This window comes from Lynx rufus, unplaced genomic scaffold (assembly GCF_022079265.1).
Source record: "Lynx rufus isolate CCGP_SWC_20201006 ecotype Redwood Valley unplaced genomic scaffold, mLynRuf1.p SCAF_6, whole genome shotgun sequence".
NCBI lineage: Eukaryota > Metazoa > Chordata > Mammalia > Carnivora > Felidae > Lynx > Lynx rufus.
The window spans coordinates 70,325,966-70,533,729 of record NW_025814878.1 but is presented as its reverse complement, the minus strand read 5'-3'; the positions used below and the strand labels follow the sequence as shown (position 1 = coordinate 70,533,729).

The 207,764-nt window shown below is 37.7% G+C and overlaps 1 protein-coding gene and 1 pseudogene across 1 annotated transcript; one reads left to right on the top strand and one right to left on the bottom strand.

The window, feature by feature from the left end:
- Window positions 1–17,417: 17,417 nt before the first annotated feature.
- CEP162 (centrosomal protein 162) lies at window positions 17,418–141,684 on the bottom strand. The gene is made up of 27 exons (XM_047102435.1): window positions 141,522–141,684; window positions 140,364–140,479; window positions 128,590–128,704; window positions 124,947–125,093; window positions 124,433–124,616; window positions 121,987–122,051; window positions 109,221–109,336; window positions 106,977–107,007; window positions 96,120–96,233; window positions 91,344–91,535; window positions 90,669–90,750; window positions 85,731–86,013; window positions 84,588–84,849; window positions 76,906–77,039; window positions 76,421–76,648; window positions 75,729–75,869; window positions 74,141–74,253; window positions 72,159–72,264; window positions 65,290–65,416; window positions 63,921–64,084; window positions 62,835–62,939; window positions 55,168–55,380; window positions 50,727–51,379; window positions 47,116–47,257; window positions 44,554–44,652; window positions 35,884–36,018; window positions 17,418–19,021 (listed from the first exon to the last, which is right to left on the bottom strand). Exons 2-27 carry the CDS (start codon window positions 140,418–140,420, stop codon window positions 18,812–18,814), a joined length of 4,218 nt encoding a protein of 1,405 aa, XP_046958391.1. The 5' UTR covers window positions 140,421–140,479; window positions 141,522–141,684; the 3' UTR covers window positions 17,418–18,811.
- Window positions 141,685–167,152: 25,468 nt separating this feature from the next.
- On the top strand, window positions 167,153–207,290 carry LOC124529129 (putative teratocarcinoma-derived growth factor 3; annotated as a pseudogene).
- Window positions 207,291–207,764: the final 474 nt, after the last annotated feature.

The window sequence follows — 207,764 nt, the reverse complement described above, 5'->3', positions numbered from 1 at the left end:
TCCTATAAGGACCCATTAGGACCCTTATAATCCAATTGCATTAGATTACCCATGATAATCTCCCAATTTGAGATTCTTAATTGCATATGCAAAATTCCTTTTGTCATGTAAGGTAACATACTCACAAATTCAAGGATTATGACTTGGACATGTTTTGGGAGGGTGTTAGCCTACAGTCTTCCCTTTGGCCCCAAAGATTCATGAGCACCTCACATGTAAAATATATTCACCTCATCCCAACATCCTCCAAAGTCTCAATTATAAAGCATCAACTCAAAATCCAATTTATAGTCTAAATCTCATTAGCTCAAAAGTCCAATTTCATCATCATAATTATCTAACTCAGGTATGGGTGAGACCCTGGGTACGATCCATCTTGGGAAAAATTCTCCATCTGTGGCTTGTGAAACTAGAGAACAAGTAATTTGTTCCCAAAATACAATGGTGGGACAAGCACATCAGACCAGTTATAGACATCTGTTCCAAAAGGGAGAAACTGGAAGGAAAAAAGGACTCACCAGTCCTAAGCAATTTTGAAATTCATTTGGGCTAACTCCATTCAGTTGTCCTGGAAATAATCCTCTGTGGCTCATGGCTTTGCCCTCTGGGCCTGCAGCTCTGCCCTTTCAATCATCCTTTCTTTTTCTTAAATGTATTTGTAATGGAGTAGTTTATCAACCTGTTTCCTGCATGTAGAACTTTGGGGGGGGGGGTCTCACAGCCTACTTTCATCTTGTCCTCTCTCTGTCCCTTAAAGCCCAATTTGGCAGTGTTTCTCCAGGTGTCACATTCTCAAGAACATTGTGAGACTTCTCACTGTGTCACATGTATTCATTCCATTAGACAAGAGGCACAAATTGCACCACAGAATCATTCCCTCTTGAGGCTGGGGCATGACCTTTTGTAACTCCAAGCTGGTCAGGGGAAGGTGGCTTTTGCTTTGATCAATGACAATTCTCCAGAGAATGGAGAACTAGTGGACCAACACTGCCCCCAAAGCTGGGAATGACAAACGGGCTAGTAAAGGAATCTGGGTGGGACATCGCCAGCACCCTTATAAACAGTAACAGATGACATTTATTGGGTACCAAGCAGCCTCTGTGCTAACTTAATTTTTGTAACCCCACTATGAGAACTCTCAATACAGAGGCTTAAATGATCCTTTTAAATATAAGTTAAGTCCAATTACCTCTCTGCTCAAAACGCTGCAATGGGGGCACGTGGGTGGCTCAGTCGGTTAAGTGTCTGACTCTTGATTTCGGCTCAGGTCATGATCCCGGGGTCATGGGACTGAGCCCTGTGTTGGGCTCCATGCTGAGCATGGAGCCTGCTTGGGATTCTCTCTCTCTCTTCCTCTCTCTCTGCGCCTTCCCTGCTTGTGCTTGCTCTCTCTCTCTCTCTCTCAAAATAAACATTCAAAACTCTGCAATGGCTTCCAGTGTCACTCAGCAAAGAAGCTAGAGTCCTTATACTGACCTCAAGGCTTTCCTCCCTCCATCCCCCAGCTGATCTCATCTGTTCTCCCCCCTGCTCACCCTGCTCACCCTGCTCCAGCCCACTGACCTTCCTGCTATTCCTTGAAAACATCAGACATTTGTCTAAGGGCTGTTGCCCTGGCCAGTCTCTCTGTCTGGTACGTTTTTCCTCTAGATGTCCACTTGGCCCACTCTCTCACCTCTTTTAGCTTTTTCCTCAAATGCCCCCTGTTATGGGTCAAATCGTGCCCTCTCCCAACCTGCCAAAATCACACGTTAAAGTCCTATCCCCTAAAGCCCGAGAATGTGACCTTATCTGGAAACAGGGTTGGAGCAGAGGTCACGAGGGTGGGCCCTCATCCAATATGACTTGTGTCCTTATAAAAAGGGAATATTTGGACACAGAGACACGCATAGGATGAAGTCCACGTGAAGAAAAGTCGGGAGAAGATAAGCCAAGGAGAGATGCCTGGAGCAGACTTCCCCTCAACAGCCTTAAGAAGGAAGCAGTCCTGCTGACTGATACATTGATCTCAGACTTTCAGCCTCAGAATTGAGAGACAGCAAATCTCTGGCGTTGACATCACCTCATTGTAGTGCTTTGTTGGATCCCGAGTAGCAACAGCCCCCTCCTCAATGTTCTTAGTGAGGTTTACGCTGGCCATTCTTTCAAACTGGGCACTGCCTTCCCCTTATTCCTGGCCAGAACCCTATCTCCCTGATCATACTCTGTTTTTCTTTCTCTACTGCACTTATCACCTACCATACTGTACAATTTGCATGATTATGATGTCTGCGGTTTCCTTCGTGTCCCTCTTACTAGAATGTAAGCTCTGCCAGGGCCAGACAGGTGCCTGAAACACAGGAGGCAGCCGATAAAAACTGGCTGGAGGGAGGGATGGACTGTTTCTTATATGTATTTATATTTATTTTACAGGCGGGAGAACTAAGGCTCTGGGAGACTCGGTCTGTTGCTCAGGTGTAGAGTTGCCTGGCGGCACATCAAACTGGGTTCCAAGAAATGGAGAACCTGGTGAAGGCTTCAATGGGTCCCTCGCTGTTGGTTAGTATTTACTTGATTTTTTTTTTCTGTCTCCAATGTTTGACCTCTTTATGTATTCTTTGTAACTTTCAATCTGTTTTAAATTTTAATTGTGCTTTGTTTCAGGGAAACAACCTGTAAATCTTTTAACTTGCAGGTTTGTTCCCTGATTACTGATGATGTTTGCTTTCTAGCCTATTTTGTGATTTCTATTTACTTTGCTCTGCTTTTCTCCTTTTTTCTTTACACCATGCAGCCGTGCTCAAGAGTATGTGGTCTGGAAATAGTCTGTTTGAGATGGGTTTCATTACTGGCTAACTGTGCCATCTTCGCCAGGGTGCCTAGATACTGTTTCCTCATAAACAAGAAGGGATGACATCCACCTAAAAGTTAGTGAGCAGTAAGTGATAAAACATATAAAGCACTTAAAATAGTGATTGACCTATTCTACATGCTCCATTTTGGCTCATTTGTTTTTATTCTCTCTCTCTTTTTAAAATTTAATTCTAGTGTAGTTTTTATTTTCTTTTTAAACTATTTATCTATTTATTTTTTAAACAACTGTTTGAGAGATTATTCTTGAATTTTAATAAACATACTGGATACTGAAAGTTCAAGTCTGTTGTTTAACTTGTTGAATTTGATGTACCAATTGTTGTATATATTTTGTTTCCATAAGTTCTGTTGGGCTCTTTTAAAACAATCCACCTGTTCTTTTCTCATGAGGTCCTAATATTTTCCATTAAATTTTCTATGATTTATATTTTTAAAGGAGGATTTAGCCATAGTCATTTTATGCTCTCTTTTATTGTTTCATAGTTTAAGAAACTTGTTAATGTTTATTTGAGAGAGAGAGAGAGAGAGAGAGACAGAGCACGAACGGGGAGGGGGGTGGTAGAAAGAGAGCAAGAGACACAGAATCTGAAGCAGGCTCCAGGCTCCAGGCTCTGAGCAGCACAGAGCCTGCAAACCCACCAACTTTGAGATCATGACCTGAGTCGAAGCGGGTCGCTTAACTGACTGAGCCACCCAGGCACCCCGATTGTTTCATAATTTTAGGCTCTGGAATACTAATCATCTTGGGGGGTTTTGGGTTTGCTACTTTTTATAGTCAATTGTTTCCAACTGGTGTGTGTGTGTGTGTGTGTGTGTGTGTGTAGTTGCATGAGCTTCTTTACAGTGAGCAGTATTTTTTTCTATGATTGTCTCACGCATCCTGGTTTTATAAAAATTTCTCTAAGTGGGGTGCCTGCGTGGCTTAGTTGGTTAAGTTTCTGACTTCAGCTCAGGTCATGATCTCTCTCTGTTCATGGGTTCAAGCCCCGTGTTGGGCTCTGTGCTGACAGCTCAGAGACTGAAGCTTGCTTTGGATTCTATATGCGTCTCTCTCTCTCTCTCTCTCTCTAACCCTCCCTGCTCTCTCTCAAAAATAAATAAACATTAAACTTTTTTTCATTATTTAAAAAAAATAAAAAATAAAAATTTCCCTGAGTGATAAATCTGGAATTATGTTATTTTTAAACTTTTGCTTGGGGCTTCCTGCCTCATATATAGTATAAATTTGGATCCCACCTCCACATGAAGTGTGAGCTTGGAGTTTAGATGTTTTTTAAGGGAGGTCTTGTTTTTCTTAGGAACCCTGGTATAACCAATGTCCTCATCCCTTATCTATGTCAGTGTATGGAGTTCCTTGCCTCCCTTTCACTGAAGAGTCTCAGGAAAGCAAGACAGTTTCTATGCCTGGTATGAACCCCTTTTTTCTGAGTGGGTATTTTAACCCACTTGAGGATGCAGATTAAAACCCTGTCCCCAGGGTGCTGTGGCATCAGCTCACAAGCTTACCATTCTGGCTTTAAAAGTTTCCTGTTTATTTTTGTCATCTGAGAATTCTTTTCTTCATGGTTAGCTCTATACTATTTTTGTTGTTTTGTTTTACCCAGTATTACTGAACGTTTTCCTTTGTAAAGGGATCCAAATTAATCTCAGTTTCCGGTATTTCGAGAACTAAAAGCTTCCGTTCTGGAATATCAGTTTGATTTTTTTTTTTTAATGTTAATTTTTGAGAGAGAGACAGCAAGCAGGGGAGGGGCAGAGAGAGAGAGAGAGAGAGGGAGACACAGAATCCAAAGCAGGCTCCAGGCTTGGAGAATCGTGAGATCATGACCTAAGCCGAAGTTGGTCGCTTAACTGAGCCACCCAGGCGCCCCTCAGTTTGATTCTTTTAAAAAATACATTTCAGTATATTTCGTAGGTGCAAATCTTTATCCTTTTATCTGTTTTGTCCACCATTTCCTCTAGTTTATTGAACACATTGAAAGTGATTATTTTAAAAGTCTTCATTTGCTAACCCTGATACCTGGACCACTTGTGTTTGCACTTGCTAATGTTTCCTATTCTCGTATTATTAAATCATATAGCCTGGACACTTTGCATGTCTGGAAATTGTTTACTTATTTGGCAGACATTGTGAATGAAATCGATTGATGCTACAAATGGTGTTGTCTTCCATGAGAGAAGCTTCCCTACTTCCTGTTAGGCAGGTAGAGTTTGGGGTGATCATCTTGCTCCAGTCAGCCATTGAGGTAGGTCAGTACTCAATTGCTTTTTCAAAAACAACTTTGAGGTATACTTGACAGAATGATTTTTATGTATTTAAAGTGTACTTTTTAATACACTTTGACACCCAAGAAACCATCACCAGAACCAAGATAATAAATATGTTTATCACCCACAGAAGTTTTCTCATACCCACTTGTAATCCCTCCCTCCCCACCTCTTCCCCGGGAAACAATTGATCTGCTGTCTGTCACTATACATTGGTTTGTATTTTCAAGATATTTATATGAATGCAATCATGTGGTATCTACTCTTGTTTTGTCTGGCTTCTTACGTAATTATTTTGAGATCACCCATGTTGTATTTTTTTTTATCCATTTACTTGTTGATAGATGTTTGGGTTATTTACAATTTTGGCTATTATAGATAAAACTTCTATGAATATTTGCTTACAAATCTTTATATTGGCATGTGCTTTTATTTTCTTAAGCACCTAGAAGAGGAACATCTGGGTCATATGGCAGATAGATGTTTCTTTTTAAGAAACCGCTGGACATTTTCTAAAATGGTTATATAGTTTTAAATTCCTCACAGTGTATAAATTCTGGTTTGTTTTGCTTTCTTACCAACACTTTGTAAGATCAATCTCTTAAAAATTTAGCCATTCTAATATATGTGTTTAGTCCTATCTCATTATGGTTTTCAATTGCATTTCACTAATAATCAATGCTATTTGGCATCTCTTCATAAGTTTATTTTGCATCTGGATATCTTTGGTAAAGTGTCTTTTCATGTCTTTGGCTCATTGTCTTATTTGGGGTGTTTGTTTTATTACTGACTTTTGAGAGTTCTTTATTTTGGGTATAAATCTTTGATCAGATATATGATCTGCAAATAGTTTCTGTCAGCCTATAGCTTGTCTTTTTGTCTGCTTAATAGAGTCTTCGAAGAGCAGAAGTTGCTTATTATGGTGAAGTTGAATTTATCAATTCTTTTTAAAATAGGTCATATTTTTGGTGTCATGTCAAAGAAATCTTCACCAAACTCAAGGTCATAAATGTTTAATCTTTTTTTCTTTAAGTTTTATAGTTTTAGGTTTTATATTAAAGTCTATGATCCATTTTGAGTTCATCTTTACATATATTGTGATGTATGATCAAAGTTTATTTTTTGCATTAGGAATCTGATTGTTTCAGCACTACTTGTTGAAAAGAACCTTTTGTACTGAGTTGCCTTTGCACCTTTACTGAAAATCAGTTTTCCAGCATGCGTGTACATGTGTTGGCTTATTTCTGGATATTCTATTCTGTTGCATTGTCCTATTTGCCTATATTATGCCAAATCATACTTCTTGACTGCTGTAGCTTCATAGTTAGTGTTATAATCAGATAGTGTAAGTCCCCGACTTTGTTCTTCTTGTTTGAAATTGTTTTGACTATCTGGGGTCCTTTGTGTTTCTGTCTGAATTTTGGAATCAGTTTTTGGAATTTCCTTACATCCTGTTCTGCCAAAATTCCACCCATTTCTTAAGATCCATCCCCAAAGCCACATTTTCCAAAAGAGGCTTTCCAGGTCCCAGGTGAAAGGGATTTCTTCTTTTTCTCCTGTGCTCCATTCACACTCCATATGACACTTAACTGCATTTATTCATACTTGGCTCTGTGTACTTTTCTGATCTTCTTGCCATCTAGTAAACTTCACCGGATGAGGAATCTTGATTTGCTCCCTCTGCTGAAAAAAGAGCTTTAACCTTTGCAGGTGTGAGCCCTGCATTAAGAGAGATCTGCAAAGATATCTAGCTCATCTCCTGCATATTGTCAAGGAGTCCAACAGATTAAGAATGGTTTATTGTTTGTTATCTCCATGTTCTGTCAGGCCTGATTACTTGTTGCTATTACTGCACTTTCAAAGAATAATAGGATAATCATTGTCCAAATATCAAAACATATTCTAATTGACTTGTGTTGATAATTATGCAGCTGTGTCAATCTATTGTTCACAGAGTCCCTCTTCATTAAACTTTTGGGAGAATGTCATATCTTTAAAGATGGCAATGATATCTTTGTCTACTAGGGCAGGGATATCTTGACTCAGACCTACTAAATTTCCACTGGTCCCCTTCAGCTCTATTCTAGTCCTCAACTGGGGGGAACTTGTAGTAATTCCCCTACCTTCCAAAAGCCTATTATTCTCAGGAAAATTTTTTCTAGGAGTATAGTCATGTCCTTCTTATGGGAGAGATTTAGCTCAGTGATCTGGCAGTATGGGGATATATTTAGTCTGATTTTATAGAGTCTAAACTGTTCCATACTTATTAGGAACAAATACAACAAGGAAATTGTTTTAGTTTCTAACACATTAGCAGCATAATTATATGAGTAGGGAAATCAGCTATCTTATCATATTCAGGCATCATGTCAATGTGATACTCACCTTGAATAATGGTTTCTCCTGTGAGGAATTTGAGGTTCAAATTCACACTTATGAATGGCTTTTTGGTTTTGTCCCTTAGTCTTTCCATATTCATTACATCTGGTGAGATTATATAAATCCTGTTCATTTGCAAGAGAGCACTAATGTTGCTTAAAGCATCATGTTTCAAAGGCAATTTGTTAGAAGATAGAAATCTCCTTGTTTTTTTCTAAAAATCTGTTAGTGGTTACAGAAAATTTGCCTTAAAACCTTATATATATAGTGACATAAAATTTTTAAAAAATGATTGACTATTAGGTTCCATAAACACTATAGCAGTTATTTACTTCTAAGCCTAGTTCTGTGGCAGCTCTGCAGTGATTCCTTTTTTATTAGAGTCCTTAAGAGGCCTGTGCCATTGTTGCCATTATCATCGTGGAACCGATTCCTCTAGAAGATCCTAGGAAAATAAAGAGATGAACAGGGATGAGTGTATGTGTATGTATACAAGGAGAGCTATAACCAGGCAGTAGATGTAGAATATATGTTCCATTTAGAGAAGAATATGATCGTGAAAATCTGGTGTGGTGAACAAAGGACGTGGTAGGGGGGAGATAGTCAAATGGAAAGGAGGAGGACATAAACAAAGGTGTTAGTATAGACGGCGTGGTTAGAAGATTAGAAGATTGGTTTGAATGAGAGGAGTGTGGTAGGCAGAATAATGCTCTCTGCTGACCTTCCCCAAGGTAGCCACCTGTGAAAAGGTACTCACATGGCAAAAGGGACTTTGCAGGTGTTGTTAAGGATCCTGAAGTGGGGAGATGGGAAGAGCATCTGGATTGTCCAGGTAGAACCAATCTAATCATTTGGGTCCTTAAAAGAGGAGAACCTCTCCCAGCTGGGCCTTCAGTCAGAGGTATGGAAGAATGCTCAGATGCAAGGTTGCTATGAGGATGGAGGGAGGGGCAATGCCAACATATGTAGGTGGAAAAGAAGGAAAGGCAGGACGAAACAGAGAGACATTTTCTCCCAGGGTCTCCGGAAAGAATGCAGCTCTGCTGATACTTTGATTTTATCCCAATGAGAACTGTGTTGGAACTCTGATCTGCAGAATGGTAAGATGACAAATCTGTACTGTTTTAAGCCGTCAGGTTTGTGGTAATTTGTTAAAGCAGTAATAGAAAACTGGTATAGGGAGTATTTGTGTAATAGATTAGAGGTCTGGAATGGAGTGTGGAGAGGAAGGCTGGGTCACACCGAGTAGTGCCTTGAAGGATTAGGGTAAGGATTCTAACATTTACACCTAAAAAGCAACTGGGTCAAGTGGGAAGCCTGTATGTATGCATCAAGCAGAGCTTTAGAAAGAACTGCCTGGCAATGTTGTTTTGCAGGCTATTTGGGGTGTGGAAAGCATAGGGGCAATTTCATCTCTACACTAAAAGGAGTAAAATGGTGACAGGGTTTCAGTGCTGGTGGATGTGGGGGTGGAAAGGGACAGGGAGATACAGGCATTATTTTGAAGAAATTGGCTACAGGTTTGATGACCACATGTCGAGGAGAGTTAGTTGATGTGGACTAAATATGTCCCCTCAAAATTTATACGTTGAAACCCAATCCCCAGTGTGATGGTGGGCCCTTTGTGAGGTGATTAGGATTAGATGAAGTTGTAAGGGCAGAGCCATCATGAATGAGAGTAGTGCTCTTATAAAAAGACCTGGAGAACTTGCTTCTCTATTTTCCACCCTGTGAGGATACAACAAGCAGACAGACCTCTTCAATCCAGGAAGCAAACTGTCATTGCACACCTTGATCTTGGATTTCCCAGCCTCCAGAACTATGAGAAATGAATGTTTGTTGTTGAAGCCACCTAATCTATGGTAATTTGTTCTAGCATCCCGAATTGGCTGACAGTTGAGAATGCCTCAAGGTTTAGAGCTGTCTGGAGAACGTTGAAACCCAGGGGAGTGGGCAGCTGGTTTCAGGAAGAAATATGAGGAGCTGGTTTCAAACAAGTTGACTTTTTGAGAACAGTGGGTAATTCTGGCAGGAACTGGGAATAGGGGCCAGCACTCAGAGAGGAAAGGTAGAGCTGCAGACCCAACGTTATCCTGTTGTAGAGTGCAGATATAGTCCCTGGGGACTGGAGGGAGGCGAGGGTTGTACTTGTAGATGAAGGCCAGGGGACAAAAAGCATTCATGTACTAAGCCCCTACAATGTATGAGGGACTGAGTTGCTGTGAAGGCTCTGATCCCAAGCCAGGGGATGAGCACCTGCTGGTTCTTATTAGGGATCCTTACATGTGGCCATGATAATGAGCTTAACAGGTAAGACATGGGCATGCAAATCTGTGATTATTTACATTACTGCCCAGAGCTATTGAGGAAACCCTGTCCCTGGGCTTCATTCCACTCAGTCTTTTCTAATAAGCAGGCTCAGTTTAACCCTTTTATGAATATTCTTTCCCTTATGACTTTACTTTTGCCTACCTTACAAATTCTTCTCCAAAATCCCTTCCAGACCTTTCTCCAAGAAAGGTCTTAAACACAGATCATGTGCAGTCTACTACCATCTGTCCCCTGCATCAGGATTTTCTCATTGTAATATCAGTACCCTGAGGTGGGGACTATTGGCAGGGGACCATTGGCAAGTGACCATTAAGAGTTCAAGTGCAAGGAAGGCTTAATGAGAATAGCTTGCTGGATCAGAGTCCTGCTGTTCTTGCCTCTTCACTTTTGTGCTCTAGAGATGCTTAACTGGTACAATTACTTTTGTTTTGTTTTGTCTGCTTCTCCACAAAGTTGTCCATTTCGCTTGTTCCTGAATTTACTAATTCATTTTGTTCTGATGAAACTCCATGTTTCCTTTCCTCCTATATATTTCCCCTATCTATAGAGTAGATACTGCCCTTCAAACTTATTTCTTAACAACAATCCTACAAAGTGAGTGTGGGTGGGAAGGAATGTTCCCTCCTATCTGTATGTTTATTATTATTTTTAATATGAAATTTATTGTCAAATTGGTTTCCATACAACACCCAGTGCTCATCCAAAAGGTGCCCTCCTCAATACCCATCACCCACCCTCCCATCAACCCTCAGTTTGTTCTCAGTTTTTAAGAGTCTCTTATGCTTTGGCTCTCTCCCTCTCTAACCTCTTTTTTTTCTTCCCCTCCCCCATAGACTTCTGTTAAGTTTCTCAGGATCCACATAAGAGTGAAAACATATGGTATCTATCTTTCTCTGTATGACTTATTTCACTTAACATAAGACTGTCCAGTTCCATCCACGTTGCTACAAAGGGCCATATTTCATTCTTTCTCATTGCCACGTAGTATTCCATTGTGTATATAAACCATAATTTCTTTATTCATTCGTCAGTTGATGGACATTTAGGCTCTTTCCATAATTTAGCTATTGTTGAGAGTGCTGCTATAAACATTGGGGTACAAGTGCCCCTATGTATCAGCACTCCTGTATCCCTTGGGTAAATTCCTAGCAGTGCTATTGCTGGGTCATAGGGTAGGTCTATTTTTAACTTTTTGAGGAAACTCCACACTGTTTTCCAGAGCGGGAGCACCAGTTTGCATTCCCACCAACAGTGCACGAGGGTTCCCGTTTCTCCACATCCTTTCCAGCATCTAAATCTCCTGATTTGTTCATTTTAGCCACTCTGACTGGCGTGGGGGGATATCTGAGTGTGGTTTTGATTTGTATTTCCCTGATGAGGAGTGACATTGAGCATCTTTACATGTGCCTGTTGGCCATCTGGATGTCTTCTTTACAAAAGTGTCTATTCATGTTTTCTGCCCATTTCTTCACTGGATTATTTGTTTTTCGGGTGTGGAGTTTGGTGAACTCTTTATAGATTTTGGATACTTGCCCTTTGTCCGATGTGTCATTTGCAAATATCTTTTCCCATTCCATCGGCTGACTTTTAGTTTTGTGGATTGTTTCCTTTGCTGTGCAGAAGCTTTTTATCTTCATGAGGTCCCAATAGTTCATTTTTGCTTTTAATTCCCTTGCCCTTGGGGATGTGTCAGGTAAGAAATTGCTGTGGCTGAGGTCAGAGAGGTTTTTTCCTGCTTTCTCCTCTAGGGTTTTGATGGTTTCCTGTCTCACATTCAGGTCCTTTATCCATTTTGAGTTTATTTTTGTGAATGGTGTAAGAAAGTGGTCTAGTTTCATTCTTCTGCATGTTGCTGTCCAGTTATCCCAGCACCATTTGTTAAAGAGACTGTCTTTTTTCCATTGGATATTCTTTCCTGCTTTGTCAAAAATTAGTTGGCCATACATTTGTGGGTCTAGTTCTGGGGTTTCTATTCTATTCCATTGGTCTATGTGTCTGTTTTTGTGCCAATACCATGCTGTCTTGATGATGACAGCTTTGTAGTAGAGGCTAAAGTCTGGTATTGTGATGCCTCCCGCTTTGGTCTTCTTCTTCAATATTACTTTGGCTATTTGGGGAGTTTTATGGCTCCATACAAATTTTAGGATTGCTTGTTCTAGCTTTGAGAAGAATGTTGGTGCAATTTTGATTGGGATTGCATTGAATGTGTATATAGCTTTGGGTAGTAGTGACATTTTAACAATATTTATTCTTCCAATCCATGAGCATGGAATGTTTTTCCATTTCTTTATATCTTCTTCAATTTCCTTCATAAGCTTTCTATAGTTTTCAGCATACAGATCTTTTACATCTTTGGTTAGGTTTATTCCTAGGTATTTTATGATTCTTGGTGCAATTGTGAATGGGATCAGTTTCTTTATTTGTCTTTCTGTTGCTTCATTATTAGTGTATAAGAATGCAACTGACTTCTGTACATTGATTTTGTATCCTGCGACTTTGCTGCATTCATGTATCAGTTCTAGCAGACTTTTGGTGGAGTCTATTGGATTTTCCATGTATAATATCATGTCATCTGCAAAAAGTGAAAGCTTGACTTCATCTTTGACAATTTTGATGCCTTTGATTTCCTTTTGTTGTCTGATTACTGATGCTGGAACTTCCACCACTATGTTAAACAACAGCGGTGAGAGTGGACATCCCTGTCGTGTTCCTGATCTCAGGGGGAAAGCTGTCAGTTTTTCCCCATTGAGGATGATATTTGCAGTGGGCTTTTCATAAATGGCTTTTATGATGTTTAAGTATGTTCCTTCTATCCTGACTTTCTCGAGGGTTTTTATTAAGAAAGAATGCTGAATTTTGTCAAATGCTTTTTCTGCATCGATTGACAGGATCATATGGTTCTTTTCTTTTATTAATGTGATGTATCACATTGATTGATTTGTGAATGTTGAACCATCCCTGCAGCCCAGGAATGAATCCCACTTGATCATGGCTAATAATTCTTTTTATACGCTGTTGAATTCAATTTGCTAGTATCTTATTGAGAATTTTTGCATCCATATTCATCAGGGATATTGGTTCTCTTTTTTTACTGGGTCTCTGTCTGGTTTAGAATCAAAGTAATGTAGGCTTCATAGAATGAGTCTGGAAGTTTTCCTTCCCTTTCTATTTTTTGGAATAGCTTGAGAAGGATAGGTATTATATCTACTTTAAATGTCTGGTAGAATTCCCCTGGGAAGCCATCTGGTCCTGAACTCTTATTTGTTGGGAGATTTTTGATATCTGATTCAATTTCTTCTCTGGTTATAGGTCTATTCAAGCTTTCTATTTCTTCCTGTTTGAGCTTTGGGAGTGTGCGGGTGTTTAGGAATTTGTCCATTTCTTCCAGGTTGTCCAGTTTGTTGGCATATAATTTTTCATAGTATTCCCTGATAATTGCTTGTATTTCTGAGGGATTGGTTGTAATAATTCCATTTTCATTCATGATTTTATCTATTTGGGTCATCTCCCTTTTCTTTTTGAGAAGCCTGGCTAGAGATTTATCAGTTTTGTTTATTTTTTCAAAAAACCAACTCTTGGTTTCATTGATCTGCTCTACAGTTTTTCTAGATACTATATTGTTTATTTCTGCTCTGATCTTTATTATTTCTATTCTTTTGCTGGGTTTGGGGTGTCTCTGCTTCTGCTTCTATTTCCTTTAGGTGTGCTGTTAGATTTTGTATTTGGGATTTTTCTTGTTTCTTGAGATAGGCCTGGATTGCAATGTATTTTCCTCTCAGGACTGCCTTCACTGCATCCCAAAGCATTTGGATTGTTGCATTTTCATTTTCGTTTGTTTCCATTTTTTCTTAATTTCTTCTCTAATTGCCTGGTTGACCCATTCATTCTTTAGTAGGGTGTTCTTTAACCTCCATGCTTTTGGAGGTTTTCCAGACTTTTTCCTATCGTTGATTTCAAGCTTCATAGCATTGTGGTCTGAAAGTATGCATGGTGTGATCTCAATTCTTGTATACTTATGAAGGGCTGTTTTGTGACCCAGTATGTGATCTTTCTTGGAGAATGTTCCATGTGTACTCGAGAAGAAAGTATATTCTGTTGCTTTGGGATGCAGAGTTCTAAATATATCTGTCAAGTCCATCTGATCCAATGTATCATTCAGGGCCCTTGTTTCTTTATTGACCATGTTTCTAGATGATCTATCCATTTCTGTAAGTGAGGTGTTAAAATCCCCTGCAATTACCACATTCTTATCAATAAGGTTGCTTATGTTTGTGATTGTTTTATATATTTGGGGGCTCCGGTATTCGGCGCATAGACATTTATAATTGTTAGCTCTTTCTGATGGATAGACCCTCTAATTATTATATAATGCCTTTCTTCATCTCTTGTTACAGCCTTTAATTTAAAGTCTAGTTTGTCTGATATAAGTATGGCTACTCCAGCTTTCTTTTGATTTCCAGTAGCATGATAGATGGTTCTCCATCCCCTCACTTTCAATCTGAAGGTGTCCTCAGGTCTAAAATGAGTCTCTTATAGACAGCAAATAGATGTGTCTTGTTTTTTTATCCATTCTGATACCCTATGTCTTTTGGTTGGAGCATTTAGTCCATTTACATTCAGTGTTATTATAGAAAGATATGGGTTTAGAGTCATTGTGATGTCTGTAGGTTTCATGCTTGTAGTGATGTCTCTGGTACCTTGTCTCACAGGATCCCCCTTAGGATCTCTTGTAGGGCTGGTTTAGTGGTGACAGATTCCTTCAGTTTTTTTGTTTGGGAAGACATTTATCTCCTATTCTAAATGACAGACTTGCTTGATAAAGGATTCTTGGCTGCATACTTCTTCTGTTCATCACATTGAAGATTTCCCGCCATTCCTTTCTGGCTTGCCAAGTTTCAGTAGATAAATCCGTCACTAGTCTTATCTGTCTCCCTTTATATGTTAGAGCATGTTTATCCCTAGCTGCTTTCAGAATTTTCTCTTTATCATTGTATTTTGCCAGTTTGACTATGATATGTCGTGCAGATCTATTCAAGTTATGTCTGAAGGGAGTTCTCTGTGCCTCTTGGATTTCAATGTGTTTTTCCTTCCCCAGATCAGGGAAGTTCTCAGCTATGATTTCTTCAAGTACACCTTCAGCACCTTTCCCTCTCCCTCCTCTGGAATCCCAATTATGTGTATGTTATTACATTTAATTGTGTCAGTTCTCTAATTCTCCCCTCATACTCCTGGATTTTTTTATCTCTCTTTTTCTCAGCTTCCACTTTTTCCATAATTTTATCTTCTAATTCACCTATTTTCTCCTCTGCCTCTTCAATCCAAGCTGTGGTCGCCTCCATTTTATTTTGCACCTCATTTATAGCATTTTTAGCTCCTCCTGTTTCTTAGTCCCTTGATCTCTGTAGTAATAGATTCTCTGCTGTCCTCTGTACTTTTTTCAAGCCCAGTGATTAATTTTATGACTATTATTTTAAATTCATTTTCTGTTACATTGCTTAAGTCGTTTTTGATCAGTTCATTAGCTGTCGCTACTTCCTGGAGTTTCTTTTGAGGGGAATTCTTCCGTTTCCTCATTTTGGATAGTCCCTGGGGTGGCGCGGAACTGCAGGGCTCTTCCTCTGCGCTGTCTGGAGTAACTTGCGTTGGTGGGCGGGGCTGCAGTCAGACCTGATGTCTGCCCCCAGCCCAGCACTGGGGCCACAGACTGGTGTGTACCTTATCGTCACCTCTCCCAGGGGCAGGCCTCACTGTGGAGTGGTGTGGCCCCTGTCTGGGCTACTTGCACACTGCCAGTCTTGGGGTACTGCTTCCATGGGATCTGGCATATTAGCCGGGGTGGATCCGCAAGGTGCACAGGGGCGGGAGGGGCAGGCTCAGCTCGCTTTACCTTCAGTGGTCTGCTTCAGGAGGGGCCCTGCGGCACTGGAAGGGAGGCCGACCCATCGGAGGGATGGATCCACACAAGCACAACGTTGGGTGTTTGCGTGGTGCAAGCAAATTCCCTGAGGGGAACTGATTCCCTTTGAAATTTTGGTTGGGGGATGGGTGAGGGAGATGGCACTTCCCAGCACCTTTGTTCCCTACCAAGCTGAGCTCTGTCCTCCAAGGCTCAACAACTCTCCCACTCTCTGAGCAGAGCTGTTGAGTTATAACATTCCAGATGTTAAGTCCCGCTGGCTGTCAGAACACACTCCGTCCGGCCCCTCTGCTTTTGCAAGCCAGACTTGGGGGCTCTGCCTTGCCGGGTGGGCTGGCTGCCCCTCCACCACCCCAGCTCCCTCCCGCCAGTCCGGGTAGCACGCACTGCCTCTCTGCCCTTCCTACCCTCTTCCATGGGCCTCCCATCTACACTTGGCTCCAGAGAGTCCATTCTAGTTTTCTGGCGGTTTTCTGGGTTATTTAGGCAGATGTGGGTGGAATCTAAGTGGTCAGCAGGACGCAGTGAGCCCAGTGTCCTATGCCGCCATCTTCCTCTCCCACAACTCCTATTTGTATGTTTAGGTGGTTGTGACTGAAGCTTTCAGCAAACCTGGAGACAAACGGATCTGCTATGGTTTAGACTAGAGGGGAGTAGTAAATAGGCTAATTAGGGCTGGACAGGTGCTAAAAGAGAATATATGTGCTTTCCATTTTTGACTTTTCTACAGAAACTGCAAGAGAAGGCTCTAATTCATGGGTTCAAATACCAAAATAGAATTACAGTAACTTGGGAGGTTTGGAAAACTTTCAAATCCACTCCTCTCACTACCTATTGCTAAAGAGCTCTTCAAAGCAGGATAGCGTGAAGAGCTATGTAAGTATAAAGCGTCTTACTCTGAATAGGATTACCTCCATACATAATGTGCCTGTGGATCTGACTTGGACCTTTTAGCAGTATGGGTGGGAAAGAGAAATACTTGTTTTCACCTTCTTGGCATTTAGTCACAAATTTAGGATTTTTGTAACAGGGAATGGGACCCTAATACTGAAGCCTAGATTTCCCAAGGGTGATGCGTTGATACTAGTTCTAGAATGCTATGGGCTCAAAGTAATCGAATCAGAAATCCCTCTGCACAAAAGCAGTGGTGTCAGCAGCAAGCCATATATCCTGGTGAGGCTCCTGCCCTGTGGATGCAGGTAACTTGTGACCTTGCGAGAGGGATGTAATTGGTAAAAGGGGATTGATAATTTCTGGAGATTAATTCTTCATAAAAGTCTTCCTATTCAGGATAGCCTAAGTGTTCTCTATCTTCTGTGTTCTCATCCTAGACCCTTAGGGCAATGACTAAGGAATGGAGTATGGTTCCTGAGGATTTTAGGTATAACTAATAGTTCTGATAGTACTTAGGGATCTATCTATAAACAGAATTGAACACCTGCCATATGCACAGCTTATTCCAAAAGAATAAAGAATCCTCATCAACACAGGATGTACTTTTCTCTGTAAGTAATAATCTATTTGATGTTGGCCCTTCCTTGTGTTTCAGAATTAACCATGTTTGTGCTTGGAATGAATGGCTGATGGAGAGTCAAAAGGACAGAGGGAGGGATGAGTGTAGCTATAAATTAATAGGTTTACAGATAAAAAAACACAAAAATACACTCAATTAATAACCAAAATAGTTTATAACTTAATATTCTTTCACATAAAAAATAGCTACCTTTAAAAAATGCTTTTTCTACCAACTTAAGGACATAAGAAATGTTGAACATTAAGACTTTACTTGCATTCCTTATATTTAATTTCCACATTTCATATTTGCTACTCATAATTTCACCAAGATCTGTTTTACCCGTCTTTTACATAGTATTTCACCCTTTAATTATTATTTCAGAATTGCACTTACTGGCATATGGTAATTGAGCACTTGGGATGTGGCTAGTCCAAACTGAGTTGTGCTGAAATGTAAAATATACCAGATTTTGGAGACGAAGTATGGGGAAAAATGTAAAAACGCAATTTTTATACTGATATTTAGATTGATTATATAAATTACCCAAATTAATTTCATTTCTTTTTATCTTTTTAAATGTTGCTAGAAGAACACTGAAAATTACATGTGGCTCATATTATACTTCTATAGGACAGCACAGGGCCCAAACACTTGAAAATTAGGTGGCTACAGCTTTAACACACCAGTATTCCATATATTATCTGCTTTTGGAAAAGGGCATTGTAAAAAATAACAATCCAACTACTTATGTGCATGTTTTTACTTTTTTCTAATGAACATATATTACTTTTTAAATAGAGAAAGTAAAGATGTTGTATTCTGTTTATAATCTTAGACTTACAAAAAAGGACTAGCATTTAAGACATGGAGCGTAAAAGATTAAAACAATAAATCAAATTCCCCTCTTAAAATGTGAAATACGTTTTGTACCTTTTATATCAGGTGCGAAAATGAGGCACCCGGAGGTAGAAGTGGAAATCTGGGAGAACACAAGTGAGTTTGTCTGCCTGTACAAAGTTATAATTCTTGTCAAATACTGTGGAAGCTCTGCCACTCAGGTGGCTGTGGATGTGACTGTTCAAACCACTGTGCTCACATTCTTCTCCATGTTTCCATGAGAAAGAGGAGCTGTTTTTCTGGTACCAAGGATTAATACACACTTAGTCAAAAATGGCGGAGTATGAGCAGTTTTTTTCTTTTCATATCTAGAATTTAAGTTAGACCTTTTACAACTCATCTCCCTAGTTCTAATCCTCTGACATAAAGGATACTTGTCCAGAAGTTACTTAAAATGTGACTGGTTGATGATTTTCAGTAAAATACAGCATAATGGGTTTTTTTTTTCTCTCTTTCTTTCTTTCTCTCCTTTTTTTTTTTTTTTTTTTACTGGTTTAGGGCAGTTTATTTTGAAATGTTGCTCTTGTACTATTTGCTTTCTGGCAACATACTGGAACATTAGTTTTCAAAAGCCTTTTTCTGACAGTGGCACAATCCCATTCATCATCCATCATCAGGCCTTTCCATGAGGTCACAGAAAATCCCAGTTGCTAGTAATACTCCGATGCATTCACTTCCTCTGCAAAAGCAACCGGCACAACCACCCCCTGCCGGTGCAGTTCTCGAAGAACATCTAATATTGAGTCTAATTCTGTGCGGAACTTGTCCAACTCACGATTCTTCAACTGTGCAAGTCTTTTCCATTTCTCAATTTCTTTGCTTTGCTCAGTTTCTACTACTTGGTGTGTTTGCTGTATTATCTGCAAACAAAATAAACAAAAATAAAAATCTATTATTACTGTTACAGTTCATCGTGGGGGTGAAGATTTAACATTCCAAGAAAGCTCAAGTGCGACAATGCTGACTGTAGTAGAGGGGAGGGAGAAGGAGAGGGAGCCTGTGTCCATCAATAAGCTTGTGGAAGAAGAGGGTAAGAACCAGGAATTCTCATTCTGATAGGGAGGAGTTAGGGAGCTTGAGTTTTGTTTTTTTGTTTAACTCAAAGCTTTAAAAAAAAAATGTGGCATTCAAAGCATCAGAAATTTCTAATACCTTGGTATGAATCCAAACACACCCCCACCAATGTAGTTCCTCAAGATTAGCACTTGAGACATAATCAAAACAGTTCTAATGTACAACACACGTCATTAATATACATTACAGCAGTAAAAATGATAAAAGTACATGCATGTAGCATCTATCATGTGCCAGGCTTGGTTTTACATATAACATTTTACATATGTTAACTCATTTAACCCTGCAAAACATAGTAGCAGGTGAATTCTATATATTTACCCCATTTACCAGGTAGGGAAATAGAGGCACAGATAAGCAAAAAATAATTTGCTCAAGATTCACACACAACCGATTGGAGGCAGAGTCAGGGTTTATACCCAAGCAGTTTGGCCTCAGTGTCCCTGCTCTTGCCATTTACAACAATGTGGATGGAACTAGAGTGTATTATGCTAAGCAAAATAAGTCAGTCATGGAAACACAAATATCATATGATTTCACTCATATGGAATTTAAGAAACAACAAGGGGCGCCTGGGTGGCTCAGTCAGTTAAGTGTCTGACTTCGGCTCAGGTCATGGTCTCGCAGTTTGAGTTCGAGCCCCACGTTGGGCTCTGTGCTGTCCAGCTAGGAGCCTGGAACCTGTTTCACATTCTGTGTCTCCCTTTCTCTCTCCCATTCCTCTGCTCATGCTCTCTCTCTCTCTCTGTCTCTCAATAGTAAATAAATGTTAAAAAAAAATTAAAGAAAAAGAAGCAACAGATGAACATGGGGGAAAGGAAGGAAAAATAAGATAAAAATAGAGATACACAGAATAAACTGAGGGTTGCTGGAGGGGAGGAAGGTGGGGGAATGGGCTAAATGGGTGATGGGCATTAATGAGGGGACTTGTTGAGATGAGTGCTGGGTGTTATATGGAAGTGATGAATCACTGGGTTCTACTCCTGAAACCAATACTACACTGTGTTAACTGACTTGAATTTAAATTAAAAAAAAAAAAAAGTGTGGTAGAATACAATTGTGAAGTCACCTGGCCCTCGGTTTCTCTTTGTTGGGAGATTTTTGATTGCCGATTCTGGATTCTGTCGTCTTATTAGTAACTCGTCTGTTCAGATTTTCTGTTTCTTAATGATTCAGACTTGGTAGGTTGTATGTTTCTAGCAATTTACTGATTTCTTCTAAGTTGTACTGTTTGTTGGCATATAGTTGTATATGGTAATCTCCTATGATCCTCTGCATTTCTATGGTATCAGTTGTAATGTTTCCTCTTCTATTTATAATTTTAAGTCCTCTCTTATTTCTTGGTTGGCCTAGCTGAAGGTTTGTCAATTTTATCTCTTCAAAGAACCAACTCCTAGAGTTCTGTTAATATTTTCTATTGTCTTCCTATACTCCATTTCATTTATTTTTGCTCTAATCTTTATTTCTAACCTTCTGCTAACTTTGGGATTATTTTGTTCTTTTTCTAGTTCTTTGAGCTGGTAAGTTAAGTTGTTTGAGACCTTTTTCTTGATGTATGCATTTATCACTATTACCTTCTCTCTTAGAACTGCTTTTGCTGCTACCCATATGTTTCGGTATGTTGTGTTTCCATTTTCATTTGCCTCAAGATACTTTTTATTTTACTTTTCATTTCTTCTTTGATCCATTGTTAATTAGGAGGTGATGTTGAATTTTTATGTGTTTGTGAATTTTCCAGTTTTCTTCCTCCTGTTGACTTCTAGTTTCCTATCATTGTGTTCAGAAAGCATACTTGCTATGATTTCAATCTTAAAATTGCTAAGGCTTTTGTGGCCTACCATATTATCTATACTAGAAAATTTTCCTTGTGTGCTTGAGAAGAATGTTTATTTTGCTGCCGTTGGAAGGAATGTACTGTGTATGTCTGTTAGGTCCATTTTGTCTATAGCACTGTTTACATCCCACTGTTTAAATCCCACTGTTTCCTTACTGATTTTTTGGATAGATCTATCCATTGATAAGATCCATTCTATCATTGTATGCCTGTTTATTTCTCTATACATAGGTGCTGTGATGTTGGATGCATAAATATTTACAACTGATATATTTAATTGATGGATTGACCCTTTTATCATTATGAAATTACCTTTGTCTCTTTTGTAGATTTTTAGCATAAAATCTATTTTGTCTGACATAATTATAGCTACTCCTGATTTCTACTGGTTACCATTTGATTGAAACACATTTTTCTATCCCTTCCCTCAGCCTATGATGTTTGTCTTCAAGCTAAAGTCTCATGTAGGGGCATATTGTTGGATCTGTATTTCATCCACTTGGCAATTATGTGGTTTGAATAGAGATTTTAATCAATTTACATTTAAAGGAATTACTGATAAAGATTTACAATTGCCATTTTATTTTTTGACTGTTTTGTAGATCCTATGTTCCTTGCTTATCTCTTGCAGTTGTCTTTTGTGATGTGATAACTTTTTGTAGTAGTATTCTTTGACTCCTTTATCATAATCTTTTCTGTAATTGGTACAGGTTTTTCTTTTGTGGCTACCATGAAGCTTACATAAAATATGATATAACAACCTAATTTAAGTAGATAACTTTACACTTTTACTCCACCCCTCCCCTCAACTTCAGGTTATTGATGTTAAAATGAACATTTTTTATATTTTGTATACAATAACAAATTAGTATAGTTATGGTTATTTTTAATGTTTTTTAGCTTTTTTAAAAAACACTTATTTATTATCGAGAGACAGAGAGAGAAAGAGAATGAGCATGGGAGGGGCAGAGACAGGGGGAGACACAGTATCTGAAGCAGGCTCCAGGCTCTGAGCTGTCAGCACAGAGCCCAATGCAGGGCTCGAACTCATGAGCAGTGAGATCATGACCTGAGCCAAAGTCGGATGCTTAACCGACTGAGCCACCCAGGCGCACCTGTTTTTTAACTTTTAAACTAGCGTTGTAAATGAATTATGAATTGCCACAACAATCTTAGTGAATCTGACTTTGGACTATTTACCATTTCCAGTGAGTTTTATACCTAATAATCATACATTTTAAATATGTTAATTAGCTTCATTTTATTTCCACCTGACAAATTCCATTTAGCATTTATTTTAAGGTGGGTCTAGAGGTGATGAACTTAGCTTTTTATGTTTATTGTATTGGTATAATAAACATGTAACATTAGGTTCACATGTGTGACATATGATTGATATTTGCGAATACTGCAGAAAGATAACCACATAATACTAGTTAATATCCACTGTCATACATAGTTACAAAATTTGTTTTTCTAGTAAGGAGAACTTTTGAGATTTGCTCTTTAATAGCTTTAAAATATACAGTTTATTATATTAACTATAGTCACCACACTGTATATTACATCCGTATAACTTATTTTAGCTGGAAGTTTTTACCTTTTTCTCCTGGCACCCATTTTTCCTACCTCCCATGCCCTACCCCTGGAAACCACCTATCTACTCTCTATATCTATAAGCATGGCATTTAAATTTTTTAAAATTAACTTAAAAAATTTTTTTGATGGTTTGTTATTAGTGTATAGGAATGCAACAGATTTCTGTATATTATTTTGTATTCTGCAACTTTACTGAATTTTTTAGTTCTAATAGTTTTTGGTAAAGTCTTTAGGGTTTCTTATATATTATGTCATGTCATCTGCAAAGAGTGGTAGTTGTACTTCTTCCTTTCTAATTTGGTGGCATTTTATTTCTTTTTTTTTAATTTCTTTTTAATATTTATTTTTGACAGAGAGAGCATGAGCGGGAGGGGGGGGCAGAGAGAGAGGGAGACACAGAATCTGAAGCAGGCTCTAGGTTCTGAGCTGTCAGCACAGAGTCCGACGTGGGCTCGAACTCAGACCGCGAGATCATGACCTGAGCCGAAGTCAGACGGACATTCACCCAACTGAGCCACCCAGGTGCCCCAGAGGCATTTTATTTCTTGACTAATTGCTCTTGTTAAGATTTCCAATACTATTTTGAATAAATGTGGTGTGAGTGGGCATCCTTATCTGGTTCATGATCTTAAAGGAAAAGCTTTCAGCTTTTCACCATGGATTATGAGGATAGCTATGGGTTTTTAATATATGGATTTCATTATGTCAAAGTACCTTCCCTCTATACCATTTGTTGAGTTTCCATCAGGAAAAGATATTGAACTTTGTCAAATGCTTTTTCTACATCTACTGAGATCATCTTAAGCTTTTTACTCTTCATTTTGTTAATGAGGTGTATCACACTGATTTGTGGATGAGGAACCATTTCTGCATTTCTGGAATAAATCCAACTTAATGGTGTATGACCCTCTTAGGATGTATTGCTGATATTGACTTGTAATATTTTGTTGATGATTTTCACATCTATGTTCATGAGGGATATTGGCCAGTGTTGCCTTGTGGCATCCTTGCAAGGTTTTGGCACTGGAGTGATGCTGGCCCTGCAAAATAAGTTTGGAAGAGTTCCCTCCTTTTTGTTTGCAAATGTTTCAAAAGAATTGGTACCAATTATTTAAATGTTTTTAGAATTCACCAGGGAAGCCCTCTGGTCCTGGATGTTGTTTGTTGAGAGGTTTTTGATTATCAATTCAATCTCCTTAATAATAATCAGTCTTTTCAAGTTTTCTATTTCTTCATGATGCCTTCTTGTTAAGTTTTGTTCCTAGGAATTTATCCATTTCTTTTGGTTGTCCAATTTGTTGCTGTACAATTATTCATGCCAGTCTCTTATGATCCTTTGTATTTCTGTGGTATCAGTTGTAATGTCTCCTCTTTCATTTTGAGATCATTTATTTTAGTTTTCTCTCTCTTTTCTTGTTTAGTCTACCTAAAGGTCTGTTAATTTTATCTTTAAAAGAACCAACTCTTAGTTTATTTTTAGTCTTTATTTCATTTATTTCTGTTCTGATCTTTGTTACTTCCTTCTGTCAACTTTGGGCTTCATTTATTCTTCTCTCTCTAGTTCTGTGAGGTTTAAAGTTGTCTATATGAAATCTTTTTTGGTTCTCCATATATGCATTTATTGCTATGAACTTGTATCAGTTATTTTTCCTGCCTCCCCTAAGTTTTGGTATATTGTGTTTCCATTCTGAAAATATTTCCCTGATGATTAGTGATACTGAACATCTTTTCATGTGTTTGTTGGTCATCTGTATGTCTTTATAAGAATATTCAGGTCCACTGCCCATTTTTATTTATTTTATTTTTTAAATTAATTATTTTTTTAATTTACATCCAAGTTAGTTAGCATATATATAGTGCAACAATGATTTCAGGAGTAGATTCCTTAATCCCCTTACCAATTTAGATCATCCCCCCTTCGACAACCCACCAGCAACGCTGTTTGTTCTCTATATTTAAGAGTCTCTTATGTTTTGTCCCTCTTCCTGATTTTTATTATTTTTGCTTCCTTTTGTACTTATACTCATCTGTTTTGTATCTTAAAGTCCTCATATGAGTGAAGTCATATGATATTTGTCTTTATTGACTAATTTCGCTTAGCTTAATACCCTCCAGTTCCATCCATGTAGTTGCAAATGTCAAGAATTCATTCTTTTTGATTGCTGAGTAATACTCCATTGTGTATATACATATACCACATCTTCTTTATCCATTCATCTGTTGGTGGACATTTGGGCTCTTTCCATACTTTGGCTATTGTCAACAGTGCTGCTATAAATAAACATTGGGGTGCCTGTGCCCCTCTGAAACAGCACACGTGTATCCCTTGGACAAATACCTAGTAGTGCAATTGCTGGGTCTAGGGTAGTTCTATTTTTAATTTTTTGAGGAACCTCCATACTGTTTTCCAGAATGGCTGCATCAGTTTGCATTCCTACCAGCAGTGCAAAAGAGATCCTCTTTCTCCGCATCCTCGCCAACATCTGTTGTTGCCTGAGTTGTTAATGTTAGCCATTCTGACAGGTGTGAGGTGATATCTCATTGTGATTTTGATTTGTATTTCCCTGATGATGAGTGAGTTGAGCATTTTTTCATGTGTCGGTTGGCCATCTGGAAGTCTCTGGAGAAGTGTCAATTCATGTCTTTTGCCCATTTCTTTACTGGATTATTTGTTTTTTGGGTGTTGAGTTTGATAAGTTCTCTATAGATTTTGGACACTACCTCTTTATCTGATAGGTCATTTGCAAATATCTTCTACTATTCTGTCAGTTGCCTTTTACTTTTGCTGATTGTTTCCTTTACTGTGCAGAAGCTTTTTATCTTGATGAGGTCCCAATGGTTCATATTTGCTTTTGTTTCCCTTGCCTCTGGAGACATGTCAAATAAGAAGTTGATGCGGCTGAGGTCAAAGAGGTTGCTCCCTGTTTTCTCCTCCAGGATTTGGATGGCTTACTGTCTTACATTGAAGTCTTTCATCCATTTTGAGTTTATTTTTGTGTATGGTATAAGAAAGTGGTCCAGGTTCATTTTTCTGCATGTCACTGTCCAGTTTTCCCAGCACCATTTACTGAAAAGACTGTCTTTATTCCATTGGATATTCTTTCCTGCTTTGCCAAAGATTAGTTGGCCATATATTTGTGGATCCATTTCTGGGTTCTCTGTTCCATTGATCTGAGTGTCTGTTTTTGTGCCAGTAGCATACTGTCTTGATAATTACAGCTTTGTAATACATACTGAAGTCCAGGAATGTGATGCCTCCAGCTTTGGTTTTCTTTTTCAAGATTGCTTTGGTTCCATACAAACTTTAGGATTGTTCTAGCTCTGTGAAGAATGCTGTTATTATTCAGATTGGGATTGCACTGAATATGTAGATTGCTTTGGGTGGTATTGACATTTTAACAATATTTGTTCTTCCAATCAATGAGCATGGAATATTTTTCCCATTTTTTTGTGTGTCTTCTTCAATTTCTTTCATAAGCTTTCTGTAGTTTTCAGTGTGTAGATTTTTCATCTCTTTAGTTAGATTTATTCCTAGGCATTTTATGGTTTTTGGTACAACTGCAAATGGGATTCCTTGATTTCTCTTTCTGTTGTTTCATTATTGGTGTATGGGAATGTGACTGATTTCTGTGCATTGATTTTATATCCTGCAACTTTGCTGAATTCATGGATCAGTTCTAGCAGTTTGTTGGTGAAAGCTTTTGGGTTTTCCATATAGAGTATCATGTCATCTACAAAGAGTGAAAGTTTGACTTCCTCCTGGCCAATTTTGATGCCTTTTATTTCTTTGTGTTGTCTGACTGCTGGGGCTAAGACTTCCAATACTATGTTGAATAACAGTGGTGAGAGTGGACATCCCTGTCGTGTTCCTGACCTTAGGGAGAAAGCTCTCAGTTTTTCCCCATTCAGGATGATATTAGTGGTGAGTCTTTCATATATGGCTTTTATGATGCTAAGGTATGATCCTTTTTATTTTTTTTTATCTTTATTTATTTTTGAGAGAAAGAGAGAGTGTGAGCAGGTGAGGGGCAGAGAGAGAGGGAGACACAGAATCTGAACCAGGCTCCAGGCTCTAACCTGACAGCACAGAGCCCAACATGGAGTTTGAACCCACAGACAGTGAGATCATGACCTGAGCCAAAGTTGGAGGGCCAAATGACTAAGCCATCCAGGTGCCCCAAGATATGATCCTTCTATCCCTTCTTTCTTGAGGGTTTTCATCAAGAAAGGATGTTGTATTTTGTCAAATGCTTTCTCTGCATCTATTGAGAGGATCATGTGGTTCTTGTCCTTTGTTTTATTGATGTGATGTGTCACATTGATTGTTTTACGGATATTGAACCAGCCCTGCATCCCAGGTATAAATGTCACTTGATCATATTGAATAATTCTTTTAATGTATTGTTGGATCCAGTTGGCTAGTATCTTGTTGAGGATTTTTGCATCTATGTTCATCAGGGAAACTGGTCTGTAATTCTCCTTTTTAGTGAGGTCTTTGTCAGGTTTTGGAATCAAGGTAACGCTGGCTTCACAGAATGAGTTTGGATGTTTTCCTTCCATTTCTATTTTTTGGAACAGCTTCAAAAGAATAGGTGTCAACTCTTCTTTAAATGTTTGGTAGAATTCCTTTGGAAAGCCATCCGGCCCTGGACTCTTTGGGAGATTTTTGATAACTAATTCTATTTCTTTGCTTGTTCTGGGTCTGTTCAAACTTTCTACTTCTTCCTGTTTCAGTTTTGGTAGTTTCTATGTTTCTAGGAATTTGTCCATTTCTTCCAGATTGCCCATTTTATTGGCATATAATTGCTCAGATTATTCTATTGTTTATATTTCTGCTGTGTTGGTTGTGATCTATTCTCTTTCATTCTTGATTTTATGTATTTGGATCCTTTCCTTTTTCTTTTTGATCAAACTGGCTAGGAATTTATCAATTTTGATAATTCTTTCAAAGAACCTGCTTCTGGTTTCATTAATCTGTTCTGTGTTTTTGGTTTCGATAGCATTGATTTCTGCTCTAATCTTTATTATTTCCTGTCTTCTGCTGGTTTTGGGTTTTATTTGCTGTTCTTTTTCCAGCTTTTTACGATGTAAGGTTAGGTTGTGTATCTGAGACCTTTCTTCCTTAGGAAGGCCTGGATTGCTATATACTTCCCTTTTATGATGGCCTTTGCTGCATCCCAGAGGTTTTGGGCTGTGGTGTTATCATTTTTATCGGCTTCCAGGTACTTTTTAATTTCCTCTTTAATTTTTGGTTAGCCCATTCATTCATTCTTTAGTAGGATGGTCTTTAGTCTCCAGGTATTTGTTATCTTTCCAAATTTTTTCTTGTGGCTGATTTCAAGTTTCATAGCGTTGTGGTCAGAAAATATGCATTAGGTATGATCTCGATCTTTTTATACTTGTTGAGGGCTGATTTGTGTCCCAGTATGTGATCTATTGTGGAGAGTGTCCCATGTGCACTCAGGAAGAATGTGTACTCTGCTTTAGGATGAAATGTTCTGAATATATCTATTAAGTCCATCTGGTCCAGTGTGTCATTCAAAGCCATTGTTTCCTTGTTGATTTCTTGATTAGATGATCTGTCCATTGCAGTAAGTGGGGTGTTGAAGTGCCCTACTATTATGGTACTATTATCTATGAGTTTCTTTATGTTTGTGAATAACTGATTTCTATATTTGGGTACTTCCACGCTGGGGGCTTAAATGTTTACAACTGTTAGATGTTTTTGGTGGATAGACTCAATTATGATATAATGCCCTTCTTCGCCTCTTGTTATAGTCTTATTTTAAAATATAGATTGTCTGATGTAAGTATGGCTATCCTGGCTTTCTTTTGGCGACCATTAGCATGATAGATGGTTCTCCATCCCCTTACTTTCAATCTGAAGGTATCTTTAGGTCTAAAATGGGTCTCTTGTAAACAGCATATAGATGGATATTTTTTTTTATACATTCTATTACCCCATGTCTTTTGATTAGGAGCATTTAGACCATTAACGTTTAGAGTGAGTACAGAAAGATATGAATTTATTGCCATTATGTTGCCTGTAGAGTTGGAGTTTCTGGTGGTGATGTCTGGTCCTTTCCAACCTTTGTTGCTTTTGGTCTTTTTGTTTTGTTTTTTTATCTTTTCTCCCCTCAGAGTCCTCCTTAAAATTTCTTGCAGGGCTGGTTTAGTGGTCACAAATTCCTTTAATTTTTGTTTGTCTGGGAAAGTTTTTAATCTCTCCTATTTTGAATGACAGCCTTGCTGGATAAAGAATTCTTGGCTGCATATTTTTCTGATTCAGCACATTGAATATCTCTTGCCATCCTTTCTGGCCAGCCAAGTTTCTATGGATAGGTATGCTGCAAATCTGATCTGTCTTCCTTTGTAGGTTAAAGACTTACTTTCCCTTGCTGCTTTCATGATTCTTTCCTTGCCTGAGTATTTTGTGAATTTGACCATGATATGCCTTGTTGATGGTCATTTTTTGTTGTGCTTCCTGGATTTTGATGTCTGTGTCTTTCCCCAGGTTAGGAAAGTTTTCTACTATGATTTGCTCACATAAACTTTCTACCCCTTTTCTTCTCTCTTCATCTTCTGGGACCCCTATGATTTATGTTATCCCATTTTAATGAGTCATTGAGTTCTCTAATGCTTATATTGTGCTATTTTGCCTTAGGCTCTTTTTTTCTGCTTCATTATTCTCCATAAGTTTTGTCCTCTATATTGCTGCTCTACCTCATCCATCCTTGCTGCCATGCCATCCATTCGAGATTGCAGCTCAGTTATAGCAGTTCTGATTTCATCCTCACCAGCTTTTACTTCTTTTGTCTCCACAGAAAAGGATTCTATTTTCAACCCCAGCTAGTATTCTTATTATCATGATTCTAAGTTCTGGTTCAGATTCTTACTTGTATCTGTGTTAAGTCCCTGGCTGTCATTTCTTCCTGTTCTTTCTTTTGGGGTTAATTCCTTCATTTTGTCATTTTGAAGGAACAAAAGGAATTAATGAAATAAAAAAAATAAAAATTAAAAACAACACAAAAGAAATCAAATAAAGGATGCTAGATACTAGGTGTGTTTTGGTCTGGTTGTTGAAAAAAGCTTGATAGATTAGAGAAAAAAGGGAAAGATAAGAAAAAAATAAAAGAAAAAAAGGAAAACATTTGAAAATTTGAAAAAGAATACAAAATAGAATGAAATGATGAAAGTAAAATAGAATTTAAAAAATTTTCAAAAAAATAAAATAAAAAATTTACAAAAAAGTAAAAAAATAGAAAAAAATTGAAGAAAAATCTTTTTAAGAAAAGTGGAAAATAAAAATTTTTTTCTCATTCTTGAATACAGAAAAAGAAAAAAAAATTGAATAGATGGACCAGTGAACAAAATGAAATAGGATTGAAATTACATCTGGTTTTCCCCAGAAGTCAAACTACGAAGCCCTTTATAGTCTATAAGCTGGCAGAGAGACTTGTGGTGTTCCTCAAGAGCATGGTTGGCCTGGTTGGGCAGGGCTTAATGTAACAGCTCCATTCTCCACTAGATGGCACTGCTTGGCTTACTGGGGTTGATTGTTGTGATGCATGTAGGTGTGTATGCCCTTGTGTGGGAGGGGTGAAAATGGCATCCCCCAGCTACCTACTCTCTAGTATCAGAACTCTGTGTTCTCCCCATGCAGCAATCAAGCACCCCTCCTTTGTCTCTGGCTTCTGTCCATTTCCCTCTTCTACACTGTCTTTGGCCAAGCCGTGAGGCTGCCAGGTAGCACCTCCCTCCTGAGTTTTATCTCAGATGTGGCTTTTTCCCAACCCCTCACTTCTGAGGGACTGTGGCTGGACCCATTCAGCCTCTCTGTGGGAGGGTCTCCCTGAGCAATGACTGGGTGCTGGTCTGCCCCTAGAAAACATTCATGAGATCGTGCTGCTGCCTAGAGACTGTGGCTGGGTGCCAGCCTACTGCCAAGAAAGTTTACACGATCATGTAGCAGCAGTGTTTCAGGGATTATGGAAAATCACAACACACATCTGGTACCAGGCTTCACCTTTAATGTCCTTGTTCCAACACCAGCAAATGTGGTTGTTTTCCAGGGTCCCCTGGGACCTTTGTCTGTGTGGAGGCTGCACAGTCTCTACCAAATATCCTCCCAGTAGGGGAACCGCCACTTCCTGTGTGGACCTTGAACCCCTTGGACGTTGCTCACTGTTCCTCAGGATTCGCTCTTCCCACCAGGGCACTGCGTGGTATCGAGCTGTGGAGTTTCAGACTCTCTTGTGCTCCCCCTGTTTATAGAGTCTTTATGGAATTTAAACTGTCTCCTTTCTCCTTTTTCCCTTTTTTGTTCAGTCCCTTGTGGCTATTTCCACTCTTCTACTTTCTCTCCAGCTGCTTTCAGCGGAGGGGAGGCAGGGGAGCGTGGGGTTGCTTTTCCCATTCCCCTACCCCCTTCCTCTCTCCACAAGCAAAAACAGCCCCCTGCCCTGCGCAGCTTCTCTCCCCCAGTTCACCTCTCCATGCCTTGTACCTGCCAAGTTCTGTGGTTCAGGTTATGCAGATTGTTGTGTTAATCCTCAAATCAGTTTTCTAGGTGTATAAGATGGTTTAGTGTTGATCTGGCTCCATTTCAGGAATGAGGGACACACAAAAAAAGCTTCCATGCTGTTCCGCCATCTTGGCCCTTCCCCTCCACTGCCCATTTTTAAATTAGATTTTTTTTTTTTTGGTGTTGAGTTAGGAGTTCTTCATTTGTTGTGGATATTAACCCCTTACTGGATATATCATTTGCAAATACCTCCTAACAGTTTGACTTCTTCACACACCTCCTTCAGTATGTTTTCATTTTGTTGGTTTCCTTGCTGTGAAAAAGCTTTTAATTTTTTAAAAATTATTTTTAAATGTCTATTTCTGACTAGTGGGGGAGGGGCAAAGAGAGAGGGAGACAGAGGATCCAAAGTGGGCTCTGTGCTGACAGCAGAGAGACTGATGCAGGGCTCGAACTCAGGAGCCATGAGATCGTGACCTGAATGGAAGTTGGATGCTTAGCCAACTGAGCCACTCAAGCACCCCATGCCTACTACAATTTGATGTAGTCCAATTGTTTATTTTTGCTTTTGTTCTCTAAGGAGGCCTATTCAAAAACAAAAAACAAACAAACAAAAAAAAACCCAAAACATTGCCAAGACTAATGTCCAAGAGTTTACTGTTTTTTAAAGTAGATCTATGGTTTCAGGTCTTACATTTAGGTCTTTAATCCATTTTGAGGTGTTGTTTGTTTGTTTCCTTTTGTTTTGTATATAGTGTAAGACAGTGGTCATCTTACTTTTTTTTGCATGCAGCTGTCCAGTTTTACCAGCACCATTATTATCATTATTAAAGAGATGATCTTATCTTCATTGTATATTCTTGCCTCCTTTGTCATAGATTAATTGACCATATAAGCATGGATTTATTTCTGAGTTTTCTATTCCGTTCTATTGATCTGTGTGTCTGTTTTCATGTCAGGACTATACTGTTTTCATTACTATAGTTTTGTAATACATTTGAAAAACTGGGAGTGTGATACCTCCAGCTTTGTTCTTTCTCAAGACTGCTTTGCGTATTTGGGGTCTTTTGTGATTCCATATCAACTTTAGGAATATATGTTCTAGTTCCATGAAAAATACTACTACTGGTGTTTGATAAGGACTGCACCAAATCTGCAGATTGCTTTAGGTATTATGAACATTTCAATAATACGCCTCCAATCCATGTGTATCTTTCCATTTATTGTGTTATCTTCAAGTTCTTTCATCTATGTATTACAGTTTTAAGAGTACAGGTCTTGCAACTCTTAGGTTAAATTCATTTTTATGTATTTTCTTCTTTTTGATGTAGTTATAAAGTGATGGTCTTGTTAATTTCTTCTTGCTAGTTGTTAATGTACAGACGTCTGTTTCATTTCTGTACACTAATTTTGCATCCTGCAACTTTACTGAATTCATTTATTCTAATAGATTTTTGGTGGAATCTTTAGGGTTTTCTATATACATTATCAATGTTATCTGTAAATAGTGACAGTTGTACTTCATCCTTTTCAATTTGCATGCTTTTTATTTCTTATCTGGTTGTTGTGGCTATGACGTCTGGTACTAGCTTGGAGTATAACAAAGAGTGGACATCCTTGTTCCTGATGTTAGTGAAAAAGCTAACTTTTCAGTTTTTCACTGTGGAGTATCATGTCACCTGTGGGTTTGTCATATATGGCCTTTCTGAGGTTTCATCTATACTCAGCATATTGAGAATTTTTTATCATGAATGTATGCTGAACTTCGGCAAATGCTTTTTTGCATCTATTGAAATCATATGATTTTTAACTTTCATTTTGCTAATATGGTATGTCATGTTGATTTGAAGAACTCAATCGTCCTTGTATCCTATAAATCCCACCATACTGTGGTGAATTATCCTTTTAATGTATTTTTGAATTTAGATTGCTAATACTTTGTTAAGGATTTTTTGCATCTATGTTCATCAGGGAATTTTCTTCTTTCTGTAATTTTCTTCTTTTTTTGTAGTGTCTTTGTTGTTGGTAGGGTAATATTGGGCTTGTAGAATGAATCTGAAAACATTCCTTCCTCTTCATTTTTTTTTGGGGGGGGGCAGGGATAGTTTGAGAAGGATTGGTATTAATTCTTCTTTACAGGTGAATTCTTCCAAACATTTAAAGCCATCTGGTCCCAGACTTTTCTTTGTTGGGAATTTGTGGATTATCAATTCTTTTTTAAATTTCATTTTTAGAGAGAACACAATTTGGGGAGAGAGAGCGACACAATCTTAAGCAGGCTCCATGCTCAGCAGGGAGCCCCCACATGGGGATTGCTCCCACGATCCTGGGATCATGACCTGAGCAGAAACCAAGAGTCAGACCTAAAACCAATTGAGCCATCCAGGTGTCCCACAATTCAATTTTGTTACTAGTAATTAGTTTATTCAGATTTTCTATTTCTTCCTGATTCAGTCTTGGGAGATTTTATATTTATAAAAATCAATTTCTTCTAGGTTGTCCAATTTGTTGGCATATAACCTTTCATAGTAGTCTTTTACAATCCTTTGTATTTCTGTGGTGCTGATTTTAACTCTCCCTTTTTCATTTCTTTATTGTTATTTATTGAAGTCTTTTCATTTCCTTGAGGAGTCTGGCTAAAGGCTTATCAGGTTTATCTTTTAAAGAACCAGCTCTTAGTTCACTAATCTTCTTTATTTTTTTTTGTCTCTATTTCATTTACTTTTGTCATGAACTTTATTATTTCCTTCTTTCCTTCTACCTTTGAGCTTTGTTATTTTTAGTTCCTTTATGTGTAATGTTAGATTATTTGAGATTTTTCTTGTTTCTTGAGGTAGGCCTGTGTAGCTATAAAAAAAAAAAAATTCCCTCATAGAACTGGTTTTGCTATGTCCAAAAGATTTTGGAATATTGTTTCCATTTTCATTTGTCTCAAGGTATTTTTAAATTTCTGCTATGATTTCTTTATTGACCTATTGGTTATTTAGTGGCATCTTGATTAGCCTCCATGTATTTGTGTTCTGTTTCTTTTATTTTTGTAATTGATTTGTAGTTTCATACCATTGTGGTTGGAGAAGATGCTTGCTTGATTTCAATCTTCTTAATAGTCTAAAACTTATTCTTTGGTCTAATGTGATCTATCCTAAAGATCAGTCCATGCACACTTGAAAAGAATGTATATGCTGCTGCTATTCACAGCCCATTACATCCAATATCTGTTAAGTATGTCTGGTCTAATGTGTTATTCAAAGCTACTGTTTTTTTTTTTTTTAATTGATTTTCTGTCCAGATGATCTATCCATTAATGTAAGTGGGGGTGTTTAAGTCCCCTACTAATATGGTATTACTATTTCCCCTTTTATGGATGTTAATATTTGATTTATACGTTTAGGTGCTGCTATGTTAGTTACATAAATATTTACAACTGTTATATCCTCTTGTTGGATTGATCCCTTAATCATTACATAATGTCCTTCTTTGTCTCACGACTGGTATGTGTTGCTACCTTTTCAAAAAATTTCCATTTGCATGGAATATCTTTTTCTATCTCTACATTCAATCTATAATGTATCTTTAGGTCTGAAGTGAGGCAGCATTCTTGTAGGCAACATTCAGAGGTCTTTTTTTTTTTTAATCCATTCAGTCACCTTACGTAAAAATGAGAAATGAATTACACTAATCTTTTTGTCCTCTATTTTACATTTTGTAGTTCCTATAATGATGAAGACCTAAAACTTTGATATGATTAAATAGAGCTAGGGTTTCTCTGGAACTTAGGTCAACCATAAACCATTGCATATCTTTTTGTTTTTTTTCCAAAGAATATATATATTTATACTGTTTTAGACTGAATTTTTTCTGTGTCCCCCTACTCCCTTTTTAGATGTTGAAGCCCTAACCCACAGTATGGCTATTTTTGGAGTAAGGAACTAATTAAGGTTAAATGAAATCATAAGGGTGGGGTCCTGTTCAGAGTAGATTAATGTCCTTATCAGAAAAGATACCAGATAGCTCTCTTTTTCTCTCTAGTCTCCTTCCCTCACCCCAAAGCACACACTGAGGAAAGGCCCTCTGCAAGCCAGGAAGAGCATATTCAACCAGAATGAATCAGCTGGAAATTTAATCTTAGACATCTGGCCTCCAGAACTGTGAGAAAATTAATTTGTTTTTTAAGTAACCCAGTTTATGGTATTTTGTTGTAACAGCTCAAGCCGACCAATAGACTCTTCAAGCAAAGGTAAATACTAGCAGAAAGGCTAATGCCTAAAAACATCATGCCCTTACTTCTGCCATTTTTAATTTCTATTTATCTGTCATTAAGTGTACTAATTGTGATATCACTAGTGCTAGACATATAATATTTTAAACAATTACATTTTAATATAGCTATTTCTTACAAACATTTCTTACAAACATGAAATGGCTGGAATATGGGATATGGCTTCCAAAGACCAATTCCCAGGGTAAAATGCCTAACATTTTAAGAACACGATATAAGTTGGCAAACCAATCTTCAGGTATTTGAAATTTAAAGTCTTATGTGCTCTTAAACACTGTATTTATTCTTAATAAGATCAATGTACAATAAAACACTTCAGGAAGTGCTGCTAGGGATGGCAAAACTATAGCAAACTGGAGGTACTTAAAAATGAAGAGCTATACAAATATGTAAATATGATTTACTACTTTACCTGTTGAAGTTCCTGCTCTCTTTGCTCATGTCTCATTTCCATCTGCTTAATTTTCTTTTCTAAGCCCATGAAATGTTTCATTTCTGGTGTATGGTTTTCTCTGGCTTCTCTTAATTCTTCTAGGAGTTTTGTAATCTAAAATTGAGGTATGAAGTAAATGAAAAACTGGTAACAAGAAAAATCATTTATTTTTACCAGGTAGTCTTAAGAATGTTCACCATATTTTCTTTGTATAAAATTTCTCTAGGGAAGAGGCTTCTTGCTAATAAGAAAGATATCTTGAGTTGTTAGGGAATGCAAGCTATTAATTATTCTATCTACAGGAAGAAAAGGCTCCTCTTAGCTCTGAAGTGACCTCACAATCCAGATGATTCCAGATGACTGGATCACTTCCTCCCATGTATGCCAGGCTGATTATAGCATTAAAAATGAAGGTGGGTACTGTCTGTGGTATATTCAGCTTTGCTACAAAGTATTTAACAAGGCTGATTACTTCTAGGATTAATCAAACATTTAAAGCACCCTACCCAGTATAGCTTCCAACACACACAGAGTTCAGTAAATATGAATCCTCCTTTTGTCAACTTTCTATAATTCTATCTGTAATCCTCTTCTGGCTCTTATCACTTTATAATAATTCATTCCACAAATACATTTATGTTTATAAAAGAGAGAATATACTGAACTCTTTCTGTTCTAGCTGTTGTCTTAGGTCTTGAGGGTATAGAGATGACCTAGTCATGGAGGTTACAGTCTTGTGTGGTACCTCCTTTTTCATACCATGGTCTGCAGAGAAAATGGTGATATTTTCATGGTGCCAGTCAGTAAAATAGAGGGGATCTGAGATATCTTTATATTGGGCTTGGTGAAATAACTGCATTTTCTTTATACCATATACTCATAATTATTTCCTGTTAGTATCAAAAGGCAAAATAATTAACAAGTAAAAATGGCTAAAATTAACAAATTCAACCAAATTTTCCATGGAAACACCCAGTACCTAATAACACTACAAAAAAACCCAACCCCTCCCCAAACTGCCACTCTTTCTAGTTTCAAATGTGAAACTATAAGCCTACATAAGTCTAAATATTTATATGTGGGATATCCATGGGATATCATCAGTGACCACAGAAATTTGCAGACTTTAATTGGGATGATTTGCAGAAAGGTTAGGGAGAGAGACCCTAGAGAACATGCTGCAGTGATGAGTGCTGGGCATAAAATCTTCTATGTCGAAACAATTATTACTAAAAATTATAACACAAAACCAGTGATTGCTGAACTAAGAAATTTGTAAGAGGCATTGTCATACACGTAATGGTCAAATATCACTTCAGCTTCTGTAAACTTAATGACTGAAAAGTGACTTTGGGTTTATAATGAGACAACATTTCCAGTAATTGCTATCTTATGATCCATAGGGAATCCATTCCTGGTACACCAGCTGGGATGTTCTGTTCTAGTCAAAGCAGCAGTCAAGTGAATGAGAATTCTAATATAGTATGTTGTTATGGAGAGATGACCAAGTAGCAATGAGGTGATGAGTGGGGAATACCTAACTGGAAGCAGAGCTAGGTTGCAGGACTCTTAACCTGAGGCAGCTGTCTTTGAATAAAGTCTTAAAGGGTAAGTAGTAGAGTCATGACATTATCATGTGCGAGGTGCTATGCTAAGTACTTTACAGATATTGTCTCAATTTTATCAAGTTTTACATTTATTTTCTGATTCCCCAAATAAAATGTAAGCTCTGTAAGACCAAAGATTCGTCTATCTTGTTCTCAGTATTCCTAGCACATAAAGCATGCCAGAGCACAGGTGTTTAATAATTATTCATGAATTAATGAATTCACCAATGATTAAACATTAGTCTATAAATTACATAAATTTAGCAATTTATATTTAGACAAAAAGTAGGAAAAATTTCCCTTCATCAGTGCCTACTTAAAAGCATCTTTAAAAGTATAATTAAAGTGAATGTATGTATTTTAAAATCCTTGTATTTTAGTGAATTTACCCTATGGGAGTAACTGGATACATGAGATGAATGATCAAAAATTATTCCTGCTTCTTGAATACTATGGAAAAAAAATTGGCAAATACCAATTTTTTTCTGATGTCCAGAAATACAGCATTAGTAATATAGTAATTAAGAGCCTGGGACCTGGAGTAAGAGGTCTTGGGTTCTGATGTTGATACTTTTTACACGTTGCTTGGTAACCTGAAGCAAATTATGTCATTTTTCTTAGCATCAATCTTCATCTATAAAATGGGAATAATAGTACCTACCCTTTTGGGTTATGTGAAAACTACACAGAGCACTTACCACAGTGCTTAGTACATACTAAATAATAAATGATAACTATCATTATGATTTTGACTATTATAAAGTAATATAAAAAAAGTGTTAATAAAGGAAGAGTAACGTCATCAAGGTGGTGACATAGGTAGTTCCTGATGCTGTTTCCCCTCATAAGAACTAACAATTATTCATGGACTAGATGCAACTGAGAGAATGATATAATATGGGGGTGAGGCTGAAGCATCCCCCTGCATCACAGAGACCAAGACAGACTACATCATAAGGGTTAGCAGAGTGTCTACATGCTGGCTGCATTGCCCCTCCCTCAGGCCCAGGCAGCACAATATGGAGAGGTCTCCCCTGAGACTACCATTTCTCCATGGGAAAAGACAGCCTGGGTAGGACATCCAAGTCCCCCAGTGTTGTGGGTCACTTCTTGAGAGCCCCTGCATGTCTTTATCCCATGGGGACTAATCAGTAGGAATCTGATTGTGATGGAGATGTGGGGAAGGGCTTGTAACAACTGGCAGTTAGATCTTGGCAGACTGAATTCATACTTGCAGTGCCCAAGTAGTAATCCCAACCAGCAGCTTTGCTCACCTATAGATCCAGGTCGGTGGTTATAGTCTGACTATGGAATTTGGTGGGGTGCAGGTCTGCCTGACTCAGGTCCTCAAACAGAAAGATTTGCCAGCCCTCAAGCTGGGACTGCATCCACTCAGGCAGGGAAGCTAAGCCACACTTTGGCACACTGCTGAGTGAAGATCACAGTGCTGCTTGACCAGAAAGCCTGAGTAGAACACCTGAAAAGCTGGGTAGCCCAGCAATACTAGAATAGAGTCCAGCAGTCAGAGTTGATAGTCTGCAAAGCCAATGGCCTATCTGGCCAGGGAACCTGGGGCACTGGTTGGCTTGAGTCAAGACTACAGTCAAAAAGCTTTACTGGCATTAGAGCAGTTTCTTACATTGCTCCTGGGCCAGGAAACTCATTTGAAGCTTTGCCCATTGCTGAATACAGCTGTCTGGCTGCTCAACCAAAGAACCTAACCAGAGCATATGGGAAGCTGCAGAGAATCCCCTGAGAGCCCTGCATACAGTGCCACTTGGGGAGAGCCACAGGCTATGCTTTCTGTCCATCAACAGAGCATGTGGCCCTGTCAGCCAGAGAATTCAGTACACAATCTTGCCTGATTTGTGTGCCCAGACAATGAACTACACAGGCACTGGGGCCTATCCTGTCACTCCACCAGGGCAGAGAAGCTAATTCATAGCCCCATCTATTGCTGAGTATATATCCAGTCCCCAAGAGTCTAATAAAAACCTTACGAGAGAATCGGGGCAACCATGAAGTCCTTCCTAAAGACTTATTAGGCAGGGAACCAAGCCAAAATTTCTATCCAACTATATTCAACTAGTGACACCTCCCCACTCTTGACCTCAGAGAGTGAGGTCTTGGGCAGTAGCTACCTGGGCAGTAGCCTTGGCCAAAAAACAAACCCTGACAGCAAGCCACCCCTACCCAAGGACATCACCACCAGACACATCCAGAAACCCAAAGTGCACTGACTGTTGAACACTGTTTATGCCAAAGTGAATCTGTAAAGTCTGGAAGAGGAGACTACTTACTCAAATACAGAGACCAACCAAAGGAAACAAGGATCTGAAAATCTGACACCACCAAAGAAAAGAAAGCTCCAATAAACTAACCCTAAAGAAATAGAGATCTGTGAACTCTATGATCAAAGAATTTAGAATAATCCTCTTTAAAAAGTTTACACAACTACAAGAACATACAGACAATTAAACAAAATTAGGAAAACAATGCATGAACAAAACAAGAAGTTCAACAAAGAAATAAAAACCATGAAAAAAATACCCCAAAACAGAAATACCAGAGCTGAAGAATACAATGACTGTATAGAAGAATTCAATAGGGACTTGACCATACAGAAGAAAGCCAGTGATCTAAAAGACAAGTCATTTAAAATTATACAGTCAAAAGAGCAAAAAGAATGAAAAAGCCTATGAGACGTATGGGACACAATCAAAACAAGTAGTATCTGCATTATGGTAATTCCACAACAAGAGAAAGAGAAAAGGACAGAGTATATTTAAAGCAATAATGGCTAAAACTGACTTTTTTGAACAAATAAAAGCTGAGCGAGTTCTTCACCACTAGACCTGCCTTACAAAAAGTGCTAACAGGAGCTCTTTAAGTATAAATAAAAGAAAATTAACATTGTAAAAACATAAGAAGTTAGTGTAAAACTCACCGGTAATGGTAAATATATAAGCAAAGTTAGATTGTATAACATGATAACAGTGGTGCGTAATCCACATACAACTGTAGTTTAAAAGTTAAAAGACAAAAGGGATAAAAATAACCATAACTATAATAATCTGCTATAAATTACAGGATATAAAATACAGGTAAACTGTAACATAAATAACCTAAAATGTGAGGGAAAGGAGAAAAGTGTAAAGTTTAGGAATTTTATTGAAGTTATCAATTTAAAATAAGGTATTATAATTTGAAGATATTTTATATAAGCCTCATGGTAACCATCAGGGAAAAACCTATAGTATTTACACAAAATAAGAGAAGTTAAAGCATACTGATACCAAAAGACATCAGAACACAAAAAAGGTACCAGGATATGAAACAAAAATGGACCTACAAAACAGCCAGAAAATAATCAACAAAATGGTGATAAGTCATTACCTACCAATAACTGCTTTAAATGTAAATGGACTAAATTATCCAATCAACAGACAGAATGGCTGAATGGATGAGTAAGATCTAATGATATATTACCTGAAAGAGACTCACCTTAGTCTTAAAGGCACACATAGACTGACAGTAAAAAGATGGAAAAAAGATTCCAAGCAAATTGTATTCAAAAGAAAGCAGGGGTAGCTATACTTATATCAAACAAAATAGATTTTAAAAGGGTAAAGAGACAAAAAAAGGTCATTACATAATGATAAAGAGGTCAATATCAATCCAAGAAGATGACATAGTAATTGTGTTTGCACTCAACTTCAGAGAGCCAAGTAACAGAGCCAGAAAAAGAAATAAACAGCAATACAATAACAGTTGGGGACTTCATACCCAACTCTCAACAACACATTAATCATCCGGGCAGTGAATAATAGCATATTTGAACAACACTATAGACCAAATGGATATAATAGACACATACACAACACTGAATCTGGCAACAGCAGAATAAACATTCTTCTCAAGTGCACATGGAATATTTTCAAGGATAGACTGTATGATAGGCCACAAAATAAATCTTACAAATGCAAGAAGACTGAAATCATACCAACTATATTCTCTGACCACAATGGCGTGAAAATCAGTAGTGATAAGGAAAACTGGAAAACTCACGAATACATGGAAATTAAACATGATTCTCCTTAACAACCAATGGGTCAAAGAAGAAATTAAAGGGGAAATAATGTGTCTTGAGACAAGCAAAAATGGAAACACACAAAAAACCAAAATTAATGGGATGTAGCAAAAGCAACTCAAAGATGGAAATTCACAGCAATTCACACATTAAAAAACAAGAAGGCCTCAAATAAACAATTTAAGTTTACACTTAAGGAACCAGAAAAAGAATGATAAGCTGAGCCCACAGGTAGAAGAGAGAAGGATCAGAGAAGAAATGAACAAAACCAAGAACAGGAAAATAATAGAAAAGATGAACAAAACTAAGAATTCGTTCTTTGAAAGGGCAGACATTGACATTGACATTTGTCCATTGACAAATCTTTGGCTAGATTAACCAAGGAAAAATGAGGTCTCAAATCAATGAAATTATAAATGATAAAGGAGACATTACAACAGATACCACAGAAATACAAAAGATCACAAAAGGCTACTATGAACTATATGCCAACAAACTGGACAATCTAGAAGAAATGGAAAAATTCTTAGACACATACAACATAACAAGACTGAATCAGGAAAAAAAACCCCAAATCTGAACAATTACTACTAAGGGGACTGAATCCATAATAAAAAATCTCCCAAAAAAGAACAGTCCAGGACCAGATGGCTTCATAAGTGCATTTTACCAAACATTTAAAGAATTAATGCTAATCCTCTTCAAACTTTTCCAAAACACAGAAGAGAGGGAACACTTCCAAATTCATTTTACAAACCAGCCAAAGACACTATCAGACAACTACAGACCACTATTTCTGATGAACATAAATGAAAAACTTCTAAATACAATACTAGCAATTTGAATTCAACAGTGCATTAAAAATATTCACCATGATCAAGTGAAATTTATCTCTGGGACGCAAGATGGTTCAACATACAAAAATCAAGGTAATACATTACAAGGTAATAATAGGATGAAGAAACAAATAATATTACCATCTCAATAGATGCAGAAAAAAAATTTGATAAAATTTAACATCTGTTCATGATAAAAGCTATTAAATTAGGTATAGAAGGAATGTACCTCAATACAATAATACAGTATATGATAAATCCACAGGTAATATCATATTCAATGGCTAAAGCTTGAAAGCTTTTTTTCTAAGTTCACAAACAATACAAGGGTGCTCACTGTCACTACTCCTATTCATTATAGTACAAAAGGCCCTAGCCAGAGCAATCAGGCAAGAAAAATAAAGGGCATCAGGATAGGAAAGAATTAAAATAGTCTCTATTTGCAGGTGACATGATTTTATATATAGAAAATTCTAAAGACTCCACCAAAAAACTGTTAGATCTAATCAGTGAATTCAGTAAAGTTGCAGGATACAAAATTAACAAAGATCAGTACTGTTTCTGTACATCAATAATGGACTACCTAAAAAAGAAAATGCTACCATTCAAAAAGCATCAAAAATCAGGATAATACTTAAAAGTGAATTTAAACAAGAAGGTGAAAGATTTCTACACTTAAATCTACAAGACATTGATAATGGAAGTAGATACAAATAAATGGAAAGGTAGATAGAGTAGAGGTAGAAAGGCAGAGATGCATTACAAACAAGTAGTAACCAAATAAAACAGAATTTGCTAGTGTTAAAAGATGTATATTGTAGTTTCTCTGTGGTCAAAAAGAGACAGGGGTTTACCCTCCTTTCTTAAACAACCAGAACAACCGAGGACATATGAAACTGTTTTCAAACATCAGCTTAACAGCACTGCAGGATGGTGATTCATGAGAGAAGGGAAACACAATAGATGAACTCAATGACTGCCTACTTTGCTGCCCAGAGGGTTTCGAAGCCAGTGGAAATGGCAGCCTGAACAATCTGGGAGCTAATGTAGGGCTGGGAAAATGAGCTGTTCCCATCAGCCTAAGAGAAAATCCCTTTGAGGACCCTCAGGAGGTTATCAGTAGTGGGAATAAATAAGCCCTGTTAACATAACTATTATAGATATACTGCTTATTGAAAGGCAGATTGTCATTTCATTCAAAAGATGGAGTGTTTTAGTTTTCTAGTAAATAGGCTTGAAAATCATGTGTTGCAGCTTTTTTATTTCCAAACTATTTTAGCTATTCTTAAACTAAGAACACACTGTAACTTAACTAAAAGTGACCTTAATCTTTATCTTGCAAACATTAGAACATACTTCCTTTTATTGCTTTTCCCCAAAATTTTACCTTAGGTCTGTGAAGTTCTGTTAACTTATTGCTTATACAACAAAGTTTATGTACATCTTAAACACTGAAAAGAATGCACATGTTGAACCACAGCCTTTCAATTACTGAAACAAGATTTTTTAAATTGATAGTTATGTAACTGTGGAGTATTTTTATATTAATGTTTTCATAATGCAATTATGTTTTTCCTGTATGTTTTAATAAATTCTTGAATAATAAAATGTGGTGGATACACTTCAAAGAATGGAATGCACAGTTGTCTCGTGTTTTACACTTTCTAGAATCAAAGGGATCTTAGAGTAATAAAAACGGTGAGTTTCCAGAAAGATCTATCTCCTATAATATTGTTACTGGGGATCCAGCATCACTGTAATGACTACTTTAGTTATTTCTTAACAGTATCAAGTATTTAATACAAAAATGACCTTAACCATCCAATTTTTCCTCCTAAAACAATCAAAAGAACCAAATGCCCCTCTCCCTATTTCCCCACTGCCCAGAAAAATCTCAAAATCAAATACAAATATATAAGAAACTTATTTACCCATTGAAGAGTTTCATCTGGGCAAAGCAGACTTACCATAAAACAAGTTATTATTTTTTTGATGTGATACTTTCAGGTTATTTCCATTTATACATTTAAGTTAACAAAAATTAATACAAAAATAAGAATATGATTGAAATGGCTAAGAAACAGCTTTTTAGTACAATATTTTTGTTACTTCTTACCTCTTTCTGTAAGATTTCTTCTCGAACTTGAGAAACTACCAGAGACTCCTGTTTACCCTGCAGTTCGTTAACTTGATTTTGGAAATGTTTTAGAAGTACCTATGAAATTATGTTAGAAGTACTGAGTTAATAGAGGTCTTCTCAAACATTATTTGAAAAATATCAGAAAACCAACTAATGACGTGTTTTTGTAGCAAAAAAAAAATCCTAATATTTTTAAATTACCAAATTCTAACAAAAATAAAATGTCACAGGAATCAAGTTCATTGAATAAATTAAGCTGATTGAATACATTCATTATTTTCTTTCAATATTTAATGGAAAGTATCACATGTATGACAAATAATGGCTGTGTAACTACTTGGCTTCTTTATCTCTAATACTTTCCTTCTGAAGGCCTGAAAAATACCTTTTAAAATAAACCTCTGTAAAGTCTAAGCATTTTGAAGATAGCCAATACTGTCTTTATTACTTTGTGATTAAGTAAAATAATAGCACAAGCCTGTTAATAAGCATGAAATAAATGTCATGCTTGTATTTTTTTGGCAACCTGAAATAGATACTTTCATCAAGGATCTTAAAACTTAGGAAAATATGCATCTAGTACCTCTAACACTTTTACTGTTTTTACCATCAGACTATGCTGACTTCCATTTAACTTATAATTTACAATATTACATTTAGAACTCTGGGAAAGTAACACTTAGGGCAGGCACTATGGCATAATGACACTACTTTTCCCACCTCTCCCAACTACATAATATATAATAACTTGATATAATGTTTATACTGCCCACTGACACCCTACTCCTATGGGGAAAAAAGCTGTACAAAGACTGGGTGGCTCAGTCGGTTAAGCGTCCGACTTGGGCTCAGGTCATGATGTCGCTGTTCATGGGTTCTGTGCTGACAGCTCAGAGCCTGGAGCCTGCTTCAGATTCTGTGTCTCTCCCTCCTTCTGCCCCTCCCCCACTCATGCGCGCGCTCTCTCTCTCTCCCCCTCAAAAATAAATAAATGTTAAAAAAATAAATAAAAAGCACTTTCTCGTTGAAATATTAAAATAGTCAAAGTTCTTTGTTTGAATTTAAATTACAGACCTCATTTCACACTAAAATATCCCAAATACTTCAACATGCATCTTCTTACAAGGACATCTCACAAAACCACAACAGCATTTTCTTTAATGTTTATTTATTTTGAAAGAGAAAGTGTGTGTGTGTGTGTGTGTGTGTGTGTGTGCGCGCGCACGCACATCCCTGAGTAGGAGAGGCAGAGAGAAAGGGAGAGAATGAATCCCACACTCAGTGCAGAACTCAATTTGGGGCTCGACCCCATGAGATCATGACCTGAGCCCAAATCAAGAGTTGGATGCTTAACTGGCTAAGCCACCCAACAACATTTTTATGCCTAAAAAATTTACAATAATCTCATAATATCTAATACCCAGTCCATACTTCTTAGTTGAGCAATTTGTTTTTAATCAAGATACCATTAAATGATTATTAAAGGGAGAAATAATGGTAAGATAATTGTTTCTTGAAGTCTTTCTCCCTCAGCTTGTTTTTAAAAATTAAAACCTAGAGAAAAGAACACAGTGGACCTATATTCTTTGATTTACCAACTGCTAACATTTTTGCCATATTTGCCTTATTTTTCTTTCTTTTCCTGGGATACACCATTTGAAAGTAAGTTGCAGATACAAATTCTATTTTAACGCTGTTTTTTTCAACTTGCTACCATCACAGTAGATAATCATAGATATTCCTTGAAGATATACACACTAACCAAAAAGGAAGATACACTTTTTTTTTTTTTCCCAACATTTATTTATTTTTGGGACAGAGAGAGACAGAGCATGAATGGGGGAGGAGCAGAGAGAGAGGGAGACACAGAATCGGAAACAGGCTCCAGGCTCTGAGCCACCAGCCCAGAGCCTGACGCGGGGCTCGAACTCACGAACCGCGAGATCGTGACCTGGCTGAAGTCGGACGCTTAACCGACTGCGCCACCCAGGCGCCCCGGAAGATACACTTTTTTAAAGAAATGTGGATAAGCTTTCAGCATATTCTGTCGTAATTCTAAGAAGACTGTTTCATAATGGCTACAAGCTGTGTGCATATCTCTGTTCATTATTTTATCCCTAGTGCTTCATTGTCTATAGACCCCGAATCATTATCTGTTTATGAATGAAAGATAAATGGGCAAGAGAATGACTAGGATAATTACTTGTCAGCTGGGACTTGGGTAGAGGGAAATGATTCAACATTCAAGTTCAAGTACTCAGTTCTCAACCACAAAATGTGATTGACCATACTTCTACAGTTTGTTACAAATGACTTAGGAGAAGAACTAGTTGAGAAATACAGGGACAAAACTGTGAAACCACTTATTTAGAGAATAGTTTTAAAGTAGAATAGTTAAATGGTAACGGCATCCTCTCCTACTAAAAAAAATCAAGTCAATATTTTCTCATTTCTACTAAAAAGTGAAGTGAAATGTTCTGTTAACAGTCCTGAAAAAAATAATTTTAAAGCCAAGGAAAGTTTGTTAAAGTTGTCTACCTCTTGAGTTGCTATTTTACGATTTAGTTCAGCTACTTTGGAAGAAGAATTTTCTACTGCATTTTGGCAAAGGAGTTTCTCTACTTCCCTCTGATGAGATGCTTTGAGAGATGCAATGTGTGCTGCAGTATCTTCCTTAACCCTGTAGAGCAAATCAAACAAAATCACACATAAAAACAGCTCTTCAATTCAGAGTTAGCATAAAAATAGTGTAGGAAGCTTGGAAATTAAAGAGGCATAGGGAAAGAACACCATTACTTACTGCACTTTGTCAGGTGCTTTATACATTATTGCTTGTGAGTTCTTACAACCACACCATGAGCTCACTATTATTTACTGAATTTTATAAGGGCAGAGTTGAGTTTTGGAAAGAGTGATGTCTCCGGAGTTCAGATTAGGAAGTTGCAGAGCTGGGGTTCAAGCCCAGCACAGTGTTAGACCTCAAAATCTGGGCCTTCCAATGGCTCCCTAGCTTGGGGCTGTACTTTCTGAGAGAATGGAAGGTTCTAAATGTTCTGTCTGGATTTAAAGCAAGGGCCTAATATTTTATCTTCTTTTGTTTATTTACTTTTTTATCTAAAAAAATTTTTTTTTTTTACGTTTATTTTTGAGAGACAGAGAGAGAGCACAAGTGGGGGAGGGGCAGAGAGAGGAGAAGACAGAATCTGAAGCAGGCTCCAGGCTCTGAGCTGTCAGCATAGAGCCTGATGCGGGACTTGAATTCACTGACTGCGAGATCATGACCTGAGCCAAAGTCAGAAGCTCAACCGACTGAGCCACCCAGGCGCCCCTATTATTATTTTTAAATGTTTGTTTGTTTATTTATTTTTGAGACAATGTGAGAGACAGAGTGCAAGCAGCGGAGGGGCAGACAGAGGGAGGCACAGAATCTGAAACAGGCTCCAGGCTCTGAGCTGTCAGCCCAGAGCCGGACGCGGGGCTCGAACTCACGAACCATGAGATCACTACCTGAGCTGAAATTGGACACTTCACTGACTGAGCTACCCAGGCGCCCCAATGTTTATTTATTTTTGAGAGAGAGAGGGAGAGAGGGAGAGAGGGAGAGAGGGAGAGAGGGAGAGAGGGAGAGAGAGAGAGAGAGAGAGAGAGAGAGAATCTGAAGCAGTCTCCAGGCTCTGAGCAAGTGTTCAGCACAGAGCCCAATGTGGGGCTCAAACCCACAAACTGTGAGATCATGACCTGAGCTGAAGTCAAATGCTCAACTGACTGAGCTACCCACGCACCCCAAAAAATGATAGGATTTTATTCAAAGCAGATATTTAGTGGCTCACTGTTGCTATAAACAAATTTATCAGTTGCTTATTTGACTATATGAGCATTTATTCATGTAAACGTATGGAAAAGCATAAAAATCTAAAGCACTATGACACAACTGAACTAAAGTAAAAAACAAAAAAACCAAATAAACAAACTACCCCACTGGCCTAAATCTGGGATTAGGAAAGGTTATTCTTTACTTATCAGGCCCAGAGCTGCCTGAAAAACAGATTAAGCAATACTAAAAAATTATAAATTATATATAGGAAAATTTATAGGATAAATTTTAATTTTTTCTAGGAAAGAATGCAATTCTTTCCAAATAGCTTTATTTTTATAATCACATTGAGAACTAAAAACACAAGGTTTCAATCTGGAAGCATTCAGACACAGCTGCCCATCATTCAATAAGCATTTGTCTGGTGCTTGCTATGCTCACTCTGCTCCTTTACCACGTTGCAAAGAAGTATAATCTTATATCAGTTCTCAAGGAGTTACCACGGCACTGTCTGATTAGTGCTTTCTTGATATTCAATACTGGCACATGGTATATAAGTTATGGAGGAGTTGGAAGTGAGAGCAGGAAATTTCCTGAGAAGCTCTAGGAGATATTTTGTGGAAGAGGTAGCACTTGAAACATGAACGAACAAAATGTAGTAAAGACCTTCAGCAACTAAGGCCCACACAGAAGTCTTGTAATGGTGATGGCACTTGAGAAGCCACATGGAGTAAGTTAGTCGTGATACTTCAGGAAGCTGGGATTCAGTGGAGGGCAGAGTAACTCAAATACAGGGATATTTAAGAATATTAATGGTTTTTAAGCAAAATGATTAGGGGAGACAGAAACTAAAATCAGGGAGATTAGGGTGGGATGCTATAGTAAAGCAAGTAAGGCTGCACTACAGTAAGGTAGAAAGTGAAAGGAGACCTATTTATAAGGAAGCACCCCCATAAACTGTGAGCCCAAGAAATAAAGGAAGTAAAAGCTGGACTTGACAACTGAAAAAATATGGTGCTAGATGGAGATGGGGAAGCTGTGAGGGGAGCTAGTTTATAGGTAAAAAAAGGAATAAAATTTGAGATACTACTGAGTCCAAGAGGAATAATCCAAAAAACCCCAGTAGATTTAACATCTGAGCTCAGGGAAGAAAACAGCCTTGAAAAGTAAATTGGGTTCGTGGTTCATAGAAGCCATAAGAATACATGAATTTAGCAATGGATAAAGAACAGAGAATAAACAGAAAGTTGAAAATAAACCCTGGTAGAAGTCTGGTTTTTGTGGAAGGAGAATGAAGAGTCAGGAGTCAGTTAAAGGTACAGGAGAGGTGTACTAGTCACACTCCCTAGTGTGAGTCATGGAGGTTATGGGAGGAAACCATTTCAAGAAAGAACAATGTCAAGGAGAATGAAAATGGAGAAAACACCACTGGACCAGGAAAGAGCACTACTGAGAGATCACATTTAAAAGAGAGCCAAAACATAGGAGACTGTTAAAAACTGAGAACAAACTGACGGTTGATGGGGGGTGGGAGGGAGGGGAGGGTGGGTGATGGGTATTGAGGAGGGCACCTTTTGGGATGAGCACTGCATGTTGTATGGAAACCAATTTGACAATAAATTTCATATATTAAAAAATAAATAAATAAATAAATAAATAAATAAATAAATAAATAAATAAAATAAAAGAGTGCTGAGGATAAGAGTCCCGGTTAAGAGGAAGTGAGTTGCAAATAAGACACTACTTGTGGAAAAGTGTTCCTGACAGAAAGATGAGTAGAGACTTGGTTTGATGATGGACAAAAAGATCTGAGCATGTTAGAAGGCTCAGAGGAAAGACAGTAGACAGTACCTGGTGATTCTGAGAAGGAATGAGCACAAAAGTTCTTTAAGGCATGAATGGATGTGATCACTGGATTAACTTTAAGAGTTATTTTGGAAAAGAGGACCTTTCCTCTTAGAATGTCAGCTAGTTTTAATAATAGCAGTTTTCTGCAGTCTGCCCATGGCAGTCATAAATGATGACATTCATTTATAAGAAGGCCCAGTGGGTCAGCTTATTAACACCATCTGGAAAACTGCAGAAAGACAAGATCAGTCAGCCCAAGCACATGGTTTGGGCTGACACAGAGATTCAGGCTTATCAGGATCTGGCCTTCAACAGGTAGAGGATCCTACTCTGAAAGAGATCTATGCTTAGCAATGCAATACAACTTCATAAAATTTGGTGATGAATTCAGTTGAGGGTAAAATTGATAATCTAGAGGAAATCTATCTCATAATTTTGGCATTTTTATCTTTTTATATCCCCATATATTTACAAATTCACATTTTACCTTTTCATGGAATTTTCAAATTGGGTCACTGCTGCTTCAGATTTCATCTTCAGCTCATTCCTCTCCACAATTAATCTCTCCAGTTCATTTTTCAATCTGCAGTTTTCTTGTAAAACCTCTGAAACATGGGAATCAGTAAAAGTGTGTGGTTGGTAACGCTTGCCATCCAGGGTTCCAGGGAATGCGTTAGCACTTCCTTTACCTGAATGCAAACCATCTTTCTTCCCCCTTCTTGCAGTCACTTCCTCTCTACCCTTAGAGTTCTGATTAGACAGCATCATCCTTCTCTCCTTCTGGAGCCTCTCCACAGTTTTTGAAAGGTCTTGTATTTCTCTCCCCTTCGCAGCCAGCTCCTCGTTGAGTCGCACCAGTTTAGCTTTAGCATGAGCCTGTTCTACCTGGAGTTCTATAGACTGGAAATCGTTACCATCTTTATTGCTTTTCTTGAGTTCCAATTCAGCATTCTGATGTTTAAGAATGTCTATTTCAGCTTCAAGGTTTCTTACAGTGATTTGATGGGCTTCCTTGATGTCGTCAAGCTCCTTCTCTAGTGCTTCAACCCTGGAGGAGCTGTCAGGCTGGTTCTGGGGTGCTTCCTTCAATTTGCAGGCAAGTAGCTGCTCCTGCTCCTCTAGTCTCTGTTCATACTGGATCTGCAGAAAGGAATCCATGTAACGTCAAACCACTGCTAAGCATGTCACTTGTTCCCAAAGCCCAGCATTCTACTAGGTCCTACCTATTCCTTCATTCAGGCATTCATTACATGTTCTGATGCTTCTAGCTCTGTTCCCTGAGTCAGTCCAATGGGCTGAAGTCCTAATCTTTAAAGAGCAAAACGTTGTATGTTCTCAATATGTTGTATAATTTCATAATTAACGTGTTGCTTTATAAACATTATATAACACGTTTCTGTACCCCAAAACTTATTTTAAGTATCACAATCAAACCTATTATTGTGTACCTTTCTCTATGCAAACTGACAAACTATACTCTGAGGATAAACAGGGAAAGATATCGGGGGCGCTGAAATCTTTAAGAGATAGCCCGTTTTCAACTTGCTAGTATCAATTTAGGAATCTCATAGGGAGTAAGTCAGCTTGGATTTGTCACACTGCAGCTTTATTATTATAAACAAAATAACCTAAGCAGGTTACTCTGCAGAGGGGGCACAACAGTGTTCATTCATTCAATGAATATTTATTGAGCTACCACTGTGTGCCAGGCACTGTACCAGATTCTAGAGATAAAGAAGTCCAGCTCATGCCTTCAAACAGTTTATAGCCTGGTCAGGAGAGCGATGGAAAATTTCAGTGTCCTATGATAACTGTGATAATGGGCCTATGAATATGGTGCAAAGAGGACGAGGCTCCCCCTGTGTGCCTGAGAGAAGGGGGAAGAGTGAATAGAGGGAGCACATTTAGGTTTGGGCTTGAGAGAGGAATGTAAATTTGGGGATAAGTGGAAGCAGGGACATTACGGAAGTAGGAAGAACACCTGCAAAGGCAATCTAATGCTTGGTGTGTACTGGGAACCAGAATGAAAGGAAGAAGTGATAAAGAGTGAGCAGAGACAGGAATGGGACAGGCTAAGGAAGCACAAAAAGAGAAAAATCAGGGTGAAGAGATTTAGATATATAAAAATCAGGTAGAGGGTTGGAATTCTAGCCTCTATGTGGTCACTGGAATGTTAATAGTAGCTGTAATTACTATAATCATTTATTGAATGTTTGCTATACTCCACATAAGGCAGTAGGGCTTTACATATATTTTGCCACTCAATCCTCCCAATATCCTATGAATTAAGGATTAACTAATTAAAATATTTTAACATCTACTCTGTGTCTTGAATGATGGAACACAATGGTGAGTAAAAGCAGAACAGTTCCAGCCATCACGAAGTCCAGAAGCTAGATGGGGAGAGAGATCACTCATGATCCAATCGAAACAGCTGTGAACATGGTAGACACAATGGAGAAGTGCATGGAAAGTGCCTATAAGATAATTTGTCTACCAGGGAGTCCACGAAGGTTTCACTGGGGTAGCAATGCTTGGATTAAGAGCTAAAGGGCAGGAACATCTCAACTGAAAGAGGTGGGCAGAGCATACCAGTCAGAGGTAAGTGTACAAACTTCTGTGGCTGCAGGAAACATGGCAAGTAGGAGAAACACATATGACTGGATGAGAAAGCACAGTGTGAGAACACACTGGACAGCAAGAGGGGTGTGGCTATACATGGATTTATAGGCCATTTATTTAACCTAAGAGGAACAGGAAGTTATTGAGGGATATAAATAAAGGTAGGGGTGTGTGTGTGTGTGTGTGTGTGTGTGTGTATGTGTATAAGACACAGGTATGAAAATATAATTTTGGCTTTAGCATTAAGAGCTGATTAGAGGATGGAGTGATGTGGGTATGTGTAAACTAGTCAGGAGATTACAATAGTTATTCAGGTCATTGTTTCTTTTTTTTTTTTAATTTTTTTTTTTCAACGTTTATTTATTTTTGGGACAGAGAGAGACAGAGCATGAACGGGGGAGGGGCAGAGAGAGAGGGAGACACAGAATCGGAAACAGGCTCCAGGCTCTGAGCCATCAGCCCAGAGCCTGACGCGGGGCTGGAACTCCCGGACCGCGAGATCGTGACCTGGCTGAAGTCGGACGCTTAACCGACTGCGCTACCCAGGCGCCCCTCAGGTCATTGTTTCTTAATGATGGCAGCCGAGTAACACGGTGATGAAAAGGAACAGAGGAATTGAAAGAAATTCAGGAGAAAAAGTGGCATACTTGGCAATAAGTCAGTTGTAGATAACAACTCCTCTTACATATGAGGAGACAGAGGCTCAGAGGGTAAAGTAACTAGCACAAAGTCCGGGACTGGAGGTTGGTCTGACCCTAGAAAGCCTGTGTGTTTTCCATCATGCCACAGTCTCCTATGGATAGGAGGCAGTCTGCTAAAGGTGGTGTGGGGGTCACATGAACCTGATGGAAGGAGGTCTGTGGTGAGTGTTTAGGGGAATGGAAGAAACTGATCAGTCACAGCAAGAGGATTGCCAAGTAGCACCGAGCAAATTCCCAGGATCAGACACCTAGACACCCGTGACAGCTCTCCTCTCTCAACTATGCCACCTCCTCACAGAGATCTGTGTGAGAGGAGGAGCAGAGGAAGAGATGGGTGAGCTGGAGCAGAAGGTAAGGGAGGTAAGTATGGTTGAAAAGAGGGTAGTTAAAAGAGAAGTATGCCTTGGAATTTAGGACAGGAGAACAAAGAAAACCAGGTAGGGGGCTGAGAGATTTGAAAGAGTATGAAATAAAGTAAAGCCAACTTCCTTGACATGACCTTAACTAGCAGGCCAATGTACTTCCAGGTTTTCAACCTTTTACTGTTTCTGGAATCTAATATTCTATCATCTGTTGCTTCTCTCAAGATAGAAATCTGTGGCCTGTGGATTTGAGGCCTCTGTCACTCACCAGCAATAGCACCTCAGGCAAGAAATTAAATTGTGAACATCCGTTCCCTCATCTGTGAAGCAGAGTAGCAATATCTGTTTCTCACTGGTGATTGGAAGGATGATGCAGGATGAACTAAAATGTTCGTGAAAGCATCTAGCAAGAATTACTGCAGAAACTGTGTGCTAAACAAATTTTTAAAAGTAAATTAAATATCACATCTTCTTTCATACTTGGTCATCCTACTACTTGTATTTTCTAATTCATTCCTCACAAAGGATTAAAAAACTCAGAAAGTTAAGACATTTTCAACCAACATTGCCCTGCTCCCTGCTCTACTCCAAAGATACTCCTGTCTCATTTCCTCCCCCTTGTCTAGGGAAATTTCAAGAAAGTATTTTCTTTTTTTTTTTTTTTTTTAATGTGTATTTGAGAGAGAGAGCACATGCACAAACAGGGATAGGAGAGGCAGGGGCGGGGGGGGGGAGGGGGGGAGAGAGAGAGAGAGAGAGAGAGAGAATCCCAAGCAGGCTCCACACCACAGTGCAAGATCCCAACATGGGGCTTGATCTCATGAACCTTGAGATCATGACTTGAGCCAAAATCAAGAGAGGGCTGCTTAACCGACTGAACCACCCAGGCATCCCTCAAAAAAGTATTTTCACCCATGGTAACTAAAAAACAATTTTATACTGAATATACACCAGACATGTTTTACTTTGCCTTTTCATAACTTAATTACCACTAACTCTAGCATCACTGAGAGGAACACTGTGCTTGATTTTCTACGCTTGAAATAAAAAGAAAAGTAGATAAAGGAGAGCAAGAAAGATAGGATGGGTCTAGGTTTCTTTTGCATCTACTGACATGCATGGTAAAGGTTTTACAGGGAAGGATGTTTAAAATTATTTGTTAAAATGAGACCTAAGTGCCCAGCTCCCACAATACTGAAACCTTGAGATCTGAGCCCCATGTCCATGGCTAGATGGCACCCACCTTCATCTTCTGGAACTGTTGTTCCATGGTACGAAGGCTTTTCTTTGCTTCTTCATCTTTGCCCTCCAAATCAGCCTCTAGTTTTTTTATCCTTTTCTCCATAAAGTCCACTGTATTTCTATCCACTGTATCACCAGCTGCTGATGCAGCCAGTATTAAAGCAGGTAAAGAATTGGGATATCTTCTCTTTAGAATTCCTTCCATTTCCTTAACCTATTAAAATATTTTTGCATATACGTAAGATCACAAATATATTAAAATTAAGCAGTTTCATGTATAAATTGAGATTATGCTCTATCAGTCATGTCTAGATTTCAAAGAGATGTTTATATCACACAAGACAATCATATGCACAGAAACACAGATTAATTTCAAATTTTACATCCCTAGATTATCTGATTTTAAAACCCTATAGTTTAATGTCTAATTTAGTACTGGTTACTGGTTAATTTACAGAAATCCTCTTACATTTATCTGAAACAGATCTTGGGACTTTCTACTCTACTAGTAATAACCAATCTTTCTGAAGAGAAAGATTTTTCCCTTCCCTTTTTCCCACAGACTCCCTTTGATGATTGTATTTATACTATCTATTGATTGAAAAATGACATCTGCATATGAATGTACAGAATTTGTACAATAAACACACAGCTTCCTAAGCACCTGCCCCTATGTGCAACAATCTCCACCCTACCCCAACCCTCCTACAAATGTCCCCCTCCAACTGAAGTTTATTTTTTTAAGTTTTTAAATGTTTATTTATTTTTAATTTTTTTATGCTTTAAACTTTACATCCAAATTAGTTAGCATATAGTGCAACAATGATTTCAGGAGTAGATTCCTTAGTGCCCCTTACCCATTTAGCCCATCCCCCCTCCCACAACCCCTCCAGTAACCCTCAGTTTGTTCTCCATATTTATGAGTCTCTTTTGTTTTGTCCCCTTCCCTGTTTTGATATTATTTTTGTTTCCCTTCCCTTATGTTCATCTGCTTTGTCTCTTAAAGTCCTCATATGAGTGAAATCATACGATTTTTGTCTTTCCCTAATTTCACTTAGCATAATACCCTCCAGTTCCATCCACATCGTTGCAAATGGCAAGATTTCATTCTTTTTGATTGCCAAGTAATACTTCATTGTATGTATATATACCACATCTTCTTTATCCATTCATCCATCGGTGGACATTTGAGCTCTTTCCATACTTTGGTTATTGTTGATAGTGCTGCTATAAACATGGGGGTGCATGTGTCCCTTCGAAACAGCACACCTGTATCCCGTGGATAAATGCCTAGTAGTGTAATTGCTGGGTTGTAGGGTAGTTCTATTTTTAGTTTTTTGAGGAACATCCATACTGTTTTCCAGAGTGGATGCACCAGCTTGCATTCCCACCAGCAGAGTAAAAGGGTTCTCCTTTCTCCGCATCCTCACCAACATCTGTTGTTGCCTGAGTTGTTAATGTTAGCCATTCTGACAGGTGTGAGGTGGTATCTCATTGTGGTTTTGATTTGTACTTCCCTGATGATGAGTGATGTTGAGCATTTTTTCATGTGTCGGTTGGCCATCTGGAAGTCCTCTTTGGAGAAGTGTCAATTCATGTCTTTGCCCATTTCTTCACTGGATTATTTGTTTTTTGGGTGTTGAGTTTGGTAAGTTCTTTATAGATTTTGGATACTACCCCTTTATCTGCTATGTCATTTGCAAATATCTTCTCCCATTCTGTTGGTTGCCTTTTAGTTTTGCTGATTGTTTTCTTCGCTGTGCAGAAGCTTTTTATTTTGATGAGGTTCCAGTAGTTCATTTTTGCTTTTGTTTCCCTTGCCTCTGGAGATATGTTGAGTAAGAAGTTGCTGTGGCCAAGATCAAAGAGGTTTTTGTCTGCTTTCTCCTTGAGGATTTTGATGGCTTCCTGTCTTACATTGAGGTCTTTCATCCATGTTGAGTTTATTTTTGTGTATGGTGTAAGAAAGTGGTCCAGGTTCATTCTTCTGCATGTCGCTGTCCAGTTTTCCCAGCACCACTTGCTGAGGAGACTGTCTTTATTCCATTGGATATTCTTTCCTGCTTTGTCAAAGATTAGTTGGCCATACGTTTGTGGGTCTATTTCTGGGTTCTCTATTCTGTTCCATTGATCTGAGTGTCTGTTCTTGTGCCAGTACCATACTGTCTTGATGATTACAGCTTTGTAGTATAGCTTGAAGTCTGGGATTATGATGCATCCTGCTTTGGTTTTCTTTTTCAAGATCGCTTTGGCTATAGAGGGTCTTTTCTGGTTCCATACAAATTTTAGAATTATTTGTTCTAGCTCTGTGAAGAATGCTGGTGTTACTTTGATAGGGATTGCATTGAATATGTAGATTGCTTTCGGTAGTATTGACATTTTAACAATATTTGTTCTTCCTATCCAGGAGCCTGGAATCTTTTTCCAATTTTTGTGTCTTCTTCAATTTCTTTCATAAGTTTTCTATAGTTTTCAGTGTGTAGATTTTTCACCTCTTTGGTTAGATTTATTCCTAGGTATTTTACAGTTTTTTGTGCAACTGTAAATGGGATCGATTCCTTGATTTCTCTTTCTGTCACTTCATTGTTGGTGTATAGGAATGCAAGCAATTTCTATGCATGGATTTTATATCCTGCAACTTTGCTGAATTCATGAATCAATTCCAGCAGTCTTTTGATGGAAACTTTTGGGTTTTCCATATAGAGTATCATGTCATCTGCAAAGAGTGAAAGTTTGACCTCCTCCTGGCCGATTTGGATGCCTTTTATTTGTGTTGTCTGATTGCAGAGGCTGAGACTTCCAATACTATGTTGAATAACAGTGGTGAGAGCTGACATCCCTGTCTTGTTCCTGACCTTAGGGGGAAAGCTCTCAATTTTTCCCCATTGAGGATGATATTAGCATTGGGTCATTCATATATGGCTTTTATGATCTCGAAGTATACTCCTTTTATCCCTACTTTCTTGGGGGTTTTTATCAAGAAAGGATGCTGTATTTTGTCAAATGCTTTCTCTGCATCAATTGAGAGGATCATATGGTTCTTGTCCTTTCTTTTATTGATGTGATGAATCACATTAATTGTTTTGCAGATATTGAACCAGCCCTGCATCCCAGGTATAAATCCCACTTGGTCATGGTGAATAATTTTTTAAATGTATTTTTGGATCCGGTTGGCTAATATCTTGTTGAGGATTTTTGCATCCATGTTCATCAGGGAAACTGGTCTATAGTTCTCCTTTCTAGCGTGGTCTCTGTCTGGTTTTGGAATCAAGGTAATGCTGGCTTCATAGAAAGAGTTTGCAAGTTTTCCTTCCATTTCTATTTTTTTGGAACAGTTTCAAGACAATAGGTGTTAACTCTTCCTTAAATGTTTGGTAGAATTCGCCCGGAAAGCCATCTGGCCCTGGACTCTTGTTTTTTGGCAGATTTTTGATTACTAATTCAATTTCCTTCCTGGTTATGGGTCTGTTCAAACTTTCAATTTCTTCCTGTTTCAGTTTTGGTAGTGTATATGTTTCTAGGAATTTGTCCATTTCTTCCAGATTACCCATTTTATTGGCATATAATTGCTCATAATATTCTATTATTGCTTTTCTTTCTGTTGTGTTGGTATTGTTTATTTCTTGAGAGAGAGACAGAGAGATAGAGAGACAGAACACGAGCAGGGGAGGGCAGAGAGAGACAGAGACACAGAATCTGAAGCAGGCTCCAGGCTCTGAGCTGTCAGCACAGAGCCTGACACGGGGCTCAAACTCACAAACTGTGAGATCATGACCTGAGCCGAAGTCAGACGTCTAACCAACTGAGGCACCAAGGCACCCCAAGTTTAATCTATTTTTAAAATTACAGTTACTTCTTTCAATTAGAAAGCAAGGAGGGTTAGATGATATTTAATGAAGTCTTCACAAAACACTACTTTTCATTTAGTCTATTAAGCAATAACATATTTTATGGTCTTTTTGTGAGAAAGAACTGTACCAGGGTCTACAGAAATTAGAGCTTGATATTATATATGTACATATTTTTATACCTGTTTTTGTTAAATTACAGTTTAGATGTGTTTGAAAAACATATATTAAAATACTAAATTCTTTATTGAATAGTTTTCTGCCTCTGAGCATACAATAAAATAAAATAGCACCTGAGAGGCAGTCTAGTGTACTGGTTAGAGCTTGTTTGGAGTTCAGATTGTGCCACCAGCTTTATGACCTGTGTCTACTCCTCAAACTACATTTCTTTTGCCTCACTGGTAAAATGGGAATGACAATACCAATTTCATGGCATTGGCACACTTAAGTGAGGATCAAATGACATTTATCTGATAAAGTGCTTAGCAGAACATCCGGGATACAGTGAGGGCTTGATAATGTTGGCTTTTATTACGATCTGGTCTCAAAAACTACCCTCCCTAAGGCAAGATGCATTGCTGGTACTTAAAATCCTATATATAACTTGAATATTGTTCATGTTAGGCATTGAATATTGTTCATCATTTATAACATTTATAGTAAATATTTCCAGTCATGAAGACTGCTTGCACTTTCATATATGTACCATAAATTGAAATACATCCAGATACAAATATTGATAACTTCAATTGTGACATTTTCAAAGTTTTGCTTTCTCTGGTATTAAAAATCTAGTTATTTGAAATAGATCTAAGCATACAAAGGTACATACATACACATATACAAAATGTATATTGAAAAGAGAAGAGCTAGATTTTTAAAAAATGAATGTTTTTAAGAGACTTTTAAATATAGAGAAAAAACTGAGGGTTGTTGGAGAGGTTATGGGTGGGTGGATGGGCTAAATGGGCAACAGGAATTAAGGAAGACAGTTGGGATGAGCACTTGGTGTTATATGTAGGTGATGAATCACTGGATTCTACTCCTGAAATCATTAATGCACTACATGCTAACTTGAATGTAAAAATAAAAGAAAAAAAAAATAAAATAAAATAAAAAAAAGAATGTTTTAACATATTTATAACTAATGCATTCACTTAAAATTTTAAGAAATATTTCAACCTAATTTTGATATCTTGAAGTGCTTATTACATTTTTGGGGAAAATTAGATTTTACTTTATATTTTCTTTAATTTTGCTTTTTAATATGTTTCTTCGGTCATTGATATGAGTAAATGCTGGTCACTGATACCAGTGTGGCTGTCATACACAAAAGTAACTGCTTTTTCAAAAATTCTCATTGGAAATTAAACTATGGAACATTCCATTAAATAAAAGTATGAATTAAAAAATGCACATAATCTGAAATTTTCATTATAACAGGCATCTAATTAATTGGCCCCATTTTTAATTATGAACTATTTAGAAAATGAGATATTTTATTCTATAATTAACCTATCTCAGAATATGGCTCCAAAATGATTCTGAATACACTGTGGTATACCTTTACTTTAAAATATATATTAAGGTTTAGGGGCGCCTGGGTGGCTCAGTCGGTTAAGCCTCTGACTTTGGCTCAGGTCATGATCTCAGTTTGTGAGTTTGAGCCCCTTGTCAGGCTCTGTGCTGACGGCATAGAGCCTGCTTGGGATTCTCTCTTCCTCCCTGTCTGCCCCTCCCCATGCTCTCTCTCTCTTCTTCTCTCTCTCAAAAATAAATAAACATTAAAACAATAAATATATAGTAAGGTTTAAAATCATTAGGATGGAAATGTTCATGGGAACAGAGTAAGATCTGAAATGTACACACAGTAAACTATACAAAATATTATTAATAAACAATATTTTAGAAAGATATAGTCTAAAATGGTAAGCCAATACATTTTTTAACAAAAGCATTTATTTTATTTTATTTTTTTATTTTTATTTATTTTTTTTTAAATTTTTTAATGTTTATTTATTTTTGACAGAGAGAGAGAGACAGACCATGAGCAGGGGAGGGGCAGAGAGAGAGGGGGACACAGAATCCAAAGCAGGTTCCAGGCTCTGAGCTGTCAGTACAGAGCCCGATGCGGTGCTCGAACTCACAGACTGCAAGATCATGACCTGAGCTGAAGTCGGTCGCTCAACCAACTGAGCCACCCAGGCGCCCCTATTTTTTTATTTTTGAGAGAGTGTGAGTGGGGGATGGGCAGAAAGAGAGGGAGACACAGGATCTGAAGCAGGCTCCAGGGTCTGAGCTGTCAGCACAGAGCCTGACATGGGGCTCAAACTCACAAACCATGAGATCATGACCTGAGCCGAAGTTTGTACTTAGCCAACTGAGCCACCCAGGCACCCCTTAATGAAAGCATTAATAAAAGAGGAAGATAAATTGTATTCAGTGCTATATTTCTAGTCAGTATGATTTACCATTTCAAGTCTTAATTTTGCTTTTAAGCATGCTTCATTTGTTTTCACCCTGATACATTTAGTTCTGCATTCATTTTTTAATTCCCAGATATGGCGCTGCACTGGAGATACAGAAGGCAAACAAGATAAGCCAGATCCCTGCTTTAACAGCACTTGTACTCCAATGGAGGAGAGAAACTAATAAAGTAAATCAACAAGTAAATAAAATAACTTTCTAAATTATTTCTCTTAAAGTCATCAAATAGGGAAGTAGTTGCTTTGGTCTTTTCTCTCTCACAATTCTGGATGGCTTCGTCTACATTAGCTAATCTAAATCAAAAGCACTGAAAAATAGGCAAGCAATCTTGTACTATAGTTATTTCAGAATACTTCTAACTCTTTAAAATACCTCTGTCCTATTCTTCTCCTGGCTACTAAGCCAAGTTACCGACCATACCTTTTACTATAAGAACAGGTCCTGTAAAAGCAACAAAAAGCTAATTTTTTAGTTTTCCTTCTCTCAGAAAACTGGGGTAATATTGAGCCCAGTGATGACCTCACAGTTTTGGGTTTGTGATGGAATAATAACTGTATATTTAAGTGTCATGACTTGACTATAGAATTATGCTCCCTTATGCACAGGGCTGGAAATCCTTCTTTTGTTTTAATAATTGAGTTATGAATACAAATGCTAAATTACAGTTTTAAAAACAAAAGGAAAAAGTTAATATTCCACCCCACATATGACTACTTTAATGAAAAAAATCTTTATCCTAATAAGCATTACTACATAATTTTTGAAAAGGTCTCCCAGCTACACTGACCATAAAATGAATACTTGTAAGCTTGACGGTGAGCAAGAACTCAAAATGACGGAGCTTTTTGGAAGGCTAAATGTTCCATTTATTTCCAGGGTGTTTGCAACACTTCTCAAGCACTTCTAACATGTTCCCAATTTAAAAGTCTCCTTTCCTATACTCCTCTCTCACCAAACTTTTATGAGGAGAAGGAATCCTAATTCTATACCCAGAGTTTTAAAATGCTGCTTCTTTCTTTCTAGATGTCTAATAGAGCTGGAATGAAAATAACCTTTCATCCATAGGTCTACCATCAAATGAGGCACAGCAGCCTAAAAATTCTTCATGTATAAAGCCACAGGTTGTACAAAATGATGTTGTTTACTACTTTTATGGCTGTCACTTTAAATATTATATATAAAGAATATTTAGAGGGCAGTTCTATATTAAAATAAATGAATAAAAGTAAGAATTTTCAGGTTGACTATGTTTTGTAGGAACTACTGAAATAGCAGAAAACAAAAACTCTCTGTATAAAAAATGCCCTAATTAAAATTTACCCTGAACACATACTTGTCGCTCTAGGTCTTGAATTTTTTTGGCATCAGCTGCTTTCTCTTTTAAACGTATCTTCTGCTGAATACATGGATTTCCAGATTCAGCTTTCAGTTTCTCAACCTGTCAATAAGTAAAGAACCTGTTAAGCATATTTAAAACATACCAGAGAAACACCAGGAGAGAAGCATAATGGTAGGTCATTCATTCATTTATTAATTCCCAGATAGGGTGCTGCGCTGGAGACACGGAGGGCAAACAAGATAAGCCAGGTCCCCGCTTTAACAGTGCTTGCACTCTGATGGAGGAGACACATGATAAGCTAATAAAGTAAAACAACGAGTAAATAAAATAACGTCAGAGAGTGACACATGCTATGAAGAAAATAAAACAGGGGCGCCTGGGTGGCTCAGTCGGTTAAGCATCCAACTCTTGATTTCTGCTCAGGTCATAATCTCAGGTTCATGAGACTGAGCCCTGTGATGGGCTCTGTGCTGGTAGTGTGAAGCCTGCTTGGGATTCTCTCTCTCCCTCCCTCTCTGCTCTTCCCATTTGTGCACATGCCTGCATGTGCATGCTCTCTCTCTCTCAAAATAAACAAACACTTAAAAAAAAGAAGAAAATAGAGTGAAAGGGTCAGAAGAGGGCAGGATTGGTAGCTCCATTAGATTACAAGATCAGGAAAGGTCTTTCTAAGGAGTAGAATTTGGAGCTGAGACTTGAATGAGGAGTGAGACATGGAAGAACATAGGCCAAGAGTAATCGAGTGAAGGCAACCGGTGGAACAAGCTTGGCATGTTCAAGAATCAGAGAGAGTTTTGATGTGGCTGCAGGACAGTGACTTGTGGAGTGTGATACAGATGAGGCTGGAGAGACAGGCAGGCAGGGTTCAGACCATACAGGGACCTGACAGGTTGTGACAAGGAGCTTGGATTTATTCTCAGTCTATTCTAAAACAGACTACACATCTGTGAGCAAACCCAAACCATCTATTTTAATTGGCAGAGTTTATAGTACTGATTTAATCACACTTACAAGGCTAAGAAGAACTAATTGTTGAATGGGGTACATCTACAGAAATACATTCTCAAATGATCTTATTACCGCAAGTTTGAGCTTCTCAATTTCTTCATTTGCTTCTTTAAGCCGAAATGCATCTTTATCCAGAAGTTCCTGATTTTCAGCATACCATTGTAATCTTTTTTGCAGGCGACTGATTTCTTGTTTATGTGTTTCTTCTAAAATTTTTATTTCATATAATTTTTCACCTATAGGATGAAACTCCTATAAGATGAACTCCTGAACTTGATTATAATTTCCCAAAATATGGAAATAAATTAAATTACATAGAAACCAATGCCAATCTAATGAAAGCATTATGAAAAAATAATAGGCAAAAAAAAAATTAGTCTTTGCAAGGCAGTATCCAGTTTAATCTGTTAATAAAGAGAGATGAACATTGTGTTCATAGTCCAACTCCTCAAATTCATAGCAAAGTTGGCTGTGTATAATTTTTTTTGATAAATCAATTGTTTTCCCACTGACTTTCATTATAAAAGCAAAGTCATTTCCATGGGACAATAAATGTTGGATCCAAGAGATAATAAACATGAAGAATTCCTATAACTATATTAATAAATTGCAACGGGAAACATTAGAGACTGCTTACCATACAGGATTTCATTTAACACAACAAACATATGATGGGTATTATTATTATTATTCTATTTTACAGATGAGTAGACTAAATATAATTTTCTTACAAACAGGTGGTGTATATCTCACAGTGAAGATCATGGTATCACAGTGGAGAGATCTTACAAGGACTCTTCCGATCTACTTTTCTAGTCCTGTGTTCTGTCATCCTAAACTCCAATCCACAGGTGCACTCGATATATGCTCATGAAGCAAGCACACTCCAGCAACCTCCCTTCATTCCTTCACTTCTGAGTCTTTCAATCTGTCAGGACCCAGCTCAAATGCTACTCTTCCCTGAAATCCCTATTTAGTACCATGTCTCATGTTATTTGTATTTTTTTTTATATTAAACTTTTCTGCATTCTTATTTTCCCTTGTTTTCCCTGATGGGGAATGTCACATTTATCCTTGTGTTTTCTATAAACATAGGTGTAGTGTTATTTGTTCATTTGGCAAATACTTAAGAGCCTTTGTTTCAGACCCAGGGATAAAAAGGCAGACCATACCCTCAGGAAGGTCACAGACATGAAAATGAATAGACATAATATGCCACAAATTCAAAACAATCCTTGATATTCTCTGATCCTGCAATTAGTCCTGCCAAAACCAACTAACCCACCATTAATAACTTTTTTTTAAAGTTTCTAAAACTACAATATACTTCAAGAAGTAGGATTTTGATTCCTTGAGTAGTAATAGCAACTGCTATTACTTAAATTCAAGATTAAAAACAGTTACGAGTATAAAGGTAAACTGTTTAAGCTCAGCGTTTTACCTGTGGCATAAGCAATCTGATCTTTGGCTTGGTCTCTCTCTTTCTTCATTTTTTCCAAGTCTACTTCAAGAGCTTGTTTGTCTTGCTTCAGTCTTTTGATGTCTTCCAATAAACAGTTTTTTTCTTTCTTGATATTCATAGAATTACAAAAGCAAATTATTTCTGGATGCAAAAAGTTGTGGCATAGGCTCTGTTTCACCCCACCTATCATAAATACTCATACATATTTTTTATAAATACATATATACAATAAATATCCTATTAGTTTCAGGTATGCATCATGGTGATTTGTTATTTTTATACATTATGAAATAATCCCCACAATAAGTCGAGGATCTGTCCTAAGTTATGATGTGTCATCACACAAAATTATTACAATATTATTGGCTATATCCCCTATGCTGTATATTATATCCATGTGTCTTATTTTATAACTAGTAGTTTATACCTCTTAATCCCCTTTACCTATTTCACCTGCCCTCCAATCTCCCCACCACTGCTTCTGGTAACCAACAGTTTGTTCCCTGTACCTATGAGTCTCGTTTATGTCACATATAAATGAAATCATATGGTATTTGTTTTCTTCTTATTTCACTTAGCACAACACCCTCTAGATCCACCCATGCTGTCACAAATGACAAGATCCCATCCTTTTTTATGGCTGAGTAATGTCCAGTGTATTTATCTATCACTGGATGCTTACATTGCTTCCATATCTTGGGTATTTTATGCTGGAAGGAACATAGGGGTGATTATCTCTTCAGATTGATATTTCTGTCTTCTTTGGATTAATACCCAGAAGTGGAATTACTGTATCATACAGTTCTATTTTTGATTTTTTGAGAATCCTTCATTCTGTTTTCTATATTGGCTGCACCAATTTACATTCCCACCAACAGTATATGAGGGTTCCCTTTTCTCCACTACCCCACCAACACTTGTTATTTTTTGTCTTTTTGACAATAGTGAACCTGACAGGTGTGAGGTGATATCTCATTGTGGTTTTGACTTGCATTTCCCTGATGATTAGAGATGTTCAGCATACTTTCATGTGTCTGCTGGTCATTTCTGTATCTTTGAAAAAAATGTCTACTCAAGTCCTCTGGCTGTTATTAATCATGTTGTGTTTTTGATATTAATTTGTATAAATCCTTCATACATTTTGGATATTAATATCTTATCAGATATATCACTTACGAGTATCTTCTTCCATTCTGTAGACTGCCTTTTCATTTTGTTTATGGCTTCCTTCACTGTGCAAAAGCTTTTTAGTTTGATATATTCCCATTTGTTTTAGATTTTGTTGGCTTTGCCTGAGGCGACTGGTTTGAAAAAAAAGCTAAGATCAATGTCCAAGAGCTTATTGTCTATGGTTTCTTTCGGGACTTTTATGGTCTCAGGTCCTATATTCAAGTCTTTACTCCATTTTGAATTTATTTTTATATATGGTATAAGACAATAGTCCACTTTCATTCTTTGGTATGTATCTGTCCAGTTTTCCCAATACTATTTATTGAACAGATTATCCTTTCTCTATTTTACATTCTTGCCTCCTCTGTCTTGGATTGACCACATATGTGTGGATACTTTCATGAACTCTCTATTCAAGAGAGGAATTGTTTTAAAGAGATGGTGAGTTTTCTCCTCTGTCTGAAATTCTCTGGTGGCTCCCATTCCTCTCAGGATAAATCCAAAATCCTTACCATGATGTTCAGTGTCATGTAACCCAGCCCTGCCCATGCCTCTGAGCATATCTACTATAAATCTTCCTCTTCCCACTCCAGTCCAGCATCAGAGACTTCTAGCTGTTATTTGAACATAACCAGCACACTCTCACTCCAAGGTGTTTGCACTTACTGTTTCCTCTGCCTTTAGTGCTCTGCTCCCAGATAGCCAGGTGGCTCACTCTTTTACTTCATCAGGATTTCTGCCCAAATGAAACCCCAGGAGGATCTTTCCTGATTACTTTTTCTAAAACAAAAACTTTCATCCTAACCCCCGAGTATGTTGCTTTATTTTCTTGTCACAGAACTCATCACTACCACCTGACATACGTTTACTTGAAAGCAGAGATTTTACTCATTTTTGCATGAAAAAGCACATAAAAAAATGCTTGGCACATAAAAAAGGTTGACTGAATGCTAAATATGCCTTACATTCAACACTACTCTCAATAGCCCCCATTCATCTCGACACAATCATACTTAATCCTTCAAAGCACAGTTCAAAGGAGGCTATTCCTGATAATCCCTTCCTCTGTGCTCCCATAAACTTGTGTTGTACCTCTAGTATAGTATTTATTACTGTGTCATATGATATTGATTTGTGTACATACCTCTTCTTGTTATTAGGCTGAGAACTCTATGGAGACTAAGACTGACTTACTACTAATACCTGTATACTTTACGGCACTAACCACACAGCTGGTACTCCATAAATGTTTATTGGACTGAACTCATAACTGCTAAAAAAAAAAAAAAGTTCTTGGAGTCACAGAAGTACACTTGGTGTAATTAAGTTTCAAAATAAAACAAATTCTGTATCTCCCTATTTTATAATCCCAAATGCAGTCTTGTGAAGAAAATAAATCCATTCATTAAAGCACTGTATAATCCTGGTTTCTAACTGCATCACAGATTTAATGGCATAATTTCATTGTTCAATCTTCTTTGTGATCCTCTGTAGATGTCTTTTCAGGAGAGCACTGAGTTTCAAGTATTTGAATGCTCAGGCATCTTTCTGCAACTACCTTCTGTTTAATTAGTTCAATCATTTAGAAATGCTCTCCAGTGGAGTGTACTAAATGGACTTACAGAGTTTTAGCATTCAAAGGAACTTTAAACATCTTGAGTTCAGTTAAACATTTGACACTTAAACAAATGATACTTCATGCTTGCATCCTTCCAGGGACTGACACTTCTCACCCTGAAGAAGGCCAGTAATGTCCCAGGTCAACCCTGTGGGCACAGGATGTGTGGCTGGCAAGTACTTTAATTCTCTTGTAAATTACAATGCAGACATTCAGAGAGGGTCTTTGCCTGCCTCTCTGGCCTTGTCCTTACTCACCCACTTCTGTCTCAGAGGTCTCTGACTCTGGAAAATAACAAGCCCCTTCCTGATGCAAGGTTTATGCTTTTCTCCTGGTTGAGAGGCTCCATCTTTGTCCAGTGGCTGCTGCTTCTCTTTAGCTCTCAACTCTGACAAAACTTTTTCAGAGTGTCTCCTAGAGCACTATTGACTGGTGCCTTACTCTCTGCCCCACGCACCCTTATTCTCTATTTTAATATTCTTCAAAGCACAAATTTCTATGTATATTGCTTCATTTGTTACCTTACTGTCTGTCTTCCCTGCTGGAATACATGTCCTAGTGAGCAAGGTTTGTGCCTGTCTTGTTTACCTATTGTATTTACAATGCCAGAATGCGTGCCTGGCATGTGGCAGGTGCTTCATAAAGGACGACTCAGTGAGTAAGTTGTGGTCAGCTTCATTCTTCTTCCTACCTTGGGATACTAAAAAGAAAGAGCTCAGAACCTCTGCTTTTACTATGCTTCTATCTATGCTTTATAGAGAACCAACTCAATAATTGCTATTAATTTTTAAGGTACGAATTATACTTTACACAAGTATACTCAATGTGAATATTATAGATTTATCCCAGTATGAAATTTTGCTCTAAAACCATCTAAACCCAGAATACCATAGCAAATGAAAATAAAAGGTATATTTACATTCAATCTTACAATATTTTCAGAAATAAAAAAATCCTCAAAGTTTTTACTATTATCTTAAACTAACACTCTTTTTTTTGTTGTTAATTTCTTTTTAGGTTTTTCCTGCCTTTGGTAGTTTCACCATCAGGGGCCTAGATGGTGATTTTTACTTTATCCTGAGCAGGAATCACTGGGTTTCCTAAATTTGAGAATTCATCTTTTTTTTATTATTTCTGGGAAATTCTCAGCCATAATATATTTAAATATATTTTAGCATTTCATATATCTGATAGTCTCCATTTTTAGTCTATTTATATGTTTATCCAATAATTCTATTGAGGTTCAAAAACTGTTTATTAAATCATTGTGCGATTGTGGATAGTTTCTCCATGTTTTCGTAATTTTGCATTGTGAGCATATCATCAGCAGGTTTTTATCTGTAGAAATACCGTGTAAGCTGGGTTAAGGTTGTACACTTCTAAGAGATTTCTGCATTTGTTTCTTCCAGACACACTGGAGGTTCTCACTGACTCAGGACCACATTATATGGTTTGGTTTTGTTTTTTTTCAGTCTGAGCATTACTAACCCTTGCAGGTAGTGTCAATTCAAATACTATAACACAAATGAAGGTAGACGGATGACATTATATTGACCAATCAAGTTAAGACAGAAACTTCTTACAAGAAAAGCTTCTTGACATCTTAGCCCCTTGTGAAGGTGCGTGGATTTTTTTCCTAGTCCACTGTTATACTGAAGGACATGGCTCTTTGAAATCTGAGTGTCCTGTCTCCACTTTGCTGTTAAAGCTCAAGCCCATGGCTACTGAACTACTGGTCTAGCAGCTTACTGACCAGTTTGTATCCCTTCTCATTTCTGGCCCCTAGAGAATTCTTACTTTCTTGAGAGCTGTTACATTATGCATTTATAAGATGTTTATTATATTTTATCCAGCATTTTCTGATGTTTTTAGTGGCAGTTTTAGTTTCCTATCTTCAGAAAAATATTTTCAAAACAGCACTTTTAAAAAGTTGCTAATAACAGTTTAAATAAAGCTAATGTTAGGCTTGAAACCTTACCACATTTTTCCAAGCCTTCATAAAACACAGCAATAATAATTTCTCTTTTACCTTGCTAATTTTTGAGGCCTACTGACAAGGGAGTTAGGGGGAGTCCAATCATTCATTCCTTCTTCTAACCTATCTGCCTAACTATCTACCTATCTAATCATGCTATACATGCATACATGTGCCTGAAGAAAGTACCCTAATGGATTCATATTTGCAGCTGCATTTTATATACTTCAAAAACCTGTTAAACATCAGTTATTAACCTAGGGTATGTGTAGATTTCTATATAACAAAACTTTATATAGTTTCTTGTTAAAAAGTGGTACATAATTGGAATTTTTCTAATTCACATAATCATTCATACAGATTTAGTTTCATAATACAGTTCTCAATGGGAGGGAGTGGGGAGAATTAACTGCCCTTCCACAGGGTACAAGTTTGGAAATGTGGCAGTGCTTTTGATTCTTATAATCACTGGTGGGTGCTATGAGTATGTATTTTCTGGGGACAGGGATGATAAAAATCATGCAACACATGGAATTGTTCTGCTTAAAACAGAATTAACCTGACCAAAATTCCCAAACGTCTCCCATTAATAAATACTGCTTTAGAAAATTGTAAGCCACCATATGGCTAACAGACACATGAAAAGATGCTCAACACTGCTCATCATCAGGGAAATACAAATCAAAACTACACTGAGATACCACCTCACACCAGTCAGAGTGACTAAAATTAACAACTCAGGAAACAACAGACGTTGACGAGGATGCAGAGAAAGGGGAACTATTTTGCACTGCTAGTGGGAATGCAAACTGGTGCAGCCACTCTGGAAAACAGTGTGGAGGTTCCTCAAAAAATTAAAAATAGAATTACCCTACGATCCAGAAATAGCACTACTAGAAATTTATCCAAAGGATAGAGGAGTGCTGATTCATAGGGGCACACTGTACCCCAATGTTTATAGCAGTATTATCAACAATAGCCAAATTATGGAAAGAGCCCAAATGAATGGATATAGAAGCTGTGGTATATATATATATATATATACATACATACATACATACACACACACACAATGAAATACTACTTTGGCAATAAAAAAGAATGAAATCTTGCCATTTGCTACAACGTGGATGGAACTGGAGGGTATTATGCTACATGAAATAAGTCAATCAGAGAAAGACAGATATCATAGGTTTTTACTCATAAGTGTAAGTTGAGAAACTTAACAGAAGACCATGGGGTAATGGAAAGAAAAAAAAATATATAGTTACAAACAGAGAGGGAGGCAAACCATAAGAGACTCTTAAATATAGACAAAAAACTGAGGGTAGAAGGGAGTTTGGGGGCGGGGGGGTAAGATGCAGGGAAAATGGGTGATGGGCATTGAAGAGAGCACTTGTTGGGATGAACGCTGGGTGTTATATGTAAGTGATGAATTACAGAAATCTAATCCCGAAGCCGTGAGTACACCGTATACACTGTATATTAGCTAACTTGACAATAAATTATATATAAAAAATAAAATAAAACCTAAAAAAAGAAAATTGTAAGCTATATCCTTTATAATACAATTAAATAAAAATAAGAAAAAACGTTACAAAGCAGCTGTTTCATTTTGCATCTGCATTAGGTACCTGAGATGCAAACATTTGTAGATAGTCTCAGCCTTCCATAAATGCACAGTCCATTGAAGAAGGGTAAAAAGCCAACTAACATTTTAAGGTGAATAATCATCTTTAAATTATTTTCCTATTTTAGCTGTACATTTCCAATAAGGAATTTGTTTGTTTGAAATAAAGTGTACATGCCCTAAGTAAGGTTATGCCTCCAATACGGCTCCATGTGATGAATGCTAGATGAGAAGCTGGGTTATAAAGAGGATGCTATCTAAAACCAGTATTGTGTCATTTTTTTCTATATGAAGGTCACATGTATAATAAATGCTAATTTTAGGTATGCCTTAATTTTTAAATGGCATGAAATTTATAAATAAATTTTATCTATTCATAAATTTAAAAAACAGACTTTTTTAACATATGGAAATTTTTATAATAATCTAGTAGGTAAAATCCTTATGAAATTTACCTGTGCCATCCGTAGCTCTGCTAACAGATCTGTAAAATTCTGGGTTTTGGTGGGTTCTGAATCTTCAACTATTTCAGATAGGAAACGACTTTTGTGCATCTGTTCTCTGATTTAGTTTGAAAATAAAAAAAAATGTTTTTTAACAAAGTACTCCTTTCAATGAAAAATATACAATTCTTAAAATTTAAAAAAACCTGATGGACACTGGAACTATCTGAGCCACTGAAGAGAAAAAGTTTATTTACTCTAAAGTTTAAAGTATTAAAATGCTAATATACTTTGAGATGTCTGTTTAAAAGAATTGAAACCCCAACACCTTGCTTTATTTATAAAATAAAAAATATTTTCTCCTAATTCTCAGAGGAAAAAGCCCTATGTCCCAGAAAGATGTGCTGCATTTTTCCTCTGGTAATGTGCCCTCCTTGTCACATCATTCTAGACTCCTTTCTAAGAAGCACAAATCATACACATGGAGACTGACAAAACCAAATAGTCTATTATCTAAAGTTAGAATAAATTTTTGTTTTTCCAGAAATATTATACAAGGAATTTAGGAATCTATATAAGATCATGTAATCCTAATGCAGTGAAGACACCATGTATTTCATTGTGAAAATTCATTTAAAATTTCAATTTGGGATCGGGGAATAGATCTCTTTTAAAAGCCAGGCAGTAGAAGAAGTGGCGTTTTAAAATACTTTTACTGAAGCATTTGGAAAGGAATCAGATATAATGCTTTCATATATCAGAACTGTGCATTTTATCACACCTGGCTTCGGGTCATACATTCATGGCCTAAGAAGTTTTTTCTAATAGCAGTCCTTTCTGAGTAATTAAGTATTTATATGAAGTGACACAAAACCATTAGTCATTTCCTAAAAGAAGACAGTACCCTAATTTGCCCATGTTTGTGAGTTCAGCTTTTTCACTTAATATGTTAAAGCTGAATGTAGTAATATCCAAAAGATCTTATAGTCTGAAATATGATTCTTAGTAGGTGCTGGTGCTCCATCAGCCTGCCATGTTGAATGTTGGTTAATAACTCACTAGTTCTCCTTCTCAATAGCAGCCTCTGCCCGCTGGCCTGGAGGATATCCCCTACCCTCTTCCCGGAGCATACCTCCTCCAGTGACGACTAATTTGGGGGTATGAAAGCCTGCTCCTCTTGCCTCAAGTGGGGACAACTCTTGTGGTACAATCTGTTCTCCTGAGCTTTCTGGGGAGAAGAGAATGAAGCCAGTCTCTGGCTAAGACCACATTCTTACTTACCTTCCCTCCCCTCATCCTCCCATCTTGCTTCTCTTGTTCCCCTTCTCCTGACAGTTATCCTCCAGGAAATCACCTCCATAAGGATCCCTACCTCAGGCTCTACTTCTATAGGACCTAACCTAAAGCATTAAGTGACATTGTATCATATTTTGTGTATTATTTATTACATGGTTCTTTAGGAGATGGTTAAGCACCTCAGGCTTAATGACTGATCAAGATGAATACTATATACTCAATTTCCTAAAATTGATATAAAACTCAAATATGAGTATGCTGAAAATACTAAACTTTGTACTTTGGAAAAATACATTGAATATTAAACCTATAAAAGTTATGAACTATAAATCAATGTAAAATTTTTTTCAGTTCTAAGTAAAAATAAAATGTATTATTAATATAACAATAAAATGCTTAGAAATAGCCTAAGTATATTTGATTTTAAGAATTCAGAAAAGGGGCGCCTGGGTGGCGCAGTCGGTTAAGCGTCCGACTTCAGCCAGGTCACGATCTCGCGGTCCGTGAGTTCGAGCCCCGCGTCAGGCTCTGGGCTGATGGCTCAGAGCCTGGAGCCTGCTTCCGATTCTGTGTCTCCCTCTCTCTCTGACCCTCCCCCGTTCATGCTCTGTCTCTCTCTCTGTCCCAAAAATAAATAAATAAATAAATAAAAAACCAAACGTTGAAAAAAAAAAAAAAAGAATTCAGAAAAGACTCACTTTAAGGAGGCTAACTCGCTGAATAAACTCTGGTTTTCCTTGAACATTCGCTCCTCATTTTTCTTATTTTGTTCTTGCAGATCTTTCACTTGACTATATAATCGTTCATTTTCCTTTTCATAAACAGAAAATTACATTTTAGTTAAAAGTCATCGGTACTTATACAGCAAATATATATGCTCACAACAGATACATCCTTTAAGCATTCTTAAAGTCTTTTAAATTTTTTCAGTTTTTGAGTAAGCAAAATCTTTTATTAAACTCTTTATCTCAGAAGAAAACCTGTTAATCTGAAAACAATTCTTTCCAAAATGCTTACTTGAAAAAAAGAAAAAAAAAGATGCAAAAACTCTCAAAGCAAGAGATCCTAAAGTCAGTGTAAGGCACTGTATTTCACAGAAGTGGGGGAGTGGCTGTAGGAATAACTACATCCCAACTGTGAGAAACAGGGTCAGAAAGGCCCACTGGGACTGTTTGCATTCTCTTTTTTCTGTTTCTAACCTGGCTCCCTGCAGTGAAGTAATTGGATATAGTTAGCTATGACAGGCTTCCATGTTTGTTTTTGGAACTTTCTGTGAGCAGGAAGTTAGACACCAGGTGTTTCCAAAAGTGTAAGGACAAGGCTGAGCAGAGACTAGGTCTGTGAAATCCTCCTTAAAAATGTGTGCTCTACACAGCAAGATCAGAATGGCAGGCGAAGGATTTAGAAGGTTCTAACTCTAGGGCAGTGTGTCCTCTGAAACCAGTATTCATTTATAGGAAAAGTTGTGACAATGCTTTCTCTGGATGTCCTCTGATGACAATACTTGTTATTGACAGGCTTGATGCTTAAAGGTCAAAAGAGAAAAAGGTAATGAAAGAGAAAGAGAAGGGGAGGAAAGTAAGGGGAAAAGGAGGAAACTAAGATGAAGTTTTATGCTGCAGATCACTAAACCTGTCCTGGCTGACTGGCTTAGTCAACATCACCAAGATTCAATCACATATGGCAAGTATCTGCCCTCTGTAGGACACACAGATTTTCTCTCATTTAATTCAAATTTTTTCATTCTTGGCACACTGGCAATTAATTTCAGATTTGTATTTTTGAATAGAATACCAAAACTAGTCAATACCATCCAGTGAAAAGCATTACACAAAACTAAAGAAAAACAGGGCAGTTTCTAAGGAATATGGCTATTAAAAATAGTAACAGGTGACATTCACTAACTGGCTAGTATGCGCCAGGTACTAACAGGTTGGTTTACACTTTCTTATTTTAATTTCACAACCATCCTATGAGGCAGCTACCATTATTACCATCTCATTTCAAGGATGAGGAAACCGGCTTAGAGAGGTGAAGTGATTTGCCCAAGGCAGCACAGCAGGTGGTGGGGCAAAGACTAACACAGGATTCTTTGAATCCAGAACCCATGCTCTTAACCACTTTAATTATACCCATTAAAAATGTTCAGACTAGTCAAATTATTACTTCCTCATATTTGCCAGAATTCCTATTACCTGTTACATGAGCACATTTTTTAATATGCCTTATTTTTACAATTAAAGGATCTCAAGAACAAATTCACAAAGTGCTGAAGAATCACCATACTTGTTGATATCCTTGAAGAAGTGTCTCTTGTTCTTGTATTTCTTTTTGAATTTGCTTCAATTTTTCTTCAGTGACAGGATCAGCTGTTTCTCCAAAATGTAACCATCTTTGCTTTTTGTTTGTTTCTTCAAAGCTACTCAACTTTGAGAAAACAGACGTTTTATTTAAGTAAGGAAATGATGAAATGAGAAATAAGGAAGAATAACAGAAAACTCAAGGTGCATATTATATAAAACTGTCCCATAACCACAATGGAATAACACTAACTACAGTTGAATCATTAGTGATGTTTTATGCTGATGGTTCTGGTGATGAAAGTAACTCAGGAATGCTACAGTGTCATTCTCTGAATCTAGGCCCTTCCATAGCAGTTCTTTCTGAAACCATCTTCTTTGAAGATCAGAGTGAACTAAGGGATTTGTTCTCAGAAAGGACTGCTAACAGAAGAAAATTATCAAAATGGGCCAATTTAAATTTTGATTTTTTTTTCCCCATTGGGTTTGATTTAGGCTCTGCTGTGAGGAGGCAGTCTTCGGAACCCTGTTCATATTTTACACAGCAAATACAGCAAGTCAAACAGCCACAGGAACAAAGGATGACAATGCATTTTGCAGGGAGTAAAAGTTTTTTTTTTTTTTTTTTTTTTTTTTTTTTAATAAATGAAAGGAGAAATAGGACAATGTGTCTAGTACCTTGGCTTGAAGAATATAATTATCTTGATTTAGTCTGAAGAGTTCCTTTTCCTGTTGTCTCCTTAGTTCTTCCATCTTATTTTCCAGCTCTCTCTCTTTTTCTGAGAATGTAACTTTAATTTGCTCAATTAGGGCTTGTGCACCCCTCCATTTTTCCTCTGCTTCCTGAACTCTTTTAAACATAAGTAACTCTGTCTCCTTGTTCCCACCACAGTATCCTGAAGAATCCTTTTAAGGAGAAGCATCACTTCATTATAGTATATTTACATAGTAGATTTGAACATAGGTGGTTGGGAAAAAAACCCACAATGAATAAAAATGACATGGTTAACAATGTTCTACTATATAAGGAAATCAATAAATGTTCAGTAAGATTAGAACATCACACTTGATGCAAAAGAAATTTCACATATTACTTATACTTGAGTTTTAATATTACAGAACAGAAAAAAATTATGAATGTGATTTTGAAATTCAATACCTACATTCTGAAACTGAACACAGTAATCGGTTTCTGTAGAATCTTCAGCCTTCTTAGGGGTGGCCAGGCAATTTTCAATTTTGGGAGCTGGTTTACCCAGAGCTGCAGGCTTGATGACTTTTGTTTCAGATAAGATTTCTGAATATTGTAAACAATAGACAAAAGCACCACAAATGCAAACAAAGTTGAATGTTTATTCAGCAATTATGTAACAACAAATACTAATACAATGGGAACACTAACATAAATGAGGATCTCAAAATAGGCTGAGGTATAACACTAGAACACAGCTGTTTCACTACGTACTCACGGATGCCCATAATCAACATTTCACTCAATTTGACAGAGAAGGCTAACTGACCCAAGATTCACGTCAAATGATAAATGGAGCTAAAAAATGTGAGAAGAATGTGGACAGGGATAATTTCAGGCCTTACTAATTTTAAATAAACTATCCTTTCAAATATTCACAGCAATAATAATATCTAAATGACGAATCAAAGAGCAGCTAATAACGTTATAAAGCATTTTAGTTCAGATTAAGTGTGCTCTCAAAGCACACTTTTCATAAATAGTGTGTATCAAGATATAGGATCAATGGAATAATATAAATTGCATGGCAACTTTATAACAGCTAGTCTAAATTTGATTAAAAAATAAAATTATTATACTGCTATAAAACCCTGATAATATATATTACATTAGAAAAAAATGTGATAAATGTATATTCTAGTCAAATTTTCAGCTATTTTAAGGTACTTCATAAATCCCCAAACAGTATGAATAATTCTAAGGCCAATAAGTTATTCAATTAATAATAATAAAAAAACATTTATGACAAATACCTGGAAGAGATCTTGAGGCCCATATTCAAATACTACAGGTTCTGAGCTCAAGAGTCAGTAAACATTTATTTATCTGCCTTAGAGGTAAATGAAGAATTTGAAATTTATATTTTTAAATATAATTTCTTCAAGGTGCTAACTTTTTAAGTGTAAAGTTTACATTTTCATTAAAAGCGAAATACATGGTTATTGAAGATTTGGAAAATATAGAAGAGTCAAAAGAAGAAACAAGTCACCAATAGCACCTCACCCAAAGATTTCTTTCTCATCTTTCTTCCAGGCATGCAGAGGTTTTCCTTACAGAGCACTAGTCATATTTAATTGGACTCTCTGATGTAAAAGGTTTTTTTGGAGAAATTTCCTGAAGTGTTCCCAAAGAAACTGAGTCATTATGAAAGCTGGCATTCATCTTTCCAGGTCACTGGAGGTCCGTTAACGTGGCCAATGAATGGGGAGTGATCTGCTAGGACTGTCATTCTCCCTAGGAAGTGGCAGCTAAGAGTGGCAGGTGGTTCTTAGTCAAGTTGTAGTCAGCCAGTGCTTTTATACCAGAATTCTCTCTTCCTGAGTTCTTAATTATGATTTCTCTAAGTAATTATTTTCAGTAATGGTACACAGACAGTATATTTTTTCTTCACATATGAGAGAAAATCTGCCTGGATATAAAATTCAAATGTGAAAACGCTGCAGAATTTGGACTTTATGAACCTTTCTTGAAAAAAACAATGGATTAAGAAAATTTAGTCAAATAAGAAACCAATCATCATAATTCCAGAACGAAGAAGCTATGGCTAAAGGGCCTATGAAAAGCATTCCATCTCTTTAATAACCAGAACCAAGATCTAAATTCCAAAGCTGAGGGGGTTGCAGGAGAGACTAAATACATTTTGGACAAGTAAAAATGAAATCAACAAAAATGAGTAAAAGGCATGTGAGTGGGAGATGTAAGAGTTTTACTATCTTATATTTCATAGAAGGGGAAACTGATAATGCATAAAATTGAAAATGTAGTTAAAAACAGCATGATTTTGGCAACATTTGAGTAGTTTTCAAAATTTATTTTCTTAAAGGGATCTTTTGAGATCTATTTCCTAGGATGAAGTTTAATTTTCTTCTTACAGATTTAAGAAAAACTAAATTTAATATTTTATTTAAAAAGAACTTATAAAGAGTGATCCTGTTCTTATAAAATGTTTTGTCCATTTAGCTATGTCTGCCTCTCTCCTTCCATCCACCCATCTACGCTTCCTTCTATCTGTATGAGGACATACACATGAGAAGCATGAAATGATGCTAACCCAGTGTGACACTAGTTGTTTCTTGCTAAGCAATTGCTTTACTTTTATGTATTTTTGAATTTAAAAAATGAGCAACTATTCCTTTTGTAATAAGAAACTTATTAGTCTAAAAATAAAAACATAGATTAACAGCCAAAGAAAATTAATTTAAAATAAAAAGGATAACAACCACATAGCAGGCACTGCATTATAATTGCCAATCTCCTCTTCCTCCCTATTAATTAGAAACTTCCTTATTAATTTTGCCCAAGCAGCAATGTAGCCAGTTGAAAATACTCATCTCCCTGGACTCCAAGTAACTGGGGGTGACCACAAGATCAAAATTCAGGCTAATAAGATGAAACCAAAAGTTCCTTACCTGGGGCTTTCAGAAAAGACACTATTTTCCTGATTAAGAAGCTGATTTAACTGGCATGAACCTTTTACCTTTCACCTTTCCTCCTGACAGGGCATGGAGGCTGAATAGCCATCTTATGACAATGAAGACAAAAGTCACACATAAAGGATTCTGCAGCAGGAAAGAAAAGGGATCTGTTCCTTGCACAGTGGCACTAGCTCTGAACGGCCTATCCCTGACTTCATTTTACGTGAAAAAGAGAAATTCTGAGTAAGCCCCAGCAGCTGGCTTATTTTTCATCTTAACCAATATTGATTCTAAGCTCAGTTAGAAAATGCACTTTCTGTACACTAATATCTATCTCGGAGTCTGCTTGTTGGAAAGCCCAACCTGTGACAAGTAACAACCATCCAAAAGAATTAAAATTCTTCTGAATAAAAGTAAAATTTCTCTGAGGGAATTTTACAAGAAAAAGAGATAAAAAAGATATTACACTTAATGGTCTAATGAAAAACAGTTTAAAAATGGACAGTCATGGTTTATCATTGTACTCTAATATAAATTTTAGTGTTTTACTTCTATTTTGATAGTCACAAAGACTATAAAATTTTAAAACAGGAAAAAATACTCATAAAAATATTGTTGTCTTCATCTATCAACTTCTAAAGCATGCCCCTCATTTCTTTTCCATCAACTGTGACATTACTTCTGTCTTCATTCTTAGTAATTTTTTTTAATTTTTTTTAAACTTTTTATTTTTTTTTATTTCTATATTTTAGAGACAGACAGAGTCCTAGTAAGGGATGCGCAGAGAGAGAGGGAGACACAGAATCCTCAGCAGGCTTCAGGCTCCGAGCTGTCAGCACAGAGCCCAACACGGGGCTCAAACTCACAAACCGTGAGATCATGACCTGAGCTGAAGTCGGACGCTCAACCAACTGAGCCACCCAGGCACCCCCATTCTTAGTAATTTCAATACACTCATAGGTGATCCTTTCAAACCCTGGCTTTTGGGTCATTATACTCCACTTCTCCACCTCAGCTATTTGCTTCCATTGGTACAGTCTAGACCTTTTCTATTACCAGTAACATAATCACTCCTGATCTCAGTCTTAGGCATTTACTCTCTATCACTCCTATCTTCCACTTCATGCCCTCTGGTACCTGGATTCCAACAATCCCTTGACCAATTACTAGATTCCATGACAGCTCTACTCAAGGACTCACAGTCAGTTGATCCTACCTGTTTCATACTGTACTACACCCCTCGATTTCCTTTCTTCCTTCCTTACTCAACCTGAATTCCACATACACCATTAAGCTCCCTTCTTACTCCTCTCTCCATACACTGCACTCATTTGGCAGAAACCACTCTTCTTGATAAATCCAACTATACAACTATCCAACACCTGTAGTCACGCAGCAAAATGTGGACACGCACACTCACACACACAAACATGCTGCCTGATTCAACTTAAATGCATAATCACTAACTACAAGAGAACTCTGCTGCTGGCACTCTAGTCCTTCAGGATGGCTATTTCCCATCTTCTCTTCTCTCCTCCAACACTCCTACCCCATCCTCAATGCCAGCTAATGATATTATGTTTTATTTCTTAGAGAAAATGGAAGCAATCAGAAGAAATCATCCATATTCTTTCACCATTTCTACCTACCCACCAGTATCTGTACCTACATTTCTCTCTTCCCATCTGTTTCCACAGATAAACTGTCCATGCCTCTATCTAGAGCCAACCCTTCCACTGAACAGTAGATTTGCTTATAGCTCCTCTACTCAAGGACATTATTGTAGCAATTCTTCCCCTCTACCATAAATTACTCAATCTTTCCAAAAAGCATAAACGTACTATTAGACATGCTATTATTTCAGCCACTTAAAAAAAAAGCAAAACAAAAAGCTTTTCTTGACTCCACCTCCCATGCCAGCTACACGCTGTGCTCCAGGGTGGTCTATAAATTAAGTATCCAATTCCATTTCTCCTAATCCCTCCTATTCTCATTCAACTTGCATTTTACAGCCACATATCCATGGAAACTGTCCAGTTTACTGATGACCTCCTCCTTGCTAAACCCAAGGGTCGGTGCCCAGTTTCTACTTTCCTTTATCTCTCAGCAGCAACTGATAGAGAAATAAATTCTCCTTTCTTCAGTTAGCTTTCAGGATCCCACATATTCAGGTTTCCTCCAATCTCACTCTATTCTCTTTGTAGGTTACTCCTTAGGCCTTGGTTTGCTTTTTTCTCTAGCTATGCTCACTCTCTTGATAATCTTTGTCAGTCTCATGTTTTAAAAACTACCTATATTAGTTTTAATAATAACTCCCAAGTCATATCTGCTGTCCACACCTCCCTCTTATAGTCTAGACTTTTCAATCTAATTGGCTCCTTGTTGTCTCCACTTGCATATAGAACGATCATTTCAAAATTATCACCTCATCAACTATACTCTTGATCTTCCTTCCACCCCCAAATCTACTCTACCAAAGCCTTCTCCATCCCAGCTGGACAGTGACTCTATTTTTCCAGCTACTCAAGCCAAAAATTTTGGCATCATTCAGAAATCCTCTTTCACAACCCCAAACCAATCTTTTAGATTTTTGGTTCTATCTTCTTTTTTTTTTTTTTTTTACTTTTTTTTAATGTTTATTTATTTTTGAGAGACAGAACATGAGCGGAGGAGGAGAAGAGAGAGAGGGAGACACAGAATCTGAAGCAGACTCCAGGCTCTGAGCTGTCAGCACAGAGCTCGATGTGGGGCTCGAACCCATGAGCCATGAGATCATGACCTGAGCTGAAGTCAGACGCTTAACCGACTAAGCCACCCAGGTGGCCCTTTGGTTCTACCTTCTAAATATATCCTTATTCAAAGGTGGCCCTTTGGTTCTACCTTCTAAATATATCCTTATTCAACCACTTCTCATTACCTCCACTGCCACCACTCTGGTTTGAGCCCCATCACTTCTAGCCTAGATTCCTAAAATCACCATCTCACTGGTTTCTGTCCTTCTTCCCATGCCCCGTATGCTATGTGAATGTATTTATATGTATATGATCTTTAACACAACTACCAGAGAAATCTGTCTAAAGAGGTCAGATGAGGTTACTCCCATGTCAAAGCTTTTCAGTGGCTCACCTGTTTACTCAGCGTAAAATCTAAGTCTTTAAAATGCCCTAGAAAAACTGATACATTCCAGCACTTTTGATTCTCTGATCTCATCTCCTACTACCCTCTTTACTCACTCTGCCCTCATGATACAAGCTTCTATGCTGTTCCTTAAACATGCCAGATACTCTTTTCTACTTTAAGACTTCTGCATGGTTATTTCACCTTTCTGGAATATGATTCCCCAGGTATCCACATGGCCAATACTCTTATCTCCTACAAGTCTTTGTTCAGTGGCTCCTTCTCAATGAGGCCTACTCTATCCTATTTAAAGCTGTGACCTGCTGCACTCCACCACTGACACTTCCTCTACTTTTTACTTTTCCTTAGCATGTAACATCATTTACTTATTTATTATGCTTACTGTTAAATGTCTCTCCTTATCAGATGAAAGTTCCACAAAGATGGGGGAGGGGAAGTGAGGTAGCCCCTCACTGAGGTAGCCCAAGGGCCTAATAGTGCCTGGGCCAAAGCAGGTGCTCCAAAAACATTTGTTAAATGAATGAATCTGGATAAAATAAACTTCAAAAATGTTGGGGATTAATTTATCTAAAATAAATATAATAGAATAAATAATACTAAAAACAAAATTAGCATGAATACTCCTAAACATCAATGAAAAATTTTTATTCTTCTCTCGATCATACTAAAATTTGAAAAATGTCCCAAGTGTTTATTTTTTTAATATTAAGCACTAGTTCCAATGAATGGTTAATTAGTGACAAGTAGATGACAACGTCACAAGTTGGTGTTCCACAGGAAAATAAGAGAATACAAAAGACCTTGTAGGGAAAGGAACTGGAGGTCCACAGGTTAAGAACAGGAGGAAAGGATGCTTGCATTAATCCTACAGAATCATATTCCTGTCTGTCCAGAATAACTACTTCCTGCTGCTGTTTTCTCCTTTACTCTCACATAAATCAGCCCAGGCCTTCTTTTCCATCTGAGATGCACAGGCTGCTGCAGCAAATACATACAAAGGCATACAAATACAAAGGCAGGAGAGAGTCTATTTAATGCCTCAAGAATTTAAAACACAGTCAAAGTGGTCCTGGAATTAATAGTCTTAGGGAAAAGCAAGGAAAGACATTTTAAGCTAGAAATGAATTTTCCAGTGAGGACAATTCTCCTCATGACAACTATCACCATATAACAATGATGAAACTGGTCACCTATTACATTTAATCATAAAGGAAAGGATGAAATGCTTCTGGCTCCATTGCTCCCCCTTCCTCACTGGAGTTTTTTTTCTTTCTTTATTTTTTTAATGTTTATTTATTTTTGAGAGAGACAGAATGCGAGTGGGTTGGGGCAGAGAGAGAGGGAGACACAGAATCCAAAGCAGGCTCCAGGCTCTGAGCTGTCAGCACAGAGCCTGATGTGGGGCTCGAACTCACTAGCTGTGAGATCATGACCTGGGCCAAAGTCAGATGCTCAATCGACTGAGCTACCCAGGTGCCCCCCTCAGTGGAGTTTAAAGGCAGCAGAAATGTTGGTTTGATATGAACATTTCTGTTTCTTTTAATAGCTGCATAGACTTCTAAATTGAAAATTACCCTTTCCTACTGTCAATGTAAATGAACTGCATTAGGAAATAACTAACAGAGGCACTGCAATATATAAAAATACGCATTATGTGATATATAAAACATCCTGCCTATCTCAGCCTATATGAAACTAATATCCAAATAATCTCTACATCAACCTTCATTTGTAGCTTGCCATTTGCATTCTGAATTTGTAGGTCTTCTCTGGTAAACAACGGATATTCCAAAGTCAACCAGATGAGGTTAAGTTTGACTCTCCTATCGTCTATTCATTTCCCATACTTCACAAGTGTCATTCTGGAAAGCCAAAATCTAATGAATCTTTCAGAATGGAATATACTATCTGAATATTAACTTTTTTTATAAGAAGAAAAGCTCACAGAAGGAGAGAAATAAATAGGAAACGTAGAGAACAAGGACCATAAAATAATACACTATATGCACAGAACTATAATATGAAAAGAGCATATGATTACCTTTTTTCCTAGCTTGATTTGAAGTAGGAATGGATCTCACAGTTTTACTTTTCATAATGTCCTTTGAAGTTTTCTTTTCAAGAGTAGAAAAAGACTTGAATGGTGAACTGGGTTTGCCATAGCCTGAGCTCCTAACTGATGCATATAATCCACTCTGGGGTTTTCTTTTAAGTACGGGAGGTGCACTTCTGGCCTTCTTGTGTGGTTCATGTTTACCAGTTACAGCCCCTTCTTCGCCAGAACTGAGTTGAGATCTAAAAGTCTGCACGCAAGTAGAAACTCTTTAGGATATATAAATTAACTTCAACTACAGCTGTGAATGGAGATTTAACAGATGGCAAACCATAGTGATTACTAGATAATAGTTTGTAGAAGACAAACCACTACATATTAGAATTCTCAAAGTCTCACTCATCAGAATTTTAATATTTTGAAGCACATCTTCAAAGTCAGGAGTAAAACAAAGCAAAAGAATAAAACAAAATAAACTTGCCAGAAAGCAAGACGTGTAATTACTAGAATTAAGATGGAGGAAAGCAGAGAGGAATATATTTTGAAATAACATAAAATTTTATCTTTTTTCCCTAGAATTCTCAAGATAAAAATTTATTAATACCCTGCCTTATTCCACAAAAAACTTCAGATGGTTTATGGTAAACATATAACTCAAAACCATAAAACTAAAATACCAAGATCAAAGAAACTATAAATCAGAATAGATCAAGAACAGAAGAAAATGGAGCAGTAAAATATAACTTTCTCAACAGCTGCTGATAGCATTTTTGTAAATGACAACTTATCTACTTTTGCAAAATACACACTACTGGATAGATTAAATAAAAAGCATTAGAATGATGAATAAACTTTATTTTCTTATGCTACTCAAATTCTAGACTATGCTTACTAAAAACAAAGGAAGAATGTAAATAATGGCTTCCAAAAGAAAGTGAATGCTAGATAGTGGTATTTTACAATTTGGGGATTATAGGATGTTGTAATAAATACTGCTCACAAATATCCAGGATCTATGTGGAGATTAGTATGTAATCAGTCCCACCAGCTTAAGAAGTACCTACTTATCAATAGTATTTACATAACTTCATTTCTCAATATGTCTAATCAACTTAGATTATAAACACTTACTTTATTTACTTTGTCATCCGGAGGCAATAATGGAGGACCAACAGATATTTTTTTCCTCAAAATATCAAGGTACATTTTATCTATATGTTCTTCCGTAGCATTTACTCCTAGACAGCTATTTTCTCTATCTTTATTTGTTGTCTTTTGTAAAACCACATTCTCTTCATTTTTGTCAAAAAGTTGGTTTACATTTTGTGATTCTTGAGATATAATATTTGGGTTCCTCTTAAGGGGTATAGGGCTAACAAATTCAGTTTCCTTACTATCAGCCAGTTTCTTATAGCTATAAAACAAAACAGAGCATGAACCTTAGGTGACTCCTCAAATACCAGTTTTATACAGACACACACACACACACACACATATACATATACACACACTATATATATCACATATACACACACACAAAATATAAGATTTATATTTTAATATGTATAATGTTATTTATACATAATATTAAATACATTTGATATTTATAACTATTCAAATTATGTCCTGAATGTTAAATACATTATTTGTAATTCTGGCTGACAGAGTATGCTCACATAGTGTCATATAACTGTTTTAAATTTCAGATAATGTAATTTTAATGCAGTATAAAATAAAGAATTACATGGATAACTCTGAGACCTACTTCAAAGGAAAGCCAAACAAAACAAGACTGAGATGGTTTTAGTGTAAGAAAAAATAAAAAATGAATCTCTAAATGACCTTTGTGTAATATATCATTTATCCATAATACCTTATAAAGTCAACATGCATTTGAGGCAGGAAAAAGATTTTACACATTTTTACAAGAAACTAAAGAAGTAATCATAATTTATGTCAGTGAGAAATAGAATATAAATATTAAAAAGCATAAATCTCATCACAGTATAGGAAAAATTTTTAAGTAAAACATGAAAATCACTAGTATTTAGAGAAAAATCATTTCTGTGGTTTAAAATAATTAAATACAATGCAACATTTCAGACCATTCAATTTTTAAAATAGAGAAAATATCCCTTAAGGACATTTTCTAAATGTGGTTAAATATCAGTATATTATAGGGGCTCCAAAAATAGGGATATTGTTATTTTCAAACTACATAATCATGGTCTATTAGGTCATTTAATTTTATAATTTATAAGATAATGTCATTTATAAAATAAAGTTTAAGAGGCTACTATTTTCATATGAGATAGACTGGTTTCTCAGTAATTGTGAGAATTTTCTAAAGTAGTTGGAATCATTAGAAAATATAATAGTTCTTTCCTTCTTCATGGTAGCAGAATCTGGCTAGAAGTTATCAAAACTGTTTCCTGTTCTTCCTGCATACTAACTAAATTATGTTTCCTTGCCATCCTGCATCTAGCTGGGGCCGCTTACTAGTTCTTGCCTTTAGAACATGAGTGCTATGGTGACAAGAACCTAAGATATGTGTCATTGGCTTAGTGGCTGGGTTTGGGGTGGCAAGGAAACTTATGCTAAAAGCTGGAGAAGTGGCAACCCATGTTTTACATTGACAAAACATTTGCCAAACTGTTACCTACAATAGTTTCTAAGGCAGATCACATAGCTACTGAGTCTGGGATACTAAGAAAAATAGCAGGAGAATTTCTAAGCGCTAGCTACTGTTGGCTACGTTTGACTAGACATTATAAGAAAGACATGAGCTCAGATTTAAAAAGGGCCAGTTTGTAAGAAAAAATAAAAGGGAACAGAGAGAGTCGAGAAATTAAGGGCCTCATAGATTCACTTTGTAAAGAGCATAGACTCAAAAGAGTAAGATTTGGCATTGAAAAATGCAGGATTTCATGAGACTTCTCAGTTGAAAAGAGTTACTCAGTCCTTTGACAAAGATCATATTAAAGGGGTCATCTTCACTTAACGTTATTGTTCCCAATAATATCCAAACAGCTGTGACTGAATTGACAGGAAAAAAAGGGGGGCAAAAAAAGCAAAGACTTAAAGCAGATTTAAAGCCTCTGTCTAGAAAATTAAGTGTAGTTACTGGCACAAGGGACTGACTGGAACAAAATAAATCAGAAGCTCTACTAAATTTATTTTTTAAGACTTTTTTTTAATGTTTATTTTTGAGAGAGAGAGAGAGAGAGAGAGAGAGAGCGAGCAGGGAAGGGGTACAGAGAGGGAGGCAGAATCTGAAGTAGGCTCCAGGTTCTAAGCTGTCAGCACAGAGCCCGATTCGGGGCTCTAACTCAAACTGTGAGATCATGACCTGAGCTAAAGTCAGACACTTAACCGACTGAGCCACCCAGGTGCCCCACCCCTCACCACCCACTAAACTTTTTGAACAAACTATAATAATAAAGAAACTACAACCATACATTAAAAAAAAAAAAAAAAAGCCAGAGATTTGTTTGGGAGACCTAAAACCACCTGGTAGTAGGAGGTGGACTAAAAAAGGAATGCATCCTCCAAGATGGGCACAGCCTCCCTGCAAAACCGACTTCAGTTGTGGCCAAGGGTGTAAATATCCTTACAAGGCGTTTCCAGTGGACTTCAAGGTTGCATTACTGATTGCTGTATTTTCCTCATATATTTCCCTTCTGAATGGGAGTATTTGTTGCAGATTCGCCATCATATATTGGATCAAGTACAGAACTTGTGCTTTTAATTCACAGATTAGTAGACACTGAAGAGCTGCATTCAAACCTGATGGAGAAGACTATGCTCCACCTGAAAATCCTGGCCTTTAAGATGGACAGGGTCCTGTATGAGACTTTGGGCTATTTGCTTTGGGGAGGGGATAGTGGGTCTTTGTATGAAGGTGAGTAAAATGGATATTTGGCTATTAAAAGGGCAGATTCTGGTAGAGACTAATTAGATGCCTATTAAACTAATTTACTTCTCTTTCTGAGCACACAAGCAGATCATATTTCCCAGCCCTCTTGGACCCAATTTGCTAGATGTGCTGGTTCTTACCAGTAGAATATGAAGTGATGTAATATTTCTCTGTTGAGGCAGCTAAAAAGAATTGTGCTAAATTATCTTTTTTCTTTATCAACTGGTTGAATGAGGCCATGACAACCTTAAAACCATGTGTTTTAAGTAGCCTGGGTCCCTAAATGACTATGTGGAGTACAGTCCTACTCCAACCCCACTGACACACATGGGATTATGACACGAGCAAGAAATACATTTTTTATGATGTTTAGCTACTAAAATTTTAAGGACTTATTTGCTATATCAGCTGAGATTATTTACAGTTTACTAAAGAGGTTTCAGATATGTGTACTAGTTTATACCGCTGACATTTTGGTAATTATTGTTATGGCTTTAATGTAAGTATACTTGTTTTTAGCTTTTAAACAAAAATGAAAAAAATTATATTTAGAATTTACAGTAGTAAAATGATTCCACCTATGCCAGCAAACACACAAGATGTGTAAAAAAATCTCTTCATTAACACCAACACAGTCCCAAACAGCAGTAAGGGAGAATAGTCTGCCCTTTAAAAAAATACTATCTAGTGCTGCAGATCAGTGGGAGAATACTAAGCATTCAAGTAGATGGGTTTTAGTGTAAGCTTCATTGTGTCACTTTCTCTCAACTAGCACAAACGCAGAAATAGGATGAGAAATCACTACAAGTGGATTTACATGGTGAGGATGTAGTACAAGGAAGGGCTCAAACTGTGTCTGCTGAAAACACAAATGAACAAATAAATACAGGAATGGATGACAGGCTTTTCACAGAAATATTTCATGGAGATCAGAGATCTGACAATGTAAGTTGTTAAAACACACAAATATTTCTTGTGTTTCCTGGTTATAACCACATGATCTTTGTTTTTCTTTCAAGTTTATTTATTTTGAGAGAGAGAGGCAGAGAAAGAGAGAGAGAGAGAGAGAGAGAGAGCGAACGCATGTGATTGAGTGAAGGGCAGAGACAGAGGGAGAGAGAGAATCCCAAACAGGCTTCATGCTCTCAGTGCAGAGCCCAACTTCTCGCAAACCAGAAGATCATGACCTGAGCTGAAATCAAGAGTCGGACACTTAACCAACAAAGCCACCCAGGCACCCCTACATAACCATACGATCTTGGGCAATTTATTTAACTTCTTTAAGCCTCAGTTTCCTTATCTATGCAATGGGGATAATAATAAAATATAACTCATAGAGTTGCTGTAAGATTAAAAGAAATCTAAAATGCAAAGATGTAAAGAACTTTGCACACACAGTAAGCGTGTGATAAAAACGTCAGCTGTTATCATTATTATCATCACCACCACTGCCACCACCACCATCTTCATGACCTGGTTCTTGTGAGAGCTCCACTACTAAACTGATTTACCTCAGTTCCAACACCTGAATGATGCGAATAAAGATGCCTGACCTATTTGTTATGAGGATCACATGAAATGATGGATGTGACACTCTAATAGATGTGACACAAATGCAAGGTTACTGTAACGTGCTACTCTGTGCTGGAGAATGACAGGAAGGTCCCACAAGCTTCCATTAAGATGTACTGGCGCTGGTGCATTTTCATGAAGCCCACTGCTCCTGTGACCAAAAATCTTACCCTGAAAAACGATGGCTGGTCTATGACTAAGTACAAAGCTAACTGGTTTATAAATAAGCAAATCTATGACTCATACAGAATAGAATTCAAATCAACTGCCCTGAGCTATTTAAAGCTGAAAGGATTTTAGTTTTCAGTAAAAAAGCCTTCAGCATACTTGATGGCAGCAAACGTTTTTTTAGTGGCATCTATTTTTAAAGTATTTTTTAATTTTAGCACTAGAAGAATTTTGATAAACTGAGTAAGAACTACTAATAAGGAGAGCAGTGACTCAAAGGTAGACTCATATAAGCTACTCGTTAAATCATTCACTAGGAATGAGTATGCAGAACAAATGATTCTAAAAGTTTCCAGTAGTAAAACAATAAGCAAATAAACAATCTGTATAATCCATTCCAAAAAATCTCATACCTGACAGGTTGTAAATCAAAACCACTGACACCAAAAGAATCTATTCTGATAGGTTTCATCAACTCCTCTACCGTGGGCAGATCTAAGAGGGAAAAAAAGTTAAAATAGCAACCCCCGAAATTATGTGAATTGCTTAATTTAATGTCTAATCCCACTAAGATTACATTTTTTTCTGACCAACAGAACTAACAAAATGATATATACAGTAAACCCAGTTTCCCACTATAAACTTACTTGTACCAAGAAAATCTCCTTTGATTTTTATATTTGAAATATATATATCTATATATTTGATGTATCCATCTACATGAATATCAAATATATGCGTATGGGTATGTCCATACATGCACACACATTTGTTAAATATATTATTTAGTTGATCCCCAAATACTATTCTCTATTTAAAAAATTACTTTAGTATATGCATAAGGAAAAGCATAAAAAATGTGCAAACACTTAGGTGATTTTCTGATTTGGTCAAGGCATACTGAAAGAGGAAGTGAAATTTTATCTTGTGTTCAGCTCTAACTTTATAGTTAAACTACTGATTCCCAAATTTCATTTCAGCAAACCTTTTAAATTAAATTCAGAGATTGAGAAACAATCACTATAGCAAACTATTTAAATTATACCACAAGAGAAACTCTTCAGAGAGGGTCTCAAATTAACTTTTACCAGATTCTGTAGTAGAGATGTTTTTAGAGGACTCTTCATTTTCTTGAGGATAATCTTTCACTGAGCTCTTGATATTTTCCAATGCATTACTCTCAATCCTTTGTTCATCTGTATCTCCCAAAGACTGGGCTACCTGACAATAAGCCTGATGTAGAGCTTCAATGTCACTATTGCTTTGTCCATAAGAAACACCTGTTGAAATAAATGTAATCTCCAGTATAATCACACAAATACGTGAGAAACATAAACCACTAATAGCATCCGTTAGTGTGTTAGGAATGGTGAACAAGGTTGTAGGACAACAGCAACATTATAAACACAAGAGTTAAATACAAACATTGGTAATACGTAGCTATAGCCTACCAGTATGAAAACGTAATGCTCAAAAACTCTTTAGCAAGGTAAGATGTGTCCTGACATGGTAACTGTGAACTCTGATTCCACTGGTTACTGCCTTCTCTTCCTACTACCCTTAATCAACCCCATTACATTGGATACAACTATCCCTAAATTTCCTGACAAAATCGTTCAAGAATTCTGTCTTTCCCTTACCATTACCATTCTCTCTCACTTTTGTACTCTCTCTCTGCTTCCCAGTGCCACCAAGTATCCTACAGTCTGCATTTCTTTAACTGAAATTCACTCCTCTAACTCTGCAATCCAGTATGTGTTCCAATATCCTGCTAAAGCTGTTATAATCAAAAGTAATTTTCTAATAGTCACATCTAGCCATCTTCAATTTCACCAACTCTGTGAGACGTCTGACACTGTGCTTTCCTGGAAACTGCTTCTTTTGTATAGCCTCTTCTTCCTGTGCTTCCCAGCACTCTGATGGCTACCTCTTTGTGCTTTCTGGTAAATGGTTCATCTCAGGGTCCCATCTTTAGCCCTCTTTTTTAAACCTCTCACTTATCTTTTTTTTTTGAGCTGGCTAATTTCATCAAGACCCTTAGCTCAACTATTACCCATATGCTTGTGACACCCAAATCTATGTCTTTTGTCCTTACCTCTTTTTTGAATATTACACCTTCTAACAGATATTTACACTGTTCTATAAGTAAATCAAATCTAGCATATTCCCAACTGAATTAATTGTATTCCCCAACAAAACTTGTTCTACTATCAGTATTTTGGGAATGGTATTACTATTCACCCAGTCATCCAAAATAGAAAACCTGATGCCTTCGTTCACTCTTCCTTCCCTATTAACCTTCTCCTCCTCCTACCAATTGATAAATAAATTCTGGAAAAAAGAATTTTAAGACAATATGACAATAATGATCTAAAATTTTGTAAGTATTTTTCTTACTCATTTTGTACCTTTTTTTTTTATATATATATGAAGTTTATTGACAAATTGGTTTCCATACAACACCCAGTGCTCATCCCAAAATTTTGTACCTTTTACTACCAATGCTGTAATTTTCAAAATTAGAGAAAAGGATAAAAGAGTCATAGAAGAGTGGGGAAAAAGAAAAGAAAAAGGGTGAGTAGTCTCCTCCTCTGCTGATACTCATGATTAATCATATAGTGCTTAAAAATAAAATAGATGTAGCTTCATCAGCAAAGGGCTGACTTCTCTGCCTTTTACCTTACAAAGAAAGGACTTTATGTAGTTATTTTATATATTATAAGTTAAAAGCTCCCTAATTTTTCTACTTTAGGAAGTTGACAAATGTCAAATCCTCTGGTGCAGAGACAAGGATCTAGTCGTGAAGTAATACTGTCATCCTGGGACTGCTCCTGTCATGCAGTCATTGCACAAAAGGGTACCTGCCCATGAGACAAATGAAAATAAGCAAAAAGCTGGATCTGGCCCCCATTTTCACAGTTACCAACCTTTCTAAAACAATAAAGCACAAAGAATTTCAAAAGTAATACCTTTTTAAAAAGATGATCTTTGAGAATGTATCAACTAAACTGAGGTTGCTTAATTCTAGAAGAAAGTGGTAAAAAACAAAACAACCTTCTCATTTTTCAGTTCTTAACCCAAGTTCAGATGCTGATTTGAAGATTTTCAAGTGTATTTTTGAAATAGTAGGTAAACTCAATACCCCACAACTAATAAGTATTTATACTGTATGCCTTCAGGTTTTTTATTATGATTTCTACCATTAATAAGGGTTGATATAAATAACAGTGATGAGAACCATATAGTTGCTACTGCTTGTTGAATCTTAACAATATACTAGGCACTACACATTCCCTCAGTTGACCAACACAAGGTCTCATTTTAAAGAAGAGGAAACAGGCTTAGAAGCATTAATTGTCCAGTGTCACACAGCTGATAACTGGCAAGGCTGGAAATACAAATCTAAGGCTATATGACAATAAGATCATATATCCTCCAGTAATAACAAATTATTTCTGAGTCAAGAACATTTAAGAAATAACACCAGAAAACTACACCTTTATAAAACTGCTTGAATCATCTTACTAGAGTTTTTACATTCAGCAATACCTTAAAAAAAATTGTTTATAACCTACAGCAGTGGTTTTCATACCATGTTTTACAAAATCATAGTTTCTCAGAGAAAATCATGGATTCTACAGATGTTTGATTGAAATTTCATTTTAAATTGTTCTTTAACACATAAAAATAGAAATTAATCTGCACATTCCAATGTGCCATTTACGGAATATTTTGAAAACCATCAGAGTGATAACTTTGGACTCCTGCTTTGTTTTCATGTACATCTTAGAATGCAGTTCCTCTGACCATTCTGTATATATATGAATTTCCTATAACGTATCACTGATTAGAAAAGCTTTAATTCTATATTGGTCTTTTTAAAAGATTTCATGCCGGGGGCACCTGGGTGGCTCAGATGGTTAAGTGTCCGACTTTGCCTGAGGTCGTGATCTCAAGGTTCATGACTTTGAGCCCCGCATAGGGATCTCTTGCTGTCAGCACAGAGCCTGCTTCAGATCCTCTGCCCTCTCCCTCCTTCTGCCCCTCCCTCACTCCCTCTTTCTCTCTCAAAAATAAATATTTTTTTTAAAAATGTAAGAGTTATAGAATTCATATCAACTTACTGAAAACTGCATGTAAGGTTGACTATCATAACACATATGTGACATCTACTTAAACAGTAAGACTGAAGAACATGTGCTCAGCACATGCTTTCATTATGGTGAATATTCAACTGGGTAATAACAAGCAAATGAATAACATGATTTTGTTGTAATTTTTTTACTTTCATACTTATATTTTTAAATGGAAGTGGATGAAACAAGATAGTGGTGACTTTTGGAACAGCAGTAACTACAAATAAGACCTTGAGTGGACTCTGTCCTCTGTTTTTTGATCTGGTTACTGGTTACATGGGTGTATTCATGCTATGAAAATTCATCAGGTGGCACTATTATGATACATGAACTTTTCTATGGGTATATTATACTCCAATAAAAAAGAAGAAATAAAAAATAAAATAAAATAAAAATAAAATGCAAGCAGATGTTTAGAGTTCACTAGTGATTTATCATTTCTATTGCTCTTTTGTTCCAAGTATCTGGATTGGTTTAATTGACCATACTGGTCAACTGAGACTTTCAAAGCAAGATGATTAAAAAGTTCTCATTTGCAACATTTATGCAGTAAACCAAGATTTTTTTTACATTATACAACAAACATAAAATATACAAACATATCAGAAGTCTGATGATAATACAAGAACTACAACAAAAAAAGAATATAGCAAATATCTGGGGTGCGTAGGTGGCTCAGCCAGTTGAGCGTCTGACTCTTGATTTCGGCTCAGGTCATGATGTCACCACTCGTGAGTTTGAGCCCTGTGATGGGCTCTGTGCAGACAGTGCAGTGTCTGCGATTCTCTCTCTCACCCTCTCCCACTCACGCTCTCTTTCTCTCTCTCTCAAAATAAATAAACTTAAAAAAAAGAATATAACAAATATCTGAAACTTATGATTTAAAAAAACTCAAAATACCATTACTGTTCTCACTAACTTTTTAAATAAATATTATAAATGTAAACATTTAAATTTATACTGATAAAACACCATTTTTATCTACACAGAGAATAGTACATGAGATTTCATTTGCAGGTAACGATTCCACCGCTTTACAAGTTTGAAAAGGCATGGTTCAATGTACATTAGAATTTTGGAATGTGATTTAACTTTTTCCTGCACAGAGGAAACAATGGAAAAGCAAAGTAAGACCAAAATCTCATTTCTCCTACATGTTCCAAATTTAACAGAATACTCTAGAGGGGCAGAGAAAATTATTTAATATTACCTATAGTATTACACTTTGTATCAACAGCTTTCATCCATTTATTAATAGGTTTTTATTAAAAACAGACTTTACTTGGCCTAGTAGCATTAAGTGTCACCATTATCAAATTCAGATTACTTAGGTTGTTAAATATGGTAAAAAATGTGGGATTTAAATTTTTATTGTTGATATAGCTATTACATATATTATTATATATTATATTTCCTTATCTAGAAATAAAGTCATTTAGGGGCGCCTGGGTGGCGCAGTCGGTTAAGCGTCCGACTTCAGCCAGGTCACGATCTCGCGGTCCGTGAGTTCGAGCCCCGCGTCAGGCTCTGGGCTGATGGCTCAGAGCCTGGAGCCTGCTTCCGATTCTGTGTCTCCCTCTCTCTCTGCCCCTCCCCCATTCATGCTCTGTCTCTCTCTGTCCCAAAAATAAATAAACGTTGAAAAAAAAAATTAAAAAAAAAAAAAAAGAAATAAAGTCATTTAGTCATAAACTCCTACGTATTTAGAGAACAGTTTTTCACTTTTACCTGTTCCTGTCATTTCATTATCAGTCATTTCTGGCAGGGACTTTGGCTTAGTTGCTCTGTCCTGTTCATCAAGGTTGACCTCTGCAACAGAGTCTAAGGAATCAAGCAGTACCACTAGAACAATATAAAAAAAAAAAAATTAGAGGAATTGTACAGTTCCTTCAATTTAGTATTTTAATCATATGCAAGCTGTATAAAAACAAAGATATTTACATGTAAGGAGTATATAATCATATATCTGTAATAAGTATGATCACATTAACACACATAACTATACTTATATACAAATCTAATGTACATTTATGTGTGGGATGCAAAGGGCCCGTGAAAAATAACAAAAAGGTATTCTCCCCACCCCTTTTTGAGATATAGTTGAGATATAGTTGACAGTTAAAAATTGAGATATAGTTGACAGCTAAACTTTATTGAGATATAGTTGACAGTTAAAAATTGTATATATTTGGGGCGCCTGAGTGGCTTCAGTTGGCTAAGCGTCCGACTATGGCTCAGGGCATGATCTCATGGCTCCTGAGTTCAAGCCCCGTGATGGGCTCCGTGCTGACAGGGATTCTCTCTCTTTCCCTCTCTCACTTGTGCGGGCTCGCTCCCTCTCAAAATAAATAAATAAACTCAAAAAATTGTATATATTTAATGTGTAAATTTGATGTTTTGACATATGTATACACTGTGAAATAATGACCACAATCAAGTTAATTAATATATCCATTACCTTATATAGTTACCTTTTGTGTGTGCGTATGGTGACAACAATTCAGATTTCCCCTCTTATCAAATTTCAAGTATTAAGTATAATCATGCTGTTGTACATTAGATCTCCAAAACTTACTTCTCTTGTATAACTGAAACTTTGTACTCCTTAACTAACATCTTCCCATATCCCCCTCCCCTAGCTCCTGGTAACCATCATTCTACTCTCATTTCTACAAGTGTAACATTTTTAGATTCCACACATAAAGTTTTTTTTTTAATGTTTATTTTTGAGAGAGAGAGAGAGAGAGAGAGCATGAGCAGGGCAGGGGCAGAGACAGAGGGAGACACAGAATCTGAAGCAGGCTCCAGGCTCTGAGCTGTCAGCACAGAGCCTGACCTGGGGCTTGAACCCACGAACTGTGAGATCATGACCCGAGCCGGTTGGCCACTTAACTGACTGAGCCACACAGGCGCCCCTAGATTCCACATATAAATGAGATCATGCATGTGTGAACAAGACTAACATGACACACCTGCCATGATAACTGTTCTGTGAGCTGAAACCTTCTTGAGCACAGCTGCCTTCCAACATCAACATTCTCTCCTTTTCCTTAACCACATCCTTAAGAACACTCTTGGGGCATAGTGTCCTTGATCTGCCCTGGAGATAGGACTATGACCCACACCAATTTTTTTTTTAGTGTTTGTTTGTTTGTTTGTGTTTGTTTGTTTGTTTAGAGAGCGTGAGCACTCATGAGCAGGGGGAGCAGGCAGAGAGAGAGAAGACAGAACCCCAAGTAGGCTCCTTGCTGTCAGCTTGGAGCCTGACACAGGGCTTGATCTCACGAATGGTGAGATCATCACTGGAGTCAAAATCAAGAGTCAAAAGCTTAACTGACTGAGCCACCCAGGGACCCCCCAAATGTTGAGTTTTAGCCAATATCCTTATTACTGTTTCAGAGGAGAGGATTTGGGAATTTCATACTCATCCATTCCTACAGATGTCTTATTTATTTCTTTTGAGTGAGCTTTTGTAGTTTTTATTTTTATTAATTTTTTTAATGATTTCAGGAAAGAATTTAGTGATTCATCACTTACATATAACACCCAGTGCCATCCCAAAAAGTGCCCTCCTTAATGCCTATTGCCCATTTAGCCCACTCCCCCACCCAACACCCCACCAGCAACCATTAGTTTCTGTATTTTAGAGTCTCTTATGGTTTTGTTTCCTTCTAGGTTTTTATCTTATGTTTGCTTCCCTTTTCCTATGTTCATTGTTTTGTTTCTTAAGTTCCACATATGAGGAAATCATATATTTGTCTTTCTCTGACTGACTTCACTTAGCATAATATACTTTATTCCACCCACATTGTGGCAAATGGCAAGATTTCATTCTTCTTCATCACCAAGTAATATTCCATTGTGTGTATGTGTATACACACACACACACACACACACACACACACACACAATATCTTCTTTATCCATTCATCAGTTGATGGACATTTGGGTTCTTTCCATACTTTGGCTATTGTCAGTAGTGCTGCTATAAATATTGGGGGGGGGTGTGCCCTTTCAAATCAGCATTTTTGTATCCTTTAGATAAATACCTAATAGGGCAATTGCTGGGTTGTAAGGTAGTTCTGTTTTTAATTGTTTGAGGAACCTCCATACTGTTTTTTAGAGTGGCTGTACCAGTTTGCAATTGCACCAGCAGTGCAAAAGAGTTCCCCCCTTTCTCCATATCCTTGCCAACATCTGTTGTTGCCTGAGTTGTTAATTTTAGCTATTCTTACAGGTGTGAAGTGGCAGCTCATTGTGGTTTTGATTTGTATTTCCCTCATGATGAGTGATGTTGGGCATTTTTTTTCATGTGTCTGTTAGCCCTTGGATGTCTTCTTTGGAAAAGTGTCTATTCGTGTCTTTTGCCCATTTCTTCACTGGATTGTTTTTTGGGTGTTGAGTTTGATAAGTTCTTTACAGATTTTGCAAACTAACCCTTTATCTAATATGTCATTTGTAAATATATTCTTCCATGCCTTTTAGTTTTGTTGGTTGTTTCCTTTGCAGTGCAGCTTTTTATCTTGATGAGGTCCCAATAGTTCATTTTTGCTTTTGTTTCCCTTGCCACTGGAGACATGTCAAGTAAGAACTTGATGCAGCTGAGGTCAAAGAGGTTGCTCCCTGTTTTCTCCTCTAGGATTTTGATGGCTTCCTGTCTTATGTTTATGTCTTTCATCCATTTTGAGTTTATTTTTGTGTATGGTATAAGAAAGTGGTCCAGGTTCATTCTTTTGCATGTCTCTGTCCAGTTTTCCCAACACCATTTGCTGAAGAGACTGTCTTTTTTCCATTGGATATTCTTTCCTACTTCATCAAGGATTAGTTGGCCATAGATTTGTGGGTCCATTTCTGGGTTCTCTATTCAGTTCCACTGATCTATGTGTCTGTTTTTGTGCCAGTACCATACTGTTTTGATTACACTTTGTAATACAGCCTGAAGTCTGGAATTGTGGAAAACCCAACAGACTCCACCAAAAAATTGCTAGTGCTGATCCATGAATTCAGCAAAGTCACAGGATATAAAATAAATGTACAGAAATCAGTTGCATTTCTATACAACAATAATGAAGCTGCATAAAGAGAAATCAAGGGATCAATCCCATTTACAATTGCACAAAAATCCATAAAATATCTAGGAATAAACCTAAACAAAGAGGTGAAAAGATCTATACACTGAATCTATACAAAGGTTGTGAAAGAAATTGAAGACATAAAGAAATGAAAAACATTCCATGCTCATGGATTGGAAGAATATTGTTAAAATTCAATAGCACCCAAAGCAATCTACATATTTAATGCAATCCCTATCAAAAAAACACCAGCATTCTTCACAGAGCTAGAACAAACAATCCTAAAATTTGTATGGAACCACAAAAGACCCTGAATAGCCAAAGTAATGTTGAAAAAGAAAACCAAAGCTGATCCATACATATTCTTAAACATTTTCCCCTTGAGTCATCCCTCAGCATGTACTCCCAGCCTCGAGGGCTATAAAAGCAGGTCCTAAGGAGGAGGGTTGTGGAGATCTACTCATCTTGTGGTGCACAAACAGGCTTCTCCCTCTAAGTTTCCCTAACAAACGATTTCTTGTCAAGCTGGACTTGTCAGCCTTTTCCTTTGGTCTTAGGACTCTTTTGGCCTTTGAAGCTTGATTTGCATATACCTCCCTTTCACAGAACAGTGCAGTATTTGTCTTTCTGCATCGAGCTTATTTCACTTAGCAGTATGTCCTCCACAGTGTACTATCATATTATTGGTCATCTGTCAATGGCATTTAGGTTGTATCCATACCTTGGCTATTGTAAGTGACGGTGCAGTGAATATGGGAGTACAGATATCTCTTTAAAATATATACCCTGAAGTGGGATTACTAAGTCATAAGGTAGTTCCATGTTAAATTTTTTTCTGGAACCACCGTACTATTTCCCATAGTAGCTGCACCCATTTATATTCCATCAATAGCATTCAAAAATTCCATTCTCTCCAAATCCTCGCGAACATGTTATTTTCTGTCTTTTTGATAAACAGCCAATCTGACAGGTAGGAGGGGATATCTAATTTGATTTGCACTTCCCTGATGATTAGTTAAGTTAAGCATCTTTTCATGTGTTTGTTGGCCATTAGTATGTCTTCTTTTGAAGACTTCTATTCAGGTCCTTTGCTCACTTTTAATTGGGTTCTCTGGTTTTTTGATATTGAGTTGCATGAGCTCCTTACATATTTTGGGTATCAACTCCTTATCAGAAATATGGTTTATAAATACCTTCTTCCATTCCATAGGTTGCCTTTTCACCTGATTATTTCCTTTGCTAGACAGCATTTTAACCTGATGCAATCTCATTTGTCTATTTTCCCTTTTGTTGGTTGTGTTTTGGGGGTCATATCTAAAAAAATATTCCCTAGCGCAATGCCAAGAAGCTTTTTTCTCATGTCTTCTAGTTATTTTACAGTTTCAGGTTTTATATTTAAGCCTTTGACCTATCTTGAGTTGACTTTTGTATGTGGGGTGAGATAAGAGCCTAATTTTATTCTTCTGCACGTAACTATCTACATCTAGTTTTTTAGTATCATATACAGGCATAACTCAGAGATACTGCAGGTTCAATTCCAGACCACTGCAATAAAGCGAATATTGCAATAAAGCCAGTCAAATTAATTTTTTTGGTTTCTCAGTGCATGTAAAAGGTGTATTTACACCATACTATACTCTATTAAGTGTGCAATAGCATTACATCGAAAATAGTGTACATACCATTTTTAAAAATTAAACTAAAAATTTTTAGTTTGTTGCTAAAAACTACCATCATCTGAGCTTAGCAAGTTGTAATCTTTTTGCTGGTGGAGGGTCTTTCAGTCCTGATGGCTGCTGATCGATCAGGAGTGGTTGCTAAAGGTGGGGGTGGCTGTGGTACTTCCTTAAACCAAGACGACAGTGAAGTTTGACACATTAATTGTCTCTTCCTTTCACGAATGATTTCTCTGTAGCATAGAGAACTTCTTTACCCACAGAACTTCTTTCAAAATTGGAGGTGATCTTCTCAAACCCTGCTGCCCCTTTATCAATGAGGCTTATGTAATATTCTAGATCCTGTGCTGTGTCATTTCAACAAACTTCACAGCATCTTCAGCAGGATGAGATTCTATCTCAAGAATCTACTTTCTTTTCCTCATCCCTTCAAGTTTGACCTTAAGGTTTCAACAATTCAGTCACACATTCAGGCTCCACTTCTAATTCTTATTTTCTTGCTGCTTCCGCCACATTTGCACTTAACTTTCTCCACTGAAATTGTGAACCACTCCAAGTCATCCTCAAGGGTTGGAATCAACTTCTTCCAAACTCCTGTTATATATTGGGAACATTCTTCCTCTAAGTCATGAATCCTTAATGTTCTTAATGACATCTGGAATGGTGAATCCTTTCCAGAAGGTTTCAATTTACTTTGCCCAGATCCATCAGAGGAATCACTAACTAGCCCAACTATAGTTTTATGAAATGTAATTTTTAAGTAAGACTTAAACACCAAAATTACTGTTTGATACATGGGCTGTAGAATGGATGTTGTGTTATGAAACACGGGCATGGGAATAACATGAATCTCATCATATATCTCTATCAGAACTCTTGGATGATCAAGTGTATCATGGCCTATCTCGATTTTCGACATGCCTTCCTCGTTGAGCTTAATCATTTCTAGCCTCAGATTTAAAGTGAGAGACATGTGGGGTGCCTGGGTGGCTCATGCAGTTAAGCATCTGACTCTTGGTTTTGGCTCAGGTCATGGCCTCATGGTTTTGTGAGTTCGAGCCCCACATCAGGCTTTGTGCTGGCAGCACGGAGCCTGCTTGGGATTCTGTCTCTTCTCTCTCCGCCCTTCCCCCACTTGTGCTGTCTTGGTGTCTTTCAAAATAAAACTTAAAACAATTTTTAAAAAATAAAGTGAGGGGCGCCTGGGTGGCGCAGTCGGTTAAGCGTCCGACTTCAGCCAGGTCATGATCTCGCGGTCCGGGAGTTTGAGCCCCGCGTCAGGCTCTGGGCTGATGGCTCAGAGCCTGGAGCCTGTTTCCGATTCTGTGTCTCCCTCTCTCTCTGCCCCTCCCCCGTTCATGCTCTGTCTCTCTCCCAAAAATAAATAAACGTTGAAAAAAAAAATTAAAAATAAATAAATAAAGTGAGAGACATCTGATTCTTCCTTTTACTTAAAACATTTAGAACCACTACAGGATTCTTAACTGGCCTAATTTCAATATTGTTGGTCTCAGGTAATAGGGAATGCTGAAGAGAGGTAGAGAGATGGGGTAAGAGCCAATCAGTGGAGCAATCAGAATACAACATCTATCGGTTAAGTTTGCCATATTACATGGGCATGGTTCATGGTGCCCCAAAACAATTACAAAAGTAACATCAAAGATCACAAGCTACAGATTGCTACAACAAATATAATAATGAAAAAGTTTGAAAAACTCCAAAAATTACAAAAATTTGACACAGAAACACAAAGTGAGCAAATGCTGTTGGAAATATGGCACTGATATATTGGCTTGCTTGATGCAGTGTTGCCACGCTGCATAGTATCTGTGAAGCACAATAAAGCAAAGAGCAATAAAATGAGGTATGCCTGTATTAAAGAGAGACTATCCTTTCTTCATTGTATATTCTTGGCCCTCTTCTTGTAGATCAGTCATAGATCAGTTGACTACAGATGTGTGTATTTATTTCTAGGCTCTATTCCGTTGCAATGGTTTTATAGGTCTGCTTTTCTGCCAATACCATACTGTTCTGATTACCATGGTTTTGTAATATATTTTGAAATCAGGGAGGATGATGCCTCTAAGCATTGCTCTTTCTCAAGCTTGCTTTGACTATTTGGAGTCTTTCGTGGTTCCCTATGAATTTTAAAATTGTTTTCTATTTCTATAGGGAACGCTATTGGGATTTTGATAGGGATTACCTTGTAGACTTGTATATCACTTTAGGTAGTCAGGACATTTTAATAGTATTAATTCTCCCAATCCATGAGCACAGGATGTCTTTCCATTTATCTATGTCTTCTTCATGTTTTCTAATTTTCACCGTAAAAATCTTTCACTTCTTTGATTAAATTTATTCCTAAGTTTTTTATTCTGTTTGTTTATAAAAACAACATTAAGTTTTGTATGTTGATTTTTTTTTAATCTGGAAACTTTATTCAATTCATTGATTAATTCTGCCAGTTGTCTTTAGGGTTTCCTATGTATGTGATCATGCCATCTGCAAATAAATACAATTTTACTTCTTCCTTTCTGATTTGGATGCCTTTTATTTCTTTTTCTTGTTTGCTGTGACTAGAACTTCTAGTACAATGCTGAACAGAAGTGTGAAGAGGAGGAATCTTCGCCTTATACTGAACCTTAAAGAGAGTTTTCAGTTTTTCACCTTTGATTAAAATGTTAGCTGCAGAGTTTTCACACATGGCCTTTATTGTGTAATTTCTATTTTAAGAGTTTTAACCATGAATGGATGTTGAACTCTGTCAAATGGATTTTTTTGTGTGTAAGATGCTCAGGGGTTTTTTTTTTTGTTTTAGTTTTTATTTAAATTCCAGTTAGTTAACATACAACGTAATATTAGTTTCAGTTGTACAATACAGTGAATGCTGAAGTTCAATGCTTCCATACAACTCATCAAACAAATGCATTCCTTAATCCCTATCAGCTATTTAACCCATCCCCCCAACAAACTGGTAACCATCAGTTGGTTCTCTATAGTTAAGGGTCTGTTTCTTGGTTTGCCTCCCTCTCTCTTCCCCACCCCCCCCCCTTTGTTCATTTGTTTCTTAAATTCCACATAGGAGTGAAATCATACGGTATCTGTCCTTCTCGGACTTATCTCGCTTAGCATAATACTCTCTTATCATTTGCAACGACATGGGTGGAGCAATGTATTTTCTTTCATTTTGTTAATGTGTTTTAACATATTGACTGATTTGCATATTCATATTGATGTCTTAAAATCATCTATGATGTAAGTGTTTACACCATAAACACAAGCAGGCTGTCCAAAACAGGCTTTTTTCTTTTTTTCCAGAATATAGCTGTTAAACATATACCAACATAACCACTGGTTGAGACTCTGTAAATTATACTTTCTATTGTTAATTAACCATCTTTTTATTCCCCTCTTTGGCTTTATTGAGGTATAATTGAAAAACAAAGCTGTAATATATTTAATGTGGAAAATGTGATGATTTATGTAAATTGTGAAGGGATTCTTACAACTGGGTTAATTAAGGCATGCATCACCTTTTTGGTGAGAACAGCTAAGTTCTACTCTCTTAGCAAATTTTAATTATATAACAATCACAATTGTACTTATGTTATATAGATTCTCAGACTTTTTTTTTTTAATCTTATAACTGAAAGTTTATACTTTATTAATCTCTCCTCATTTTCCCCACCCCTCAGCTCCTAGCAACCTCATTCTACTGTTTCTGGGTTCAACTTTTATTTTTAAATTCTATCTATAAGTGATACCATGCAATATTCACCTTTGTCTTGCTATTTAATATAGCCAAGTGATACATTATTGTTGCAAATAACAGAATTTCCTTTAGGACTCAACATTTCATTAGTATATATGTGTCACATTTTCATTCATCCACTGACAGACATTTAGCTTGTTTCCATACTTGGCTATTATAAATAATGCTGCAAAGAACATGGGACTATAGATATCTCTTTGAGATAATAATTTTGTTTTCTTTGGATATATATCCAGAAGTGGGACTTTGGATCACGTAATAGTTCTATTTTTAATTTTCTGAGGAGTCTTCATACTGTTTCCTGTAGTGGTTATACCAGTTTACATTCTCACCAACAGCAAATAAGAGTTCCCTTTTCTCCACATCCTAGTCAGCATTTGTTATCTCTAATCATTTTGAAAACTGTCATCCTGACAAGTATGATGTAATATCTGTGTTTTTTTCTTTTAATTTTTTTAATGTTCATTTATTTTTGAGAGAGAGAGACACAGAGCGAGCAGGGGAGGGCAGAGAGAGAAGCAGACACAGAATCCAAAGCAGACCCCAGACTCTGAGTTGTCAGCACAGAGCCCAACGCAGGGCTTGAACTTACGAACCATGAAATCATGACTTGAGCTGAAGTCAGACATTTAACCAACTGAGCCACCCAGGTGTTCCTCACTGTGGTTTTTAATGGCATTTCCCTGATAATTAGTGAAGTTAAGCATCTTTTTATGTGCCTGTTGGCCATTTTTTGGCTATTAATTTGTATGAGTTCCTTGTATGTTTTGAATATTAACCCTGTATTGGATATGTAGTTTGCAAATACTTTCTCCCATTCCACAGAATGCTTTTTCATATTGTTCATGGTTTCCCTTGCTGTGCAGAAGCTTTTTAGTTTGATGCAATCAACCTCATTTATTTCTGCTTTTGGTATGAAATCTAAAAAACCGTTGCCAAGACCAGTATCAAAGAGCTTACCCCATGTTTTCTTCTATGGGTTTTACAGTTTTAGGTCTTACGTCCCAAGTGTTCAATCCATTGAGTTCAATTTTGTGTATGGGGTAAGACAGGGTCAAGTTTTATCTTTTGCATGTGGCTATCCAGCTTTCCAAACACTATTTACTGAAGAACTATTCCTTTTCTCACTGTGTATTCTTTGTGCCACTATCAATAACTAATTGACCATATATGTATGTATTTATTTCTGGACTTTCCGTTGATCTATGAGTCTTTCTAAAATGTCAATACCATACTATTTTGATTACTATTCCATTGATCTATGTGGTTTTTTTATGCTAATACCATACTATTTTGATTATTGTAGCTTTGTAATATATTTGAAATCAGGAAGTGTGATACCTCCAGCTTTATTCTTTTTTCTCAAGATCGCTTTGGCTATTTGGGGTTTTTTTTGGTTCCATGTAAATTTTAGGATTATTTTTCCTATTTCTGTGAAAAATGCCATTTGAATTTGATATGGATTGCATTGGATCTGTAGATCACTTTAGGTAATACATTTTAACATTAATTCTTCTAATCAATGAACACACAGTATCTTTTTATTTATTTGTGTGTTCTTTAATTTCTTTCATCAATGTTTTATAGTTTTAAGTGTACACCTCTTTCACCTTCTTGGCTAGTTTATTCCTAAATATTTTATTCTTTTTCATGGTATTGTAAATGGGATTGCTTTCTTGTGGTTTTCTTTTTTTGAGGTGTCTTTGTCTGGTTTTAGTTATCAGGGTAATGCTAGCCTCATAGAATGAGTTTGGAAGAATTCCCTCTTCCATTTTTTTTGGAAGACTCTAAGAAGAATTGATATGAATTCATCTTTGAATATTTGGTAGAATTTACCCATAATGCCATCTGCTCCTAGTGTTTAGAAAAATAATATATTCTTACATATAACAGGAAGGATTCAAGACAAGCATAAGGGACCTATCATTGAGAAAATCTGTGGACTTTAATTCATTAAAGATATTTAAAAACAAAAGAGAGATAGCAATTTGTGCAGAATTATTTTGATACTATTCTGAATAGACCAATTTTTGCTATCTAAAATATGTGAATATGTAATATTTACCATTAGCCAGCATGCCAGTTTTCTCTTCTTCCTAAATTAAAAGAAGAAAATAATCATATTATTTGAAACCAAAATTATATGAAATGACCACAATGCAAATAGTAGCAAAATTTGAAAACCAGTGTTTTACTCCATCATGAGAAAGAAATGTACCTTCCAGATTTCTTTTATTACTCCCATTCACTAATAATTTTACAAGACTAGAGAACATAGCTATGAAAGAACTTCAGGACTGTAGCAATTACTAATTAATTTAGGCCTTTATAAGCCTTGTTTAAAGAATCTGGATGCCATCTGCTCATTCACCTTGCTTAGAAATTCTATTTTTTGAACTCCAAGATAACATGGATACTTTGTATAAGATTCTTGTTATTATAACATCATCAATAATTTTTCTCTTCTTTTCAAAATTAATGATCAACTATAATTTGTAGTCTGTTTCAGTTACATTTTGAGAGACAAAATTTTCAAAGAGGCAGGCCACCAAATGGCAAGATAATTGAAATTTATCAAAATTATAAGTTCCGTTAGAGTAAGTTTTATAATTAGTGTCACCTACGTTCTCCACTTGGATAGGCAACATGTAGGATTGATTTTTCCATAATAACAGAGCTTTAATTCCTTCTACACTGACACATTTTTATGCAGGCCTATATTTGCTTTTCTTTTTCTTTTTTTTTTTTTTTTTTTTTTTTTTTTTAAGAGAGAGTGCATGCCTGAGCAGGGGAGGGGGTAGACAGAGAGAGGGAATCTCAAGCCTGGCCACCCTCAGCGTGGAGCCTGATGTGGGGTTCAATCCCACAACCCTGGGATCACGACCTGAGCCAAAACCAAGAGTCGGATGCTGAACTGATTGAGCCATCCAGGCACCACTATATTTTAATATATCAAACCACTGTGTCTTCTACTGACTTATTTTTCATAAAATATTTAAATTGCCATATTCTAAATATAAATGCTAGTAAGCTTCTAAGGAAAGCCAGCAGATCACATTAATCTTCATGTATTTCTAGAGGTCTTCTTATTTTCCCCACTAAACTGAGTGATATAGAGACAACTAGTGACAAAGCACCAGGTACATTTAAAATGAGAGTATCTATTGATACCTGGAAAGTATTTCTTGCTTCTGTTTAGACAGTCTATGGTTTCACACATGTTTAAAACATGTAATCCTAACATGCAGTCCCCAAAGAGACCTGACTATATAGATCAAGACTAACATAGTGGGGAGCCTGGGTGGCTCAGTCGGGTGGGTGTCCAACTTCGGCTCAGGTCATGAACTCGCGGTTCGTGAGTTCGAGCCCCATGTCGGGCTCTGTGCTGACAGCTCAGAGCCTGCCTGGAGCCTGTTTCAGATTCTGTGTCTCCCTCTCTCTCTTTGACCCTCCCCCATTCATGCTCTGTCTCTGTCTCAAAAATAAATGAACGTTTAAAAAAAAAAAAAGACTAACATAATAGTAATTATCCTACTTGTTAATATAGGTAGCTTCAGAGAGTTCTATATGGCAGACATTATGTAGTAATACCCTTAGGCAATCTTGCTAAGAACTAAGAAGAGATCTGAAGTATAGCAACACTGAATATGAATGAGGTAATGAATTAATTCATGATCTTAGTCTAATAAGTTTCAGACAGTAATGTCACTGCTAGCATAAATACTGAGGGATGTTTTTTGTATTTCACAAGGACAAGATCTACCAAAGAAAGTGTAGCTTAATATACCTGTTTAAAAATTAGATTTGAGATTTCAATTAAAATTTTAATTTTTAAAGCTTAAGGAAATTACTTGCCAAAAGAGATCCTTTAGAAAATCAATTGCCAGGGGCACCTGGGTGGCTCAGTCAGTTGAGCATCTGACTTCGGCTCAGGTCATGATCTCGCAGTTTGTGGGTTCAAGCCCTGCATCGGGCTCTGTGCTGACAGCTCAGAGCCTACAGCCTGCTTCAAATTCTGTGTCTCCTTCTCTCTCTCTGTCCCTCCCCTGCTCATGTTTTGTCTCTCTTTGTCTCTCAAAAATAAATAATAAATGTTAAAAAGTTTTAAAAAAAGAAGAAAATCAATTGCCAAATTTATTACGATTGACATCCTGAATTAAGAAAATGTCTGAGTGTTAAGAGACCTATAGCTTTACAACAATGAGAAAGACAATAAAGAACTTTGTATTTTGAGCTCTCCATATAGTGACAGTCAGCTAAGATGATGAAAGAAATTTCAAAACTGTCAAATATATAATTGATGTATCACCTGTTTGGGTACATGTATTTTTTCAGATTTGGGATTTTCTTTGGAATTAGTCTCTTCTTTAGTGGTCAAAGGTACATCAATATCCTCCTCATCTTCAAAATCATCACTGTAATTTTCTGAAGAAAATAATTTAAAAAGATACAAGAATCACACTGTTAAAAAAGTCATATTCCAATAAAAGACTGCTGAGTTCCAAAGAAAGGAGACTGCATAAGAATAATTTGCTGAAATATTTACATACAGATATCTCTAGAGAACATTTTTTTTTGCAAAGATTTAATCAGAATTCAATCCGTAGACTTAAGTTTATTTTGTCATCTTGTACTTTCAAATAGTTATAAGAGTTTTAAATTTTAATCTTTTAAATTATTAACAGACTAAAAATTTCTAGAACTGTCCAAAAATTTTTTTTTAATCTTTTTTTTTTCTTTTTTTTTTCCCTTTGCTGTCTTTTTTTTTTTTTATATGAAGTTTACTGACAAATTGGTTTCCATACAACACCCAGTGCTCATCCCAAAAGGTGCCCTCCTCAATACCCATCACCCACCCGCCCCTCCCTCCCACCCCCCATCAACCCTCAGTTTGTTCTCAGTTTTTAACAGTCTCTTATGCTTTGGCTCTCTCCCACTCTAACGTCTTTTTTTTTTTTTTTTTTTTTTCTCCTTCCCCTCCCCCATGGGTTCCTGTTAAGTTTCTCAGGATCCACATAAGAGTGAAACCATATGGTATCTGTCTTTCTCTGTATGGCTTATTTCACTTAGCATCACACTCTCCAGTTCCATCCACGTTGCCACAAAGGGCCATATTTCATTCTTTCTCATTGCCACGTAGTACTCCATTGTGTATATAAACCACAATTTCTTTATCCATTCATCAGTTGATGGACATTTAGGCTCTTTCCATAATTTGGCTATTGTTGAGAGTGCTGCTATGAACATTGGGGTACAAGTGCCCCTATGCATCAGTACTCCTGTATCCCTTGGGTAGATTCCTAGCAGTGCTATTGCTGGGTCATAGGGTAGGTCTATTTTTAATTTTCTGAGGAACCTCCACACTGCTTTCCAGAGCGGCTGCACCAATTTGCATTCCCACCAACAGTGCAAGAGGGTTCCCGTTTCTCCACATCCTCGCCAGCATCTATAGTCTCCTGATTTGTTCATTTTGGCCACTCTGACTGGCGTGAGGTGATACCTGAGTGTGGTTTTGATTTGTATTTCCCTGATAAGGAGCGACGCTGAACATCTTTTCATGTGCCTGTTGGCCATCTGGATGTCTTCTTTAGAGAAGTGTCTATTCATGTTTTCTGCCCATTTCTTCACTGGGTTATTTGTTTTTCGGGTGTGGAGTTTGGTGAGCTCTTTATAGATTTTAGATACTAGACCTTTGTCCGATATGTCATTTGCAAATATCTTTTCCCATTCCGTTGGTTGCCTTTTAGTTTTGTTGGTTGTTTCCTTTGCTGTGCAGAAGCTTTTTATCTTCATAAGGTCCCAGTAATTCACTTTTGCTTTTAATTCCCTTGCCTTTGGGGATGTGTCGAGTAAGAGATTGCTACGGCTAAGGTCAGAGAGGTCTTTTCCTGCTTTCTCCTCTAAGGTTTTGACGGTTTCCTGTCTCACATTTAGGTCCTTTATCCATTTTGAGTTTATTTTTGTAAATGGTGTGAGAAAGTGGTCTAGTTTCAACCTTCTGCATGTTGCTGTCCAGTTCTCCCAGCACCATTTGTTAAAGAGGCTGTCTTTTTTCCATTGGATGTTCTTTCCTGCTTTGTCAAAGATGAGTTGGCCATATGTTTGTGGGTCTAGTTCTGGGGTTTCTATTCTATTCCATTGGTCTGTGTGTCTGTTTTTGTGCCAATACCATGCTGTCTTGATGATGACAGCTTTGTAGTAGAGGCTGAAGTCTGGGATTGTGATGCCTCCCGCTTTGGTCTTCTTCTTCAAAATTCCTTTGGCTATTCGGGGCCTTTTGTGGCTCCAGATGAATTTTAGGATTGCTTGTTCTAGTTTCGAGAAGAATGCTGGTGCAATTTTGATTGGGATTGCATTGAATGTGTAGATAGCTTTGGGTAGTATTGACATTTTGACAATATTTATTTTTCCAATCCATGAGCAGGGAATGTCTTTCCATTTCTTTAAATCTTCTTCAATTACCTTCATAAGCTTTCTATAGTTTTCAGCATACAGATCCTTTACATCTTTGGTTAGATTTATTCCTAGGTATTTTATGCTTCTTGGTGCAATTGTGAATGGGATCAGTTTCTTTATTTGTCTTTCTGATGCTTCATTGTTAGTGTATAAGAATGCAACTGATTTCTGTACATTGATTTTGTATCCTGCAACTTTGCTGAATTCATGTATCAGTTCTAGCAGACTTTTGGTGGAGTCTATCGGATTTTCCATGTATAATATCATGTCATCTGCAAAAAGCGAAAGCTTGACTTCATCTTTGCCAATTTTGATGCCTTTGATTTCCTTTTGTTGTCTGATTGCTGATGCTAGCACTTCCAGCACTATGTTAAACAACAACGGTGAGAGTGGGCATCCCTGTCGTGTTCCTGATCTCAGGGAAAAAGCTCTCAGTTTTTCCCCGTTGAGGATGATGTTAGTTGTGGGCTTTTCATAAATGGCTTTTATGATCTTTAAGTATGTTCCTTCTATCCCGACTTTCTCAAGGGTTTTTATTAAGAAAGGGTGCTGGATTTTGTCAAAGGCCTTTTCTGCATTGATTGACAGGACCATATGGTTCTTCTCTTTTTTTTTGTTAATGTGATGTATCACGTTGATTGATTTGCGAATGTTGAACCAGCCCTGCATCCCAGGAATGAATCCCACTTGATCATGGTGAATAATTCTTTTGATATGCTGTTGAATTCGATTTGCTAGTATCTTATTGAGAATTTTGGCATCCATATTCATCAGGGATATTGGCCTGTAGTTCTCTTTTTTTACTGGGTCTCTGTCTGGTTTAGGAATCAAAGTAATACTGGCTTCATAGAATGAGTCTGGAAGTTTTCCTTCCCTTTCTATTTCTTGGAATAGCTTGAGAAGGATAGGTATTATCTCTGCTTTAAACGTCTGGTAGAACTCCCCTGGGAAGCCATCTGGTCCTGGAGTCTTATTTGTTGGGAGATTTTTGATAACCGATTCAATTTCTTCGCTGGTTATGGGTCTGTTCAAGCTTTCTATTTCCTCCTGATTGAGTTTTGGAAGAGTGTGGGTGTTCAGGAATTTGTCCATTTCTTCCAGGTTGTCCAATTTGTTGGCATATAATTTTTCATAGTATTCCCTGATAATTGTTTGTATCTCTGAGGGATTGGTTGTAATCATTCCATTTTCATTCATGATTTTATCTATTTGGGTCATCTCCCTTTTCTTTTTGAGAAGCCTGGCTAGAGGTTTGTCAATTTTGTTTATTTTTTCAAAAAACCAACTCTTGGTTTCGTTGATCTGCTCTACAGTTTTTTTAGATTCTATATTGTTTATTTCTGCTCTGATCTTTATTATTTCTCTTCTTCTGCTGGGTTTAGGCTGCCTTTGCTGTTCTGCTTCTATTTCCTTTAGGTGTGCTGTTAGATTTTGTATTTGGGATTTTTCTTGTTTCTTGAGATAGGCCTGGATTGCAATGTATTTTCCTCTCAGGACTGCCTTCGCTGCGTCCCAAAGCGTTTGCATTGTTGTATTTTCATTTTCGTTTGTTTCCATATATTTTTTGATTTCTTCTCTAATTGCCTGGTTGACCCACTCATTCGTTAGTAGGGTGTTCTTTAACCTCCATGCTTTTGGAGGTTTTCCAGACTTTTTCCTGTGGTTGATTTCAAGCTTCATAGCATTGTGGTCTGAAAGTATGCATGGTATAATTTCAATTCTTGTAAACTTATGAAGGGCTGTTTTGTGACCCAGTATATGATCTATCTTGGAGAATGTTCCATGTGCACTCGAGAAGAAAGTATATTCTGTTGCTTTGGGATGCAGAGTTCTAAATAGATCTGTCAAGTCCATCTGATCCAGTGTCTCATTCAGGGCCCTTGTTTCTTTATTGACCGTGTGTCTAGATGATCTATCCATTTCTGTAAGTGGGGTGTTAAAGTCCCCAGCAATTACCACATTCTTATCAATAAGGTTGCTTCTGTTTATGAGTAATTGTTTTATATATTTGGGGGCTCCGGTATTCGGCGCATAGACATTTATAATTGTTAGCTCTTCCTGATGGATAGACCCTGTAACTATTATATAATGTCCTTCTTCATCTCTTGTTACAGCCTTTAATTTAAAGTCTAGTTTGTCTGATATAAGTATGGCTACTCCAGCTTTCTTCTGGCTTCCAGTAGCATGATAAATAGTTCTCCATCCCCTCACTCTGAATCTAAAGGTGTCCTCAGGTCTAAAATGAGTCTCTTGTAGACAGCAAATAGATGGGTCTTGTTTTTTTATCCATTCTGATACCCTATGTCTTTTGGTTGGCGCATTTAATCCATTTACATTCAGTGTTATTATAGAAAGATACGGGTTTAGAGTCATTGTGATGTCTGTATGTTTTATGCTTGTAGTGATGTCTCTGGTACTTTGTCTCACAGGGTCCCCCTTAGGATCTCTTGTAGGGCTGGTTTAGTGGTGACAAATTCCTTCAGTTTTTGTTTGTTTGGGAAGACCTTTATCTCTCCTTCTATTCTAAATGACAGACTTGCTGGATAAAGGATTCTTGGCTGCATATTTTTGCTGTCTAGCACCCTGAAAATCTCGTGCCAATTCTTTCTGGCCTGCCAAGTTTCAAAAGAGAGATCAGTCACGAGTCTTATAGGTCTCCCTTTATATGTGAGGGCACGTTTACCCCTTGCTGCTTTCAGAATTTTCTCTTTATCCTTGTATTTTGCCAGTTTCACTATGATATGTCGTGCAGAAGATCGATTCAAGTTACGTCTGAAGGGAGTTCTCTGTGCCTCTTGGATTTCAATGCCTTTTTCCTTCCCCAGTTCAGGGAAGTTCTCAGCTATGATTTCTTCAAGTACCCCTTCAGCACCTTTCCCTCTCTCTTCCTCCTCTGGGATACCAATTATGCGTATATTATTTCTTTTTAGTGTATCACTTAGTTCTCTAATTTTCCCCTCATACTCCTGGATTTTTTTATCTCTCTTTTTCTCAGCTTCCTCTTTTTCCATAACTTTATCTTCTAGTTCACCTATTCTCTCCTCTGCCTCTTCCATCCGAGCCGTGGTGGTTTGCATTTTGTTTTCCATTTCCTTTAAAGCGTTTTTCAGCTCCTCGTGACTGTTCCTTAGTCCCCTGATGTCTGTAGCAAGAGATTCTCTGCTGTCCTGTATGCTGTTTTCCAGCCCAGCGATTAATTTTATGACTATTATTCTAAATTCACTTTCTGTTATATTATTTAAATCCTTTTTGATCAGCTCATTAGCTGTTGTTATTTCCTGGAGATTCTTCTGAGGGGAATTCTTCTGCTTGGTCATTTTGGATAGTCCCTGGTGTGGTGAGGGCCTGCAGGGCACTTCCCCTGTGCTGTGGTGTATAACTGGAGTTGGTGGGCGGGGCCGCAGTCCGACCTGATGTCTGCCCCCAGCCCACCGCTGGGGCCACAGTCAGACTGGTGTGTGCCTTCTCTTCCCCTCTCCTAGGGGCGGGATTCACTGTGGGGTGGCGTGGCCCGTCTGGGCTACTTGCACACTGCCAGGCTTGTGATGCTGGGGATCTGGCGTATTAGCTGGGGTGGGAAGGCAAGGTGCACGGCGGCAGGGGGGGCAGGCTTAGCTCGCTTCTCCTTAGGTGATCCACTTCAGGAGGGGCCCTGTGGCAGGCGGAGGGAGTCAGATCCGCTGCCGGAGGTTTGGCTCCGCAGAAGCACAGAGTTGGGTGTTCGCGCGGAGCGAGCAATTTCCCTGGCCGGAGCCGGTTCCCTTTGGGATTTTGGCTGGGGGATGGGCGGGGGAGATGGCGCTGGCGAGCGCCTTTGTTCCCCGCCAAACTGAGCTCTGTCGTCCGGGGGCTCCGCAGCTCACCCTCCCTTTGTCCTCCAGCCTTCCCGCTTTCCGAGCAGAGCTGTTAACTTATGACCTCCCAGACGCTAAGTTGCGCTTGCTGTCGGAACACAGTCCGTCAGGCCCCTCCGCTTTTGCAAGCCGGACTCGGGGGCTCTGCTTGGCCGGCGAGCCGCCCCTCCGCCCCGGCTCCCTCCCGCCAGTCCGTGGAGCGCGCACCGCCTCGCCGCCCTTCCTACCCTCTTCCGTGGGCCTCTCGTCTGCACTTGGGTCCGGTGACTCTGTTCTGCTAATCCTCTGGCGGTTTTCTGGGTTATTTAGGCAGGTGTAGGTGGAATCTAAGTGATCAGCAGGACGCGCGGTGAGCCCAGCGTCCTCCTACGCCGCCATCTTCCCAGAATCCCCCCAAAATTTTTATATCTTTAAAACAAAGTTTAACACTAAAGACAAAGTCTCAAATACCCTACTTATAAAAGGCAGTGCTTTTTTGAAATCTTGATGTTGTTAAACACAATTGTTAAATTTGCTTATTTTTTTGATTTTTTTTTTTTTTTTTTGTCTGTGTAGGTTATTTCCAATGTAAGCCTGAAACAGTACCTATGAAAGGTCTATCTCTAGCCCTTCCCTTGGGTAAATACTGGCTCTACATGACCTAACATTTCCCAATCCTGGGCACTTCTCAGCTAATGTCCCAAATCATATCTCAGTTATGTTACACCAGAAGGGAAAGGTGTGTCCACCGTAACATGATGCCATTAGACTACTTCTGGAGAAGGTGTGGAAGGGACTATATGGCCAGGATTTCTTCACCAATTAAAAACAATTTTTTTTTAACGTTTATTTTTGAGAGAGAGAGAGAGAAAGAAAGAAAGAATGTGAGTGGGGGAGGAGCAGAGACAGGGAGACACAGAATCTGAAGCAGGCTCCAGGCTCTGAGCTGTCAGCACAGAGCCTGATACGGGGCTCAAACCCACAAACTGTGAGATCATGACCTGAGCTGAAATCAGATGCTTAACCGACTGAGCCACCCAGGTGCCCCACTTCCCCAATTTTTAACTTGTTTATTGCCCTTAAAGGAATGACTGAGATCTGTGACCTTTTCAGAGTGGAAACCATCATTCCAGAAATAAACATGACCTTAACTGTATTTCAAAAATTAGATAACATTCAGAAACAAGATGGCCTGATGAATGAAAGACTGTATGTGGTACTAGAGAGTCTGCTTCTGGAATGGCTGCCTTTTAGAATGGAGAGGAAAACTTGAGTTTAATTAATAATGAAAATCTGAAAATGAATTTGAGAGGGCTTACAAGTTAAACATAGATGTTTCTGAAGGTAAACATCTCTGTTTTATTAGTTCATAAAAATACAAAGTGGGTACAGTACATTAGGTAAATAAACTAGCTTAGTTGGTTAACTACATCAATTATCTATATTCTGAGGCTGAGAAGCTGACCTTTGTTTCTCTCCCATATAAGAAAGAACACTGAGATTTTCTAAATATTAGCAGACATAATTAAATTTGCAAAACATTTATTTTCTAAATATTAGTAGACATAATTCACAAAACAACTATCAAGAAATTACTTTGTATTAGACATACTTCTAGATTCTAGAACCAGTATAACATGATTAAAATTCTATTATTCTACATGGGAAAGAAAATATGGGAGGGTATGACAATGAACCTAAACAACTATGTGGGATTTGAGAACTACTTGAAATCAACAGAAGGAAAATAGTGTTTGTTTGACTACAAAGAGGCAGTATGTGAAACAGTTTAGATAGTATACCATAGCACTTAAGAGCATAACCAGGAGGGGCACCTGGCTGGCTCAAGTTGGTAAAACATGCAACTCTTAATCTCCGGGTTGTAAATTCAAGCCCCACATTGTGTATAGAGGTTACTTAAAAATAAAGTCTTAAAAAAAAAAAAAAAAAAAAAAAAAGGAGCATGACCAGGAGCCGAAGGCTTGGATTTAATTCCTGGTTCTACTACTTATAGTATAGAATCATTGGCAGGTCACAAATCCTCTTTGCCTCATTTTCCCTATCTGTAAAGTGAGGATGCTAACAGCACTTATCTCAAATGGTTGCTGACAAGATTAAGAGTTAAAGTGTTTAGAAGAGTGACTGGTATATCATATGCCCTATTTAAAAGTGTTAGCTATTACATTTAGTAATAATTATCTTTGTTAGCATTATTATAGCTAGTGTTGCATTTAATCTGAATCAAAAGTTAATAAGGCCAAATATTATTTTGGATTGGAAAAAGTGCTAATGTGCATTTTTCAAAATTACATTTTGTTAGTTGCATTTTGTAACTGAATCATCTACAGGCAAATACTATAACATATAAATAACCAATCCCTTCTCCAGGAATTTGTCATGAGTAAACTAAGGAAAAATCATTGGTAGATACAGAGATGACAACAGATGAGAAATAAGTGGAAATAAAACAGCGTATCAGAGATTTCAGAAACATTAAGGCAAATTAAGTTTATATAAAAATGAAAGAGTAAAACCACATTGAGAAGGTGGTTTTCACATGAGAAATCCCAGAGATAATAATATGCTGGCTCTTCCATATTGTTTGGAAAACAATGAGAATATTCAGTTGTAGTGTTCTAACCTTTTTGAGACAAAGATGTTATACATTCAAGGTACTATTTCTATTATTATATTCCCTAACTTTGCAACTTTGAAAATATTATGTGCATAAATAGAAGAAGTGTTTTAAAATTCAGATAAAGTAAATAACAGTCAATGTATAAGATCTGAATGATAGATTTTGTTGACATTTTCATTCTTTGTGGGAAAATTTCCCTGAAAATTTTAATTTGAATACGATGCAACCTACAGGACTTTCTCCTCTACTATCCTGGATTTCAAGAACTTTGTAAACAATGAGTAAATTGGACTAAATATATGAAACAACTATTTACAGACATTGGACAACTGGCAGCACAAAAATATGATTCCTAAGAAAAGAAAAGCAAGTGAGGTGAGCCCTATGGAACTTGAAGGTACATACATTCATGAATGTTAAGCAGGGAGGGGAAGATCAGGACAGTCTCACTGTGCTAAGGTGACAGAGATAAGAGCAGAAAAGCTGGGCAATCGGAAGTTGTAGGGCAGTAACAGAGGAAATACCTATGTAGAAACAGAGCTCTAAAGATCTGCATGAGGTCTCCTTGAGTCTTTCCTAAATATTAAGTCATATTTGTATAGTTTGAGTAACTGAAAAGCTACAGGCTAGAAAATTCACAGAGCTCACAAGGGGTAGTGAGACTCTGGAACTCTACCCAGCTGAAGTGGAAAAAATCCTCATTGTTTAATAGGGTCATTCAGTAGGAACCTCAAAAAGGCTGTGCCTTACTCCTAGTGTCAAACTGTACTGTGGAAGTCTACTCTAGACTTCCTCTAATAAAGCATAAGAAAAGCCTTGAAAGGATCAAGCTAGCAAAATCAGTTATCTGCCAGAACAAAGCTCGACACTCTTTATAAGAAGAAAACAAAATGCAGACACTCAACAATGTAAAAGTCTGCAATATCCAATATCCAATAAAAAAAATCACTAAGACTTACAAGGAGGAAAATGTGACTGTAACTAGGAGAAGCAGCAGTCAATAGAAAGAGACCTACAAATGCACAAACATTGGGATCAGCAGAATATGCTTAATGCTAAGAACTTGAAAAAATGAACATGAGAAAAGATACTGAAGAAATTTTTTTAAAAAGACCTAAAACTTTTAGATTGAACTTCTAGACTGAAGGAAAAAAAAAAAACAAGATTCAATGAATTAACAAAAGATCAAAAGAAAGAAGAAAAAAAAAATCAGTGACCCTGAAGACACAGTAATAAAAACTGAAGAACAGAGAGGAAAAAAACTTTAAAAAATGAAAGTCTTAGTTACCTGTGGGGCAAAATTTAGTCATTTCACATAATTATAATTAAAGTCAGAGGGCAGGGGATGACAGAAATAATATTTGAAGAATTAATGGGCAAAACAATTTAAAAAATGTTTTATTTTTTTATTTTAGAGAGAGAGAGAGACAAAGTGGGGGAGGAAGGAGGGAGGGAGGGAGAGGGAGAGGGAGAGAGACAGACACAGAGAGACAGACAGAGAGAGAGACAGACAGAGAGAGAGACAGACAGAGAGAGAGAGAGATTCTCAAGCAAGCTCTATGCTTAGTGCAGAGCTGGACATGAGGCTTGATCCCATAACCCTGGATCATGACCTGAGCTGAAATCAAGAGCCAGATGCATAACCAATGGAGCCATCCAGGCACCCCATGGACAAAACATTTTTTTAAATTATGACAGAAAGTATAAATCCATAAGGACCCCTGGGTGGCTCAGTCAGCTGAGCGTCCGACTTCAGCTCAGGTCATGATCTCGAGGTCTGTGAGTTCAAGCCCCACGTCGGGCTCTGTGCTGACAGCTCAGAGCCCGGAGTCTGCTTTGGATTGTGTCTCCCTCTCTCTCTGCCCCTCCCCTGCTCATGCTGTGTCTCTCTCTCCGTCAAAAATAAACACTAAAAAAAAAAATTTAAAAAAAAAAGTACAAATCCATAGATCAATGATGCTCAACCACCTCGAAAGAGGATAAATACAAGAACAGCACACCAAGATACATTATCAAACTGCCTCAAAACCAGGCTAAAGAGAAAATCTTGAAAAAAAAAAAAAAGACCCAATATACATTAATCATAATAGGAATTATCATTGATTTCTCATGAGGACTAATACCATAAGACAAAATGAAATTGCTAAAGTGATCAAAGAAAACAAAACTCTAGAAGTTTTTCCTAGTAGACCCAGGTTCTTCATGCTGAAAAAAATTACTACATAGAAACTCAAAATACTAGGTAGTTACCACAGCTGACTCTTGAACACGAGTTTGAACTACAACTGGCTCCACTTACATGAGGATATTTTTCCAGTACAGTACTGTAAATGTATTTTCTCTTCCTTACAACTTTCTTAATAACATTTTCTTTCCTCCAGCTAACTTTAAAAATACAGTATATAATACACATAGCATACAAAATATATGTTAATCAACTGTTGTGGTTCTCATTAAGGCTTCCAATCAACAGGAGGCAAACAGTAAAGTTTCTAGGGAGCCAAAAGTTACACACAGATTTCTGACTGTGCAGGGGGTCAGCATCCCTAACCCCTATGTTGTGCAAGGTTCAACTGTATTTGAAAGTTACTAAGATAATCAATCTTAAAAGTTCTTATCTCAAGAAAAAAAATGTTTTGTGCTGGTGATAGATATTAACTAGACTTGCTATGGTGATCATTTCACAATGTATCAAATAATTATGTTGTATGCCTGAAAATAATCTTATATATCAATTATACTTCAATTTAAAAATTAATTTTTAAAAATCCATTTCAAATAAGAAATTTAAAATCCTCAAATCTATGCAAAATACAAAAAACTAGGAATGATAACTAAGTGGATAAATGTTTTTACATGTATATAAATTTATCTTCCTGAAAAATTTTTTAAATAGACAGTTACAAATAATAATAATAATAATGCATCATGGAGTTTTAGCATATAGAAGAAAAATATATGACAAAAATACCAAAAAGGTTGGGAGGGAGCTTACTGTTTTTAAGACTCACATAAAGTGGTATAATGTTATTTGAATGTACTTTCTTTAGTAAGATAAAGATGCACACTGTGAATCATAGAAAAACTAAGAAGAAAATGGGGCACCTAGGTGGCTCAGTCGGTTGAATGTCCGACTCTCAGTTTCAACTCAGGTCATGATCTCATGGTTTCGTGGGTTTGAGCCCTGTGTCAGGCTCTGAGCTGACAGCGTGGAACCTGCTTGAGATTCTGTCTCCCTCTCTCTCTACCCCTCCCCTGCTCACGCTGTCTCTCTCAAAATAAATGAATAATACTTTAAAAAATTAAAAAAAAAAAACTAAAAAAAAAAAAATACAGCGAAGAAGTGTAACTAACAAGCCCAAACAAGGGATAAAATGGAATGCTATCAGTACTCAATCCAATAGGCTACAGGACAAAAGCAACAAAACAAACAAATGGCAGAACAGTAAACAACCATACCAATGAATTTACTTTTATAAAGGGTAGAAACATGTCAGTCAGAAGTCAGAAACTGTCAGATTATTAGATAGAAAAGTAAAATCCAGCTATATACAATCCATGAGAAAATCATTTTAAATATAAAAACAAAGACAAAGACACATTAAAAGTCAAAGGACAAAAAGAAATACCTGAAGAGCCACGCTTTAGAGATACTGGTTCTGTCTCCACAGATTCCCATGGTCCTTTTTCTATCTTCCTAATTGGTCCACCACCCACTCCCAGCAAATGAGGCAATAGTGCACTTTCAACAATTTCTTTTTTTTTTTTTAATTTTTTTTTTAACATTTATTTATTTTTGAGACAGAGAGAGACAAAGCATGAACGGGGGAGGGTCAGAGAGAGGGAGACACAGAATCTGAAACAGGTTCCAGGCTCTGAGCCGTCAGCACAGATCCCGACGCGGGGCTCAAACTCACGGACCGTGAGATCATGACCTGGGCCGAAGTCGGCCACTTAACCGACTGAGCCACCCAGGCGCCCCTCAACAATTTCTTAGTAGCTCAGATTGTAACATAGGCAGTTCACTCTACCCATTCAAAGCTCTTTCCAAGATAACATTTTCCTTTTAATTATTTTCCTATCAGTGTCTTTATTAAAAGTTATACTACCTTTACAAATATTGTAAATTTTAAAACCAATAAAATTACCTGCTAGTTCATGTTTCGATTCATTCTCATGTTTATCTTCAGTTAGTTCTACATTAGCTTGACTACTAAAAAAAAAAAAAATTACCTAAGTTAGTATTACATGTTAATAATAGGTTCCCATGCAATCTTTCATGTATATTTTTTAAAAATCCCTAACATATATTTTCTTCTCAAGTACTCCCATTCTATCAAAAACTAAAAATTTAGGAGCTATAAAGAAAATGTTTTGAAAAGAAAGAATCCTCAAAGCCTAAGACTGTGGCTATCAATTAACACAAAGAGAAAAAATGCCGTATTTTTTAACTTTATACACGAATACACACAATTTTACACATAAATGTGTGCCTTTACATGTCTCAGGGCTCAGATATCCTTTATAAACTAAAGATTAGAAACTGACCACGGGGGTGCCTGGGTGGCTCAGTTGGTTAAGCATCTGACTTCGGCTCAGGTCATGATCTCGTGGTTTGTGGGTTTGAGCCCCATGTTGGGCTCTGTGCTGACAGCTCAGAGTCTGGAGCCTACTTCGGATTCTGTGTCTCCCTCTCTCTCTGTCCCTTTCCCACTCACACTCTGTCTGTCTCTCTCTCTCTCAAAAATAAGTGAACATTTAACAAAAGAAAAAAAAAAAGAAACTGACTATAAGTTATGAGAACCAGTTAAGTCTACATAGAGGCCGGAAAAGAATGCCAGGTTCAGCATTTACATGTTAACAAGCAATTTAATCATGAAATGGAGGCTGGATACGAGGCCTAAACCTGTAAAATCTCAGCAAGGTGACAAAGGAACTTGAGCAAGTTTTAAATAAACTGAGTATACTTTTAGTTCATATACTGTCTGCTTTCAAAGCAAGGACTCCCTTCTGCTTTTTCCAGTCCATGAACCCTCTCTTTAGTGAGATCAACAAATCCAAGAAGCTATAAAACTGTAGTAACAATAATAACAGCAGCAAACACTATTGTGTACTCAATGCTATTTAGCACACTAACTGGCCTATTCTAGAACAGAAATATCAGTAGTTAGGAATAATGTTAAGAAATAAAACAAGCTAAGAAATATTGCAAAGGTGCAAAAACCTGTGGCCAATGATCCTGTGTATGCTTAATCTGTGTTGTCACTGTTGGGAGAGGCAATCAGCATGGGCCCTGAGTGTCCTTGCATGTTCTTGTGGGGTACACCAAGAAAGGAAGGCACAAACCCCTCATTCCTAGGTCATTTCCCAGGATTGTGTGTGCATCAAGCAACCTTGAGAGATGAGGCAGTATCTCCTCCCAGAAAAGGAGCAGGCTTGTTTCCTCTTACTATAAAAGCAATAGATTCCCCAATCTCAGTGATCTTTTCCTGTAAAGCAACCCATCATCTGTGCAGAGAGCCATTATGGACTCTCCATGTTGCCTCTGCAGGCCATGTGGAGCATGGGGGAACTGAGGCAAATAAATGTGACATGTAGACTGGACTTTTGTTGTGAGAAATAAAGTCCTTTGCTTCTGACCCAGGAAACTGTGTCTATACTCAGCATCCATAAAATTGATCAGCTAATTTGTTAGTTTATAAGTAGGGTAAAAATCTCAAACTCTATACAGTTCGTGACAGTCACTATATTGCTTTACCCCTGGTCTGTGAGAAACTAAGCATCATAAGACCAGGTACTCCAATAACCAAAGGTTATGATTCTCCTCAGTCTTAATTATAGTTGGTATTCTTAAAACCTTGAAGATGTGATATGACTTCCATTTATAATTTTAAAAGGTCAAAGGTCGGCTCTATTTACAGATGACCAGCTCAGTCAGCTAGCAGGATTTCCAGGATAAATGAAGTTTCCTGATAATCATCAGGGCCAACCACACACAAAGGTAGGACAGAAACAAAACCTATCTTTTACTCCCTGGTTCCTCCTTTCTTTTCTGTCCCTATTTTCTCTGAGTTTATAACAGCTACCCGAACTTTCTTATTTACCTTATCTGTGGAAAATTGCTTAATAAATTACTTTTGTGGGGCACCTGGGTGACTCAGTCTGTTAAGCATCCAACTCTTGATCTCGACCTGCTTGGGATCCGCTCTCTCCCTCTCTCTGCCCCTCTCCTGCTTATGTGCATGCGCTCTCTTTCTCTCTCAAAATAAATAAACTTAAAAAAAATAATAATAAATAAACTACTTTCCTAGTAAGGTCTTTTTGCAGTATGCCATTAGTCTCAGTAGCATCTCAGGCATGACATTTCACATAGCTGGATGCAGAGTGGGCTCTCAAACACAAATTAACATATTCCATTCATATATGAGAAACCATGACCAAAAAAAAATGAACAGAGAAAAAAGAGATAAAATAAGATTCAACATGTACCTGTTATAATGTTTATCAATTTAAGTCCATGCATATACCAGCCTTCCAAAAATATGGAAAAACACAAAAATCATTTAATGATAGTTGATATTGTATATATATTACCTATGTAAAGCTTTAAATTGTGTGGAGTCATTAGAATCCAATTCCTTATTTAATCTTGAATAATCAATGGAAGATGTTAAGCCTTCCTCAAGCCTGGCAAAAAATTGCTCCTTTTCCTCTTGTTCCTCTAATGTGTCCAATCCCAATCCAAGAACACTATGATTGAGTTCAGAAACTATGATCTCTAAATGGAAAAGAATGAATATATTTTTATTAACATGCAGAATTTTGACAATATTAATTTTAATGGTGCATTTATTGATGTTCTTAATAAAACTTTAAAAATTTAAAAAATACTTTATCTCTTACCCACCAAATACAGATTTATATTCATAATCAATATGTAACATTGTAAGGTTTCTCTCGAGATATAATTCTAAACCTTCTAGGAAGGTATTAAGTATGTCTACACACTTCAGTAAAGGAGGCTCGAAGATACAATTTAATTTTTAAAAAAATTTTAATTATAAGCATAGTAATTAACCTGTCAATTTGTATCCCTCATATTTCTTACCATTTGTTTCTAAGCTGTCAATACTTAAGATAGAGGTTCCACTGCTCTGAAGAAACTGAATCCTTTCAGGACACTCCTCTTCTATTTCCATAATAGGCTGAGAAGTCTTCTTAGCTTTCACATAGCTTACATTTGTTCCAAGCTGTCCTAGGGGTGGGATTTAAGATACAGTTGGATATTTATGTTCACAAAACTGTTCTGACCACAATGTATTACCCAGTGATATTGTTACACTAACTTTTTTTTCTGTCATACTAATATTGTGGATAGTAGCTACAAAATAAATCTGGTCCATTTGATAAAAATCCAACACCATTTAATAAAAATCCATCAAACATAAAATTCAAAGAAAAATTACAGTACTATTTATTTGCAGTGTATCTTATGAAATAATTTCAAAAGTTTATACATAATGAAACGAAACTTTAAAAATTACTTGAAAGCACAACTATTTAATACAGTATACCATGCCACTGTAAGGATATCTTCTGCCTTATGTGAAGGAAGAGTAAGAAACAACTAGGTGAACGAGAAAGGGGAGACCATTCTGAGTAGGAAGAAGGAAAGGTACAAAGAAAGGGTCAGCAACAGGAGGGGCAGGCCACACTGGAAGACACAAAAAGGCCAGTAAGGTTGGATCTAGATTGTGAGGGTGAGTCCAGGTGGAAATAAGCCCAGAGCAGGATCGATGGGTCAGACAGACCAGGCTGGTACTCATAGCCCAAAGTAGGGTTTCGCTCTTTATTCCAAAAACATTAGAAAACACTGAAAAAGTTATGCAATATCAACATCTATCATAATAGCATACATTTGTTGTAAAAAAACCTGAAATATGGAAAAGTCAAATAATTACATTGTGTGGTATAAATATTAAGATTAGAATACCACTTTTGCTTAGAAGGAAGTCTTTTTTTTTTTTAAATTTTTTTTTTTTTTCAACGTTTATTTATTTTTGGGACAGAGAGAGACAGAGCATGAACGGGGGAGGGGCAGAGAGAGAGGGAGACACAGAATCGGAAACAGGCTCCAGGCTCCGAGCCGTCAGCCCAGAGCCCGACGCGGGGCTCGAACTCGCGGACCGCGAGATCGTGACCTGGCTGAAGTCGGACGCTTAACCGACTGCGCCACCCAGGCGCCCCTAGAAGGAAGTCTTAATAAGAAGTCACAAATTCTGCCTTCAGTATCTTAATTAGTGTCCTCTTGGAAAGGATTCAGCATCTATTTCTCATGGCTCTGTGTAAATAATGGTTTTGTACATCAAATAGTAACTTCTACAGTTGCAGAGTATCAAAAGACCTATCTACAGACACTTCCAATGAAAAAGCGCATGCCACAGGTTGGGGTGCTGTTGTGGTGTCTGCGGAGTCTCACCCTGGCTCTGAAGCTGGACTCAGGGATATGACCAGACTAACTGAGCTTACAAGAAACTAATAACCAAAACCAAGATCAATTCGATCATTCATAGTGAAGAGTATAACCTGTAGAAGGATTAGACTGTTTCATCCTCTAGGCAGAACATTTACCCTTATGGCAGTTGAAAGAAAAATTCTAAGGTTGAAGTAGCTCAATGTTGATGTTTACTGATGCCTATCCAAATTTGGCAATGCATTCCTCTCCTCCTGAGGCTGTTTACCTCCCTGCTGTGATGCTTCTACACTCTTGATGGCAGGACTCATACCCTGTCTGTATACTAGTGTCTGGTATGTATAATATACCATGAACTCAATAAATGTTTGTGATTGAACCAGGGACCAGGTTATGTCCTTGGGTAGAGAAACCCTCTCCTCTGTGTTCAAACGGATATTGTCAAAGTTTGCTTAAGTATCCTTATTTGCATCTTTTACTAATCAAATCCACTTCTGATTGATAAATTCTTTTTTAAAAATTAATAACTTTGTCAGGTTACATTCCAGTGTTGGTCCAGGGCCTATTCTTTTCCTTTAGGATGAGTATGCACATTCTATCTCTAATTCATTACTTTCTAGAAAAGAGACTTTAATGCTAATTAAGTCTCAAATCTTCGTAAACAATTCCAATAGTACTTCATCATATAGTAAATATCCTTTCCAAGCACCAATGGGGGGAAAATTCTAAAAAAGAATTCTTTGCATGCAAACTTTAGCATTGTTACATGGTTGGGGGACTTCTGAAAAAATGCACTGTATTTTTCAGTAAGGCAATTCCTTATTTACAATTTTAAGAACAGAGAAATGACTATCAAATTCACTCTAACATTCATTTATTAAACACATTTATTACTTACTGTTGAGGGTCAGGGGATACAAACAAAAAGAAGCGTTTCCTGCCTTCACAAAGCTCACAACCTCAGGAGTAGCCCTATGGGTTATAACTATCAACACAATGTGTAAGTGCTGTTGCTATGTTTTGAAATCAAAATGAAGGAGAAAATAATTATGTTGAAAAGCGATCCAGAAGAGTTAGGAAAAGATTGGAAGGAGGTAATGTCAAGCTTTACTGGACAAGAAGGATGAGAGCAAAGGCAGCCTTGTGGTGAGCAAGCATGAGCTAATGCACAGAGGCACAGTCAATGATGTTTCCAGGAGATAGGGAGTAAGTATAGCTGGAGCACAGAAAGCTAGAAAGGAGGGTCCTAGTCAGATGATACCGAGCCTTAGCTGTCACATTAAGGAATCTGGGCTTAATTGCATGGGGAAAAAACAAAAGCTACAGGGCAAATTTTCCTCCAGGGATACAGAAATCCTGTAAGTTTACAAAATGGTGCTTAAAGATCCACAAATAGTTTGAACATAGGTTAATAGACATGGTCTGGGGTTCCTTAGGGATAATGGCAGTTTCCTATATAGCATGTATACCAAAGCACAGGTGCCAGAGAGTAGTTTTCCATTTGTAAAGATGTGACTAGGACTAGTTCTGGGAAAGCTATACATGTATGTCAGATAGGATCAACAATGAGTTCTTTACCAAGGCAATAAATTACTTTTTTGCTATTGTTATTAACAGACTGTGACACCAAAATCTATAGATTTCTTTTTTTTTTTTTTTTTTTTTTTTTTTTTTTTTTTTTTTTTTAAATTTTTTAAATGTTTATTTATTTTTGAGAGAGAGAGAGTGAGACAGAGTGTGAGTGGGGGAGGACCAGAGAGAGGGAGACACAGAATCAGAAGCAGGCTCCAGGCTCTGAGCTGTCAGCACAGAGCCCGACGTGGGGCTCGAACTCATGGACAATGAGATCATGACCTGAGCTGAAGTCGGACACCCAACCGACTGAGCCACCCAGGTGCCCCTCTATAGATTTCTTAAAATCTACCCAGTGCAAAGACATTAATACACTGTCAGAACATTTTATTAAATCACCTCAAATCAATCTGCCGTGAAACATGACAATACACAAATATGCCTGTGTTATTTATCATCTTAATTTGAGTGAATATAAATTATCCCAATATAACAATATAACCTGATAATGCAGAATCATCATAGATTCTCAACTGTGTAATACATAATAAAATGAAGTAATATGTAATTCAAACTTTAAAAAGTCACAATACTAGTATTATTTTCTTTAAATACCTATAGTACAACAACAAAATCCCAGAATTAAAAGTCTTGACTGACCCCTTGTGGTCAAATAATTTGAAATAAAAAACCCAGCAATATTTACCACCATCTTCAAAATCATCTTCAGTTATCCACCATGGCAATGCATCTTTCTTCTTCACTTCTCTTTCAGGTTGTCTAGGTGTTTTGTTTGAATTCTCGAAAGAATCATCTGAAAGCTAAATCGGATATAAGCCACTGATTTTAAAGAATCCCAGATTCATCACTAAAAATGTTTCTCTTCATTGTACATAAACAATTTTCTCAGCAATAATGTATACATTCTTATTTTCAGATATGTGGCTAAAATAACTTAAATACCAAATATACAACTCTGAACATCAATTTCATATCCAGAGTTAAACAAGTATACTAACCAGAAAAAATCAATGATAACAACAAAGAAATAAAACTTATCAAGAAACTTGATCAGAAAGAAAAAGGGAAGGATACAATCCCCTTCTAGACATTCTCTAGGGTCTAAGAATAAATAATGATTGAGCAAAATTACCTGGCATCACTCTAGAAGAACACAGAATTCTAAGACCAGAAGAACTGAGTTTCAGGTGTTTACCAGAGAAATCAACATTTTGTCACAATGATTAATAAACTTTAATCAACTTTTATTGTCCTTTTCTACTCTTCAAGTCCAAATTTTACTACGATCCTAAATCCCCTACTCTAACCCTGATCGACCCACCACCTCCACCACGTGGTCAGTAACCTGCCCTCTCTCTTCACAGAGAAAATAAAGACCTTCACTCAAAAACCACCCTCCTTTCCCTCACTCCACCATCACACTCACCTGTTAGGACACTGCTTTCCTCTTTCAGAAAAGAAATTCTTTCCTCCACTCCTGGGAGAACCTGCAGAGGGGTCACTTCCTGCCTTTCTAGGTCCTTACTTCCTTGGTCATCTCATGTTATCTCTGTCTCTGCATCCCCTCCTCTCTCTCCACTCCCTCCTTCCCTCAGGTTATAAACCTGCCCATCTCTGCCTCGCCAGGGCCTAGCACAGCACCTCGCACAACTGTGGAATGAAAGAATGAACATTCAAGTCTACTCCACTTTTCTTAAAAAGGCAAAGCAAAACAAAACAAACAAGATTAAGATCCTTATTCCTATCTCCTCTTTACCACTTTTCCTTTACATACTAGCATCGTGAGTTCACTGCTCAACCCTTTAGAATCTGGTTCCCATCCAAAACACTCTCCTCCAAGTTCCAAAGGCCTCCTAAATGTCACAAATAAAGGACCACTGCTAGTCATCTTTCCTGATCACATCATGGAACTTGATACCGGTGACCAACTCTTCTCGAATGTCTCTACCTTTGATTTCACAGCATCACTTCCTCCAAGTTATACTTCAGCTCTGTGACCTCTCCCACCTGTCTATTTTAATAGGTCTTGGCTCTTTTGCCCATTTCTTTACAAGACTTCCCCAGGACTCTGTTCTTGGTCCTTTATCTTCATCCTACACAACTTTCCTGGAGAAGAAACCAACGTTTATTCCATACCTGCTCTATATCAGGACCTATCCCCAGGTTATCTCAATCTTTAAGCAATCCAATCAAGATTTACAGAAGGGGAAACAAGCTCAGAGAGATTAAGCAACTTGCTCCAGTTGTTACTGTTAGTAAGTGTTACACACCTGGGATTTAAACGGAGGTCTGATAACACCTGTCCACTTTCCATTACACTATGTAATCCCCCAAATGGCACCAGAGTGCCCTTTTACTCTAGTAAGTGCCAGGTTACTTCCAAGATGACAACACACAAATTTCCACCTGCCAACCAAACAATTCTATCTCAATGACTTATAATAGTGTCAACTTTAAAGTGTTCCAAAAGAACTCACGGTCTTCCCTGACAACCTGACAATCAGGCAGGAAGCGGGAAAGGGAAGGAAAAGGAGTCTATCTGAATTTTAGTTTTATCACTTTCTACTCGGTCTCTAAACTTGGTCATCACCTAGAAACGTTCCATTCTCTCTCTTCCCCATATCTCGCTGTTTACCAAATTCTGACAATCTGCCACAGACTTGGTCTATTCCTCTTAAGCCCCATAGCCACCTAAGAGTATGGAAGGAGTAGAGGTTTTGGGAGCCAGACAGATCTGAGTTCAAATTTTAACTTCAAAATATACTAGCTGTTGCTTAGAAAAAATTATCCTCTCTTTTCAGTTTATTCATGTGTTGAAAAATCACTGACCTTGCAGGCTTGTGACAAAGCTCAGAAAATGAAATGGAGAGTGCTCACCCTACTGTCTAATATATACTAGGTATTCTTACTTTTGATAATCTTCCACAATGCTTTTCAGGTTACTACCATTAGAAACAAAACAATACACAAAAGCAGGTCCCCAGAGAGTAACTGTGCTGGTGAGCATATGAAGTTGGAAACCTAATATACTAAAACATGGCTGGTGGGAACATAAAGTGGCACAGCTAGTTTAGAAAACAGTCTGGCCATTCCTCAAAAGGTTCAACACAGAGTTACCATATGACCCACCATTTCCACTATTAGATATACACACAACAGTAATGAAAACACACACCCACACAAAAACTTGTACATGATTGTTCATAGCAATATTATTTATAAATGCCAAAAAGTGGAAAGAACTCAAATGTTCATCAACTGATATGTGGATAAACCCAAAAAATGGAAATGCCATTGAGCTATAAAAACGAATGAAGTACTGAAAGATGTACAACATGAATGAACCTTTAAAACATTATGTTGAGTGGAAAAAGCCAGTCACAAAAGACCACATACTGTATGATTCCATTTCTGTTAAATGTCTAACATAAGCATATATTCAGAGACAGAAAGTAGATAGTGGTGCGCAAGGCTGGAGAAGGGGTAACTGCTAACAGGTACAGGGTTTCTTTTGAGGATAAAAATGTTCTAAAAGTGACTGTGGTGATGGCTGCATAGCTGCGAATAGGCTAAAAACCACTAAATTGTACACTTTAAATGGGTGAATTGTATGGTATATGACAACTCAATAAATCTGTAAAAAGAAAAAAAAAAAGCTGGTCCTACCAATCTCCTTATAAAGATATGTAAGCCATATTGTTGAACAATCTACTGAACAATTTAGCAAAATGACTAAAGAAGTTACTTACCATGACTCTAAAATCATGGTTTTTATTATTAAAAAGTGAGACATTAAAAAATGACCCAAATCTCTAACATGAGATAAAAGCTTTTATGGGTTGAGATTGAATATGAGAGAAAGATATGGAGGGAGAGTGTTGAAGGGATGGCAAATAAAGGGCAAAAGGAAAAAAAACTGGTCTACACTGCTTTTATCTTTTACAGTGAAAACACTTTCTATAAGCTTAATTTTCAAAATGTGCCCATATTTGAAAATAAAAAATCAGTTTCCAAATGAGAAGTGAGATTCTTACCCTGAGTATCTATTACATTCGGATAATTCTTAAATGCGGTTTTTAAACCTTACAACAATCCTACAAGGTAGGCATTATTTTTCCTGTTAATTAAACTGAGGTTTTCTACTACATCGTATATCAAACTCCCTTTATGAACAAGAATGTTAGTATAATCATTTAAAATGTGACTCTCCTGGGGGCACCTGGGTGGCTCAGTTGGTTGAGCATCCAACTTCAGCTCTTGTGATGATGTCATGGCTCATGAGTTCAATCCCAACATCAGGCTCTGTCAGCTCAGAGCCTGGAGCCTGCTTCAGAATCTGTGTCTCCCTGTCTCTCTCTGCCCCTCTCTGCTCACTCTGTCTCTTGCTCTCTCTCTCTCAACAATAAATAAACATTAATTCTTTTTTAATTCTATATAAAAAACAATTTAACGTTTATTTATTTTTGAGACAGGGCGAGACAGAGCACAAGCTCTGTATTCACTGTATTCACTGAATTCACTGTATTCACTGTAGCATAAGTGAATAAGGGAGAAGAGGGGTATAAAGCGAGTGAGGAGGACATGAGCAAAATCATCCAGGGCTCTGTAAACCATGGGAAGGAGTTTGGATTTTATTCCATTTGTGATGGGAAGCCAATAAAGTGTTTTACAAAGAGGAGGAACAGTCTGATTTACGTAAAAGACGGCACTGGCTGCAATGTGGTGAAGGAATGCTGGGACAGTACATAGGAACTGTTGTAGTACCTCAGGTGAGAAGATGTCACCATGGATTGGGATGATGGCAGATGAAAGGAGAGAGAACGAGGAAGATGACAGATATATTCTGGAGGAAGAGTTGACAGAGTGTGGTGACAGACTTGTGAAGCTGAATGCAGGACACCTCATTTAGAACACAATGGGGAAGTCAGCAGGGGGAGCTCTCACACTCCATCAATTTGTCATCAATTGCAGACTCCAACAAAGAAGTGTATCTTGCATTTCCTAACAGAACAAAGCCTACTCTACTACCCAGTGGGAGGAAGGAAGGTTTTTCTTCATGCCCAGCAACAGCCCTGCCAATGAGAAGCCATCACCATCCTGAACTCCTGTTTTCCGCCAGTGGACTTTCGTTCAAAGCAGCCCCTCCCAACTTCCTCCTTTTCTCTAGAAAATAACGTCCCTCTCCTTTGACCTCAGGTCTTGCTTATGGGTTTGCCATCATTTGCATGTCCCCAATTGCAGTTCTTTTGCCATTCCCAAATAAATGATAAAATAACGGGCTGTTTTAACCTTGAGGTCAACATTACTTGGTGATCAGAAGTGGGATCCAGAGAAGACACTCAACAACTACGAGGCTGGTGAGCAAACAGGTGCCTGTACCCACTGAGCCAAATGAACTCATTCTTTTCTCCCCGACCCTGGAGTCTGAGAGTATGTGTCTCCTGGTTCCAAGCTCTGCTCACTTTGCATTTTGAGTTCTCTGACTTTATTTAGGATCTATTTAAAAGCTTTATTCTTTCTTTTTTATGAAGGCTTTGTCCTATCTGGTGAGTACTCATGTTTTTCTGAACTTCTGGTATTGACTAATGGGATCATAATCCTCTAAACTCTCTCAGGACAGCCCTCCTCCTCCTGGGATCCTGGCTGGCTTTATATTTAAAAACTATGATCCTCCTGCATGCACAATGCTAACAAAATAGACCAACCTAACTAAATTTAGAACTTCAATGACTGTCATGGGGGAACTTTTGATCTCCAACTTAATTTTCTCAAAACCAAATTAGAAGACCATGGCTCTAAAATTAAACAAACTGCATGGAATGCCTGTTTTAATTAGTACCCAAAGACTTCCATACATATTGACTCTAAAATTACCCCTTTGCAAAATACCATTTCTAAATTAACTGAGGCTACGAAACAATTGAGAGAATTCAAAAGGGCTTTTGAGTGCTCTTTCCCTTCCCTGGATTCTTCATCTCCAGACACACAGCAGTCATCCTGTGCTCTGGCCACTCCTCTGGGGCCATCTTCCTACTTCCCTGCAGCAGCATCCCAGCCCCTCCATACCCTTTCCCTTCCTCATTCTACTCTTCTCTCTGGATTTCCCTTTTCCTCCTTATCTCTCCCTGCTCTCTTCCTCTGAACCTAGCAGAACCTCCTCCTTTAAAGTGAAGCCCCCTGAGGATCCAACTGCTAAACTCCTAGTTTCTTATGTTCTCTGGACTAAAGCTGAACTACAAGCTAGAGTCGAAGACTTTGCCAAAGTTACTGAGGATCCTCGGAGATTTGCTGAGTAATTTAACATACATATTCAAACTTATCAACTTAGTTTCTCAGATTTATATCAATTAGTTCACACGCTTGTTGGTGAGGGCCAGGCCTAACACTGGATGAAACTGGCCTGATAGAAAAATCCTGAAAGAGATTTAGAAAAACAGATCTCTGACTTTTGGCAGGACACTCACTAGAGGTCTTCAGAGAAAAATTGCAAAGGTTTTCCTAAACTTGTTAATTGGAACATCATTCAGGCTTGTGCACAAAAATTCGATAAACCTGTTATTATTACAAATGACTTCAGGTTATTTTTAATGAAAACTTCGGTCTTCCTGTAGATGTTGAGTCCCCTCAGGTAGCCTTTAATTCTATGTTCATTAACCGGCTAAATTGGATCTTTCCCTTCCAGTTAAAATGACCAGAATGGAACGGGAAACTGCATCTGCCCTAGATTTGGTTAATTTAGCAGTTCACCCGCATTCTAGATGATTCGACTAAAAGACCACTAAAATCCTTAATTTTCATCTCCAACAAATGTAGGCCCCTAAACAAAACCAAAACCCTCCTGATGCCTGCCATTATTTTAAAAAACCAGGACACTGGAAAAAAGGCTGCTACAAACTCAAGTGCTCCAGATGCTGTCAGCCCTCTAACCACTCTTTCCAATGTTCTCCTAATTCCCAAACACTGGGCTCTGAGGAACAAAAGGGGCTTGTCCCAATTCTCTGTCTCAACTAGCTCAAAGAAACAACCCTCCAGACTGGGAATGAATTTCTATCTGTACTCACTGCCACTGGAGCTACACTCCCGGTGCTCAACCCACCACTATAAAGCAGCCCGTGCCTCAGAGGAACAAAACCGTTTAAACGGTGAGGTTCCTACCTCTAATAAATCTATTCCCTCTGGTTTAGGTCCTTTAAGAGGTACCCACCCTTTTTTCCTTAATTCTCTCATCCAATTCACTTACTGGGCTGAGATTTCTTAGAAAAGTATCTTGCTGGAATTCCTTTTTCCAAAAAGGGGTAAGCAATTCTAGAATTTGATAGCAGCAACCAAGATTGCCAAGTTGGTGAATCAAGTGACCTTTCAACATCTTTTACTCGCTTCACTTCTGACAGCACTGGAACTAATTCTAAGGGCATTAACCATTGTCCCAATTGGATCAGTTACCACCCTTCTTATGGGTAAAATCCTCAAAGCACCTCGTACTAAGACTCAAATAGACCCCACAAAAGATCTCCCCCAAATTAATCAATACCCTATAAAGAAAGAAGCCCTTCAAGGCATCAAGCCCAAAATAGAAGATTATAAGGCCCCGGGACTCATTATCACCTGCACTAGTCCTTGTAACACCCCTATTTTACCTGTAAGAAAACCCAGTGGCTGAGGGTGGAGGTTTGTCCAGGACCTCCAGCAATAAATATTACCCCTTAGCACCTTGCTGTTCCTAACCCAATATGCTACTAGCATCTAGTCCTACTGAAAGCAAACTTTTCACTGTAATTGATCTCTGTGTGCATTCTTTAGTATTCCAGTTGATAAGTTAGTATCTTTCTGCCTTAACTTGGGAAGGAAGACTATACATTTAGATAGTAATGCCCTGGGGTTTTATAGAAAGTCTTACTTCTTGCAAACCTTAAAAGCTGACTAAATGATATAAAATTTTCTGGAGAACCTACCTTGTTACAAAATGTAGAGGAGTTGCCTCTCTGCTCCCTTTCCCAAGCCTCTTCACAGGAGGACAGAATGTAGCTGTTAAAACTTTTAGCCTTAAAGGGACATAAAGTTTCCAAGGAAAAACTGCAGTTTGCTCAAACTCAGGTTTGATATTTAAGACACCTGATTTTGGAATAGGGGTTCATTTAGATCGAGATAGGCTTTGTGGTATCCTAAAACTTAAAACTAAGAGCCAATTATGTGGTTTTCTCCAGCTAGGTGACTACTGTCAAAAACTGGGCTCCAAACTTCTCCTATGGTCCAACCCCTGTATATCTTACTTAAAAACAACAAATATGAATCTATTATTTGGTAAGATCAGAATTACATAGCCTTTGGGGCCTTAAAGAAAATCTTAATAAAGCCTTCTGCCCTTGGACATCCTAATTATCAGCTCCTCTTTTCCTTTTTGCATATGAGAAGGGAATGCCCTTAAAGTACTCAACCCAAAATACGGAAGCTGTCATCAACCCATGGGATATTATAGCCAACAACCGGACACTGTGGCATGGGGATAACCCCCTTGCCTCAGAGCCTGCCCTTTTGGATAAGGCCACTGAAGAAATAATCATGGGAACCCCTTTAACCACCCTTGTGCCCCATGCAAAAGCCCCTCTGAATCCTTACCACACTCAACACCTTTAGGCCAGCTATCTCACCTCCTATGAAATCCTCCTCGCTGCTCCTCAATAACTCCTCCTCACTGTAATAACCTTGACCCTGCTATTCTACTCTCTTTATCCTTCTGATAAAACCTCTCACCACCACTTGATGTGGACAGATCACCTTTTGACTATCCATGACAATTAATAGATAACCCTAACCAATGCAGATTTTTCATGGTTTACTGATGGGTCTTATTTAAAGAATGAAAATGGTATTGCCCTGGGTATGCAATTGCAACACCTTTTGAAATCATCAAGGCAGCACCTTTACCTTTGGCTAGTTCGACCCAACAGGCTGAATTATATGCTCTTACTCAGACTTGTACTTTAGCCAATGGTAAAACTGAAAATATTTAAATTGATCATATGTCCTTCAGGCAGCCCATGACTTTGGGATATTATAGAAACAGCCAACTTTCCTTACTTCTAATGGGAATAAAATTAAAAATGGCTCTTATGTCCTAAATTTACTAGATGTCAAATTTTTGCCAACTGCCCTGGCTACTATTAAGGCTCCTGTGCATTCCAGACTTGACTCCCTGGAAGCCAAAGGAAACTACCTTGCTGATGTTTCTATTAAACACGCGGCTCTTAAAGGAACCAATAACCAATCCTCTGTCATGGTCCTAAGAGATGTTGCCTCAAATGATAATCTAGAAAAACTGACAAGATATATCCAAAAATTAGCCCCAGAGAGGGAAAAACTATATTGGAAATCTAGTAATTGTTGGTTTGATAAAAAGAGAGAACTCTATCTTGAGCCAAATAATAACCCAGTCCTGCCAGACACTCTAAAATCTCTTTACTAACCATTGTACAAGCATTAATTATTGCTCTCCCGATAAGATGACAGGCTTTATGAATCAATTCTGGTACAGAAATATTAACAAGCCCGCAAAAGTGCCTACTTTGCTTGTTCTACCTGTCCAAAACACAACTCTGGGAAACCCATCCACACCACCCACTGGCATTTTAAACTGCCCAATAGACCATTCGAAGTTCAGCTCCTTTCCCATGAATATAAATGTTTTGGTCATGGTTTGTTTTCTAACTGAACTGAAGCTTTCCCTTGCAGAGAGGGTATGGCCCCTTCTATAGCTAAAATCCTATTAGAAAAGAGTATTCCTACCTAAGGAGGCCTTCTCAAGCTTCAAAGTTATCAAGGCATTTACTTCACTGGTCAAGTTTGTCAATAGGTCTGCGCTGTTTGGCCGGTTCTAGAGCACTATCTATGCTCACAACCTTCAATCCTCTGGGCTAGTGCAATGCACTAACAGCACCATTAAGACTCAACTAGCAAAATTTGTGGAAACCCTTCAACTAACTTGGCCAAAAGCACTGTGATTGGGTCTTTCTAAATCTGCGATCCATCCCCTTTGTAACTCATTAACTCTGACCCTTTAAGACAGTCACAGAGCACCTGATGCACCTGGCTCCTGCCTCGTCTGATTCACAGCTGATAAAAGGAGATATACTCCAATACCGTAAAGGCCTGATTCCTTCTGTTGAGAATAATTATGCTTTAGTAAAACTGTCCTCATGGCTTACTCCCGGGAGACAAAGCCTTAAGCACCATGACTCGCAACCCAGAGATTTTGTCTACTGCAAGACACATCAAAAAGTTCTCTCTTCAACCTCACTGGAGGGGCCCTATCAGGTACTGTTAACCAACCCTTGTGCCACCAACTTTCAAGAAATAGACTCCTGATTCACATGTCACATCTAAAGACAGCACTAAATCCAGGCTGGACCTGCATACCAATTGGTGACCTGCAAGTAAAGTTTCCAAGAATTAAAGCAGACATCTGATAAAGACAACCTCCCGACATGAGTGAAGCAGGCTTGCATACCTTTTCTCGCTGTTACTTCTTACTCTATTTTTTCCTCTTCCATGGACAGATATTGCTCTTATTCACATTTTCCAATAACTGGTTGTTGGATTTGTCACCAGAAACCTCAATCGAGTCCATAGGAACAGGGATACCTTAGTTCACTCTAAAAGCAATTTCACTGGAATCCCAATTGCCACTCATGCCTAAACTGTTGCCCAGGTCCCTTTTATAGGTTAGAATATTAAATCCACACATACTTGTTCCCTGCCTCAATTTAACCCAACCCTGGGTAGGAGAAATGAAATCCCTTGAATACATATATAAAACACATTGTAAAAGAGCCAAAGTAGGACCATTTGTAAGCTGGCTGTCATACCTATATATTTAGGAAGACTTTTAGTATGTGATAACATTGAATCTTGGTTGAATAATGCTAATGCCTTTATACCCACAAATGGGTCCACAAATGCTAATTCTTCTGAGGGAGCCCCATGTGCAGCTCCTGGCTATTCTTCTATACATGGAGGTTTTGGTAATGGCCCCGATGCTTGAGCAATTCATCGCCTTGACAGCTGAAGGATAAAAGGACAATGTGCTCTTGCTATATTCACTGTTCTGCTTTTGCTTCATAACTAGCAGCTTCCCACTGGTCCACCTCACTAAACCTTCATGGCAACCTTGAATGAGAACTTCCAAGAGGCATACACAACTCCAGGTTTGCCTCCATAGAGAGAGCCTTTCTCCCTTCAGTAGAGCAAGTACTAAAAGACACAATTAGAAATCTCTCCTTAAATTAGGAGATCTGGTCAGTTCTATAGCCAAAGCAGAAGCAGCCCAACAACGATCATTCAAATCACTGGCTAAAGTAGTTTTAGACAATCACAGAGTTCGCATTACCTACCCGCTGAGTAAGGATGCGTCTGTGTGACAGACACCACCTACTGCACATGGATAAACTACTGTGGAAAAGCAGAAACCCAACTGCACAAAATTACATTTTTTAAGGAATAAGCACATTAACTACAACAAATTTCACATGATTCTCAAAGATCTTTTATTTAGCTGGCTACCTTCAGGCCTAGGGTCATGGTTCAGAACCAGTACACAATTTGGAATTGTCATGTTTCTTTTAGTTACGTTTTGTACAGTAATTTTTAAGTTTTGCACGTGTTGGTCGTCAAACTTTTGTAGAAACCATGTACCCAATAAGGTGATGCTAGCTCAACACTTCAAGATGATCTCCAACATGTATGACCTCAACAAGATACAGATATAGATATAGACTTTGGATGGGAAATGCCTGAGAGTTTTCCTTCCTAAGCTTGTTATTCAGATATGGTCTTAAATGGGTTCTAACTGCCATACGCTTTCTCTCTGGTGGGACGTGACACCCAGAAAAGGTCCTTCCTGGCACGGAGAGGCACAGATGATGTATTTCTTGGTCAGTGATGCTTTTGAGGAAAGATCTGGATCCAAAGGGAAAAATATGAAACCAAATAAAGGAAACTACATTTTAAAAAGTCAGGAGGCCAGAAGGGGGAGCTCTCATGCCCTATCAACTCATCAATTTCAGACCCCAAAAGGAAGAAATGTACCTTGCATTTTCCAACAGGGGGAATAATGAATTTCTCCAGGCCTAGCAATTAGATCAGCCAACAAGAAAATACAGTGACTACTTTTTTCCTCCAATGGACTTTCATTCAAAGCATCCCCTCCCACCTTTCTCCTTGTTTTCTCTATAAAGGTAATAGTTCTTCTCCTTTGATCTCAGGTCTTGCCTATAGTTTTGCCATAGCCTGCAAGGTCTGAAATGCAGTTCCTCTGCCATTAAAAAATAAACCCATTTTGCTGGTAAAATAACTTGGCTGTTTTATTTTCAAGGCGGTCAAACTGCATAGTAGAGGAGAAGGAATTGAAGGATGAATTTCTTGTGACACAAATTTACAATACAGCTTTTAAAATGATAAATTTACCTCTTTCATGAACTTTTCAAACTCTTCATCCAGCTCTTCTTTGGAATAGTGAGCCATAATCAATAATTTTCACTTCCCAAAGTAAACATTCCAAAGTATTTACAACACTGGAAACACTAAATAACGAGATAAATATTCTTTGAGGAAATTCACAACACATCATAAGAACAACCAAACTTAAACCTCAGACATTTCTCTTACGATTTAGCATATATGCACAGTTATTGACCAATAACCTGGACAAAAGATTCCAAATTCATGAATAAAACTGCTTTGGAAAAGCAGCTTTCACAGTTTGCTTTGTATTCAGGGTCCGAGATTACATTTTCATTGTTAACATCCAAGTGTTAAAGGGTGACCACAATATTTCCTAACTCTATGGTGTGTGTGTTACATAACATTCCTGAAACAAAGCAGGTCCTCTCAAGGAATCTTTCAAAAATTTAGTATAAATGAGCAAATTCAAAAGACGGTTTCTTTTTTGCAAAGCACAGGACAGTACGTGCTGCCTTGTCATTCAGCTAGTTATCAGTCCCTAGTAATAGTTTTGCAAGACAGACTGTTTCCAGATACAGACAAAATGCAATTCATTACGGTTCAAATCTACCTAAGATAAAGTTAATGAAGCATCCAAATTAGAACATATTACGTTTCTTTTGGAGCGTGGGAAGGCCAACAAAACTATACAATAGTGACTCGTGGAGCAAAGCTCTCTCTGTCCCTCTAATGAACCCAACCAACTTTCAAATCTGTCCCAGTTTCGGGGCCTCCTTGAGGCTGCTCAAACCGCAGCTTCATTTTCCAGAAGCGGTGGAGGGGGGCTCTGTGTGTGAACACCCTGGACAATATTTTGCCCAATTTTCAGAATAACACCTCCCTGACTCATTAGCATTTCTGATCAGTTGAGGATGTGTGCGGTTAAGGTCTTAGCCCCAAGATCTCGGTCGGAGACGGATCCTCTCAAACGGGCTCCGTTCGGTGGGGCCCTGCTCCAGGAAGCGCGGGTTCCAGAGTGGCGAGAAGACAAAGACGCACTTGAAGTAGAGTGTGGGCGGAGGAGGGGAGTGACCTGGGAAACTAAAGCCCTGGGGAGGGGGTCTGAGGACAGTCTCGGTCAGAGTCAACCGAGTGGGAAACAAGTGTCTACGCCTCACCTACCTCGGTCTCTGAATTCCGCGCTTTCCGGGAAGGTCTGCGGGGCTCAACAGTTACCAGGGTAACACAATTCTGCCGCCTGGCTCTGGAGTCACATGACCCGAGCTGGTCACGTGGCTTGTGGGCTCCACGGAATAGCGGTTAGTGTCTTTTTTGCTCTACGAGCGAAAGTAGGAATTGCTGCGGCTCAGGATAATCCGGAGGTAAGAGCCGTCGTTGCCGCACCAACAGAGAATGCACAGATTTGCTGCGCTCCTTGGGAAAGTGGACGGCACGAGCAGGTCACGAGAGCCGGAACAATGGCATGCTGGGTGTTGTAGGCCCAGCCCGTGACTTCCTGGGAAATGTAGTTTAGCTCCCCAGTCGTGTATTTCCGCAAGTCTCTACTCTTCCTAACCTTCCCGCCCTTGTGGTTTCGGCTCTGTTTTCCAAGCGGAAGTTTTGAAAAACATAATAACAATTTATTGGATTCTTCCACGTGCAAACCGCTGAGTGGGCATTGTAAGAGAAACTCAGATCTGTGAGAAAGCATACTGTTATCAGGTTAGGGGCTCTGTTCCACCATCTAGTGGGCAAGAAATTGAAAATACACATACACGCCCCAACCCGCTACTGGTCCCCGAGCCTCTCTGTGGTGTCCCTCTGCCCCTCCCTTATTCCCCCTCTATAGTGGCATCTTACAATTACTGTCTTGGATTTTAACCCCCCCCCCCCGCCCCGTTCTTGCTCTAAAACACACACACACGTACACGCACAAGTTGGAGTTTCAGAGGACCGTTTGGGATCGTGAAAGTAAGATCAACAACAGTTGAAAGAATTGCCACTGGCAGACATAGGCTAAGGATGTCATTATCACCAGTCTAAACTTTTCATTCAGCAAGTGTTTATTGTGATACAAATGTATACATGCCAGGAGCTGTGCCCTCAGATAAAGATTTGAATAATAATAGAGATTTTTTAAAGCTACTATTTATTGAACATGTAGGTTGATAGGAGCTGCACGAGCATTATTTCACTTAATCGTTATACTCTCCAAGTCAATTCAGTTTAGCTTATATTTTTATTTCTAATATGTACTTAATGAACAAATGATCATAGTCCCTGCCCTAATAGAGTCTTTGGTCTAATGGAGCTGATAGACAAGTGATCAGACAATTGCAATTCTGTATGACAACAGCAATGATAGACATAGGGTGCAGTTAGAAGATGTTAAAGGTCTCCTCACCCCCTGGGAGGTTAGACAAGGCTTTCTAGAGGAAATGCAGTTTAAAATGAAACCTAGACCATCAGAGGGGTAAGTAGAAGGTAGCAAGGGTTGGTGAAAAGAGGCAGTATTCAGTCTGAAGGAATCCATTTAAAAACATGCACAAGGTCACTATGAAGTTATTATCCTCATTTTATAGACGAGAAAATTGAAGCAGACAGGTTAAAAGACCTGCTCAAAGTAATAATGCCTAACCAGAATTCAAGACTTGTTTTCACTTCCTTTCTTATCCAGCTTCCATTCTATCATCCTTCCAAAGGCCTTTTGCAAATACTTTCAACTGCTTTGCCTCAGAGCACTTAGAGCATGCCTATCCAAAGAAACACCTGCTCTGGAGCCATTCAATATAGCTCAAGAAAATCACCCAGCAGGTTTGACTATATCCAGTTCTCCGAGACATCTCAACTTTTTGGAGTATAAACCTGAAGTTATTTTTAATGATCACTTTTTTAAAACAGTGCTGTGTTGAATACCTCTATCCCTATCCCTTTTCTTACTGCCTTAGACAAATTTTAGATTCCATAACTTTATAGTAATTTCTAGATATTAAAACTAGCCAGTATAGTTTAAAACTGAAATCTCTTAACTAATTCATAGTTGTCTCTATATTTGGAGAGGGTTGTAATGGATAGAGGGCATGATGCATTTAAAAAAATTTTTTTTTTGTTAATGTTTATTTATTTCTGAGAGAGAGACAGACAGAGTGTGAGCAGGGGAGGGGCAGAGAGAGAGGGAGACACAGAAGCCAAAGCAGGCTCCAGGGTCTGAGTTGTCAGCACAGAGCCCGATGTGGTGCTCTAACTCATGGACTGTGAGGTAATGACCTGAGCCAAAGTCAGACGCTTAACCGACTGAGCCACCCAGGTGCCCCAGCATGATCCACTTTTTACACAAATTTTGAAAGAAGGATTCTTAAGCTTTTCTTTTCTTTTTCCCTTTTTTAAATATATAATTTATTGTCAAATTGGTTTCTTTTTTTTTTTTTAGTTCTTTTTTTTTAATATGAAATTTATTGTCAAATTGGTTTCAAGGACTGTTGGGTAAGGGGTGTGAGCTGACACTGGTGCCAGGGAGCCTGAAATGCCATTATGGTCTTCCTGTTAGAGTAGGGGCATAGGGAGGCCAGATAAAAATTATAGTTCTAGACCAAGTATGTTTCACAGGGGTACAATGGGTCTGTGGCCTTCCCTGTGATTGTATCCCCAGGCTCCAAATGAGTAATTGGGATATATAAAATCTCCAAGTATACTTTATAACTGGAAGAACCCTTGTGTTGGTTCCCTGATCTGTGAAGCCATTATGGTAGGAAGAACCAAATGGAAGCCCAGAAAATGCCCCACCCCCATCCACATGAACAAATCCAAAACAATACTACTTCCTAGGAAGAATGGCAGGGATTAGCACCACCACTTAAAGATTTAAAGGACACAGGGGTAGTAAACCCTGCATAAAGCTCTTCAATCTATTTAGCTCCTGCAGAAAAACAGATGGATCTTGGATAACAATGAACTACGGTAAACTTTAGCAAGTATGAGCACCAATTACAGTGGCCATGTCAGATATAGTTGCTTAATTGGAAGAGATCAACAGAATTCATGGCACTTGGTATGCCACTACCTATCTTGGAAAAAATGGTCTTTTAAATTCCCTTCAGAAAAAGCATGAAAGCAGTTGGCATGCACCTGAGGAGACCAACAGTTCAATTCACTGTTTTCCCCATTGGCTAAACTAACTCTTATGTGCTCTATCAGAATGTAATGTGTAGGAAATATGTCTTGACATTTTGCAGAATATCATTATGGTTTACTATATTGATGGCCTAATACTGACTGTAGTTGGTGAGCAGGAAGTGGAAATTATTCTAAGTTATCCTACCTAGGCACATTCAAACCAGAGAGTAGAAGATAAACCTCACAAAACTTTATGGTTCTGCCCTTTTGGTGAAGTTTTAGCTGATCTATTGTTTGGGACATGCTGGTACCAAAAAGATAAAGGTAAAGAATAAATCGGTACATATCAGAAGTGCTAGGTAGGCTTATTTAGATTTTAGAGACAGCATGTATTGTACTGGAGAATATTGCACCAATCCATTTATTGGACTTGAATGTTACCCAGAGCAATAGGCTCTGTTGTATGTGCAAGCAGTTGTACAAGCTTGTTGGAAGCTTGGGCCCAGCAGATCTGATCATGGCTAGAAATACCTGTGTCCATGGATGACAGAGAAAAATACTCTGGCCTTCTTCACATATAGGTTAGGGTGGCATATTGATGGTAGCCATAAATAGACTGTTGTCACACTACTGCCACACTCATAGGTATCCCTAAAAGAATATGGTGAAAGGAAATCCTCCCAGTAGGAAGAGCCCAAGCAGAACACTTCATCAGTTACTTTATTTGGAGGTGGAAGTGGCCTGAGGTATGGGTATACATAGACTACTGGATAGTGACAAATGGCTTGGGCATTTGGTCAGAGGCCTTGATAAAGCAAGATCAATAAAACAGAGACAAGGAAATCTGGATAAAGAAGCTTGCAGATAGATTTATGAGAGGAGTGGGCACATAACATGCAGATCATTGTGTCTCATGTTACTGCCCACCAGAGAGCATTCTCTGCATAGAGACCCTAGTGACCCACTTTCAAGTTTACTTCTTCTGTACCTGAAACCTTAGGCCCTTCTGAATTAGAGATTCTGGCTTCCAGAAAGGAGAACACTTTCACCAGAGGACAAAGTAAAACAGTTCCACAGAACTTAACTATTACCTGGTCATTTGGGCTCCTCATTCCAATGGTTGGGCTCCTTATTCCTGGGTCATCAAGCAAAAGGGAATTAATATGTCAATATATTTACAGGATTAATTTGCCCTGATTAACATAAATAGCCTGTGTCACTGTTATATAATGGAGGCAGGGAGAAATATCCAAGGACTTGACTGATGCACCTCCTGATGTTTTTGTGATAGGTGATAATGGTGAATGGACAGCTACAGCAGCTATGTACTGATAAGGGCAAAGTAAACCAAACCTAAAATAAGAAGGTCTGGGTCACTCTACTGGGCAAGCAACTCTAGATCAGTAAGCTTCTGGCCAAAGGTGAGAGAAATTTAAAATCAGCAGTGGAGGAGAGAGATGATGATTATCAACAAGGCTTTGGAACCAGCTGTGGCAGTAGGGACTGTAGCTAATTCCCTAGAGCCACTTGCAGAAATTGTAGCTGGCTAGCACGTTGAAAGAGACTTGGTGACAGGTTGGAGTTAATGGTGAGAAAGGGTGAATCTGAGTAGTGCAAAGGTTTTACTGCATCAGTTGCCACTTTGTGCATCACTTAAAATCCTCTCAGCCCTACATTTTACTGAAGTCATTGCTGCTACAACCAGTTCTCATAGGTTTTGACCAGCTTCCTACAGGTGAAACTTGAGAAAGCCTCACCTCTGCCCAAGGTATGAGCCTCTCGCTTCCTTCCCTGGAACTTTACTAACATAGAAGTGTGGAATGTCCATTGAAATGCCATACATGTGCAACCTATAAGTGGTTATGCAGTAGGTAGTCAAAGTTCAAGGGGCCACCTCCACCCATGGGGGATGGAAACCCATAGAAAAATCTTTCTTGTTTTATTTCATAGATTTCATTAAAGTTTCTAAGAAAGTCTATGGAGTCCAGCACAGATTGGCCATAGCCATAGTCATTTTGATAATGCATCCCTAATCCAGCTTTTCCTTCTTCCTTGTTTTTACTCCCCTGTTCATTATTCCTGCTCCCTGGAGTCATATTCCCAGATAATTCTCCATTACCTGTGGGAAAGCCTTTTTAGGAGGAAGTCAGGCTAAGACATTAATCTTATTAAATAAGTTGAAATAAATTCATCCAAATAATTCAGGTCATAATATACAATTATGCTTCATTATTCATATGTACAGAGATTTAGGAAGAGTGATGTTTTTGTAAATTAACCTAATTGGTTCAACTTATCAAACTTTATTCAATTTGTATTTGAGAGCTAGTAGTCACAGTAATAAGTTGCTGTATCATTGAAATATTCGTTCTGCTATATAAAGTGCACACACAGACATTTACAGACTGTAAGAAGGGTTTTTTTATGCTTTGAAGTAGCATGAAATTGCCCAACACTTTCTATATTGTCGAATAATTGATACCATTACATTCTCAAGGTAAATAAATATGAAAAGGAAAAGGATCTTCAATAATAAGGTAAATGGATTTTGTGATATTATTTCTGTTGGTATTTGTAATGTCAGTTTATGCTTTCACCATCAGAGGTCATGAAAGGACAACGTTGAACAGAAAATTAGAACTTTGTTGAAAATAAACTAGTTTGAAATTTGAACTAGCATTCCTTTAAGGGTTTTAGAAAAGAAAAAATTGCAGTTGGATCATGTTTTTTTTTAATTTAATTATGATCTCATACTATAGTTTTATTAAGTTTTTGTTTTAATTCCAATGTAGTTTATAAAGGAAGAAAAATAATTTTGAAGAATAAAATTATCTGATGGGTTACAAGAACATCAGGCTATTATTTGACGTCAGTCCTTTCAATTTTTAGTTTAAGAATAAAAATTTAAGTGGAAAGTATTGATGACTATTTGTCTTGGAAATATGTAATATTTAATTTCAACTGGATTGGGGGGGCTATAATTGACAAAAGTGTTCAATTTATTAAAAAGAGAAAATAAATAACATTAAAATTTAGAAAGGTCTAGGAATATATTTTTTAGTGAACATGGCATATACTTCATAACATGGCTTAGTGAAGTGTTAGAAACTTTGTATCTGAGAAACTGGCAATGCAGAATATCTCAAATATCTTACTGACAATAAATTTATTTTAAATATCTACTGTTGATATGTCTTTTTTTAATCATTAGTAGTATGTGTTGGTTCTAAACTTTTCTTGCTCTGGGTAAGTAATTAGAAATTCAAAATTTGCTTTTGGGTCATGAAAACACACACGTCATCTGTTGCCATTGCCCTTTTTTGGTAATAATAATAATAAAACCTCCTTCTACGATAATTATTAATATTTTTGCATTAGCAAAGTGTTAAATGTTTCAAAAAATTCTGTGGCACATGAAATAAGTGAGTCATAAAAAGACAAATATTGTGTGATTTCCCCTTAGGAAGTATCTAGAGTAGGCATTTTCATAGGGAAAGAAAGTAAAATGATGGGTCTTGGGGTTATTTAATGGGGATAGAGTTTCGGTGTTGCAAGATTTAAAGAGTTCTGGAGGTGAATGAACAGCGTGAATGAACTTAACACTACTAAACTATACACTTAAAATATTTAAGGTGTTAAATTTTATGTTATGTATATTTTACCACAATTTTAAAAAATGGGGATAAAAAATACTGTGGCACATGAGTTGACATTGGACAATCAAAATTCTTTGCACTGAAGTTGGGAGTCCAATGTCACCAGCACCTGCAGTCACCTGTGCTGCCTCTCAACAGCTGAGTCTGGGCAGCCAAAGGAGATGCCAGTGAGCAAAAGGAACCCCTTCAGTGTGGGGACCTGGTTGAGAGATACTGTATTTGACTTGTACAAGAAACTTAGATTTGAATGTGACACCGTCCTTCAAAATTCCAGGTACAACAATATGATCTACATCATAGTGTTTTGAGGAATAAATGAGTTACAACATGTAAACATTTTAATGGTGACTAATGTATCATAACGCTCAATACATGTTAGCTATTGTATTATTTGTGAGGTGTCATAGTGTATATATGGTAAACAATGATTTGATACCTATTATCATAGCCATTATTATTGTTCTGTTTTTTCCAATATAGCGTATAAAAAGATATCTTTTGTTCATCTCCTGGAATGTCAGGCACATGACATCTATCAAAAAGTCGTTCTAAATAGTAAGAACACATTTCTGTGACTAATACAGGAATCCTTTTTCATGGGCTATTTTTGTCAATAGCTAAACCTCCTTAGTCTTTACTAATGTCCGTACAGTTGTCCCTCCCCTCACTTCTCTCCTCTTTTTTTTTTTTTAATGTTTGTTTATTTATTTATTTATTTATTTATTTATTTATTTATTTATTTAGAGAGAAAGAGAGAAGGAGAGAGAGGGCACGGGAGGGGCAGGGAGGGAGGGAGAGAGAGAATCCCATGCTGAGCGTGGAGACTGACACAGGGCTTGACGTGGGGCTTGATCTCCCGAACCCGGAGATCATGACCTGAGCCAAAATCAAGAGTCAGATGCTTAACTGACTGAGACACCCAGGTGCCCTGTTCTCCTTTTAGAGTCAGTTGTATCTTATTGGATTTACTCTTTAATCTTCCAGTGGCTTTCAAGTTCTGGAAGCCTCCATACTGTTACATGTGCAGCCTACTCCTACGTGAAATCACTCTCTACATACAATGACCATGATGTGTGGTGGTTGGGAGAGGTTGATTAGAAGCTGGAGCTTCAGCAATCTTCACAGATTTTGTTATTTTAGTCCATGCTCCTTTCTTGATAATAATAACTATGCTAAAGTCATTCTTTGGGTTTTCCAAATATTACTTTTAGACTTTTTGTTGTTCACACTTGCTTGATTCATTAGTAAATTTAAGGTCCATCAATTTTAACATGAAAATACATTCTGCTACTTGTGTAAATACTGGTGTGTTCTGTTAGTTGAGAAATATCGTATTCTATTTTTGTTTGTTTTTGGTTATGTAATCAATGTTAAAAGGAAAAATATAAATTAATAGTTGATATGAAATGGGAGAGATTTTTTTCTTGAAGTTCTTTTTTGAAGAACTCCCTTATTCAGAAAGTCAAAATGCACGTGCCATTTTCTAGTCACCATATAAATCTCATGGATGGAAAACAAGGTTTCTTTGAAAGAGAAAGAAAATATGAAGAAACTGTTTCTACAATTCCACCAAATCTTTCACCAATGCTTCTAACAAGTTCCAAAATGAATTTCATCTCCATCCCTTCCCTTGTTTGGCCTCTGCAGCAGGTTTTAATGAGCAATGAACTGGTTCTCATGGTAAAAGCCAAAGGAAGAAAAATTCGGAATAATCCACCACCTGCATTATTCCACATTTAATAATCAAGGACAATGAGAGTAGAAATAGCTCTATAACACTAATGCCTTATTAAATGATCTACTTGACTTTGGAAAAATTGCATAAGGAGCAAAAGGACATCCAATTAAGATTTATTTCATGCCTACAGCCAAGCTTTCAGTGACATTCTGATACTTCAAGTTGGAATCGAGTTCTTTTTTTGCTTGTATCTTAAATAGAAAATATTTTTCTTATGTCTTTATATTTTAATTGATTTATTGAATTTCTACTCTTCCTCTTTTTCCTTTCTCTTAGAATATCATAAACTCCTTGAGGTTGGGTGTTGCATTATTAATTTTTGTATTATACAAATATTTTGCACAGATAGATTCCATAGCTAGTCATTGAAACTATTGGCTTTATTTCTTGGTCCCATTTTATTATCTGCTGGTTTAAGTTATCGCTTAAAGCTTTTCTATGGCTGTCACATGGATGGGGCTAATGGTCTACCCGTGCCCTCCCCCCTCCCCCCACCTTCTAGCCCATCCTTGAGTATTAGGTAGAGAGATTGTCCTTGGCCTGTGCGTAGGCAAATATAGTACTTCTAGGCAGGAGTAATTACAATTCCAATATAAATGTGGTGATCTGTTATTACTCTCTATAATCCCAATGAGAGCAATGGTAACCGCATGTCTAGGGTTAGTACAATGAGATGTGGGAATTGTAGAATCCCTTCTATCAGCTCAGTAGCTGCTCAGCACCAATCTGTATGTGCTCTACCCTCCCAGGGTCTAGTGAATGGATGAATAAGTTGCTTCTTTTAATCTGAACTAATAATGCATCAATTGGGAAATTCTTTCATTTTGTGTCTTAATTCTGAAGTGCTCAGAACAAATAAAAAATCTTGATTAATTGCTTACTGCTCAAGAATAGAGTCCCTCAGAGTTAGAACAGCTATGACCACTGGTGCTGACCTTCTGGATACGTTACCTGCCCTAATGTCTTTGAGAAGCCACAGGAAGCTCTACTATTTGTGCCACATTTTCCTCATAAGTTAATGTAACTTAAAGTAACTTTCTCCAGCAGTTTCATTTCCTTCCTCTTACAACAATAAACACATTTAGGCTGTTCACCTACTCTGAAAGCTACTTGTAATACCTAGGTAAAGATGCAGGATCTATACTCCCCATTCTGTCACTCCTCCCCAGGAAGAAAGGTGTTAATGTTTTGTTTTTCTTAAAAAGTAGAATAGAATCCATGACATTATGACCTCCATATGTCAAGGTTGTTTCTGAGTTCTTGATACTCTTTGAAAGAAGATAAATTTGATTTAATTTTAATTGAAATTGAATTTTTTATTTTAAAATGTGTAACACACACTGTAAGAAATAAAGATGTAGTCACATATTAACATATTAACATTATTAACATTAACCCTGGGTTTTTAAACATAAGTTTTATATGTAAATCTAAGAAAAAGCCATAGGCTGATTCAGGGGAAGGCCTCTCATGAGAGTCTCAGCTATGAGAGGCAGACCCTTTATAGAGCTTAGAAGCGTCGCCATCACAAATATACTCTGAAGCAAAACATCTAGGAACATGGCAGACCAATGACCAGAGATGTCTACCATCATGGAGATTAAGTTGGAAAGCCTAAGAACTCCCGGCCCTCTGCAGCAGACCCACAGCCCTGTGAATCACACTGGTGGAGAAGGGGTGCTAGCAGTGTAGGCAGGAACAGGAATGGAAACTAGTTAGGGACAGGCTACCGAGAAACTAACATCTGAACATTAGAAGAGAATCGTGTACTTTTGGCTCAGATCAATAGTCTTTTAAGGTCTGGACAACACATCCAGAATATACTGCTAATCTGAGTTTGTTTTACATTTGCAGTTCTGACAACTCTTCATGAACAAAAAGCTATTTTTCTTTTCTATTTCTTTCTAATTTTTGAAAACTTCTCTGGTTTTTAAAGATGGAAACCTTAGTATATGATAGAATTTTAAATATTAAACTTAGAATTTGTAATTTGAATTTTGTTAAATGTGTGTGTGTGTGTGTGTGTGTGTGTGTGTGTGTATCTCGTAGAAAAAATGCATAGGCTATACATGAAGGTTATCTGGGCTAGGGCACATATTTGACTAATTTTCTTTATATCTTATTATATTTTTCTAATTATAGGCATGGGGAGTGCAATTTTTTTTGAAGTTTGAAAAAGGGAAAATACAAAGTAATAAATGAAACATGCAAGTATTCACTACTTTTATTTATATTTTTAAACTTTTTGATTGGGATTTTTTGGAATAGAAATAAATTATCAGAGATAAACTAAAGTTCTCTGTTTAATATTTATTTAAAAGTACATTTATAATCAGAAAAGGAAATACTTTAATTTTCTGAAAAACGGTTGTTGACAGGCCTCCACTTCCCATGTTTATCCCCATTCCATGGGCAGTTCGTAATGTGAGAGTTTTCTATTTTAAAAAATCCACGGAATGCTGAATAATCAAATGTTTAAGGTCATTTATAGCTTACATGAAGATAAAGGAAGTTGTATATGTATAATTAAGATTTCATGTGGAAGGGGTCCAAAGTAATAATGCCTTAATAATAAAATAAATGAATATTAAAACAGAAATGATAGATATGCTGATTGAGACTTGTAACAAAACTTCTTCTTTCTATTGTTGTGCCTTTATGTAGGTCACAGTGAATCTAGATATTTTCTTCATAAGGCTGGAAACTCACATATTCTTTGATTTCTTAGAGTACTGGACAAAATGCAGGGGCCCAAGGTGAAGATGAGAAGGCAATTTAGAGACAGAAGTAAGGAAAGGACAAAGATACACCTTAATAAAAATACTGCTCACACCTTAACTGGCAGAACATACGACAATACAAGCAAGACTGAATGGAATAGAAAGGTTCTTTTAAAAAGCCAAGTTGAAAGATTTTATTAAAATAAAGGACGGCTGGACTGCCCAACCTTCCCAGGCACACTGATGAAAGCCTTAAGTTGTACAATGAAAAAAATATGTTTAGATATATTACAAACAATATATCATGACTCTTACAAGAGAATAATTACATTTCTCCCGGAATTTATGTATATTTATTCCTCACACAAATTTTTTTATTTTAACTATTCTATCATTTCTCTTTCCAATTAGCTATTTCAGTTTGATTTCCTTTGAGCAAGTGTGGTGCATGTTGGAGGAATAATTAACATGTCTTTTGACCACTATCTCTTAAATACCTGGGAGACCATAGTTCTCTGCACCTCCAACAGGCATCCAGCTGATAACTAACAGTGGTGCTTATTGAAGAATCATGTTGCTTTTATGCCAACCTCTAAGTGGATACCAAGTAAAAAATCTCATCTGTCAAACAAATGAACATTGTTCACAAATACTTTACCTCGCAGTTAATGCTAATAGTATGAAGAACGCTATCTTCCATTATGTTATGGATCAAAAAATTGAATGCTTAGCATGACATTTATTGTCTTTAGAAATTTAATAACTATAAGGGTGCCTGGGTGGCTCAGTCAGTTAAGTGTCCAACTCTTGATTTTGGCTCAGGTCATGATCTCACGGTTTGTGGGTTTGAGCCCTGCAATGGGCTGACAGCTCTGAGCCTGCTTGGGATTCCCTGTATCTCTCTGCCCCTCCCCCACTCTTTCTCACTCTCTCTCCCTCTCTCAAAATAAATAAACATTAAAAAATAAATACATTTAAAAATATATTTAAAAAATAAATATAAGCGTATAAAGATATGCTGAAAATTATCAGTTTATGTTGTTATGCTGACATATTGCGTGACATTAAAGAGCTTGAAGAATTTTGTCTCATTTGCAATCTGAAATCTAGGTAGAGACAATGGGCTTTTTACTATCTTCATAGCACAGAGAAGACAACATATATTTTAGTGTGAATGAGTACTACCCAACAGGATTTCAATACTTTTGAAATTGCTTTAACTTTCATCTATGAAATAATAGAAGACTTTTCACACGATTGCTATATTATCCAGCTTATAACTAAAACGGCAATAAAACAATTGCAATAAGCTTGAGTACAAATGTAACACCTTAGCAGTATACCAAAGTCTACACCATAATAAACGTTAGGACCGAGAGCAGAGTTGAGAGGTGTTGATTATGAGACTGATGGCCATTGTTCATGTCAGGAGTGCCTCCCAACTTGCAATTGTCTTGTAAAGAAAGTTCTAGAAACTTTAAGTTCCTGTCACTGGGCAAGAGGAAGATGGTGCCTCTGCTACTGACAGTGGAGGCCAGGGTCTTTTAGGGGTCACCTGTAGACCCCAAACATTCTTCCTAGGGAAGCCACAAAAATTATTCAACAAATTTTACCGAGGACATAATTTGTCCTGAGCATAATGCCTAGGCACAGAGATAGGAGACATAGTCCCTGCCAAGAGGAACTCCCTGTTGGCATGGGACATTGACTTGTGAAGTGGTAAAATAATTACAATACCTTGTGGGAAGTGCTACAATAAAGCATAGTGACCTCAAATTACAGAAGCACCAACTCCTTTCTAATAAAGGAGATACGTGCTGCTTTATTAGAAACAGGGAACCATCTTTCAAATATTGAGAACAGCACTGTCTCTTTTAGAAAATGTTGCATATCCTGAGTAGCTGAAGCAGAGATTGTACCTCTGTTGATTTTTGTTGTCCAACATCTAATTTCACTTTTTACGGCCGGGCTCTCCCTATGAAGCTCAAAACTCGGACTCTTGTTTTTGCAGTCCTTACCACCTCCCCCTTTCTTGGCAAGGAATGGGTATCTAACCTAGGCTCTGCCACTCAGATGGAGCAAGGAAGGGAAGCAGAAAAACACATTGAGTGGACAATCCTTCTGGTGTTAATAGCATCATCGGGGTTGACATTTCCAGGGGCCGTGGTTGTGGGGCTAGTGCCGCACACACTGTCCAGAGACAGTGTCCAGAGAGAGTGGTACAAAGCACAGGACCATTGTCCTGTGGTGGCTGTAGTAACAGTCTCTGCTGCCTCGGTTTTGTAGTCTGCTTTTGGCTGTGGTTTTTCTGCTTTGTCTCTCTTTCTTCCTGCCTTTTCTAGTCTGGTTCTTTAATCTTCCCAAGGTTTCTATGAGCTACTCAATATATCCTGTCATAATTTTTTTATCAGCCATAATTCTTGCAACTAATGACCCTATTTAGGTCAATGGTGTTCATGTTTGAGTTGAGAAAGTTAGGGTAGAGTGTGAAGGATCTCCTGCTGTGCTAAATATATTTTTCATATTAAAGGCTTAAAATAAAGGAATGATATGATCATGTTTGCATTTAAAAAATAATTCTGTTGTTGATGTTGTGATTGGTAAAGAAAAGAATGGAGATAGGAGTTCCGATAGAAAACTATTGTGATGGTCAGGCAAGAGATAATGAAGGCTTTAAAAGAAATGTGCAATGATAAAAAGAGAGGGAAAGAGGATTTGCAAGATTTTCCAGAAGCTAAATGTATGTGTTTGGGTGACTTATACTTTGGGATAGAGGGAGAAGTTGATGAGGCTTTAAGGCTTTTAGCTTGGGAGAATGGATGGATAGAAGGGTGATGGGGCCATTGACTAAGTAAACCAAAGAGGTTTTGGTTATGTCGAATTACTGAATTTAAGGTATAATTGGAGTTACCCAGTAGGCAGGTGCACATACAGAACTTAATTGGAGCAGAAAAGTGAGGGATGGAAAGGTATGAATGACCTTTTTTGGGTGCTCAGAGTAGTTAAAGGACCTTTGAGAGTTACAGATAGCTAAATATCTGGCTAATGAAAATATCTTCAGACTATCAAAGGCAACTACTCTCAAAGCTACTTTACAACTTCTTTCATCCATGACAAGCTTTTTTGTTGCATAACTTATGAAAGATGTTCAACCTCAGTTTTAGTTAGAAACGAGGTACATTATGGTTTAATTTTGTAGTTTACATTTTAAAAGCAGCAGAATGGACATACGCCATGGAACCCCGATCTATAAAACATTTGAAGATAAAGAGGCTCGGGTCAAAACAGACACAGAGGCCAGAAGTCCCAAGACAGCGTTGGGACACCTCCTCAGAATCCAAAGGCTCCAGGTGTAACATACATCTGTATGTACGCATGTGTGGAGCTATAACAGAAGACTCACAGCCTCCCTCCAAAGTGTCCGCCAGTCCTCACCTGTGCTTAAGGTGGATTTGCCTTATTTCTCTTCTGCTGCCCTGGTAGCTGCTTGCAATACCGTGTGGAGGAGCTACACACTGCCACTGCCTCCATGAAGACCTGATGTCCACACCAACGTAGTCTCAGGTACTCTCAAAGCCCCTTAACCTGGATGCCAGAACAATGTTGGGTGCCCACACAGGTGACTATAAGGGCCCTTTCTCCCACACTCTGATATGCCTTTTTCCACGGTCCAAAGCACATTTGAACATTTCCATCTGCCTATACTCATTGCCTTTTGAATAAATCCTGTCTACTAGTCCAGAGGGGAACAGACACCATGCCATCCCTTCCATCTATACCTTCTTTTACCGAACCTCACCCTGATTTAAAAAAAAAAGGCGAATAAATGAAGTCAAACAGATATATTTGTAAAGGTGTGCTTGTGCGTGTATATGCATATGCATGCATACGTGTTCGGGGAAAAGGTGGAGGGTATCTACATGCGTCAATATCCAGTCAAAAATGATCTGCTACACATGGAACACAGCTTAAAAAATCATTGGACAGTTTGGGAAAGAACGATGGTTTTGTCACCATACCTATCTCTCTGGGTTGTTAAGACACAAGATGGTGTTGGTAATGTACTTGGCACTGGAAGGTGCTTAGCAAATAATTATGAAAATGGGTCTGATCTATTTACCTCGAAAATTAAAATGGGTGTACTTAGTATATGCCTTTCGAAGTGGGCTTCCACTGTGTTCTGTTTTGTCCTTTTCATTCAAAACTGACCTTTCCTGCGTGTGTGCACATGTGTATTATAGGAGAGCTATGCACTTACAGGTGAGAGAGATGTCAAGTATGTGAAATCATTTAATATGGATGAGGAACTATATCTTCTCTTTATTATGGAGATCAAGTGGTTTTTTTTTTAAACTTGGTGTGTACAAGATCCCACTTCAAATTGACTTGAACTGCATAAATATTTTCAAGATATTCCCAAATAACAATCTGTGAGCAAGGGTGGACCTATAGACATATTGTACCAAAGCATTTGTGGCTTTTGACTCTGAACAAATTTTTGGAACAGGCATGGTTGTTGGAACAACATGGTTTGGAATGAACTTTTATGCTTTAAAAAGGCATTTTCAGCAAAACAAGATTTTGGAATGAAAATAAGCACAAGGGCTATTGGACAGGCAAAATCATGCAGATGTTGACCATTTTCATTTTGTAAAATAGTATTTTGTCAGTTTGTTTGTGACCTTTTTGCACCATATGTTCTTCTCTTCGTCTCATTTTATATCAGACACAGAAAGTTCCTCAAAGAGATTTCCTGCTCCTTGCTAATCCATTCATCCTTTCTTTCTCTTAAACAAAGCCTTGCATGGAATAACTATTTAGTAACAGAAGGCTTCAGTTTTTCAGATAATGGCTTAAATTTTCTATTTCCTTGTTTGCAAAGCTTTAGATTGGAAAAATGTTTTAGAGAGGGACAGTAAAATGTTATCATCTACGCTTCCAAAAAGTTTTGCATGTTTCCTATATTTCTCATGTAAAATCTATCACTGGAAATGAGACCATTTCCATCCAGGTAGATCATACATTCATTCTTTTGTTCATTCATTCAACAAATATTTTGTGAGCACCGGTGACTGATAGGCTCTGCAGAAGAGCTGTGAATAAGGTAGAGATGATCCTTGCCCCTGGCAGGGCTTAACAGTGGTCAGAGTTTTAAAAAATTTTTGCAAAAACCACATAGAGAACCCGGAATCTCTGCCCACCATTTTTGTATTCAGTAGGAAAAACACAAAAGACATTGGGAATGATAGCCTTCCTGTTCCCATAGGCTGACGGTCTGACACTTAAATCAATTTTATTATTCGAACTTCTTAACTGGGACTTGGCTCAGATATATGAAACAATTTGTCTGGTAAACCTGATGATTGAACTCAGTTATTTACATTTATGTGTGATATATATTCATGTGTTATATCTAAGATGAATTACTTATTAAAATTTCAGTGTCGCATGGAAATGCTTTCCAATAATAATGTCATTTTTTAGTGTTATCTTAGAAAGTCTTTATCTTTTTTTATTGCTTAGCTTTATAAGGAGGAGTTATCACTGCGAACATGACAAAGAGAGGAGTTTGAACAAAGTTCTTAATTCACCACTGTTTGTTTGCTTTTAATTCAGTATGAAACTGTTAACCTCTACAAAAAGACAACTAGGAATATGGCTAAATATTTATTTTCATAATCTCTAGTTTCACATATTTGTAAGTTCAGAACTGAAATCCTATATCTCCTCTGACGCCCTAGCAGAGTTAATGGTACAAACTCCTTTTTTTGAACTTTTTCCCTGACTTAGTCTCTTAATTTTTTATGGCTCTAAAAAATAAAACATGAAAAGGCAACGCCAGATATGTTTTATCTTTCATGTATGACAGATGTTCCCTCACCCATGTTTCATGGGCATAATCTGGCTTTTGAAAACATGGAGATGGATATTGCTGCCAGCAAAGCCTCTTGAAAAGAGAGGACTAGTTGTCTTGATTAGTAAATCCTTCATAATGAATCTTAGGGCCCTATACTATTCAGGCTGCTGTAGGAAAGTCTACATTGAGTGGCAAAAAAAAAACTAGCATGAGACTAAATTTCAGAAAGTAGCTGCAAGTATACCAATGGTGGGAGGGGCCATTCGGATAAAACATCTTCTACTGGTGCCACTTTAAATTTACTCAACTAGTTGTTTTGTTGTGTTGTGTTCTGTTTTTAAATATTACATGCACCAACGTGAAGGCCAAGCAATTTTACTTTTAAGATGGTCACGGAAGCATAGGTGTTCAGATGGATATTTTTAGGTGGCAAATAAGGAAAAACACATTTATTAAATAGAGACATCAAACCAAGCGGAGGCTCTAGCTACCAAACTGGTATGAGACAGAAGTTTGCTTTAATCATCACAGGACAGAGATGCTCTCTTTTGGTGAAGGCTGGCTGATCCTATCTCCTTACAATGCTGGCAGACAGAGCAGTTTTGCCTTTCAGATTTTCACCCAGTTATTTTTAGTTCTTCTGAAGCCTGGGAAATGAGAAATATAACCTCCTTGAAAAATCCAAGCGAGCCAACCATAGCAGGGCCTCTGAATCTGATTAGATAAAACAACAAAGAGGTTCTGTCAGGGCAGAGGCAGGAAGAGCCAAGGTGGGTGGCAATCTCTGCTCAACTCAGGGGAAATGTAGCCTCAAAGAATTCAAAAGTGGGTGAAAAAAATAACATAAGCACTAGACAACTTTCCCACATCTCAGGTCACTCTCTAAATACAGCTAGAAAAATTTTCCCCACACTAAACTTTTTTTTTAATTTTTGAAGTATAATAAACAGTATGTGAATGTATGTTTATCCTAAGCACCACACTGAGAGAGATATTCGCTCTCTGGTAGTGTTTGTGCTCTATGTTAACCATTTTTCATCCCTCTTATGAGCTTAGAAGGTAAATTGGGCAATATTTTAGTTATAAAAGTGGATATTTGTTTCAAGTTTTCTAATTTGATATTGGAGTAATTTAATACGGTCCTTTCGCTCAGTTACTAAAATGGAAGCGGATGCCGGGAGTAAGTGTGGGTAGAGGTTCTTCCCTTGGGGGGAGTTGAGAAATAAAGTCTATCGCAGTTCTACCACTGGATTCCTGGGTCTGCCAGATTTTAGCCTGGAGAACAGGAGGCAGAGTCTGACCAGAGAGGGGTGGGATGGGGGATCGATGTGCTGACAGTTGTCATCAGTAGCTTTGACAGGGCTACTGAATAAGCAACGTTAGGCGTCCCCGTCCCCAGCGTCACCACTTCATGAAAGAAAACAAATAAAAGGGGCTGAGTACTGAAATACAAGATAGTGGACATCTGGCATCTTTCAGGCTTGGGAAATCACGAACGTGCCCTGTACTTCAATCTCACTGTTTAAGATGGAGGGATTGTCTTGCATGTCACATTCATTTGATAACTTGAAAATCACTCCAGTTCTTGCCCATTTCCTCCTATTGCTGACGTCCCTGTTAAAACTGAAGAAGCTAAAGAAAGGTCAGATTATAACGAGGCATTTAATTTGAATCTTAGCCATGAGTAAAGTTAACCCTGCTATATTTCCTTCCTTTTCCTCTTTGAATTTCTCAACCTCTCTCTTCAGCAATACCCTGAGTCTTCTTTGCCACCGTGTGGGCAGCTGCAAGGAAGCGTGGCAAATGTGGGAGGGGGTTTTAGTGGAGGAACTGGAGCATGTTTGGGCCAGGGAATCCTACAGTCTGTGCAGAGAGCTGGGAGGCATTCGAGTTATATGAGAGGATGAGGAAACAGGACGGTAGGCTCAGCCAAGATCCCAGCAGGGACCATCATTCCACCAGATTCTGCCTCTTAGCCAGGTCTCTGTGAAGCTGTTCTCTGTGGACACGCAGGTCTTTTGTGTATGACCTCAGAATGGATGCTATGGGGGATCCTGAAGTAAAAAAACTGTTTCTTCAACTCCATTCTTTCAAACCTGAGAGCCCCACTGATGGCCCCTAAGCATAGAGGTAAAGATCCTCCTGGTTTCCCTGTCACCATGGCATCCAGAACCAGGCCTGAGATCAACTGGTCTGAGCTCAGTTCTGTCTCTTTCTTGTGCCCCCGCTATGTGATGCCATGTACGAACTTGCTTCTCAGTCCCACTGTGGCTCTGTTAGTTTAGGCGTCCTTGGCATCAGACTCGGAGATCTGATGACCCCTCTAGATGGCCGCCTATACCTTTCTGCCTTTTGGATTGCAGGTACTCCTACACTAAGGCATTGGGAGACTTCTGGTATTAAAATATGATACAACTTTTTATATCATACTCTTATTTTTACCCAAAGAAAACACTTTGACCAAGCATGTCTGTCTGTCCTGTGAAACATATAACATTGGTTCCTGATTTGCACTTTCCTTAGGCCAAATTGTATGCTCACCTGTACAGAAGAGTTCTGGCTGCAGTTGACAACTACTTTGTTTGAAGTTTCGTGTATTGCTTATAAGATTTGCACTAAAAAATCCTGAATTCCTCATTTAAAATATACATTCAAAAAAGAAGTCATGGGACCCATGGCCTAATTTTAAACTTTATATGAACTTCGTATTAAAAGTTTGCATGACAATGTTAAAATTGAATATGCAGTTACCTCTCAGCCTTAGGAATAATAGGTAAGTCATAACTTTCTAGTCCTTTGTTTTCCCATCTTCAAAACAAAATACATTTAGGGGGAATTTTTCAGTTTGCAAAGTGTTTTCCACATGTTCTTTCTTTAATCCTCCAGAAGTTTAGGCTAGATGGTTTATAAGTTCCAACTTTAAACTTCTGCTAGTCTCTGGCGATACTTCTATTATAGGATAAAGACTGGAAGGTGGTTTCTAACAACAGAAACAGTAGAATGAACCGACACCATGCAGTGGAGTGATGTCCAAACGCTGTTCATAAAGTCCTTGTATCTTTAGATAGCATTTTAAAAAAATCACCATATGGTGCTCAGGCTTTTTGTTTAAAGGGTCAGAGACTCATCATCTGGGGGTTCCAAAGTGGAGGAGACAGTCTGTCAGTGCCCTGGGAGCCAGAGCAGCTGAGCATTTGAAGTCACGCAGCCACCCACATAGTGCCAAATTTGCCACCATGGAATCGTCTGTGCAAGCTCTGAAAGAGAACACAAAGAATATGACACCTGTCCTCTCGTTTATTCCCTTTCTTTCAGCATCTTTTTCACTAATCACCTCTGAACTGCATCAGTACAAGAAATAAACACTGGCAGAGACCAGCCTCCGGCAGAACACTCAAAGACTCTCTCCAAAATGTGTCTTGAAAATAATACCCAGATTAAGCCTAAAGACCAGGCTGTTCTCTTTGTTGTTGCAAGCTTTTCGAAAATGTTCATTTCCTTAATGTGATAAGAAGCTGAAACGTTTTCAAAGAAATCAGAATTTGGTCAGGATCAATAGACTGATGGCCAGCACTTTAGGAAATATTTGTACTGCAAGTGGAGCTCAAGCTCCTCATTCTGATTCGGAAAATCATTTAATCAGTATTGTGGTGGTATAAGGAATTTTTGAGGTGGTTTAAGGAATGCATGCATATGGGGTTTTTCTCGCTAAGGAAAGACTTCTACAGTCTAAAAACATTGACTGTAATTCTAGTAGCATGGACACAGAACTGAAAAACAATTTTTTTCCTTGAAAATTCATAGAGGAATATTGAGGTCTTTTGAAGCTCAGGATTATTCCCTAACTATTGTGTGTGTTACTAATTCTACATTCTGTCCAACTATGTGAGGAGTTCTCTTAAGAACTGGAGCAAAGTCTCAATGGCTGACTCATCTTCGGGTTTGGATTACATGTGTGGGGTTGTGTTGTGGATGGGGCTTTCTGGAATAGCAACACTCCATCAAAAACACAGTGGCACACCTGTACTCCAAATGGTTGAATAAGACAAAACATATGACATCAAAACGCTGGGAATCATATTAAAAAGAAAAAGAAGGATGCTGGCTGTAGTGAAGATAAAGACAGCACCAAAGCACTAATAGACATGAAGAGTCAAGAGTTTTATGTGTGTTACTCATGAAATGATTTATCTGTCATTTAACCTCTGTTCATAAGCCATGTTTGTTCTGCCTGATGTTGACATGAACACTGTATACATTGCGTATGAAAAGTTGCTCATTTGAACGTTTCATCAATTATCACAAGTCACAGGATGAGAAATGACTACTGCTTATCTTTCCAGAGGCTCTAAAATACCACAAAGAAGGTAACAAAGGCTTCTTCTGGAATTTTCAATGGTAACTGATGGTGTACAATAGGTTTTGTTAGTGGAGGGAAGGATGTTACAAATTCATGTTGAATATTAAAAGAAAGAATTTATGTCATTGTTGTTCACATAAAACTTTCACAAATTACCTTCCCAATCTAATGAATTCTTATTTAGACCCCTTAGAGGAAAGGGTTGAACTTTCAATTTCACGTAGTTTATTTTGTATGAATCTAATGTAAAACAAATGTAACAGTAATTTTTCTATCTGTTTGCATAATCATCTCTACTTAATTGGCTGCAAGAAATTGTTCTTGCATGTAAAGAAGGACAAACAGGGCAAATGTAAAAATAGAACTTCTGATAGGTAAAAGTTTATTTCTCTCAAAAATTAATTTTTGATAAATGAGTTTGAATTTCTGTTCACTGAAACTTATTATATTATAGACCTTTTGTGTTATCTACACAGATTTATATTGCTTTTCCTTCTTAGAGAGACAATAGGAGCTCATTGCTTATTGGATAATATGCCTATATTGCATTTTTTTTTCAAAGCAAGCCTCTATTTTGAGATTACAGTGGATTTCTATTCTAATTAGCTACTTTCTCCTCATGCATCATACCCATGAGATAGCTGTTTATCAATTCTAGCCCTGCTCCTTACTGCGGTCTAAAACATGGTGACTGAAATTAACACCAGAGTTTGAAAACCCGGCTTTCTAGTAAACTACACGCAGACTGACCGGTTCCATGCAGAAGACCAAGGTTTGGCATTACACACAGACTTTTGCTGGAAATACTGCAAGAGAAATGATTATTAAAAACACTAACTACATTTTATGTTGGGCACTCAGGAAACACAATCATAGCATCTAACTTGGAAGTTTGGTGCCACCATGGTCTTTATTGAGAAACATGTGGCTGACAATTGAGAAGCTGGGAAATATTGTGTGGATTAAAGGAAATAAATTAAGAGCTGAGTTATATAAATCTTGAGGGCTCATTGCACCTGGAATCATTTTCATGGCAGTACATACAATTGGTCTTTCTCCTCTTTAAAGTATCCTGGCTGCAGAATGAAAATTGCTGTTTTGAGTAAGTACTATACAAATCTTTCGTTTGGCCACTTGAAAAAGGATTTTTTTTTTTTTTGGAAAACATTTTTTTTCCTGAGATTTACAAGAAGTACCATAGTATTTTTGGTAGAGGTTACCAAATTCTTCTGTCACACATCTTTAATCCAGGGCCAACCTTCTCTCCTTGTGCATTTTTCTTTAGCTTTCACCAAATACATTTAATTTAGCCTATGCTTAATGTTCTCAGAAAATTTGGGGAGTTGACACAGACTGAGTTTGGTAGAGACAATCTGGATATGGTATACAAAGTTTTAGGCATTTTAAAAGAGGTGGTTTTGAGGACACTTAACATACTGAATTTGTCTGTAGGACAAGAGAAATAAACATTAGTTTCCCTTCATACTATGTTTAGGGAGAAAAATAAAAAGATAATAATATTGCCATTTTTGATCTCCCACCTAACCATAGCATACTTCTAAGTATTCTATGTACATTATCCAATAATGTGAGCATTTATTGGGCATTTAATAAATGCCCAAACTCTAGCTAAAGCCCTTTAAGTATATTAACTCCCTGAATCCTTACCAGGAATCTGATTAGGTAAGTATTTTGTTATTTCACTTTGCAGAGGAAGAAACTGAAGCAGACAGAATTTAGAGCTCTTAAGCAGTTTCTAGCTTGCTTGCCTACACTACTCTATTCTCTTACTCAATATCTATAATATCCTGCAAGATGGGCATAATTATTCTTTTTGCATACACATGAGGACAGAGGAAGTTCAGCAACTGAGTTGCTTCCCCCAGAATATAGCACTCTATAGCTGGTAGAGCCAGAATTCAGCCCAGGACTGAATGATGCCAAAGCTTGTGCTTCTCTGTCACAAGAGCTACGCTTTTTCTGGAAGCCTAAATCAACACCTTTAGAGAGCTTGCCTATGATTGTGTGACTGGGAAGGCTCTGGGGCCACAATCTGAAGTCAGTGTGGCAAGGGCACTGCGGTCTGTCCAGAGCGGTAGCCCATACACATGGTTCCAATTGGCCTCCGTACCCATGCTGCAGGGTCAGTGCTCAGAATGAATTGGGAATTTCAGAGTGGTTTGCTTCCCAGAGTGGACATGCGCCTTCAGACAGGCTCTTTGTGGAAATCCCGCTGGGACTTCCACATAACATACATATTTGTAATGCCTTCCCCTGCCTCAGGCTACAAGGGTGCTTTGTAGTCAGAACCTAGTTCATTTTAGTATCCCATCTGGTCTTTGGTGGAGTACATTGGAGAAAGTGAACTATAGATTAACCTCCAAGCCAGAAAATATTTTTATGGTTCCCATTTCCATAGGGTCACAAGGGTGTATGAGAATAGAATGCTTGGCAGGAAGTAAAAAAATCCATACTCTCAGAAATATTCTTCTTTCTAGTTCTGACTCTATCTCTTTAGACTCAGCTATTTGTAAGATAAGAGACTACAAGCAGGGACCAGCGTGGAAAGCATCACACTGTTCCTATGGCAGTGGGTTGGAGAGAAAAACCTGCATATCCCAGGCTCTTCATGTTCAAGTCATATAGACATACAATTTCAATAATTGCCCGTGTAGGAGTATTATTTTTATATTACGGGGCTTTCTCTCAATTTGGAGGATTAAAATGACCAAATATAATAAAACATACATTAGCGGTATTCTTTATAGTCTTTTGTGAATACAAATGTGCACACTGTTGATATGGCTCTTGCTAGTTTACATAATTTTCCAATTTTGTGAGCACCATAAGGTTTGTGCTCCCAACTGTCTTTCTTAGGAGGAATCAGCTCATGGATTGAGTGCCTAGTTTTCCCTCTTTTACAAGGTGGAGATTAATGTAGTTATCTACAAGTTAAATCTGGCAAATGCAAATAAGCTAAGTCATGTGACTCTGGCTCCCTTGCAGTTGAGATCATGAGCCCACCATGACCAGAAATCTTATAGATTGACCCAGAGTTCTTGACCCTGGGTGTGTAGGTCCATAAGCTGATGAAACTGAAAGCAAAATTTTGTGTCTGTTAATTGTGGGAGAAAGGGCCGTAGAATTCACCAGAGTCTGCACAAGGCGTAGAGCCCACAAAGTGGGAGACAGATACATGAAAATCCCGCTAACATTCCTTTCTTTCTGTCAGTCAGATTCCAAGGTGACGAAAGCAACAACATAACAATAAGAAACACATATAAATAATTTATTTTTAAAAAATGTTTCCTCTGGCTTGCCCAGGTAGCACAGTAGGTTGACTGTCCGACTCTTGATTTTGTGTCAGATTCTGAACCTGGTTGTGGGATCCAGCCCTGCATTGGGTGCCACGCTGAGTGTGAAGCCTGCTTGGTATTCCCTTTCTTTCTCCCTCTGCCCCTTTCCCCTGCTCTCTCTCTGTCTCTCAAATATAAATAAATAAATAAATAAATAAATAAATGTTTCCTCACAGATAATGCTATTATTCTTTTTGTATGCAGAAGGTTTTGTGTGTCAATATGGGGATGTCTACTTCTTTTTCATGTGAAAAACATAACATAAAAATTCTGCAAATAATACATAAAGTAAGTCTATCACTGGCATAGAACCCTTCAGCTATTTCTTAGCTGGAAATGAAACATATTCATTGATGTTTCTATACAACATATGTTGAATGATTCAGACATCATTTATAAATAGCTACTGAAGGGTGCCTGGGTGACTCAGTCAGTTGAGCATCCAACTCTTGATTTTGGCTTAGGTCATGATCTCAGAGTTTCATAAGTTGGAGCCCTGCGTGGGGCTCTGCACTGACAGTACGGAGCCTGCATGGGATTCTCTCTGCCCCTCCCCTGCTCCTGCTCTTTCTATCTCTCTAAAAATAAATACACTTTAAATCAATCAATCAATCAATCAATAGCTACTGATGATATATAGTAGAAAACCTACTTCGAATTTTGAATTTGGATCTTTTCCTGAGCTGGCGATATGTGGTATGATCCTCTCGTGAGGCTGAGTAGGGGCAGTGAGGTGCATTTCCCACCAAGGGCAAACAACCAACACACTTACACTCTGTGCCCATATAAACACTCTGTTTTTCATATTTTACATATGAAAATACAAAGATCAGAGCAGTTAGGTGACTTACATAAGATCACACAGGTGGTAGTTGTTGAGAAGGAGAGTCCCAGGCAAGGCTGAGTCCCTGGCTGAGTTCAAAGCATTCCTTAGGACAAAACTTGGTGATGAGTCCCTGTCTCTGGACATCCTGGCTCTTGCTTCCTCTAAGACCTTCTGGGGAAAGCGAGCCATGGACCACAGAAAGATAGAGCATTTCTCTTGCAGTGTGATTTTCATCATGGCCATTTCCAAAGCATTTGAACTGGAATTAGTTGCTGCATTGAGCCACCGTGAACTTGCATGTCCCTCCAGGGAGATCCCAGCCTTAAGAGATGATTGCAATTGGTCCCAGGAGGAGCCTTCAATTCATCATTGGTCTTTCCAATTTGTGCTGTCCATAGGAATCCAGGACAGTAAAGAGCTAAATAGAACCTGCTGTCTGAATGGGGGAACCTACATGCTGGGGTCTTTCTTTGCCTGCCCCCCTCCTTCTATGGCTGGAACTGTGAGCATGATTCACACAAAGACAACTGTGAGTCTGTGCCCCCATGACACCTGGGTCTCCAAGAGACATTCCATGTGTAAATGCTGGTGTGGCCAACTTCACTGCTTTCCTCAGACATTTCTACCGGGGTGTGAGGCCCATGTGATGGATGAGCACTTTCTGGTTTCCAGGACTCCAGAATTAATAAGCATCTTTGGGCACCACTTTTTTGCTAGCTGGCATCTGCCTTGCTATACAAAGTTACTGTTTGGGGCGCCTGGGTGGCTCAGTCGGTTAAGCGTCCGACTTCAGCTCAGGTTGTGATCTTGCATTTTATAAGTTTGAGCCCTGAGTCAGGCTCTGTGGTGACAGCTCAGAGCCTGGAGCCTGCTTCAGATTCTGTGTCTCCCTCTATCTCTGCCCAGCCCTGCTTGTGCTCTGTCTCTCTCTCTCAAAAATAAACATAAAAAAAATTTTTTAATTCAAAGTTACTGTTAAAGGACACTTGCATATGCAATATTTGTCATACAATTTCATAACCTGTAAAGGCTGTCACTCCAATTCCCTAACTGGGAGATAATCATTTGTTAGTTGCCTCGAAATAGTGGACAGATTTTCATCATGGTCCCTAACATTTCCCCAACATTTCTTAAAGTACAAACTACTTTCCTCTGCCCTGCCCTCTCCAAAAAACTTTTTTTAAAAAAAGCCAGCCATATCTACATTGTGACCAAGTTCTATGTTTCTTAATACGTGTATCTCTACCAAGGGTTTTTTCTTCTTATTTTCCTTTAAACAAGTGAACTCTATCTTCAGATCATTAAAGGCTGCTCCTAACATGGAATTGAGGCTAAAGCTTTGGGTAGAGAGTTGATCAAAATCAATCAAGAACTCATCTTTAAAAGGAAAGGAAAGGAAGCCCCTGTAAAGTGAGCAGATGAGAGGGCAGGGGGCAGATATTAGAGGTGAGGGACAGGACACTGAAGTATTGGAAGTGCGCATGTGTACCAGGGATACTAGAAAAGAGGAAGCAAATGGGGAAGAAATTGGGCAAACCAAAATGGATTACCTCGTTGATGATTAGATGGGTCTGAGAAGCAAATTAAAAAGCTAAGTTGGAAGGCAAGTTTCTATCTATAGAAAGCTATAGAAGACAAGGACACCCCTTTCTTCTCAATGCATGGCAAAGAGATTGAAGTGTCTTTGGAAAAAAAAATTCTATCTAAATTTCCCCAACAAGGGAGCTTAATAAATTAGGTTTTCTCCGTACCTTGCAAGTATTTTAACTGTTGTAAAAGAGAGAACACTCACAGTATATTTGGTTGTAAACCAAGTGATATAACTATGTATTGTAAAACCCATTGTTTAAATACATTGTGCATGTAAATATGCCCAGTAAAACTGGAAAACATTTTGAAAAAAAAATTTTTAAAGATCACACAGCTGGTAGATGATAGAGTTGGGATTTAGCCTGAGGTGATTTTGGATCTCACACTCTTGTGCTTCTCACCGCCTCACCCAAGTGTGATGCGGCCCCCTCCACTGGAGGGTATCTTTCCTCTCTCTCCAACAATGGTGTAGTCATTCTGTCAATATCCATCTTTCTGGTTCTCTTTTCCATGTATCCATTGGTGATAACTGTCTTCTTCTGACTGACATATCCTTTCTTCAGCCATATCAACACCCGTAATCAGCTACGGTGAAGTCCGCACCCCAGAGCCACTCCCTTCTCTCTAAGTTAGGTATCTGTAGTCTGCAACTTTGGATTCCTATTTTGGAATTTTGCTACTAGAAGATGTTTGTTCTTCATCCCCAGGTTCTTAGGTTTACTTCTCCCCCCGTGCTTCCTCCACAGAAAAGTAACACTAGAGGCAGTTTGGGGAGGTGGAACAAAAATGAACATTCTGTGTAGACAGTAAAAAAAATGAGGCAAAGACAAGAGCTTCAGGCTTTAATGAAAACAGAGAAAATGAGAAATGAATTAATAAAAATTGGGGGCCTTATATAGTTACTCACTTAGCAAGTAAATCAATCAACAGACATGACCCAAGGTTGCCCTTGGCAGCAGAGCTATAAAGATGAATTGAGGGAGCTTGCAAGCGTGTAGGGGGAACAATCACGTAGATATGATCATACTGCTGTGTGGTCAATGCTCGGAGAGAAGGGTGTACATAGTGAAAATGGCATGCAGGGCGCCAACTCCAATAGTTTTAAAAATTAAGAGTGGGGACTGAAAATTGACCGAGATGACACCATATGTTTGTATAGTACTTTATAGTTTTAAAGTGTGTTTGCATGCATTATTTGTTTGCTCTTCCTCAAGCACTTAGAGATAGAACAGATTATCTCTAATAAGTGAGGAAACATAAGAGACTTTCCCCATCTCATGTTCCTAGGTCCACGCCTTCTGTTTCCCATGACACCATCTTCCCTTTATGGCATTTAAATATGACGCCACTGGTGCTAATTAGAAAATGGGAGAACCTTGGTTGTTGTTTTATTTTCCTTTTTAAAAAAGAATAAATATTAAATTGGTTTGGACATGAACACTTCTTAACATTTTCCATAATGCCTGCACAGTGCTTATGACAAAATTGCAGCCTAACTAGCGGAGTGATCTTGCTAATATTGAATGCGGATGAAAAAGCCTCTGCCAGTCAAAGCCTAATGTGTCTAAGGGATAGAATTTGTCTCTCCTTTGAAATTTTAAGGAATCTTTTTCATGGTTAAAGGTTAAAGCTTGTCTCATTGGTTTCCTTTAAAAATATGTTTTCTAACTTGGGCTCTGTGTGTTATTATAACAAATAAAAACATTGGGAAAAGCTCTGGATGTGCTTTTTCCTTTAGATAAGTGTTATGCTACTAGACCATATGACATCATACTTGGCTCTAATGTTTGGAAACCAGACAGTATAAAAGATGGCAAGTTCTAGTAGCCATGTCATAACAGGGGATGAAATATAAAACAAGACTGACAAGAAGTTTGAGGAAACTGACTATTTTTTAAATTGTGCATTTATCATGACAGTTTTGGGGTTAATCTCTGGAACCAGCACAAGGGTGAATGAGGTAATAGTTGCACATGTTATGGATAAGATAACCAAAGGGGGGAAAAGCCCATTTCCAGGCTAATGTGCAGCTAAGATTATGTGCCTGATGGCTGGAAACTGTTGTGTGGTTAGGATAATACACTGTTCAAAAAAAAAAATGATGGTGATGGAATGGTGAGCAATCACATTGGATCTGAAGCTTTCTGAATGGGGGCAGGAAACAGAGTAGGCTGGAACACAGCAAGAGGAAGATTTGGGAAGCAAGAAAATAGGAGGTAAACTGCAAGACCCCCTCCCAGAAATGACATTATAAGGGTTGGTAATTAAAACTTCACTGAAAAGTGAAATCTAATGATAAAACCAGCTTAATGCTGTTCACGTGTACATTAGGGTAGGAGAGGAGATTGCAACATCGATTCCCATTCCTGACTACCCAGATGTTATTCCCATCACAGAAATGTTCAGAGGTCTTATTTGGACCCACTTTGTTTTATTCCGTGGCTTTGAGGAAGGGGAAAGAAAGCACTGCAAAGGACGTGTTGACTGAAATGCACCATTAATTTCATGTCTCTTTTGTAAAAAGCACTTTTAAAGTGTGCCAAGATATTTTAAGTGTTTCAACAACATGCTTTTGTGACAATAGAGAAATGAGGGTGCACTTTCATGGTATCAATAAAAATATCTTAGTAATTTACGGAGTTGGACTAAACTCTAAACTGGGTCACAGGGAAGCTCCTTCAGTGTGAACAGAGATAGCAGCAACCTCTATTTTGTTCCTGAGCCACTGAGATCAGCGTAAACATGCTCTCTGATTGCTTCTGCCATCTGAAGTCTTGGTTGCCAGGGGGCTTGAGTTTCTGGAGGGCCTCCATTTTTGGAACTCTCGTCTTTTCCCTCCCCAACAGACCCCAAATTTACAAGCTTTGAGGTCTTAGAAGGAAAGCAAAAAAAGGCATATTTGTTTCTTTCTTAACTGGTGTAGGTTTCCAGATGGTATTAGAAGCTATTACTGGCTGAGAAGAAACATTTGTTTGTGTCTCAGTCTTGTCCTTGGGTCCACAAATTTGGCAAATGGCTCACTTTGAATATCTAAGCAAATAAACAAAGCATTTTCAGTATTTGCTGACACTCATTATCCTATCCTCAAACTTTGCCAGATGCAAACACCAAAGGCCAGTATCTCTAGGTTTTGTTCTATTCAGAATCTCTTTAGAGAATTGCACCAGTGAGAACTCCATATCTGATTCTTTGTATTAATATATCTGTGGACATGTGATTCTACTGGTTGCTTGCTGATGAGTTAAGTTGCATATGTCTTGTTGACTGAATCCTGCAATGTCATGCCAGTGCGGCACTTTCACATGAATGTCACATTACTTGAAAGTTTCTACAATTCCAGTCATGGTGGGAGGCAGTCTAATAGGCCAAGATGTTTTCGAGAGAAAAGTATCCACAATATTATGGAGGTATTGAGGAATGCACGTACCACTTTTCAAGTCTGTTGCTGCAAGAGAAATAATGAAGGAAGCAATGAGGCTTGATGGAAAGAGATAAACATGGCCTTCACGGTCCACGGGTGTATGGCTTCAAATTCTGGCTCTGCCATTTCCTTACCTAGAGCACACTTTACATCTCAGAACCTAGGTTTCCTTATCTGAAAGTGAGAAACCAACAGGCTTCACAGAGATGTTATGAACAGTAAACAGGTTAATACATGAAAAGTGCCCAGCACTGGACCTGATATATGAAAGATGCTCAGCAAACACTGGTCCCTTCCTCCAAATAAGCAATAAAAGATCCACAGCTGGGGGTATAAGGAAAGCTCTGCCGATGGCCTTGGAGAGGAGTATTATAGGATGCATAGAGTTTCAGTCTACATGGTATGAGAAGCACTGTAGAGGAAGGAAGACGGAATAGTGTTAAGGAAGGAAGTGATTTGGGGAATAGTATGCATTTCCACTTGACTAACTAATGAGGGAGCTCTGTGTAGGGATGAGGCCAAGGAAGGCCTCCAAATGCAATGCTAGGAATTATCATAAAATTCTGAGAGCAAGAAGTATCAATGAGATAATTAGGGGGCACTGTATAATTGGAGCCATTCCAAAGGAACATTCATCTGGCAGCAATATATTCGTTGGATTACAGTGGGGAGGGACAGAGGCAAGGAGACTGGTTAGGACAATTGCAGAGTAGTAGCAAAGAGAAGTAATGAAGAGAAGTGATGAAGGTGGACACGGGTGTGGACCAAAAAAGGGAGGAAAAGGGCATGCAGGTGTGAGATGAGCGAAAAAGGAAATGGCATTGCTCCTTTAACTTCTGCCTAGAAAACACCCTTTCTACTCACTCTGTGTCTCTCTGTATTTTTCAGGACAGAGTCTGGTTTGTTTTCAGGTTCCCCTCTCTGACTGTCAGGTCGGGAGTGTGCTGAGAACTGCATTTTGCTCATCTTGGTATTTCTAGACTCTACGACAGAGTCTGAGAATATAGTTAGCCCTTGCAAAGAGTTTGTTTAGTGCAAGAACAAATGTTGAATAGATGTGGAAGAGAGACAAAAAAAAAATGGAATGGCAAGGGGAAAATAAAAAGAAAGGAGCGTAAAAGATAAGTGCTAAATTGAGGGGAAGGAAGTAAAAAGAAAGATGAGTGGGATGTTTTGGAACAGCTTGAGTTCATTCACAACCAGGACGTGGAATTGCAGCCATTAAAAATTAGATTAACACTTCCCTTCTTTTTTTCCTTTACGCTGAAGCCTTCACCCCATGCACTGCCCTTAATAAATAATACTTGATGAAGATGGTGATGATGTGTCCTCTTCATGTTAATCCAGGCAGTTCTCAGTTTATGAATGGGTTGGGTTCCAAATGTCTGTTGTAAGTCAGTTGTTTGGCCATTGGAATGTATTTTTCCTTTGAGACAGTCAGCATAACAGTTAGCGGTTAAATTCTGCTTCACAACAGGCTATTTAATCCACAAAGTGTCAGAATTACAGTGCAAATGCACTGCAGAGTAGTAACTCCTTTTAGGCATATTACATACTCCTTGATGGTTTGCAAAGTGCTTTTGCATACGTTACAAAAATGGATTCTCTCTGCCTAATATTTTTTCCATGGAAAAATGTGTTCCAAGTTTTAAATGAGGAGGCCAGGAACATATCCTCCACCCACTCTGGTCTCCATGAAATGACTTGGCTTCCACAGACAGGCTCCCACACTGTCCTTCCCAGAGGCGCCCGCTCCAAGGGAGACCCTGAGACAGGGAGGTAGAGAGGGTATATGTCAGCACAAGAGGGCCCATGATGAGCATCGCCATCCCTGGCTTTCTAGTCAGAAGAACCAGTCTGTAGCTGGAACCTTCCACTCACCAGCTGGTAACCTTGTGTGAGTGTTCAGTTTCCCCTTATGTAGAGTGGGGATAGTGATGCCTACCTCATGGGGCTTTGTGATGACTAAAATGTGATAATGAATGAAGGAGCACACAGCAGACACTCAAAAATGTTCTCTGGATCCCCCTCCCCACATGCCCACCACCACCAAACTCTGAAGCAAAATGGGTAAAAAGGGGCTCCTTCTGGGTCTATAGAGCAAGGGTTAGGAGCTAAGAGGCTCTTGTGGGGGTGTTGCCCTGATGAGTAACCAGTTCCCGAAAGGGGAGCAGTGAGGGCTCAAGGGTGGTAATTGTCCCAGACACTAGTGGCAGCTGTGACAGCCATTTCTGCATCAATATTGTGTGGAGCTCTTTTAGAAGGGGAACCAGCTCGGGACACCTGGGTGACTCAGTCGATTAAGCATCGGACATAGGCTCAGGTCATAATCTCAAGATTTGTGGGTTTGAGCCCTGCATTGGGCTCTCCGCTGACAGTGTGGAGTTAGCTTGCTTGGGATTCTCACTCCCTTTCTCTCTTTGTCCCTCCCCCACTTGCACTCTCTTTCTCTCTCAAAATAAATAGACTTGAAAAGGAAAAAAAAAAAAAAAGGAAGGGGACCCAGCTCTGAGCTGGGTAGTATCCCTGTCACTGATATACCCCTGAATCTTCAGTCACTTAACACTGTAGAAGTTTAGCACTGGTGGAAGAGGGAAACAAAAGTGCTACCGGAAGATGTGCATTGGAGATTGGGTCAGGCCTGGAAGGGGGCTCCCATCACTTCTGCTCATAGAGCATTGGCTCACGTCATGTGACCATATGGGACTGCCAAGGAGTGGAAAGTGTAGCTTGTTACTTGTCCGGGAAGAAGAGGAAGTAGCTTTAGCGGTCAGCTAGCAGTCTTTGCAGCAGATGGGCGTAAGGGTGCTAAGTAGCTACTTGTTGGTACAAATTGTTTGCAAGTGACTAATTATAAGTAAACAAACAAGAACCACAGGACTGCAACTCAAGATAAACAAATGAGTCAAGCTGAATGAGCACTAGAGGATTTCCAGTAAGATAATGGCCTCAGCACTTTGGGGTAAACCTTGACATGTGCTCTAGTTTTCCTTCTTTGGCAGAAATAAAAGAGATTAAACAGATCAATATTAAACAGTTTTCAAAGTAAATTAAAACATAAAGATAATGATCATTTAAAATGCCTCTACCGGGGCGCCTGGGTGGCGCAGTCGGTTAAGCGTCCGACTTCAGCCAGGTCACGATCTCGCAGTCCAGGAGTTCGAGCCCCGCGTCGGGCTCTGGGCTGATGGCTCAGAGCCTGGAGCCTGTTTCCGATTCTGTGTCTCCCTCTCTCTCTGCCCCTCCCCCGTTCATGCTCTGTCTCTCTCTGTCCCAAAAATAAATAAAAACGTTGAAAAAAAAAAAAAATAAAATGCCTCTACCAAGAAACTGTTTAAAATAATGCCACACTCAGTAATATAATTTAAAGTCAGGTATTTTAATGTATTGGCTCTGTGTGAAGACACAAATAGTCACTTTTCTTGGCATGGAATTCAGTGTATCACAGGCAGTGAGAGTTGCAAATTATGTATGTCCCTTTGTCCCTTTTTGCCTGGGTTTGTAAAATGATATTCTTTTCTAGAAGAAAAGTTGCTCAAAAACCAACTTAAAATTCCATCTAAATGCATCTCATTAAAAGTTCGGAAGCATTTCTTTTGTTGCATTGATCTAAATACTGGTTTGAAAGCCAATGACTAAAGAGCAGTAACTTTGCTTATTCCCAAAGAACAGGGAATGAGGCCATTGAGGGAGGGAAAATAGCTCTATGTTATAACCTAAGACATTGCAGTTACCCTGCAAACATGGGATCACTTGGGGCATTTCTCAACTTGGGAAGCATTTGGCTATTGGAGTGACTCTCACTCTTGGCTTCTTGGTACAATCACCTGGGGAACTTTAAAACATTCTGATGCTCAGGTCATACCCTAGACCAATTAATCTCAGGAAGTAGGACCCAGGCACCAGCATGTTTTAAAGCTCCCTAGGTGACTCCAATTCACAGCACAATTTGGGAAGCGCTGGTCTATTAGATAGGATTACCTGCTATATGAAAACAGCAAGTTCTAGTTAATCAGCTCAGATTTAATCATTTAAATCACATGCCAGACACCGTGCTTGGTCTTGGGGGCTAAGACATGGGTTCTGGCTTCAACTGTGTCATTGCTCTGGGAGAGAGGCTAAGCTTAGCAGGGCTGGAGGATGGGGGGGTAGGGGGCGGTGGTGAAGGGCCATAGACTGGGGGTAAAATTGGTTCAAATGTGCATCAGTGAAAGGAAGAGAAGATCATAGCAAATATCTGATAATAGTCATGCTTTGTAGCTGAAGAAACTGGAACATACATTTAGAAGGACTCATTAGAGGAAAATTTTATCTTAGGAGGGGATTAGAAGCTAGGACACCATTCTTGTGGATAGCACACCATTACTTTTGCTTATCTACTCCAGGCTCTCCTAAGGATTTAAAAACAAATAAACAAACAAAACAAAACAAAACAAAACAAAAACCCAAAACCAACTCAAGAAGCCTTTTTATAAAATTGCTTAAAAAGAATAATACACTTCTAGATAAAATTTACATAATATAATTTGTTTAAAATACGCTGTAAAAAAGAACACTAACTTGTAAAAGACATAGTTTTCTCTTAAATGGTTAGAATTGAAGAGCTTTTGCCAGGCAGCAGGACAAAATTTTATTGTATAGGCCAATGGCAGCATTCTGATAGGGTTTTATTCTATAATATTCCAAAGATAATAAGATACCTGATAAATGATAAGCCATGGGTTCTTTTTATTTTTATGTTTTCATTTTGTGTTTATTTCATGGGGTGGGCTACTCTATACCTTTCCCCAGGTAGGATCTGTAATTGCACTTGTTCTTGTTATTAGATGAGTAGGTGTCTGGAAAGGGGTGGGTATTGAGCCCCAGGTCTGCTCAGGATCCCTGGGACTGTGTTTTCTTGTCTGTGAAATGGTGATAGTAAATGGTTGAAAAGCTAGAGTATTATTATTAATTATTATTAATAGAGTATTATTAACTCTAACAAATGTGAAAGGAACATACACAGGTTTTTATACTCATTAAGTGAATGCTAGTAGGTGTATGGGTAGTGGGAACGTGTTTCTTCTCTGAAGTGCATTTTGAATATCTACTTGATGTTATGTGCTAGTTCCCCTTAATGAACTTTGCTCATTCTTTTCTCCATGATCTGGAAGTAGTCGTGGTAATGTCCAATAAAACTGAAATGGCAGAGTTCTACAGAGTTCCTACAGTATTGATGGGGGTGGGATATCTAGGTATTAGTGAACAAAGCTAAATCAGGAAAGAATATAACAGTAATTTAGCAACAATTTTACATATCTCACAATAATTTAAAGCATAACACAATTTGTAGTACAGTTTCTAGAACATAACTGGATTCTCAAGTGTTGTCAAGACTACCATAAAATCTAAAGTTCATTCTATAATTCAATATTTTTAACAAAATCCACTTATCTTGATGATGTATAGATTAGTTAATGATAACTTTAAAAAGCAATTCTTTCTAGGTTCCGGGAATAACAGGTAAGCATAATTTGTGTATGAATTCTCTGTGATTTGACTCATAGAATAACAGACCTTTCAGTCTGATGCTGTTGTTTTAAATTTAAACATCAAGTCAGTTTACACATCTGGCCTTACTTGGTGGTTTTCTAACTTGCCAATGTTATATCTTAAATGTACTTATATTAATCATAGTTCAAAATAGCCACATCATTAAATAATAATTTTTTGAAAATATATGTTCTTAGAAATGGGACATACACCCGCTTCAGTTTTTGTTGTCAAATCACCGGCTGAGAAGGGGGTAGGGAGGAAAAGAATGCCAGATCTGCATTTCGGGCCATCAGCTAACTCCCAGAGTTGTTTCATGTGAGTCTCAATTTGGTTGCCAAAGGAAAGATGGAGACGCATGTGGCCGCACTGTCATACTCCCCTGCCAGCTGCAAACCTCATCACAGTTCCTGTGAAGTACATTTCCACAGATCAGGTTTCTGCCAGGGAAGACTTTAACAATCTCCTACTCCACTTTCAACCAACAACAATTAGTATTAGCAAATGGTTCAGGCCACTGCCTGGGATTACATATGATTTCTATTCAAAAAAAGACAAACTTTTACTCAAACCAGACCCACATGCTGAACACTTGAGCTCCCCTCTTAGATATAATAAAATTGAGACAGTTTCTATCTTTCATTTAAATAAAAAATCACTCTCACATTTGAAATCAAGTTGGCTGTCTTCCCTTGCTGGGTTAGCCATCTGGTAAGGGGGACTTTTGGAGGACTTATGTTCAGGCCAGGCGTTTAGGGGGAAAAAAAATCATTATCCTTTTGTCCTTTTGTGCCTTACTCTTTTAATGTGGTCAAACTTTTTTTAAAGGTTTTCACAGCAGGGTTTTTTTTCCCCCTCTTTCAGATAACACATATGGCAAATAAGTTAAAATCTTAATACATTTTACAGTCAAAATTTGCTTTTTCAGAGTTGTGGATCAGAAAAGCACAAGCCTGATTGAGGTCACTAAGTCTCATTGTAAAACAATAGAGATTCAAAGCATTCACTTACTCCATGCCTGTGGTTCTTTTAACACAGCTACATTATTTTTCAGGGTAAGGTATTTTTCAGGTAAGGTCAGTTTTTCCTTGCCGTGTGTTTCAAAGGCTTAGGATTTCCCCAAATAGATGATAATCCTAGCATGTCCAGGCATTTTACTGTTCTTCTCAGTTAAGTTCTTAAAAAACAAAAAACAAAAAACAGGTCTTGATGGCTGCTAACTATCCAGTTACTCTTCTGGTGTTTTCTGCCTGAGTAGAGTCTGATTATATCAAACAGGAAATCTGTTCAGGACAACCACCTCATAGGAACCATTGTTCCTATTACATTTCTGGACTTTAGAAAATCATAGATAATTCAAAGTTACAAGTTTCCTGGAATTGAAGGTTGCTAAAGAACTCATTCCTGTTTTACAGATGAGGTAATTAAATATCAAATAAATAAGATGATTTTTTACAAGCCCACCCAATCCAGAGTGGAGGGGGGCCTAGAACATAAATACACCTTCTGCCTTTTATAACTTTACTCATTTTCCCACATCAAAATACAGATGCATTGCATCTTTGAATAAATTTTTTTTATGATAGTGACAATTTGCGTGCCTTTTCATAAAATGTTCATAATGAAACTGTGCAGATCTCAATTAGGAACCTAATTTGCCTCCTGCAAGTCATGAAACAAATAAATGTGGATATGAAACATAATATTTATGCCTGGTACCCTAGGGTCATGGGGAATATTTTATTTTGCTCCTTTGTTATTTCTAAAGAAAACATCCTGGTACATTTAAACATTTTCAGATTAAAATCTTGAAATCAGTCAGTTTGATACTCGTTTTCTCAAGGGGAAGGAAGGAGAAAAAAAACAGCGGTGAAGTCGATGGCACGGAAAACCTATAAAATGGCTTTTAATTAAAATGTCATTTTGGCCAGGCTGAACTAAATTTCCCGAGATCTTCTTCTTTGTATGACATAGGCCACAGGGGAGATGCTTGAGAGATTTGAAAGTGGAAAGGAAGCTATTTTGTAGCGCACACACACGTGATTGCTGATCTGCTGACTCACCTTGACATGAAGCAGTAGCTGGGTCTGTAACTGCTCTGCCTCCCCAGGTCTTCCATCAGCTTCTCTGTCTCCTGAGCCTGGCCTGTGTGTTTAGCTCTGTGACTGAGGAGTTTCTGTAGGTCCTTGGATCCGTTTACTGTTGACTGTAACATGTTACCACAAGCATAGTCACATAAAATAATTTCACGCAGTTCTATACGTTAGATGTCTGACCCTGCATCTCACTGGAATAAAGATCTTTTTAAAAATCCTGTGTTTGTTCTGATAGGGAAAAGAAGTTTGCATAATTGAATTTCATGATGGTAGTATTGTTTCTGCCAAAGCTGGGAAAAAGTAAATGGTGGGGAAACTTTTAAGTAAATCTTTTTTTCCCATTATTTTTTCTTTAAAACCCAGGATGCAATATGAGAATATTGCAATATTATGAGATTAAACACCTGGAATATAAAAGCATTTATGTTAATAATAGGCAAATTAGTATATTATATTATATTATATTATATATTATATTATATTATATTATATTATATTATATTATTATAATAATAATAGGCAAAATAGTAAATAGATAATCCTGGGAAATCAATTCGAACAAGTTGAGGTCTGGGAGTAGTTACTCTTTTTCATTAAGCAACGACATTCTTCATGAAAGAGGTAGGGTTTGAGATTCTTTTGTAATGAGGGGTGCCTGGGTAGCTCAGTCTGTTAAATGTCCAACTTCAGCTCATTTCATGATCTCATGGTTCGTGGGTTCAAGCCCTGCATCGGGCTCTGTGCTGGCAGCTCGGAGCCTGCTTTGGATTCTGTGTGTGTGTGTCTCTCTCTCTGCCCCTCCCCCACTCATGATCTGTCTCTGTCTTTAAAAAATAAATAAACATTAAAAACGATTTAAGATTCTTCTCAATGAATGAAGACAAAAAATTGTTTCTGGCAGCAAGCTCTTTTTCTCTAATGTATTGCCAATCCACTAGAAACAGCTAGATTTTTTCCTGTCCCCATTTTATCTGCTCGTCTGAATGTGAGTAGAAAGTGAATGTAGTTATGCAAATGCAATCAAATCACGTAGGTAGTTTCGAAAATATAGTAGTGTAGGTATAGTCACAGAACTCCCATGTATAATTGGCAGAGACAAGTCTTCCGCATAGAATTTTGCAGAGAAACATTGGTACTTACTCAGAATCACCTGGAAATTTAACCGTCTGTAAAAATTTTGAAACTTGGTGGATACCCACTCTTTACACATTGGAAAAGAGCATGTCCAATTTATCTTTTTGTCTAACTTCATTCAAAACTGTTGCATTTGTTGATCAGCTGGTGTGCTGATGCAGATCCCAAAAGAACATTGCTTCCTCCGAGAACACTTATTTAACCACCCACATCCTGGCCCGCGGCCCACTGGCACACTCGCCCCCTTTGTGAATCAGGAATAGAGTGTAAACTCAATCTGCTACACACACAATGGCACATTCCTGGTGCTGGGCTGTCTAGACCATTTCCTTCACACAGTGGCTCAAGGGTCTTTTTACAGAGCAATTACTGGAATGCTAAATTGCGGGTAGTGGCTTCTTCAACACATTCCTAACCCGGTTCAGACAGTGGCGTTTTAAGTGGCCTTCTTCCACAGATTAGTATGATCATTAACGTGCCTCTTCACATTAGCTTTAAAAGTGAGTTTTCTGGCAGCTGAAACTCTTTACCTCTCACCTGTTCTTTCCCTAGAAATGGAGAGGATGTTGTCTCCGCTCCTTGCTTTTTTGGTGGTTGTTTTTCTGGGCTGAGATATAAGTATTCAGGGAAAAATAGAATATTCAAAGCATGTGCCAGATACCTAGATACTCCAGCTCACATGTGAGTTTTGAACTAGTTTGAGGAAATCCAAGGGTTTGAAAGGATAAGTAATGTCTCTGAATTTCTGAAACTATGTCCACGGTCCCACATTTATTAGCCAGCCTAATTCGTTTCCATTTGCCTCATCTTCTCATCTCAAAAAAAAAGCTCCTGACCAATAACAATAACAAAACAGGTGTTAAGAGTGAGGCTAAAGAGATCAGAACAGAGGAAATATACTCTGTACGTGTTAAATATTATGTAAGGTGCAAAATAATACATATTTCTTAGAGCTAGAAACTATGGATCACTTTATGTTTGGTTTAGGAAAGCCTATGTTCTCTTAGTTTTATAAAAATGTCGTCCTACATTTTCTTCTATTGTTTTTCTTTTGCTTTGTTTGTTAACCCAGCTGTAACATATTCTTGGGCATCTCTTAAGATAGGTATTATATCCAATTGTCTCAACATCATTCATTGAATCCTCTTGTAGTTAATTTACAAGATACTTTTACCTCATTCTAATTCCTCCCTAAATACCTGGATTTGTTTCTGGTGCATTGACTTTGCCAATACCATAATGTTTTAATTATCGTAGCTTTCTATTGTGTTTTCATATTTTGTATATCAAATAAAAAACCTCTTGTCTATTCTTTTAGAGATGAGCTTTAAAATCAACTTATCATATCTGTTAAGGAATCCCATTTAGGTTCTGGTTAAGATTATGTTGAATTTATAGATGTATCTGGACCAATTGGAAATTTCATGTTATTGAATCTTCCCGTGTAAGAACATGGTCTACTTAGGGGTAGACTACATTTAGAGGAGAAACAAGAAAATAAAACACCTCCACAATGCTTGAAATTGGCCAAACCACATGTCCCTTTTGTGACTTTTTCTAGGAGAGGTCAACTTATTAAATGTATTAGTTTTTAAAATTTTTAAAAAATAAGATGATTGCTTTGGCCACTTGAGTGTATAATCTCAGTCCTTTTGTATCACAGAATACTACTCAATAACTAGTTGTGACTAGATGGGAAGAGTTAAGTATTATTTCCAGACCTGTCAGCTTCTACCTCCAGTTTTACAACATCTCTCCTTGTGGTCAGTAGGGGGTGCTCCTGCAGCAACATGCCCTGTTTCAATGCCACTGAATCCTAACGAATTTCAAACCTTAGGAAGTATTGGTTTATAAATTATCAAGTGCAGTTCTCACACATTCTAACAGACTCACATCTGTGGGCATTTTATGTAGAAGACAAGTAATGGGAGAAGGTGAGATCTTCAAAGTGTCTTGTAATCGAAGAAGGCCTGTATTATATAAGCACGGAAGGCAGAAAGGGATTATAACAACTTGTGTTTGGGCTAACGAGTGGAGCCTCTGCTTTTAGAGGCTGTTCTTTGGAGCCCTGGTGCCAGCAGACTGCTTTGTGAGCTGTCAGTTTCCTGATCTTAGTCCTTTAAGGGCAACATTTTTTAAGTGGTGCTTTAAATAGGGGAGACCAGCTCAGGAGAGCAATGAGCTGGAGCTATGGAAGGAAATGGGTCTGGTTGCAGACAATCCTATGGGAAAATTTTTGATTCTATCTACCAGCTTTGGAACAGTTCCCCTCACTGCTGATGGTGGTGATGTTGAAACAAGCGTGTCACTCTCCACTTCCCCTACCAATGAGCCCAATGCTTCTTCCTTGTGTTCCCAAACCATTCAGAGTTTATTTCTGTTTTGCAAGTATCACATTTGGTGATATTTACCTGTGTGTTTGTTTGTGTCCCCTTGTCAAGCAACATGAAGGCAGGATCACACTATGTTGTCTAGCATAGTGTTTGGTATACTGTAGACAGTCAATAATTATTCCTTCAATGGATGATAGAAGGAAAGGAGGGCAAGTAGAAAAAAAGAAAAAAAAAGGTGTCATGGAGTAGTAAATTAATATTAGAGGGTGGGGCACCTGGGTGGCTCAGTTGGTTGAGTGTCCAATGCCAGTCCAGGTCATGATCTCGCGGTTTGTGAGTTCAAGCCCCACGTGGGCTCTCTGCTGTCATCTTGTCAGCACAGATCCTGCTTCAGATCCTCTGTCCCCGTCTCTCTGCCCCTCCCCCACTTGCACTCTCCCAAAAATAAATGAATATTAAAAAAAAAATTAGACGGTAAGTGAATTTTTAAACTGATACAGAATCTGGTAATAACAACAGTAAAAAAATTCACACAGAACATTGCTGGGTATGATCCAATACAAATGATGGCAACAAAAAGCAATTTTGTTCTTTTTTTAAATATATTTTTAAAGTTTGTTTATTTTGAGAGAGAGAGAGAGAGAGAGAGAGAGAGAATGCAAGTGGGGCAAGGGCAGGGAGAGAGGGGGACAGAGGGTCCAAAGTGGGCTCCACGTTGACAGCAGAGAGCCCGACATGGGGCTCAGGTTCACGAACCATGAGATGATGACCAGAGCTGAAGTCAGACGCTCAACGCACTGAGCCACCCAGGTGCCCCAGAAAGCAATTTGTTTTTAATGAGGTTAGTAATAATATTTGCAATAGCAAACATGTAACATAACCATAAACCTCATTGTAAAGTGAAGAGACCCTTTGATAGTGTAGATTCCATGGTTTAATTGCATAATGTAAAAGTGTTCTTATTTTTACAAAAATTTTTTTCAACGTTTTTTATTTATTTTTGGGACAGAGAGAGACAGAGCATGAACGGGGGAGGGGCAGAGAGAGAGGGAGACACAGAATCGGAAACAGGCTCCAGGCTCTGAGCCATCAGCCCAGAGCCCGACGCGGGGCTCGAACTCACGGACCGCGAGATCGTGACCTGGCTGAAGTCAGACGCTTAACCGACTGCGCCACCCAGGCGCCCCAAAAGTGTTCTTATAATAGCAAGGTTCGGAAATGTAGAGTTTCATGTACAATTTTATTAAAATCATATATCCTACCGAAATTCAGATATCACAATGTTAACTCATAATTCCGGTTGTGACTCTTGCTTGAATGGATTTTTTTTCCACTACCTTGTCTCTCTTCCTCTCAATAATGCATCAGCTATCTATTAGTTGAGGAGGTTAGTTCAGGTATTTACATTCATGGGTCCTTGGGTTACCTTTTTCAATAATACTACTAACTTTTCTTATCTTCAGACAACCGCAAATGAGGGTATTTCTAGAGTCATCATTCTTCTGGATAAGTTCATTATCCAATTATCTAGTCTATATGAATTGTTCTTAGAAAACCTAAAGTTAAACTGGGTGATATAAATGCTGTTTTGAGTAGAATGACTTTTTAAGGTGCTCCCACATAAAAGCTTTATGTTTAATAATTTGATAAAAACAATTGCATCATTTTTTCTGTATTATGTTGATTGCCTATATTTGCTTGAATAGACAGTTAAAACTATGAAAATCACTTGGACCAAAGGTTCATACTGACGCTAATGTAGCATATGCAATGTAGCCAAAACCCACAGTATTTTATTTTTAACATGTTAAGTACTTTAAAAAGTGGAGACTATGATCAACATGATCATTGATTCTCCTAAGTACCCTTTGGGTCCATCTCACTTTGTTCATTTAGTGTTGATTAAGAAAATCACTGGGAAATTAAAGGAAGCTAATGAGGAAGCAAGCTCTGGGAGATTAAGTGATTTTCCTAATCTGAAGATAGGTCCCTTTTCTTCCTTTTGTTTTTAAACTACCGGCCCAAACGCTCACTTTACATGGGATTATATATACTTTGTGAAAATTGTCATATGTTCTTGATATATGGTATCTCATTAATTTTATGTAATGTACTATTTACATTATCATTTATTATCTATGTTATTTGGTATAATATATTCAACTCAAACACAACTATAATTGACTTTTTAGATATCTATAATGATGCAATGAACGGAAATTAGGAAGGCAAAGTGAATTTCACTTTTTAGAAAAATTTCATTGAATCAGATTTTTTTTTCCCTTGGAAGTTGCCTTGCATAATTTCTTTATATATTTTGGATATTAACCCTTTACTGGATTTATCACTTGCAAATATCTTCTCCTGTTCAGTAGATTGCTCTTTTGTTTTATTGGTTTCCTTTGCTGTGTAAAAGCTTTTATTTTGGTGTAGCCCCAATAGTTTAATATTGCTTTTGGTTCTCTTGCCTCAGGAGACATATCTAGAAAAATGTTTCTATAGCCCATGTCAAAGAAATTACTGCCTATGTTTTCTTCTAGGAGTTTTATGGTTTCAGATCTCACATTTCATTCAGTCGTTAATCCATTTTGAGTTTACTTTTGTGTATGGTGTTAAAAAGTAATCTAGTTTCAGATAAAAAAATTATATATATATATATATATATATATATAATGGAATATTACTCAGCCATAAAAAATGGGATCTTGTCATTCGCAATAACATGGATAGATCTCAAGGGTACAATGCTAAGTGGAATAAGTTAACCAGAGAAAGACCAATATCCAATGATTTCACTAATATGTGGAACTCAAAAAATAGAACTGTTATTTGCCAGAGAGGAGGGGGTGGTGAGAAGGGTGAAATAGATAAAGGGGATCGAGAGTATACTTATTGTGATGGGCACTGAGTAATGTGTAGAATTGTTGAATAATTATATTTTGCACCTGAAACTAATATCACACTGTATGTTAATTATACTTCAATAAAAAAATTTCAATGCTGCAAGTATTTTTGGAGCATCTGCTCTGGAGGTACAACTTGCTCTATAGTCAGACTGCTAGGGTTCATTCTAACTGTTTCATGTAGAGTTGGGGTACCTCACATATGGGACTTAACCTCTATAAGCCTCAACCAACTTATCTGGAATATTCTTTAAGATATTACAATCACTGCATTTAAGGTGGCAGGAGGATTAAATGAAATTATTCATGTAAAGCAATTAGTATAGTGCTTACCACATGGTGAACTCTCAGTAAATGGTAGCTATTCTAAAAATAAAAAATAATGGTAGCTAGTCTTACCATTATGCTAGGTCCATGGGCTAACATAAAAGATGTTTAAGACACTGCCTATATTTTTGAAGAGATTATAATATTAGTTATATTTTTTTCTATTATATTAAGAACCTGGACTCTGTGTAGTAGGTTGAAACATTACACATGATCAATATAAAAAATATTCCTACCTACAAAATGTACCTTTCATGCAGATATATAAACTATAATTGATATGCTTGTATTTTATTTATTTTATTCCTTTTATTGTAAAATAAAACGGGTACAGAAAAACACACACAAAATGTATAGCTTGGAAAATTATTATAAGACAAACAGCTTGAAATCTCCACTCATGTTAAGAAATAGAATATTACTAGCTGTGATGATTAATTTTATGTGTTAACTTGACCAGCCACAGGATGCCCAGATTAAACATTGCTAAGAGGTGTGTCTGTGAGGATGCTTCCAGACATAGTTACATTTGAATCTATGGACTCAGTAAAGTAGATCACCCTCTTCTATGTAAGTGAGCATCACCCAATCCACTGAAGGCCTGAATAAAACAAAAACTGGAGGAAGGAAGTATTCCCCCTTTTCTCCTGCTGAGACAGGAGCTGAGACATCTCATCTTCACCAACTCATAGACTGGGATTTACACCATTTGCTCCTCTGGTTTTCAATCCTTCTGACTGGACTGAATTATACCACCAGCTTTCCTGGGTACTCTAGCTTGCAGGAGGCAGATGGGCGAAGCTTCTCAGCCTCCATCATCACATGAGCCTGTGTATGCATATGCATATGTATATGTACATGTGTATCTATACCACCTATGCCTATATCCATAATCTATATGTCCTACCTGTTCTGTTTCTCTAGAGAACCCTGACTAATAACAGCAGCCTCTCCAGAACAACTTTCATGGAGCTATCCCAATCATAACACTCCCCTCCCTCTACAAGTAATGAGGATCCTGATATGTGTGGTAAAGACCCCCTTGCGTTTTCCTTTGGTTTTAACACTCAAGTGAGCAACTTTGAACACTATGGCACAGTCTTTCCCATTTAAAACAATTGATACATCTTCTACACCTCTTTTAATCTACAGTAGTCTACAGGATTCTCAGCCATTTCTTACAATATATCTGTGAAGAACCCAGAGCATCTCACCTTTCCAGAGTCAACAATCTGAATTTTGCTGAATGCATATTCATGGTGCTGTTCAACGTGTTTCTCTGTCCTTTTGTACTCTTGCAGACTGGCAGCTGGATCTAAATACTTATTGAGACTCAGGTTCAATTCCTTTGGCAATATGATGGTTTTCATCAGGAGACACATAACGTCTGCTATTTGCTCTTTTTTAATCTTTATAGCAGTGGATGTTCAAAGCGTAGATATATTATTTTATTGGGGTTACAAAAAGGTAATATTTAATTCTATTACTTCTTTTTCATTTACTGGTTGGCATAATTTTGTAAGAAAATGCTTTCTTCATCTACTATTTGGCTACCCAATGGTACATACAGTTCATAAAGGAGTGGCAGTATAAATGTTTGATTGTTTTCTTTTATTTACTCAATTTTTAGATAATGAAGAAGTTACCTGTTATTCTCAGGAGATGACCAATTAGTTTTTGTAAATATTGTTACAAAATATAAATATGTTTGATGGGTTTTAACTGATTATCATTTTTACCCTTCTTGATATTCATTGTCCTGTATTTGGCCGGTGGGAGCTTCTTTCAAGTTGGCTCTAAAGTCTTCTGATATTATAGAATGGTCTTCTTTTGCTCTTTGGTATGTCAAGATATTTTAGGTCATCTTATATATGCTTCTGACCTGGAATTGGCCATTTCTCCAAGAAGCCCCAACGTCTTTTCATAGGAAATGATACATAAAAACCACAATCTTAGCTCTAGGATCACTCACTGGCTTATCATCATTTCTAGGCTCTTTCAGAGAATTCATTCTAATATTTCCAATTCAAATATAGGGCTACAGGGTTTGTACTTTACCTTTCCTGTATTATATCTGTATTTTCTTCTGTCTACACTGAAAATCTTGGTTATCAAAGATTGAGGAGATGATAGAATTCGATAGTACTCAGTTCCTTTATCCCATGTTACACAGGGGATAGTTTCAGAATAACAAAATTTATATTAAGGTCCCTATTATGATAATGTAAAGCCATTTAGATTTATTGCCATATGCAGTCTCTATTCTTCCCCTACCTTTTTTTTAAAAGGTAATTATGTTGTATCTATATTATCAGGTCATATTTTCTTTATATTCTAGGATACCTTTCTCATTAAATCTTAGTTCTATAGGTAACGGTGTATTAAATGCTCATACCCCCCTCTGACATATGTCAATGTCCTCGTCGTTTTAGATGTCTGAAGCTCATTCTCTCACAAATTCCAAAGAAAGATCCATGGGAATAATATTCCTTGAGTTCCTACATGTTGACAACAGTTTGTCTATGGCCTTTATACACTCTCATTCTCTCCCCTCAAGTGTCTTCAATGTGTTACTTCATTTTTTTTTCCTGGTATAATGTGCTGCTGTCAAAAATTCTAACGATAATCTATTTTTTCCTTATAAATCCTCTGCTATTTTTACATAGATGCAAAAAAGTATTTTTTCCTGTTTTCTAAAGTCCATTAGTTTCACTAAATTATGTGCAGATATTGGTTTTTCTGAGTCAATATTCTCAAGTACCTGTGTTCCAATATGTAATTTCATTTTGTTTTAATTTTAGGTAAGTTTTCCTGAATTATACTGTTCGTGTTTATTCATTTTCTTGTTTTGTTTTTCTCTTTAGCAGAAACTTTTTGACTACTGACAATATTTATTCATATCTTTTTTCCCTTTCCCTTTTTAACCTCATTCTTAATCTGCTTTTTAATATTGGGGTAAAATACACATTGCATTCAATATACTATCTAACCAGTCTAAGGTGTGCAATTCAGTAGCATTAACTACATTCACAGTGTTGTGCAACCATCACCACCATCTCTCGAATGCTTGCATGGTCCCAAACTGAAACTCTCTACCCATTCTTCCCCTTTCCCTTTCCATTTACTTCTGATTTTCAAAAGTTTCATCCTCTTCACTTATATCTCTTTAGGCACTTTTTTGTTGTGTTTATTTATATTTGTGATCCTTTGGCTCTTGTCTTCATTTCTAAAATGATATGTTTCTTTTATTTTCAATTTTTTTCTTTAAATCTGTCACCTCATTTCTGAATTTTTCTTAATCTGATTTATGTTGGTTTTGCACATCTTGTGTCATCATTTCCTTAATGCCTTTTTGCGTATTTGGAAATGCTACATTATATACTGACCTGTTTTCGAGCATGTTTATAGAATACTGTAATTATTTATGGGACTGTGATTCTACCTCTTTTTCTCTTTTTTCTTATAGTAACCTTCATGGTTTCTAAGGGATTTGACCTTCATAGTTTCCTGTTGCTTTTTTTTTTTTTTTTAAATGTGAATTCAGTTTTCCAAAACCTCTGGAGGAGACTTGGTTCAGATAGATTTTCTTCTTTCTTTCTTTCTTTCTTTCTTTCTTTCTTTCTTTCTTTCTTTCATATGTGTTTATTTTTTGAGAGAGACAGACAGACAGACAGAGCGTGAGCAGGGGAAGGCAGAAAGGAAAGGAGACACAGAATCTGAATCAGGCTCCAGACTCTGAGCTGTCAGCAGAGAGCCCTACACGGGGCTCGAACTCACGAGCTGAGACATCATGACCTGAGCCGAAGTCAGATGCTTAACCGACTGAGCACCTATGCACCCCTCAGATAAAATTTTCTAGATTTAAAGGGCACCCTCAGAAGGCCTCGGTTAAATGCCTGGGTCTTGATGCTCAGGTCATAATCTCATGGTTTGTGAGATCAAGCCCCAAATCGCCTTGGGTTCTGACAGCACAGAGCCTGCTGGGGAGTCTCTCTCTGCCCCTCCCCCACTCACACTCCCATGATCTCTCTCTCTCTCTCAAAATAAATAAATAAACAAACAAAACCCAATAAAGGGCACCCTCTTTTATTGTTTTCATGTAGTATTAAAAAATACAGTGGCTTGCTCTCTGAGGTTTCTTGGCCCTTTTGCTCTTTCACACTGTATCTAAATCTTCTTTCCTTTGTGTCTATTATTCCTCTTCTGCTCAATTTTGTTCCATGCCTAGCACTTTCTGTTCACTGTGAAGCCCAGTGCTGAGAAGGATCTGCCTGGTCACTCTTAAGAGTTCATAAGATTGGAGTAGATTGCATTCAATACTAATAGGGTAGGCAAAATCCCTTCCACTTTGGTCTTCTCATCTCGGCCTGCTTTATTTTTTGGTATATGGAAAACATTTTTATTTTCCAGTGAATACCTGCTGCTCCTTTTCTCTGGTTTTTCAAATGCTTTGTTTCCTCCCTTTGGTTTCTCCCACAAAGATGGTGGTAGCACTCATATTCTGTGCCTACTCGTGGTTTGTCTTCCCCTGCATGTCTTTTGGGGTGTGTGGAGATACCTTGCCTGGGTTTTTGGGGAAATGTTGTTCATGAGATTTTTGGTTTTGCTATCTATTTGCATTCTCTGTTTTATCTGGTTATTTGAGAAGATCCAAAACCTCTGTGGCCACACTGACACCAGTTTCCCAACATCCTCATGTATTCCCTTACAATTTGATTATTACTACAGCTTCAATTGAGATTAAATAAAAACTGAAAAAAAATTTAAATATAGTCCAATTAATAAAAATGGTGATCTGAAGAAGGAACCTCAGGCAGAGTCTGGCTATGCACGTAGTTTATTTGAAAGTGATCCCAGGGAGTAAGGGTGCAAGATAAGGATAGGAAAGTGGAAGAGGGAAAACCAACATAAGAGAGTGTTATGGAGATAGCTACATTGAAGGCAACTAACTGAGGCTGAGCCCTTTCACAGAGCTTTATGAAACGCATCTCAGAACTGTCTACCTGGGTGATAGAAGAACAAAGTATTGTTTATATATCTTCCCCATTTCCTACCGGGCAGGGGTGGTCTCTCAGGACAGGTCCCCCCACTTCAGAGCTGTGCATGTGTCAATACACAGTGGATTCTCCTGGGCACCATAAGCCAGGTTCAGAGAAACCTTGGACAGGAAGAGAGATCTGCTGTTGACAATGCGATGCATTGATTCCAACATACTGTGGATCTGGTGAAAACCTGTGTGGAACCAGCTGGTGTAGCAGTGGCTGGATTAAAAGATAGGATCATGAGGATATTGAAAGTGTCTCCCTCTCTCTCTGTCCCTCCCCCACTCATGTTCTGTCTCTCTCCCCCTCCCTCTCTCAAAAATAGGTAAACTTAAAAAAAAAAGTGTTTCAAAAGGTGTTTACAAAGGTTGGGTGTAAGTTTAGTAAAATATCTGAAAACACAGTCTTCTAAATTAATGAATGCATGGCAAATTTTAGAGGAAATATTAAAGTACTTAGGGGTAGATTTCAGTCAATAAAACTCATTTTATCTAATTCTTTATGTAGTCAATCTTACTAATATAATTGTATTTTGAAGCATTTAAATATGTTCATTAACTGAAGTCTTTAGAACCTATGAGGGAATCACTTAGAAACTTAAGTTACTATCTCCCTTGGTGAATCACAGGAGATACAGCAATGCATGATCATTTAAGATGTGTGGGGGAGGGGCGCCTGGGTGGCGCAGTCGGTTAAGCGTCAGACTTCAACCAGGTCATGATCTCGCGGTCCGTGAGTTCGAGCCCCGCGTCGGGCTCTGGGCTGATGGCTCAGAGCCTGGAGCCTGCTTCCGATTCTGTGTCTCCCTCTCTCTCTGCCCCTCCCCCGTTCATGCTTTGTCTCTCTCTGTCCCAAAAATAAATAAATGTTGAAAAAAAAAATTTAAGATGTGTGGGGGGAAGTGCATGTGTGTATATGTATGTATACATACATCCAATCCATATACATCTATTCTATTCAAATATATTCTTTTCTCCAAACATTAGAAAGGGGCAGGAGTATCAAGGTTGTGGTTGAAGATACTTTACCAAGCTTTCACACTCATCAGTTCAGGATCATGCCTTCTTCATCTTTCATTTATTTTGAACACATTCCAACCAGGCTTATACTCCCATTCCATGAAACTACTCTTATCTAAGGTCACTATTAATCTTCATGTTGTAGGATATGGTTGCTAAAAGCTAATTGAAGTGATTTAAAATTTAAATCTCTTGAAAGCTGACCAAATATTTATATGTTTCTGTATGTGATAAAGAATATTGTGTGCATACAACTATAGAACTGACAGAACAATAACCATGAGTAAATTAGACTTACTTTAATTTGATTTTATCTGAGAGCACCTAGGTATGGTTAGTTTTTTAAGATAGTCATTAAAATTCTAGAAGTCTTTAATATTCTTACAGATGGTTGCTATTTATTCGGCAGTGCCCAGTTTAATTTGTTCTTTATCACTAACCAAATCTTTTTATAACAGGTATATAATGCATCCAGATTTATTCCACCTATGCAACTACACCTGACTTAAAAATAAGATATTTTGTGCCCAAATAACTTTTTGTTCTCGGGAAAAAATGCCCAGTATTCCAAATTTCAAAAAATGATTACAGTAATATACTTGACATGTTTTGCTTCACCAATGTGGTTTATAAAATAAGATCATATTTATTTTTAGATGAAATTAGAATAACTGTTTAGCCCCCATCTACCCAGACTAGCAAGAAATCCAGTCCTTTTCCTGGGCCTCTCCAACTCAGATAGTCCCTAGAAACCCAAGATTGCTTACACTGGACCCTGAATAATGAATATCTGAGTAAAACTGGGATTCCACAGAAGAAGGGAGAGGCCAACCAATGGGGTCTCCTAGTCACTATGACCAATGTCTTTTTCAAAATAGTTACACTCAGCTGAACATGAGCAGAGAATGGATGTCACTTCAGCTGCTCCTGAAAGGCAAGCTGATATGGAGATAATTAGAGAAAGAGAGAGAAAATTGAATGATTCTTGAAAGGTCAGTGAGTAATTTCACCTAGCTATCAGCAAGGCCTGTTCTGCCTACAGATTCATTTTCAATAGGATATTTAGGCTCAGTAGTTTTTCTGGCAAAGCTAATGGATTTTGTTTGATTTAGCTGTAATAGCTTGCCCAAATTACCTCAAGCATATTTATGAGATGCTTGGTCAGACTTAAGACCTTGGCACATAACCGAATTAACTGATTCAAACAAGATTTAGCACATAGCCTTGATTTAATTAACACTGTTCCAAATGCGATGTTTAGAGATTTTGCCCAGAGGAAAGCGCAAACCTATTTTGAACCAAAGAATGGCACAGACAACTATGAGGCAATAAAACAATAAATATTGGCTACATACACTAATTCACTAGATTTTACATACATGTCAAAAGAGCATAAATTATGTATCATTCTTTTCTAAGTTTTTAAACATACCAAATGACCCTGAATTGGGGCAAATCTTTTGACTGTTTTGGAACTTAAAACTGGAGTGTTGGATTAGATTGATCTCTTAGGTCTCTGACTCTAATTTTTCAGGCTTTAAGTCTTAATTTAAAAATAAATAAGTAAATAACCTATAATTAAACTGTGACATCTTATTTGTCTTAGATTCCTCAGTGGCCAGCAGCAATGGGATCTTTAGTACATGCTTGATGAACTTAGAGTCCTTTTCACCAGCTTCTACAAGAAAAGGGAGGTTAATTAGAGTCTTTGTCCACAGACATAGTAAACCTATAGATTTTATTTTGATGAGTGCTATTATGCTTTTCAAATATCTCTACATGATCAAATAGCCATTATACTTGCCTACCTAAGTGACAATAAGTAATCAGAGACTACAGATATTCTTACAGCTATTGATTTTAAGTCAACTCACTTCATGAAATATGAAACAGGTCAAGTAGTGAGCACTTGTAGTCATTTCCTTTATATAATGTATGTTAATTGTATTAAAGTTTCATTCATTTGATTTTCATTTATTTGATGCTTTTGATGGTTTACGTAGTGGCTGGGCTGTATTTCTTCCTTAATTAACTCTTTCTTAGGTGTCCTAATCAAGATTTCTGGGAGGGGAGCCTGGTGGCTCAGTCGGTTGAGGGACCGACTCTTGGTTTTGGCTCAGGTCATGATCTCACGGTTTCATGAGTTTGAGCCCCGCTTCAGGCTCTGTGCTGGCAGCGCAGAGCCTGCTTGGGATTCTTTCTGTCCCTCTCTCTCTGCCATCCCCCTACTTGCACTGTCTCTGTCTCTCTCAAAATAAATAAACAAACTTAAAAAAAAGATTTCTGGGAAATGTTTATAGTATTAAAGAACAGTTGCATTATTATTTATTATGCATTATTTGTTATTAATTATTCCAGAAAATCTCACTTATGTATGAACAATCATAAACACAGTCAAACCAATTGCTAAAGTATAGGTAACTTTAGAAGGTTATTTTGAATCACTTAAAAAATTTAAATTCATTCAAGTGCATTTTCTTGAAAATAATCTATAATGCAGGGTTTTCACTAATGACTGGTCTTCCTATCTGAACACTGAAATGTTTGAAAATTGTGACAAACTTTACTGTGGCAAAAATCAGAGATAGGTTATCCCTTTTATCATGAGAAGTCAAAATGAAAAGAAAGTGCAGAAAAGAAAAAGAAAAAAAGTTAAAAAAATTACTTTCAAAGTGTAATTTTTATTCTATAACTGAAACACTTTCCATGACTGATCAAGAACCTATCAGTCTCTTTGTAAGCCAAGATAACCTGTCTGCAGAAAATCTGACTAAGAATTCATCAAAAGGAAGGTTCCTAGGCAAACTCCACCTGTGGTTGGGGACTGGTGGCGATTATAAAAGGTCCTGCACTGAGTTCTTCTGTGACATTTCTACAAAATTAACGAAATGTAAACTACTGTCTATATTCATCAAATTTTTAATCTGTTCTAAAAATGAGATGACACAAGTGCATATCAGATCAACATTTTGTTCTTAAGATTGTTCTTTAGTGGCGAACTTTCTACTCAAAGGGAATCGGACAGTCCTGAAAGGAAGGGGTCATCCCATTGCTCTTAAACAGGGAAAAATACATTGAAGGCTAATATCATTTTAAGAAAAAAAATAGAAACAATTTAAAAGTAATACACTCCAAAATAGAGAAAAATGTTTTAAGTTAGTTTTGCCACTGTCAGTCTCAATTTAAGATATATTCAGAAACATTATATTCTTTTCTGTTTTACCCTAGTATTTTATTTACAGAGAAACTTACTAACTGATGCATTAAGTTTTATGATATTGGAGCCAGGTTGCTATAGGAAGTAATCAAAGATAGCAGGACTTAGCAGGAAAAAAATAATAGTTCATTTTATCTGCCTGTGTTATCAAAAAAACTGCTTCTTTAGATGTGAACTGGTCATTAACGTTAACATTGGTTTTTGATTCCTGTCTGCTTTTCTGGAGTATCTGTTAGTTTTGCAGGTTGCTTTTCTTTGCTTCTCTATGAAAGCCTGTAAACAGTTCAGTGTAGAAAATTAATTATTTCATAAGAAATCTAAAACCTGAAGCTTCTTTGTTTTTATAAATTACAGCTATAGAACACTTCATAGGCTTAATACATGGGAGAAAGAGTGTCCAGGTCAGGCAATTAGATGTTTTCCAATCCTTGTAACATGTAGACAGAATAGTATCAAGACTCTCAAATTCAAAATCATTTTAGAAAAGCATATTTTTATACAGAAAACAATTTTTAGAATATTATTCAATCTTGAATAATACTTTCAAATGTCCAAGTTGCCTCTTTCTCACGGTTATGTTGCAAACAGAACAATATAATGGCAACCTATTATGTTTGTTTACATCTTAGTTTCAGTATCTGCAACACATATTACTGCATTCACGTGCATAGTGTCGATCTTCAATAAAATATTAAGCTGAAAATCATATGCAGATGACAATCTATTTGTTGCCTTCTAATTTATAAACTGCTTATGTACTGCTCCAAGGTGCAGTATACTTCCTCATAAATCCGGGGAAGGTTACCCTTTGAGGAGAGGGATCAAAAGATGACAAGCTGTGGCCCAGTTTGAAGCTCAGAATCCAGATGAGTGAGAATTTTAATTGTGGATGGGAAAGACCTGGTTCTGTCGTGGGCCTGCAGAATGTCTTGAAGTGTTTTTCAATGTTTTGGGTTTGGCAAACCCAAAGTGTGTTTTGCTAAGCACTTTTCTCTTCATTTTAAGCCCATGTGTATTATAAAGGAAATTTAATCCGTATGTTTTTGATTCCTTTACACTTAACTCATCAAAATGTTGTTTTGTAAGAGCTATTTGATGTCCGAGGAGACTTTGAGTCTTTTTATAACTTTTAAAAGGCTTTTTCCCTCCTTAGAAACAGGAAGTCGTGTTTTTCTAAGAGTAAACTAACTAAAAAAACCTAAAGGTTAGTATTAGAAGACTTCAAATGTAGGCTGAATGTTATACTTACTATTGCTTGATTTCTTCTAAGCATTTTTGGTGTTTTCACTCATTTAATTCTTGCATCTACCACATGAGGTAGGTGCTGTTACCATCTCTACTTTAAAAGAGAATTTAAGTTACCTGCCCAAAGGTCACACAGCTCCTAAGGATGGAGTTGGGATTTGAAACCAGACAGTCTGGGTCCCTAACCATTATACTAAACATCTAACCATTATACTAACCTGCTTATTTCCACAGTGTTATCCTGGAACTTAAAACTTTGGACCTTCCTTAAAATTAATTGGGTACCAATACTGTACTAGATGCCAAAAAGATCATGTTCTTGCCCCTAAGAAAGTTAATTTTTGTAATGAGCACAAATAGATAACAAAACAAAACACATAAACGTGACAGAACACACACACGCACACACACACACACACACATACACACACACAACCGGTAAATGAAATACTACATTTCGTCAATATCATATTCATTCAACATGTATTTATAGAGTATCTACTAATGGCAGGCTCTCTCCCGGTCTCTAGAGAAGACAGTAGCCATGGATCATGTAACTTCATGAATAACGGGTTGTATTCCTCCCCATAGAGGAGACCACTGGGGGGAATGGAAAAAATGCTTGACCTGCTTCGGATATTTTCAACAATGATAGAAGGTCAGGTGGCAACTAGGATGATTTATAACAACCCATCCAGCCTGCGTCCTTGGAAGGACAAGTTTCCTATGGAAACTACAGTCAATTCTGGTATCCACACCTGCTTGCTTTTCTGGTGCCACTGGGTATTTTCTTCTGAGCACAGATCTCCTTTTCATCAACGATGTTAAGAAGCTAATGTTCCTGTTTATGTAAAATGCCATTTTTAACTTTTAAAAGTCTTAGCTAAGTTGAAGAATAGGATACCTGAAAGACATTTAGGGAATTTCACACCTGTGAATACAAATTGGCATGCTTTACTGCATCCAAATTATGAATAAAAAATTATAGCAAACACTTGAGGAAACTTAACAGTTAACTCATTCAGTTAATGTTTATTTGAAATATGTATGGGTGTTTTTATTATAAAAATAATACAAACATGTTAAAAACAATTTGGAAATCAGAATTAGGTTAAAAAATGAAAATCTACCCCCCCCACACACAAGCGTAGCTGACATATCTGTTGGTTATAGATAACCAGTTTATTGTTTTTAAATGGCTATAATTAATTGTCTTGCTTCTAGTTAAGCGCTTTAAAAATTTTTTTTTCTCATTAAAAGAAAAAGAATAAAATGTTTTATTTTTAAAATAAATTATCATAATAGAATTTGGAAGCTTGAATTTGGTTTTCTTTTCAATTTGAAGAAGGTTATATTTTCTTAGAAGAAGGCCATTTGAGACTCTGAGTAATCAGAATTACCAGGACATGGTTCTCCATAGAGAGAAGTCACCCAGGAAAGTATAAGATGAAAGTCATGGGAAGAGATGTGTGGTGTGGTACAGAAAAGTCACTCAAAATGATACCTTTTCTCTGGAAATGGGTCTTGGATTCCAAATCAAAACTCTTTTGAAATGAAATGGAATAGACACTACCAGCTGTATAAGGCCCAAAATGTGGCTAGAAATAATAAAATTTGTTAAGTGTTTTACAAAATTATGTTTTTCTCCCAAGCCCTCAAAGGAAGTCCGAGATTTACTGTATTTTAGGAGCATTACTTTTCTCATCAATATTGTTTGTAAGAACGAACACCTTTAAAAGGTTTAAACTCTTAAAAACTTCTAATGCTCGTATAAAGAAAACTTTAAAATAAAATATGCTTAAATGCAAGCTAAAAGTGTTAAAAATTGTCAGTTATCTCAAAGAAAAGAAAAAGCATAATACTTTAATTTGTGTTAAAAAGTAAGATAGAAACACACTAAATAAAAAAATCAGTACTTTTTCAAAAAATTAATTCACAAGTTAGCTAACATACAGTGTATTCTTGGCGTCAGGAGTAGAATCCAGTGACTCATCTCTTACATATAATACTCAGTGCGTATCCTAACAAGCGCCCTCCTTAATGCCTGTTGCCCATTCTCCCCACCCCCACCCCTATCAAACCTCAGTTTCTCTGTATTTAAGAGCCTTTATGGGTTGCTTCCCTCTCTGTTTTTATCTTATTTTTCCTTCCCTTTGCCTATAATCAAATTCTACGTATGAGTGAAAACATATATATGTCCTTTTCTGACTGAGTTACTCACTTAACATAATATCCTCCAGTTCTGTCCACGTTGTTGCAAATGATAAGATTTCATTCTTTTTCATAACCGAGTAGTATTCCATTGTATATGTACCACATCTTCTTTATCCATTCATCAGTTGATGTATATTTGGGCTCTTTCCACAATTTGGCTATTGTTGACAGTGTTGCTATAAACATTGGGGGCCATGTGCTCCTTTGAATCAGCACTCCTATATCCTTTGGATAAATACCTAGTAGTGCAATTGCTGGGTCATAGGGTAGCTCTATTTTTAATTTTTTGAGGAACCTCCACACTGTTTTCCAGAGTGGCTGCACCAGTTTGCATTCCCACCAATGGTGCAAGAGGGTTCCCTTTTCTCCGCATCCTTGCCAAGACCTATTGTTTCCCGAGTTGTTAATTTTAGCCACTCTGAAAAAATCAGTACCTTATAAAGACTCACATTTTTAATCTTTCCATCAAATACCTCCCAGTAGCCAGAAGGCTCTTGTTTCACGCGATTCTCCAGATTCTGCCATGGAGCCTGTTTTTGCTTTGAGGATTCTATTCAAATATCAAGGACATTTTTTAAAATGAACTTTCTTTAGGGGCGCCTGGGTGGCGCAGTCGGTTAAGCGTCCGACTTCAGCCAGGTCACGATCTCGCGGTCCGTGAGTTCGAGCCCCGCGTCAGGCTCTGGGCGGATGGCTTGGAGCCTGGAGCCTGTTTCCGATTCTGTGTCTCCCTCTCTCCCTGCCCCTCCCCCATTCATGTTCTGTCTCTCTCTGTCCCAAAAATAAATAAAAATGTTGAAAAAAATTAAAAAAAATAAAATAAAATGAACTTTCTTTAAAGAAAAAAAAAAAAAGGAAATCCCTGAGCCATGCATGTTTTGATATTTGAATTATCTTATTCAAATAAGTACTTTTTGCAGTTTTATTGCAGTTTTTCATTTGTCTTACAACGGTTTTCTCTTTAAAACCCTTCATTGTCCTTCATCGTAGTTGCCAGTCTATAGTCCTCTCTCTCCACTTGTCCTCCACTTGCTGGAAGCTGAGAGAAAGCTTCTCTAGGTGTACAAAGTGGGGAAATGGAGTTTATTCAGAGATTAAGAAAGAATCTCCGTCCTATTTTAGCTTTACAAGTATAAGATGTTCTCTCTCTCTTAGCATTTTTCTTCTTATAATACAAACTAGAACAATGAATTCTTGTGATTCTCAGGCATCCCTTTATTGACCTCCCTTTATCAACCTTTATTCTTTCCCTGCACTTTCCCCAGGAAAAAGAAAGGAAAGGCAGCTAGATGCAGTTGGCTTCTAGCATGGCTCTCAAACGAGGCTCTCACAGAACAAGTTTCACCCTTTAATCCCGTCTTTCCAATGATGTTGTGTCCTCACCTTAAAAAAATAATGAGTACCAATTTTTAACAGTTTTAAAACTTCCTACTAAAACTGCCTACTGAAAAAATAAATACAGATACCAATTCTAATGGGATGAGGTTGATAACCATGTCACTATTGCCAGGATGGTCTGGAGTTGGTTCCCTGAAATGGGTGGTGAGAGTTCAAGTGATTTAGTTGCCAAAACAATGAACTGATCCTACAACCAGTTTATGCATTCTGGCTTTCAAATCCCAAGATCCTATGTCTCCATCAGAGTAGGTAGAGACACTTGTGGGAGGTCCCCTGCTTGCCTCATCTTTGTTTCCATACAATGATCCTGCCTCTTCTCTGCTCAGGAAAGGAAGGACAGAGAGAGCAGGATAGGTGTATAAGAACTGTGGGAAGGATGTAGTTCCTGTAACTTCCTTTCTATTTAGACCCATTGTCCACCTCACTGTATCACCAGTATACTAAATTGAAGATCTCCTGAAGACCTCTTTACATCTGAATGGATTCCTTGCTCATCTAACTCCTACTCTAGAGGCAACTTAGTCCATCTAGAAATGTGGCTTACAAATGCGTTTTTTGAAAAGAAACACTTTGAAAAGAAAGAAAAAGATTAAAAGAGTGAAAAATTCAGTCATTCAGTTTATATGTTCCCTAATCTGAGAACTGATTGTCAAAGGTATTGCACAGTTAACCTGGAAGGAAGACTCAGGTTAAAAAAAGTAAGACCACTTTATTCCCAACAAGTTACAAGTATGAAGCTCAGGTTTTACAGACTTCTTTTATAATTTATTCTTTGATTTTCCTGGCCTCAGTATAAATTAATATAGTCAGGAGCGCATTTAGAGAGTTGAGGCTATGTCATTTTTTATGCTTCAAGTTGTATTCAAATTTTTAATCTGAAACCGGGTAATTTGGAGAACGTGTCATTTTCCATGTAGAAAAATGTATGTGTGTGTGTGTGTGTGTGTGCACATGCATGTGTGTGTTTGTGTCCAAGGGGCTCTAACTGAATTGAATTGGACAAGGGGCTCTAATACACAAACACGGATTGGCCAACTCTGGAGGATCTGGTACCTTTTGCTTTGAGTTGAGAAGCTCTGGTGACTAGTCCAGTGAATGTATGAAAATGAACAGTAAGGAAATGGCTTTCTAGTTGTGTGTGTAATTACTGCCTTAGGGGGGTTAAATTTCCAGAAGGAACCCGGGAATTTAAAAAAATGCCCAAGGAATTTGATAATATGCTTTTCTTATTGGCCAAGGAAATTGTTTCCCTCCATATGTATTTTCTATTTTGTCTTCTCCTCCTCTTCTCCTTTCTTCTTCTTCTCCAGTGTATTTATCTCTCATTTTTACAGTCACACACTATAAGTCTGCTTGTCTTAGAAAGGATGAATAAAACACAAACAGTATGTGAGTACAATGATAGAGGTAAAGGACTTCAACATAAATATCAATTCAAGTGAGTTCTTTCCCTCATTGAACTAGAGTAACAAGTTCAAAAACAGGAGGCAGTTATCTGTCTGGTAGAGCAAGACTGGGTCTAGATCCAGGGGAGAGAAAGGACATACTAGCAGTGACAAACCCAACTAGGAAATGGGGGAGCCTTCTTGAAATTGAGTTTGGGTTCACCGAATCACAAGACGGCCCTTACCTTCTGAAAGCCATTTCTTCTCTTTGGATAGGATTACAACACTATCTCTGATAAAGTTTTCTTCTCAGTAGAAACAAGGTAGTAATTTTCTCAGCATGGAAATTGAGTGGGAGTGGCCAAGGCACACAAAGTTTTAGAGAGTCTCTGAGAAAATAATCTCCCAGCAATGCTAAAATAGCTGACTGCAGGGTCTTGAACTATTATGTATTTTTCTACAGTTGTTCCTCTGGCCTAGGCCTGTGGCAGACCTTTGATTCCTGCCTTAGGAAAGATGTAACTGGTTCAGTAGTAGAGGGAGAAGACAATGATATTGAAGCCCTGAAGAACAGAAAGTGTGGGCCCTGGCATTTTCTCAGCGCTCTTCATAAACAAGTGTGTGGACCACAGAAACAGCTTCCAGCCTGGGAAGAGGCTGTAGAGGGTGGAGCCCCCAAATGGAAGTGTCTCAGAGTGGAGGAGGAAGCTAACTGGAGACAGAAGGTGATGCAGATGGCAAGCAGGCAGGGATTGCTATGCCCCATTTCTGGAGCTGAAATGAAAGGGTGAGGATAGCTGCTCAGCAGAAATGTTGCAAAGGCAGGGGGAAAGGAAAGAAGAAAAATAGAGTGAACGTATTTGTTGGTTACTTATTATGTGTTAAGCTTCATACCAGGCACTAGAAAAGTGTTAAGTCGTTTAATCATTACAACAACTTGACAAGAAAGGGAATTTTGATTCCCACTCCATACATCTCCATATCTGAGAAATCTAGATTTCTAATAGATTTCCAGATAATGAGTTTTGGAGAACCCTTGTAATTGAAGCAAGAGAACAGGGTAAGATTTGAACCCAGAATTCTGTTCTTAAGACCAATGATCTACGTATAGCCCATGAACATGCAGTTCATTACAGAAAAAAAATTTCCTAGTAAGGAGTTCATCTGACAAAGCACATAGAATATCTTTGGAAAGAAGCTGACTACTTTGACAAAAAAAAATAATGCTCAGTGGGTCACAGGCAATATGAATTAATACAGGGGGAAATGTTCCCCCTCAAATAAACCTCTTAGTATATTGCAGTGGAAAATACTGTGGTGTTACAGTAGCCTCATTGACCAGACACACAAAGACTCACCAGCCAAGTTAAGATGCATGAATCACATGATACATTGAGTCAATTTAAAACCTCTAGCCAGAATCAAGGGGTAAAGATGGGGTAGATTAACACACTTAGGATAGAATCCAGGGGGGTGGAAGGATATCATTATTTGAATCCTTTTTGCCACATCAACCTTCCCTGCTGACTGAGTGGTTACAAGGATCAGAGCTGAGAGTGAACAGGGGGCTCCAAAGACAGAAGATGCCCAGAACCAATGTACACTTGCTCTATTGCAAAGATGCAGGAGAAAGCACACACGGCCAGAAAGTTCAGAGTTCATTGAGTTCAGAAGCTCATTGATAACTGATGACCAGACACAACCTTTACCTTTGAATCCATGGCCAAATGAGGTCATCAATGGCTGATGAAAGGAGTCTAAACTGTCATAAATATTTGCTATCTCATAAGGTTTTTTTTCCTACCATGTTTACTACCACCAATGTTCTTCCTTCTTCTGTGTAGACCCAGGTTTCTACTTGATTTCAGTTTCCTCTTCCATATTTGTGTGTGTGTGTGTGTGTGTGTGTGTGTGTGTGTGTTTAAATTCTTCTGATGAATTCTATAAGCTCTTGCATATCTGAAAAAAATCTTTATTTTGCCTTTATTTTTTAAAGATACTTGATATACTTAGAATTCTAGGTTGACTTTTTATTTTCAGTACTTGAAAGATTGACTCACAGTTTTTTGGCTTGCATTGCTTCGAGAATTTGGCTATCATCCTTTTTCCTCTGTAATAATATATCTATCTCTTCCTCTGATACTTTTAAGATATTCTCTTTATTACTAGTTAAACAATGAGATTATTATTTGCCTTAGTATAGTTTTATTCAGTTATTTAAAAAAAATTTAGTGTTTATTTATTTTTGAGACAGAGAGAGACAGAGCATGAGCAGGAGAGGGGCAGAGAGAGGAAGACACAGAATCCAAAGCAGGCTCCAGGCTCCAAGTTGTCTGCACAGAGCCTGGCATGGGGCTCAAACTCACAAACCATGAGATAATGACTTGAGCCAAAGTTGGATGCTTAACCGACTGAGGCACCCAGGTGCTCCTCTTCACTATTCTTATGCTTGGGGTTCATTAAGCTTTTTGGATCTGTGGATTTGCAGATCTTGCCAAATTTGGAAATATTTCAGGCATTATTATTGCAAATATTTCCATCTCTTCCTGTCTCTCCTTTTCTTTGGGGCCTGCAATTACAGGTATATTAAGCTGCTTGAAGTTGCTGTCCCACCATTTCCAGATCCTCTATTCATTTTTGTCACTCTTCTTGGTGTGTTTCATTCTGAATAGATTCTATTGCTCTGTCTTCAAATTTACTAACCTTTTCTTCTACACTATCTAATCTGCTGTTAATTTTATCCAGTCATTTTCAACTCTGGAAGATCAATTTTGGTCTTTTTTTTTTTTTTTTTTTTGGTCTTCCATGTCTCTCTATCATGCTCATGTTTTTCTCTGTCTTCTGTAACATATGGAATATGTTTATAATAACTATTTAAATTTCTTTGCCTACTAATTCTGTCTTCCATATAATTTCTAAGTCTATTTCTATAGACCAATTGTTCTTTGGGTTATGAATTATATTTCTTTTTTTTCTTTGCCTGTTGGGTAATTGTTAAATTGCATGTCAGATATTGTAATGTTACTTGTTGGGTTCTAGATATTTTTCTACTTATTTAAATATTGTTGAGCTTTGTTCCAGCATACAGTTAAGTACTTGGACATAGTTTGATCTTTCAAGGCATGTTTTTATGCTTTATTAGGTGGGAAAAGAAAACCATTTTTGTCTAGAGCTAATTTTGACCCACTAAGGCAATTGATACCTTTCTGAGCACTGTATCTGATTTCTTGTCTATTGTGGAGTATTTTTTTTTAATGGTTGACGATAATACAAACTCTTCTCAATCTTATATGAGCTCTAGTATTCTGCCTGCTTCTTCTCTACAGTTCATTCCCCAGAATGAGGCAGTTTTCTCACATGTGCTGACCAGAATTCAGCTGAATACCCAGGGGGACTTTGTGAAATTCTCTGGCTGTCTCCCGTGAAGTTCTCTCCTTTCCACAGAACTCACTCCTCCTCATGAAGCTAATTCCTCTCTAGTTCTCTACCCTCCAAATTCCAGCTGCCATGGTCTCCCTGAATTCTTAAGTCTTTATCTTTAACTCAGGGAAGCCGATGGGCTCTCTCTGAATCTTCCCTCTCTACTCTGTGGCCTCAAAACTCTCTCTATAGATTCCCTTCCAGTCTCCTGTTATTCCCATCCGTGTAAGGCTCACCACATTTGTTTTCTTTTCCCCAGGGATCACTGCCCTGTGCTGCCTGTTGTCCAGTGTCTGAAAACCATTAATTCATGTGTTTTGTTCAGTTTTTTAATTGTTTAAAGAGACAAGTCTCTGTTCCTTCCTTTTAACCAGAAGTGGTAGTTGCCTCATTAATCTTGGGTGGCTATTTGCTCCTTTCACCCTTTCCCTACCTATGCTCAGCACACATATGCTCTACTTACCTTATCTGTAACTCAGATGTCTTGAAAGCTGCTTGCTTACTTACTAGATGTACATACTCATAATAGCAGAATAATTTTTAATGGTTTCCTTACTACACAAGTACTACATATTTATTTCAGAAAAAGTAGAAAATAAGCAAAAAGAAGAAAGCAAAAATCACCATTAAGTCTTCTATATTGAGGTTAGTGTCTTGACATTGGCATTTTCTGACATACTGACTTAAGTAGCAGAAAAGAGCTTTAGAGCAAAAACCTTACTACTCAGTCCACAGTTTGGGGAGGGGCAGTGCCATTTCAGAGATAGGGAATACTTTTATTAACACCATCATGTTTCTTGATGAGGTTTCTTGGGTGTATCATATTCTAATAAGTGAGAAAAGAAATAACTGAATTGTTCTACCTAATAAAGAGGAAAATGTGTAGTTCTCCAGGGGTTGTCCTAAAGCGGAGAAGAAGGAGAGAGAAAAAAACGCTTAGAAAAAAGAAGTCTATGATGAGGGCAATAAACTGGGGTATAGGAGAGAAATTCCTTGCAGCCAAGAATTGTTTAATGAGTTCTTAGAACATATATATAATATTTAATTAGACATTGTTATTTGTATTGTGCTAAAATTCCCCAAATCTTAACAGTCTTCTTATGCCTTTGATATTTTGGGGAAGTGTATTCATTTAATGGATATTTACTGGGCATCTACTTTGTGCCAGGTACCATTCCGAGTGCTTGGGATACAACAGAGATCCCTGCTCTTTGGAGCATGCATTTGAATAAGGATCAAAGACTATAAGAGAAAAATAATAAATATGTTATTTAAATTATGTTTTATAGGGGCACCTGGTTAAGTGGTTAAGTGTCCCACTCTTGGTTTCAGTTCAGGTCATGATCTCACTGTTCTTGGGTTTAAGCCCCGCATCAGGCTCCATGCTGACAGTGCAAAGATGCCTAGGTTCTCTCTCTCTTCCTCTCTCTGCACCTCCCCTGCTTGCTTGTTCTCTCTTTCAAAATACATAAATAAACATTTAAAAATAAATAAATAAATAATGATTTACAAAATAATAAGTGCCATAGAAAAAAAGGAAGAGTAGAGCAAAAGCATGGGAGTAGGTGGGGGTGAAGATAGTAGCTTATAATTTTATACAGAATGGTCAGGATGAGCAAAGACTTGAAGAGATGGGGGAGTTAACCATATGGATATTTGGGGGAAGAGTGATCCCCTAAGAGGGAGCAGCTGATGCAAAGGCCCTGAGGCAGAAGCTGCTTTTCATGTTAAAGATCAGCAAAGAGGTCCGCTTACTGTTTCATTTCTCATAATCAGAAAAAGAAAATAGATATGTGCATTCACCCCAAGTGTGCTTTGGTAAATCCACACACTTTAGGGGGGAAATGATATTTGTGTTATTGATTCTATGTTAGTAGTTAATCTCATAATATTTTCGCTCTAAGCTCCAGTCTGCTTATACAGTATTAGGTTCTTTGTAACTTTTTGGGCCTCCTTTTTTTGCTTCTTCCTTTTTAGGATGTCTTTCCCATTTCAGGCATTGTCAATCAACAGGCATTGACTACTTATGACCCTGGAGTAGACATCTGAATCAGGCTGCAGCATTGCAGGACTTCAAAACCTTGGCCTTAATAATTGATTCTGGGATGAGCAAGTTACACAATCCAGGCATTTTCAAGCCCTTCTGAAAACTGATGTGAATACTGGCAGGTTGCACTCCTTTTTAGGAACACTGGCTACAAAGATGATGTAAGCCTGGTGGATGTTTTGCTGATATGGAAGGACTTATTGATGGAAAGCAAAACTGAGAGGGGAGAAAGAGAGAGACAGAGAGATACAGGTAAAGAGACAGAGATAGGGAGACAGAGCCAGAGAGATAGAGACAGAGGTAAGGAGGCAGAGACAGAGAGGCTGCATCCAGCAATATTTGAAGCCAGCACCATCCCCTTCGATTACTCATAATGTAAGCTAATAAATCTTTTGTTTAAACCAATTTGAGTTGTTTTTCCATCACTTGAAATCCCAAAGATCTTATTAAATGAGAATAATGTAATGCCCTCTTCA

Coding starts and splice junctions, on each gene's coding strand:
- CEP162 (XM_047102435.1), bottom strand. CDS start 140,420: ATGGCTCACTATTCCAAAGAAGAGCTGGATGAAGAGTTTGAAAAGTTC. Junction 107,008..109,220: donor AAATACATGTACCCAAACAG/GTGATACATCAA, acceptor CTTTTAATTTAG/GAAGAAGAGAAAACTGGCAT. Junction 86,014..90,668: donor TTTGATTTACAACCTGTCAG/GTATGAGATTTT, acceptor TTTGTTTTATAG/CTATAAGAAACTGGCTGATA.